The sequence below is a fragment of the Acinonyx jubatus genome, chromosome C1 (assembly GCF_027475565.1).
Source record: "Acinonyx jubatus isolate Ajub_Pintada_27869175 chromosome C1, VMU_Ajub_asm_v1.0, whole genome shotgun sequence".
In the NCBI taxonomy this organism is placed as follows: domain Eukaryota; kingdom Metazoa; phylum Chordata; class Mammalia; order Carnivora; family Felidae; genus Acinonyx; species Acinonyx jubatus.
In genome coordinates, this window is record NC_069381.1 from 32,707,469 (window position 1) to 32,950,117 (window position 242,649).

General features: G+C 41.8%; 6 protein-coding genes and 1 pseudogene across 25 annotated transcripts; 4 read left to right on the forward strand and 3 right to left on the reverse strand.

Annotated features, from left to right (window-relative positions):
* Positions 1–7,700: 7,700 nt before the first annotated feature.
* On the reverse strand, positions 7,701–35,323 carry ZMYND12 (zinc finger MYND-type containing 12). 2 transcript variants are annotated; one of them, XM_015066772.3, is made up of 8 exons: positions 35,101–35,323; positions 24,268–24,409; positions 22,988–23,159; positions 14,552–14,721; positions 12,136–12,258; positions 11,792–11,903; positions 9,700–9,845; positions 7,701–8,054 (listed from the first exon to the last, which is right to left on the reverse strand). In XM_015066772.3, the coding sequence occupies exons 1-8, from the start codon at positions 35,208–35,210 to the stop codon at positions 7,929–7,931; spliced, it is 1,101 nt and encodes a 366-aa protein (XP_014922258.2). In that variant the 5' UTR covers positions 35,211–35,323; the 3' UTR covers positions 7,701–7,928. The 2 variants fall into 2 exon arrangements, with proteins under 2 accessions (XP_014922258.2, XP_053068475.1); XM_053212500.1 differs by lacking the exon at positions 7,701–8,054 and having other exon boundaries at positions 8,780–9,845.
* Positions 35,324–35,555: 232 nt separating this feature from the next.
* Positions 35,556–39,155, forward strand: PPCS (phosphopantothenoylcysteine synthetase). 5 transcript variants are annotated; one of them, XM_015066774.3, is made up of 3 exons: positions 35,556–35,696; positions 36,487–36,590; positions 38,299–39,155. In XM_015066774.3, exons 2-3 carry the CDS (start codon positions 36,498–36,500, stop codon positions 38,620–38,622), a joined length of 417 nt encoding a protein of 138 aa, XP_014922260.1. In that variant the 5' UTR covers positions 35,556–35,696; positions 36,487–36,497; the 3' UTR covers positions 38,623–39,155. The 5 variants fall into 5 exon arrangements, with proteins under 5 accessions (XP_014922260.1, XP_026915289.1, XP_026915291.1 ...); XM_027059488.2 differs by lacking the exon at positions 35,556–35,696 and adding an exon at positions 35,713–36,315; XM_027059490.2 differs by lacking the exon at positions 35,556–35,696 and adding an exon at positions 35,730–35,870.
* Positions 39,156–41,756: 2,601 nt separating this feature from the next.
* On the forward strand, positions 41,757–171,444 carry CCDC30 (coiled-coil domain containing 30). Of its 12 annotated transcripts, XR_003420234.2 has the most exons (26): positions 41,760–42,355; positions 46,971–47,026; positions 50,104–50,178; positions 50,933–50,989; positions 52,328–52,448; positions 56,104–56,297; positions 59,536–59,625; positions 61,435–61,588; positions 71,251–71,322; positions 77,682–77,797; positions 80,323–80,421; positions 97,688–97,813; positions 99,162–99,299; positions 101,250–101,419; positions 113,388–113,631; positions 118,428–118,607; positions 127,317–127,526; positions 131,149–131,303; positions 141,557–141,722; positions 142,366–142,478; positions 157,768–157,909; positions 161,263–161,399; positions 164,263–164,377; positions 166,377–166,473; positions 170,659–170,726; positions 171,084–171,155. XR_003420234.2 is itself a non-coding variant. In XM_027059479.2 (25 exons), the coding sequence occupies exons 3-25, from the start codon at positions 50,170–50,172 to the stop codon at positions 171,280–171,282; spliced, it is 3,075 nt and encodes a 1,024-aa protein (XP_026915280.1). In that variant the 5' UTR covers positions 41,760–42,678; positions 46,971–47,026; positions 50,104–50,169; the 3' UTR covers positions 171,283–171,444. The 12 variants fall into 12 exon arrangements, 10 of the variants coding, with proteins under 10 accessions (XP_053068527.1, XP_026915287.1, XP_026915280.1 ...); XR_008294347.1 differs by lacking the exon at positions 170,659–170,726 and having other exon boundaries at positions 171,084–171,200; XM_027059479.2 differs by lacking the exon at positions 166,377–166,473 and having other exon boundaries at positions 41,760–42,678; positions 171,084–171,444.
* On the reverse strand, positions 138,192–139,481 carry LOC106970157 (glyceraldehyde-3-phosphate dehydrogenase-like; annotated as a pseudogene).
* A 1,934-nt stretch (positions 171,445–173,378) lies between the features above and the next one.
* On the forward strand, positions 173,379–189,597 carry PPIH (peptidylprolyl isomerase H). Of its 3 annotated transcripts, none has more exons than XM_015066780.3 (10): positions 173,380–173,529; positions 173,872–173,936; positions 174,258–174,281; positions 174,552–174,596; positions 174,870–174,912; positions 178,422–178,514; positions 181,853–181,940; positions 182,417–182,457; positions 183,283–183,371; positions 189,396–189,597. In XM_015066780.3, exons 1-9 carry the CDS (start codon positions 173,464–173,466, stop codon positions 183,349–183,351), a joined length of 534 nt encoding a protein of 177 aa, XP_014922266.1. In that variant the 5' UTR covers positions 173,380–173,463; the 3' UTR covers positions 183,352–183,371; positions 189,396–189,597. The 3 variants fall into 3 exon arrangements, with proteins under 3 accessions (XP_014922267.1, XP_014922266.1, XP_014922265.1); XM_015066779.3 differs by having other exon boundaries at positions 173,381–173,529; positions 189,420–189,597; XM_015066781.3 differs by lacking the exon at positions 183,283–183,371 and having other exon boundaries at positions 173,379–173,529; positions 189,420–189,597.
* A 4,739-nt stretch (positions 189,598–194,336) lies between these two features.
* Positions 194,337–214,488, forward strand: YBX1 (Y-box binding protein 1). 2 transcript variants are annotated; one of them, XM_027059476.2, is made up of 8 exons: positions 194,338–194,648; positions 195,350–195,413; positions 205,058–205,091; positions 207,913–208,002; positions 208,299–208,601; positions 208,877–208,959; positions 212,969–213,234; positions 214,100–214,488. In XM_027059476.2, exons 1-7 carry the CDS (start codon positions 194,483–194,485, stop codon positions 213,201–213,203), a joined length of 975 nt encoding a protein of 324 aa, XP_026915277.1. In that variant the 5' UTR covers positions 194,338–194,482; the 3' UTR covers positions 213,204–213,234; positions 214,100–214,488. The 2 variants fall into 2 exon arrangements, with proteins under 2 accessions (XP_026915278.1, XP_026915277.1); XM_027059477.2 differs by lacking the exon at positions 207,913–208,002 and having other exon boundaries at positions 194,337–194,648.
* An 18,402-nt stretch (positions 214,489–232,890) lies between these two features.
* On the reverse strand, positions 232,891–238,468 carry CLDN19 (claudin 19). The gene is made up of 5 exons (XM_027059474.2): positions 237,105–238,468; positions 235,917–236,081; positions 235,723–235,807; positions 233,788–233,940; positions 232,891–233,022 (listed from the first exon to the last, which is right to left on the reverse strand). The coding sequence occupies exons 1-5, from the start codon at positions 237,325–237,327 to the stop codon at positions 232,974–232,976; spliced, it is 675 nt and encodes a 224-aa protein (XP_026915275.1). The 5' UTR covers positions 237,328–238,468; the 3' UTR covers positions 232,891–232,973.
* Positions 238,469–242,649: the final 4,181 nt, after the last annotated feature.

A 242,649-nucleotide genomic window follows, 5' to 3' on the forward strand; every position in this document is an offset into this window, starting at 1 on the left:
TGAAAGCCATTAACGACGGATGGCCGAGTGGTGCAGTCAGGGTCACGGGGGACTGAAAGGATCTGTGTACCCATCTGAAGATTGCTCCCGGGTCAGGCTGAGCCGGCGGGACCTGTGTCCGCATAACGCTTCCCAGGGCTTCCTAGCAGAAAACTGTGGATCTGACCTTGAACTCACCGTGGTCAGCACCAGGCCTGAGGCTCCTGAACTTAGGCTGTTCCTCAGTTTGTGAGGGGGAGGGAGCCCAGCCTGAGGCAAGAGAGTGGCTCCATTGTTACAGCCAGGGATGATTTGGGCATCACTGTCATACCACTCATATGTGCTTCGAACCACAGACTGGGGAATGTGACCATGTTTCTTTTTATTTTATATGAACATCTTTGAAGGACACAAAAGCAAAGAGTTTAGGAAACCACCCAGATTTTAAATTATCAAAATTTTCTATTTTTACTGCATCTACTCATTTCTTTTCCTTAATTAAGCATTTAATACAAATCCCACACACTACATCTTTTCTCCTCTGCATTCTTCAGCATGTATCTCTTTTTTGAAAGAGGGCATTTCCTTATGCCTTGACCACATCTACCAAAAAAATGAGCAATAATTCCTTGATAACACCCACTTCCCATTCTTTATATTTATTTATTTTTGAGGCGGGTGGATAGGAGCAGAGAGGGGGACAAAGGATCCAAAGCGGGCTCTGCACTGACAGCAGCAAGCCCAATGTGGGGCTCGAACTCATGAACCATGAGATGATAACCTGAGCCGAAGTCGGACACTTAACCGAGCCACCCAGGTGCCCCACCCACCTCCCATTCTATCCCACTCCCCAAGTTGTCTCAAGAACTACCTTTAGCTGCACTGTAGACCAGGGCATTTGATGGGGCAGGAGGTACACTGGAAAGGGTGGTGGTCGTTTTCCCACCATCCTGATTATGGCTCTGGCAGAAACAGTGGCACCAGGGGAGACACCACTGGAGGGGCACCAGCTGCCTACAGACACCCTCCCAAGTTGAGGGATCTTGGGATTTCTTCTCCTCAAGGAATAAGCCTATGAAGCTCCCCTTCTATTTTCCAGGGTCCCATGGTCTTCCTCTGAGACTTCCCCAGCCTCCACGCTGCTGGCACCCACCTGGCTGTCACACTGGTGCCCACTGCTTCTCCTGCGGCTGTGTCTTTCACTGCAGGAATTGCCTAAATCAGGGAAGGGGCTTCTCCCAAGGATGACCTCTTTCCCCAACCTCAGACCTATTGTACCCTCATGATATCACAACTCTTCAGATCTCCCAAAGATCCTTGGCTTCTTCATTTGTTAGAAAATTTTGGCTGCGGGGCGCCTGGGTAGCTCAGTCGGTTAAGCACCCAACTTCAGCTCAGGTCAGGATCCCACAGTTTGTGGGTTGGAGCCCCATGTCGGGCTCTGCGCTAACAGTGTAGAAACCTACTTGGGATTCTCTTTCCCTCTCTCTCTGCCCCTCCCCCACTCACGCTTTTTTCTCTCTCTCTCCCTCTCTCTCTCTCTCAAAAAAAAATAAACTTACTTCAAAAAAAAACAGAAAAGAAAATTTTGGCTGGATTTCTCATGAGAGACCAAGAGGACGTCTAAGGAGCAGCTCACTGTCACATCCGAAGGCACACCTCTGACTAAAGACACAGGGCAACCGATGTACTGCCTGCTCAGGGATTTTCTTTTGCTACAAAGAACATTAAGACAATTGCTGAAATCTGAATAAGGTCTGGATTTTATTGTCTGATAGTATCATATCAATGTTAATTTCCTGATTGTGATCATTGCGCTGATGAGCGTACGTATGTAAGAGCGTGTCCTTGTTTTTAGAAAATAACACATTAAATGTTGGGGAGGTAAAGGGGCATCATGTCTGCAACTTGCTTCCCAATGGTTTGGAAAACAGTGAATATGTAGAGAGAAAAAATAATAAAGTAAATGTGGTATGAAATGTTTGGGGAATCTGGATGAAAGGTACACGGGAATTCTCTGTCTGAACAGTCTGAAGAAATCTGAAATTATGTCAGCCTCCCCTATCTTCGGTTTGGGGGCATTTCCTTTTTTCTCTTCTCTCTCTTTTCCGTAGGCGATCTCCTCCTTTTCCGCAGTATTAATTACCATCTACACGATACTCTCAAATTTATCTGGGGCTCAAACTCACGAACGATGAGATCGTGACCTGAACCGAAGTCGGATGCTTAACCGACTGAGCCACTCAGGCGCCCGTAGGCTGCTCTTCTTAATGTCAGAATGCATGCCCAGTTGTACCTTTCCATCTATCCTCAAATGTCTCACCTGTTTCTCAATCTTGCCCCGCCCTAGTCTCAGTGCATGTTCTTCTTTTTTTTAATATAAAATTTATTGTCAAATTGGTTTCCATACAACACCCAGTGCTCCTCCCAACAGGTGCCCTCCTCAATGCCCATCACCCCCTTCCCCTCCCTCCCACCCCCCATCAACCCTCAGCTTATTCTCAGTTTTTAAGAGTCTCTTATAGTTTGCCTCCCTCCCTCTCTAACTTTTTTTCCCCTTCCCCTCCCCCATGGTCTTCTGTTAAGTTTCTCAGGATCCACGTAAGTCTTCTTTCTTCACAAACCTTCTCCTCTTCCAAGGCCTCCTCACCTGAGTGCACAATGCCAACTGCCTGCTCAAACCAGAAGAAAATAGGGGTGCCTGGGTGGCTCACTCAGTTAAGCATCCAACTCTTGGTTTTGGCTTAGGTCATGATCTCGTGGTTTCCTGAGTCCAAGCCCCTGACTTCAGGCTTTGTGCTGGCAGCACAGAGCCTGCTTAGGATTCTCTCTCTCTCTGCCCCTCCCCTGCCCACACTGTCCCTGTCTTTCTCGAAATAAATAAATAAACTTAAAAAAAGAAAAAAGAGAATAAGAGACTCAAAAACTGAGAACAAACTGAGGGTTGATGGGGGGTGAGAGGGAGGGGAGGGTGGGTGATGGGTGTTGAAGAGGGCATCTTTTGGGATGAGCACTGGGTGTTGTATGGAAACCAATTTGACAATAAATTTCATATATTAAAAAAAAAAAAAAAAAGAAAAAAAAGAAACCGAAGAAAATAAACCACGACTCCAATACTTACTTTTGGCTACTATCTTCCCCATCCCCCATGTACACGTTTATTTCTTGTGGTGAAACTTGACTTTCAAATCATGAATGGTCTTTTGTCACTGAAACCTTTTTTTGCCTTGCTCATTAAGATGTTCTGTAAGGATCTACGATCCTTACAAAAGTTTGCAAGCAAAGGACAACAATTTTATAATATATGATCCTAGGTTTATAAGCTGGTCCCAATAGTAACTTGTTCATATGCTTTTAAAGCCTGCTGATGTTTATTGAAGACTGCTATGTTTGTGTGGGGGTAGACATCAAAATGTTTATCTCCATCACATTGCCATCAATATTGATGAATATCAGGAATGACATACCTTTTCTATCCAACAAAATGACAGCATGGCCTGCCATTCAAGTAATGGCTCATTATCTTTTTTTGAAGTATTTACTTTGTCAAACAATTGTTTCTCGTGACCTGTTATTCTTGAGAGATGTCGCACTTCATTGGGCCATTGTGAATACAGAGACCCCTCACTTGCCTCTGCAGGTACATCTGTAGGTAGGGGGACCGACTGGTGGGTAAAGCAGTTTGTTACTAAGCTTGGTCATTGGAGGACCTATGACACAGCACCACTCCACAGCCGTCAGTGATTAAACGTTATATAGAAGGAAGGCAGAGCAACTACTCAGAGTGAATTTCTGTTAAGGTTCATAGACAACATGATCAAATTTGTAACAGTGAATATGTACTTGCTGGTAGAAAAAATTTAGCTAGACCTTTCAAGGATGATTCCTCAACTCCATGCCCGAAAATTCTCCTGAAGATGCATGGGGAAGATGCGATGACCTGGCGGGAAATACAAGAGACACTCTGTGGAGGACCCAGAGCCTCACCGAAACTCCTGGTTCTCTTTAACCTGCTTGCACCTTTCTGGGTCAAGCAAACCCCACTTTGCAGAGATCTTTGGAATTGAGATTATGTCCTGCATCACTGTATCACATATGAAAATGAAACACATTTTCATTGAAGAGTCAAAAAAGTGAGGGCAAAATAAAACATTTAAGATTAATGAAAGAAAGAAAATCTGAGAATTTGTCATCAGCACACCCTCACTACAAGAAATACTGAAGGATGTATAAGTAATGCGAGACCAGATCAAAGTAGGAAAAGCAAGAAGGATTAGGACGACTTTATAAAATAATAATTGTGACTTGTGGCCTTTTTTAAAGTTTATTTATTTATTTATTTTGAGAGAGCAGGAGAGCGCATGTCATGCTTGAGTGGGGGAGGGGCAGAGATGGAGAATCCCAAGCAGGATCTATGCTGTCAATGCAGAGCCCATCAAGGGGCTCGATCCCACGAACTGTGAGATCATGACCTGAGCAGAAATCAAGAGTCGGACACTTAACTGACTGAGCCACCCAGGTGCCCCATAAGGTATATTTAAAATAAATAACAGTAATAACATATAAGTTAGGGGGGGGCAGTAAATGGAATTAAAAGGTTTTAAAGATCCTGTATTATCCAGGATGAGAGTAAACATCCTGAGGAATTTGAGACTTTGTTAAGTTAGGAATGAATATCTGAATTTCTGGGGTAACCACTGAAAGAATGGAAACATGGTATATACCCTACAATCTAGTAGAGAGGAGGAGAAAATAAAATGAGAAAATGTATAATCAATCCAAAAGAAAGAAGAAAACAGAACATGCAGAATAAATAGAAGACATAAAGTAAGATTGTGGCTTCAAACTCAAATAATTCAGTGTGTAAATAAAATGTAAGTGGCTAAATGATTCTTTAACAGTCACCAATATAAAAATATCCAACTATATTTTTACAAGAGATATATCTAAAAAATAAGGATACAGACTGTTTGAAAGTAAAAGATTGCAAGAAGAAACATCAAGTGTTTCAGTCAGGTTTTAGCTGAGAAAACAGAAGCCTCTAAGTGTTCAGAGTGAAGAACTTTATTTAATACAGGGAATTAGAGACTTCAATGATCTTTGAAACAGCCAGGTGATAAAGAGCAGGGAGCAAAGGTCAGCAAGCTGCTTTCACACAAAATCTGCTTTCAGGAAAGCAACTGGGTGATTTTCAGGAAGATTAATAGCTGCTCCTTCTCCTCCAGTTTCCAAATCCTGTGCAGTTGTCTCTCATTGGCTAGGTTCAATCCAGAATCATAAAGAAAAGAGATACAGGGAACTGTAGTTCCAAGCTTCCTATTGGAAGCAGAGATAAATGCTGAAGGAAACAGTGAGGATGCCTACCTGAGATCAAGCAATCCAGCCCAAAAGGAAACAGAGGTAGCTATGTGAATATCAGATCAAAGTAGACTCTAAGGTCCAAAGTATTACTACAGACAGAGAGAATCGCTTCAAAATACAAAAAATAATAAAGATTCAATTCACGAGCAAGATCTAATATTTGAATTTGCACTTGCCTAATAAGAAAGCCTCAAAATAGATAAAGCTGACAGAACCACAAAGAGAAGTAGATACACCCACAATCATATTGGATGGGTTTTATATACTTCTCCCAGAAATAAACAAATAATTCAACAAGGATGTACAAGATTTGAAAATATGAACAAGGTCACCTTAATGGACATACATAGGGCAATGTGCTCAATAATTCTATTCTTTTCTAGCACACACAGAAAGTTCTCAAATAATGAGCATATCCTGGGAGATAAGGCAAATCTCAACAAAGTTCTAAAAGTCAGAGTTGTACACAACTGACCTCAATAAAATTAAGCTAGAAATCAACAACAAAGAGGCAATTAAGGTCATCTTGTTTCAGAAATTAAGAGTCATAGATCATAAAAAATTAAGAAATATTTAGAACAAAGAAGGGGTGCCTGGGTGGCTCACTCAGTTGAGTGTCCAACTCTTGATTTCGGCTCAGGTCATGATCCCAGGGTCATGAGATCAAGCCCCACATCGGGCTCCATGCTGAGCCTGCTTGGGATTCCTTCTCTCCCTCTCCCTCTGTCCCTTCCTCACTTGTGCATGTGCACTCCCTCTCTAAAAGAAAAAAAGAGAAATATTTAGAACAAAATGACAATTAAAATGCTGTACTTCATAGTATGTAGGATACACTAAGGCAGTATTTAGAGGAAAATTTGTAGCCTTAAATGCAAGTGTTCGAAAAACAGAAAGACTGACAATTAAATTACTAAACATGTGAAAAAGGAGAAGACTATGGCCCATAACCAAGAGGAAAATTGGTCAAAAGGAACAATAAACTAAAACACTTTAATTTAAACAATAATTTTATAAATGCACTCAGTGGGGAAGGACTCATGAACAAGAACTCTGGGGTAGAGAAGACAGAGAACAGATATCAGAGGGGGGACGAAAGAGAAAGGGGCCAGTGAATATGGTTGAGGAGAGAGCTAGGCTTAATGAAATGGATTTGACAGACATCTTCGGAATAGGGAAGTTCCAATATTTTCTTTTAAATTATCTGCTAAGGGTTGTTGATCCCCCTCTGCACCCCTCCAGTCTTCACCAGACGTCTGTTTGAAAGAGCCGACTCTTATCTGGGGTCAGAGGGTGAGAGTCAAGCAGCAGGGGGTGTGTTCTGGGAGAGAGGAACAAACAGCTGCGAGACGAACTGTGCAGACAATGATGCAGCTGGAGTGCCAGGCGTGGGGCAGGAAGTAAGGCCCTGTGACTTTAGCCATCATGGAGAAGCAGAAGAAACCCACAGGTACGGAACAGGGGTGCCAGCAGATTTTCCCTAGACCTGTTTATTATGCATGTCGGGGTGACTGAATTTACAGGGAGGAGCATAAAGCTACCCCACAGGTCCCCGGCATCCTCTCCCCTGGATGCAGATCTACCCAGGATGCAAAGTGCTAACGGGCAGGCTGCTTGGCGAGTCTGGAGGCAATAAAAGGATGTGCTAAATAACTAGAGTCATCGATGGGACGCCCGATACAGCCATGGTCACCTCTAGGCCGTTTTACAACAATGGATGAAGTTATGGGCGGGGGAGGGGATCAGGGTCACAAAGCTATTAAAGTGAGAGAACGGGGATTTGAACCCGGGTATGTCTGCCACAGAGGCCTGCACTCTGTCCTTCACATCAGCATAGATGGCTCACGTCTGTTTCAATCATTGTCGAGGAAAAGAAAGACCCCAGCCTGGAATGGTATCTCAGCCAAGCCAGACTGGGTGCTCTGCAAAGACCTATGATGGATGTCGCATTTTGCTACTTGTATTTGATATGTCTCGTGTCTTTTTGTTCTGCTATTCCTCCTTTTCTGCCTTCTTTTGCATGAAGTGGATATTTTCCAGTGTACCATTTTAATTTCTTTGTTGATCTGTAACTACCTTTCAGAGTAATTTTCTCAGTGATTGCTCTAAGAAGTATAATGGACATTTAAGTCACAATCTACCTCAGATTAATGCTAACTTAATTCCAGTAGAACAGGAAAACTTTGCTCCAATATAACTCTATCCCCTACACCCTTCTTTGGCAAAGATCTATGAAACATGTGTCCCTGGGAGACTTCTGGTAAATAATAAACTATTTGTGCTTTACTTATAAGTACCATATTAATGAGCTGACAGCACATTACTCAAAGTCATACAAAGTCACGGCAAGGCAAGTGCAAAGGTCATAATTAAGATCACTTTTACTTATTTTTATGTCTAAAGCTCTATAGTCCCTCGCATATGCTGTGTTAAGAATAAAAACATGGCTATGTTTGCACATGTGTGCAGTGCCAGGGGGAAAGAGTGTGAACTTCAGCAAATCATAGTACCTCAAAGCAGTTGTGCAAGCTGGAATGCATTAGACGTTCAATAGCCCCTTGAATAGCCCCTGATGCAGAGTTCATGGGTCACTAAGTAACAGGATGAGTTTCTTCAGCTGAGATAAGACTTAGTAACTCTTGAACGCTACTTTGTTCATGGACACTGAGATGGTGTTCTTTGGCTAGACCGAAGGCTCTCTCAGCATATTCTTGTGCCTGGAATGGAATTACAGTTACAAAAGGAAGTCGTCATAGGAAAGCTTTACGCTGGGAAGCCCCATCTGTGCTCAACATGGGAAAGGACCCATCAGCTTCTCACGCCACCGGTGTGAAAAATTTCCACTTTTGGAGTTTCCACTTGCTGGAGACTTGCGAATACCCACTAGGTCCTTACAACTAGCCACACATGTGCTGAGTGGGGCATGGGGGACCAGAGAAACCCACCTGGCTTGACAAACTAAGTACAAAGTACGCCTTCTTAACAAAGTGAGATCTCCACAGGATCTGAATCAGGACCCTCTGAACCAGCACCGGGAGGCCAGGGGTGACAGGTTCCACAAGCGGCTTCCCATCCTAGGGGCCATGGTCTAGAGTTTTGACTTGGACAGAGGCCTCACAGGACATCCTGGGACAGACTCTGGGCTGGCTCTTCTCCCCTCCTCCCCCTTCCTCCCTTCCTCCCTCACTTCCAATAAATATTTATTGAATGGCTATTACGTTCCAGGTACTATGACCACAGGTGGAAATTCCTGCCCTCCTGGAGCTTACAGTACAGTGAGGGAGAGAGGCAATAAACAAGACGAACAAGTAAAACACCACAGTATCCTCAATAGTGATACATGTTAAGGAAAGGGATAAAGTAGGAAAGGGGGGTTGGAAGCACCAGTGGCAGTAGCAGGGTTTTGCAGCTTTCAGCGGGGGGGGGGGGGGGGGGGGCAGAGAAAGCTTCGCTGAAGACAGTTGAGGAAAGACCTAAAGGAAGTGAGGTGGCAATCTGGAGTAGATATATGTGTCCCTATTCTCTAAGGACCTCTTATAGATCTAATACCCTTCACATGCCTTAGGGTAAGGACTTCCTTGAGTACACAGTAGAAAATTGGACCTGGAACTGTAGAAAAGAGGTTTTTACAGTGTAAGCTTGGAAATTCAATGGAAATGCTTCCCTGTTCCCTAAGCACTCTTACTACATCCCAGATAGGGTTGGTGTCCCTCCCTCGCATTGCCCACAGAGCCCCGGTCTTCACGATCACACTGGATTATAACCCACTGACTGCGAGCACCTCTAGGTCCTGGTATACAGAAGGCACTTAGTAAAGTTTGCTGAAGAAAGGCAGGGAGGAAGGGAGAGGGGGGAAGGGAATCCTAAATTTTCCGTGACACCCACACACAAAGGCCTCCTCCAGCCAGCCTTCCCTCTCTCCTTGCCTGCTTTCGTTTGCTTTGCAGCACTATTTGCGATCTGAAATTTTATTCCCCATTAAATGTTGCCTTGTTTATTGTGACCTCCCCTCCTCCAAAAGAAGTTGGGCAAATAATGGACCCTCTCTGCGCCTCAGTTTCCTTACCTGTAAAGTGGGAATAATAAAATACCTACTTCATAAAGTTGGCCTGACAATTAACTGCATTAGTTCGTGAGAAGTACTTAGGCTAGTAACGGGCATATCCCTCTGGAAGAAGACAATGCAGTTTCCATTATGCAGGCTGGACTCAACAAATGAGAAACATCACGAACATCTGAACTCTTCTGAAGTGCGGCCTTACTCAGAGGGCAGAAACCAGTGCAACTGGGCAAAACACAGCTGAATTCAACTAGAGGAACTTCTACCTCCATTAGACATGGCGCTTTTCTGGGGAAACTTGCCTTTGAAGAATTCATCATCAGGTAGTAAAGCATGACCAGGGTATTCAGAACAAAGATAGTTTTTTGGGGGGCTGTGTCGGATGTAGATTCTCGAATGTTCCAGACTGAAGTCAGGATCTGAATGGCTTCTGCTTCCTGGGCTTCATCTGCAAGGAGAAAGGGAGGAAGCTGGAAAGAAGAAACAGGCTGCGGGGAGCCGCTGGGTCTCCCCTCATGGGTGAGCACAGAGCTGACAGGGCGCTGGCCTTGGGCACAAGGCACAGCAGGTTCTTCACCCAGAGGACTGCGGCCACACGCGAGCAAGAAGCCGGGCAGTTTCAGGCAGCTCTGTAAAACCTGCTCACCCCGGTGGGTCTCAAGGTAACTGCGATTTCTGTCTTTCAGAGTCCTAAACTCTCCATTTCTTAGGGTCCAAATGCAGAGGCTGTCCCAGCGGGATTCCTTGGTCCCACTTAGCTTCCGCCTGAGAGCCAGAGAGGGAGCGGGGACTTCCAGCAGCCAGCAAGCAGCTTAATCTTCTCCCAAATCCAAGGGTGCTGGCACCTCAGCCTTGCTGCTTCCCCGTGTAAGTTTGTTTACACTTCCTTCCAGTGGTGTTAGGCCCTACTCTAGCGACTATTTATTCACTTATTATGAGTTATTTGGGGCCACATACTTCTAAACACTTTTTACATACTAAGAAGTACATAAGAAGACAGAAAGGGCATACACCATAACCCTGAGGTTGGCTTCCTTTGGGTTTCTATGATTTCCAAGTTTTCTGCTTTCACATAAACCACTTTTATAATGAGAGAAAACTGAATAAAGTTATTAATTTAAAATTTTTTTAATGTTTATTTTTGAGGAGAGACAGAGAGAGCATGAGCAGGGGAGGGGCAGAGAGAGACGGAGACACAGAATCTGAAGCAGGCTCCAGGCTCTGAGCTGTCAGCACAGAGCCCAACATGAGGCTTGAAGTCACGAACCTCAAGTTCATGACCTGAGCCAAAGTCGGATGTTTGACTGAGCCACCCAGGCGCCCCTAATTTTTTAATTTTTTTTAATGTTTATTTATTCTTGAGACAGAGACAGAGCATGAATAGGGGAAGGGCAGAGAGAGAGGGAGACACAGAATCCGAAACAGGCTCCAGGCTCTGAGCTGTCAGCACAGAGCCCGACGCAGGGCTCGAACCCACGAACTGTGAGATCATGACCTGTAATTTTTTTAATGTTTATTTTTGAGAGAGAGGAGACAGAGTGCAAGTGGAAGAGGGGCAGAGAGAGAGAGGGAGACACCGAATCCGAAGCAGGCTCCAGGCTTCAAGCTGTCAGCACGGAGCCCGACACGGGGCTTGAAGTCAAGAGCCATGAGATCATGACCCAAACCGGAGTCACTTAACCAACTGAGCCCCCCAGAGGCCCCTGTCCTAATTTTTTAAATCTTAGTTCAAAACCTCTCCTTCAAGAAGTCTTCCCTATTTAACACCATCCAACTATCCTCACCTCTTCATTCTAGGACTCATCTTGTAATATAATTTGTACTTGTAGGCGTTTCCTTTTATTTCATGTAGGTCCTGTGTCATCAACCACACCGCATGTCTCTTTTGAGCAGAAACTAGATCCTCTGTCCCTTTTTATTACCTCAGAGGGAACGATGCTGTACAGTGCCACTCAGTACTCACCCTCTGTTGAGCCTGGGGACAGAGAAATAATGAGACCCGGCCCTGCCGCTGAGAAGCTCACTGCCCAGTAAAGGAAGAGGTGAAGGCCCCAGAACAAATGCGCAGTATGAGAGAGTTTACCTTGCCTTATGTGCCCTGGAGAAATGGAGGCTCTGCAGAAATCACAGGGGGCTCTTGTAAGTCTTTTTCTCTTCACATCCGTACCTTATGAGCCCCCGGAAAGGCTGTGTATAGTACCAGGGCTCTGAATTCTTCCCAACACTCGTGAAATCCCTTTGGTTTTCCTATCTCAGTGTCCGCTTCAGCAAACTACAGGAGATGGCACTGGTGTGCTCGTGACAGGGACAGTGGCTCTCCCTCTTGGGGAGAAGGCCTGTGGATTAGGTGGGGTGAAGCCACTGCTCTGTTTCCCAGGGAGAGCTGCCACTTACCCAAGCCGGTGTCAGTCTCAAATCGTTTGCCCAGTAAGTCTATCTGTTGGATGCGAGCCTCTGAGAGCACTTGGTAGCGATTGTTCAAGTATTTACTCCAGATCTCAGAGACCTGTTGGGAAAGCAGACACAATCAGAGAAGCAGGCCAGACCTGAGCCTCATGTATTTTGCTGGTGGAGAAACAGGAAGAAAGAAAAGTGGGATATATCGTGTATCAGGCCATGTGATCTTGGGCAAATCATCTCATCTTTCTGTGCCTCAAATTTCTCATGAATGGTCTGACGCCAGTTGTAACTTAGAAGGCCAAAGCATCAAGGCTCAACTCCCATATTCCCCAGCTCACCTTCGTGTACAATGTGTCTGCCACGTCCAACTTTTTAAGGCCGTAGAAGATATTAGCCAGGTGGAAGTAGCCTCCTGACGTCCTGATATCCTCTGTTCCAAATGCACAACTGGCAAAATAAATCTACAGCAGAAGGAAGAAGGGGTGCTTCAGTTCCCTTTGTAAATCATGTATCTGATTTTAAAAACTTGTACACCTAGAATTTGTAACGATACAAATAAAATTAAAAAGCGGGCAAAGGATCTGCATAGACATGTCTCCAAAAAGATATGCCAGAGGCTAATAACACATGAAGTGATGCTCAACATTATTAGTCATTACAGAAATGCAAAATAAAATTGCAGTGAGATACCACTTCACACACACTAAAATGCCTCTCATCAAAAAGGCAGAAAATCAGCGTTGGCAAGGACATGGAGAAAACGGAACCCTCGTCCACGGCCGGTGGGAATAGAGCATGATGCATCCTCTGTGAAAGACGGTTCGGCAGCTCTCCAAACATTCAACAGTGAGTTCCTACATGACCCAGCAATTTCGTTCGTAGACAGACGCACACCCAAGGGAAATGAAAACTTGTGTCCACACTAAGACTTGTACACAAACATTCACAGCAGCGATACTCGTAACAGTGGGGACAACCCCCATGTTCATCAAGTGATAAATGGCTGGACAAAGATTGTGTATATCCAGAAGATGAACACTACTCAGCAATAAAAGGAATGAGGTATTGATACAACAACATGGATGAACCTCTAAGTAATTCTGCGAAGTGACAGAAGTCAGATGAAAAGACAACATATCATTCTGCTTATAGTAAATGTCCAAAAAAGGCAAATCTAGGGAGACAGAAAGTGGTTGCCTGGGGCTGGGGGTCAGAGTGAGAAATAAACTGCAAATGGATATGAGGGATCTCTGGGGTGATGGGAATGTTCTAAGACTGGACTGGACTGATGGCTGTACAACTCTGTGAGTTTACTAAAAATCATTGAGTTGTATACCAAAAGTGGGTGAAGTCTATGATATGTTATCAGTGAAGCTATGGTTGATTTTTTTTTTTGAAAGGTAGGCAGAAGAATCTGAGTTTGATCTGTATCTTAACTGTATGGCCCATCTCAAGACAGAATCTGTTCCTCTGTTTAATTTGTTGCAGAGTGAGAGTATAGAGAGAAAAGGCAGAGGAAAAAGTGTCTTAGTCAGTCTCCTAGGTGGAAATAGATGGCACCCTCAAAGTATTTCCTGAAGACAGTTTAATGAAAGGATTCTTTAAAGAGACATACAGAGGTCAAGGAACCAACAAGAGCTAGTAAAGCCCCAGGGACCATGAACGGCAAGAAACTATTACTGTCCAGACTCCTGAAAAAGTGAGGGAGAAAGCAGGGTCACCGGGGCCCCACAAGAGCTAGAGCAATGCGAGAAGGCCACCTAACAGGAGCTGTGGCCATGGAGGAGCACTGCTCGTGCCAGAACTGGGGTGGAGCAGGAAGGCAGCAGAAAGAGTAGATACCCAACCTCTATCTCCTCCCAACATCCACTCCCCTGTCACGCCTCTCACTCTGCAAATCCAACAGAAGCCAAAAAGCAATAGAGTCCGGTCATGTAGTCCACAGAGGTCGGCCTCCCAGGGCACAGTAGAGCAGAGAATGGATTTGGGGTGAGGGGATATGGAGACTAGCCAGCACAAGTTTCCAGTGGATTTATCGACATTGTGCAGTGGCAGGCAATCAGAGGGAGGGCTGCCCGGTGGAGAGGCTGAAGAGACAACCAACTTGCGTGGAGATTGCATCGTGACCCTAACCTCAATTAGATTTCAGGCTCAGGAACTTTTCTGTCTGGTAATATTGTCCACTGCTGAAATCCTAACAGAAACAGCATAAATTCTGAAAGAACAGCTCAGTCCTCACCCTCATCATCATCTTATCTAACATTTGTACATAGTTTCATAGTTTATAAAGTATAGTTTATAAGAACTTTCATATGCCAACAGCTCTGAAGTAGAAACATTGATGTTATATGTAAAAATAACAGCCAAAATGCTGCATAGATATTGTCCTATTATTAATCTCTTCAATGACCCAATGAGGCACAGGCTATTTGATGATTTCTGTCTTATACTTGATGAAAGAGTTGAAATAATTGGTCCAAGATTATGGCCGAGAGTAAAAGTAAAGCCCTTCTCTTAACCAGTGTGCTGTTCTGCCTCCCTTTATTATCCTCAGAGCAGTCGGGCTTGCAGAAGTGGCGTGACCTGGCCTAAGGATGCACAGTCAGGAGGTTGTTAGAACCACGTTCTCGCTGATACCTCACCGGTCAGTTGTAAACAGAAGGTTTTAGAGAAGGGCTCAGTTAAAAAAGAACAAACAAAGCTCAGCATAGCTGGTCTCAGAAACATTCAGTTGTCATAATTTAGCTTGTTTACATCATTGGCCAGATGATAACGGGCTTCCTCGTAGTTTTCCTTAGCTATGTGGAGAAGTCCCAGGTTCCGATGCAGTAAAGACTGGATGGCATGAGAGCATTCCGTTGATTTGAGGACTGTCCACTGGGCTTGGGATAGGTATTCCTCAGCTTGGACAATCTGGCCCAGACCTGCCCAAAAGAAGTAAAGAAGGTTAGAATTTATATCCTGGCCAGAGAACACATGATGAAATATGAGTCAGCACCCATTCACTCATTTATTCATTGACTCAAACATTTATTGACACACAAAACTTGTACCTGAACATTCATAGCAGCCTAGCCATAATAGCCAAAAAATAGAAACAACTTAAATGCTCATCAGCTGATGAGTAGATATACAAAACGTGGTCTATCCATATCCATGGGTGGAATATTACTCAGTCACAGAAAGGAATGAAGTACTGATCCAGGCTATAGCATGGATAAACCTTGAAAACATTGCACTAAGTCAAGGCAGACAGATATAAAAGGCCACATACTGCGGGATTCCACTGATATGAAATGTCCAGAACAGGCAAATCCATAGAGACAGAAAATGGTGGCCAGGGACTGTGGGATGGAGAACGGAGGGTGACTACCAATATTCCATATTGGTATGGGGTTCCATTTTGGGGTGACTAAAATGTTCTGTAATTAGACGTGGTGTTGCATAATCTTGTGAATACACTCAAACCGCTGAATTGTACTTTAAAGGAGTGGATTTTATGCATGTGAATTGCATCTCAATTAAAAAGTTATGCCTATGTATATTTAATATCTTTTATGTACCAGGCCTTGTGTTGATTGATGAGGATTCAAAGATGAATCAAAGCCACTGCCCTTCAAAAATTTACAGCTGGGTTCAGGAAATGCATGTGTGTGTGGCATGAAAACAAACACATTTGTAAAATAGTGTAAGTGCAACAATAGTAACATCATAAGGTTTGGAAGTGGCAGAGATGAGGAGGTGTTTAATTCTATGGATGGGGTGGAGAGGGGGCATTGGAATGGGGAGAAGCATGGTCAGTGCTCTGGATTGAATGCTGTAGTACCCCAAAATCCATAGTTGAAGCCCTAATCCCCAAAGTGATGGTATTTGGAGGTGGGCCTTTGGGAGGTAATTGGGTCATGAGAGCGGAGCCCTCAAGAATGGGATTGGTGCCTGTAAAAGAAAAGGTACAAGAGAGATGATCCCTTTCTCTGCCCTATGAGGATGCAGTGAGAAGGTGGCTGTCTACAAGTCCAAAAGTGCGCCCTCACCAGATACCATATCTGCTGACAACTTGATCTTGGACTTTCAGCCTCCAGAACGGTGAGAAATAACTGTTTAAGCCACCCAGTCTGTGGTATTTGTTACAGCAGCTGAACTAAGACAGGAAAATCTGAGCTGAGTTTGGAGGATGAAAAGAAGTTTTCCTGACAGATAAGGGAGGGCGGGCATCCAGGGTGGAGGGTAACATATGCAGAACCATAAGATACGAAATAGTGGGCTGTGTTTGGAGAACCATATATGGGTCTGTGACGCTGGAGCACAAATGTGTGAGTGATCGAGTGGCAGGAAATGAGGCTAAAGAGGCAGTCATAGGACAGGTCATAGAGGGCTTAGTAAGTTGCACCAAGGAGCTGGAAGCACGTGGATAAAAGGTAGAGGATTTTCAGAAAGGGAGAGAGAATTGGATTTAGATATAGAAGGATACCCAGGAGCCAATATGGAGGAGGGACCAGAGGGGAGGAAGAAAACTGGAAGACTCTGGAAGACTTTGGAAATAGTTCAGGCCAGAGCCTGAACTAAGGCAGTGAGTAAACATGGAACAGATACACAAGAGGCATTTAGGAGCCAGAATGGACAACACATGGTTACTAGGTGTTCAGGAACATGGTTACTAGGTAAAAGGCACCTTTATTTCTAATGTTCAGATATTGCTGATGCTTAAAACTTTTTCTTTGGTTGTGGGGCGCCTCGGTGGCTCAGTCAGTTGAGTGTCTGACTTCGGCTCAGGTCATGATCTCACAGCTCGTGGGTTTTGGCCCCACGTCTGGCTCTGTGCTGACAGCTCAGAGCCCGGATCCTGCTTCAGATTCTGTGTCTCCCTCTCTCTCTGCCCCTCCCCCGCTCATACTCTGTATCTCTCTGTCTCAAAAATAAACATTAAAAAATTTTTTTTAAATAAAAAAACCTTTTCGTTTGGTTGTAAAGATACATAACAGTTTCCTGCCTACCTGCTTGCCTTCTAGGGAGGCTGTCAGAAAACTAAACAGAAAACTTCTGTGACAGCCTTCTGCAGAGCAGGAAGCATGCTCTGGGTGCAAAGTATTTCACGTAATGGGTGCTGCAGCGGAAATAGTCAGGAGATGAGGCCACACACCCCTCACAAGACAATCTTCAGTTCTGCTTGTGCTTTCTCCCAGGCCCAGTTCATATGTAGGCATTTTTTATTCTAGTTGTAATCACAGGTCACCGAACTAAAGGAGGCGAGCTGAAGAAGCGGCAAGCTAAGGGAGGAAACAAGGAACTTATCTTGACTGAAGTTCAAACTAAAACAGGAAAATCCTCAATGAGAAGCAAGAGGCTGAGGCCATGATCCTGGCTCATGCGGACATGGCAAGTCACATCTTCCATGCGGATTTGCTCTGTAAAATAAGAGCTTGAGACTGCGGTCCTCTCAAATTTAAAGAAGCAAATGACTCTTAGCAAAGATTACTTAGATGGGGGAAATTGGTAGAGGGCATTGACGTATATTGGACATTTCTCATTCTCATTGTCCAGTTTTCATTCAAGAAGGCCATGCCAAGGAAGGAAGGGCCCAAGGCCAAGCTGTACCCGCAAATAACAAGCATCCCAAAGGAAAAGGCATCCTTGGGAGAAAAATATTTGAGGCCCCAAATCCAGAGAGCAGGGATAGTGAGGCAGGAGGAGTGCACTGCTCTAAGCAGGTCAGAACTGAGACTGCGGCTGCTGGGTCGGTAAGTTCAGGCATGTTCTCCTAGGCACAGTGTTCGCCTGGACAGGCGTAGGGATGGAGTGGAGATACTAGATACACAAAGTTGCCAAAGGAAGTGAGACTGTCCTAAAAGGTCATGTCCTAAAACGTATGGAATAGAAAAAGAAGGGATAGCCAGTTAAGGAGTAATGACACTCATCTGCAGGGTGAGACAATAGGCTTACGCCGGGCTGGCGGCCGAACTGAGAGACATTATGGAGGAAGATTTTGTAAGGCTTGGTGACAAAAGCAAAAGAGCACAGAATAAAGCAGTCACAGATAATCATCTGGGAGGCTGGGAGGCATCCAGGGGAAGGAAAGGGAATTCGTATTTACTGAGGGCCTGCTATTTGCTGTGTGTACATCACGCTAGGCCATTTGCATCTGTGATCGAAGTCTGTCAACAACCCTGTGAAATACGTATCAGAGGAGGAAACTTCATCCATTCATTCAACCGTACATTCGTCTAATTTAGACTCTGCACCGCTCTGCTAGCTGCTCAGCGCATGCTAGTGAGTGAATAAAACACACATGATCTCTGACCTCAAGGAGCTTATAACCAAGGGAAGTAGACACACAGTAAAGAAACAAAAATGAAGTGCTGTGAGGGAAATGAACAGAACACGGCGATCAAAAAAAAAGAGGGAAGAAACCTACCCTGATTGGATGTTTAGGGAACACCTCTCTGAGAAGGTCATATTTACACAGACACCTGATGATTGAAGAGAAGCCAGCTGTTGTATAAGGGACTAAAGCAAGAGTTGGAATTTGAACCCAGGTTCTCCTGCTTCCAATGTGCTGACAACAGTGGGGGAGGGTGAGTGAGGTGGCTCTTCGAAGTGTAACTGAAAATATCATCTCTAGTTTATTAAAACTCCAAAGTTCGACGGAAAGGAAAAGAATAGGCTAAAATACCTCTTATTTTTCCACTCCAGTCTGAAGGAACCTCTAAGATGAGAAAGAGACATGTGCTCAAGGAATGTGATTTATTTAGGGGCGCCTGGGTGGCTCAGTTGGTTAAGCGTCCGACTTTGGCTCAGGTCATGATCTCACGGTTCATGAGTTCGTGAGTTCGAGCACCATGTCAGGTTCTGTGCTGAAAGCTTGGAGCCTGGAGCCTGCTTTGGATTCTGTGTTTCCCTCTCTCTCTGCCCCTCCCCTGCTATTTAAAAAAAAAAAAAAAAAAAAAGAATGTGATTTGTTTAGACTGACAAAAAGGTTGAAAAAGTTTTCAGTCAATGACTGGGGGAGGTATTAATGAGAACTTCTATTTAGACAGAACCTTCCAGCTTGCAAAGCACTCTCACGTTCATTCACACAAATTCATTTAATCCTCAAAACAATCCTGTGAAGGGCACTTAGATTTGCCAAATGCTTTCTCGCAGCCCACTCGGCGCTAGGTTTGTGAGGGGGGGGTGGGGTTTGAGCACCTCCTCTGTGTTAAGTGCCGTTCTGTGTGTGAAGACACTCTGATGAGTGAGAACAGGGACAGTTCCGGTTCTCCCTCAGCTTATAGTCCAGAGAGAAAGAGAAACTGTAATTAAGTAATCTCATCAATGGATATGTACACCCAGAAGAGGAAGAGGTTTTTAAGGGGACATATAAAAAGAAACCTGGTCCAGTCTGGGGGCTTAAAGAATTAACTCTTTAAATTCTTTTTTTATATTTTTTATTTTTTATTTTTATTAAAAAAAATTTGTTTTTAGTGTTTATTTATTTTTGAGAGAGACAGAGACAGAATGCAAGTGGGTTAGGGGCAGAGAGAGAGGGAGACACAAAATCTGAAGCAGGCTCCAGGCTCCGAGCTGTCAGCACAGAGCCTGGCGCGGGGCTCAAACTCACGAGCTGTGAGATCATGACCTGAACTGAAGTTGGACGCTCAACCGACTGAGCCACCCAGGCATCCCCAAATTTTTTTATTTTGAGAGAGAGAGAGACCAAGCAGAAGAGAGGGGCAGAGCTAGACAGAGAACCCCAAGCAGGTTCCATGCTCAGTGCAGACTCTGATGCAGGATTCGATTGCACGACTCTGCGATCATGACCTGAGCAGAAATCAAGAGTTGGATAATTGACTGAGCCACCCACATGCCCCAAGGGGGTGGTAACTCTTGAGTTTAGACCTAAAGGATGAATAGGAGTTAGTTAGGTGGAGGGGAGGGGAGAAGAGATGGGGAGACTGGCTAAAGAGGAGGCTTCCCAAACAAGGAGAAGGCCAGTGTAACTAAAAGGGAGAGAGAAGATGTGAGATGAGGTGACAGAATTCATAAAGACTCGATCACGCCGCAGCTCATAGGCTGCTTGGAGAATCTGGTCTTTACCTAGTGGAATGGTCTGATCACATTTTGTGTGGAGGCCAGACTGGAGGGAGGCCAGATCCCAGCTAGTGAAAAATAGTCCAGAAGAGAGATGATGAAACTTAGGCTAGGGAGACTTTTCTCAAATCCCACAGCTAGTCAGTGTCAGAAATACACAGGGCCTGAGCTGTATCTCTTTGTCCAGTGCTCTTCCCAGTAGTTTTGGTGGAGGGACAGCTGGAATGGGGAGCCAGACCTGAGCGAGTGAGGAGGGGAATTCTCGCAGTTACATGGCCTGGTAGAGGGGAGTAAGAGTCCAAACTGGTGAGGAGGGGATCGATGCAGAAGCAGAAGCCCTGACTGAGGAGTCAGAGCCCATGGAAGGAGAGAAGGACATCTGCAAAGGGAAAGAGTAGGGGTGGAGATGGGAGATTAGTTCATACAGGGGAACTGATGAAATGTATTAATGAAAAAGGAAGCCAGCATTCTCACTGTCAGAGAAGAGAACTACAGATATGGAATGGGAGGAAATTAGATTGGGCATGGGTTCATGCCAGTACCTCTAAATTCAGCCCAACAGGTGTTGGTAGAGGTACCAGGTACTGGCATGGACCCATACTCATATCTCTATCTCTATCTATCTATCTATCTATCTATTCATCTAACTATCTTTCTAGAGAGAGAGAGATACTGAATTTAGATGTAAAATGTGCATACATTATTATATTCATACATATTCCCTAACTCTGTCCATTGAGAAGGCCTAGGAGTAGCCCTACCCCAACAGCAATGCATATGTCTAGTGCACAACTCTTGGCTTCTGAATCCCATTTTCCGCTAAAAAAAAAAAAAAAAAAATCAAGGTTCCTTGGAGGTATGTTGAGAAAGCAGGAAAGTGATAAAGAACATTGGGGATTGTCAAGGAGACACAGAAGCCAGTTTGAATGGGCAGCCACAAAGCATAAGAGACTCTTAAAAACTGAGAACAGGGGCGCCTGGGTGGCTCAGTTGGTTAAGCGTCCGACTTCGGCTCAGGTCATGATCTCGCGGTCCGTGGGTTCAAGCCCTGCTTCAGGCTCTGTGCTGACAGCTCAGAGCCTGGAGCCTGTTTCAGATTCTGTGTCTCCCTCTTTCTCTGACCCTCCCCTGTTCATGCTCTCTCTCTCTCTGTCTCAAAAATAAATAAATGTTAAAAAAAATTTTTTTTTAAAAACCTGAGAACAAACTGAGGGCTGATGGGGGGTGGGGGGGGGTGGTAACGGGTATTGAAGAGGGCATCTTTTGGGATGAGCACTGGGTGTTGTATGGAAACCAATTTGACAATAAATTTCATATATTTAAAAAAAATGAATGGCCAGCCACTTAGAATCATCTAACCACCAAATTAATGATAGTAACAGATTATTAACCCATTGAATAGAACAGGGAATCAAGAATTCATTCTGATATAAATAAATAAATGAATATATTAAAAGTTTGATGGAATGGGATATTTCTATAGTTTCAGAATACCTCCCCATAAAATACTTACTAATTGCAAAGAGAGGGAAGAGTATACAAAGAAGCCTGTCAGACGCCACCAGTAAAGTAACTTAAATGGGTATCATCAGTAATGAAACAAATTGAAAACATATGCCAACTTGCAGGATGAGGTGAGAAAGAATACAGCCCCACTTCTGTGATATTCCTGCCAAAGATACATCACCTAGTCCAGTTGTGAAGAAACATCAGAGAGACCCAAATCAAGAGACATTTTATAGAATACTTGGACTTTAATCTTAAAAGTGTCAGAGTCATAAAAGCCAAAGAAAGATTGAGAAACTATTCCAGAATGAAGGAGACTAAAAATACATGGCAACAAAATGAAAAGGATGATTTTGAACTGTATCCTTCTGCTATAAAGATGTTATTGGGACAGTTGGAGAAACTTGAATGGGATCTGCTTAGTAGATGATTGTAGATGGCGGTGGTACTGTGTTATGAAGGAGAACGTCTTTGCAGGAAATGCATCAGGCAAGCAACTTACTCTCAACGTAGCTCAGGGAAAAAAAGTTCAAGGTACTGTATTTCTAATAGCCTTTCTTTTTAAAAGTTTGTTTTTAAAATTTTTTTTAATGTTTATTAATTTTTGAGAAAGAGAGAAAGAGGGAGGCAGGGTGGGAGGGGCAGAGAGAGAAGACGACACAGAATCTGAAACAGGCTCCAGGCTCTGAACTGTCAGCACAGAGCGCAAGGTGGGGCTCGAACTCACCAGCTGTGAGATCATGATCAGAGCCGAAGTTGGACACTTAACCAACTGAGCCACCCAGCGCCTCTAAAAGTTTGTTTAAAAAAAAAAAAAATAGTGGCTATTAAGATGTATAAAATGGTCGGACAGTAATTAAAACATTGCAGAGGCTCAAAAAGGTTAATTCCCCTCCAAAATGCTAATTGTCTTCTTGTAGCAACCACCGTGTGGGATGGAGCTCCGCCAAGGCTGTGCTTCCCACTTTCAGAACCCCCTCTCCCATCCACGGGAGCAGGTTCTTATACTCCTGTTACCATGTGACCCTGACACAAAGGTAGGTAAAGGTAAACACCACACTCAAGCTGAGTCAACACAACCGTCTCTTCTAGGAATTGAACACTGGAAATCAGATGTTAATTAGTTTCTATTACCCTCCTTGAACCTGGAGGACACGTAGATTCCCTGTAAATTCAGCTACATCTGATATTTTGGGGTAGCTGTCTTCTGTGGTAGGCATTGGGCAGAAAAATCTGCAGAGATGGAAAATAAAGCAGATGCGAAGACAGAAGCAGAGACAAGAGACAAGGCCCAAGAGAGAAACAGAGCACCAGCCTCAGTTGGTTACAACACTCTGATTCTAGTGCCTCATGAAGACTCAATTCCCCTGGGACACCCCAGGGTCCTCGTAAATGTCCTCTTTCTGCGTAGACCAGCTATTTAGTGGATTTCCATCAGTAGTAGCCCAAAGTTGATGACATCTGCTTCCCCACCTTATGCCAAACTTTACAGCAACACTGCTCTTTTACGAAAAGTGTCTTGGTGCCACTTCCAAGGTTGCACTCTTTGGCCACTGAAATGACCCGGTATAGTGCTCTTTAAGGGGCCCCCGGGGGATCTCAAGTCATTTCCCTTACCCAGGCTCGCCTCGGCCAGCAGCAGGTAAGCAGGCACAAGCTCTACGGAACTCAGGCCGTGTAGGTTCATGCGGAAGCGAAGCGAATGCAAAGCTGCCGGGACAGCAGCTTCGTGTTTTCCTTCAAAGAGGTATTTCTGGGCTACAGTGTAGCAGAATTCAATCAAGTGCTTCTGCGGAAGAAAAAACTAGACCATCAATGGCGGGCATAGGTACACCTGGAGCAAGGCCAACACCTAATGAACTGGTCAAGGGTACCTAGCTAACCTGCTTGTATTAGGGTGGCCATGAAATCCAAAATAGGTGATAGAAAAAACCCGGATTGTGAGTTCCTCAAGGGCCAGGAACAAGTGTCCTTTCACCATAGTTCATTGATCAGCATAAATGAGTGCTTAATAGAAAACTATGCAATAAATATTATTCTTATATTTGTAATAAAATTGTGGTTTAGCAGAACTGTCATGTCTTAGGACATTCTAAAAAAATCTGGCTTTCTGCTTGAGTTAATTTTGAGAGAAATATCTTCTCTTTCCTTCTGGAGTTAGGATAACAGATATAGCGCATGTCGGAAATAACTTAAACTCTGCATTGTCCCAAGGCCATTCTCAAGGTGCCACAATACTAAAATGGATGAATCTGGTGTTTTGAGATTTATGGCTTATAAAGCCCTAATTTTTTTTAGAATAATTGAGATGCTTATCAATTCCATAAAATCTCCTTTATGTATTCCCTAGTGTATTCATACATCATTTTTTTTGACCTCCTCCTATGCACCTATGCTGTTATCAACATACTTGGCATATATGGGTGTTAAGGCTGAATTCTGTTCTCCCCTCCCCCAAACTCAAGCTCTAACCCCTAGTACCCAAGAATGTTACTGTGTTTAAAGACGGGGCCTTACAGAGGTGATTGTTAAAATGAGGCCATTAGGGTGGCCCCTAATCCAATTTGACTGGTGTCCTTTTAAGAAGACATTTGGAAACACCAGGGATGCCTGTGAACAGAGAAAACCAAGCCTGTTGATACCCATCCTTGATCTTGGGACTTCTAGGTTCCAGAATTTCTGTTGTTTAAGCCACCCAGTCTACGGTATTTTGTTATGGCAGCCTTTGGCACCTAATACAGTAGGTAGTTAGTAAATATGTAGAGAACAACTGACTGAATGGTACTGAGGGCATAGAGCCAAAAACAAAGTCTCTGTCCTCAAGGAGGTTCGCCCTTTCTCCTGGGAAGTTTCGCGGCACCCGTGAGCCACCCCTGTCACAGTCCCGCAAGACCCACCTGCCGCTGCCGAAGCTGCTGTAGGCCATGCTGCCGCTCTTCCTCTGAATTGTAGAAGGGCATGGTGGTGCGCAGTGGGATCAGGAGCTGACAGATCTTCTCATGGATGCTGTCCCAGTCAGCTCTTTGATGAACCACACCACTGACAATAAAAGCACGGATTTCATGATCTTTACCTTGGGCCTGACCCACGATTCTCTTGGCCCTACTACTGGCCCAGCCCTAAAAACTAGAGAAGTAAGCCCAACACATACCGTCAGGCAGGGAACCCGATGCCATTTCTGACACAAATCCCTTTTTTGTCATGAGGCTATTTGATGGTGTAAGAACTAGTTGGGGAGGGAGGCTGCTGTTTCTTTGGGCACAGGGTCACGTTCCAAAGTCACGTGGTGACGCCGTGGCTGTTGCGCTTTTCTGCTTGGTTAGGAACAACAAAGACGACTTTATCTCTCCATTGTTCTAAGACCATTTTCAGAATATCTGAACACCAAAGTTGATGACGAGAGGGTCTTTTCCTCGGGGAAGGGAGAGGAATTTACATTGGTTGAGGCTCTAGGAGACACTTTCCTACCATGAGTGCCACTGTGTCACTTAGCTCTGGAGAGCTCTGCTTGCAGTGTCTGTTGTTCCAGGGGGCACACTGACACGAACACCGTGGGAACGGCCCCAAATCCCAGTGGCGCAGCAGGTGTTTTTGCTAGTAACTATTTCATTTTTTGAGAGCAAAACCAAAGCTATTATTTCAAAGATAAGGAAGCATAGGTGTGGAAAGCTTAAGTAGTTACTCCGAGCCTATACTCCAGAGTCAGGTGTTTTCTTAGTTCTCCAGAGGGAAGCACTGTGACAGTTGGTATAAAGCTTTTCTGAAATTTACATACAGATTTAGTATTTTTAAACACTTAATTGGACAGGACAGCAGCCCTACAGAGAATCCATTCCCATTCCTTAAGTAATTACCTCTGTGAATGATTCCCAAACCTATTACCTGATTCTGACCCTTTCTCCAATTATTTTTGTTTTCCATTTCTTTTACATTTCTTAAATGTTTACTTATTTTTTGAGGGAGATGGAGACAGAGACAAGAGTGTGAGTGTGAGCAGGGGTGGGACAGAGAGAGAGGGAGACACAGAATCCGAAGCAGGCTCCAGGCTCTGAGCCGTCAGCACAGAGCCTGATGTGGGGCTTGAACTCACGAACCGAACTGTGAGATCATGACCTGAGCCAAAGCTTAACTGACTGAGCCAACTAGGAGCCCCCTTTTTTACATTTTTAAGTATACTTTAAATTCAGTGGTTTTTAGTATAATCACAAGATTGTAAAACCATCACCCTATCTAATGCCAGGACAATTTCATCAATCAAAAAAAAAAAAAAAAAAAACCCATTTGCTCTAGCCTGTCCCCTCATTTTTCTCTCCACCCACTGATGCCCAGAAACCACTAATCTACTTTCTCTCTGTGTTTCCCTCTTTCGGACATTACATATAAATGTTAACAGATAACATGGGACCTTTTGGGTCTGGTTTCTTACACTTAGCATGATGTTTGCAAAGTTCATCCACTTCATAGCATTTATCAATATTTTATTCCTTTGTACGACTGAATGATATTCCACTGCGTGGCTGTATCACTTTTAATGTTTATCCATTCATCAGTTGGTGGACATTTGAGTTACTTCTACTTTTTGGCTATGATGAATAATGCTGCTATGAATACTTGTATACAAGTTTTTGTGTGAACATATGTTTTCTTTTATTTTAAAGGTTGAAATTTTAATATTCTAATAGTGTGGGAAGAGGAGAACTCTCACGCAAAAATTTTGGATGGTTTTATGGTGATGTCTAGCAAATTGATACATATGCATGACCCTTGTTCAAACAATTCTCATTTAAGAATTTGCACAACGTATGCACAAAACTGCAGACTACATGTGAACATATTATTACTTGCAGAGAAAAACGGACACAACTCACATCTCCATCATTCTAGACTGAATGTATGTTTTCAATTCTCTGAGCACATACCTAAGAATGGAATTGCTGGGTCATATAGTAACTCTATGTTTGACTTTTTGAGGACTGCCAAAACGTTTTCCACAGAGGCTGTACACTTTTATAGCCCACCAGCAATATATGAAGGGTTCGGTTTTCTGTATCTTTGCCAACACTTGCTATTCTCTTTTTTTAAATTAAAGCTATTTTAGTGTGTGTGAAGTAGTATCTCATTGTGATTTTATTTTGCATTTCCTTAACAAAAACGTTCAACATCATTTCATGTGCTTATTGGCCATTTGTAGATCTTCTTTGGAGAATTGTGTATTCAAATCTTCTGACCATTTTTTAACTGAGTCTTTAGCTTTTTGCTGTTGAGTTTTAAGAGTCCTTTACATATTCCAGACAGAAGATCCTTATCAGGTATCGGATATGTAAATATTTTCTCCCATTCTGTGGGTTGTCTTTTCACCTTCTTGATGATGTTCTCTGATGCACAGTTTTTTGGGTTGCTGTTGTTGTTTTGTTTTGTTTTTTGGTACTTACTTTATTTGTAAAAAAAAAATCTGCCTTTTCTTTATAACAAATTTCTAATTCTTTTTTTTTCTCTTTTGAGATTTTTATTTAAATTCAAGTTAGTTAATATATAGGGTAAAATTGGTTTCAGAAGTAGAATTCAGTGATTCATTACTTACATACAACACCCAGCGCTGATCACAAGTACCCTCTTTAATACCCATCACCCATTTAACCCATCCCTCTATTCACCTCCCCTCCAGCAACCCTCCATTTGTTCTCTATCATTAAAAGTCTCTTGTGGTTTGCCTCCTTCTCTGCTTTTTTTCTTATTTTATTTGTCCTTCCCTTCCTCTATGCTCATTTGTTTTGTTTCTTGAATTCCACATATGAATGAAATCATATGGTATTATCTTTCTCTGACTGACTTATCTTGCTTATCTGATGCACAGAAGTTTTAAATTTTTATTTTTTAAGTTATTTGGAGAAAGAGAGAGAGCAGGGGAGGGACAGAGAGGGACAGAGAGACTCCCAAGCAGGCTCCACACTGCCAGTGCAGAGCCCCACACGGCGCTTGAACTAACGAACCGTGAGATCATGACCTAACCCGAAATCAAGAGTCAGGCACTTAACTGATTGAGCCACCCAGGTGCCCCTGATGCACAGAAGTTTTAAGTTTTGATGAAGTCCAGCTAATCCACTTTTTCTTTGGATCTTTGTGTTTTTGGTGTCCTATCTAAATGGTTGCCTAATCCTAAATTACACAGATTTACAACTAAGTTTCCCTCTGAAAATTTTGGTTTTAGCTCTTACATTTAGCTCTTTTCGTATATGGTGTAAGGTAGGAGTCCAAATTCATTCTTTTGCATGTGGCTATGCAGTTATCTCAGCACCATCTGGAAGGGACCATTCTTTCCCCAGTTGAATGGTCTTGGCACCTGTGTTGAAAATCAATGGGCCATAAATGTATGTGCTTATTTCAGGACTCTCAATTCTAGTCCATTGATCTATATGTCTATCCTTACGTCAGTACCACACAGTCTTCACTACTGTAGCTTCATAGTAAAATTTGAAACTGAGAAGTATGAGTCCTCTAACTTCGTTCTTTTTAAAAGACTTTTTGGCTATTTCGGGTACTTTGCATTTTCATATAAATTTTAGGATCAGTGTGGCCATTTATGCAAAAGTGACAGTTGGAATTTTGACACCGATTGCACTAAATCTGTAGATCATTTTTAAGTGTCACTATCTTAATAATATTAAGTCTTCTTAATACTTCATTAACATATTCATAAACTATGAATATGGAATGTCTCTCCATTTATGTAGGTCTTTCATTTCTTTCAAAAATGTTTGTGTATATACAGTCTTGCCATTGTTGGATTAAAAAAAATTTTTTTGACGCTATTGTGAATGGAATGGCTTTCCTAATTTTCAGATTGTTCGTTGCTAGCATACAGAAATACAACTGATTTTTGCACATTGATCTTGTATCCTGTAACCTTGCTGAATTCATGTATTAGTCCTAATAGTTTTTTTTGTAGATTCTTTAGGGATTTCTCTATATAAAATCATGTCATCACCAAAAAGAAGTCTTTTTTACTCCTTCTTTTCCAAGTTGGATGCCTCTTATTTCATTGTCTTGCCTAGCTGCCCCAACTAGTTCTAGAACAATATTGCATAGAAGTAATAAAGGTAACATTCTTGTCTCATTCCTGATTTTTGGGGGGAGGGGGGAAAGCTTTCAGTCTTTGATCACTCAATATGACGTTAGCTTTCTGTTTCTCTATAAGTTTATTCACAGATACCCTTTACCAAGTTATGAAAGTTTCTTTCCATTCCTAATTTGTTGTGTCTTTATTATAAAGGGTGTTGGATTTTATCACATGCTTTTTCTGTATCTATTCAGATTATCGTGTGGTTTTTGTCTTCTAATCTGTTAAAATGATGTCTTAAACTGATTGATATTAGCATGTTGAGCCAACCTTGAATTCCTGGAAGAAATGCCACTTGGTCATGATGTATAATCCTTTTTTATATGCTGCTGAATTTGGTTTGCTAGTATTCTGTTGAGGATTTTTTGCACCCATATTCATGAGGGATGTTGATCTGTAGTTTTTTCTTGTGATGTTTTTGTCTGGTTTTGATATTAGGGTAACGTGGGCCTCATAAAATGAGTTGGGGACTTTTTCTTCCTCTTTTACTTTTTGGAAGAGTTTTTGAAGAATTTGAAGTTTTTGAAGAATCTTGAAGAACTTACTAGCATTAATTTTTAAGTATTTGATAGAATTCACTAGTGAAGTCATCTGGTCCTGGGCTTTTCTTTGTGGGAAGTTTTTGGTTGCTAGCTAAATCTTTTTAGTTAATAGATCAACTCAGATATTCTTTTTCTCTTGAGTCAGTTTGCCAGTTTGTGTCTTATTAGGAATATATTTCATCTAGGTTTTCTAATTCGTTGGCATACATTTCTACATTGTATTCTCTTATAACCTCTTTGATTTCTGCAAAGTTGCTACCAATGTCCCCACTTTGATTTCTGACTTTAGTAATTTGGGTGTTCTCTTCTTGGTCAATCTAAATAAAGGTTTGTCAATTTTGTTAATCTCTTTAAAATATCAATTTTTAGTTTTGTTGATTCTTTCTCTTGCTTCTCTATTCTCTATTTCACTTCTCTCTACTCTAATCTTTAATATTTTCCTCCTTCCATTAGTTTTGGGTTGAGTTTGCTTTTTCTTTCTCTAGTTTCTTAAAGTGGAAGGGCAGGTCACTGATTTGAGATCTTACTTCTTTTATAATGTATGTGTTTATAGCTAGAAATTTCCCTCTGAGTACTGCTTTTACTGCATCCCGTAAGTTTTAGTATTGGTATTTTTGTTCTCATTTCATCTCAAAGCATTTTCTAATTTCCCTTGTGATTTCTTCTTTGACTCACAGGTTAAGACTGTGTTATTTCCATACATTCATAAATTCCCCAAATTTCCTTCTGTTATGACTAATATCATTCCGCTGTGGTTACAGAACATACTTTGTATAATTTCAACCCTTATAAATTTATTGAGACTTGCTTTATGGTCTAATACATGGTCTATCCTGGAGAATATTCCATATGCACTTGAGAAGAATGTATATAGATATCTGTTAGGTCTAGTTGGCTTATAGTGTTGTTCAAGCCTTGTATCTCCTTGCTTATCTCCTGTTCATTATTCATGGTGGAATACTGAAGTGTCCAACTATTAATTATTTCTCCCTTCTCTACTTCATGCATTTTGAGACTCTGTTGTTGGATACATAAATCATGAATTTTTGCATTTCTACTGCCGATTATATATTTTTACTCAAATGTCTAAGTTAACTGATTCCATTTATACATATTCCAAAACTGGTAACAATAACCTAGCACAGGGTCAGCAAAGTTTGTCTGTAAAGGGCCAAATATTTTAGGCTTTGAGAGCTACATGGTCTCTGTTGTAAAAATTCAACTCTTGTGGTAGCACAAAAACAGTCATAGACAACACATAGCTTTGTTCAAACTCTCTCTCCTTCTTTCCTTCTGGGACAATGGAAATGCAATGAAGTATTTTCTCTTTAAACTGTAACTGCTATCATAGAAATGACATAAAGCACTTAAAAAATTTTATAGAGAATTACTGTAAACAAATCAATTAAAGCACTTAACAGCCAGGATATAGAAACAGTTGAGTTCCATAGGATATTTATTAAATAGGGACTTTTTGAATAATCGTGTGAGCAATGGAAATATTAATTTACTTAGCTGCCTGAATTTTTGTTCCACTGAGAGCATTTGACATATCTAGCCTTTCCAAATAAAATGAGCATTACTTATATATTCATGAGTTCTTTTTCTTATTCATCTGTCTAATCCCTAATACCCAGCACAGAGTCATGCATAAAGGAGTTGAAAATATATTTGCAATCAGGGCTCACAATCAAGTAGCCTGTGAGCTAGACATTTTTTGGCCAATATCATGTTTTGTTTTGTGTTTTAATAATTTTAATTTTTTTTAAGTTTATTTAAGAGAGACAGAGACAGCATGAGTAGGGGAGGGGCAGAGAGAGAGAGAGAGGGAGAGAGAGAATCCCAAGCAGGCTCCACTCTGTCAGCACAGAGCCCAATGTGAGGCTTGAATTCACCAAACCATGAGATCGTGACCTGAACTGAATCTAAGAGTTGAACACTTAACCGATGAAGCCATCCCAGCCCCCCAACCATTACCATGTTTTTTAGACTAAATTTGGAAGACATTAGGCAGGACACTCATTCTGCAGTTTACCACAGATCATACTGTCTCCTACTATTGAATGCCACTTCACTATTCGTTTTCTTTTCTTGATCAGTGAAAACATTTTAATTTGTGCCCCACATGTTAAATAAAACTTACTGCAAATCACTCTTATCTATATGCAATGATTTGTTAACTTACAGTACTAAAGCCTCTTGTAACTTTCTGTAATGTTTCAGTGTGCACTTTAATAAAATTGCCTTTTCCTACAAATGTTCTGTTTCCTGGCTATATTCTCATAATCCAATATAGAACAATATGTGCAAGATTAACAGAGTGTATAAAACAGATGTGTTTATAGGAAAAGAGTATAAAGAAGTTGACCAAAATATCAGACTATTAATCTCTAAATTGTGAGATTATAGATTATTTTTCTTCTTTATTTTTTATATTTTCAAATTCTTTATAGTAAGCATGAGTTATATTAATAATTAGGGGAAAAAATCTTTTGGGGTGCCTGGGTGGCTCAGTCAGTTGAGCATCCAACTTCGGCTCAGGTCATGATCTCACAGTTCATGAGTTCAAGCCCTGCATCAGGCTTTGCGCTGACAGCTCAAAGCCTGGAGCCTGCTTCCAGTTCTGTGTCTCCGGCTGTCTCTGCCCCTCCCCTGATCACCCGCTGTCTCTCACTCTCTCAAAAATAAATAAACATTTTAAAACATTTTAAAAGAAAAAAACTCTTTTGCAAAAAAAGAGGAAAAAAAAAACTTTCACAAATTCAAGTTTACTCTCCTTCTGGCTCCTTAAATTTGGAATGAAGGAAAAGAATATTTACTGAGTGTCAGTTTGGTTTCAGGCACGATGCTACATGCTTTGCACTCAACCACAAAACCTGGTGAGGGAGGAGTATTAAAGCCCCCATTTCTGAGATGCAGAACAATTAACTCAGCTTTATTTTATGGAAAAATCTTAAAATCCCCAGGACACAAGCATAGAGAAATCTGAAGAAAAGAAGGTGGAGGGGAGAGGAGAACACCTTAAAGAGAATTAAAGGCAGTGAAAGAAGAGAAAGGAACTAATGGTGGATAGGGGCATAGGAAATAATAACTTATTCATGCATTCATCACATATTTAGTTCTGACTGTTTCACGACACTCTGCAAGAGACTGTAAGGTATATACAGATGGGTTTGACACAGATCAAAAGACAAAATTTGCAGGATAGTCCTTCTACACATATTCAACATAATATCCTGCATTAATGGAACATAATAAAATTGAGATAGCACACGTGTCAACAACTAAAATGAAGAAGGAAAGTAAGAGTCATCTGAGAGTAGAGAGTGACGACAAAGTGAGTTGAGAGGAAGAAGGAATTACTTCTGGCTGCAGGGATGAAGGCAAGAAGGAAAGAAGTAGATGCTCATATCAGGTAGAGGCTCTCCTCTCTCCCCTGAGTGCCAGGCCTGTACTTGAAGTGGTTTACTAGCCATCTCTCCCAAGGGACCTGAAGGCCCTCAAACTGTGTATCCCCTACCCAATCTGTCACCCCCCCACCACCTTCTTCTGTGTTAATAGGTTTACTATCCACTCAGAAGCTCGCTTATTCAACAAATGATCACTGAGTGTGCGGTATGTGCAGCCAGTAGGTTTAGTAAGAGACACAGATACTAAACAAGTAAACACGAAATACAGAAGTACAGGAAAAACGAAGAAAAAGGTGAGCGAGAAAACTCAGAGAGGAGTACTTCCAGAAAGACCTCTTTGAAGAAATAACATTCCTGAGAACTGAAGGATGAGAGGGAGCTTGTGGCTGAAGAGGACGTTCCTAGTAGAGAAAACAGTCCAGGCAAAGAAACTGAGGGAGGAAAGGACTTGGCAAACTAGACCTGAAGAAAACCTCGGTAACTACATGAAGGAGAAGAGAGGGTGAGTGTAGTGGGAAATGAAGGTAGAGAAATGACCAGGGCTTTGTAGTTTTTGCTACAAATCCTGAATTGTATTCTTTTAAAAAAAATTTTTTTTTCAACGTTTTTATTTATTTTTGGGACAGAGAGAGACAGAGCATGAACGGGGGAGGGGCAGAGAGAGAGGGAGACACAGAATCGGAAACAGGCTCCAGGCTCTGAGCCATCAGCCCAGAGCCTGACGCGGGGCTCGAACTCACGGACCACGAGATCGTGACCTGGCTGAAGTCGGACGCTTAACTGACTGCGCCCCCCAGGCGCCCCCCTGAATTGTATTCTAAAGGCAATGAAGACACTGCAAGAAAAACACAGATGCCGTCCCTTCCCTCATGGGATATACAGACCTAGTGAGGAATATGGACTATTAAACAACTGATGTCAATCTGTGTCCTAAATTTTAGGCTAGGGAACATATACAGTGCTGCGAGAGCACTGAGGAGGAACACCTAATTCAGTCTGAGAGAGGTAGATTCACTTTCTACTAGGATCACTGCAACAACTTCTTTTTTTTTTTTTTTAACACTTATTCCTTTTTGAGAGACAGAGTGTGAGCAGGGAAGGGGCAGAGAGACAGAGAAAGAGAAACAGAATCCGAAGCAGGCTCCAGGCTCTGAACTGTCAGCAAAGAGCCCAATGAGGGGCTCAAACTCACTGACTGCAAGATCATGACCTGAGCTGAAGTTAGATGCTTAAATGACTGAGCCACCCAGGCGCCCCAACTGCAACAACTTCTTAATCAGTGATGCGGCCTCCAGGGTCTACCTTCCAATTTATCTTCCACACTGCTACTGTCATCCTTCCTTAACACAAGGGAGAGCCTGTCAAAACGATCCATGACATCCCAGAGGATAAATTCCAAACTTCTCCATCTCATGTCACCATCTGGCCCTAACCTGTATCTTCTTGGTTTAAACTCCTACTACTACCTACCACAATCATTTTTAAACGTTCTTTTTAGTAAGAAATACATTTTACCATTACAAACACACATATCCACATAAAATGCTAAAAATTTTCAAGAAACAATTCAAGTAGGGTTACTCTGATACTTTCTATGTTATTCTACTTTCTTCCTTAAAAAAGTGCATTTTCCTTAAAATGCTGGTTGTGATTTATCCATGATCTGCTAATGGGTCCAGTCTGCAATGTGAAAATCAGCAACTGCTTCCTCTACTACCTTCTCTACCCGGCTCTGAATAAACTCTGTTCTTTCAGCTTTTACCCAAGTAGACCTGGATGCCAGGAGTACCCTGCCCTTCTGTCTTCATTGTTCATTCACCTAGCAATTTCCTACTGACCTTTCAAGGGTCATCGCAAACATTATTTACTCAGAGAAACCTTTCCAGATACTGCCCCCAGCCACAAGGCTTCCATCCTTAGAGGTCCCAGGAAACAGCGCACCTTGAGTGACAGTACTTGTCGTGCTGAGTCTATTATAATGACTTTTTAAAACAAGTTAGTTTGCTGGACTAGGTTTCTGGCCATCTGCCACCTAGCAGTTTTATCTCAGGTCCAACATAGGTCTAACTGGAAGCAAAGATCAGGGGATGTTATGTTGAACGAATGAAATCTCATCTCATTTTCTACTACCCTCCCCACACTCTCACCGTCTTGGCTGCGCACCAAACTGGCCTGGTTTCTATTTCTCAAACACACCACAGTCTTTACACCCTCAGAGCCCAGCATTTCCACGGTGGACTGCTCCTACTTTATGTTCACATCAGTATCTACCCTCCAAGAGGCTGTCTGCCCTACTTCCCATCACATTTCCTTTGTCTTTATGGCATTTATGACTCTCTGAAATTATCTGGTTTTCTTTTTGTTTATCTATCTTCCGCATTAGTATGTTAGATCTTTGAGGGACACAGTCCACCAAGTTTCCACTAGTAACTTCAGCTTCTAGAACAGTGCATTGCGCACAGTAGGCGGTCAACAAAACATCTGGTGACGAATGAATGAGTGGGAGAAGAGGCACACACAGAAGTCTTGGGGACCTGTCTTGAAACCGCCTTGAGTGTTCCCTGGCAGAGCTGGTGCTACGGCTTACGCAGGGCACCCAGACCTGTAATGGGGAGAGAGGGAGGGAGTTGAGGGGCCCACGTGCCACATTTCAGGGCCTACCAGTAATAAGTGACCGTGCAGGCCGTGCACACGCGCTCGGCCGGGGCTTCGCACACTTCGCAGCAGAGCCGGCGCCCCTTGGGCACCGCCAGCGGGCAGATGATGTCCATGTTGCAGCCAGCGGCGTCTTCGGTCCCCAGGACGGTTGCCTGGAGAGGACACGCCGGACGCCGGCGTCACGTGACCACTACCGGGCAGCCTCGTTCCCAGGAATTCAAGCTCGGGGGGGGGGGGGGGGGGGGAGAAGCGCAGTTCCACTGACATCTAGAGTGTATTTGTGGGGTTAAAAAATAATAATAATTTAAAAAAAAAACCACAAAACTCCCCCCCCCCCCGTTAAGTCCCGAAGGTTAAATCGCCGGGCAATCTGACTCTAGTGAAATCAAAGTCCAGGAAGGCCTATACGGTGGCCGGTTTGAGGCAAACACGGACAGTTCGTTACCGGAGGAGGAAACTAACATGAGGGGATGTGACTCTTCCAGATGCCTGCCCGCCCACAAGTCCCGCTAGCTCAGGGTCACCTCTGCCGCGCTGTGGGTCGAAACCGGCACGCCTCCCCCGACGCGGAGAAGGCTGGCGCCGGCGTGCGGCGTAAGGTAAAGGTCCGCCCCCTCGCTATTGCGGCTGCGCGGGGACCTGGAGCCGGGCTGGGGCGCGGCGCCGGTGGCAGTAGAGTGTGCGCCAGTGTGGGGCGCGCCCAGGGACTGATGGCGGAAGTGGACCTGGTCGCCGAGTTCCCCAAGCCTGCGGGAGCTGCGCGCTACGCCGAGGTTATGGCTCGCTTCGCCGCCAGGCTGGGCGCGCAGGGCCGGCGGGTGGTGTTGATCACGTCCGGCGGCACCAAGGTCCCCCTGGAAGCCCGACCAGTGCGCTTCCTGGACAACTTCAGCAGCGGGCGGCGCGGTGCCACCTCGGCCGAGGCCTTCCTGGCCGCGGGCTACGGGGTCCTGTTCCTGTACCGCGCTCGCTCCGCCTTCCCTTTTGCCCACCGCTTCCCGCCCCAGACCTGGTTGTCGGCGTTGCGGCCCAGCGGCTCAACCCCTTCGGGCTTGCTGAGCCTGGAGGCCGAGGAGAATGCACTTCCGGGCTTCGCGGCCGCTCTGCGGAGCTACCAGGAGGCTGCGGCTGCCGGCACCTTCCTTGCCGTGGAGTTCTCCACTTTGGCGGACTATTTGCATCTGCTGCAGGCTGCGGCCCAGGCGCTCAATCCGCTGGGTGCGTGCTCTAGGAGTCCAAGGTTTCCTGCAGGCAGAGCCTTTCTCCCCCAGACATTTTTCCCCTCACCTTTTCATTATCCGCGGTCTCACAGCCAAGGGAGCCTGAGTTGAAAAGGACCCGATCCCATATCCCACTCCGATTTATTACACCCTGTGCTTCTCTCTGCAGGCTCTTCTGCGATGTTTTACCTGGCTGCGGCCGTGTCAGATTTCTATGTTCCTGTCTCAGAAATGCCTGAACACAAGATCCAGTCATCTGGGGGCCCACTGCAGGTGACAGGCGCTTCTCTTCCAGAGATCTGATCCCCCTATAATCAATCTTGGGTTAATTCCCTCTTGATCTGGAGATGGCCTTTCTGCATTCCGTATGTGCTAGGCACTAGGGATACAGAGATGAATAAGACACCGCCCTCCCTCAAGAACCTCACACTCTAGTGAGGGAGCTGGACACAGACATAATTACAGTACAGAGTGATAAATGCTCTAGTAGAGGTACGTACAAAGTGAAGTCAGAGCATGGGGTGAGTGAATCTTGGGGAAGTCAAGGAAGGCTTCCTGGAAGAGATGACATAACTGGGTTTTAAAAGATGAGTAGAGAGTATACCAGACAAAGTAGGGAAGGTCATTACAGATTGAGTACAGATTGAAGTTTGGAAATGAGCAGTGTGCGGTGAACTGAAATTCTTTGGTAAGGCTGGAGAGCAGGGAGAGTGGGGAGCTGGGCAGGGGGTGGGGAGACTGAAGAGAGCTTACTTCGCAGAAGATTTTGTATTCCCTCTTAAGGAACTTTATCCTGTGGAGCTAAGGAAAACAAGTAGGAGAATGAGACAAAAATTCTTGTTTGAAAAGAACATTCTGGCATCAATAGGAAAGGTAAATTAGAGAGAGAGCGGTGGGTGTAAGATAACCATGGTGGCTGTAGTTTGAGGAAGGGGTATGGGGTGGCTAGTGGTGTGGTTCAGATGTTGAGATGATCTGGCTTCTTGGAACCTGAGAGAATTCTTAATCATTTATGATACAAGCAGAATTTAAAAGGAGAAACTCTGCCTGTGGGGCACTTGCTGTTCATTTGTTCAACAAATAATTTATTGAGTACCCTCTATATGCCAAATACTATAGCAGGACTTGGAGATAAAGCAGTGTAAAGAAATACACTGTGCCCCTGTGTTGCTTCTCCTTTGCCGAGGAGACCATAAATAAGCCAAATGCATACTATGTTAGATAGTGGAAAATGCTAAGCAGAAAAATTAAGTGGGGAATGTATGTATAATCCCTATGCTAACTTTCTGAGGGGGAAATCCTGATAATTATCGTAGTAAATTCACACTTTTAAAAATCTGGGAGCTTTGGTGTATCCTGTGTTTTTCGGTTCTTCCTTGAAAATACACAAACCGACTCAACATTCTTAGAAGGGATCAAGAATGGCATAGTGGGAGTTTTGATCAAATGAAAATAAAAATCAGTTCTGTTTCTTCAGCGCTAAGATGTGTTACGAGTGACAGTGTTTAAGTGGAGTCAAATAGCCGTTCTACCGGTGCAAGAAATATTTTAGGCAGAGGTTTAAAAACCCAACTTTAATTAAATTTCTGCCAAAGTTACATTTGGGTTATAGATTTGCATGAACAGATTATTTGCATTTGTTTATTTGAGTGTTTGGTAAAATGAGGGGAATGTTTAATAAAATATAATGCTCTTTTTCTAGAGCTCTGTTAATGGTAATGAGGGTGGTAGGGCAAGGTTAATTCATGGCTTGTCCCAGGATTTGTATAAAGCCTTGGAATTAGGTATCTTTATGAACCCTCTAGAACCAAGGCTTTTAAGCCAAGCATGTATAAATGCTTTGAAAAGTTTGACAATGAGAAATACCACTTAAACTGACTTAGCCAAAAATCTGAGTCCTTGCTTCCTTAGTTTCCCATGAGATTGACCTGGTAGATACTGAGCTTTGTTTGCTTATTAAGCTTTTCTTTTTCCAATACAGATAACAATGAAGATGGTGCCAAAAATGCTTTCTCCTTTGGTTAAAGACTGGGCTCCCAAAGCATTTATAATTTCCTTTAAGTTGGAGACTGACCCTTCCATCATACTTGATCGTGCACGGAATGCTTTGGAAGTTTATCGACATCAAGTGGTGATAGCTAATAGCATTGAGTCACGACGGTCCTTTGTGGTTATTCTAACCAAAGACTCAGAAACCAAGATATTGCTATCGGAGGAAGAAGTAGAGAAAGGTGTAGATATAGAAGACAAGATAGTGGATGATCTTCAGTCTCGACACACGGCTTTTATACATGACAAAAACTGAAGTGAAAAGCCTTTGTAGGATCAAAACTTGTTCAGTGGATCAGGGCTCTTACAAGTGATGAAAATAAACCCTTTGCTTTCATAAAGACAGAGAAAATGAAGGGAGAAAGCAGTGAGTGGTATGCAGGTGAATATAGTTTGGTATTTGTCTTTTAAAGGTCATTTCATACTCCATAAAAATGAAAACAAGAGCAAAGCAGTTACGACCAAACCACCTGACACACTCACCTGATTATCATCTGGATTTTGAAAATGAACACAAACTGTTGCTCACCTTTAGAAAAAGAGCTCATTGGGAATCATATGCCTCAGCATACACATGTGAGGCCTGAATATCAACCTTCTTCATACTATGAGAAGGATTAGGGATGCATGAATGGCCATGCCTTGAAGATCAAATATTTCTTAATGCCTACTATGTGGTAGGTCCTGAGGATTATGAAGATTAAAAAGATGAATAAATATGTCTCTGTTTGGGAAATGGATGTATGAATAATACAGTGCAATAAAGTATGTGCCCAAAAGCCAACACAATGGAAATGATGTTGTTTTTATCAAAGATGGGAGTAGGAGAGAAGGACACTTCCCTTGGGATAGATTCCCTGTAGAATGATGTGCTTCCCCCTACATTTACTTTTTGCTCCTTTTTCTAGATTGACTCTATTTGAGATAACAGTTTGCCTTTCAAATATTTTAGAACTGCTCTTAGGGGAAATTTAACTTTGGCTTCTACCCCGGGGCCAGGCAGGGACCTATTAGTGACTTCTGCCTTGAGGGAAGCTTTACAATGTGGTAAGGAGTATGGGCTTTGGAGTCAGCCTAAGTTTGATGGTTCCAGCTGTGTCACCTGTGACCTTTGTAAGCTTACACCCTTAACTTACTCTCAGGCTCCTCATTTATAAACCAGAGATAATAAATCTCTCTGCTAAGTAATGCCCTTTGTGGCGAGGATTAGATAAAACAGCGAAGATAAAGCATTAGTCTGGTTCCTGGCATGTAGATTTTTCACCTGCGCTTAAATTTTCTGGTGTATTTTCTGGTGGTGGCAGTATTATTCTGATGCCTCGCTTGGTCCCTGACTTCTTAAGATTTCAAAGCAACTTTCACTGTCCTGAGCTTTGGGTTGGGAGTGCACAAGAAGTGTGGTTCAGAAAAATCCCCTAATGATCTGTAGGATGATCCAGAGTGCATATTGAAAAACTACCATTAATAAGTAGATAGAAATAGGAGTTATACATATTTGATTTAAAATGCCGTTAGTGGAGCACCTGGTCGCTCGGTAGGTTAAGCATCTACCTCTTGGTTTCGGTTCAGGTCATGATCTCGTGGTTTCATGAGTTCAAGCCTGGAATCGGGTTCTGCACTGGCAGCACAGAGCCTGCTTGGGATTCCCTGTCTCTGTCTCTCTCCCTGTCCCCCACTCGCAATGACTCTCTCTCTCTCAAACTTTTAACAAAATAAAATATAATTAGTGCTATTTCATGGAGTTGGGAAGGGTACCCCCTTGTGTCTAATGACAGGCACAATTTTAGTTGAAAAGATTCGAGTAGAGGTGCCGAAATGCATTGAAATAAATGAGTAAGTCAGGAGATGTGACTGAGCAGAGGAAAAATAACTGCAGCAATCAGGACTATTCTGTAAGCAGCAGTTTCATTGAACAAAAATTTTAAATTAACTTAAGGTCCAATTAGCAAAACCTCAAAGACAACAAGCACTGTCAGCAGTGGCTGCAGTACTGAAGGGATAGGAAGCAAAAGATTGATTTTCTTCCCTACATCTATAGCTTTATGTGAATGACGACTGTCATTATGATGTTGGAATGTCCAATAAGAGCAAATGGAGTGAAAACTAGAAGAGATCTTAATGTTTGTTTCTGCCATAATTATTACTTCCCTGGAGAACCATTTCCTATCCTGTTTTGTTATGCTTAAATAAACGCCGCTTCCCTACATGCAATTATTTAAAGTGTTTCCCAATTCAGTTTAATTTTCATTTGGAGCACTTAAACAGTATTCACACATGTTAATATTCCAAGAGATTTTTTGTTTGTTTCTTTAACAGCAAATAGGAGTGTGCAAGGGAAGAAATAATGAAAAGGAACATGAGTCAATGAGAGCGAATGAGAAGGCACTTGATCCAGATTGGATGACCAAGGATTGTTTGGAGGAAGTGACACTTGAACTGATAAGTAGGAGTTAAGTGGGCCGGAAGTGATGGTGGTGAGCATTTTAGATCAGAGTAAAAACACTTGCAGGGCTCTTGCACGAGGAAATGGTTGAAGCACTTACAGAAAGTAAGGGATAAGATCTGTCCAGACAACTGGCCAAGCTTTGGAAAGGATCCTATGTGGAACTAGAATAAGACTGAAATGTACCTGTGTGGGATATCAGCAAAGCAAGGGCCCCCAAAACAGGAGTCAAATCAAGCTTTGAAGAACTAGAATCTTGCAATAAGAGCATTTAAATGAAGATGATATAAACCAAGCCTCTGTCAAATTGTCACTTAGAAATTATTTTGCATGACATAGGTGGAGGAAGGAAGGGTTCATCCAAACTGAATTTTCAGTGCTTGGGACTTCTCCTTCCCCTCCTCCTCCTCTTCTTCCTCCTCCACCCCCCCCTTTCTTCTTCTTCTTCTCCTCCTTCTTCTTTAGTGCTTAGAACTTCTAAAGGGCTCTGTCTCAGGGACAATTCTAGTCAAGTCCGGTTTATTCATGTTTTACAGTAATAAAGACGGGTCCAAAAATGTGATTTGTCTTAGGCGCCCCAGGTAGTGACGGATCTAGGCTTAAAACTCAGAACTCCCGACCCTCTCCCTTTTAAGAATGAAGTTACTTCTAGAAAAAAATAAAACCATTAGGCCCGGTCTTTAGATAAGGCCAGGCGGGAAGCTATTTGATAGTTATAAATGCCCGCTAACAAAATGTATCCCCGAAGTAGCAAGCGTGCGCCCGGTTGTGACCATGGTTACTGCAAAGCCAACGGAATGAGCCGTACCTTCAATCCGGCCAAAAAACCCCGCCCCACGACCCAAAAGCCAATGGTGTGCACTGTCTCCACAGGAAGAGCAGCCCCTGAGCCAATGGTGCGCGTCGTTTCTATGGTTCCCGCCGGAAGGATGCCTTGGCGTCCCTGCGGCCAGCGCGGTTGCTATGACGCTCCGGCCTGAGAAGGCACCTGCAGCTTACAGCGGAGCAGCGGTGGAGGAGCCGTGCGACTCGAGACTCTCCAAAACACAATTTCCGACCTGGTTCCTGAGGTTCCCCCTGTTCCCGCTTCAGCCCCGAGGAGGAAAGCGCCTACTCCCCGTCCCTTTTCAGCATTCTACGTCTTTCCCGCTCGTCTCCCCAGTATGGCCTGAAACAGAAGAGCCTGTCGTAGCTCTGCCTTTGTAGTCGCGGGCTGGAGTGAAACCGCCTGAAGAAGGGCTCGCCCGTCTCCTGGGACCCAGCCGCCCCAGGCCTTTAGGTTTAGGCTGCCTGTCTTGCTGAGAGAGAGCTTGGAACCCCGTCAGTCAGCTAGGTGGGCGTTCCTTTTCCCACCGCCCAGGCGAAGACTCGGCCCTGCACCGCCAACCGCGCCTGAAGGTCCCGGCCCGGACGAAGTCCTCGGAGCCACGGCTCCCCCTGGTTGTAGGCTGTTTTCTGCCTTTTCGCCTTAGGTTCATCATGCGGAACCTTAATTCCCGATGAAGCTCTGGAGGCCTTTTGTATCTTCAGCATCAGACGTCATCAAGTCAGTTACTTTCTGCCTTTCCAGCTACAACCTCATCCATTTCTCTCATCACCCAGAGTGCCAGTTTTCTCATCCTGCTCATTCCACAGCCATTTTCACCCTTTCTTGTCCACGCTGCGCGTCACTGAATGTCCATTCGTCTCCACCACCTCTGCCATCTATAGACCACCTCCCTCTGCTTTCCTACTACAATGCTTTGGGTAGCTAAGTATTCCACATTCTGCAGCTCTGGGATCATTTGGAAGATTTTCTCTGTTTCTCTGCACTGTGGCAAGCTTCCTGTCTTGGGTAAACTAGAGACTAACATGGAGAAGCGCACATTGGTAAATACAAACAGTAAATTTCTACAAGCCTAGTGTGTTTTGAAAGTGGAGGGGAGAACAACCAAAATGCATTTTTAGGCCGGTCCCAGGCTTATATAAAGAAAGAAGATTGTTCCTGGCTCAAGTGAATACTATGTTAGGTATACACGATGCTTTCATGCATGTGAAAAGATCATTCAGGATGATCATGTAACAGGATTTCAACTTTCATAAGCCCATATGAATTCAATGCCTTGATACGATAGAATTTTCTGGAGAGGAGATGCTTGAAACAGCATCTCTTGTGCCTTCTCTTCATGTCAGTTTCTTAACTAGAAGGCGTTCTTTGCTATGTGAGCCAAGAAACAGAAATGACGAGGAGTGGTTGAAAATAAATATTTTTGGCAAAGGAGCACTCTTAGTGGTCCTTAAAAGACTGGAACATAGGACCTTAAAAATAGAGTGAGTTTCATTTAGAGCCAGTGCAATTTCCTTTTAGTTGGAAAACTTTATTTAAATTGTCTTAAAGTATGTGTTCCTTGTTGAGTCTTACTATTTCTTTCTCAGTATTCGGATTTAAATGTAAACCATTTTGAATATACGCAAAGTGTACACTTTGAGAGGGTATTTTGGGAGCCAGAATGATTTGGATATTTTTATTTCTCAGGTCAATTAAATTACGACACTTATTTATGATATCTCATACTTACAGCCAGGTCAAGTTTCCAAACACTGAGAAGTTCAGCTTTCTCTTCTATAATAGATTGGGGGGGGGGGGGTAGAAGTTCTGAAACTTTTTCAGTTGTTCACATTTAATGGATAAGTTCTAACTTTTGAAAAAGAGTGTTAGATGCTATTTCGCAAGGGGTTTACCTTTCCCTTCCAAAATGTATATACTGAACAAACATGATGGCAACATTGAAAAGTAACTCTTTTTTTTAAGATTTTATTTTGAAGTAATCGCTATTCCCAGCGTGGGGCTTGAAACTCACAACCCCACAACACCGAGATCCGGGGTCCTATGTTCTACTGACTGAGCCAGCCAGGCATCCAAACAGTAACTTGTAAAAACTTTTCTTTCACCCTGCACAGTAGTTCTAAACCCAGGGGGTGATCTTGCTCCCCAAGAGATGTGTGGCAATGGATAGAGACACGTTTAGTTGTCACAGCTAGGGAGGTGTTACTGGCATCCAGTTGGCAGAGGCCAGGGATGCTGCTTTATATCCTTCTGTGCACAGAATATCCCCCCACAACAAAGAATTATTCAGCTCAAGTGTCAACAATGCTGAGGTTGACAAACCCCGCCCTAACGTATCAAGTTTATTTTTCTCTTCTGGGTCAGTCCTTGCTCGTGTGTGTGCATTTTTACATAGCTGTAATGATAGTGTACACTTTGACTTTCCATTTCTCTTAATTTTATATTTTAAGCATTTAAACATCGCTTTCAATTTGAGGGGGGCGGAGGGGGCATGCACGTGCCAGCGCAAGCAGGGGAAGGGCAGAGGGACAGGGAGAGAGAGAATCTCAAGCAAGCTGCACACCCAGTGTGGAGCCCAACGAGGGGTTCAGTCCCACCACCATGAGATCATGACCTGAGGCAAAACCAAGAGTTGGATGCTTAACCATCTGAGCCACCCAGACACCCCTATAATTCTCTTAATGTGTATTTATTTTGAGAGACAGAGAATGAGTGGGGGAGAGGCAGAGCGAGAGAGAGGGAGAGAGAGCATTTGAAGCAGACTCTGCACTCTCAGCACGGAGCCCAATGCAGGGCTCAATCCCACAAACCATGACATCATGATCTGAGCTGAAATCAAGAGTCAGACAACCGACTGAGCCATCCAGGCAGCCCAAGATGTCTATAATTTTTAAATTGTATTTGTGTAGAAGGAAGAAAGAAGGATTAGGGTGAGTAGCCTATCTGGATATTTCAGTTTTTGTGGCCATGCTATTTATGTTTGTTTCCTAATGTCATTCTAAGACCATGAGATCCCAACCTCATCTTTCACTCGGAGCCAAAGATGTGCTGTAGCACAAGGTGTGGTCCTGGCCCCTTCACCGTAGTTTGAGGGCACCTGTAGGGGAAATAAGAACGAGAAGCGATGAATCTACACCCATTCTTCTTGCCCTCATTCCATTTAAAATCCTTTTTCTCTGTCTCAGCTTGCTTTGACAGCTTTACCAACTCATTCTTTACATCTGGAAGTTTTGAGGGGCCCCTAAAAGTTTTTAAGATACTTAATGAGCATTTATTCAGTATCTACTTTGTAGAGAATAGTTGTGTGTGCTTTGATATGTGGGTAATTTGAGGCACAGTTTAGATGTCAGAGCATTTATAATTCAAATAATGGATTTATATTGCTTTAAGGTCTGCTTTTTTAGAATTTTCAATGTCCATTGAGTCCCAGTAAATCCCCTGGGAAAATGTGCATTCTGGGATGTCATAGCAGAACAGGCAGAGGGGCCCAAATGTTCAAAGTCATGGAAATAAAAGCATGAGGGGGATCAGTGAGTGTACTGGCGTGGAAGGCTAATGTCAAGGTGTGGCGGAAGACAAGGCTATAGAGACAGGCAGGAACCAGGTTGTGAAGAATCTCTGGTGCCAAGCTAAGGGGTTGAACTTTCCTGAAAGCACTGCAAATGATAAGCAGCAAGTGATTTGCATTCAGAACGGTCAGTCTGAGGGCTGTGGTTGGGGGCCAGCCTGGCAGCAGGGACATCAGTTACGGATACAATAAACTGGACAATAAATGAGGAGAGCCTACACTAAGGCAGCACCGTTAGATAAGAGGGAGAATCTACACATTCAGGGACTGGTTGTTAATGAGAGTGGGATAAATAAGAAGGCAGGGCCATGGATGCCTCCCAGGTTTCTGGCTTAGGAAACTATATTGATGGTGATTTTATTAACTATTGAATACAGAAGGCGGAGCAGGTGGAAAGGAAAGATGAGTGGATTGTTCAAACTGAGTTTTCATCAGACAATTAGATATGCATTGGTCTTAAATAGTAGACTCATTTTAGATTGCTTCCTAGCCTACATCCTCTTCTTTAGAATTTGTACCTCTCCAGCAATCCTTGCTTAAAGAGTAGACTTTGGTTGGGGCACCTGGGTGGCTCAGTCGGTTAAGGGTCCGTGACTCTGGTCATGCACGAGGCGCTCTGTGAGTTCAAGCCCTGTGTTGGCCCTGTGCTGACAGCTCAGAGCCTGGAGCCTGCTTCAGATTCTGTGTCTCCCTGTCTGCCTGTCCCTCCCCTGCTCGTTCTCTCTCTCTCTCTCTCTTTCTCTCTCACCCTCTCTCTCTCTCTCAAAAAACAAATAAACATTTAAAAAAGTTTTTAAAAGAGGAGACCTTGGTGGCTGTATTTATACCCCTACTTCCAACCCATTCTAGTCACAATGGACTGAATGAGGATTATACAACTAACTTTGGAGAGGGGGGCACAGTTCATTGGGTGAGCAAAAAATAATCATCCCTCTTTCATGAATTTGAACTAAAAGATAAAGAACAGAAATGACTTATCTGAAAAGTTAGATAGGCTTAACATGTGAATGGCTGTTTTTAGCCTGGCCGATGAGCAGGCAGAGAAAGTCCCATCCATGTAGAAAAGCTAGCAAATGGGGGCAGATTCATGTGGAAACGACAGACCCGAAAGACCTCATGGGTCAGGCTAGACTAGTTCCAGTCTAGTCCAGGATGCGCTGCACAGTTCCATATCCAGCTCCTATGTAGTTATATTTATTTTCCAGTGTATGCCCTTGTGTTTTATTCTTTAAGTAACCCTCCTGTAGTAGTTTGGATTGGTTGGCCATGAGGGTCAGAAAGCTCAAAATAAAAATGGCTGGAGAAAGATAGAAATTTATTTCTGCCAAATAAGAGTCAAGAAGAAATCAGTCCAGACATCTTGAAATTGTCAGAGATTCACAGATTTCTTTTCTCATGATAGTATATTATCTGTGGCATGTGGCTTCTACCCCATGGTGTCCAGGATGGCTGCTCGAACTTCAGCTATCTTGTGTGCATTCCAGCCAGTGGAATGGAAGAACGAGTGAGGAAGGGGGAATCCTGTTCCTTTCAGGGCACTTCCTAGAGATGGCACACAATTCCATTTGCATCCCATTGATCAGAACTTAGTCACATGGCTGTATCTAGCAGTAAGGCGGGCAGATGTGTGATCATTCGGGAAACCAGATTATCTTACGCTGCGGGAAAGGGAAGAATAAATATTGGAGGACAAAGCGCAGTCTTTGCCACATGCACTTGTGTTTGTTCTAACTTCAGTGTGTTTCTGTTTCTTCCCATTTTTTCTAGATAGATCTGGAGCTTCACAGAGATGGATTATTATTTAATGCTAACAATCCCATGAGGTAGGCATTATTATTAATCCACTTTGGGGGGAAACCAAAGTTTAAAGAAGTTAGGTGACTTGCCTAGTCATGAAACCAGAAAGTGGTGGAGGCAGGGTTTCAAGATGTGTCAGACTTCTATACCCAAGCTGTTAATGACCATAGTAGTGAGAAAGGCAGAGAGCCAAAGGCAGAGTTCTTAGGAATGGCAGCATCTCAAGGGGCTGTGGATGAAGAGGAGCCCAGGAAGAAAACAGAAGGAAAGGTCAGAGAAGTAAGAGTAAAAACAGGAGAAAGTGATGTCACAGAACAGAGAAGGGAAACACTTTCAAGATAGGAGTGGACATAATGCAGAGAGATCATATATAAAAGTTACAGAAACATGTCCAATTTGGCATTTTGAAGGTTATTGGTAACTGATTTTTAAAAAAATTTTTAACAGTTACTCATTTTTGAGAGAGACAGAGCATGAGTGGTGAGTAGCAGAGAGAGAGGGGGATACAGAATCCGAAGCAGGCTCCAGGCTCTGAGCTGTCAGCACAGAGCCCGGCGTGAGATCCAAACTCGTGAACTGTGAGATCATGACCTGAGCTGAAGTCGGAAGCTCAATCAACTGAGCCACCCAGGTGCCCATTGGTAACTGATATTTTGAGTATAGTGGTAAGAACAGAAGCCAAAATGCAGTTATTTGAGGAGGGGAAGACAAATTAGAAGGAGGACGGTAGCTTCTGAGGAATGTGGTGGGGTCAAAGGAGGGTTATTTTTGTATCTTTATTTTTAAGACAAACATCTTGAGCAAAGGGCGAGAGATCAGTAGAGAAGGAGATAATGAGTATACACAAAAGAAAAGCTTTCTTGAAGAAGCCATAGGGACAGGATCTAGAACACAGGTGAAGAAATTTGCTTTGGTCAGGAGGATGGAAATCTCCTCCACTGAGGGGGAAAGAGAACAAGGTCTCTAATGATGAAGGCTAGTACCTTGCTGTAAGGGAAGAAGCTGACAAAGTTATATGATGACCCTAGTTTTGCTAGTGCTGTGGGAGACAAGATCATCTGCCAAAATAGAGGAGAGGTAAGACTTGGAGTTTGATGGGAGAGATGAAAGTTCTGAATAGCTACTGAGTGAAATGGTAACAGAATCTGGTAAAGAATGCATAGAATGATCTAGTAGCCGAGAAGCTTGTCTCAGGCTGCAGCCATGAATTTGTAGTGGCTTCAGTCGGCTTGCTTGTTTTATTTTTCCATACCAGCACTCAGCAAACTAAAATAGATGTAGAAAAGGCAAATGGTTGAACTTTTCTAGGGCTAGGATTTTCAGGAAAGGTGGGGCAAGGAGCAAGATAAGGGGAGACATTGATGAGAGGTTGAAATGATCAACTGTTGGGTCCAGGCTTGGCAGGAAAAGCCAAAAATATCTGGTAGTTTGAGAGAGGTAATGGTCCAGGGACTAAAGTCTCACTGTCGGTGTGAAACAATTATAGTTTAAGAGAGCAGTCACCTTACACCCGTTAGTATGGCTATGATATATATCACTGTATATATAAAACAAATATAACAAATGTTGTCAAAGATGTGGAGAAATGGGAACCCTTCTACATTGCATGGTGGGAACATAAAATGGTGCAGCTGCTTTGGAAAACAGTACAGCAGCTCCTCAAAAAGTTAAACAGAATTATATGATAGCAATTCTACGTCTAGGTATATACCCAAAACAATTGAAAGCAGGGACTTAAATGGATATTTGTATACCCATGATCACAGAACTGTTAATTCATACCAGTTGAAAGGTGGAAACAGCCCAAATGTTCATTACAGATGAGTGAATAAACAAAATGTAAACACATGAGTGCACACACAGACAGGAACTAGAATATTATTTAGCCTTAAAAAGGGAGAAGGAGAATGTGAATGGGAACCAGATGATGGGAGTGTGGGGGGGAGGAGCATGACAAGATTTTTAGCTGTCAGCCATGAGGAGGACACATAGGGTACAAAGATCCAGACCTGGGTCCTTTTTTCTTCCTGTGTGAGATTCAGATGATAATTAGAATTCTATATTGTCCATTAAAACTATTAATGTGAAAATGATAAGACTCTGAAGAGCATAGCAAGAAAGGAGAAAAATAATAAAAAATATGATTTTGCTGTTAAAAAAACAAAACAGTATTATTTCTGTGGACTGTCTGCAGTACAGTAATAATTATGCATATCACTACAATTTGGGTCAGATTAACTTGGTTAAAAGTTGTGTTTCATTTTAACAGCAAGTCTGATTCACAGCTGGAGGTTCCAGTAACACAAATACGAACAACTCCAGCAAGTGGGAATCTATGTTTCACCTACTATTATAGTGTAAACTGTTTTGTAGCATGACTACTTTGAGCTGAAAAAGCTAAAGATTATATTGATGGCAGGCTTATATCAGGAAGTTTTGGAAGAGAGCTGAATGATTTAGAAGTCACCAGAAATTATAAGCCATATACTGTGAGCACAATAATTCCTTGATGGCACAGGAGCAGTATGCGGTCTAGCTTCCAGAGGAGTCCCTGTATCTCTCAAATTCAACTGAGGGTGCTTCTTTGGAATTTATAATTTTGCAAGGGGCCTTTAGGCGATTTTCAGATTACTAAATTATAAACTTCAGAACTGGGTATACAGAAAAGCGTGTATTTTTTTTAAACACACATTTGATTGTGTGTGTGTGTGTGTGTGTGTGTGTGTGTATAATGTCATCATTTCTTTTTTTCATCATTTCTTATTTTAGAGATACTGTAAAGCTGTTTGAAACTTTAATTTTCTTTGTGTTGTTGGCTACTTCATGTAAGTGTTCATCATAACTGGATAACATACCCATTAATTAACAGAACTAAATTACACTTTGTACAGAGACTAACTCTGGGTGTATATACATATCAGATTTCTTGCATGCTCAGTTGTGTGTGTGTGCGTGTGTGTGTGTGTGTGTGTGTACATACACATATGCTCATCTCTTCCACCAAGGCACAAGTGCAGTTAGAATACGTACTTCACCATCTTGACAAAGAAGGGATTGGACCCCTTTTTGCTACAGAAGAACCACTCTATTTTGTTTATTCCAGAATGAAGACAGGCTGAGCACTGCTACCAGAAATTTAGAAGAGCTTACAGTGAAGCACACGGAAGCAATGAAAGAAGTAAGAGCTAATAACATAAAGTTTTAAGATACCTGTGGTTTTGTTCATTGTCCTTCATTAAACTGACACATTAAAAACCAACATTTGAATATTACTGTGTAGTTTGCAAAGCACTCACAAGTATAATTTTTTTCACGAACTATGCCAACAGTCTGCATTGGTTTCCAGTAGAGTACACGTACAGGATGTTACCCAGAAATGAATGGCTGAAGATCCCAACAGGTCTGCTCAAGGTGGCTTTCATTATCTTTGTTTCAATAGCCCACCCTCCAGCCGACTCTCTTGCTTGTAGGCTTAGAAACCTGAGTAGTCAGTGTTCTGTAAGAGGATCTGTTTCTCAAAGATGATCTTGAATTAACCACACTCACAAAGAAGTTTATAGAAAAATAGATACCAGCTTACTAGCTGATGGTAAGAAACATAATTGTCACAGGAACGAGACATACATGTCCTGTGGCTGATGGATTCTTTCCCTACAGGTACACTACATGGGAAGCCAAACAGATGTTTGGTTACAGATGTTTACTCGCTGAACAAATCATTCTAAATTTTTATAGCACTGGCTAAGATAGCCTGAATTCCACAAGAGGGCTAATCTATACCTGCCCTTACTTCTGGACCTGTTATAGACTAGAACCAGGGTCCCCAGCCCTTAGATGAGTAGATAATGACATCTTTTGTCTTTCTTATCACTCTTTTTGATGTTTCCAATACTGATCAACATACTTTCTGACGTATTCTTTCTTTAAACAAGTTAAGAAATTCAGATTGCTTGGAAATCACTCTGCTGTGTTTCATCATCTCAGCTCAGGTATGCAACTTACTGATTTTTAAATTTAACTCTTAGAGGACAATTTTATTTCCAAACTCAAAGAAGAATGCAGCTCCTTTAGAACAAAAGCAGGATAGCATAATAGACGATGCTATTATTATCTATAGCATAATAGACCAATAATAGACCATGAACTTTAACATTAGGCACAAGGGGGTGAAGCATTGCCTTTAGTACTGTCTTTGTGTGTAACCTTGGGTAAGTTACTTCACTTCTTTGAACTTGAAATTCCTCACCTGTAAGATGGGGATGATAATAGCTTCTTCAAAGAGATTTGGGAAGTTTACAAGTACATGTGAGATTAAAGCACACAAAACATTTCACACACACATACTTGACACCTAGCAAGTATTCAATAAATTATAGGTGTTATTATTAGAAATAGGTAGGGTTGTTCCTGCCATTTTGAAGAGAAAGACATTGAAGATTAGCAGAAAGTTATTAAGTTGGGTGGCAGTGCTCTGTTACCTCTACTATACCGCTCAGCTTTTTGTGTTTGTATTGTGAGGAGTTGTCCTCACAATTCAGTAAAACTAAATTCAGTTACTTTGGTAGTCTATCTCTAAGCAATTTGGCACAGTAGGTAAGAGCTTAGCCTCTGGGTTGGCCTGCTGAGCGTGAGGTCTAGCTCCTCCTTTTACTCAATCCTGCATGACACAGCAAACCCCTTGGACTCCAGCCACCTGCTTCCTCCCCTACAAAGGGGGAGGATAACAGTTTCATAGGATTGTGGTGAAAAGTAAATATTTGATGTCCTTAGTACAGTACCCAGAGCATCGAGTTAGCTTTTAATCTATTATTATGAGCCACATAAAAGTACCTGTTGTGAAGCTGCCATATGAACCAGAAGCTATTTTTTTAATACTCAATAATTTATTTTAATGCAGTCTTCTATTAAGATTTCAGACTTCTTAATCATCATTGTTAGCATAGGAGTATAAACAATTATTGTGGAGATTTTTCTCTGTTTATGAGTATCATGACTATATTCCCTAAACTATAGATAAGGCAACTTGATTTAAAACCTGATATGTTAATGGAAAAAAAAAAAAAGTAGAGACTGTGACTGTCCCAGAAATTTGTGGTGATATATCGTCATATCTATGGGAAACAATGACTGATAACATAAAACAGCTGGAAGGAAGTTTAGGGAGGGAGACCCACACTTAAGGAAAGCTGAATTTTCTGCCTATTTCTTAGATTATAGACACAAGAGTATAGTGATCTCTTCATGACTCTTTCACTTCATAGACTTGATATGGGGTACTATATGATCCATGGACTAACAGTAAAAAAAATGTATTATTTTCTTTTTAGATGGAAAAGCATGCAAACCGTGTCCATACCTTAACAGAGGAAAGAGAAACATTGTCTCACGGTTGTGAAAAGGAAAACAAACAGTTTAGACATGAGGTTAAAGTGCTCCAACCGAAACAGGGTAATTTTTCCTTTTATAAAAATATAAAGTTAATTTTTTTTCTAATTCTAAAAGTAATATGCGACAATTATAGGAAATTGGAAAATGTATAAAAGAAGGAAGGGGAAAATCACTATATGTCTTCCACTCCAAGAAAAGTACTTATAATGTTTTGGGTGTATTTTCTGCCTGGTCTTTTTAAATTATCTGTTGTGAAATAGTCTGAAATGTGTGTGAGAGAGCACAGGATGGTCATTTCCTTCAGCCTCTATTAGAGCACTTACCACACTGTCCTAGTGACCTGTGTCAGCTCCTCTGGGGCAGAGATCTTGCCCTGGTCTTAGTGATTTCTGTGTTCCCCATCACACCTGCCCTGTAAAGTACCTAGCATATTATGGTCTCAGAAAATATTTAAGTACTACAAAGCTACAAAAGAAGATACAGATAGGACCCCTTTAGAATACTCTGTTTTGTTTAACCTCACAAATTAGATATTATTATTATATATGGTCAGTGATTATATCTACCACACATTAATTATTTTCTGTACTCAGCATTTTTCCTTGCATCTCAGATATTCTATTTGAAATGTTTTTTTTTTTTCATTTTAGAACTTCCTTTCATGAGGGTCTGCTGATGGAAGTTTTTTCTTTATTTTGAATCTCAGATGGAAAAGTTGAGTTAATCACAGGATATATCTCCTATGTACTACACTCTTGTTTCCTTTATTTTCATTTCTTGTTTTGCATTGAATATACTGAGTTTCCTTCTGCTGGCTTAATAGTTTGTGTTCTATTTTTGTTTGTATAGTGGTTGCATTTTAAGAGTTTTAAGTTTTCTTCTGGCATTTTTAGCTATTCTCAGCAGAAGTGTTGTTCAGGGCTCTAAGCTGCCATTCCATGAGAAACAGAAGATGTGTATGTCCTGCTGCCAGCACAAATTAGCTTTTGAAGGATTGGTAAATAGGGGAATTATGTCATTTCAAGGCAGAAGTTCATATACAGTTTCCCCCAGCATGTTAATGATTTTGGCTTACCAGCAAGCAAGCCTTGGAGTTTACACATGAAACTCATTTGTCCCACATTATTCTTCTGGCCTCAGTTTGGCCACATGTTTCTCCTTGGAAGTGCTTATTGTAAAGATATCCCTAATCTTTGTGCATTTTGCCTTTGTTTCCATAACTCCACAGACTCAGCTCTTTTAGCTCACCTTTACAGCAAGCCTGGTTTTTTAAAAGAAGATAAAGCCCTATATTTACTATAGTATTTCTATATTTGATGGAATTTGATGTAACTCTTTTAATGTACCAGTATAATTATAAGGATTGTCAGTGTGTTTTATAGCACTCTAGTTACACAATGACAGAGATTTAGAATGGTCTGTACCAATCTGTTTTTTTTCAAGAAGCGCTATTATTTTTAGTGAGCTGTTTGTTTTGGGAACATAAAACTTAATTACTCCAGAAAAGCTTATATAATTGAAGGTTGAAGATAGAGCTAATATGACTAGATAATGGACGTAATGTTGGGTGGGAGAAAATGGGGGAAATCACTGGTGTCCCAAAGCTTTCTGGCCTGGGCATTTGGAATATTAGAGTTCCAGCTACTCAGGTGGGGGAGACTATGGGAAATCCCATTTGAGGAAGACCGTAAAGAGCTTGCTTTTAGACATGTACATTTTGATGCATGTAGTAGACATCCAAGTGGGAATGTCAAGTAGACAACTGTGTAAGTTTGGAAGGCACCACAAGCTGCAGCTGTGAATTTGGGAGTCATTCAGTATATAGCCAAACCTAAAGCCTTGGGACTGTAGGGATTATCTGGGGAGTAAAAGAGGATTCGGGGATGGGCCCTGGGACATTCCTATGTTTAGAGGCTGAAAAGGTGAAGAAATTAGTCAAGGAGTCTGGCCCGCAAGGTGGGAGGAAAACCAGCAGAGTGTGGGGTCCCAGAGAGAAATGACGACAGCGTTTTAAGAAAAGGATGTGAGCAAGTAGGTCAGATATCACTGATAGGATATGTAGAACAAGGACAGATCATTCGCTATAGGATTTGGTCACATGAAGGTCATCAGTAACTTTGACAAGAGCTGCTTCTGTGGAGTGGTGGGTATGAAAGCCTGCTTGCAGTGAACTCAGGAAAGAGTGGTAGGAGAGGAAGAGGGGACATGGCAATGGTTGATCCCTTCTTGAAGCTGTGCTGTAAAGGAGAGTGAGGAAGTTGTGTAGAAGCTGGAGAGGGATATGAGATTGAAGGCAGATTTCTTATTGTTTTCATTGTTGTTTTTAGTGGGAGATATGATAGCATGTCTTGAAGATAACTACAACGCTAAGTTGGGAAGAAAGCTTGATGGGGCAATCAAGAGAGGCGTCAGCTGCAAGCATGTGGTCTTTGAGATAAGTGGGAATGGGATCCAGTGCATGAGGGGAGAGTTAGGAGCAAGGACAGTTTGTTAAATTGCACAGGAGATTTATAAGATTTAAAAGATTTCGGAATCTTTGAAAGATCGTGGAAGCTGTCTTTGGAGTGTGCCTTTTTTCTCCGTGAAATAAGAAGCAGGGTATTCAGCGGAGAGTGAGGGCAGGGAAGGAGCTGTTGGAGACTTGAGGAGAGAGAGGAATGAAATAGTGGTCTAGAGCTCTAGAAAATATAAGAAAATGAGAGAGAATTCTGGGGAATTGTGGGAGGATTGCTGGACAATAAGGACTCACTTGAGGCGAGTAGACATGAAGTGAGAGTGAAACAATCAGCACTGGCTGTGCAGTTTTCTCCAGCAACATTCAGCTTCTGGAGTGAGGTGCAGTAGGGCTGAAGGGTTGGACTTAAACAGGCTGGAATTCTGTCAACCAAGTATAATGGAAGGAAAGAGGGGCATGGGAGTTGTGAATGTTTCAAGAGAGTGATGATAACAATGAACTGATTGGATGAATCTAAGCTAGTTAAGAAAGTGAGAACAAGAGTGGGAAAGGAACATTGAGCAGTGTTTCAAGTCAGTGGATTATAGTTACCAGTATGGCCAAAAACTTGTTGACATCCAGCTACTAGAAGTACATAGGAAGGGGTGATTGGAGAATGGGATGTTTGAAATTGCGACTGGGGAGTTGCTGCCAATGACTCCCATAGAATTACTATGGGAGTAGAGAATGAGATGGCGTAGAGGACTCTTTGGAAGTTAGTTGCTAAACAGACTGAGAAGCCAGGGCACTAGAATAATCTATCTGAATGTTGAAATCACCAAGAATTTTGGTAGGACTTGTTGCGTAATGTCACGCAAGTTAATTGGCTTGTCGGTGCCTGCATCCTTGTCCCATAAATGAGATAATCATGTTTCCTACCTCAGTGGCTTTTGCAAGGATTAGATGAGATAAATTTATCTTAAATGCTTAGTACAATACCTGCCACATAGTAAGCACTCAATAAAACAACAACGAATTTTAAAGTTATCCAATAGTAAGAATATCTACCATTTTTGAGAACCTTTTCCCATTTTTTTTTGTTATTATTTCTGAAAGTTTGCAAACACCCTGGACAGATAGAAAGAAGAGTGGTAGTAACAGTATAACTGATTTTTAAAATTAATTTGCTGTGTAATTAAGAACACATTTAACATCATGTAACAGCAATTATTTGCCTGCATTTCTTTTAATAGTTTTGTACTTGTTATTTCTTCCGAACAGAAGTGCAAATAAAAGAGGTTGAAGAAATGTTGTATCAAGAGGGCTTATCTGAAATAGCTCTGAGCAGCCCCAGTGAACAGATTGCATACTTACTGGTAGAAAGAAGTACACTCTTGCAGAAACTGGAAGCCCGGGGCCCAAAGCCAGAGTCACAAAGGTGTATGACCAGTAAATTCCTGAAAGAACATCCCCAGGTATTCTGAAATTAACTAAGTAATTGAATAAGAGGCAGGCCAGTCTTTTAGTATTTGTTTTTTCAATCATTCATTCATTAAATTATAAGGAAGCCAGTTTTAATAATGCTTAAGAATATAAGTTTTAGGGCACCTGGGTGGTTCAGTCAGTAAAGGGTCTGACTCTTGATTTTTTTAAATTTTTTTTTTATGTTTTTTACATTATTTTGAGAGAGAGACAGAGTGTGAGTGGGGAAGGGGCAGAGAGAGAGGGAGACACAGAATCCAAAGCAGGCTTCAGGCTCCGAGCTGTCGGCACAGAGTGCGACGTGGGGCTTGAACTCAACGGACTGTGAGATCATGACCCGAGCCAAAGCCGGACACCCAACCAATTGAGCCACCCAGGTGCCCCTGACTCTTGATTTTGGCTCAGGTCATGATCTCACGCTTCTGCCTGAGTCTGAGCCCCACTGTGGGATTCTCTCTCTCCCCGCCTCTCTCTCTGCCCCTCCCCTACTCACATGCTCTCTCTCTCTCGCTCGCTCTCTCTCTCTCAAAATAAACTTTAAAACAAAAAAAGAATATAGGTTTTAGATTGGGGTGGACTTCCCCTGCTACTTGTTTGTGGTATGACTTTGCACAAGTTACCTTTTGTGAACCTTGATTTTCTCATTAATAAAATCTGAGATCCACTCAACTATTCCACAAGGTGATCATGAAAATGAAATAACATATATAAGGCTCTAGAATAGTACCTCACACATTTATTAGCATTATTGTAGGAGACTTTTTCTCCACAAAAATCTGTAGTACAAGGTAAAAGATTTATGCCATCTGAAAAGAAACCAGAGTATTAATTAGCATTATTGTTTTTATTTATTGAGAACATTCCATGTGCCAGGATCTGTGCCAGTGGATGTAGAAACAAAGTCAAGTCAGACATGATTTGGACTTCCAAGGAACTTACAAGCTAATGGAGGTAGGAAAAAAAGCCAGTGGTTACAGTTCAGTGTGGAAAGTCCCATGATAAAGGCACAGAAGGCTAGGGAAACTCAGAGGAAGGGCTGAGTCAGATGTGATGGGTTAGGGGACAAGAAAAGCCTTCCAGAAGAGGTGTTGAGTAGGATTTTGAAAGCTGAATAGGTGTTCATAAAGCAACTGGGAAAGGCATTGCTGGCAGGGGAAACAGTGTATAATGCATACTGGTTCATGTGAGTGAATGCTTAGAGATGTGGCTGGAGATATTTTCAGGAACCACATCATGGTGAGATTCATATGCTGAACTGAAGTTTGGACTTAGCACCCAGCAATGTTCCTGGATCACAGTAGAGGCATAAAATCATTTTTTAAACGATTTTATTTTTAGGTAATTTCTACACCCAAATGCGGGGCTCAAACTCACAACCCGAAGATGAAGAGTTGTAGGCTACACTGACAGAGCCAGCCAAGCGCCCTGAGGCATAGAAACATTTGGAATGCATAGATAATGGACTTGGGTGTAGAAGGTCTGGAGAGTCACTAAATAATCTTAAGAGGAAAGAGTAACGAGTTGATTCATGTTATTACAAAATCTGAGATTTTGATTTTTGGTTGTATTGAATCTATAAATCAGTTTAAGAGGAATTTACTATCTTAAAATATTGATGTGATCTGTGATCATGGAATATCTCTCCATGTATTTTTAAAAGTATATCAGTAAAGTTTTATGATTTTCCCTACAAAATCTTGCACTCTTTGTTACATGTATTCCTAGGTACTTCATATTTTTGGATGCTATTAATAGCAAATGCTATCTTTTTTAAAAGAATTTAATTTTCTAATTATCTTTTGCTGGTATTTGGAAGTATAATTATTTTACATATTGGCCTATACCTAGGATTGTTGCTAAAAATTTCCATTCATTTTACTTATTTATTTATTTCTAAAATATTTTTTTCTCTATTTATTTTTAAAAATATTTACTTATTTATTTTGAGAGAGAGAGAGACAGAGAGACTGAGCAGGGGAGGGGCAGAGAGAGAGGGAAAGAGAGAATCCCAAGCAGGCTCTGTGCCACCAGCACAGAGCCCAACATGGGGTTCAAACTCACGAACTGTGAGATCATGACCTGAGCTGAATTCAAGAGTTGGACACTTAACTGACTGAGCCACCCAGGTGCCCCTTGTTTATTTTAAGTAGGCTTCACACCCAATGTGGGGCTTAAACTCACAACCCCACAATCAAGAGTCACATGCTCCACTGACTGAGCCAGCCAGGCTCCCCTCTCGTTCAATTTAGTAAGTAATTTAAAGATCTAAAGTATTTTCTACCTGTACAATCATATTACCTAAGAAGAATACTTCTGTTTCTTCCTTTTCAGTCCTTATTCCTTTTAATTCTTTTTCTTGCCTTATACTGGCTAGGCTCTCTAGTATTATCTTGAAATTCATCTTATCACTGGTATTATCTGGTATTATTGTCTTGTTATTGATATCAGAGAAAGTATTCAATGATTCACTATTAAGTATGATGTTTGCTGAAGGTTTTGTTTCAAATGGTACTGTTTATTTATTATTTATACTCTTATTCCTAGTTTGCTAAGAGTTTTTATTAGAAACCAGTGGTAAGTATTTTAAATATTTTTTATAGCCACTGAGATGATGAAATAATTTAGAACTTTAATCTGTTAATGTGAGAATTTTGTTGATTTATTTTCCTAATGTTCAACCTATTTTGCATTCCTGGGGCAAATCCAGCTTGTTCATTATATATTATCCTTTCTAGATATTACTAGCTTAGATTTGATAAAATTTTGTTTAAGATTTTTACATCTATGTTTATGAGTAAGATGATTGCCCTGTGATTTTTCTTTCTCATGTTATTTTTGTTGGGTTTTAATCTCAAGGTTTGTCTAGCCAGTGTTAGCCAACCATTTTTCGTTATTTCCTCTATCATGAGAATATTTAGATAATTTTTCCTAATCTCTCTCCCATGAAATTTTAATACTACTGATAGAGTTCTATTTATATACTGTGGAGTTCTATTTATATACTGTAGGTATATCTTGCTTTGTAATAAGAAGAGTAAGATTTTTTTCGCCCCCTCAGAGTCAATTTTCACTCCCTTGGGGATGATATTGTCTCATTGAGAATGCATGATCTAGCCTCACAAAATGGATTGGACTGTGCTCCTATATTTTGCTTTTAAAAAAAAATTTAAATGACATTATTTAGGAAGACCGATTGATGTAAATTTCATTTATCTCTTGTTATTTATTTAGGAGAACTTTGAACAAAACCACCAGCCTCTGCGGAGAGAACAGGAGAAACATCAGGAACATGTGCAGCAGTCTAAAAAAAATGTGAGAGAGGTAAAAAAACAATCCTTTACTTAATAATAGTAGCTTTTACCAACTATTTTGTTTGAATATATTAAAATGTATAGATTCTTGCTGTGAAAATTATAAAATTGTGCATAAAAGTATTATAAACACATCACAAAAATTTGAGAAGAAAGAAGTTAATACTGATTTTTATTGAATGTATCAAAATTTAAACAGCGTGTGTTATATCCCTTGAAAAATCACTTTGGGATAATACATACTTCTTCCCAAATATGTTTGGAGCCCTTTTTGTGGGTAGTCTTTTAATATATAGCACATTGTTTTAAGTAGAATCAATTCTCTTCATAGAATTAAATTTTTTGATCTGAGGAAATGTTACTAAGCACTAAATCCAGTGAATAAAGTATTTGCTGGGAATTTAACCACAGGAAGTAACCCAAGATAAATATATATGGATGAAACTGTATATCATAGCAGGTTGTTTTGTTTTGTTTTTTGATTTTTTTTTTTTTTTTTGAGAGAGAGAGAGAGAGAGAAAGAGAGCGTGTGCACATGCACGTGCACAAGCGGGAAGGAGAGAGAGAATCTTAAGCAGGTTCTGCACTCAGTGCAACCCTGAGATCATGACCCCAGCTGAAATCAAGAGTCTGTCACTCAACCAACTGAGCCACTCAGGCACCCCTCATAGTGTTGTTTTAAATAGCAAAATTTGGAAACTACCAAATGCTTAAGTGATTATATAAATCATGTTGCACCCACTCTGGAACATTATATAGACTTTAAAAATTATTGTTACAAAATCGGCGCTGTTATGTGGGAAAATGTTTCTCATGCAATGTTAAATGAAAAAGCCAGACAGAAACATGTACATAGATTGGGATTATGGCTATGTAAAAAATGTCTACAAATAAAAAATATTGCAAGGATATATACCGATACACTAGTAGTTTTGTTATGTATATGATATTTTGGTTGTCTTCTTATCTTTTAGAAAAATTTGTATAATGACTATATAAATTAATACATATGTGGGGATCAAAAGCAAGGTATAATTGAGACTGAATTTCTTAGCTCTTAAAATGCTTTGAAAATAATTACAGGGGCACCTGGGTGGCTCAGTTGGTTAAGCATCCAACTCTTGATTTTGGCTCAGGTCATGATCTCATGGTTTGTGAGTTCAAGCCTTGTATCATGCTCTGTGCTGACAGCATAGAGCCTACCTGGGATTCTGTCTCCCTCTCTCTCTGCCTTTCCCCTGCTTGCTCTCTGTTTCTCTCTCAAGATAAATAAAAATAAACTTAAAAATAAAGAGCAAGGTATAATTGAGACTGAATTTCTTAGCTTTTAAATGCTTTGAAAACAATTGCAAAAAAGGAGCTGGAGCTGTAAACATGATTTGAGTGTGTGCATATTTGGAAATTAAATGAAATACGTTATGTGAATGAATTTTATAAACTGTATTTAATGGACTGTATACATGAGGGTGACTTTCTCTCTTTTTTCCAGATGATACTCACTTTTATGATAAAGTTTCTATTTTTTATAATTCAATAATTTAAATTATATATTTAATTTAATATAATTATATGTATAAATTATATAATTTAAATAATAATCTCTTAGATTAGGTTGAACTATATGAAGTTGTACGTTTATAGTGGAAAAAGACTAAATATCACCAACTTTATATGGTTTAACTTAATAAAAGAAATACATATAAATGAAATATTGTTTGCTACTTTCCTTTATTAGCTTTCAAACGCTTGTAGGAAATAGTACAGTGTTAAAAGAGTACATTTAATTTTTGTTTTATGACTAAAAATAGTTTTATTTCAGTCCCATAATGAAGACCTGGAAAAAGATAAACCATCACAAAACTGCCTAGAGAGAAATGCAGAACAAGTAGCAGAGAGGTTAAGGATGGCCCAAGAAGAAATCCGAAGGCTCACTGATGAGCTACAAGGGAAGGAGAAAGAACAGAGTAAATTAGGTAAGTTGTGGTTACAGAGGAACATTTCTGACCATGTTTTAATTATATATTATATATGATACATTATATATTATATTATGTATTATATTGTATATAATATTATATATTATATATATTAAATTGACATTTTCTCAGGATAGAATTTGAGTACATTGAGGGAAAAAAATCTCAGTTTGATAAACAGCTTCTTTTTCTCCAGTGTCCAGAAATGTTTTACTGAAGCATAAGCATAACCTACCTACCAAAATGCTTAAGTCCCAAGTTTACACCATGCTGTGCAACAAATTCCCAGAAAACCCCTTTGTTTCTTCCTTCTAGGTCTACATCTTACTCAGAAGTAACTTTTAGCATTATTTCTGAGTTTTGATTGCAGGCAATATGCATTCTTAAATTGGGTTTGTTTCTCTTGTTCAATCTTATGTTTGTGAGATTCCTTCATGTCATTGCATGTAGCCGTAGTTTATTCACTTATGCTGGTTGTGTAATATTCCACTGAATAAATATACTACAGTTTACTTTATCTAGCCATTCTACTGTTGATGGATATTTACATTGCTTCCACCTGTGGCCTATTATGAATAGTGCTGCTATGAATATTCTTGGACTTACCGACACATTTCTGTGATATACCTAATTATTGGATCAAAGGGTTATGTGTAGATTCTACTTTGGTAGATAGCTGCCATACTGTCTTCCAAATAGTTGTATTAATTTAAGCTCTCCTCACTTGTATGTGAGACTTTGTGAGTACTTGATATTGTCTATCTTACTAACTTTGCCTTTTCTGGTGAGTGGGTAGTGGTACTTAGTTATGGCTTTAATTTGCATTTCGCAAATGGCTAATGAAGTTGAAAACCCTCTCAAAATTTGTTGTTATTGTTGTTGTTGCTCATTTGAATATACTATTTTGTGAAGTACCTGCTCAAGTCTCATGTATATTTTTCTATTGGGTGGTATCTTTTATTAATTTGTAAAATTTCATTTTTTTCTTTTTTTTAAGTTTGCTTATTTTTGAAAGAGAGAGTGCAAGTGGGGGAGGGATAGAGAGAGGGAGAAAAAGAGAGAGAAAGGGAGAGAGAGATTGAGCAGGGGAGGAGCAGAGAGAGGGAGAGAGAGAATGCCAAGCAGGCTCTGTGCTGTCTGTGCAGAGCCCAACGAGGGCTCTGTCTCAGAAACTGTGAGATTGTGACCTGAGCCGAAATCAAGAGTTGGATGCTCCACCGACTGAGCCACCCAGGCGCCCCTAATTTGTAAAAGTTCTTTATATATCCTTGGGACTGTCGGCTGGGTCAGCCAGTTGGTGGAGCATGCAACTCTTGATCTCAGGGTCATGAGTCCAAGCCCCATGCTGAGTGTTGAGATTACTTAATAAAAAATGTTTTGGTTAATTCTTTATGTATTCTGGATATGAGCCTTTTATTGGTTCTAAATGTTACGTTGGAGTTTTTGCTATATCGAAATGCTAATATTTATCAAGTCAGGTTTAACACAGTTATTTTGTATGGCTTCTAGGTTTTCACTCATAAAGCCTTTTCTATATCACTATAAGATTACTGAAATGTTCATCTCTATGGTGTTTTATTGTGCTTTTATGGTTTCATTGTTTATATTTCAATCTTTGCTTTATCAATAATTTATTTTAGTATAAAGTTTAAACTTTTAAAACTACCCCCTTTCTATATTATAATTTACAATGATTATGAAATTAGGCTGATTTTCAAATGCAGCATATAGGTTTCTTTAGGATCATATCTTTAAAGCGTTAAATGTATAAAACAGTAATTATTCCGCCAAACTGATCATGGGTTTAAAAACAATATCAGGAGGGTTGAGATTTTGTTAAGTATGTGTTTTAAATAATGAACACAAATGAAATTTTTGGAATATGGAATTTTTCTATATCCTAATAGGGTATATACACCATTATACATATTTGTTAAAATTTACCGAACCGTACACCAATAAGGGTGAATTTTACTGGATGCAAGTTAGAAACCCAATTTTAAAAAAATTTTGAAAAGAAATTCGGCTATGTGAGTATGATGAGAAGCAGTCTTTGCTGCTTGCAATACAGAAGGAAAAAGGAAAAGCAGGACACCCATTCCTTTTAGTCACATTTGGACACAACAGAACTCAATCAATCACATGGCACTCTGTTCCATCAGCAGTTGGTTGGTCTGGTAGATCCTAAACTATTAACTGAAAGTTGTCACCACAGTAAGTATACTGGGGGGGCTGTTGGGAAGCTGAATTAGCAAGTCCTTTAAAAACATATGTAGTATCATGGGGCACCTGGGTGGCTCAGTCAGCTGAGCATCCGACTTCGTCTCAGGTCATGATCTCATGGTTTGTGAATTCGAGCCCCGCATCGGGCTCTGTGCTGACAGCTCAGAGCCTGGAGCCTGTTTCGGATTCTGTCTCCTCTCTCTGCCCCTCCCCACTCGTGCTGTGTCTCTCTGTGCCTCAAAAATAAATAAATGTAAAAATAAAAGTTTAAAAACATATGTAGTATCAAAAAAATTAAAATAAAATATCTGTAGTACCAAAGTGTGCCCTAGATATAACTTCTTGAGTCATCAGTTTACAAGTCAGAATGTATTCCTAGGTAAATGTGTTATACAACAGTGTTTACCAAGTATCAGTCTACTTTCAACACCCTTTTTTGTTGTTGTTGTTGTTTGTTTGTTTGTTTTGAGAGAGAGAGGGCTCAAGTGAGCAAGGGACAGAGAGAGGGAGACAGAGAGAAGTGGGGCTCACCTGATTCAGGGCTCCAGTTTTACCTGAAGTGGGGCTTATGTTCACCCAAAGTCAGATGCTTAAAACTGAGCCACCCAGGTGTCCCCAAACTGACTCTTCAAAAAAAAAATTTTTTTTTAAAGTTTATTTAGTTTTGAGAGAGAGACAGAGACAGAGTGTGAGTTGGGGAGGGTCAGAGAGAGAGGGAGGCACAGAATCTGAAGCAGGCTCCTGGCTCTGAGCTGTCAGCACAGAGCCTGAAAAGGGGCTTGAACTCATGAGTCATGAGATCATGACCTGAAGTCAGAAGATGCTTAACTGACTGAGCCACCCAGGTGCCCCCAAATTGACCCTTAAATGAAGGACTCTATTTTAGCTTAGTCTCTACCTCTGTCTATATCACATCCAAAACCTTGGATGGGAATGAAAAATTTTGGACAATAACAAAGATATTCTTCAAGAATAAAAAAAGAGGGTCACCTGGGTGTCTCAGTCGGTTAAGTGTCCGACTTCAGCTCAGGTCATGATCTCATGGTTTGTGAGTTCGAGCCCCATGTCAGGCTCTGGGCTCTGCTGACAGCTCGGAGCCTGGAGCCCACTTCGGATTCTGTGTTTCCATCTCTCTACCCCTCCCCTTCTCGACTCTTTAGCTCTCTTTCAAAAATAAATAAGCATTAAAAAAAAAAAGAATAAAAAAAGAATTAATGTCAAATATTTATAGTATTCTTCAATAAATAAATTACATGAAAAAGATGAATTTTTTTTCATTTAAGGGAATTATTAACCAGTTATAATGTGTGGACTTTACTCGATACTGATTGAAACAAATTTTTAACATTTGTGAAAAAAAATTGGAAATGTGGATATTTACTGGGTATGTAAGGAATTGCTAAATTTTCTTAACCACATGTGTATTGAATGTTTAAAAAGACTTCTTTTAGAGATATATAGTGAAATATTATGGTTGAACAATATGTCTGGGATTTGCTTTTATAAAGACCCCTGTACCACACCCACACACACAAAAAAAATAACTCAAAATGGATCACAAAGCTAAATATAAGAGTTAAAACTGTAAAACTCTTAGAAGAAAACATAGTAACTCTTCATGATCTTGGATTAGGCAATGATATTTTAGTAGAGCACCAAAAGCAAAAGTGGTGAGAGAAAAACTAATAAATTGGACTCAGTCAAAATTTGAAACTTTTTACAAATTAAGTTATTTATTTATTTTTAGAGAGAATCCTAAGCATGCTCTACTCTGTCAACACAGGGCCCAATGCGGGGCTTGATCCCATGAACTGTGAGATCATGATCTGAGCCAAAATCAAGAGTCAGACACTTAACTGACTGAGCCACCCAGGTATCCCCCAAATTGAAACTTCTATACTTCAAAATGCAACATCCTGGGACACTTGGCTGGCTCAGTCAGTAGAGCATGTGACTCTTGATCTTGGGGTTGTGAGTTCAGGTCCCATGTTGGGTATAGAGATTACTTAAGGAATAAAATATATTTTTTAATTTTTTAAAAGTTTTATTTATTTATTTTGAGAAAGAGAGAAAGAGAGCATGAGCATGGGAGGGACAGAAAATGTGAGAGAGAATCCCAAGCAGGCTCTGTGTTCAGCGTGGAGCCCAACACAGGGCTCCAACTCACAAACCACGAGATCAGGACCTTACCCAAAATCAAGAGTCAGACACTTAACCAACTGAGCCACCCAGGAACCCCTTAAGAAATAAAATCTTTAAAAAAACAAAACAAAACAAAACAAAACAACATCTGAATGTCCCAATCAGATGTGAATATTTCTATTCATCAGTTTTTTGGATTTGTTTTATATTAATAGTGACACAAATAAATAATGATATTATTGTCATGAATCTAATATTTACAGATAGATGAATAATTACGTGACTCATTAAATCATAAAAGGAAAACAATTGTATTTCTATATGCTATCAAGAAACTATTGAGGGGTGCCTGGCTGATTCAGTCGAGGGAAACGTGATTTTTGATCTTGGGGTTGTGGGTTCGAGCCCCATGTCGGGTGTAGATTACTTAAAATCTTTTAAAAAAAGAACTATTGAGAAATGAAATAAAAATTACCACTTGGAATATCAAAAAAAAAAAAAAACAACAACAACCAACATCAAGAAAGTGAAAAAGACAACTCACAGACTAGAAGAAAATGTTTGCAAATCATGTTTGATACAGGACTTATATTTAGAATATGTAAAGAATTCTGATAATAGTAAAAGAAAGCTTGATTTAAAAATGAGCAAAATATTTGGGTAGACATTTCTCTGGAGAAGATATAGGAAATGATGCTCAATATCATTAGTCACGAGGGAAGTGCAAATTAAAACCACAATGAGATACCAGTACACACACACTAGAATGGCTATAAAAAACCAAAAACAAACAAACAAAAAAACAAAACAAAGCATGACAAGTGTTGGTAAGGATGTGGAAAGATTAGAACCTTCATATATTACTGACGGGAATGTAAAATGGTGCAGACACTGGAAAATAATTTGACAGTTTCTCAAGATGTTAGATGTAGAATTATCATGTAGCCCATCAATTTAACTCTGAGGTATCTACCCAAGAGAAATGTGCGTGCGAATGTTCAGAGCACTATTTACAACAGCCAAAAGGTAGAAGTGATCCAAATGTCTCTCATTGGATGAATGGATAAACAAAATGTGATGCAGTAATTCTGTGTAGGAAATAGTTAACAGAGACCTGACGCTGCTATCCTTAGAAAGGCATGCTTGTGAGGTCAGCCCTTGACTAGCATCTGGGAACTTGGATTTTGGGAGTGTTCCCACCATTCCCTAACTGATAATAGGGGCTCACTGTGCCTAAACTGTTTGTGCAAACAGTGTGGTTTATACTTATATAGGGTCCCAGGATACAATTTCAAGGTGGGAGAGGGGTGTTTCTCTCACACCACCAAGCAATTCTTGGACATCATTTGGGTGTCCTACATTTCAACTTAATTCTGACACTATTTACCTTTAATTCTGATGCTGTCTACCTGAAGATAGTGTCAGATTGTACAGGCTAAGGCTCAGTCTTGTAAGACTGCTCCCCTCCTTCAGATGCCAGTTGCAAGCCTAGGGTATCACCTGTGCTTCTGACCAACTGGCTATAGATTGGAATTTCCAATTACCCCCTCCTTGGGTTTGATGAATTTGCTTGAGTGGCTCATAGAACCCAGAGAAATATTTAATTTGCTAGATTACTGGTTTATTATGAAAGGATATAACTTAGGAATAGCCAGATGGAAGAGATGCATAGGGCAAAGTATGGGGACGGGGTGCAGAGCGTCCATGTCCTCTCTGACTACACCATCCTCCCCAAACCTCCATGTGTTCAGCAACCCAGAAGCTCTCCAAACCCTCTCCTTCTGGGTTTTTACAGAGGTTTCACTACAGGCATGGTTGATTAAATCATTGGCTATTGGTAATTGATTCAATCTCTTGCTCCTCTCCTGTCCCTGGAAGTCAGAGGATAGGACCTCTAATCCCATGGTTGGTTCTCCTGGAAACCAGCCCCTGTTGTTAATTGCTGGCCAAAAGTCATCTCATTAACATAAGATGGCTTTATCGCTCTCATCACTTAGGAAATTCCAAGGGTTTTAGGATCTCTGTGCCAGAAATGGGTTGAAGATAAGGTCAAATCTATATTTCTAATCACAAATTGCAGTATCACAGTGCTCAATACCTGCCTTCCTTCTGAGAATCTGGAATTTTGGTACCTGGTGGGCAGAAGTGGTATATATGTGACTAGCTAGCCCCAAACAAAAACCTTGGGCACTGAATCTCTAATGAACTCCCCTGATAGAAGATACTTCACATGTATGATCAGTTTGTTGCTGGAGAAATTAACCACACCCTGTGTGACTCCACTGGAGAAGACTCTTGGAAGCTGGAGCCTGATTTCCTCTGGCCTTTGCCCCATGCACCTTTTATCTTTGCTGATTTTGCTTTGTATCCTTTTGTTGTAGTAAGTATCAGCTGTGACTATTAGTATGTCTTTAGTCCAGTGAGGCAAGTCCTAAGAGTCACCGAACCTGGGAGTGATTTAGGGGACTCCAAACACTCATGCAATGGAAGACAATGTGCCTGTAAAAACCAAATACTTAACGCTTGCTACAACATGGATGAATCTCAAAACCATAATGCTAAGTAAAGAAGTTAGATGCAAAAGGTCACATATTGTATGATTATATTTATATGAAGTGTCCAGAAAAGGCAAAGTAGATTAATGGTTGCCCAGGGCTAAGAGTGGGAATTAAGGTTAACTAAATGGGCATGAGGTTTCTCAATGGGGTGATAGAAATGTTCTAAAATCAGATTGTGTTGGGTTCCACAAATGTAAATATACTAAAAGTCATTTAATAGTACACTTTAAAAAGGCAAATTTTATGGTATATAAATTGCACCTCAATAAAGCTGTTAAAAATAGAAGAACTGGTGGAAATAGGTGTATTAGATAGAAATCTAAGATGGTCTCCACAAGCCTCACCTGGTATACACATACCTTTTCCAAGTTATTCAAAAATCAACTACAATATAGATGCTGCTATGAAGAGCTTTTGCAGATGTAGTTAAGGTCCCAAATCAATTGGCTTTAAGAAAGAGAGTTTATCCTAAGTGAGACTGACCTGATCAGGCGAGCCCTCAAAAGAGGTTAGGCTTTTCCCTGAAGAAGATATTCAAAGTGTGAGAAGGATTTGATGTGAGGTAAATTCTCCTTTGCTGACTTTGAAGATGGAAGAGACCACGTGGCAAAGAATGTTGGTTGCTTCTAAAAGCTGATAGACCTTCCAGGCTAACAGTTAGCAAGGAGATGGGGACTTCAGTCCTACAACCATGGGACTGAATTCAGCCTGCAGCCTGAGTGAGCTTGGAACTGCATTCTTTCCCAATACCTCAGAGATGAACACACCCAGCTCATACCCAGCTCATACCTTGATTTCAGCCTCTCACGAATCTCGAGATCATGACATGAGCCAAAATCAAGAGTTAGACACTCAACCAACTGAGCTACCCAGGTACCCTCATTTTAAGTCACTGAGTTGTGGTGATTTGCTTTACAGCATTAGAAAACTAGTGTATAATAGTTATGGATATAAATGAAACAAGATTGGCCATGGCTTGATAATTGTTAAAAGCTGGATGATTTTTTAAAAAGCTGGATGATAGATATAGGTGTTTCCATAACTGTTCTATCTACTTTTGTATATGTTGGAAATTTTCCTTAATAAAAAAAGTTCTTAAAAAAATACCCAGGACAACCACTAAAAGGAGTAGATTTAGAAAATAAAACTGTCAAACAGTAGAGAGGTCATAGAAACTTGGTCATAAAACCAACACAGTTTTAGAAATATTACTAGTTTAAATGCTCTGAGAGAGAGCTATGATTTTCAAATATCTGTGTGGACATGACAGGAGATGCTAACCTGGCAGTACGAGTTCATGCATTTGGTGGTCTCTGATATACCTGACTTTGGTATATGACATATTTGGTGTATGTGTTATTGTAGAAATAGGTTTTTTTTTTTAAGTGGAAATTAAATCTAATGTTCACAGAACCTCTCAATTACCTCCTCGGTACTTTAAGCTTCCATAAAAAAATTTATTGTGTAGAGTAAATTCTGAGCTCTCTAAGGCTTTTGTGGTTTGCCTCCTGCGTATCTATCCAGCTTCATATCCCACATTTCCCCTAATCCTTTGCTCTGTAGGCCCAAGCAGTATCAGACTACATACAGTCCCCAGAACACTCAATGTTCTCTCCTACCCATTCTCTTTCATTTATGCTCTTCACTCTCTCTGAAACATCCTTCCACCTGCTATCATTCTACTCCCTCTCTTTCCATAGATGAACACTTAGGAAAATCATTGTTTTAGTAAAACAGAGTAATTCTTACATCTCTGGCACAGTGCAGTCAAACAGACCTGAGTTCAGATCTCAGATTTACCATTTGTTTGTTGTGAGACATTGAGCAAGTTGGTTAATTCTTCTGAGCCTCCCTTATCTTATCTATAAAATGAGAATGCTAATATCTACTCTGAAGGTTTGTTATAATGTTAATACATCTGACACTAGTAACTGCTGTTGCCAGTAGCAGTGGCAGTAATAGTATTGTTATGGTCAGAATCTAATTTTAGGTGAATCTGGTAGATTAGACTAGGATTCACTCCAAAGAACTGAGCGTTTGGGGATCAATAATGAGACATGCACGATTGTGCTGATGTACTTACTTTGTGATTAGGAATGATCTCATAAGATTCACCTTAGTCTCTTACCTCTCGGAGGTTCTTCATCCTGGCATAGGAAGCCAACCAGACATACCATTGGTGATAACTAGACTCCAGGAGGCCAAATGATAAAACCTGGATTAGAAAACGCAAATCCGGTTGACTCCAATGCTCCATGTTCTTGCCCTATACCATTCTGCCATCCTCATATAATTCTTGAATAGTATCAAAAGATACTTCCTGAAATTCTGTTGTTTTGATATTTCTAGCAACTACTGGTAAAATTCTAAATATTACTAATTGCAGGAACTAATTTTAATATTTCTGAGTATAATTTTCTTTTTTTAAAGCTGATAATACCATGCTTAAAAAGTTTAGCTTTTTTTCTAGTTGTTTATAGTAGTCCCAAACTCTTCAGCATGGAATCTAGTTAGGGAAACAGAAATATTGTCAGATCAGATAATCAGGAATAATAATAAGGTGCAGCAGGAACACTAAAAGGAGTCTGGAAAAGCTTCCTGGAGGTGACATTTATGCAGAAACTTAAAGGAAAATCAGCAGAAATAGAGTGTTCCAAAACAGGAGAACACTTCAGATTTGATCATTACACTAACCATTCACTCCTTACAGAAATATTTTGTTTCTTTTTTCTTTAGACTCTGCACTTAAGAAGGCTCAACTAGAAATAGAACACTTGAAAGAAAATTTGATAAAGCTGAAAGAGAATGGTGAGTCATGCATGTTAGTAGATATAATGTTTAATAATACATTAAACAATAATTTAATATGTATTAAATATGTTTTAATATAATAATATCTTTAATAATAATACTAATAAAGCACTATTGCCATTGTTACTACTTATTTCTACTATTACTACTACTATCACTTACTGCTTACTAAGTAACAGGTATTCTCCCAGGCACTTTATATGCATGAACTCTAATCCTCACAGCCCTTCCAAGTAGTATTATTATTCCCATTTCAAACACAAAAAAAACTGAGTTATGGAAGGTTAAGTGAGTTATCCAATAGCTACATTAAGTATTAATGAATTAAGTAATGCAGAGTGAGTATTAGAACCCATGTATCTGGGTTAGTCAGATACTCATGTATCTGACTCCAAAACCTGTGGTCAACACAAATAATACCTATTTTGCCCCTGACATCAAGACACCTTATGATGAATTTAACAATACTTCACACACACGTGTTCACTGGGAAGCCAATAGGCTTGGAATCCATGGTGAATTAGTTAACCTGTCCCTGGCTTGACTGTAAAAATGCTACCAACTATAAATAATACAACAAAAGTTGAGTGTTGTAATGGTTAGCAACTACAAAAATAATTAAAAACGTGTTACCAGTTTTAAATAATTCTAAAATTGAGCTTACCCAGTGACACTGTGATTTATAATAAGAAATTTATATTTAGTCTTTGGCCCTGTTTCTGACACCAAGCTTCTAAAACCCTGCAAATTTCCCATGTGGAAATTTGTTAATGAGGACTCTTGGAAAGCCCCTGGTTTACCAACGCTGGAAGGGGACAGGGCTGGAGACTGAGTTTAGTCACCAATGGCCAATGGATTTAATTACTCATGCCTATGAATGGAGCCTTTATAAAAACCCCAAAGGACAGGGTCTGGAGAGCTTCTGGTCAGTGAACACATGGAGATTTGGGGAGAGTGGTGTCCACAGAGAGGACATGGAAACTCCTCACCCCTTTACTCATACTTTGCCCTGTGCATTTCTTCTATCTGGCTATTCTTGAGTTATATCTTTTTATAATAAACTGGCAATCTAGTGAGTAAAATGTTTCTCTGAATTCTGTGAGCCACTCTAACAAAGTAATCAGACCAAGATGGGGGTCGTGGCAACCTCTGATTTATAACCAGTCAGTCAGAAGCACACATAACAACATGAGCTTGCCATTGGCATCTGAAGTGGTGAACATTCTTGTGGGAATGAGCCCTTAACCTGTGCAATCTGATGTTATCTCCAGCTAGATAGTGTCAGAATTGAGTGGAATTATAGGATGCCTGGCTGGTGTCCAATAATTGCTTGGATGTATAGGAGAAAAGAACCCTTACATTGTAATTGGTGATCAGGGTTGTTAACCCTCCTTTTCAAAAGTATGTGATACAGTTATAAACACTGCCTCCTTAGTAATTGATAGAACAATAAAACAAAATCAGTAAAGATATGGAAGACTTAAGAACACTACCAGCCAACATGATAATTATAGAAATTGATAATTATGGAAATTTTTGATAATTTCTATAATTGATAATTATAGCAAACTCCACCAGATGACACATTCTTTTCAAGTATACATGGAATGTTCACAAGGAGAGACCATACTGAGCCATAAAATACATTTCTGTGGAAGAACTGAAATCACAAATTATGTTCTCTGACCATAATAGAATTAAACCGAAAAACAATAACAGAAGTATGTTTAAAAAATCCCCAAATATCACAATTGCACCAAGAAGCATAAAATACCTAGGAATAAATCTAACCAAAGATGTAAAGGATCTGTATGCTGAAAACTATAGAAAGCTTATGAAGGTAATTGAAGAAGATATAAAGAAATGGAAAGACATTCCCTGCTCATGGATTGGAAGAATAAATATTGTCAAAATGTCAATACTACCCAAAGCTATCTACACATTCAATGCAATCCCAATCAAAATTGCACCAGCATTCTTCTTGAAACTAGAACAAGCAATCCTAAAATTCATATGGAACCACAAAAGGCCCCGAATAGCCAAAGTAATTTTGAAGAAGAAGACCAAAGCAGGAGGCATCACAATCCCAGACCTTAGCCTCTACTACAAAGCTGTCATCATCAAGACAGCATGGTATTGGCACAAAAACAGATACATAGACCAATGGAATAGAATAGAAACCCCAGAACTAAACCCACAAACGTATGGCCAACTAATCTTTGACAAAGCAGGAAAGAACATCCAATGGAAAAAAGACTCTTTAACAAATGGTGCTGGGAGAACTGGACAGCAACATGCAGAAGGTTGAAACTAGACCACTTTCTCACACCATCCACAAAAATAAACTCAAATGGATAAAGGACCTGAATGTGAGACAGGAAACCATCAAAACCCTAGAGGAGAAAGCAGGAAAAGACCTCTCTGACCTCAGCCGTAGCAATCTCTTACTCGACACATCCCCAAAGGCAAGGGAATTAAAAGCAAAAATGAATTACTAGGACCTTATGAAGATAAAAAGCTTCTGCACAGCAAAGGGAACAACCAACAAAACTAAAAGGCAACCAACGGAATGGGAAAAGATATTTGCAAATGACATATCGGACAAAGGGCTAGTATCCAAAATCTATAAAGAGCTCACCAAACTCCACACCCAAAAAACAAATAACCCAGTGAAGAAATGGGCAGAAAACATGAATAGACACTTCTCTAAAGAAGACATCCGGATGGCCAACAGGCACATGAAAAGATGCTCAACGTCGCTCCTCATCAGGGAAATACAAATCAAAACCACACTCAGATATCACCTCACGCCAGTCAGAGTCGCCAAAATGAACAAATCAGGAGACTATAGATGCTGGAGAGGATATGGAGAAACGGAAACCCTCTTGCACTGTTGGTGGGAATGCAAATTGGTGCAGCCACTCTGGAAAACAGTGTGGAGGTTCCTCAGAAAATTAAAAATAGACCTACCCTATGACCCAGCAATAGCACTGCTAGGAATTTACCAAGGGATACAGGAGTACTGATGCATAGGGGCACTTGTACCCCAATGTTTATAGCAGCACTCTCAACAATAGCCAAATTGTGGAAAGAGCCTAAATGTCCATCAACTGATGAATGGATAAAGAAATTGTGGTTTATATACACAATGGAGTACTACGTGGCAATAAGAAAGAACGAAATATGGCCCTGTGTAGCAACATGGATGGAACTGGAGAGTGTGATGCTAAGTGAAATAAGCCATACAGAGAAAGACAGATACCATATGGTTTCACTCTTATGTGGATCCTGAGAAACTTATCAGAAACCCATGGGGGAGGGGAAGGAAAAAAAAAAAAAGAGGTTAGAGTGGGAGAGAGCCAAAGCATAAGAGACTCTTAAAAACTGAGAACAAACTGAGGATTGATGGGGGGTGGGAGGGTGGGTGATGGGTATTGAGGAGGGCACCTTTTGGGATGAGCACTGGGTGTTGTATGGGATCCAATTTGGCAATAAATTTCATATATTGAAAAAAAAAATCTTCCTCATGAAGAAAACTCTGAGTTCAGATATCTTCACTAGTGAATTCTAAAAAACTTTTAAAGAATAAATAATACCAATTTTACATAAATTCTTCCAGAAAATTGAAGAAGACAGAATACTTTCCATATGGGCAGCATTACCCTGATAACAAAAACCAGGCGGAAATATCACAGTATCCCTGATGACTACAGAAGAACTTGTGAAAGTATGGAGAGTAAGAAGTAACTTTGGGAGTAGTTGTGTTTCTCCACAATGAATTGGCCAAATAAGTGGCTGTGCATCTATTAATAAGAATGACATAGATGTATGTGCATGACACAAATAGATGTCCGTGATACGTTATCAGGTGAAAAAAGCAAGTTATACAGTACTATATGCGGGACAGTGTTATTTTGGCTTTTATTTTGGGGGTCTGGGTGTATGTGTGTGTGTGCCCACAGGACTTTGATGAAGTGGTACACATTAATGTGGGGCAGTAGAGTAGTGAAGACACCGGAATAATTTTGCGTAAGTTGTAAATACCTGCTGCACTGAGTGTTTCAACTGTCTACCACCTACCCCACTATCCCAGCTCCTTCCAGCCCCTGTCTTCCCAGCCGCTAAAGGAATAATACTTGGCAGTTCTCTAGAATTTTCCTCCTGAGCTCATTCTTACAGGTGAAGGTCCATGCTTTAAGAGTTGTTAAATATTTTTAATAAAACCGTTGTCTGTATGTTAGAGCGTGTATATAGAATCTTTTGAAGAGTATTTACTAAGTATTAATATTATTTTGGGTGAGGGTGGTGAATAAGGGTTAGATGAGAATATTCAGTTTGAACATAACATTGTTTGTTTGTTTGTTTGTTTGTTTGTTTAACTAAAAGCCTATATTCCATTTGTGATCAGCAAAACAATATTGCATTTAAAACAAGCCATAATTCAACTGCATTTTTAAGATTTATGAAAACTAAAACTCTGGTAACCTCCAGTGTGGACAAATGGGGAGTGTCATTGTACAGAATGTAACTTTGTACAATCTTTTTGAAGATTTGTTTTGGCAGTATCTATTACATTTCCTAAATGCACATATCAGCTAATCCAGTGGTCCAATTTCTGGGGATTTGTTTTTTGGAAGTAATGTCATAAGTACCTAAAGATTGATGAAAAGGGATAATGATTTTAGAATTGTTTATGAGAGCAAGTCATTGGCACCACACCTGAATCTTCATCAGTAGGGGAAATGAACGCACTGGGCAGAATAAAATGAGAGGATGCGTTGAGACCAGTAGATTAGTAAGTGATGTATGAATAAAATGGACTAAAGTAAAGAGGAATACATTACTGATATGACACAGCTGCATACCCAAAATATATATTGAGTGAAAGAAGCCTCACACACACAAAATATGTATATTAAGAATCCATTTGTATGAAAACCAAGAACCAGTAAAACTAATTTAAAAGTAGTTCCAAATGAGAAATGGCAAATGACTTTGTAAGGACAGTCCTGTAAAGACATCCATGATACAAAACAACAACAACAACAAAACCCACACATCGATATGGTAAAGTTGCAGACAAATTGTGTAGCATCATTTAAATCTTTGAAAAATTGCACAAGCCAAAAAACAAATGTCTCTGTCTCTGTATATATGCACCCACCCACTGACACATATACAAGGTGGGATTGTGAATGATTTTTTTTTTCTTTTTGGTGTGTATTCAGCACTTTTCAAATTAAAAAAATTACATGCTAAGAGGGGGAAAGGAAAAGGAAGCAAGTGGGAAAAAAAAGGAAGAAAGGAAAAATACAAGGAATAATTAATACAAACAGGTGATAAAGAGGGAAAACAAAGGAGACTCTTTTTTAAGTTTATTTATTGTATTTGTGTGTGTGTGTGTGTGTGTGAGAGAGAGAGAGAGAGAGAGAGGGGAAGCACAAGCCAAGGGAGGGGCAGAAAGGGAAAGAGAGAGAGAATCCCAAGCAGGCTCCATACCACCAGCACAGAGCCAGAGCCCTATGTGGAGCTCGAACTCACAGACTGTGAGATCATGACCTGAGCTGAAATCAAGAGTCAGACGTTTAACCAACTGAGCCACCCAGGTGTCCCAACAAAGGAGACTTTTAAGCAGAAGAAGAAAAATAAGAGAAATATATGTGGAAATGGCTAAAAAGAAACAGCTACAAATTCAGGAAAGTTTCCCATAGCAAGTTTGCAATAATACGGAAATTGATGAGCCCTGGAAAGAGCAGGTCTTAGAGTGGACTACCATTTTTTTGGGCTGTGGTGCAGGCAGAAAGATGGTTTTGATACATTAACTTGATTTAGCTTAGAAAATCTGTCCATTCGCTGCTCGTGGCTCACCATTTGTTGTCTGCGGGGCCCTACCGTTGCTGAATAGAAGTGTCTAGGAGTGTATGTGGTATGTATGAGAGATAGGACCACAAGCAAGTAGGAAGATAATTTTCTCTGCTGCTGAACTTCTAGGAGGTAGGCTCCACTGCTTTAAAAGTACATCTCCTCCAAGAGCCTCTAGTGCCAAAAACCCTGTCCTCAAAACATCCAGCTCCGGGGCGCCTGGGTGGCTCAGTTGGTCAAGCGTCCGACTTCGGCTCAGGTCATGATCTCACGGTCCGTGAGTTTGAGCCCCGCATCGGGCTCTGTGCTGACAGCTCAGAGCCTGGAGCCTGCCTCAGATTCTGTGTCTCCCTCTCTCTCTGACCCTCCCCTGTTCATGCTCTGTCTCTCTCTGTCTCAAAAATAAATAAACATAAAAAAAAAAAGTTTAAAATATCCAGCTCATTAGTCTGGTGTGAGAAACAAAAAAAACTGTGTTCTTTTCTCTGTTTTAGATTCAGTTGACCTACAGAAAGCAAAGGAACGTAATCAGAGACTGGATGAAGAAATTCTGGCTTTAAGAAATCGGGTTCGATCACTTGACTCAGAAAAAAAAGTGCTTGGAGAAGTAGTAAGTTGTTGAATGTCATTTGTTCTTAGAATTTATTTAAATGTGTATAAAATAACAATCAGCAGCTAGAGCAACATAGATATGTATTACCTATATATATGATTGTGTATATATATATATAGTCATTAATGAGGACTGATACTGGCGGCTATAGCATCCCAGATAGATGCCATACTGTGACTTAGATGACCTATCAGTATTTATATTTTATACATTTTAGCTGCCTGTGCTAAACAGTATGTTACTGGTCTTATGTCAGTTTAGGACCTTTTTAATAAGGATTTAGATATCAGTTTACACTTAATTTAGCAAATAGAAATTATTATTCTATTATATTGGATAAATTTGAGTTGTGCCACATTGTTGAATTATTTCTTTTTAGTAATGTATTGATTTTTTTAATTTTTGGTTTTTTTAATGTTTATTTATTTTTGAGAGAGACCGAGACAGAGCGTGAGTGGGGGAGGGGCAGAGAGAGAGGGAGACACAGAATCTGAAACAGGGTCCAGGCTCTGAGCTGTCAGCACAGAGCCCAATGAAGGGCTCAAACTCACCAACTGTGAGATCATCACCTGAGCTGAAGTTGGATGCTCAACCTACTGAGCCACCCAGGCACCCCTGTATTTATTGATTTTTAATATGGACTTGTAAGTTCTGGATATATGTCTCTTCAATTTTAGTTTATATTCATTTTACAGTCATATCTCTAGTGTCTCACACAATAGCCCACATAAACTAATTGCTCAAGTAATTTTGTTGCAAGAATGAATAAATACCCAAGAGGATGGCTGTTATCAAAACAACAGAAAAAAAAAATGTTGACAGTAATATGGAGAAATTGGAGCCCTTGTGCATTGTTATTGAGAATGAAAAATAGTATTGCAGTGACTATAGAAAACAGCATGGTACTTTCTTTAAAAAGTAAATGTAGGGGCGCCTGGGTGGCTCAGTCGGTTGAGCGGCCGACTTCGGCTCAGGTCATGATCTCGCGGTCTGTGAGTTTGAGCCCCGTGTCGGGCTCTGTGCTGACAGCTCAGAGCCTGGAGCCTGTTTCAGATTCTGTGTCTCCCTCTCTCTGACCCTCCCCCGTTCATGCTCTGTCTCTCTCTGTCTCAAAAATAAATAAATGTTATAAAAAAAATTAAAAAAAATAAAGTGAATGTAGAATTACCATATGATTGAGCAATTCTGCTTTTGAGTATATACCCAAAGAATTGAAAGCAGGGACTTGAACAGATTTGCACACTCATGTCACAGCAGTGTTATCCACAACATCCAAAAGGTTGAAGCAATGCAAGTGTCCCTTGATGGATGAATAGATAAACAAAATGTGGCACATACATTTGGAATATATAGATAAACAAAATGGAATATTACTCAGCCTGAAGGGCATTCTGACCTGTGCTACAACAGGGATGAAACTTGAAGACATTATGTTAATTAAAATGTTAGTCACAAAAGGACAAATAGTGTATGATTCCCTTTATATGAGGTACCTAGAGTAGCAAAATCACAGAGACAGAAAATAGAATGGTGGTTGCCAGGGGCTGGGGGGAAAGAGAGGGACAGAATAGGGAGTTCTTATCTAATGGGTAAAGAGTTTCAGTTTTGGAAAATGAAAAGAATTGTGGAGACTGATGATGGTGATGGTTACATAATAATGTGAATGTACTTAATAGTACTGAACTGTGTGCTTAAAAATGGTCAACATGGTAGGGACGCCCATGTGGCTCAGTTGGTTGAGTGTCCAACTCTTGATTTCAGCTCAGGTCATGATCTCACTGTTCATGGGATTGAGCCCCAAATCAGGCACTATGCTGACAGTGTGGAGCCTGCTTGGGATTCTCTCTCTCCTTCTCTCTCTGCCCCTCTCCCATTCATGCTGTCTCATGCTCTCTCTCTCTCAAAATAAATAAAACTTTTTTAAAAAGGTCAACATGGTAAATTTTGTGTTACGTAGGTTTTATCATAATTTTTAAATGTAATCATAAGCATGAATAAACAATGACTGTTCAAGTTGTCTTAGTCTTTGTAAATTTATATATTTAATACTGACATATACTTATATGTTTAATACATGCATGTACATATATACACCTGCATGATAAAATTCAAGAAGGGTACATCCCACACAGTGTTGTTTCTGGAAAGGGAAAAGGGATTGTGGCGTAAGGTTATGATAGGATAATATCATTTTTTTTTAAGTTTATTCATTTTGAGATAGAGCGTGTGAGTGGGGGAAGGGCAGAGAGAATGGGAGACAGAGAACCCCAAGCAGGCTCTGCACTGTCAGTACAGAGCCCGACTCAGGGCTGGAGCTCAAGAACCATGAGATCATGACCTGAGCCAAGATCAAGAGTCAGAAGCTTAAGCCACTGAGCCACTTTTTACTCTATAAACCTATGTGTGTTAGTTGAATTTTTTTCGTGAAGAATATATTCATGTATTACTAGTACCTTTTAATAGCAAAGCAAACCCCCTCCCCAACCCCATACTCTCATATTTAAAATACTTTTGTATTTAAGGTTGAAAGGCTCAAAGGAAAGATTCATGAATCTCAAGAGAATAAGCAACTTGGAAACCACTCCCCTGGGAAAACTGTGGGTGCTGAACAGAGAGAACAGGTATTTGAAAGTCTATTCTTTCTGGTTTCATATTTTGAAGTGAGTCCCATTTTTGCAGAGTATACCAGAGTGATTGGTGCTGATCATTTATTACTCTCCTCTTATTGCCTCTTTTTCTATTGCTCAGCCAATTAGAGTGGAGGAAGAAATTGGGGTGCAGAGGATGTGTTTCTGTTCACTTCTTCCCCACAGGGGAAATGTATGTGAAGAATGTGATGGATTATTTCTTTTAAAGAAAAGAGGAAAGGAATCTTACAAAGAGACAACCAATTTGAGCATTTTTAATCATCACAATGAAGTTGATTTATAGAATCAACCAATGGTGGGAGAGGGGGTAGTTGGAGCCACACTTAAAGTAATAAACCAGGGTAGAGAACGAGAAAGGCCTAGATGCCATGTACAGTGTCTAGTCTTTTCAGTGTGATCAGCATCTGAAGCGGTGGACAAAGTGATTGACTTTAGGGCTGGAATGAAGCAGGAGCCAGTATGTGTTAGATAGGGCTGTTTCAGACACTCAGGGCAAGGAGCTAGACTGCTTTGGGGTTTTCCTCTTATATACTGCTTATAGACTGCTTATAGACTGCTTTGGGGTTTTCCTCTTATATACTTAAGATGAGTGACATCCCTTGTTGCTGAGGGGTCTCATTCATGAGAGCTGTTTTTATTGTAGCTCCCTGGGCCCTATAGCCCAGACCTCTTAGGTATTATGGAAACTACAGCTACAGAATTTCTCGGTTCTGACCCAAGGAGTTAGTGTCCTTTCTTGTCTTCCAAAACCCTTTTCCATATAAGCAGTACATTTTTGTAGGAAAGAAAGGAAGAAAAGCAGGGAATGAGGAGTGGAGGAAAGAAAAGAAGGAATTTACAATCAAGACTGCAGTAACTTTTACCAAAATCATTCCCCAAACACTCAGTAGGGCTCTAGTTACAAGCAAGTTGATTATTAATAACTATTTTGATTAGTTTCTTACTTATCCTTCCAGTATGTCTTTATGCAAATGTAAGAAATTTGAATATTTACTCAGATTTCCTCCTTTCCTGATTTCTTTTTCTTTTTACTTCTGTATCATACAAAAGAGAGATCCTTCTGTATCATACAAAAAAAGTCTTCCTCATTCTTTTGTCTTTTTAATTTTTTTTTAACATTTATTTATTTTTGAAAGACAGAGAGAGACAGTGCATGAGCAGGGGAGGGGGAGAGAGAGAGAGGGAGACACAGAATCCAAAGCAGGCTCCAGGATCTGAGCTGTTTGTTAGCACAGAGCCCAGCATGGGGCTTGAACTCACGAATTGCAAGACCATGACCTGAGCTGACGTCAGACGCTCAACCAACTGAACCACCCAGGCGCTCCAAGTCTTCCTCATTCTTTAGAGCAGTGTAGCTTTCTATTGTGTGGATGTGCTACATTTAACCAGTCTCCTCTGATGAACACTTGGGTGGTTTCTAGTCTTTTGCACATGTATGCAGGTGTTTCTGTAGGATAGAGTCACAGAAATGGGATTATGGGATTAGAGATTAGATACATCTGTAATTTGGGTAGATATTGCCCGATATCCCTCAGAGAGAATTATACCATTTTCCTCTCCTTCAGCAATGCATGTGAAAACCACTTGGTAAAAAATTCACCAACTGAATATATTGTCAAAATTTTGTGTTTTTACTAAATGAGAGCTGAGAATGGGTATCCAAATGTAGTTTTCATGTTTATTTATCTATTTACAGTAAGACTGAGCATTTTTCATATGTTTAAAAGTTATTTGTATTTCTTTTATAAAATAGCTTGATTGAAATACCTAAAACAGACATACATATTTTAAGAGTTGAGTTTAATGAGATTTGACAGGTGCATACACCTGTATAACCACAACCGACCACTGCAATCAAGAAAGAAAACACATTCATTAGCCTAACATATTCATTAGCTCCCTCCCCCTTTGCCATCACACCCCTCCCTGCCCTGTCCCCACTCCACCACTTTGTTATAATACGTTTTCTAGAATTTCTAATAAATAGAATCATCTGGTATATACTCTTTTGTGTTTGGCTTCTTTCACTTGAAATGATGCTTTTGAGATTTATCCATGTTGCTGCCTGTGTCAAGAGTTCATGTTTTATATTGCTGAGTAATATCCCTGTATGCGGATATACCATAAACTATTTGTCTACCCACTGGTTGATAGAACATTCAGATTATTTTCAGGTTTTGACTGTTATAAAATAAAGCTGTCACTAGTATCCTCATACCAGGTTTTTTTTTTCATCTTGGATAAATACCTAGTAGTGGAATTATCAAGTCATAGAGTCAGTGCATGTTTAACTGTATAAAAAACTGCCAGACTGCTTTCCAAAGTAGTAGTACTAGTTTACATTCCCATTGACGATGGTATGGAAGTTTCAGTTGCTTCCTCATCTTCAACAACATTGTTATTGTCAGTCTTGTGAATTCTAGACATTCTAGTGGACACGTAATGGTATCTCACGGTGCTTTTAATTTGACTTTTGAGAGTATCTAATGACAATGAGTATGTTTTGATGTGTTTATTGGCCATTAGTGTATGTTCTTTTATGAAACCTCTGTTCAAATATTTTGCTCGTTTTTAATTCAGTTATTTATATTAAGTTGTAGGAATTCTTTCTATTTTTTGGATAACTGTCCTTCATTAGATAGATGTATTTTCAATATTTTCTCTCAGTCTGTGGCTTGTCTTTTCGTCTTTTAAAACAGTGTTTTATGAAGAGTAGTTGTTTTAAAATTTTGATGGATCCCAATTCATCAAAGTTTTCTTTTATAATTTTATGATAGGACATAAAAGCCATCTAAGAACCAAGGACACAAAATATTTCTCCTCTCTTTTCTTCTAAAGGTTTTATAGTTTGAGCTTCTACATTTAGATTTATGAACCAACAGAGATCATTTTTGTATATAGTGTGATGTAAGGGTTGAGGTTCATTTATTTCCAAATGTATATCCAATTATTCCAGAACCATTTATTGGAAAGAGAGTTATTTCTTTATCGAATTACTTTGGCTCCTTTAGCAAAAATTAGTTATACAGCTCAGTTTCTGGACTCTATTCTGTTCCATTAATCTACGTTTATTCTTAAATAATGCCATGCTATTGTTTTATTGTAAGTCTTAAAATCAGAAAGAAAACCTTTCCAACTCTGTTTTTCTTTTTTAAAATTGTTTGGACTGTTCTAGGTCCTTTGCATTCCCATATATATTTTATTTTTTAACGTGTATTTATTTATTTTTGAGAGAGAGAGAGAGCAAACATGAGCAGGAGAGGGGCAGAGAGAGGGGGAGAGAGAGAATCCTAAGCAGGCTCTGCACTGTAGCAGGCTCTGCGCTGACGGTGCAGAGCCCAACACACGGCTCAAACTCACAAACCATGAGGTCATGACTTGAGCTGAAACCAAGAGTAGGAAACTTAACCGACTGAGCCACCCAGGTACTCCCCTATATACATTTTAGAATGAGCTTGTCAGTTTTGACAAAAATGCCATGTAGGATTTTGAATTTTTTTTTTTAACGTTTATTTATTTTTGAGACAGAGAGAGACAAAGCATGAACGGGGAGGGTCAGAGAGAGGGAGACACAGAATCTGAAACAGGCTCCAGGCTCTGAGCTGTCAGCACAGAGCCCGACGCGGGGCTCGAACTCACGGACCGCGAGATCATGACCTGAGCTGAAGTTGGCCGCTTAACCGACTGAGCCACCCAGGCGCCCCTGGATTTTGATTGGAATGGCATTGAATGTTCAGATCAATTGAGGAAGAATTTATATTTTAACAATATTGGGTCCACCAATGTGTTAACATGGTCTATATCTTTCCATTTATTTCGGTCTTTAATTTGTCTCAGCAATGTTTTGTAGTTTTCAGCACACAGTTCTTACCTATGTAGAATTACATTTATTCTTTAAAAAAAAATGGGAGTATAATTTACATTGCCATAAAATTCACCCTTTTAAAGTGTACAGTGCAGTGAATTTTAGTATACTCACAAAGTTATGCAATTATCACTACTGTCTAATTTCAGAACATTTTTATCTCCCCAAAAGAAACCCCATATCCATTAGTAGTCATTCTCCATTCCCTTAGCCCCCAGCCTCTTGGCAACTACTAATTTACTTTTTGTCTCTAAGAATTTGCCTATCCGGTACATTTCATGCAAATGGAATCATAAATATGTGGTCTTCTGCATCTGGCTTCTTTCACTTTAGCATAATATTTTCAAGACTCAAGCCTATCATAGCATAGGTAAGTACTTTATCTCTTTTTTGTGGCTAAATAATATTTCATTGCATGGATTATACCACATTTTGTTTTTCCATTCGTCAATTGAGGGGCATTTGGTAGTTCCCACTTTGTGGCTATTTTGAATAATGCAAACTTTTTGCGTGGACATGTTTTCATTTCTTTTGGGTATGTACCTAGGAGTGAAATTGCTAGGTCATATGTTAACTCTCTGTTTACCCTTTTGAAGAAATGCCAGGCTGTTTTCCAAAGCAGTTGTTTCATACAATATTCCCATCAGCAGTGTATAAGAATTCCAATTTCCCCACATCTTCACCAATATTTGTTATAGTCTTATCTTTTTTATTATAGCTATCCTAATGGGTGTGAAGTAGGATCTTAATGTAAGTTTTATTTGTATTTCCTGTGTAATCTTGAGCATCTTTTCTTACGCTTATTGGCCATTTGTATATCTTCTTTAGAAAATGTCTATTCATGGGGTGACTGAGTGGCTCAGTCTTTTAAGCATCCAACTCTTCACTTCAGCTCAGGTCATGATCTCACACTTTGTGGGATCGTGCCCATGTTGGGCTCTGTGCTGACAGGGTGGAGCCTGCTTGGGATTCTCTCTCTCCCTCATTCTCTGCCCCTCCCCTGCTCACGTGTGTGTGTGTGTGTGTGTGTGTGTGTGTGTGTGTGTGCGCGCGTGCGCGCACTCACGCATGCACACACGCAAGCTCTCCCTCTCTCTCTCTCTCTCTCTCTCTCTCTCTCTCTCTCTCTCTCTCTCAAGATAAATAAATAAAGGGGTGCCTGGGTGGCTCAGTCGGTTGAGCGTCCGACTTTGGCTCAGGTCATGATCTCGCTGCTCGTGAGTTCGAGCCCTGCATTGGGTCCTGTGCTGACAGCTCAGAGCCTGGAGCCTGTTTCAGATTCTGTGTCTCCCTCTCGCTCTGCCCCTTCCCTGCTCATGCTCTGTCTCTCTCTGTCTCTCAAAAATGAATAAACGTTAAAAAAATTTTTTTAAAGATAAATAAGCATTAAAAAAAATGCCTATTCATATTCTTTGCCAGTTTTAATGGAGTTGTCTTTTTATTGCAAGAGCTCTTTATATACTCTATTTATTAATCTCTGTCATAGACTGAATTGTGCCTCCATTGAAATATGTTGAAGTCCTAACCCCCAGTACCTGTGAACATGACCTCATTTGGATACAGGGTCTTTGCAAATGCAGTCAAGTTAAGATGAGGTCATTAGGATGGGCCCTAATCCAATATGACCGGCGTACCTGTGAGAAGAGGAAATGCTATGTGAAGACAGAGACACACAGGGAGTGCCATGTGATGACAGATGGAGAGATTGGAGGGATGCAGGTACAAGCCAAGACATGCCAAGGATTGACAGCCACCACCAGAAGCTAGAAGAAGCAAGGAAAGATTCTACCCAGAGTCTCAAAGGGAACATTGCTTTGGCAATAGCTTGACTTCAGAGTGCCAGCCTCCAGAGTGATGAGGAATAAATTTCTGTCGTTTTAAGCTACCCAGTTTGTGGTACTTTGTTAGGGCAGCCCGCAGAAACTCGTTGACATTTTGGTACCAAAAAGTGAGGTACCTTCTATAACAAATAGCTAAAACAGTAGAAGTGGCTTTGTACTTGTATTATATGTGGAAGCTGGAGTAATGTTGGGGTGCTAGATAGAAAAAGCTTAAATTGCCTTGAAGGGATTGTTGGTATAAATACAGACTTAAAGGTGATTCTGGTGAGAGTTCATGAAGAAGTGAGACTATAGGGAAAGCTTCTGTCTCTCGGAGAATACGTAGATTGCCCGGAGAATACGTAGATTGCCATGATCGGAATGTTGCTTAGAAACATGAACTTTGAAGCTGCTTCTGGTGAGGCCTCAGAGAGCAATGAGGAACATGCCCTATTTGACTCTGAAGAAGAGATGATCCTTGTTATAAAGTAGCAGAGAACGTGGTTGAATTATGTTTTACCACTGAGTGGAAAGTAGAACCTGGAAGTGATAAACTTGGATATTTAACTGTGGTGATTTCTGAACAAAATGTATAAGGTGTGGCCTGTTTTAACCGTGATGCTTATGGTAAAATATGAGAGGAAAGAGATAAATTGAATGAACTTCAATAAAAAAGAACAACACTCGATGTTATAAATCCTATAATATATTGTTAATTATTTTTGCTTAAGCCTTTTAAGGGGAACCTTTTAAGGGGAAAACAAAAGTATTTCATATTTAACCACATACTGACCACTTCTAGAGTTCACCATTGCTTTTGCATAGATCCAAATTTCTACCTGGTACCATACTTCTTTAGCCTAAAGACCATGATTCAACATTTCTCCTGGTATAGATCTACTAGTGATCAACTTTTTGTTTTTTTTTTTCTTTTTGTCTGCAAAAGTCTTTGTTCTACTTTTGTTTTTCAAAAATGTTTGTTATTGTGATAAAATACACATAACTATTTTTAAGTGTACAGTTCAGTGATAGTAAGCACATTCACAATGTTGTGCAGCTATTACTAACATCTACTTCCAGAACTCCCTTCATCTTGCAAACCTGAAACTGTGTATTCATTAACCAATAATTCCCTCTTCTGCCCTTCCTCCCAGCCCCTGGTAACCGCCATTCTACTTTCTGTCTCTATGATTTGGACTACTCTAGGTACCTCAAATAAGGGGAATCACATTCACTATTTGTCCTTTGGTGACTCACATTTCAATTAGCATGATATCTTCCAAGTTTCATCCCTGTTGTACCACATGTCAGAACGCCCTTCCTATTTCAGGCTGAAATTCCATTGTATTGCCACATTTTGTGTATCTATTCATCCATCAAGGGACACTTGAGCTGCTTCAACCTTTGGGCTGTTGTGGATAACACTGCTATGAACACAAGTGTGCAAATATCCATTCAAGTCCCTGCTTTCAATTCTTTTGGGTATATACCTAGATGTGGAATTGCTGGATTATAGTAACTGGCTTTCATTTTGTTGAAGAACCATCATACCGTTTTCCACAGTGACTACACCATTTTACTTTCTCACTAACAGTTTCACAAGGGTTCCAATTTCTCTATATCATCATCAACAACACCTATTTTCTGTGGTTTTGGTGGTAGCTATCCTAATGAGTACAGGGTAGTTTCTCATTGTGGTTTGAGTTGCATTTACCTAATAATTAATGATGTTAAACATCTTTTCATGTGTTTATTGATCAATCATATGTCATCATTGGAGAAATATCTATTCAAGTCCGTTGCGTATTTTAAAATCAGGTTGTTGTTATGTTGTTGAGTTTTGAGAGCTCTTTATATTTTCTGCTTATATCAATCCCTTATCAGCTATATAATTGCAAATATTTTTCCATTCCATAGGTTTCATTTCATCTGTGTTGATGCACAAAAAATTCTAAATTTCATGGTCAGTTTGTCTATTTTTTCTTTTATTGCCTGTGCCTTTGATGTCATATCCAAGAAATCATTGCCAAATTTAATGTTATAAAGCTTTTTGCATGTTTTCTTCTATGAGCTTTATAGTTTTACATCTTATATTTAAATCTTTGATTCATTTTTAGTTAATTTTTATATATGCTGTTAGGATACAACTTCATTCTTTTTGTAAATGGATGTCCAATTTTTTCAGCATCATTTGTTGAAAAGACTGGTCTTTTCCCATTGAATGTTCTTGGCACATTTGTCAAAAATCATTTGACCATATCGGGACACCTGGGTGGCTCAGTCAGTTGAGCAACTGACTTCAGCTCAGGTCATGATCTCACAGTCTGAATTCGAGCCCCACATCGGGCTCTATGCTGACAGCTCAGGGTCTGGAGCCTGCTCCGTATTCTGTGTCTCCCTCTCTCTCTGCCCCTCCCCTGCTCATGCTCTGTCTGTCTCTCTCTCTGTCAAAACTAAATAAACATTAAAAAAAAATCATTTGACCATATACATGTAGGTTTATTTGGGGGCTCTGTATTCTATTCCATTGGCCTATATGTCTGTATTTATGCCTGTACCACACTGTTTTGACTACTCTGGCTTTGTACTAAATTTTTAAGACATGTTTATTTTGAGTGAGAGAGAGAGTGCATGCTCATGCGCATGTGAGCAGGGGAGGGGCAGAGAGTGAGAGCGAGAGTGAGAGAGAGAGAGAGAGAGAGAAAGAGAGAGAATCCCAAGCAGGCTCCATGCTGTCAGCACAGAGCTCTAGCACAGAGCATCATGGGGCTCAGTCCCACAAACTGTGAGATCATGACCTGAACAGAAATCAAGAGTTGGACCCTTAACTGACTGAGCCACCCAGGCACCCTGCATATTTTAAAATCAGGAAGTATAAGTCCTGAAGCTTTGTTCTTCTTTTTCAAGATGGTTTTAGCTGTTCAGCATCCCTTGAAATTCCATATGAATTTTAAGATGGGTTTTTCTATTTCTGCAAAAAAAAAAATGTCATTGGGATTCTGATAGAGACTGCATTGAATCTTCAGATTGCTTTAGATAGTATTGACATCTTAATAATATTAAGTCTTCCAATCCATGAACATGGAATGTGTTTCCATTACTTTCTCTTCTTTAATTTTTTTCAGCAATGATTTCTAGTTTTTATTGTACAAGTCTTTCACCTCCTTGGTTAAATTAATTCCTAACTATTTTTTTGATGCTACTATAAATAGAAGTGTTTTTGTAATTTCCTTTTCAGATTGCTCATTGTTACCATGTAGAAGTGTGACTGAGTTTTGTGTGTTGACTATGTGTCTTGCTGCTTGGCTAAATTCATTTATTAAGTCTAACTGTGGAATCTTTAAGGTTTCCTACATATAAGATTATATCATCTGCAAACAGAGATAATTTTGCTTCTTCTTCTCCAGTTTGGACGTCTTTTATTTATTTTTTTCTTGCTTAATTGCTCTGGCTAGAATTTCCAATACTATGTTGAATAGAAATGGTGAAAGTTTGTTCCTGATCTTACAGGGAAAGCTTTCAGTCTTTGACCATTGAATATGATGTTCACCGTGGGTTTCTTATAAATCTTTATTATGTTGAGATAGTTTTCTTCTTTTCCTAGTTTATTTTGTGGTTTGTTGTTGTCGTTGTTGTTGTTTTAAGTAGGATCCATGCCAAGCATGAAGCCCAATGCAGGGCTTGAACTCACGACCCTGAGATCAAGACCTAACCGAAAATCAAGAGTCAGACACTTAACCAACTGAGGCATCCAGGTGCCCCTCTTTAATGTTTTTTTAATCATGAAACAGTGTTGAATCCTGTCAAATGCTTTTTCTGCACCAATTAGATGATCATGTCAATGTTCCTTCATACTTTTAATGTGGTGTATCACAATGATTAATTTCTGTATATTGAACCATACTTACGTTTCAGGAATAGATCTCACTTGGTTATGGTGTATATCCCTTCTAACATGATGTTAAATTCATTTTGATAATATTTTTTGAGGATTTTTACATCAATTGTCATAAAGGATATTGGTCTGTAGTTTTTTCTTCCTTATAGTGTCTTTGTCTGGCTTTCATGGCAGAGTAAGCTGACCTCACAGGGTGAGTTAGAAAGTGTTTCTTCCCTTTCAAGTTTTGGGAAAAGTTTGAGAAGGCTTGGTGTTAGTTCTTTTTTTAATGTTTGGTAGAATTTACCAGTGAGGCCATCAGGCCTGAGACCTTTCTCTGTACCGGAGATTTTTGATTACTGACTCAGTATCCTTACTCATTATAGGTCTATTCAAATTTTCTGTTTCTTTATGATTCAGTCTTTGTTGGTTTTGTGTTTCTAGGAATTTGTCCATTTCGTGTATGTTGTCTAATTTATTGTGTACAATTGTTCAGAGTACTCTTTTTTTAAATGTTTTTATTTATTTTTGAGAGAGAAAGAGAGAGAGAGAGAGAGAGAGAGAGCACAAGTGGGGGAGGGGCAGAGAGAGAGAGGGAGAAACAGAATCTGAAGCAGGCTCCAGGCTCCAAGCTGTCAGCACAGAGCCTGATGCAGGTCTCGAACTCATGAACTGCAAGATCATGACCTGAGCTGAAGCTGGAAGCTCAACCAACTGAGCCATCCAGGTGCTCCTGTTCAGAGTACTCTTATAATTTTTTTTTTAATTTCTGTAGAATCAGTAGTAATATACTCATTTTCAACTCTTACTTTAGTAATTTGAGTCTTTTTTTTTTCTTAGTCAGTCTAGGTGAAGGTTTGTCAATTTTGTTCGTTTCAAATAACCAATTTTTGGTTTCACTGATTTTATATATTGATTTTCTATTCTTTATTTTATCTGTTCTCTAACCTTTATTATTTCTTTCCACTATGTCTGGATTTAATTTGTTGTTCTTTTCATATTTTCTTAAATTATAAAGTTAGGTTGTTGATTTCAAATCTTTCTTGTTCTTTAATGTGAGCATTTATTGCTATAAATTTCCCCCTTTTATTACTTCTCATAAATTTTGCTATGTTGTACTTTCATTTTCATTCATCTCTGGGTATTTCCTAATCTCTCTTGTGATATCTTCTTTGATCCATTGGTTGTTTAAAAGTAAGTTGTTTAATTTCCACAAATATGTGAATTTTCCAGTTTTCCTTCTGTTCTTAATTTCTGTCTCCATCCTACTGTGATCAGAGAAGATACTTTGTATTACCATATTACCAATCTGTCTTTTAAAATCTGTTAAGATTTAGTCTGTGGCCTAAAATATGGTCTGTCCTGGAGAATGACCTGTGTGCATTTGAGAAGGATGAGTACTTTGTTGTCATTGAGTAGAGTGTCCTGTATGTCTGTTAAATATTACTGCTTTATTGTGTTGTTCAAGTCCTGTTTCCTTACTTATTTTATATCTGGCTGTTCTATCCATTATTGAAAGTAGGATATTGAGGGGTACCTGGATGACTCAGTCGTTAAGCATCTGACTTCAGCTCAGGTCATGATCTCATAGTTTGTGAGTTCGAGTCCCACATCGGGTGAGCTTGAGCCCCGCTTCGAGTAAAAACATGAACCCCAGGTGAGCCCTGCTTCTCTCTCTCTCTCTCTCTCTCTCTTTCTCTCTCTCTCTCTCTGCCCCTTGATAAAGTGCACCCTCTCTCTCAATCAAAAAGAAAAAAGAAAGAAAGAAAGAAAGAAAGAAAGAAAGAAAGAAAGAAAGAAAGAAAGAAAGAAAGGTATTGAAGTCTCCAATTCTTGTTGTAGAAATGTCTCCATCTTCTTTCAGTTTGGCCAATTTTTGCCTTATATATTTTGGTTGGTGATTAGGTACTATTATATCTTACTGCTGTATTGAATGTTTTATTAATATATAATGTCCTTCTTTGTCTCTTGTAATCTTTTTTGATTTAAAGTCTATTTTGTCTGATATTAGTTTAACTAGCCCTGCCATCTTTTGTTACTGTTTGCATGAAAAACTTTTTTTATTCCTTATCTTGCAACCTGTTTGCATCTATGAATCTGAAGTGAATCTTGTGTGGACAGTATATAGTTGGATCATGTTTTGTTTTTATTCATGATACCAATGTCTGTTTTTTGATTGTAGAGATAATTACCTTAAATTTAAAGTAATTATTACAGTAGGACTTTTGTCATTTTGCCATGTTTCTATGTGCATTATAGCTCTTTGTCCCCCTCATATCCTGCATTATTGTCTCTCTTGTGTATAGTTGATTTTTTGGTAATAAAACATTTTAATTCCTTTTCATTTCCTTTTGAGTATACTCTATAACTATTTTCTTTGTGGTTACCATAGGGATTACATTTAACATGCTAAAGTTATAACACTCTAATTTGACTTTATGCCAGCTTAACTGTAATAGTATGCAAAAATTCTGCTCATTTACAGCTCTGCTCTCAGTAACTGACATCCCAAAATTACATTTTTATATATTGTGTGTCCAAAAACATGAACTAATAATTGCTTTTTTAAATGTATTAGTCTCTTAAATTACATAGAAACCAAATTATGGAATTAGAATGAAAGTTACAATAATACTAGCTTTTAGGCTAATAATTTTAAACAATATATTCATCTCTTAAATCATGTGGAAAAAAAGTTGAGTTTTAAACCATTGTTACTATAATACTAGCTTTCATAATTGCCCATGTATTTACCTTTACTGAGATGTTTATCTCTTCATATGGCTTTGAGTTACTGTCTGGTATCTTTTCATTTCAACCCACAGGACTCCCTTTAGGATTTCTCACAGGGAAGGTCTAGTAGTAACAAACTCCCTCAGCTTTTATTTATGTGTGAATGTCTTAATTTCATTCTCACTCTTGAAAGGACAGTTTTGTTGGATATAGAACTCTTGGCTGACAGGTTTTTCCTTTTAGCATTTTGAATATATCAGCCCACAGCCTTCTGACCTCCAAAGTTTCTGATGAGAAATCTGCTCAATAATTAAGGATTATTGAGGATCTTATTGAGGATCTCCTGTAAGTGACAAGTCACTTCTCTCTTGCTGCAGTTGAGATTATTTCTTTGTCTTTGTCTTTCAATAGTTTAATTATAATGTGTCTTGGTGTGGGTCTCCTTGATTTCATCTTTCTTCCAGTTCATTGAGCTTCTTGGATGCTTATATTCATGTCTTTAAACAAATGGTCATTTTCTTTTGTCTTTGATGGTGACCATGACTGTGGCCCATTCCTGTTCTGTCACCCATATATCCACTGAAAGGAGACTGATCTGGGAAGCAGGCACCAAGACAAACCTAGAATTACAGGAGAGTTATTGGGGGTGGTACCTGAGAAGGATCAGGGAAGGGCAGACATGGGCTAGCAAAGCCTTTAGATCGTGATTCAGGTCTGATATCTGTTAAAGAAGAGGGAGATGGAAGGAAGATTGGAAGGAAGAACCTCAGCCTGTGGTGTAGCTCTGAGAAGTCTCATTCAGACCAACAGGGCTTTGGCTCTGTGATAACCTGTGACGAAATTCCACATTAACCAGAAATGGCCAGGCCTTAATGTCCCTGACCATGCTCAGTTGTTCACTGGAGGATGCCTGGGAAGTGTGCGCCAAGTTCTCTCCTGAAGAGAGAGATACCTACCAGGGGTACAGTTCCATGTGGCCCTCTGTATCACAGAATCCTTTTTTTTTTTTTTATGTTTATTTTGAGAGAGAGAGAAAGATTGCTGGTGGGGGGTGGGGGTGGGGCGGTAGAGAGAGAGGGAGACACAGAATCCGAAGCAGGCTCCAGGCTTCAAGCTGTCAGCACAGAGCCCAATGCAGGGCTCAAACCCACAAACTGGGAGATCATGACCTGAGACAAAGTTAGACACTCAACCAAACCCAGGCACCCCACAGAATTCTGGATGGTAGAAAAGATTCTTGTAGAGTAACTGGTAAATCCACCTCCCTCTATGATAGATGTTATCTATGACATTCTGAATAAATGAGCATCTGTCTTATTTTAAAACATGTTTAGAAAAGAAAACACATTTTCCTATCATGTTTAATATTAAATACCAGGGTTTTTTTCTGTCTGATCTTAGTCCTGCAGCTATGGTATAAACCAGTTTTCTTTACCTTGTCATCAAGACTTGAAATGTGTGTGGATTTCTAAAATAATAAAGATTTATATTGACTTTTAATGATCCTTTCATTTCATCCCACATAGAGTCCCCTGGAAGGGGCTAAGAAGGAACGTTGTAAATATATGTTTCTTCCCTTTAAGAGTGTTTACAAATAGAAGTCTTTAAAATTAGAAAAGGTATTCAATGAATAAGTAATAAATTATAGTTAAATGGCCTCTTAAAGTCATTTCTTGGGGCGCCTTGGTGGTTCAGTCAGTTGGACGTCCAACTTCAGCTCAGGTCATGATCTCACGGCTCGTGGGTTCCAGCCCTGTGTCGGGCTCTGTGCTGCCGGCTCAGAGCTTGGAGCCTGCTTCAGATTCTGTGTCTCCCTCTCTCTCTGCCCCTCCCCTGCTCATGCTCTGTCTCTCTCTGTCTCAAAAATAAATAAGAACATTAAAAAAATTTTTAAAGTCATTTCTTGAGGAAAGAGGAAGTAACTAAATAGATTTTTGCCATTGAAGTTCTCTTGTGATCTTTCAAGAAGAAAAAGACTGAAGCTTTCTTGATTGTGTTTAGCAGCCAGGCAATGGTGATATCACTCAGTATTAACCAAAGAATCATTCTCAGCAGCGTAATCGAGTGAACTGAATGCTGTAATCCAGGGGTTAGGAGCTTCAGATCTTGATGCAGGGTCACGCTCCCCTTGGCCTGCATCATCAGCTTTTAGACGGGTGCTCCGGTGCCTCATGCCATCATTCCTGGTCTCTGACTACTTTACTTTCTGTTTCCTACAAATAGAAAGTAAAAGGATGGAAATTAAGATCTGAGTGCCTACAATGTTGTAATGACTCTGCTGTGGGTTTGATATAACTCATGTAATGTTAACAGAAAATTCTGGGAGGTAAGTATCGTTCCGTCTTCTGCATAGTGAGGAAACCAAGATCACAAATTCATAAATGTGGAAGATCTCAAATTTCAACTGACTACAAAACCCACATTTTTGCCACTGTGACTTTCAAACTGTGTTTTAGGGATCCTTGGCGTTCTACAGATGCAAAGCTCCAGGCCTTCTGCCTCCACACCGACCAGAGAAGCTTCCATTTCTGGGAGCCCTGGAGGCAGTTTCCCCATAAGAATTCTTTTGAAAATAAATGAGAGGGGGTGACTTAAAAAGAACAAATAATTTAGTGACTACTGGGTGGCTCAGTCAGTTAAGTGCCCAATTCTTGGTTTCTGCTCAGGTCATGATCTCACAGTTCCATGGGATCGAGCCCGCATCAGGCTCTGTGCTGGCAGCATGGAGCTAACTTGGGGTTCTCTCCCTTCCTCCCTCTCTGTGCCCCCTTCCCAAAAACAAATAAGTATTTAATTAATTTTTTTAAATTTTAAAAGAAGAACAAATAATTTAGAAAAGAAATCCTTTAAACCAAGTCCTCAAGATAATGATCTGTATTCCTTACCAATTTCTATATGCAGACAGATTTATCATTAATTAGATCCTCTTAATGTGGCTAGTATGCATATTCTCAGAGAAAATGCTTAAAAGAGAAAAAATGCTAGGTATCTGGTAAGAATGATAATAGCCACAATATGTCAAGCATCTCTCATATGCCATGTTCTGTTCTAGATGTTTTATAAACATAGTCTCATGTAATCCCTATAACAACCCTCCCCAAGGTAGGAGAGATAGTCCCACTTCATATTTGAGAGAATTTAAAGGAACTTGAACAATGTAAGAGACAGAGCTAGGAGTTATTCCAGGTTTGTCTGGCCTTCCAGCTGATTTTGTTCATCATATTAACTCTTATGAGGATTTATGGAGGAGTTTATATAGGGGATTTATTATAACTGATGGGGGTTACAGCATGCCCAACACTGAGCACATGAACCTGGAGGTGATGACCTGGCATGTTTCTTCCTGTCTGGCACCCACATCCGCCACCCCATTGGCTATGCCTGTGCAAGGGCAGAGCGCAGTGCAAGCACACAGCACGGGTGGCAGGAACACTTGTCATACTGTGCCCAAGAGGCACAGTTTGGTTCAGAGCATTAGATGATCCCCACCTTTCAGGTAGTGGAACACTGAAAGTGGAAAATTCCAAGCTGTTACACCGTTCTCCAGAGCTGTTGGTAGCTACCGTGTTCCAGTTAGGCAGTTCCTTAGCACGTCAGTCAGTGCTTCCCTCTGTTTGCTGTTGCCTGACAGATGAGGTAGGCTCCCTTCAGCTACCCAGAGCTCTCGCCATCCCACTGCTCATCTCTCACATTGTTTGCTGCCCTTTTCCTGTGTATTTCTGCTTGAAACTTTGGTCACCATGAAGTCTGTGAAGGACACAAATTGCTTAAGTGCATAATTATTTTTAGAATGGCATAAATTATGGGAGATTTCAAATATATATCCTTTTGAAAACTATCTTTTAAAAGTTATGGCATTAAAATACATGACATTCTTATGCTAAAAAACACAAAGGAAATGAGGGGAGTTGAACCATTTCCCTACACTTTGAACGGAGGCATCTCAGGTGGTGGAGGGGTGGGGCCAAGAAGAGCTTTGCCTTGAGTGCTGAATGCTCAGCGTGTCAGGTATGGATGTGCAGAAACATTCACCAGGGCAGAAGAGGGTGGGTGATATCCTTTCCTGTATCCTTGTATGGTGCTGCTAAGAAGTCGACCTCATTCTTAGCCAGGTCTTTTTTCTATGCCCTTAGACAGGAGGATTTGCAAAAGTTACACCGAGGTTTTAGCATCCATTTTTCCAGTTTCCTTTTCCATTCTTTCCAACCCATCTCTTCCTGTTTTATTGATATTAAACACAAAAAAGGGAAATTATTAATAATCAACGTTACTAAACTAATGGATTAATTTTGGAAAAACCTGTAGGTCAAATGAATACATATCTGGCAGTAAATTATGAATCCAGAAGTACAAGCAAAGCTCCAGCATACTTTTGTCCAAAATTTAATTAGGTAAAACTCTTTGGTTGATCCACCCTTTCCTTTCTTCAGCTTAAGTAAATATATCTGAGCCTCACCTCTGTTCTCTGTAAAAAAAAAAAAAAAAAAAAAAAGTTCCAATTTTGTAGGGTTCTGGGAAAATAAAATGAGATTGTGCAAGTAAAACATGTACCGTAATGTCTGACATATGCTAAGCACTAACTAACTATTAGCTGATCTCATTATTATTGCAATTATTATTACCAACGAATTTAGAAAGATTTCAACAATACTTTGCATTTGGTAGGTGCTTAACATTTACAGAATACTTTCAAAATCTCACTTTATTCCTACTCTGATGGCCATCATGTATGTAGGACAAGTATTAGCTCCGTTTTACAGTTGAGAAAACAGACTCAGAGAGAAAAATGTCTCTTACGAACTATGGTACCATGAACTATTTTTCCCAGCTTTATATCTCCTTTAGGTGACTTTATAATTTAGTTAGGGTGTAAATTAGTATTATTAGAATTTATAGGAAACATTATTGTACGTAGAAATAATTATGTAAAATGCTTTTTTGCAGATTTTGAAAATGAGCCAAGAAAAAATTGACATATTTGAAAGTAAGTTGTCAGAAGAGAGAGAAAGGAGAAAGCAATCGACATCTGATCTTAATACTGTACAGAAGGCTTTGAAAGTTGATAGTGAGGTATTCTGCCACTCAGGATGTTATTCTCCTCTTTTTGCATTCCTAATTTAGGGATTTCGTGTTACCATTTATTTTGATTTTAAAATAAATAGTAGCTCTAGAATATGTGTTTCTGTTAGTAATAATGGGGTGACTGTTGTTCCCTCACGCTGAGTTCCAGCTCCAGCACTAGCCAAAAAGAGACCTTTAAGTAGTAGGTGGTTTGATTATTAGGGTGGCCATAGAGTCATGGACTTGTCTCTCCTTTTAACTGCCTGTCCTACCATCTTGGAAAGGTCTATCAGGAGACAACCAGCCTATACTTAAAAGAGAGACCTGGAAGTGAGTCCATGGAAGTCTAGATCACCAATTTAGAGGATGGTGACATTTAATCAGTTTGCAGGGTGGGTGACAGCCAGTGCAATGCCCCAAATCCCATCCTGATGACCTACAGGAATTTCCAATACAATGAGGTAGGAAACTGATACACTTGCCTTCTTCCTGTGGCCACTCTCTGTTCTCTCTCCTTTTTGCCCAACACTTTCCTCATCAACATTCTCTTCTCCTTCTGATTTGAAGGCTTTGGGAAAATACCATGTAACTCCTTTCCTAAAGTAAATTTAATATCATCTGTTTCCTTCACAGGACACCACAGACTAACTCTCAGGCCCCAGTCATCCACCAGCCAAACTACATCTTCCATGTTATCAATGTAGAAATTTGATAAGACTCTACATATAACTAAAGGGTTTTCTCTCACAGATATAGGGGGAAGAAATCAGAGGATTAGAGGAAGCCCTAGTTGATTAAGTCACTGAATACACATTATTAACTAAGGCAGCATAATTTGTTGTGAAGAACACAGAGTTTGAAGTTGGTCAGATGGTTGAATCTCAGCTTTACCACTTCCTGGCTATGTGAACTTGGGCAGGCCACTTACACTCTCTGAGCCTGTTTCAGTAGCCCTTCTGCATGAGGTTGTCACAAGATTAAAGGCTAGTTACTCTGTAAAAGGTACATTTGAAAAAAGATACACTTTAAGAAAGAAAATATAATAGTGCAGGAGTTGCTGAAGAATGTACCCTCTCTACAGGCCTTGCAAAAAGTAGGAAGAACTCTAGAAACCCAGTCCTTCCACCTGTGAGTGATAGAAGCTAAAAATGCTCAGTTTCATTAATTGACTTAAGTAAACTTTACTACTTAACTACCTTAACTACTTTCTTAAAAGTAGTTCTGCTAGAAGAATAAGTTGGGGGGAAAAAAGCAAAAAAAAAAATTGTGACAGTTGTTTCAAAGATTCCATTTTAGAAATATTATACCTTTTATGGGGAAAATCTAATTTTACTAAATGTCTTTATTTCTTAATCAGGAGTTGCAAAAATCAAGGTCAGAACTTATATGCCTTTATAATGAAATTCAAAGTCTTCCAAGGGCAGCAGAATACAGAGACAATTATTTAATAACATATGACCTGCTACAAAGAGAGAATTCTGAATTAGAAACAAAGGTGAGACTGAATTAATTATTTAAATGTTCAGTGTTTGCCTTTATCTCTTATGAGGATACAATAAAAGGAAATTAATTTTCAATAAGAGATTACATGTAAATTGGAGTTTCTTTTATTATTATAGAATAAATTCCCATATAGTGTAGGCTATAAGCCAAGCTATGACTCAGAATAGACTTCAGTCTTTCACTCTTAGAATTAATCTGTGAATTTTTTTTTTTTTTTTTTTTTTACTTTGAGTCAGTTTCCCAAAAGCTTAAATTTTGGAGCACATATTATAATGTAAAAGGTTTGCTCAAAAATACAACCACCAAATGATCCAGCAATTCCGCTATCTAGAGAGATATACCCAAAAGAATTGAAAGCAGAGTGTTGAAGAGATATTTGCACACCCATTTTCACAGCAGCATTATTCACAATAGTTAAAGCTTAGAAGTATCCCAAGTGTTTCTTGATGGATGAATAGATAAGCAAATTGTGGTATATACACACAATGGAAAGTCATTGAGCCTTAAAAAGGAAGGAGATTCTGCAATATGCTACAACATGGATGAATCTTGAAGACTTTATGCTAAGTGAAATAAACCAATCACAAAAACACAAACACTGTATGATTTCAATTATATGAGGTACTCAGAGTAGTCAAAATCATAAAGACAGAAAGTGTAAGGTGGTTGCCCAGGGACTGGGGGAGACAAGAAAAGGGTGTAATTGTATAATAGGTATTGGGTTCAGGGGATGGATGGTGGCAGTGGCTGCACAACCGTGTGAATATATTTAATACCATGGAACCACACACTTAAACTGGTTAAGATGGTAAACTTTATGTTAGGTCTATTTTACCACCACCCCCCAGTACTCAAAACAAACAAGTTTACTTAAGTGTCTTCAACCTTAAATCTTTGAATCAAAGCATTTTTTTTTTCAGTTATACTGAAAATTAGGCTTATACTTAGAATTAGAAAAATATTTAAATGTCCTGACCCCACTTTGTTCCCCAAATGTAAAAATGGCTGCCAGACCAGGGTTAGTCAACATTGGACGTTGCCTATAGTGTAATTTCTGGAGTCCCACCTATTATTAACAACTCTGGGCTGAAAATTCCCTTCCTCAGTTACTCTCTGGGTCTTGATTAAAATGGCAGAAAGAAGTGAAGGCTTGAACACACAGTTAAAAGATATTGGGTTATATTTTAGTACATGTGAAATGGAGGACTAAGTCCAGGCCTCATTAATGTGAAGTTTTTATCCTGAAAGCAGGGTACAAGTTGCTGAGAGATTGGGATATGGATCAAATAGTATGTGACTTAGGGAGGGAAAGGTTCAGAACATGGGGTTTGCTGTCTGGGAAGGTAGATTATGGGGCATAGCCTATAACTAAGCTTTGTTTGTGGGATCTTGTCAGCAAAGTGAGTTACCCTCACACTGTGCAGTTAAAGGATCTTGTCTTATGAAATATCATTGGATAGTTTAACACAGGAGATAAATGTAGGGAATAAGAATATAATATAAAAATGAGAGAGCCGTATCACTATCTTGCTAATCTGGCTCTCTCTCACTTATAAAACTTTTTATTTTGAAATAACTTCAAACTTATAGAAAAGTTGCAAAAATAGCAAAAAGAATGCCCATGTACCCTCACCTCTCCAATGTTAACATGGTTGGTACTACATTTGCTTTATCTTTCTCTCTCTCCCTCTCTCCAAAAATACCCTTCTTTAAAACCATGGATTTATGCATCCTTATGCCTATGGTAAAAATGGATTAATTATATAACAACTGCAAAGTGTTAAGTTAAACTAGAAGATCCTTCAATTAGATGTTAATTTATATTACTTGTCAATAATTATTTAAGCATTTAATGGACTAAATGACTAAATGTACTTTTTTTCATAATTATCTGTAAGAGTATGCAAAATAGAATATTTGTCTTTTCACTTTAACTTTATAGGTCTTGAAGCTTTCACAAGAATTTGAACAATTAAATCATTTTACTGTAGAGAGAAAAACTGCAGCTACTAATTTAATTACAGGTGAAAATATCTGTAAAGATCTTGTGTCTAAAGAACCAATTTTGGAAGTAGAGATTCAAAGCCCAAAGGGAGAGGAAAAGGAACTCTGGTAAATTGAGAAAATCCCATATCACATTAATTATTTGGGGGTACATTTGGCTTAATCATCATAAGAATTTGATATTTGTTGCCAAATGATGTGAGTGGAAAAATTAATTATAAGCAAGCATTCCCCAAGAAGTTTGTCTTTTAATGTATTATTAAATTTTTAAATATTCTCCTGCTTTTTAAAATAATTTTATGCTTCTTGTAGAAAATTTGGAAAGCATGGAAAAGTGAAAGGAGATGTTAATAGCCCATAATGTCACCAGGGGGATATGTTAATGTCCTAATTTTTCTTTCTTCTCTCTATAAACATACATATATGTGGGATTTTTTTTTACATAATTGGACTATACTCTAAATATCAAAAAAGCTGAGAGATTTTTGCTGTTTTTATTTACCATTGTATCTGATAATTTTGATAACCCTTTTCTTTCTTTTTCATTCTTCTTTTCTCTCTTGTTAATCTTGCCCTTTAACTCTTGTCTTTCTACTTTTTCACCAAAAGTATTTTTTCACAGAAACTTGTTAGACTTTGGGCAAATGTATTACTCTGCCTTGGCACAATAATAGATGCAATAGAATTCTGTCCAGGCAAAAGCCTAGAACTAGATCATCAAAAGGGAATGAAAGATGGCAATTTGACTTATATATTATATACTAAAGGATACATCATCAATGAACTAGGAAAATATGGTCTAGGTATGGCCACATTTATATCTTTCAAAATGTTTTAACATACAAGGAGGTTTTTTTGCTAGTTTTGGACCTCTGAATTGTATGCCCTCCTAAAAGTTGCTTTTAACTTTAGAGTGTGCTTTGAGTCCAAGATTCACAACCATGAAACCTAGTTGCACAAGTGGGAAAAGCATATTGGAGAGGTGGAGGGGAATAGGTGTAATAGTGGTCACAAGAACAAAAAGCCAAGAAGCTAGATCACAGCATTTAGGTTTGCTGTAGGGGGAAAAAGGAAGTCTAGTTCTTGAGCACTGGAAAAGTATATTACTGGGTTTTTGAGGGAGATTATTCTAGAATCTCTATAAGAGATAAATTAAAGAAGAAAAATGGACCAATTAATCCAGATATGAGCTACAGATGAAGAGACAGTGGCCTAGATTGAGTAGGCAGCAGTGGAGATGAAGTGTCCAATTTGAACACTCTTCAGAGAAGAAGCTGACATTAATTATCAAAGCTGACAAAAATCCACCCACCTGACTTGGGGTAATTGGTAGGGATACTTGCCCCACAGAACAAGGCTATGGCCTTAATTCATTTGTAGGTGGGGAACCTTGCCATGATAAAGATACTGGACTTCTCTATAAAGAGCTCCTTGCTGCCACCGGTTTCCATGACTTGGTCTAAATTACTTCCCAGCACCAAGACTGTGAGATGTCTACATATCTGCCCTATGCTTCCCTCTCTCCTCATAATGTTTCCTTGCTTATCTCCTCTGTCCCACTTCACAGCCTCCACATATCTCAGATCCATTACACAATCACAATCAACAGTAAAATTGCCTATCTACCATGTGCCAGGTACTATAGGAAGACACTGAGGATACAAAATAAGACACAATTCCTACCCTTATGGTCCAAATAGCCTGCTGGGGGAAGATAGTGTTGGATACTATGGAAGCACAAAGGAGGTGCCCTGGCCCTGGCTAATAAACCAGAAAATATTCTTAAAGGAAATAACAAACCGAGTCCTGAAGTATGAGTAACCGAGAGCCAAGCAAAAAGATGGGGGATTAATTTTCAAGGGGGATATGACATGTACAAGAGAAGGCATGATTTGTTTGAGGAACTCAATGACCTCAGTGCTGCTACAGCATAGAGCTTGAAGAGAGGAACTGGGGAAGGAGACCGTGAGAGTGAAGAAGTAGGCAGGGACCTGATCATGAGGGAACATGAGTGTCTGCATGAAGAAGTTTGGACAACAGAAAACTACCACAGGGTTTAGTAACATAAAAGAGACTAAGAAGATTTGTGCTTTAGAAAAATCACTCTGCCAATTGTATGGGAAATAGATTATTGTACAGGAACAAAGGCAGTGAGACCAGTTAGGAGACTGTTGCTATAATCTAGCTGAGAGATGGTGGTATTTGTGAGGAAGAGAAAAGTAAAGGGAATTGAGAAGAGGTAGACTCAACAGGACTTCAGGATTAATGAGTATAGGAAATGAGGAAGAAGGCATGGAAGTCAAGAGTGTGGGCAGAGTTTAAAGAAGACTTTCAAGGTTCTGGTTTGATGGTGTCATCCTCTGAGTTTGGGAACACAGTTTAGAGGGAGGAGGGGAAGGAGTTCAGCTTTTGAAACACTGACTTTGAAGTGTCTCTGGAGCAGCCATGCCAAGAGCAAATGAAGACTGGGCTGGAGATAAATTTGAGAATCATCTATAAGTGGACATAAGCAGAAGTCATATGATGGATGAGATGGCCCTGGTTGTTGTCTGATGAAAGTACCTGAAGGCAGAAACCAAAGAAAAGCCTCTTTATAAGAGACAAAAAGAATTACCCTCAGAAGTAACTGAGACAAAACAGCCAAAGAGGTAGAAGGAAAGTCAGGAGAGTATGTGTTACAGAAGCCAGATTAAAGAGTGTTTCAAGAAGAAAGGAATAGCAAATAGTGCCATGTACTGCCAAGAAATAAAGAATAAAGAGTGATTACTGAATCAGATTAAGAATGTGGTTGAAGACTTTAGTAAGAGTAGCTCCAAGGAAGGGCAAAAAACAAATGGCTTCCTAGATCCCATCTCATGGGATGGTGAATGGGAGTGAACTGAGGAGTGAGTGGAATTTGAGGAAGTACAACTGGTGAGTGTAGCTGCTTTCCAAAAAGTTTGGTTGTGAAAGGGAGAAGGGAATATGGAACTGAAGTGAGAGAAAATTTGTGTATGTTTAAATGCTGATCAGAAAGAGTCCCCAAATGGACAGGTTTAGGATTCTGCATACCAGAGAGGGGCTAGCCTTAGGAAGTCAGCCACCTGGTCTGCTGTAACAGGAGGAAGAAAGGGAGAATGGACAGAGATCCAAGTGAGTTTTTAACTTGAAACCAAAGGATTGTGTGACAATTTGTGTCTTCTGTGAAGTAGGAAAGAAAGTCATGTGCTGAAAGAGGAATAGAAATATCAGAGTTTATAACATAGTGAAAAAAGTTTGAAATAATCACTATGGTGAGTGGAAAGGGAAGCTGACTAGGGAGGGCAGGTAGTGTTGAGGACCCAGTTAAGCTAGAGACTGTGACTTTGTATGGCATCTGTCTTTGAGAATATGTGATCTGTGGGGCAACATTTAGTATAGGCATGAGAAGACAGTTGGATTCGTCCAGGACCAAGGTTTTGCCACACGAATGCAGTGGAAGGACAATGGAGGACGAAAGTTGAACATTTTATTTAGGCAGTGATTAAAATAATGAACAGTAGGCTCTACGTTGGATAAAGAAGCAGGTAAAGGGAGCTGATAGAAAAAGGGAAAAGTAATTGAAGGTACTTATGTAAAAATTATGTAAAAAGAAAAAGCTGAAATCTGGATATCTAATTTTAGTTATTTTGGAAGTGAAGCATTTGCTGATGATACAACTCATAGTGTGGTTATGCAAGTAGCTGGCAAAGAGGGAGAGATGAGAAGATAACTGGAGATAAGGAGACTGAGGAAGTGAGATGCCAAGGCATTGGTGGGTGATCTGTATGGACCTTGGAATCTTCCAGGATGATTGCAGGACTTGGGGTGAAGAAGACACCAGAAAGCCATGAGCCAAAACCTTCCATTTGAAGAGAAGTAGAAAGTATTTACAGCACACCTAGCATGGTCCAATGCACATAGAAGCTGCTCCATAAGCCAAATTGATTGATTCTTGTAGCACATCTCTTCTACTAGATTTTAGCTCCTTTAAGATAATGGACTCTTTCTTGTTTTTCTGTTGTTTATAGTGCCTTTCTTTTAGAACAACAGATCTTAGAACAGGAGGGACCTGCAGATCTTCTAGTGGTTTACAGAGGTCAACCTTCTAAAACTTCAGGAGCTCTGTAAGGGTCTCAGAAACTGCCATGGGAGATGAGGAAAGACTGATGAGTGGAATTCTGTGTAAGATTTTACTTCAAGAAAGAAGCCACAGCTAAAATGTTTGAAAACCACTGCTATTTAACTAAGTCTTCTCCTTTCACAGAAGAGGTCTCTGAGACCAAGAGAACTAAAATGACTATTTTGGTCACAATCACATACTTAGCAAGTTATCAGCAGGACTGCAAGAGGTCCACATCCCCTAACTCTGAGTCCGAAGTTACCACTTTATCTACTTTGTAGAGGACATAGTCACAAATATCCCAGGGGCAAGAAGGTGCTGGGACACTTGGGGTCTAGGTAATTGCTATGAAAGTGAGCTTTATGGTGTTAAAAAATTACTCAGGACTCTGTCTCTGTATATGCGTAACATGGAGGGGGGAAAGGGGAGAAGAATGAAGTCCCATCTGTCTTGTTCTGGACTGTCTCCAGTGTGTAGAACAATGCCTGACACACAGTAGGTACTTTTAAAATATTGGAATGGGGCGCCTGGGTGGCTCAGTCGGTTAAATGGCCGACTTCAGCTCAGGTCATGATCTCGCGGTCCGTGAGTTCGAGCCCCGCGTCGGGCTCTGTGCTGATAGCTTGGAGCCTGGAGCCTGCTTCTGTTTCTGTGTCTCCCTCTCTCTCTGCCCCTCCCCCATTCGTGCTCTGTCTCTCTCTGCCTTTCAAAAATGAATAAATGTTGAAAATAAAATTTTTTTAATAAAAAATAAATAAATAAAATATTGGAATGAATGGAGATTTCCTCCTACTCCCACTGTGTACTTGCAGCTAAACCCAAAGTTGGACTTCCAAGAGCAGCTCTAAGCTTGCAGAGCCCAGCTGATCTCAACCTGGGTTTGCTTTATTAGGAAGCTTGGGCCAGAGCAGCTGGTAGCTTCCCTTGACCTTAATGAGCTGTATTTTTTTCTAACACATTCTCATTTACCATCTCATTACATCTTACTACCTTTATCAAGAATTATATGATAAATCAGGGCACTAGTGTGGCTCAGTTGGTTAAGCATCTGACTCTTGATTTCACCTCAGGTCATGATCCATAGTTCATGGGGTTGAGCCCCACAACGGGCTCTGTGCTGACAGTGAGGAGCCTGCTTGGGATTCTCTCTCTCTCCGTCTCTGCCCTTCCCCAGCTCACGCTCCCTCTCTGTCTCTCTCAAAATAAATAAGTATTTTTTTAAAAAGAATTATATGATAAATGTTCAAGTTGATTTTCATTTCCGATTCAACTTGACAGTGAATTTATATCCATTGCACAAACTACTGATGCAATTTTCCTCTTCCTCTAAACTATTCCTTCCCCGGTCCAATCTATTCAGTGAATAGTCCCTCCCTTCACACAGTTGATCAAACCAAAGCCTAAGGAGTCACTTGCTTCCTCCCCACATCTAAGTCATCAACAAATCCTGTCAGTTCTACCATGAAAACATAAAATATTTAACCTATTTATTTCTGTCTGTATCTCCACTGCCACTACCCCACTCCCTGACACTGGTATCATTCACTGGGACTATCACGATATCTTCTTAACTGACCTCCCTGCTTCAATACCTCTTTCCTAATCCATTCTCCATAGATTAACCAAAGTGGTCCTTTAATAATGCAACTTGAATAATATTACTCCCTCTCTTAAAAACTTCTCAATGGCTTCCCATTATGCTTGAAATAAAATCTAAACCCTTACCATAACCAGTAAGGTCTTCTGTGACTTGGCCTCTGCCTACCTCTCCAATTTTATCATCATACCATTTTCTGCCTTGTTTATCATGCAGCCTTTCAGAGCCTCTAGCCCTTAAAGCACTTTCCCACTTCAGGAATTTTGCACTGACAAGCTCTTCCTGCCCAGAATGCTTCTCCCCCAGTTTTCCATGCGGCTGACTTCTCTGCACATTCGCAGGTAATCACTAAACACCATGTTAGGAAAAGTCCTAACTCCTGCTCTCCCATATTACCTTATTTGTGATGTATCATAATCTGATTATCTTGTTTACTTGTTTGTTGTTTGTCCTCATATTCTTCCTCTTGGTGTGTGCTCTATGAGAGCATGGTCCCGGCTGTCTTGGTCACCGTTAACTTTTTAGCACATACAACAGTGCTTGGCATATAATTGATATTCAATAAATATTTGATGAATGAATGAGCTCATCTTTTCTTTTGCTTCCTCTCTGGAAACAGTTCTATTGCTACCCAGAAAGAAAATGCACGTGAGCAAGGGAGATGGGCAGAGGGAGAGAGAGAGAGAATCTTAATCAGGCCTATGCTCAGTGGAGAATCCTATGTGGCACTTGATCCCACGACCCTGGGATCATGACCTGAGCTGAAATCGAGAGTCGCATGCTCAACCAACTGAGTCACCCAGGCACCCCTCTATTTTTTTAAGGGAATCTTTTTATTTTTAGGTACTTGTAGATTCACATGCATACGGTTGTATGAAATAATAGAGAGATCCCATGTACCCTTTATCTGTTTCCCCCATTGGTGACGTCTTGTAAAATTGTATTGTAATAGCATAACCTGGATATTGACATTGATACGGTCAAGATACAGGACACTTACATCACCACAGGGATCCCTCATGTTGCTCTTTTATAGCCACCCCTCTCTTCCCTCCCACCTCACCCACTCCTTAACTCTAGACCCTATTCTATTGTAATTCTAACTAGTCTATTCTCCATCTCTGTTAGTTTTTCATTTCAAGAATGTTATATAAATAAAACCCTAAAATATGTAACCTTTTGGGATTGGCTTTTTTCACTCAACATAATTCTCTGGAGATTCATCTGGATTATTGATACAATAATTGGATCCTTTTGACTGTTATGTAGTATTCCATAGTATGGCTGTTCCACTTTAACCACTCATCCATTGGAAGACATCCAAGTTATTTCCAGTTTGGGCTATTTTAAATAAAGCTCTATAAATATTCAAGCTTTTGTATGAACATAATCGTTCATTTCTCTGGGATAAATCCCCAGAAGTGCAATTTCGGGCCACATGGTCATTGCACATTAGGTTTTTTTTGTTGTTTTTTAAGACACTGCTAAACTGTTTTTCCTCCAGTGGCTATCCCATTGTACATTCCCACTAGCAATATAGGAGTGATCCATTTTTCTGCATCTTCACTAGCATTTGGTGTTGTCACTTGTAAATTTTAGCCATTCCAATATGTGTATAGTGATATCTCATTATAGCTTTAATTTGCATTTTCCTGAAGGCTAATAATATTGAATATCTTTTCATGTGCTTATTTGCATCTGTCTTTCCTCTTCATTGAAGTCTCCTTTCATACTTTTGCCTATTTTCTAAGTGGGTTTGTTTTTTTCACTGTTCAGTTTAGAGAGTTCTTTATGAATTCTAGACACTAGTCCTTTGTCAGACATGTGATTTGCAAATATTTTTTCCCAGTCTGTAGCTCATCTTTCACCCTCTTACCAGGATTTTCTCAACGTGAAAGTTTTTCATTTCGATGACATATCCATCTTTCCTTTGATGGATCATATTTTTGATGTTAAGTCTCAGAATGCTGCTTTTAAATCTTGAAGACCCTTTCATTTTATTTGTAATTTTGCATTTAGGTCCATTTTGCATTTGAGTTTTTATTTTGATTATTGTATTCTTCATTTCCAAAATTTCCATGTGATTCTTCCTTATATCTTCTCTTTCTGTGCCAAGACTTTGTAGTTCTTTTCTGAGACTTTGCATTTTTTCATGCATTTCAAGTATATTCATAAGTTTATCAAAGCATTTTTATAAGAGCTGATTGAAAATCTTTGTCAGATAATTCTGACAAGTTGGTTTTTTCATCTATTTTTGCCTTTTCTCATTTCCCTGCATTTTGGAATAAGGAGTAATTTTAGATTAAAATCTGAATATTTTGGGTATTATAAGACTCTAGGTCTTAATTAAACCTTCAGTTTAGCTGGCTTCTTCCGATACCCTTCTAGCAGGAGGAGTAGGAGAATGCTGTCTCATTACCACCCCAGGCAGGGTAAAAGTCCATGTTCCCCGTCAACCTCCATGGACACCCAAGGAAAGGGGAGGGTGCTCATTACAGCTGGTGAGGATGGGAGTTCTTACTCCCCACCAGGCCTCTGCTTAGACTGCTCTGGCTGTGAGTGGGGGGAATGCCTTGTTACTGCTACCACTGCGTCTCCAAGACCCCACAGGGAAGTGGGTAGGGATGATCTTGTTATGCTGGACAGGGGTGAAAGTCCTTACTCTCCACTAGGCCTTCTCTGACACCACCCCAGTGGAAAGGGAGAAAGGTGCCTCCTCACTGCCAGGTCGGGGTGAAAGTCTCCCCGTGTCTTTTACTGCTTGGCAGGGATGAAAGTCTCTGCTCCCTGTTGACCTGTGACACCACCCCAACAGGGAGTTGGGGTGCCTCATGATAGCCTGGTGAAGGTGGGAGTATAGACTCCCAACCTGACCTTTGCTGACATGGGTGAGGGTGGGGCCACAATTTTTTTCTGTGGCGTTTGGAGTAAAGCAGATATTGTCCACAAGTTTTCTTACTTGTTTTGCTGTCCATTTCCTGGTCCTCTGTGTTTGTTGGTGCTGTCTGGGTTGCCGGCTTCTCCACCTGCAAGTCTAAGATATTTGAGGTAAAAAGAAAATGCAGGAAGCTCGCAGTCATGTCATTCCTCAGGTCCTGAGTACCCTACCTAGTCTGCCTTCTCTCTACCTGTCAGAGGCTTCTTATGTCTGTCTTACATATAATCCCCATGTTTTTAGTTGTACTTGGTGGGAGAAATAGGGAAAACTATGTTTACTGTTTTCCTGGAAACAGAGTTAGTTTTTCCATTTTAAAAATTATGCGGTACGGGGAGCCTGAGTGGCTCAGTCAGTTAAGCGTCCAACTTCAGCTCAGGCCATGATCTCACAGTCCATGAGTTCAAACCCTGCATCAGGCTCTGTGCTGACAGCTCAGAACCTGGAGCCTGCTTTGGATTCTGTGTCTCCCTCTCTCTCTCTGCCCTTCCCCTGCTCATGCTCTGTCTCTCTCTGTCTCAAAAATAAAGAAAAACATTAAAAAAATTTTTTTTAATTACAAGGTGTATGTTTGCATTTTCCCAGTCTTCAAGTGTATCTGGCTTCCACTGGAAGTAGGAAAAGGAAAAGAGTTTATGGAGGATGGAAAACATCATTGTTATTTTATCAGAAATTTATTTTTAAAGGATTTTAGTCTTTATTTCATATTGTTTTGTATAGTTTGAATACATCTTTTTTTTTTTTAAGTTTATTTCAAGAGAGACAGAGAGAGTGGACAGGGGAGGGGCAAAGAGAGAGGGAGAGAGAGAATCCCAAGCAGGCTCCACACTGTCAGTGCAGAGCCCTATGTGAGCCTGAAACTCATGAGATCATGACCTGAACTGAAACCAAGAGTCAGACATTTAACTGACTGAGCCACCGAGGCACCCCTCGTTTGAATATATTATCTTTAAAAAACTGCTGAGTTCAAAATAAAATATTTAATTCTTTTTTTAATACAGTACTAAAGGAATTTTAAAAGGGAAAAATAAAGACTCCCTGACATAATTTTTCCCCTGTTCCTTTCCAGTTTCTTCTGTATGTACATTTCCCATGGTATCATATATGTTTATACACATATACATACACATATATAGTTTATTGTCCTACCATTTTACTTTAATTAACGTATTTTTCATGTTGACGAATAGTCTTTATACCACTTTCAAGTTGATTTATCTTTAATTCTCTCAGCCATTTCTGTGTCTCCATTTAATCACTGTTTTAAATAGCATGCTTATGAGCGTTATTATACATTCAGCTCTTTTCTTCTCATGAATTATTCTACTGCAGTAAATTCATTGGTATTCAATTATTCAGTCAAAGGGTCTGAACATTTTTATGGCTCTTGATCTGTACTGCCAAATTGCCTTCTTGAAGAATTTGAGCACCAACTATGATTTGTGAAGCATGCTATGCTAGGCTCCAAGATAGCTGAAACAAATTTAAAATGAAGGAGCAAAAATAAAATCGGCATGCTTGTGTTCATACTACTTTTCATCCACTCTATCTAACCACTGAAGGTGCATTCCCTCCCCTCATCTTCTGTGTCTCACAGTCTCTTGGTTTCCCTCCTCCCTCCCTGGCTTCTCAGCTTCCTCTCCAGACTCTCATTCCCCTGCTTGTTCCTTACCAGTCTTTAGGTTCCTATCTAGAATGGTCCTCCTCCTCTCACTTCCTGCCTTCTCCTTGGCTCATGTTATCCCATCCCAAGGCTTCTCACATTCTTCTGTATCTGTATCTTCACCAGAGGCATTTTTCCAATTTTTTTTTAATGCTTATTTATTTTTGAGAGACAGAGACAGAGAGGGATCAGGGGAGGAGAAGAGAGAGAGGGGGACACAGAATCCAAAGCAGGCTCCAGGCTCTGAGCTGTCAGCACAGAGCCCGAAACAGGGCTCAAATTCATGAGCTGTGAGATCGTGACCTGAGCCAAAGATGGACACTTAACCGACTGAGCCACCCAGGCGCCCCATCTTTCCAATTTAAATCCCCATTCCCCCTTCTTGGTCTACCATCCACTGGCCTCTCTGCTCCAGGCAGAAATCCAGGTGTCATCCTTTATTCCTTTTTCTCTCTCCCCTGCCACATCCAGTTCATAACAAATTTTTATCAATATTGTGTTCTAAATATCTCTAGAATCCACCACTTGCTTCCATCCCCACCACCCTGTTCTAGTCCCTGTGGTTTATCACATGGATCCCTACAGTAATCTCTGGTTTCCCTGCCACGTGACATCCAAATGATCTTCCTAAAGGACATTCTCTCTTTTGTCTCTGGGCCTTTACCCATTTTATTTTTTAAGACATCCTCGAGCACCCTTTTTTTCCTCTGTGTTCTCATCTATACCAACACCTTCTCCCAACACACCTACATACACGCAAGTATGCACACACCTGTCCCTTTATGTTTTCCTAGTTTGTGCCTACTCATCCATCAGGACTCAGATGGCTTACTACTAGTTTAATCTACTCACTTATTTACTTATCTTTTTTTACTCACTAAATTGTAAGCCCTTTAGGGCAGGGATATGTCCTAGTGCCTGCCAAAATGCCTGGTGCTTGAGTAATTTAAAAAAAATCTTTAGGGGTGCCTGGATGGCTCAGTTGGTTAAGCAACCAACTTCAGCTCAGGTCATAGCTCACGGTTTGTGAGTTTGAGCCCCATGTGGGGCTCTCTGCTGTCAGCACAGAGCCTGCTTCAGATTCTCTGTCTTCCTCTCTCTCTGCCCCTCCCCTGCTTTCACTCTCTCTCTCTCTCTCTCTCAAAAATAAATAAAATAAACATTTTTTAAAAACAAATTATAAAAATTTTTAAAAATCTTTATAAGCTGTGTCTGCCCAATGTCATACTTAAAGTTGAAAAGTGAAAAATTCATTTAACTGGTTGTTTTGGTATAGACAAAAGTCTTTGATGGGTCATCTCCCTGAATGTGAGTTAAAAAAAAAAAGACTCATCTGTATTTAAAGTTTATTTATGAGAGTAAGATAACCGTTCTGCTGTAGAATTCAAGTTGGAGGGGTGCCTGGGTGGCTCAATTGGTTAAGCATCCAACTTAGGCTCGGGTCATGATCTCACAGTTTGTGGGTTTGAGCCCCGCATGGGTCTCCGTGCTGACAGCTCAAAGCCTGGAGCCTTTTTCAGATTCTGTTTCTCCTTCTCTCTCTGCCCTTCCCCTGATCATTCTCTCTCTCTCTCTCTCTCTTCCTCCCTCTCTCTCTCTCTCTCTTTCTCTCAAAAACAAACATTAAAAATTAACAAAAAAAAAGAATTCAAGTTGGAAAATTGGCTTGTAGCACTGTTAGGGTTTTTTTTTTTTTCTCCTCCATATTCTGCTACTGTAATGAACATTTTGACAGTTTTTTTTTGTTATATTTGCACCAAGTCCTGAACTAGGAGAAAGTAAGCAGAAGGAAATTCCTGAGGAGTCAGTAGAGGAGGGCACTTTGCCAAAAGAGAGGCAGGAGGAGAAGGACTCACAACAGAACCAAGATATGAAAGGCGGAGAACAACAGTTGACCTTGAAGCCTGAGGAAACTGTGAGGCTTAGAGAAGAGCTGAATTGTGTAAATCGGAGCTTCCTTCCATCTCAGAGCTCTGGGGATAGTTCAGATGACTGTGGTACCCAGGTAGGTGCTGTAAACACGTGCTCTGACTGGGTCCATTTCCTCCGGTCAGCTGTGGATATAGGCATAATTTTTACATCACCATCAGTGTGTTTTGCTAAGCACGCTCATAACCATGGCCTGAATGGTAATCAAATAGCAACCAAAATCTGAACTAAGCCCGGTCATTGATGCACTTTGTTATAAAGGGCTCTTAGGCTCGGTTAGGCTCCGCAGAAAAGAATGCTGATTGGTTGTCAATGTCTGCCCTGGGGAGGTAAGACAGGGAAGGGCAGGATTTGTGCCACATTTCCTGTTCATTGCACCTAGCTTAGATGTACAAAATACTTTGTTTGGGTGGGGAAGAGATCACAGACTTGGAATTAAGTTTGCTATTTACTAGAGATCTACCTGCTGGAGAGATCAAGAGAGTGACGACCAACCACACTTCAGCTCTTACAGCTCAATTTTGCAGGTTCTCTCTTATACAAATTAAGATATCCCTACACATACCTTTCTAGGAATTATTCTGAGATCCACAGAGGGAAGCCTTTGTACACATAAGTAAACTAACTTCAAAAGACTGACCATAGGCATTTAAAACTGGATTCAAGTGTATATTTGGGCGGGGGTTGGGGGGGAGAGGCAGAGTAATAGTAAAGGAAGTCAAAAAAATGTTTGAAAAGAGATTCAGATAATAGAGTCTGAAAACTAGGCAAGTCACAGTAGAGAAAGAAAATAGATACCTGAAAGGAGATTCAGATACATTTGAAAAAGAAGGGAGTCTCTGGGTTTGTTCAGAAGACCAGAGGGATCTAGGACATCAAATGTTCAAAAAGAAGTTCATTTTCAAGCCCCCAGGCAGTCTGTTTATTGGGAAGTAAGCCAGTGTAGGCAACTTGGAAAGAGGCTGAGCACTGTGGTCACAAAGATTATAAAATCTTTTGTTTATGAGCTTAAAATGATCAATGCACTTACAGAGTAATGAGTTGAAGAGTATGAGAAGCAACACCCTAGTTAATTTATTAATTTTATTTAATTTATACTTTCTCATTATTTGAAGAATCATTTCTCAATACTAGGGGGGATGTGACAACTATTAAATATATATGAATTATATGGGAAATCTGGGCAAATAGCCACTTTGTGAAAGGACAAATAGCCCTTTATGCCACACAGCTTCTTAGGGTTTCACTGAATTCTTGCAGAGTTCAGTAATTTTATTCCACAATAATGACTTTGAATTATTGAAAGAAGAGTAAGTTGCTCTTACTCGTTTATCCAGCTGTTGTTAATTGAGCATCTGTGATGGGTCAGGCCCCGTGTTAGGGCCCATACAGCAGGAAACAAACTAGATGTGGGCTTCATGGGAAAAAATAACGTATTCGTGTTTTGAACTTTACATTTCCCAAAACAGTATAACACACACTATTTCATTTACTTCTTTAAGGAGGCAAGGATTTTGGACAGACTTTAGTGTTTCTGCAGTGTGCTGTGCAGTGATAATTTCAGAACCTTTTTCTGTGTAGAGGGTGCTTGGATCTACTGGTGGCTATAAATTGTTGTACTTTTTAGTTCTTGTGTATGTGAGGGTTGTGGTCTTCACCCTGTTGTCGGATTACAGTGTCTAGTGCCTAGCTGATTGTTCATGTGTGCTGCATCTTCTTAATCTCATAACATACACATTTAAGCAACGATAGCTAGGGGTGCCTGGGTGGCTCAGTCGGTTGAGCGTCCAACTTCGGCTTAGGTCATGAACTCACTGTTCGTGAGTTCAAGCCCTGCGTCAGGCTCCGTGCTGACAGCTCAGAGCCTGGAGCCTGCTTTGGATTCTGTGTCTCCCTCGCTCTCTCTCCTTTCCCTGCTTGTACGTCTGTCTCTCAAAAAATGAATAAATGTTAAAAAAAATTTTGTTAAGCAACTGTAGCTTGAGACTAGATATCAGACTTTAAAGAATGCTTATTGCTAGTAAATACATAGAAAAAGAATGGTGAGAGCCTCTTTTATGAGTAAGTACATGAGCTCTATTGTTCATATGTATTTGTGACATCATTTGTGGCTGTCAGTTGCCTTTGGTGGCTTAACTGCTGTTCAACAGTGTTCCAGGTACGATTGTAATAGCTGAATTCTAGATTATTACTTTCCCCACATTCATGAAACCAACCGGAATCACCATTAATTATCTGAATGTTATAGGTTTAAAATCTAGTTTCATGGTTTTACATAGCATTATTGAATATTTACTATGTTCCAGGCACTACACTAAATACCTTGTGTATATTAAGCAACACAACAAGACAGGATATTATTGTTGCCACTTTATAGATGAGAAAACTGAGCCTTTAGAGAGGTTAAATAATTTTCCCAGAATAACACATTGTGATGGAACCTGGGTCTGTCTACTCTAGAGCTTGACCTTTTAGCTGCTATTTGATTTGTTTCCCCCTGCTGAGAAGTTCAAAGAAAGCATACACTTCTCATGTAGAGCTAATTTCCTGAGGAAAGCTGACAAACTGTCTCCCAAAAGGCCTCTCAGGGTGTCTGTTATAGATTATCTGGGTGAATTCATTCAGGGTTTGATGTAGGCTTGTAGGCTTGATGTATTAGTCCCCCTAGAATGGATCTGTATCTTGGGGATAAACTCAAACCAAACTTTTGAGACTATTGGGTAAAATCAGAATGGCTGTTATTATTCTGTAATGATTAATCATAATTATCACTTGAACTTGTTTAAATAAACAGCACATTTACCTGTAGAGAGTGAAGAAAAATCAAAATCTGAAGGATGTTTGCTGAGTAGAGAGTCAGAACAAGTGGACTTTGTTTGTTGAGTGACACATTCACAGGTTGGATAGCCCATTCCATCCACATTCACTGGATGAGAATATTTAAGGTTCGTAAGCTTTAATTGTTTCCACAAAAGGAATGATCTTGTCATTGGGACCAGTATATGGATTTGGTTCATATTAGATTTTTCTTTTGTGAAGACAATATTTTAAAATATTAAAAGCTAGATTTTAAGCCTATAAAATTAAGATAATTAGTACTGGTTCCATTTTTATTTATTTTAATTCTTAAGGAATTATGAATTCCTTAAGAAGAGACATTACGTGTCATCTGGTCTTATGCCTTTAATTTGCAGATGAGTCAGCTGAGACTCAGAGAGGATAATTGCCTTAATAAATCTGTTGATTGATCAAGAAAGGATGCTTGTGTACTTTCCTTTGCACTCCTACATGGTTCCTAGTAGCCTGGCTGAGTCTAACCGCCTCTGTAATAACTTTCTACCAGGAAGCAATTTACATGTGGGGAAAAAATAAGGACCCTGTATGTTGGTCACTTGACTGGTAGCTTCTTTAATGGTTGCCTTTCATGAAAAATAATTTGCATTTCTACTCTGGCAAAGTGACTTGACTAGAAAATGTAGGCAAGAAAAACTATTGTTCTGGCTTTTCTCATCTTCAAAACAGGCTAAAAACTTCTGTACATGGGTGTAAAGGGGGTGCTTCTCTTGTATATCTTGGGCATGTTAAGCGGCCATATGGGCCGCCGATTACTAATTGATTATTAAAAGCTGCTGTTGTCTGATAGTTAAATAAGAAGCTGGACTTGTGATCAAGGCTTTCCAGGCTTCAGGAGAACTCTTGTTTCAGGTGGAGCAGAAGGCAGTTAAAATAAAATTGGGTAGCATCCACAGTAATGGGTAGTGGGTAATGGGCGGTGTCACTGAGTGCTTCTTGTGTACTACGTCATGCTGAGTTCTTGCATGCATTATCTTACTTACCCTTCACTCCATCCAGCAGTTATCATTATTATCCCCATTTTAAGATGAGGAAAATGAAAAGCAGAAAGACTAAGGATCTCCTCCAAGACAGATTCAGGACTGAAACCCAGATGCATCTAGTTCCAAAGATAGGGTTCTTAATAACTACATTATAATCCCATTAAAGAATTTTTTTCTAGGTATCTTAGACACTTGCAACTCTGGGACAAGCAAATTGGATTTAGACTACCTTTTTGAATATACCAAGATGAGAATTGAAGGGCTTATAGGACTTGGGCAATTCTGTGTTGCAGTTCTGTTGTAAGCAAGAGAGACTAATGACATGGGCTTTCTGGGAAGTCATGGACAGGAAGTACACTGGACCAAGACTCAGGAAACTCTGTATCTTATCTGTTAACTGGATACAGTTGAATTCTTTATCTACACAGCACACCGATGTGAGCCTACCTTTTAGAGAATCCAAATGACTCCTCCTTTGGTCAAGGTGGTTTTAGTGCACTGGAGACCTGACAGGAGGGTGTATGGTTGTCGAATAGTAACTGAAGAAGAATCATCTGATAGTAACAGGGAAAGTGATGAGGAAGGCTGAAAATTTAAGATCTCCTGCTAAATGTTCTTTCTTTTTGCCAACAGACACCGCACACATGCACACATACTACATACACATTCACACTTTCCTTCTTCACATATTGACTCTTTGAACTTTCCATTGAAATATTTTACCCTAAAATGGTCCATGCTTCTGTTTCCCTTCATTGATGTGAAAAATAAGAAAGTTAGTTGTCTATGCTTAACTGCATTGCCTAAATAATTTCTTTGATATGTTCATTCTAAAATAACAAGAGTTAAATCATACGAACATGTACCAACTAAACATAAGTATAAAAAGAGTAATTTGCTATAGGTAAGCCAACTCCAAAAATATTTACCTATGAATAATCAGGTCCTGACATTTCTGCTTCTGATAGCTGGAACCCACGTTTTACCAATATTCTTTCAAATTGTCCATGTTTCTCTTTTAAAATGTTTGTTTTAGTATCTATCATCTGGAGAAAAACAGAAATACCAGCAGCAAGAGGATATACAACAGCTTCGCCAGAATTTACACCGGCTCCAGATTCTGTGCAGCTCAGCCGAAAAAGAGCTCCGGTATGAGCGAGGAAAGAATTTGGACTTAAAGCAGCATAATAGCTTACTTCAGGAAGAAAGCATTAAGGTAACTCTGGTGGGTGTGTCCTTGATTGGAGGGTCTCAATTGCTTCATCACCCCTGTGGATAAATGAATTACAACTCCTCAGCTGCATAGTTCATGATAGGATCCACAGATGTGTGGACAATATGAGCTCTCTGATAACTCCCTCTGACTCTGCCCTACCAAGTAGGTACACAGTTCAGTTGTTTCTCTGCTGCTGAAGCTGTGTGTATACTGTCAACCTGTCAATGTGAAACACTTTAAGTTATACAATCTTTTGAAATCATTAGCTACAACTTTTAACACTTAATCGATTTGAACCACCTGACCCCAAACACTAGTGGTCTTGACCTAGTTCTAGCTGCAGTCTTATTTATTCCCTAAGAGATGTATCCATTATTATTGGTTGAATCAAATATCAACTGCACCGAGGTACAATTCCTAGGAGGGCAAACTTGTTCTTCCTGACTCAAGACTATCAAAAAGTTAGGAGGACATCCCCTAAACATGCCTGTTTTAAAATAACCTATCGTGGATGCCTAGGTGGCTCAGTCATTAAGCATCTGACTTCCACTCAGGTCATGATCTCATGGTTTGTGAGTTCAAGTCCCAGATCAGATGAGCACGAGCCACACCTCGGGTAAAACACGAGTCCCATTTCGAGTGGGCTCTGCTTCCTCTCTCTCTCTCTCTCTCTCTCTCTCTCTCTCTCTCTCTCTCTCTCTCTCCCTCTCACTGCCCCTTTCTCACTTGTGCCCTCTCTCTCTAAAAAAATAAAAAAGTAAAATAAATAAAATAATCTATGGAGAACTGTCATCCACAGAGTCATCTAAATTTTGTGAATCACATAAATATTCAAACTGAACCATCATGTAAAGTAGTGCTTCCTTTTAATTGAGGTTCAATTCTGTAAGCATATATCAGGGACCTAGTTTCTATAAGTCCCCATCTAAAGTTCTGGAATTCAACATTCAACAAATATGTGCTAAGCATCAGTCATATCCTGGGCAGGCAATCTTGTTGATACCAAAGGTTTAATTGTAGGTAAAACCAATACAATTCTTATCCCCTGGTTAGTAGGGGCCCATCCAGAGTCAAATCCTGCCTACCTTTTGTTTTTGTAAATAAAACTTTATTGGCACACAGCCATACCTGTTTATTTACACATTATGGATGGCTGCTTTTGTACTACAAAAGCAGATTTGACTAGTTCTGACAGAGACCATGTGGCCCACAAAGGCTAAAATATTTGTGCTCTTGACCTTTTATAGGAAAATTTGTCACATCTGGTGAGGCAGGAACAGGGTAACTTATTCCAATAGTGACATAAAAATGAATTAAGGGGCACTTGGGTGGCTCAATCAGTTGAGCCTCTGACTCTTGATTTCAGCTCAGGTGATGATCCCAGGGTTGTGGTATCTAGCCCCGTGTCGGGCTCTGCACTGAGCATGGAGCCTGCTTAAGATTCTCCCTCCCCGCCTCTCCCCTGCTCACAGGCCCTCTCTCTCTCTCTCTCTCAATAAAAATAAAAAATAAGATAAAACTTTAATAAATTAATCAAGAAACGTCCCTACTTTTTAGTAACTCACAATCTAGTAGAGGAGATATAGATGAAAACAAGCAGTCATTTATGTCAAACTTTAAGGGAAGCCTTTCTTTTCTTTTTTTTTTTTTTCAATATATGAAGTTTATTGTCAAATTGGTTTCCATACAACACCCAGTGCTCATCCCAAAAGGTGCCCTCCTCAATACCTAAGGGAAGCCTTTCTAGGGAGTCCTAGTGTTCCAGGATTATTTGAATAAACCTCTTTCTTACCCTCACTCCTCATGATTTTTTTAATATTGGTCACATTCTCTCAAGCCTTTGTAGTTTTAAATTAAATTCCAAATCTTTATCACATTTCCTTATAACACATTTCTGAGATCCTCTTAACTATCTAACTCTGAAAATATTCAAGCAATACTACATCTTTCTTAAGGTGTGATGATCGGACAACACAGATTATAATGCCTTATCTGTGGTTGACACCCTAGAAATTTTTGTTGAATTAATGAATGAGTCCTTCAGGGATAGGTAAATGATAAATTGGTAGAAAGTGAAGCCATCTTTTGTTCTGTTTTAAATCCCTTCATGGTGGGATAAAATATTGGCCATTCCAGTAATGAGACATCAGTGTTTTGGCTGATCCCTTAGGCCAGGCACCTAAGCAAAGTCATATATAACAGCCAATTACCTTTTATTGACAGTTTGTCTGTTTTATCTCTTATAAACCTCCCTACAGCCCTAAAGGGTCAGCATTTTATAGATGAGAAACTATTCAGTATTGCAAAGCTAACAAATCATGGAGTCAGAATTTAAATTCAGGTCTGTTTCTCTTTTTCCTATGAAGGAATCTTTCTGTATTATACCTTTCCTCATTTTGGAACCTCAGCTTTGCAAACTTAGAACTCACTCTTTAAAATCCACTCAGAGATGATCAAACTCTGGGGCTCTGGCTAATGTTAGGCATACTTACAAGACTGATTAAGAAACCAGAGAATGGGATGCTTGGATGGCTTGGATGGTTGAGTGCCCAACTCTTGATTTTGGCTCATGTCATGATCCCAGTGTCATGGGATCAAGCCCCAAGTTGGGCTCTGCACTGAGCATGGAGCCTGCTTAAGATATTTCTCTCTCTCTCTCTCTCTCTCTCTCTCTCTCTGTCCCTCCCCCACCCACACACATACACTCTCTCTCAAATAAGAAAGAAACTAGAGTATTAATTTATTACTTTTAAACCATTTTATTATGAAATATAACACTCAGAAAGTACATAAGTATATAGTTTAACAAATTGTTATAAGGCAAGTACCCATATAACCACCACTCAGGATAAGAAACAGTGCATTACCTGCACACCAGCAGCCCCTGCCTGCCTCTTTCCCATCTATAATCCTGTCGCCTTCCCATTTTAGCAGTAACCACTAATCTTGATTAATAACTCTTTTGCTTTACTTTATAGTTTCACCAACTGTGAATCTCAAACAAAATAGTTTTGCCGATTCTTGAATATTTTACAAATACAATCAATCAGTGTATGCACCTTCTATCTTTTTATGACCTACTTGTTTGGAACATTCACCCATGTTGTGCTGTATAGCTATTGTTCGTCCATTTTCTTTGCAGTATAGTATTCCACCATAAGAAATTGCCATTACCTATTCTTTCTATGGTTTATGGGCATCTTGTATGTTTCCAGCCTGGGCTATTAAGAAGAATGCTATAGGCTTTCAGAGCTTCAGGCAGAGAATTGTTCTGACATCACCAGCGCTGAGACACTGAACTGGATCCTCTTACTGGTGTTTGAACATCCCAGCCTGAAGCTAAAAATGCCCTCCTACATGCACATATCATTGGCCATAATAGTGTTTGCTCCACTGTTGTCTCATTCCATCAGTACCAGCATGATCAAAATGCTGCATGTTAGCCCTATGACTGATGATCACAGGTCCCGGAGGCCTTTAGCTTTCTTGGCCTGTGGAAGAGGTGGTCTTGTATGAAAGGACTTGTGCCTTTTCTATTTACAGTAAGAAGTTTAGGTTTCAAAACCCTGACCTAATCCAGTGCACCAAATATTCCAACACTTGATTTTTTCTTTTCCCCTATTTCTTTGTTTCTTCTTCTAGTCATTAGATCTGTGTCTTACTGAGTTTTTCATGGCTACATTTTTCTTTTTTTGTAACCTCATAATCCCCTTCACCTCTTTTGCCCATCTGCCCCACCTTCCTCCCTCGTGGTAGTAACCAGTTTGTTTTTTGTATTTATGAATCAATTTCTGTTTGGTTTGGTTTGTTCCAGATTTCCCATATAAGTGAAATCCTATGTCTTTATCCGTGGCTACACTGTTCTTGAAAAATGAAAGTTCCAGGCTAACTAATAGGTCAGAGTGCCCTTCGAGAAGAAATCGAGATTTAATAGATTTGTTCCTGTCAATGAAATTTCAAAAACTGTACGAATCCTCCAAAATAAAATGAGAAAAATTTTTTTTTTAATTTAAAAAAAAAGGGGGAGAGAGTAGTTGAACTGGTTTAGAATAGTGGAGGGAGATAAAGGAGGATTTTTACTGAGAGAATAGGAGGCTTATTAAAGTCTACTCTAGAATTTCTTTCTGACAATACCAAAGAGACTAGCTTATTACAGTAGTTTTTTCCTCTTGATCTACATTGACCCACCAATGATACCAAGGCATATTACTTGTAGGGTTTAATTTCTTCATTTCTACACGCATTCATTTCTACTCTGTTTAATAAATTATTTTGACCTTTTTACATGCCCGTTAACATTTTTGGAGATGGCATATCTGGTCTTCAGAAATTAATGCAAAAGGAGGTATCATAAGCTTAGCACTCTGGATGCTTGAGTAGCCTTTATGCAAGGATCTTTGCTTTAAAACAGAGAGCATAAGAGCACATTATTTCAGATATGTTCGTTTATTGAATGTAAGACTCTTTCCTGAACAGTGAGATGTACAAAATGATCTGAGTTAACACGTCTGCTTTTTAAAAAACTGCTGCTGGGGCGCCTGGGTGGCTCGGTCGGTTAAGCATCCGACTTCAGCTCAGGTCATGATCTCACGGTCCGTGAGTTTGAGCCCCGCGTCAGGCTCTGTGCTGACTGCTCAGAGCCTGGAGCCTGTTTCAGATTCTGTGTCTCCCTCTCTCTCTGCCCCTCCCCGTTCACACTCTGTCTCTCTCTGTCTCAAAAATAAACGTTAAAAAAATTTTAAAAACAAACAAAAAAACTGCTGCTATGAACATTCATATACATGTATCCTGATGTCCACAGGACGTATTTCTCTAGGAAGGGAGTGGGAGTGGAATTATTGCATCTCAGCATATGTGTTACTTCAACTCCTGTCTAAAGGTTTATACTCCCACCAGCAGGTAGGAGGGTTCCTGTTGCTCTGCGTCCTCACCAACTCTTGGTACTGTCAGACTTTAAATTTTTTGCTAATCTCGGATACATGTATAGTGGTAGCTCCTAGCATTTTAATGCGCATTTCCCTGTTTACAAATGAAGATGAACAGCTCTCTCTAAATGTATTTGACATCTGAGTTCCTATTTTGTGAACTCCCTGTTTAAGATTTTGTTTACTTTTCTTTGGGACTTCTGTCCTTTTAATTTTCCCATTCATTTGTAGGAATTCTTTGTATATGAAGCCTTGATCAGGTTTGTATCACCAACACCTTCTACTCTGTGACTTACATTTTCACTCTCTAAATAGAAGTTTTGATGAATCAAAGTTTTTCATTTTAACCTAATCAATGTTTACCTTTATAATTGGTGATTTCAGGTTCTGACTTAAGAAATCTTTGTCAGCCTCAAAGTCATAAAGATATTCTCCTACATTACTATACTGTCCACTAGGACATAAGAAATGTGTGTGGTCTGTTTCTGAGCTCTCTCTTTTGTTCCATTGTTCTGTCTATTCTTGTGCCGATAGCATGCTATCTTAATTTAGCATTATGCAGACCTCAATATTTGATAGAGCACAGCTTTTCATTTTGTTGTTCTTGTTCTAGGATGCCTGGATATTCTTGGCCATTTGAAATTTTATATAAATTTTGTCATCAGTTTGTCAAGTTACACGCACAAACCCACATGTACTCACACACAACATACATATACTAACACATAACCTTTGGGGATTTATACACTGAATTTATACACTAAATCTGTAGATAAATTTGGGCAGAGTTTAAATCTTTACAATATTGAATCCTCCATGAAATATGTGTGTATTATATTCAGGTCTTCTTTAATTTTTCCCAATATCCTAATTTTCTTTGTGGAGACCTTATACATCTTTTATGTTAGACACATTCCTAGGTGCTGATGTTTTCCATACTATTGTAAATGGTAACTTTTTAAAGTTTCATTTTCTAACTATTGCTAATACATAAAAATGCAGTGAATTTTTTTTAATAAAAACCTTGCCATACTTTTAAATTACTTCTTACAATTGATGCTTATATTATTTTGTATTGTATACACAAGCAATCATATCATCTAGGAATAAATATAATTTTCTTTCTTTCCTTCCACATGTTATACCTTTCATTCTTTTTTCTTGCCTAAGCAGTGGCTAGTACAGTGCCAAATAGAACCGATGATAGTGGGTAACATTTTCTCATTCCCAGTCTCAAAGAAAAAGTTCTAAAATATCAGTTAATATGCCTTGTAGGGTTTTTTTAATAGACATTTTTTAATCACATTAAGAAAATTCTTGGGGCACCTGGGTGGCTCAGTTGGCTAAGCATCTAACTTCTGCTCAAGTCATGATCTCACGGTTCGTGAGTTCGAGCCCCATGTCGGGCTCTGTGCTGCCAGCCCAGAGCCTGGAGCCTGCTTCAGATTCTGTGTCTCCCTCTCTCTCTGCCCCTCCCCGGCTCTCACTCTGTCTCTCTGTCTCTCTCTGTCTCTCTCTCTCTCAAAAATAAATAAGCATTAAAAATTGTTTTTAAATAAAATTCTTTTATAGTGTTCATTCAATGTTTTTGGATGAGTACATGTTGAATTTCATCAAATTCTTTTCTGCATCATTTTTTGAGAAGATAAGATTTTTATATCTGTTAATACAGTGAATTACATTGACTGATTTTCTAATGCTAACTCAACTCTGCATTCCTAGGATAAACCCATCTTCATCCTAAATTATTATCCTTTTTCTACATCGCTGGTGTTAGCTTGTTAGTATTTCTTTGGAATTTTTGCATCTTAGTTCGCAAATGAGACTAGCTTGTCATTTTTCTTCCTTATAACATTCACATCAAACTTTAGCATAAAGGTTACCCTAGCCCCTTAACATGAGACAGGTAACATACCTTCATTTTGTGTTCTCTGGAAGAGTTTGTAAGAGTGAATTACAGTTGGGGCACCTGAGGCACCTGGGTGGCTCAGCTGGTTGAGCATCTGACTCTTGATTTCTGTTCAGGTCATGATTTTGGTTCAGATCGTGATTTCACGGTTGTCAGATCGAGTCCCATGTTGGGCTCTGTGCTGACAGAGCAGAGCCTGCTTGGGATTCTCTCTCCCTCTCTTTCTCTCTCCTCCCCAACTTGTGCATGCTCTCTCTCAAAAATAAATAAACCGTAAAGAAAAAAAAAAGGAGTAAATTACAACTATTTCTTCTTTAATAATTATAAGACCTCATTTCTGAATCCTTCTGATTCTAGAGTTTTATTTTGGGAAGATTTTCAATTACTGATTCAGTTTCTTAATGGTTATAAGAAGTCACACATATACCAAAGTATGTTTTATTTGGTATATGTGTATGTTTTATTTTGGTATATTTTATTTTTATAGAAATTTGGTATATTTTATTTTTATAGAAATTTTTTTCATTTAAATTTTCAAAATTTTTATTAAAGTTAGTCATCAACTTTTAAAAATAGAGATGGCCCTTTTCATTTTCATGATGCTAAATAACCTGTGATTTAAAAGAGGTTGGCAAAGACCAGACCGTAGAAGGCCAGGCAAGCTGCTGGGATTTGTTTCCAGAGTTTCAGGAAGCCTGAAAGATTTAAGCAGTGGAGTGAATAGTTCAATCTATGTTTTTAAAAGAACACTTTGAGGGCGCCTGGGTGGCTCAGTCGGTTAAGCGTCTGACTTCGGCTGGGGTCATGATCTCGCGGTCCGTGAGTTCGAGCCCCGCGTCGGGCTCTGTGCTGACTGCTCAGAGCCTGGAGCCTGTTTCAGATTCTGTGTCTCCCTCTCTCTCTGATCCTCCCCCTCCCTCTCTCCGTCTCAAAAATAAATAAACGTTAAAAAAAAAAAATTTAAAAGAACACTTTGGCTGCATTGTAGAGAACAGATTAGAAGGGCGTAAAAATGGAAGTGGCAGAACCATGTCGTTATTGCAACAACCAAGGCTGGAGACCATGATGTTGGAGACGAGGGTGGTAGACACTGATGGGCCGATGCAAGACGTGTTGTGGAGGGAGCAGGACAGCAAGTGCCGAAGGGGCTCAGGATGGGAAAGGAAGACTCAGGATTACTTTGAGACTGCTGGCCTGAACAAAACCTTGGATGGAGGCATCATTTATTGAAATCGGGAAGACTGAGAGAGAAAAATCATTTTTGATATGGACAGAATCAGGGAGTTTTATTTTGGCAGTTCCAGGCACAAAGATGGTATTTCAAATTGTGACAGTGAACTAGGGAAGGAATGATCAACTCTCAAAGCCTGGGAGAGTCCAGTGATATTTAGAAGCTGGGCAGCATTAGAAGAGTCTACACAAGAGACCGGGAAGGAACTGCAAAGAGATGCAAGCAAACCAGGAGAGTTTGGTATCACAGACTCCATGATAATTTTCTGAGACAGAGGGAGTGAATGCTACCTAAGAGGTCAGTTGTCCACTGGATTCATTTTGGCAGTGGGGACATCAGTAGTGCCCCAGCATAAATAGTTTCATGGAGGAGTGGGAATGAAAGCCAGCTTGCAGATTTTTTAAAAAGGATGGAAAATGTTTAGACCATGCATGTGTAGAAACATTAGGAAAATTCCTCTGTCCAGCGGCCATCTGGCAAACCTTACTGACACAAGACAGTTCCGGGGAGTTAATCATCCATGTGACATTGGTTATTTGTCAGCTCTTAGGGGACTGCACTGCTTGGAAAAGTGCTTATTCTGGCTCATGTTCATGTTCTTTCCACGCTTATTTCTATCACTCTTGTTTATTCCCCTCCTCTAGATCAAAATTGAACTAAAGCAGGCCCAGCAGAAGTTATTAGATGGTACAAAGATGTGCTCTTCACTCACGGCAGAATGGAAGCACGGTCAGCAGAAAATCAGGGAACTGGAGCTGGAGGTACTTAAACAGGATCAGAGCATTAAATCACAGGACAACCTGAAGGAAAAGCTGGCTCAAGAGAAATCAAAAGTCGCTGATGCAGAGGAAAAGGTAATTATCCTCATGCTTAGTAAGTACCATACGCTGGATACCAGTACTAAAATCCTGTTTCCCTAAGGATTTAGGAAGTAGATATGATGCACACTTCATAGAATTCCAGGGTTTTTCTGTGCTCTTCCATGCTTTCCTCTCTTTTGACTTCACCTGCTCCTGCAGTTCCAGTAAATCGCATGTTTCTTTAAACTGCATGAACTTGAAAAGGTAAGGGTCTGTAAAGCTATAGCATGAACTTAAAGTAACTGACTGAAACCATATGACTTTTGTTTTATACTTTCAACTTGTAAAAGACTTATTCTCCTCTCCTTTGGATTGTCTCTCTCTATGGTTTTTATTTTACAATTTGGGGGTGGATTCGTGTTGTGAAATGAACCATTTTGAAATAATGCCCCTGCATTTTAGATTCGCTAACACCAGGTGGCAGTAGTACGCAACAGTTGCACATTTTGATCTGTGGGTTTCAGTCAAATCTCACGTAAAAAATAAATCCTTAAATAAATAAATAAATAATGTAATCCAACAGTATAAATATGAAACAAACATCAAAAAGCAGATGACAGCCATCTTTATTATGCTCAAAAGCCTAATTTTGAGCTAAAGAAACCAGAACAAAAGACTTCATACTATGTAATTTCATTTATAAGAGGTTCAAGAAGAGACAAAACTAAACAGATGAACATAAGGGAAGGGAAGCAAAAATAATATAAAAACAGGGAGGGGGACAAAACATAAGAGCCTCAAACATAGAGAACAAACAAAGGATTGCTGGAGGGGTTGGGGGGGCGGGCAATGGGCTAAATAGGTAGGGGATTAAGGAATCTACTCCTGAAATCGTTGCATTATATATGCTAACTAACTTGGATGTAAATTAAAAAATAAATAAATTATTTACAAAAAAAAAAGAATGACAAAACTAAGCTACGGTCAGAGGATGTTGGTTGTCTTTATGAGGGTTATTAACTGGGAGAGGATGAGAGGGACTCTTTCTTCCATGGTGCTGGGAGCATTCTTTATCTTAGCATGGGAAGTGGTTATATAAGTAACTTCATTCAGTATGCTTCAAGATATGTGCACTTTATGTATGTTAGTACTCCATTAAAAAAGTAGTTGGCTGGGGCGTCAGGGTGGCTCAGTTAAGCATCTGACTCTTGATCTTGGCTCAGGTCATGATTTCACAGTTCATAGAAGTCAGCCCCAGATCAGGCTCTGTGCTGACAATGCAGAGCCTGCTTGGGATTCTCTCTCTCTCCCTCTCTCATGACCCTCCCCTGCTCATGCTCATGCTCTCCCTCTTTCAAAATAAATAAACTTAAAAACAAGAAGTAGTTGGTAAAACTGATACAGATTAGTAAAAAACTCTAAATTTAGACAGTACTAAATACTGGTGAGGATTTTGTGCAACAGGGACTCATATATTGACTGCAGTTGGAAGAGTAAATTAGCATAAACACTTTGGAAAGCAATTGGCATTTGCATCTAGTTAGGTTAAAGACATGTGTATCATACAACCCAATGCTTCTACTACTGGGCATAAATACTAGAAAAAGTATTATACTGCACAGAGGTATCAGGAGACAGGAATACAATCATTTTTGTAGAAATATTGTTCCAAATAGCAGAAAATTGGAAGCAACCCAAACGTCCCCTGACATAATATCAAACAAATAAACTGTATATTTACACAATAGCATACAACAGTGAAAATAAATGAATTACAGGTACATGCTGTAGTTCAATATATATTGAATAAAAAAATCAGGGGCACCTGGGTGGCTCGGCTGGTTAAGTGTCCGACTCTTGATTTTGGCTGAGGTCATTATCTCACAGTTTGTGAGTTCAAGCCCCATATCGGTCTCTGCACTGGCAGTGTGGAGCCTGTTTCGGATTCCCTCTCTGCCCCTCTCTTGCTCGTATTCTCTCTAAATAAATAAATAAATAAACATTTAAAAAAATCACCAAAAACACGGTATGATTTCATTGATTCAGAGGTCAAAATTATGTAAAGGAAAAGCCATGTTACACAGATTATATATTAAAGAAAAAGCAAGGAAATGATTAACCCAAAACTCAAGATAATTGGTTTTCTCAAGTGAGGAGGGAAGGGGGATAATTGACAAGGTCCCAGAGTAGACTTTAAAAGTATTGGAAATGTTCTTTTCTCAACTGGGTGACAGGTTCAAAAGTCTGCATATGTCCCTGATAGAGAAGCCAATGGGGTGGTGATATTTGCCTCTGTGGAATTAAGAGTGAATATCTTTAAGGAAGCATTTTCCCTTTGTAGGACTAAACAGGGGCAGCTCAAAGGAACTTGAACTGGCCGTGGATGACTGGCCGCCCACTGCCATTGCCCTCGAATCATTCTGCATTTCTGCATCTTCACCTCTCCTATAGTTTGTGGGCTCTGCCAGGACCTAGGGCTGGTGCACAAATCCCTGCTCTTAAAAAGGGGGCTGCCGTGCACTGGCGTTCACGAGTGTTTGTGGGGACTGTGGTGCCAAATCCTCATAAAGAATGCATTTTTAGATCAGGAATACATTCAGGAGACAATAGCTATTCTGCTAAGAACTACTCATTCAGCAGATATTTATTGAGCATCTACTATGTACCAGTCACAACTTAGGGTGACACAAAGGTTCATAAAAATATGTAAACAAATTAAAAGGATACTTATCTAATAAAAAAAAGTTTTAATGAAGCTTTTAATCTAACATGTAAATTCTAAAATAAAATTATACATCTCTCTTTCAAATTCATAAATCTTATTGTTAGTCCTACCAGTGCATCAAAGAGCATATTACTGGTGCGAGGTGATATGCTAACAGGAACTCGATTTGTAAGAGACTCCTACTTCGTTTTAAGATCTTATCCTGAATCTAGTCACACTGTGGAGAAACTAGACACACTCCTACATTGCTGTTGGAAGTGTAAATTGGCCTGATACCTATGGAGCCAGCTTGGCATTATCTATTAAACAAACAAATAATAGTAATCTTTGCCCTAGCAAACCCACATCTCGTAATGTATTCTAGAGATTTGTTGGTAATAGCAAAAGATTGGAATCAATTTAATTGTCCATCAGTAGGGGTCTACTTAAATAAGTTATAATATATCCTTATATATGCAGCTGTAAAAGAGAGGGCGATTCTACGTAAACATATAATATGGAAAAATCACCAAGTGTATTTTTATTTACAAAAAGCAAGCTGCATAAGTATATATGGTATGCCATCATTTGTGTAAAAAATATGTATATGAAGGAGAACTGTATAATAGTATTTATTTATATAGGCATAAATAAATCCCTGGAAGGGTACGTAAGAAACGAATACCAGTAATTGTGTATTTAGTGGAGGAAAAGTGGCAGGAAGACAGGATAAAGATGGGAAGGAGTTTTCACTGCATGGCTTCGTTTACCCAAACATACATTAAACTACACGAATGTATCATGTAGTGTAAAACTTAGGTAACTTATTTTAAAATTAAATCTAGCCACATTCTCTGCTTTAGATCAGATTTGTTTGCTGGCACTATGTTTGCTAGTTACTCATCCAGCATTTCCCTGATTGGAAAAAAAAGGTCATGCTTAATGTTTTATTTGTGAAATTTTTCCTTCAAGATTTTGGATCTGCAGCAGAAATTAGAACATGCTCATAAAGTCTGTCTCACAGACACTTGTATTTCGGGAAAGAAGCAACTGGAGGAAAGGATAAAGGAAGCACTAGAAAATGAAGCTAAGACAAAGCAACTATATCAGGAGGAACAACAGAAGAGGTAAGAGGAGCAAAGATGTCAGTTTCCCATGGGCCAACCTGATTGAGTTTAGCAGGAATGTCAGTTTACGATGTATTTCCTCTGTGTTCCCACTGCAGTGAACTACATTACATAACTTCTTGTATATAGCACTCGTTACACTGTATTCGAATTGTTTTTCCTGTTTGCCTTTCACAAAAGAGTGTCAGATTCTTAAGGGCAGGGTTTATTTCTCGTTGCTCTGAGCCGGGTGCACGGGGTGCACGAGTAAATTTTCTTGAATGACTGACTAGATTACCTATGAAATATGATACTCTGGGCTTTGCTTTTCCAACTCTCACATGATTGGCATAAACTGCAAACTAAAGGAAATTGATTTTTGTATTTATCACCTGATTTCCTTGAAAGAAATTCCAAGTACTTTACAGACCTCTTAATCATCAGTAATCTGTCACCAAATAGGAGCTTTCATTTTTTTCTAAAATTATTATGATTACTATTAGAATTCTTACTTAAATGATCTTCCTGGATGCCCTAAACTTCAGTAACCGATGCTTCTTATTTCTATGGCACTGAAGAGTGAACCACATATGTTTTAAGAAAAATATGGTTTTAGCCACTGAAAAGACATGCAGACATTCACATATATAATGAAGCTCAGAAATTTATTTTCAGCTTTAGCTAAAAGCTCTAACATCAGCCCTGGCACTAAAAGGTACTCAGTAAATACTTAGTGAATGAATAATGTGTAAGTAAGTAAATGAATGAACGTATGAATGAATAATGAGCTCACTCAGGGAAGTACAGTAGAAAAATACTTGTCTCACTGCTACAGCTAACAGGATGGCAGACCATCCTGTTGTAATACACCTAGATCCTGAATAAACTATAGTAAGTAAACCTTTTAAGTGTTGCCCACAATAAAGCAAGAGAAAGTGCTAAGAGCAAACATACAATAGGCTACAACAAAAATGATGAATGGGGCAAACAAGCTTCTAAGTCAGGGGGCAAATAATAATATCAGCCCCAGGTTTGAGAGAAGGAGCTGAGGAAGTTTGCCCCAAGGGGGAAGAGGTGAACTAGAGATTCTAATATTAAAGCTAGGAAGCTTGAAGGAGCTGAAGTGTTCCCAAACAGGCAGCCCCCTGGCTTTCCCAAATTATCTCTGGAGGAAAACAACCCCAATTTTGATATTAAAGATTCCCATATTTTTTTAAATTTTTTTTAATGTTTATTTATTTTTGAGACAGAGAGAGACAGAGCATGAACGGGGGAGGGTCAGAGAGAGAGGGAGACACAGAATCTGAAGCAGGCTCCAGGCTCTGAGCTGTCAGCACAGAGCCCGACGTGGGGCTCGAACCCACGGACGGTGAGATCCTGACCTGAGCCGAAGTTGGACACTTAACCAACTAAGCCACCCGGTGCCCCTAAAGATTCCCATATATTAAGTTTAGTCAAATGTAAGCTTACAATGAAAAATCAGCAAATAACACAAGGAAGCTGGCTACCATAAATGATAGTCGGTAGAAACAACAAACACCAGAGTTGTAACCCCCAAGAACTCCAGAAGCTGGGATTATGAATAATAGATTGCAAAACAACTCTATGAAGTTTTTAAAGAAACACTATATGAAGGAACCCTCATACGCTGTTGGTAGGAATGTAAATTGGTGCCGCCACTGTGGAAGATAGTATGGAGGTTCCTCAAACAATTAAAAATAAAACTATCATATGATCCAATAATTCTACTACTGGATATTTACCCAAAGAAAATGAAAAAACATTAATTTGAAACGATACACACATTCCTATGTTTATTGCAGCATTATTTATAATAGCCAAGATATGGAAGCAATCTGCATGCCCACTAGTAGACAAATGGATAAGGAGGATGTGATGTGATGTGTGTGTGTACCATACATAATGGAATATTATGCAGTCATAAAAAAGGATCCGATCATGCCATTTGCAACAAATTGGATGGACCTGGAGTGTATTATGCTAAGTGAAATAAATCAGACTGAGAAAGAGAAATACCATATAACTTCACTCATATGTGAAATCTAAAAAAAAACAAATGAACAAACAAAAAGCAAAATTGGACCTATAAATACAGAGAACAAATTGAGGATTGCCAGAGGGAAAGGGGGTAGGGACATGGGCAAAATGGGTGAAGGGGCGTGGGAGATAAAGGCTTCCAGTTATGGGATGGATAAATCATAGGAATAAAGCAGCATAAGGAATATAGTCAATGGTGTTGTGATCGCATTGTATGATGACAGACTGTAGCTACACTTTTGGTGAGAACAGCATAATGTATAAACTTGTTGAATCACTATGTTGCTATGTTGTACACCTAAAACTCATGTAATATTGTATGTCAACTATAAGTAAAATAACACAATTAAAAAATAACTCAAAGAAAAACATTTTTTAAAAAGGGACAAAAGATGTAATTCAAGAATTGAACAAGGAAAAAGGCTATTTAACTTTCCTGACACTAGGTTTTTTGTGTCTAAAGTGGGATTAGTAATACCAGCTCTATGCATCTTCTGTGAAGCCTGGCTGAGATGAAATATGTTGAAGTAATATTTAAGCTAGCTATAAGAAAATGGAATACTGTAGGGTAGGGAAATTCTTCTCTACAAAACGAATAATATAGTATACATTGTTTCAAAACCTGGAGGAAAGCAACTCCAATTTAGATACTTAGATTATAACCTACTTTTTTCACTGTTCTGTTTATCTTCTTTTAAATCTTCTAGAACATTATTTTCACAATGTATCATAATGAATTTAATCCGTTATTGCTGGATATTTACATTTTCCCCAGTTTCTTGCTATAATAAACAACGATATGATATTTTATCCTTGTAGTCAAATTTTTGTGCACATCCTTTACTACTTCCTTGGAATAAATTCTAGCAAGTACAATTGTAATTATAACTACTTATATGAAATTTAAATTATTAAAGAGCTATATAAAATAAAAAGCATAAATCCTTCAGATTTCTGTTCTTTGGCAGTAACCACTTCAAGTGATCAGATTTTTTCTATGCATATGCATATATTTTTTGTTGTTCTTATTTTGTTAACAGAAGTTGAGCCATTTAAATTATATTGCTTTGGAATTTGCCTTTTTCACCTAACAATATTACATGGGCAACCTTTTAGCCACTTAAGAGTTACAAAATCTTAGATAAGTTTATCTTTTCAGTGCCTGTCTGTACCAACTTCATAAGATCATTGTGCGGATTGCATGAGTTATAAGTGATTGGTTGGCTTATATTATGAGTATATGGCACATAATAAGCACTTACATCAGTCCAGGTTCAATCAGAATAGAACTAGTAGGAGAAATATATGTTTAGTAAGAGATTTGGTATGGGGATTTGCTCTTTTTTTTTTTTAAGAGAGAGAGCACACACGAGCTGGGGAGAGGGGCAAAGAGAGAAAGAGAGGATCTCATGCAGTTTCCACATTCAGCACAGAGCCCTATGGGGGCCTTGATCCCACAACCCTGGGATCATGACCTGCTCAGAAATCAAGAGTCAGAAGCTCAACTGACTGAGCCACCCCGGCGCCCCAGGGGTTTGGTCTCTCATGCAGTTGTGAGCAGGGCTGGCTACACAGCCTGTTAGGCTGTCTTCATCCGTCTTATGCTGGAGTTTGAAGTCCACTCAGGAAGTGAAGATGGGTACCACAGGAGGGAGAGCAATGTCAAGCTAAACCTATGAGCACAGGATGAACCCATGTCAGTTTTCCCTACCTCCAAACCTGATAAAGTAGGCGTCCTGCAGGAGAAGATGGCCCCCTCATCAAGGACCTAAACGGACACCTGGCCCAGGAGCTGGGGAAGGTGAAGGGGGACCCGAGGGAAGGTGGAGAAGTTGCAGGCCTGGCTGTTGCCTCATGCGGAGGTGAGCAGCAGATACCTGGTGATGGGGATGAGCTACAAAAGCACTTGGTCCGACTTTCCAAGTGTAAAATCCAAACTGCTTCACTTCCGCCCTCCATCCCCTGCACCAGTAAACTGTACGTCTTGTAGCCCACTCTAATCAGAAACATACATGGAGGTCATGCCTAGCCAAGCTGACACATTACCAGCCACTACTAAAAAGGTGCTGTTATTATTCTTGCAATATTTTATGTTATTTTTGTTACTATTGCCATCATCATCTTCAGTAAAGTGAGAAATGTTCATTTTTGCCAGAACAAAATGTTTGGGGATGAGGGAAGTATCGAGAAAAGGAGGCTAGAAAGGTAAGCTTGACCTGGGTCCTGCTGGACCTAACAAGCCACATAAAGGACCTTGGACATGTTCATGGAAGACACTGGTCCACAGCTTTTGTTTCCTGTAAGGTCTAGATCTGGTTTTGGTATTAGGGTGATGCTGGTGTCATAGAATTGAGTAAGTGTCCCCTCTTCTTTGCTTTTTCTGGAAGAGATTGTAAAGAATTGCTATCTTTCCTTTTCCTCCTCCTCCTCCTCCTCCTCCTCCTCCTCCTCCTCCTCCTCCTCCTTTTTAAAAATGTTTACTTATTTATTTTTTGAGAGCAAGAAAGTGCAAGTGTGAGCAGGGATGGGGGCCAGAGAGAGAAGGAGAGAGAGAATCTCAAGCAGGCTCCACACTGTCAGAGCGGAGCCTGACGTGGGGCTCAATATCACAAACTGTAAGATCATCACCTGGGCCAAAATCAAGAGTCAGGAGCTTAACAGATGGAGCCACCCAAGTGCCCCAATATTGTTTCTTCTTTAAACGTTTGGTTGATGGGGCACCTGGGCGGCTCCGTTGGTTAAGCATCCGACTTCAGCTCTGGTCATGACCTCGCGGTCTGTGACTTTGAACCCGCATCAGGCTCTACGCTGTCAGTTCAGAGCCCGGGGCCTGCTTCGGATTCTGTGTCTCCCTCCCTCTGTGCCCCTCCCCCATTTATGCTCTGTCTCTCTCTGTCTCTCAAAAACTGAATAAATGTTAAAAAAAAATTTTAGTAAATAAATAGAAATAAATGTTTGGTTGAATTCACCAGTGAAATCACCTGGGCTTACTGCTCTATTTTTGGAAAGTTATTAAATATTGATTTAATTTCTTTAATAGGTATAGGCCTATTCAGAATATCTATTTCTCCTTAAGAGCTGTTAGATTGTGTCTTTCAATGAATCAGTCCATGTCAGACAAGTTATCAGATGTGTAGGCATACAGGGGTGCCTGGGTGGCTCACTCAGTTAAGTGTCAGACTTCAGCTCAGGTCATGTGAGTTTCTGCTCGCGGTTTGTGAGTTCCAGTCCCGCATCAGGCTCTGTGCTGACAGCTCAGAGCCGGGAGCCTGCTTGGGATTCTTTGTCTCCCTCTTTCTCTGCCCCTCCCCTGCTCATGCTCTGTTTCTCTCTGTCTCAAAAATAAATAAAAACATTAAAACAAAACTTTTAGGGGCGCCTGGGTGGCGCAGTCGGTTAAGCGTCCGACTTCGGCCAGGTCACGATCTCGCGGTCCGTGGGTTCGAGCCCCACGTCGGGCTCTGGGCTGATGGCTCAGAGCCTGGAGCCTGTTTCCGATTCTGTGTCTCCCTCTCTCTCTGCCCCTCCCCTGTTCATGCTCTGTCTCTCTCTGTCCCAAAAATAAATAAAACGTTGGAAAAAAAAAATTAAAAAAAATAATAAAAATTTAAAAAAAATGTGTAGGCATAGAATTGTTCAAAATATTCCTTTATTGTCCTTTTAATGTCCATAGGATCAGTTGTGATGGTTCCTCTTTCATTTCTGACATTAGTAAATTGTGCCTTCTTTGTTTCTTGATTAGCCTGGCTAGCGGTTTGTCAATTTCATTGATCTTTTCAAAGAACCAGTTTCATTATATTTCTCTATTGTTTTCCTGTGTTCAATTTCACTACTTTCTGCTCTGATTTTTGTTACTTCTTTTCTTCTGCTTTCTTCAGGATTATATTGATCTTCTTTCTCTAGTTTCCTAACATGGAAGCTTAAATTATTGATTTTTGATCTTTTCTTTTATAATATTTGCATTTAATGCTGTTAAGTTTCCCTCTATGCACAGCTTTTGTTTCCTCTCACAAATTTTGTAAGTTGTATTTTCATTTTCATGTAAAATATATATAATTCATAATATTTTTAAAACTTCTCTCAAGACTTCTTTGACATGTATTATTTATAAGTATGTTGTTTGATCTCCAAATATTTGAGGATTTTCCAGCTATCTTTCTGTTATCGATTTTTAGTTCCATAATATTATTTTAAACAGTTGTGTGGCATTCTGTAACACATATATTATAATTTATGTGAAATGCTTTTTAGATATTTTTGCTGTTACAAATAATGATGTAACAAATATCCTTGTACATAGACTTGATGATAAGTGTTATACAAAGGGAGGCTTAGGATGCTGTGATAGTGCATAGCAGAGACACCTCGTCTGGTCTGGGGAACTCAAGAAAGCCTTCCTCAAAGAAAGCTATTCAAGCTGAGTGAGAGGTATTTGGGATGGATGGCTAAAAGAGAATATTAAGGAAAGGAAGGTCTGGAAGAGGAAGATAAGGAAAAGGAGTTGTAAGGAAGGAATAAGTGTAGAAGATGACTTATTTCAGGAAGTGAAAAAAAGTTCATTTTGCCTGGAGCAAAATGCTTGGGGGTAGAGGGAGGGCAAGAGAAAGAGGCTAGAAGGGTAAGCTAGCTCACAAGCCATATTGAAGTGTTCGGACTACATGATATGATGAGATTGGTTTAGAAGGACCACTCTGATTGCTATATAAGGGATAGATTGAAAGAGAGGTTAAGGCTATTGGGGAGACAGAGAGTTTTATCAATCCACTGATTTCTTAATTTCTTTTTCCTTTCTTGGCTGGGTATAGTATATGTTATTGATGGTAATGACAAGGTAGGGTTCCCCAAGTCCCTCCCCTTCTTCAGGAGGTCTAGGATAGAAACTGTGGAGGTCAAATGATTCTCAGTGTGTTAAGGGATGCATTGGGGCAATGACTCCCCAACAGTCCTTCCTCTTGCTCTCGCTGGGACTGGTGGTCCAGGAGGCTCTTACTCCTTGGAGGCCATGTGGACCCTAAGGTCTGCCACCCAGTTGGTGTAGCCAAATTCATTGTCATACCAGGAAATGAGCTTGACAAATTCGTCACTAAGAGCAATGCCAGCCCCAGCATCGAAGATGGAAGAGTGGGTGTCACTGTTAAAGTTGCAGGAGACAACCTGGTCCTCAGTGTAGCCCTGAATGCCCTTGAGGGGACCCTCCAATACCTGCTTCACCACCTACTTGATATTGTCATATTTGGCAGCTTTCTCCAGGTGGCAGGTCAGATCCACAACTGATGCATTATGGGTAGGGACACAGAAGGCCATGCCAGTGAGCTTTCACTCAGCTGGGATGACATTGCCTACAGCCTTGGTGGCACCAGTAGAAGTAGGGATGATGTTCTGGGCAGCCCACGGCCATCACACCACAGCTTCCCAGAGGGGCTGCCCGTGGTCTTCCAAAGGGCAGTGATGGCATGGACTATGATCATAAGTCCCTCAACAATGCCTAAAGTCGTCATGGATGACCTTGGCCAGAAAGGCCAAGTGATTTGTGGTGGAGGAGGCATTGCTGACAATCTTGAGGGAATTGTCGATTTTCTCATGGTTCATGCCCATCACAAACATGGGGTCATCAGGAGAAGGGGCAGAGATGATGACACTCTTGACCCCACCCTTCAAGTGAGCCCCAGCCTTCTCCAGGGTGGTGAAGACCCCAGTGGACTCCACAACATACTCAGCACCAACATCACCCTATTTGATGTTGGCGGGATCTTGCTCCTAGATGATGGAGATTGCGGATGCCTGGGTGGCTCAGTCAGTTAAATGTCCAACTTCAGCTCAGGACTTGATCTCACAGTTTGTGGGTTTGAGCCCCACATCAGGCTCTGCGCTGATAGCTCAGAGCCTGGAGCCTGCTTTGGATTTTATGTTTCCCTCTCTCTCTCTCTCTCTCTCTGCCCCTCTCCCACTCATGCTCTGTCTCTCTCTCTCTCTCCCTCTATCTCTCAAAAATAAAATAAACATTAAGATTTTTTTAAAAAAGAAGATGGTGATGGGCTTTCCACTGATGACAAGTTTCCCATTCTCAGCCTTGATTGCACCATGAAATTTGCCATGGGTGGAATCATAGTGAAACATGTAGACCATGTAGTTGAGGTCAATGAAGGGGCATTGATGCTGACAGTATCCACTTTGCCATAGTTAAAAGCAGCCCTGGTGACCAGGTGCACAATAGGGTAGGGCCACATTTGTTTACTCTAACCATCACCACCATATCTGGGGGATGCAGCTGGCACTGTACCAGGAAATGTGGCCATCTGTCAAGTGGGGAGGAGCAGAGAGCTTTCTTAATTTCATTCATTGGCATAGCTGGCTTATTTGTTAGTCTTTGTTCAAGCTATATGTAATATAGGAGTTAATTTCTAACATATTTATGAGTTGCTCTTTAAATGTTGACTTCCTATATTTCAATGCCGTTTTCCAACTCCTAAATTCTATTGAGGTAACTCAACTTTCTTTAATTCTAGCAGTTTAAAATTTCCCTTTCAGCCCCAAAGCTTTTCTCTTAGTCTGGCCCCTTGATCAGAAATTCAGAATGGAACCAAAAATGGGAATGCAAGCTGGTGCAGCCACTCTGGAAAACAGTATGGAGGTTCCTCAAAACACTCAAAATAGAACTACCCTACGACCCAGCAATTGCACTACTAGGCATTTATCCACGGGATACAGGTGTGCTGTTTTGAAGGGACACATGCACCCCTATGTTTATAGCAGCACTATCAACAATAGCCAAAGTATGGAAAGAGCCCAAATGTCCATCAATGGATGAATGGATAAAGAAAATGTATATATATGTATATGTATACACACACACACACACACACACACACACACACACACACACAATGGAGTATTACTCGGCAATCAAAAAGAATGAAATCTTGCCATTGCAACCACGTGGATGGAACTGGAGGGTATTATGCTAAGTGAAATCAGTCAGTCAGAGAAAGACAAAAATCATATGACTTCACTCATATGAGGTCTTTAAGAGACAAAACAGATGAACATAAGGGAAGGAAAACAAAAATAATATAACAGGGAGGGGGACAAAACAGAAGAGACTCATAAATATGGAGAACAAACTGAGGGTTACTGGAGGGATTGTGGGAGGCGGGATGGGCTAAATGGGTAAGGGGCACTAAGGAATCTACTCCTGAAATCATTGTTGCACTATATGCTAACTCATTTGGATGTAAATTTTAAAAAATAAAAAATAAAATTAAAGAAAAAGAATAATAAAGAAAGAATGGAACCAAAAAGAAGTAGACAGTAATAGCTGGGAATTGCTCAGGTTTATAATGATGAAACAGGTGAAGGGGGTGGTGCTGGTGCAGGGGTGGATGTGAATGGGAGAAGTTCAGCTTAGAGAGCCTGTAAGCCTGCACTTAATATCGGGAACCATGACAGGAGCTTGAAGTGCTGGAGGTTGAGAGTGAGGAGTCCCACGTCTCAAATATCAATCTTTGCCAGTAAACCATCGTTTTTTTCAGAAAACTGAAGTTAGAAAAAGGGAGCGCTTGTCCAGTCTCAGTACTTTAATGACCCAGCATGTAAGTGCTACCTCAGCATCCTCATCATATTCTTCTGGGTAATCTCCTAGATCCAAAGAGCCTTGTCGGAAATCTTCCACAACTATAGTCTGATGAGATTCCCTCTGAAGGAGTTAAGTGCTTTTGGCCCTTTTGAAAAAGGGTGAATTTCCTCATCAAACACAGGCTCATTTATGATTCAGCTCCTGCAGCCTTAACATGTGTGCATTAGTATCAGTAGTGTTTGTAAGTTACAACCCTATATTGAACCAAGAAAATCAAGGGACTCCAACTTGTAAAGCAGTGAGGATGAGTAGAAATAACAGAGGATTCAGGGTTAGAGCCCCACCTCCATCTTGTCCTAGCAAGTTAATTAAAACTCTCTGTTGCCACAGCTTCTTCTGTGAAATAAGGGGAGTTATTTTCTTTTTCAGAGGGTTGTTTTTTTTGTTTTTTTTTTTTTTTTGACGAATGAGAGAGAGAATTGAGAAAAGCCTCACAAAGGAGGTCCCCTGTGTCGGTCTCTTTATTTTATGGACACATACCCGACCTCATTGAACTAATAAAATCCCTTGTGATGGTATAACAATTTTAGGTCAAAGAATTTCATAAATCCGGTGTGATTTAATGTACATTGATTGCCCTCAGGAAACTCCTAGATCAGAATGTAAATGAGCTACAAAAGCAAGTGAGAATCTTACAAGATAAAGGGAATCAACTGGAAATAACCAGCTCTCAGCAACAATCCAGAATTCAGCAACAGGAGGCCCAACTTCAAAAATACTTGGAAAACAAGAAAGAAAAATCGGATGAGGTAAGAAAGTAAATAGACATACTTTCTCAGTTTTCCTGTTTCCATAGACCCGAGTGATCTAATCATAGCTAATAGTAGCTAGTAATGAGTGCCTAGCATTTTACCCCTTAGGTGTATCGGGAAAGCAGAAACTACTCTAGGTATTTCAAGCAAGAATGGGTTTAACACAGGGAATCACATGCTTACAAACTGTTGGAAGGGAGATGTAAGGGTGAGGAGAAGGTCAGAAAAAACTGCTGCTGGCCTTTAATAACCCAGTTCAGAAATCCCAGGGAGGGGCGCCCGGGTGGCTCAGTTGGTTGAGTGTCCGACTCTGGCTCAGGGCATGATCTTGCAGTTTGTGAGTTCAAGCCCCACACAGGGCTCTCTGCTGTCAGTGCAGAGCCTGCTTCATATCCTCCGTCCTCTCTCTCCGCCCCTCCCCTGCTCATGCCGCCCCTCCCCTGCTCATGCTCGCGCTCTCTCTCTCTCTCTCTCTTTCAAAAAAATAAAACATAGGAAGGAAGGAAGGAAGGAAGGAAGGAAGGAAGGAAGGAAGGAAGGAAGGAAGGAAGGAAGGAAGGAAGGAAGGGAAAGAAAGAAAGAAAGGGAAGGGAAAGGAAAGCACAGAATGTTCTCATTTTAAAAAAATTTGTTTTTTCAGCATCTCAAGAGCAACGGAGATCTGTCGGAAAAGCTGTCCAAGTTGCAGCAAGAGAAGGAAGCACTGTGTACAGAATATGCGCAACTTTTGAAGCAGATGGATGCCCATATGAGGTAAACAAAAAAAAGTTCTGGAAAGGGATTTCATGCCTTTTCCCAAATACACCCTTTTCATTTGCCTTCATGCTTTTATTCCCCTTCACATACTTTGCTCAGTCTGGACCACCCCCTCCCCATTTCAACTCTTCATTTCAAATCCTAATTCTTAGACTAGGAGTCACCTTCTCCAAGAAGCCCACCTTTCTTTCTTTCTTTCTTTCTTTCTTTCTTTCTTTCTTTCTTTCTTACGTTTATTTATTTTTGAGAGACAGCGTGAGACAGAGCACGAGTGGGGGAGGAGCAGAGAGATAGGGAGACAACAGAATCTGAAGCAGGCTCCAGGCTCTGAGCTGTCAGCACAGAGCCTGATGTGGAGCTCAAAATCATGAACCGTGAGATCATGACCTGAGCCGAAGTCAGACGCTTAACCGACTGAGCCACCTGGGCACCTCTCCAAGAAGCCTTTCTTGACCCCACCAGCCTGGGCTGGGTGAAGTACTCATTCTTTGTATCCTCCTCCTAGCCCTTTGCACATGCCTCTCTGTACTTATTCCAGAGCTTGCCACTTTGTCTTGAAATAGTGTGAGTTACTACCTGTCTTCCTCACCAGACTGTAGGTTTTTCAAGGGCATGGGCCATGGTCTTATTCATCTTTTTATCCATAGTTCTGATTTTATAGTAGGTGCTCAATAAAAAATGTGTTTCTGAACTTCCTTCTCTTTCTGCCATTCACTGCTCATCATTCCACCAGATTCCTCCCACTCTCCTCCTCTCTGGAATGTAGCAGAGTAGTTCAGAGTATGGACTCTGGAGCCATATTGCCTGGGAACAAATCCTGGTTCTTCCAGAAACTAGCTGTGCGACCTTGGGTGAGTTATGTAAACTTTCTGTGCCTGAGGTCCCTCATCTTTAAAATGGGTAAAATAACAGCACTTACCTCAGAAAGTTGTTTTGAGAATTAAGTGAATCACTATATGTAAAGCACTTACTTAGAACAGTGTTTAACACACAGCTATTATCATATCTAGTTATTGTTCATTGTTTTTCCATGATCCACGTTTCTCCTACCAGCTTTATAGTCTTCTGCTCTATTCCTTCCATTAGGCTGAAATTTCTTATCCTCTTGTGTTGTTACCTCCGTAATTATCACATTGATGAGAATGATTTAAAAACCACTGTTTACTGCTGTAGAGCAGAGTGTTTTTAGAGTCACTGGTATCCCTTACCTTGCTTTGATCATCATAATACTGAAAAATGTAGAAACCATGGTCAGGGGAGTATGTGTGGTTCAGTTCATGCTGCTTACAAACCTAAAGCTAGAACTCAGTCGTGTAATAAGCTCTTTAGGGGCACCTGGGTGGCTGAGTTGGTTCAGTGACAGACTCTTGATTTCAGCTCAGGTCATGGTCTCACAGTTTGTGAGTTCAAGCCCAGTTTTGGACTCTGCACTGAGAGTGCAGAGCCTGCTTGGGATTCTCTCTCTCCTCTCTCTCTCTCTCTGCTCCTGCCCTGCCCTGCTCACTCTCTAAATAAATAAATAACTTTTAAAAAAGTGAATAACCTATATAGGGCTCTTTCCACATCTTGCCTTGGTATTAGAGGGAGTTGAAAGAATGAAGTGCTAGGTCTAGGGCATATAAAATGCCACAATTCCTGACAAGTGAGTTGATCCTGAATCTAATATGTGTAGAAATTGCTTACCCAGAATCCTTTCTGTGTTTACTCCTCGTCTCTGTCATTTAAACATAGTTTTATGACTTTACTATCATAGCTTGGATAAAATTTTATATTCTCTTCCTCTTTTTTTTTTTGATGCAAAAAAGGTGATTTTATTAAAGCACAGGGACAGGACCCATGGGCGGGAAGAGCTCTCTACTGCAAGTGTGGAGGTGACCCTTTTATAGAGTCTGGGAAAGATAAAGTCAAGAGGAAGTTTCCAAAGAGACTTTCACATGCTAACTTACTGGAAGCCTAGCTATTGTCAAGCTAAAGTTGTTTATCTCTTTAGCAAAGCATTATCATTAAGACCGGAGGGAGTTCCTGGACTTTTGGCCATTGATGGGATTGCCTTTTTGTTGTAAACTGGTAGAGACTATTTGTTTTTTGTCCTTTTCTGTTTTGGGATAGCTGGGAGTGTCCAAGGACTATCATACATGTCCTACCTGCGGGGGTGGGGGGTTGCTGTTAGCCTGTACTTTACCCCCAGCTTACCCCATGCTCCCCACTGAAAAATTTTGACGCTTAAATCTTTAGGGTTGTTGAAAGTGGAAGGTCTCATCTTCTGTAGCGTCTTCCTGCTGAGTAGGGGTGTAGAAATGTCCCTACCTATAAGGGTCAATATTGTTCAGTTGGGGAAGGTATAGGGGAGTTACAAAAGACAGAGGCAGCTGAATCCAAGGTGGACAATGTGTATGAACCTTCCTGAGTAGAAAGGATCATCTGTTGGCTTGAAGTTATTGCAGTGATGGAGTCTTAGCACCAGGCAGAGAGACATGGCAGAAAACAGCAAAACATGATTAGAATAACTAGAAAGATTAGCCCAAATAAAAGTCCTTTGGTAGTTGACAAAAATCCTCCAGTCCAGAAGTTTAACCAATCATTAAAGGAAAGAGAGGGATTGTTTCCAGCACCAATTCAAGTATTCATGTCAGTTAGAAATCCGGAAATATTTTTGTGGTCATCTGGAATGTATACACAGCATTTTGTTTTTATGAGAGTACAAGTTTCACCTTGTGCAGCAGTTAAGACATCTAATACTATTCTATTTGGTAGAACTGCTCTATGCATAATGTTATTGAGAGTCATTGAAGGCTTTAACTGTGTAACAGGTGGTGTTTAACCATCATATAGACTCTGTTTTGTTTAGTAAGCAATTAGTCAATCAATAAAAGGTACTTTTATAGAAACAAGAAAAATACAGGTTAATGGTTAGAGCAAATTACAAACCCAGTGTTTACCAGTGCTACCAGTGAGATTTTTAGATGTCAGGCTTGAAGCATCCTCCAATGGGAGTGGGAACAGGCAGCAGGAATCAGATGGGTTTTTCTGATTTGTAATTCAGATGTCTCTTGTGATCCTTTTGAATGGCCCATTTTAAGAAGGAATTGTTAGTATAAATTGGGGAAAGGAGAATGAAAAAGAAAGGTACAACCATCCTAAGAGAAGTTTGAGCAAAAGTTTGAGGTCTTCCACGGGTTTACAAGAACAAGAAGGCACATTAGTTTGCTCATTGGTTTTCTGAAGGAGGTACGGGTTTTATTTTAGATATAGGAGCCCGTAAAGAGTGCCCCTCTAATTTTACTTCAGTGGGAGTATATGATATGACCCCGTAGGGGACCTTTTATTTTGGAGTTAAATTCCCTACTGTATTGGACTTTCAATTTACCAGGTCTCCTGGGTTTATATGGATGGGGTGGGTTTCTAGTAAATGTCAGATCAGGTTTAGGGAGACTATGGTTTGCATATCCACTTAAGAGATTTATGAATTAACCTGGATAATTCAAGTGAATAACTTAATAAAGTGAATAATTTAATAAAGGACTATAGTCTTTATCTATTGATAGGTCTACAGGGAGAAAAGTCTTTTCATACAATCTTTGGGGAATCCATCCCATTTTCCAGTTGTTTGGATAATCATATGCCCCTGGGGTTTTGTTATTATCACCACAGAATAACAAGCAAGAAGATTGTCCATACCTGTGGTATTATGACAATTTTTCTGAAGTTTACCTCAAGTTGTCTAGTTTAGGCAAACAACATTTAAGACGATCAGAACTAGAATTTAACATTCATAAAGGTGTGTTATTGAAACCTGTTATTGAAACCTCTAAAAACCCTCATTTCCAAAGACAGCCAAATGGAAACCAATTTGTTTGTAGAACAAGTCCAGTTTTAACAAACTTGGCCTACTTATTTACAGAAGTTCAGCAAGAACAGTTATTGATCATATATATCTTTTAAATTTTACTTTGCTGGAACTTTTTAGAAGGAATCTCCAGATTGAACTTTTTAGTAGCCTCTCCAGGCCAGAAGCCAAGCCAAGTACTTGCTGTCAGACATGCCTGCAACACCTGTAGATTTGGGCGAATTCCTCTTCACAAGGTGCCGAAGATATCCCGAGGTTCCTGCACCTGCCAGGAAGTGACATTCTTTACTCACCTGGTTAGGCTGCTGGGAACTTAGCCAAGGAGCTTTATGGCTCCATGTGTCATAAAGTCAACCTTAGTTCCTTTTAACTGTATGGTCATAACTGAGTCTATGCATGTCTCTCAAATATGACATTCCAGTTAAAGCCTTGGTAAAATTACCAATATTTCCAATGGTGTCCGGTTCCAAGGAGAACAGATTCTCATTGAACTTATGTAGCAGTGAGACATACACATGGAGATGGGACACCAAGGCTTTTCTTTACAGGAAGCAGTTTTATTTGTGCCAGCACAGGCTCAGCGGGCTAAGACCCAAAAGGCTGAGCCCTGAGCACCGTGGGGGGCAGGAGAGGGTCGCCTTTTGTACAACTTTTGCTCCTTTGTCTCCCACAAATGGTAACCTACAGTCTGAATGGGCGGTCTATGTTAGAGAGTCGGGAGGAATGTTGCGCACGTGCACATAGCCAGGTTGCCTTCCCTTGTCTTGAGGTTTTCACCACATTCCTTAGGGAGGGGCTCTACCACACTTATGCAAACAAGTATGATGGCCACGGAAGAAAGAATGCTCACTGAGAGCTTTTGAATTTGAGAGGGTTTAGGTAGAGAGAAAAGTTAAATACTTTGTACACAAATAAATACTTTATGACATTTCTGTATAGCACAGATATCTTGAGAAAGTTTCCTTAATCTGGAAGAGCAAATGTTAGAGAACCGGCAATACTTCAAAACAAGAGCTGCAAAACGATAACCATCTTTTTCAGTTCATTTAGTCCCATGTTACTAATTCTTCTTCTGTTTCAATGCAACTTTTTAGTTCTGAAAATTCTTACCCATCTTAATATTAATCTTAAAGATGTCAAATGCCTGTATGTGTCCTAAAAGTTCTTTGTATAAGTCTCCTTGAAAATGAAACATGTTTTCTTATATGCTTCCAGAACAAATAACTATAAATGACAAAATCTCAGAAACGGACATTGGTAACAATCTAATATGAGAGTTCATTAAGATGCAATTGACCGGGGCGCCTGGGTGGCTCAGTTGGTTGAATGTCCGACTTCAGCTCGGGTCATGATCTCGCCGTCTCTGAGTTCGAGCCCGGAGCCTGTTTCGGATTCTGTGTCTCCCTCTCTCTCTGACCCTTCCCCGTTCATGCTCTGTCTCTCTCTGTCTCAAAAAAATAAATAAACGTTAAAAACAATTTTTTTAATTAAAAAAAAGATGCAATTGACAAGGAAATTCGGTTATTTTTGTGACACATAACATTTCAATAATCGGCATAGCCAAGTGCCGACCTTATTACCAAAACATATTAAAACATCAGGATTTGCATTTATATTGGAGCATTTACCCATGCATCTACCCATGCACTTACCCGTGCAACACAACCTAAGGTTTACCATGAATGACAGTGTCTTCCAAGTAACTTCACATACCAAAAAAAGGCCTAACTGGTCAAAAAAACTTCATTTACAATTTAAATCTTGGGAAGTTTGTTAAAACCTTAGATAAGTTACAGAGCACAACCTAAACAGGATTACTGCTCATTACAAATTTTATTTATTCATTTAACCAAGGTGGCACTGAGAGATTCCAAAGGCAAATATATAGGGTTATATAGTTGTTAGCAGAACTTAGCTCCTTTCACATTGAGAAGTTTTAACTTGAAGTAATCAAAGACTTGATAAAGAGGAAACCCAAAGCTTTGGTTTTCTCCGGCAGACCAGAGAGAAAAATTTTGCATATTATTTTTTTATCAAGAGCAGATCAACAATCCAAGAAAACTTTTGTGTTTTGAGCAGAGAGAAAAGCAGAATTTTAACCTTATACCAGTGTACTTTTAAAATCCATTCGTTGCAACCTTTGTGCATCCTAACCACACATGAAATTCCTTTCCAGAGATTTTCCTTCACGAACCTTCTACAACTTTCCTTTGCCATCAGATTTTGTTCCAAACCATTTCTCTCCAAACAGCCCTTCTCATTTAGGACAAAATTACTGTCTTTTACCTTCCACAAAAATGTATTTCCATTCCTTATATTCTTCTTACACATTTCCTACATTTTTACATACCGAGTTGTTTCCCTTATTTCCATTAGTATAAACTACATTCAGCAGAATTTCAACTCTTAGAAACCTTAGTTTCCAGTGAAAACTTAGTAGTAACCGATTGTGAACTGTTACCAGAATTCTTTAGATGGCAAATTTATGAACCACTTAAGCACAAGCATGTTTGCCGACAGACCCAAATAGCCTTAGTTTGTCTGCAATAAGAAGTCAAAGCGCAAACCTAATTAATGTTTTAGCATTCCATTTTATTTGGAAAAGACCTAGATGTCCAATGAATTCTATCCCGTTCATTATACAATCGAAACTTTAATGTTTCAGGTTACCAAAGACTTTGAAAGCTGTCTTAACAATTACTGCTGAAAACCTCAAGACAGACAAAATTAACCATTATTTTAAGTCATCTTTTTGCTAACAAATTGCAGAGGTAACCTGAGCTTATTTGACCTTCAGCAAACCCAGATAGAATAAAAAAAAAGTTTTATATTTAATGCTGATAAACAGGTTTATCTCAAACCAGCAAACTTAAATTAGTTTAACTACCAAAAATGTTACCCCTGCATCCACTTAAAAGTCAATCAATTTGTTCCCCGTCTTTAGTTTTTACCTGGAACATCAGCGGGGAATATGAAGTGGGGAGTCCAAGGGGGTGTCCTTTACTCCTTGACTTAGAGGGTGGGAGGAGCAGCCAATGGTGCCTGAGGCACCAATGATGGTATAGGAACCAGTTGTGCAGGCTGCACCCAAGGTGGTGCGGAAATAGGAGGAGGGGGAGGGGAAGGCTGAAGAGGTGAGGTTCTACCCAGAGGCCTGAAGGCAGATAAAATTCCAGAGGGCAGAGAGAGAGAGAGAGAGAGAGAGAGAGAGGTCTACTTGGTCCTAAAGCCTGTCCACTTGGACAGATGAGCAGGCACCAGGTTTTTTGTTTTGTTTTGTTTTGTTTCCAAAGTGGAAATATGGAGTCCATGTCAGGTAGGAGAAGGCAGACATTTGTTTCCCTGAAACAAATGGAGTTTCGGCAGCTGCTTGGGAATATTCCTTAAAGTCCCCGTCCCTAGGTAAACTAACCACAGTTAGTTCCAATTATAGCCATTAACCCAGGAAATGAATGAAGGAGAGGCCCTCACATCTATTAGCAGAACAGAGAGAGAGTCAAGTGTCCCCTTCATTAGGGATGGCCTGGGTTTCCTCCAGCAACTTAGTTCTATCAGGAGGAGGCCTGTTTAGACATCCAGTATGTCAGGAGGGAGTTTACTAACCAAACACATTTAGGCAAATACATTCTGTAAGAGGACGTTTCGTCTGGGTCCTGATTTAGAGCTGTGAATGCCTGGACCTAGGGTACCTCTATCCATTTGCCAGATTTCCTGCAGAAGAGATCTAACGGTTAGATCCTAGTAAGGCCATGCAGTGTTATGGGAGATCAGTCCTTTCCTAAATTTTGCAATGCAAATTGTCTCCACTGGATTGAAAAGGCATCTCAAGGGAGGATCCCTGAGAACTGAAGAGGAGCTCCCATGTTCCTCCTTCCTAGAGAGAGAAGTAGAGAAGGTCCATTACTACGGAGATCCACCACCTCACCCCCCCCCCCCCCCCGACTCCCAGTTGGCGTCCCACACGCAGGATGTGTCAGAGGTTCCTGGTGTTAAAGTGACCTGAGGCATCCCTCGAACAAAGTTGCTATGATCACTGACTGACCAGCCAACTAAGGGCCCCTGAAGGAAGGATGCTAGGGTCCCTCCCTCCCTCCCTCCCCCGGCTTCCCCATTGCATCCTAGACTACAGATGGGTGCTGACGTATGGACTGAGTTTGCCTTGTCAAAAAGGCTGAGAAGAAACTGCCATTTTTAACCCAAGGAAAATACTGGAAAAGTTTTACAAGGGGGAATTAGCCAATTTTGTAATGTAAGTAGCAGTTAGTAGAAGACGTTGACAGAAAACAGTAAAGATAGAAATCTATCATGATCTAAGCGACATTCCAACACATATAGGCTTTACAGCCAGCTTCCCTGGGAAATGGTCCCCAGTTGGGTTTTAATTCAATTGAGTACTGGTTTCGGCTGGCTCCTAGTGGGGGTCTCCTGGCCAGAGGCGGCTAGTCCAGAGATTTGGAGGGGAATTACATTAGACCAATGAGGAGGAAACCTCACACTGGAGTCTTAGGATCGGTGGCCGTCCTGGTGACTTAGGTGGCTGTCCCGTGCCCAAGACAGACAACTTTGTATAAGGACAGGAATAAAGAGAGGGCATCAAGCTTCTGGGTCTTATTACCATTCCCGCCAGGGTACTAACTTTCAGCCAAAAGGCAGGCTTTTTCCTCCCCATAGAGTAGCCACAGCTAGAGGATTGCAACCTAAGCAGTCGACATGAAAGTGTTCCAATTCGACCACATTCCTTGAAAAGCCCCTGAAATGAGAGTAAAGGAAGAAAAGAAAAGGTACTCATCAAGTTTGCACCAAGGCTCAGAGTCCAGATGAAAAGACTCAAAGCTCCCATGTAAGGGCACCAAAATGATGGGATTCTTAACACATGTAATCTTTTGTGTCCAACTTCTTTTGCTCAACATATGCTATGATTTTTGATGCTCACGTATAGTCATAAATATTTGTCATTTTATCTTAAAATTTTTTGCTGGCTGTGAGGCTGGTTATTCTTCCATGTTATTTTCCCCTTGCCTTTGGGACAGTGGATCCTGACCCCAGCTGCATGTGCCTGGGTACCAGCATAGATTTAGTTAGATCAGAAGCAGTGGGGATAGGGCTTAGGGATCACTGTTTTTATAAAAGCTTCCTCATGTGATTCTGATGTGCCATCCAGTGTTAAAAAACACAGATTTAGGAAAGAAAATGGAAGGAACTGTCAAAACTCGAAGTTCATTTTTGTTTTCATTCCCCTGATCCCAGTCCTGGCCTTTATGGACCATGCCTAATTTTTCCATGTTTTCCCAACCACTCTTCCAGAGGAACAAATTCCTTGCCTTTTTGAAAGAAAAATAATGGAAAAGTCCATCTGGTTCTACTCGAACATAAACAAAAAGTTGTCCCTAAATTTTAAAACATGAGTATTGTGCTGCCTCATAGATCTAGTAGTTAATAAAACCAAAAATAAACTTAGAAAATGCATGTGCTCTTCAGGCAAGTTGGCCAACAGAGCTTCTGACCAAAGCAGAAAGTGTGCCAAACAGCCAGCCAGCAATGGCAAGGGAAGGCTCCAGCCTCTCACCAGCTGTACTGCGTCAACATACTCTTCAAACCATGCATAACACTACAGGAAGAAGCCTGAGTATCAGGCAGTAGGAGCTAGTTAGGTCAACCCTAATCCACTCACTTAATGGAACTTCATTCCACTGTAAAAGATGGGGGCCCTGAAGGTGAGACAGCAGCATGAGGAAATGCTTACAATATAATAAATGAAAAGGGCATAAGATAAAAATTTTAATATAGGTAAGATTTAAGGAAAAGATGCTTATAAAAAGACTAGAAGGAAATACAACCACTATTTTAATACTAATCATATTGGGAGTTGGGTTTTCTTCCCAAATTTTCTATAGCTTATCATCTTACTTTAAAAAAATAAATTAATTTCTGGGGCGCCTGAGTGGCTCCAGTGGGTGTCTGACTTCGGCTCAGGTCATAGTCTCACAGTTTATGAGTTCAGGCCCCTCATCAGGCTCTGTGCTGGCAGCTCGGAGCCTGGAGCCTGCTTCGGATTCTATATCTCCCTCTCCCTCTGCCCTACCCCTGCTGGTACTCTTTCCCTCTCTCTCTTTCGAAAATAAATAAAACATTAAAAACAATTTTTAATAAAAAAATTTCTTTTTTTAAATGTTTATTTATTTATTTTGAGAGAGAGAGAAAAAAGAGAGAGTAGGGGAGGATCAGAGAGAGAGGGAGAGAATCCCCAACTCCACTAACAACACAGAGCCCGACCTGGGGCTTGAGCTTTAAGCTCGACACTGACAGTGTGGATCCCTCCCCCTCTCTCTCTCTGCCCCTCCCCTGCACCCGCTCTCTTTTTCAAAAATAATGAACTAAAAAAAAAGGACATAATTTACAAGGCTGTACGACTCTCTTGGAGTAGCTCTTCCATCACAGTTTGATTAGAATTAGCATCTAGATAAGTCTGTTTTGCTCCTCCCCTCCAGCTGGTTCCTAGTACTTGTATAAAACAAAATATCAAACCCACACATATTTGGTCAATTTATGACAAGGAAGCAAAGAATATACAGTGGGGAAGAGACAGTCTCTTCAATAAACAGCGTTGTGGAAACTGGATGGTTACATGCCAAAGAATGAAGCTGGACCACTCTCTTATACCATACACAAAATTTTACTCAAAAAATGGATTAAAGACTTGAATGTAAGACCTGAAATGTAAGCCTACAGTTAACACAATATTCAATGGTGAAATGCTGAAAGCTTTCTCTAGTAGATCAGAAGATATAAACTTTCTGTTATAAAACAAATAAATCGTGGAGATGTAATGTATAGCATGGTGACCAGAGTTAGTATTGTATTGCATCTTTGAAAGCTGTTCTAAGAGAGTAAATCTTAAAAGCTCTCATCACAAGAAGAAAAGTTTCTATATATGGTGACAGATGTTAGACTGTAGTGATCGTTTTGCAATATACACAAATATCAACTCATTATGTTACACAGCTAAAACTAATATAATGTCAATTATGCCTCAATTTAAAAAATAATGAAATTTAATTTCATTTTTAAAAATTAAAAAATAAATTTCTTACTGGAGAAATCAGCAACATCTGGTTTGCTTGGCTTTGCTGGCATTATAGCCTTAGGGTAGAGTGGGAGATCACAGGCTCTAAGGTCAGATTCTTCTTTGTACAAGTAACTTCCTTCTGGGTCAGGAGTCTCAAGAGCACCCTTAGGTTTGTGATTCATTCGGACTCACAGAACTCAGAAGAGCCGTTATACTCATGGTTATGGTATATTACAGTGAAAGAATACAGATTAAAATCAGCAGAGGAGAAAGGCTCATAGGATAGAGTCCAGGAGAGACAGGATGCAAGCCTGTTGTCCTCTCCCAGTGGAGTAGAACGGACAGTACATAATCCTACCAGCAATGATGTGTGACAACACGTATGAAGGTTTCCCAACCAGGGAAACTCACCTGAGCCTTGACATCCAGAGATTTTTATCGGGGGTCAGTCTCATCGGCATGGAGTGCCCCAGTGATTACCGTTAATTACTCAGTCTCCAGACTCCCAAACCCCCAAGGTCAAACTGACACAGCATGGCCCAGGGCCCTAGGAGAACAAAAATGCTCTCACCATAAATCATATTGGGTTTTTTTTTTTTTTTTGAAATGTTTATTTATCCTTGAGAGAGCACAAGCAGGGGAAAGACAGAGAGAGGGGGACAGAGGATCCTAAGCGGGCTCCGTGCTGACAGCATAGAGCCCGATGTGGGGCTCAAACTCATGAACCGCGAGATCATGACCTAAGCCGCAGTCAGATGCTCAACCGACTGATCCACCCAGGTGCCCCGATCATATTGTTAAGATAAAATATTGGTGTGGTCCAAGGCCACAGGTATACAAAGATGTTATTATCGAGCAGGATATTCCAAGGCCTTAGAGAGCTAGTCAAGGAATGTGAAGGGTTTGGATACCTCAGTTCCACTGAGTAAACTCTACTGCCCAGCCTCCACGTCCTGATTCATAGAGAAGGAGATTGGCTGCACAGCTTTGCTTTAAAATCAAATGAGATGGGGCGCCTGGGTGGCGCAGTCGGTTAAGCGTCCGACTTCAGCCAGGTCACGATCTCGCGGTCCGTGGGTTCGAGCCCGGCGTCGGGCTCTGGGCTGATGGCTCAGAGCCTGGAGCCTGTTTCCGATTCTGTGTCTCCCTCTCTCTCTGCCCCTCCCCTGTTCATGCTCTGTCTCTCTCTGTCCCCAAAAAAAAAAAAAAAAAAAAAAAACGTTGAAGAAAAATAAAATCAAATGAGAAAAAAATAATAATAAAAATAAATAAATAAATAATAAATAAATAAAATCAAATGAGGTGTGTGAAAAGCCTGGAGCACAGGTTTTTAGTTAGCTGGTAGTTCCCTTCCATCAGGGCTTCCCCCAGTTTAAGTATCAGAGGTAAGATCAGACAGTTGACATGTGCAAACTGCTCAGCACCGTAGGCCTGAATGACTGTGCCCTCAAGTGTCTACAGTACCCAGAGTGGATTCCTCATTCCTTAAACACTTTCTGTTTCAGTTAAAAAGGCATTACCCAAATGTCTAGGCATTCAGGGAAATCAGGGGGCTACAGAGACCATTAGAATAGTTTCTTCTTGTTTGGAGTAGTTGTGGTTTTTTGTTTTTTTGTTTTTTAAGCTATCAGGATGTAATTAACCACAAATAAAAATAAAGTGAAACGAAAGAAACCAAAAACTTGACATCGATGTAGACCAAAATTTTCTCTTACATAACAAGAAATCTGGAGGAAGGTGATTGTTGGGGTAGCTTTAGCTGCTCAGTAGTGTCGTGAAGGCCCAGGCTCTTTCCTTCCTTTCCCTCTGCCATGCTTGGTGGGTCAGCACCTTTGTCTTTAGGCTTGTCACATCATGGTTACAAGGTGGTGACTGTAGGGGCAGGTGGCGCAAGCTCAGCAGGAGGCCAGCCAGCGCAGAGAGGGCTGGTTTCTGAAGTTCCTGGAAGTGCCCAGCAAGCATACCTTTGTCACAGGTCCATCCCTGTAGCCACACACAGACACACACACACACACACACACACACACACACACACACACACACCCCTGGGACCCACCCACCTTTCTTGAGATCAAGAGCCCTCTGTGGGCACCTAAATGAAATCTGGGTTTTGCCAGCAGGAGCGAAGAAAGGCTCTAGGTACACTTAGCCCGCCACAAGTAGTCTGTTTATGATGAAGTGGAAGTGGTGAGGGATCCCTCCCAAATATGCCCAGGGCTTTCTCTCAAGCTTTAGGTTGCATTAGAATCCCCAGAAGCGTTGCTAAAACACAGATCCACTCCCAGAGTTTACTATTCTGCGGTTCCGGGAGAGAGCCCGAGGCTTTGCACCTTCGAACAAGTTCCCAGGCGATGCGGATGTTGCTGGTCACGACGCAGCTTGGGGAACACTGCTGTAGGCTGAGAAAACCTGGTTTAGGAACGTTAGCTACAGCAGTGCTTCTCAGTGAGCAGTGGTTTGCCTCCCAGGGCAAGGGAACATTTTGCAATATCTGGAGACATTGGTACGACTGGCATCAAGTGGGTAGAGGCCAAGGATTCTACAAAGCACAGGATAGCCCTCCACAACAAAGACTTATCTGGCACAAGATGCCAATGGGGCAAAGGTCAAGAAACCCTGGTGTGGAGTGATTTTGTGTTATCAGACCTAATAGGTTCAAAGTAAAACTTCTCCTCAATTTTTCATTAGAAGAAGCACTTTCTGAATAACAATGTTCTTACTTGGAAAGCACAGCCATTCTCAAAGAGGTTTGCCTAGTGGTGGCATTGAGGTATTAATCTGTTTTCTTGTTTGCTCGGATTAGGTGTTATAGTAGCTTGAAATGATCATTTAGATTTTTGTTCTTTAAAAAAAACCCCAACAGGTTTATTGATATAATTAATATACCATATAGTTCACCCACTTAAAGTGTACAATTGAATGGCTTTTAGTTGTACATCCAACACCACAATCAATTTTAAAACATTTCACACCCCCCAAAGAAGCCTTTTAGCTGTTGTCCGCCATCCTCAGTTTCCCTCCCCACCCCTAGCCCTGGGCGACAAGGAATCCTCTATTTGCCTGTTCTGGACATTACATATAAATGGAATAATATAATATGTGGTCGTTTGTGACTGACTCTTCACTCAGCATAATTCTTTCAAGGTTCATCCATAGTGTCACATGGATCAGTACTTCATTGCTTTTTGAGGCAGATTCATGTTCCATTGTACAGATAACCCATATTTTATTTATCCATTCTTCAGGTGATGGTCTTTGGGTTGTTTCTACCTTTTGGCTATTGTGAATGGTGCTAGTATGAATATTCATATACAGGTTTTTGTGTGGACATATGTTTTCACTTCTCTTGGAGAAATACCTAGGAGTGGAATTGCTGGGTCATATGGCTCTATGTTTAACCATTTGAGCCAGGCTTTCTCCAAAGAGGCTGCCATTCCTACCAGCAGTGTTTGAGAGTTCCAATATCTCTACATCGTTGCTAGCACCTGCTATTATCTTTCTTTTTCATTTTAGCCATCCTAGTGGGTGTGAAGTAGTATCTCCTTGTAGCTTTGACTTGCGTTTCCTTAATGCCTAATGACGTTGAACGTCTTTTCATGTGCTTATTGGCGTTAAGTTCAACTTATGTCAGAATCAGAGTTAGTCTTGAGCAGAAACCTACAGAGAACTGGCCTGCAGAAGTTCAGACTGGAGGCAAGGATCGAGAGCAGACTCAGTTATCAGAGGCTGAAGTGGGTTATATCACTGTCCACAGGTATAGCCAAGAACTAGAAACTTAAATTAACAGCTGACTCCATGGAGCAGGATTCAGAATTAGATGTCAGGGGTCAGAAGTCAAGGAGTGTTTCCTGAGTTGGGGATGACTAAAGCTGGTGTTATTTAAGAGGTTATCCTTGGTCCATTCCCCTACTTGGGGGCAAGAAGTCCTGCAGGAGTGAGGCAGGACGAATATCCACATCTGGTGGCAGGCCTCGACAGAGCAAAAAGAGGACACCCGAGAGAGGCGCACACACACGAGGAGGCAACATAAACTTCCACAGTGCTCAGCTGGGCCTCTATTTAAATTTACTTTGGGGGCGCCTGGCTGGCTCAGTCAGTTGAGCGTCCAACTCTTGATTTCAGCTCAGATCATGATCTCATGGTTTGTGGGATCGAGCCCCGTATTGGGCTCCGTGCTGTTAGTGGAGCTTGGGATCTTCTGTCTCTCTGCCCTCCCCTGTTCACACACACACACACACACTCTCTCTCTCTCTCTCTCTCTCTCTCTCAAAATAAAGAAACAAACTCAAAAAATAAACTAAAATAAAATAAGAATAAACTAATAAATAAGCAAACAAACAAACAAATACATAAATAGAAATTTACTTTTACAGAGACTTCAATGAGAAACATCACCACCACAAAGTCAAGCTTGGCCGAGTCAAGAACCTTTTACTTCAGGAAGTAGAGCTGCGAGAAAAGAGAATTGAGCATTTGGAAAATGAAGTCAGAATCCTGCAGCACCAAGTGGAAAAGGTGGGCAGAAGCGAAGAGCTCCCCAAGTTGTCGCTGCTCAACCCAGTCGGGAGAGCGCGCTTGGGCTGCAATCCACCCGGTGGCCCCTTTGCAGCCCAGGTTTTCACTTCTTTGCACCTTCTTTTGATGTGAGTCATCCTTTAAGACCTGCCAGAAAGGATGTAAGACTCGTGGGGATGCTGAACCGAATCAGACGCTGAAAATAGCCCGCACTTCCAACTCAGGAGCAGTGTCTGGTCTTCTCTGACATACCCTTCCGAACCACACTCAGTAACTCATTCCTACTCCACGTTGCCCTCATCATGCCTCGAACTCCTGTTGGTCTTAAATGGCAGTGAAAATATGTGGCCTCTATTCCTTTAGCAATCCTTGTGGGGTGTCTCCAAGCCTTTTTCTAAATATCTGTGGTTTCTTTATCCCTGTCCCGTTGCCCCTGTGACTTACTGGTAAGCGAGAAGACGATGAGGCAGATGGCACGGTATTGACTGCAGAATGGCCTTGAGATCATCAAACGACACAAATTCAAAATGGAGAGCGGCTGACGAGGCCAGTCATGCTTTCCCTTCTTGAGATTCCCTAGCCCATTTCAGAATTTTGAAAACTCTGTCCTCACTCCTAAAATACTCATAGCTATGCACGTGCCAAGGATTCCAGAAGAATTCATGCAATTTCAGTCATTCCACGGGCTGTTATGGGATGGTGAAGAATTCTAGACTACACACATGAGACATTTTTGGATTACAACAGATGGGTCACCAATGTTGGATTCTTAATTAAAAAAAATCCTCCTGATACTCTACACTATAGTGAGGGAGAAAAATAAGCTGGATTTTGCAGTATCCTTTTATCTGGGCACTACATCGCCAAACTTTCAAAGACTCAGATCTATGTTAGATTCACAACTAGGAAAGGTATGCAGAAGAAAGGAGCAATCCTGGCTCATGGGCCCACCAGAAATATTCTGCATTATTACTTTCTTGTACTGCCTGCCTTCCACTGCTAGTCTTACATGACAGAAACAACCCCCCTCCTTTCAGCAGGCATCTTCTCTTTCTCCCTGACTGTACCGGGTTAAATAACGTCCTCCACAAAGTCGTGTCTATCCAGAACCTCAGAGTGGGATCTGATTTGGAAATAAGGTCTTTGCAGGTGGGATTTGTTAAGATGAGGTCATAGTGGATTCGAGTTGGCCCTAAATCAAGGCCCGAAATCCAGTATGTCTGATGGCCCTATGAGAAGAGCAGACACACATAGACACGTGCAGGGGAAGATGGATGATGGATGCAGCTCCATCAGGGAGCACCAGGGAGGGCTTGCCAACACCAGAGACTGAGAGAGAGGCGTGGAGCCCCCAGAAGGAACTAACTCACCCAACACCCCAATTTTAGACGTGTGGCCTCCAGGAATGTGAGAAAATCAGTTCCTCTTGTTTTAAGCCATCCAGTTTGTGGTTCTTTGCTACAGCAGTCCTGGAAACCTGACATATCTACCCAGAGAGTGGCAGGTCTCCAGGAAGTACACTGGAGGAGGCAAGTAAGCAGAGGCTAAGGAAGAGCAGTTGACCCTTTTCTCACTGCCCTTGAAGGGGGGCTGTGGACTCTGGCCTTAAACAGACTTGGATGCAAAATCTAGCCCTGCCACTTAATAGTTCTGTGACCTTGCACAAGCCTCTGGGTATCCTTTCCTCATCTGTAAAATGGCATTGCTAGTACCCATCTCACAAGGCTTTTTGTGCAGTTAAAATATGAAATGCCCGTACCTGACACATACAACTTTCCATAGATGTTACTTTCTTCTCTTTTGTGTGTAAGCTCTCCTAGAAACATGTTAACTGGTAGATGCACAGTTCACAAGAGAAATTGTTAATGGAGTAGGAAATACTTAGCCTAGAGAAGACTGATGTGAGATCTTCTAATGCCACAGTGGTACAAACCTGGAGGTCCTGACTTTACTTAGTTTAGCGTCTGTGGATCAGAGCCATGAGCATAAAAAAGCTGGGCTCCCTTTCCAAGCACCAAATGTCCAGAAAGTAGTGCCACTTTTTTGGGCTTTGTTCCTTCAGCCTTCTCTTTATAGGGTGAGCCAACTGAGTCTCCTGACTATTGTAAACGTCCAAACCAGAGTTCTCCAAATATTTTATCCTTTTATTAGAGAATGTGTCCTGATTTTCTGGCTACAAAAAAAAAAAAAAAAAAAAAAAATAGGGTATTTCCAAAGGGCAGGGTGTCAGTAGCCTTCTCCCTCCAGTTTCCTTTCTAATCCAGTTGTAACTGTGGAGTATTATCTGTGGGATGGCTTCTTCTCAATCCTTACCAAAAATGTATTTAAATAAGAGTAGGCAAGATTACTGTTAGACATTGAAGGGTCCTGGATGCAGGATTTTAAAACCTGGAGTGGTTTGTTTCAGAACATAATGTAATATCCTTTCCTATAATTCTTAAATAATAGATGGAGTCTTTTCTGAATGATCTATATTAGTGTCTTTCTTAAAAGTAAGAAAGTTGCCCCTCTTAACTCCATGATTCACACCTGCCAGCAGCTCAATATTCTTCTCCTACCCCAACTCACTCCCGCCATCAGCACGTGGGAACAAACACAGAAGGGTGAGGGCACTTAACACTGACAGTCATTAGTGACATGAGGAGGGCAATTCTACACTTTTGAGCTTCTAGAGTCCTCCCCAACAGTGACATTTATTAATATCTACTGACTCTTTCAGTATAAGAAGTTTAGTATTGTTTTCACAAGACACCCTCCTTTCTCACTTTAGCTATAGCTTCACTAGCTGTTGCTTTCAGGGAAAATTGTTGGTAGAAAATGAAACATGGTGTTAAGATGGAAGTCTCTTCTGCATGACCACTATACGGATATTCTCAGTAGCCAGCTTACCTGCTTGATTTGCCAAGCCAACTGAGATCCTGACACTGGTTGCCAAGTGAGGGGACTAAATGTCCATCTTCTTGCCTTTGCTTTAAGAAGACTATCACCACAATGCAGATGGAGATGTATTATATGAAAAAATGTCAAACTGGAGCTTCAGGGAATTCAGTTGTATTTGTTAGTGATTTGATACCTATGGTATTAGAATAAATATGAGAAGCTTGGGAACTTATTGAAGTTGAGGTCTCAGATATTTTTAAATGTTAACCCAGAAGAATGATTAATTACTCAAAAAAAAAATACATGACAAAAAAATAACCAAAATAAACAGAAGAACTCTCTAGCTGACAATGTCAGCAAACAGGTGAAAAACAGACCAGGGGGCAGGAGAGGAAAAGTCAACAAGGGAAATTTGCTGTCAACTTTGTAATTCTTTCTCCTGCTGTGGTAACAAGGGGCTTTATTATCTCTAGGAGAAGGCATTCCAGGACAAGATCATTGCTCAAAATGATATACTGCTCCTAGAGAAAAGGAACCTTCTGGAAAAACTCACAGAGAAAGAAGAATTAATCAAGAGCAATAAAGGGGTAACATCTTCAGTCCAGAACAAGTAGGTGCAGTCCTGACTGAGGAGCCAATGAACTCTATAAAGGTGTTCCTCCCTCCACAAAGAGATTGCTCCAGAGACTATTCCTTGAGTTTGCAGCCTATCTCATAACTGTTGCTCTGCTGTCTGCTGTTTCCAGTAGTTTATGCAAAAGTTGTGAAATTAAAGAGAAAAAGATCACGGAGGAGGCGGGTCGGCCATTAAAATTTTTTTTTTTTTAATGTTTATTTATTTTTGAGACAGAGACAGAGCATGAATGGGGGAGGGTCAGAGAGAGAGGGAGACACAGAATCCGAAGCAGGCTCCAGGCTCTGAGCTGTCAGCACAGAGCCCGACGCGGGGCTCGAACTCACAAGCCGCGAGATCATGACCTGAGCCGAAGTCGACGTTTAACCGACTGAGCCACCCAGGCACCCCGGGTTGACCATTTAGATGGGCTCTCTCACATAGGCATTGCCTGACTGAGGGCCTAGCTATGCTTATTCTGGCCTGTCACTTTGTGTTTTAACACTCATGGAATCAAGAGAGATCGAGAGAGGAACAGGCTCATACTAGTGACTTAAATTCATTAAACCCATAGGATACCCAATGTATTAACCTGTAATGAGAAGTATCCACAGCAAAGATAAATTCACATATTAGCCAGCCCAAGCCCTCTCTCCTCTATAGGAAACTTCAATTATAATCAAAGTTTTCTTGGAGCACAGAATTAGGGCAAAGAGAGTGGGTTGAACTTAACAGATAGTGTCACCAATAATAACTGTAATGAGAGCACCGGGGTGGCTCAGTCCTTAAGCATCTGACTTTGGCTCAGGGCATGATCTCACAGTTCATGAGTTTGAGTCCCACACTGGGTGAACTTGAGCCCTGCTTCGGGTAAAACACAAGCCCTGGGTAAGCCCCGCTTCCCTCCACCCCCCACCTCTCTCTCTGCCCCCTTGCTCACTTGTGCCCTCTCTCTCTCTCAAAAACAAAACAAAACAAAACAAAACAAAACAAAACAAAACTATAATGATTAACATTTTTCAAGCACTCACTATGTGCTTGGCACTGTTCTAAACTCTCTCTCTCACCAATCCTCACACTAATCCCAGGAGGGAGACACTGGGATTAGACTTATTTCATGGGTGAGAAAGCTAAGGTCCAGAGAGGCTCAGGAACTCAGACAGCCTAGTCACTGACAGAGCAGTGTGTGAACCCCAGTAGCTTGGCCCTAGAGCCCACAGCACCACAGTCTGTGGGGAGATATGTTCAGCAGATTGGAACTCTCCTTTCTGCTGTTGGGGGCACCTGCTTCTCTGGGCAGACCTGGAGAGTCTCTGATTATCTTTTACTATCTATGTCTCCCCTTTTATGTACTCTAAATAATCCATGCCCTTCTCAATCTACATCATTGATTTTGACATTCCCAATGCAACTGACTTGTTCGCTGTGCCTTAATATTAATGATATTTCCATATTGTCCTCCTGAAGGCACACTCTGGCCATCTGGATTGGATTTGTATGTTTTCCTTAGAGTAAGTTTCTTCTACAGGATGCTGCTTTCTTTTACAGATGAGAAAAACTGAGGCTCAGATTTGGTTTTTGCCAAGGGTCACACAGCAAGCAAATGGTAGAACCAGAACTCAAACACAAAACACAAAAAAATCTCTGATCAAAACTACGTTTTGATCATGTGTCCCAAATAAACCGTGGTCCTGGAAAATGAGCCTGGTATAGTGATTATACCAGGGCTTATATAACTTCTATAACTCGGGCTTAGAAGTCTGAAAGATCTGGATTGCATCTCAGCTCTCCGATTTTCTAGTTTTATGTTGCTTTTCTCTGAGCTTCAGTTTCCTCATATGTAAGATAGGCTCCATAACAACATCAATTTCATGGAGTTGTAAGGATGAATAAAATGAGCCAATACAGGGGCGCCTAGGTGGCTCAGTTGGTTAAGCGTCTGACTTCGGCTCAGGTCATGATCTCATGGTTCGTGGTTTCAAGCCCCACTTCGGGCTCTGTGCTGACAACTCAGAGCCTGGAGCCTGCTTCTGATTCTGTGTCTCCGTCTCTCTGCCCTTCCCCTGCTCATACTCTGTCTCTCTCTCTCTCTCCAAAATAAATTAAAAAAAAAAAAAAACCAAAAACATAAAAAAATTTAAAATAAAAAAAATGAGCCAATATATGAACAGTTTTAAGTGTCTACTCTGTGGGTAGGTTATAGTGCCTAAGCGCATGGTAAGTACTTGGTAAATGGTTGCTGCTGCTGCTACCACTACTGCAGCTGTTACTACTACTACTACTACTACTACTACTACTACCACTACTACCACCACTACTGCTGCTACTGCTACTACTACCACTACTACTGCTACTGTTATTGGTGCTACTGCTACTACTACTGCTGCTACTATTACTATTCCTGTTGCTGCTGCTGCTACTACAAAAGTAGAGGATGACTGTATGAGATCAGAACCAGATGCAGTCTGTGTAGCTACAATATTTGAAGGGATGCAGAGTCTCTTGTTTCAGTCCCACCCCTGAATAGGATCGTATCCTTTGTTAAGTTTCTCTGTTGCATACGGCATGTCTCTGTTCTCAATTTGTATTTAATGACTAGGTATAGGCCAGAAGCTTATTAATTTCGACTTCATCTTGGAACATGGTAGGAATTATTCTGCCAAAGTTGGTTCCAAAATCTGGGCAGTGGGCTAAGACCCAGAGCTAGTGGGAAGTGAGGACACAGTTTTGAGTTTTTAGTAATTAATAAATACTATGCATTATTATTATTTATAATAATACTATATTATTAGTTAGAAAGTAATAAATTGGTAAAAATACAGAAATTTTTAGTTATTCCTCTGATTTATCCCATTCTTAGAGTACTTCTCCTGGACAAAGAAAATAAGCATTTGCAGGAAACCAGTCTCTGGCTCAAACACCAGGTTGGCTTCTTAGAGAGTATCATAAGGAGCATCCAGATTCGCAGAGAAGAGGTAAGCTGGGTGCTGCTATGAGGGCCTTCATATGAAGCCTGGTTGCTAAGACTATTGTGTTCTCTCTTCCCTTCGTCTTCCTGTAGCTGTAGGCTGTACTTGGCCTCATGGTGGACTATGGCAAAGAGGCCCATTGGCTGCACCAGGGCAGCACACCCCGAGACTACTCTTGGCCAGCTTTGCTCTTCTTTGGGTCAGCTTTTATTAAATACTCTCATCCTATGTGATCCCAAAGCAATTTGTGCATGCTTCATAGCTTCTTCCTTAACACTGTATCATCATTGCCTATTTGGCTTCTCTATCTCATCCACTTAGCAGTGAGACCCTGGAGGGCGAGGATTGTATCTCGTATGTCATTGTATCTATAGGCAGGTGCTCCATAAACATTTCAGAGTGAATGAATATTAAATATTTTCACAGATATGCCTCATTCTCAACAACCCTGTTTGCCATGGATTGTTTTAGCCCTGTCTGAGAGATGAGCATATCTGAGCTAGTGGTAAATGAAGCTAGTCTGGTCTGGCAAGGAGTCAAGCCTAAGGAGAACATCAGAGTCAGAGAAAGAAAGAGAGTCAGAGTCCGAGAAATTATGTTACAAAAATCCAAACAGACAAGTGGCCAAGTCCAGGCAGATGTGGCAAAGAGTATAAGTTCAGAGAAGGTCCAGAGTCTAGCTGGTGAATGTGTCAGCAAGAGGGACTTCAAGGAGCAGAGTTGCATTCTGAATCCAGGAGAGAGGCTGCTTTCTTTCTCCCCTGGCTTATATCACCTCCTAGATGTTTCATCCCAGGATACTTTATGTAGCTCCTGCCTGTTGGGTACTATTGCTATGGGCATAAGACCCACATCTGGTTTGCTCTAGGAAAGGTGATTATTTCCAAGCTATATGAGTTGTCTTGTGGATTTTTTTTTTCAAAAGCAGAACTTCCGGAGGCGCTTCCAGATTTCAGCTCAGGTCACGATCCCAGGGTTGTGGGATTGAGCCCCGTGTCAGGCACTGCATTGAGTGTGGAGCTTGCTTAAGATTCTCTCTCTCCCCCTCTGCCCCCTCCCCTGCTCACGCTGTTTCTCTCTCTCTCTAAAATAAAACAGGACCAAAAAAACTGTTTTTTTAAAAAAGGAGAACTGCCAGATTATATGGCTTAATTTCCAGTAGTTTATGTTTTTGCTTGAGCTACAACTATGCTCAACTGTCTAGTCATTCATGGGTGCCTGGCTGGCTCAATCAGAAGGGCATGTGACTGTTGATCTCAGGGTCGTGAGTTTGAGCCCCACGTTGGGTATAGAGATTACTTAAATAAAGAAATATTTTTAAAAAATTGTCTAGTCATTCACTATTTTACTTATTCATTCAACAAACATTCATCAATTCCAGGAACTATGCTATGTCCTAGGAATATGAAGATAGACCCTGTTTCCAGAGGTCTTTAGTCTAGTAGAGAAGGGCAGAGACATACATGAATAAGCACTATAGTATTATATAGGTGGTGAGTTGGAGCCTTAATGGATATAGCTTTGATATCCACAATAGTATCCTCAAACAAAATAAATGTGACATGGGTCAGGATTACACTACACTGAGCTCAATGTTTCACATGTGACAAAAGTACCAACTTATAGCATCTTCATATCTGTTAAACAACCCCAAAATTGTTTTTAAATTTAGAATCTTAAGGATCTTCCAATTCAGCCCCCTCATTTTATACAGGAGGGAAAGAAAACTCAACGAGGTTAAGTGATATGCCTGAGTCACACAGCAACTGCTGACATTTCTCATATCTCTTGATTCTTGGTAATTGAGTATCATGCTAAAAACAGACCAGCATATAGATCCTGAGATCAGATATATCCTAGATCTCTTCCTTCCTTGCAATACCTCAGAAGCTAAAGTGGTGAGAACTTGACCTTTGGTGAGTGCTTACTATGTGCCTGTTATTGCACTAAGCATTTTATGTATATTATCTCATTTAATCTACAACGTAGATTCCCATTTTCACAGCTGAGGAAAACTGAGCTCTAGAGAGGTGAAGTGACATCATTGCCCAGGGCACATAACTAAGAAGTAGAAGAGCACGGACTGAAAACAACTCTCTTCGGTACTTTGTTTTTTGTTCTTAGCTGCTATCTCATTATACCCTAAGTCTACTGTTTCCCTTTCAAGGGTATTGGGGTAACTAGGGACCTAGCCTTGTAAGAGACCATACTGCTTCCTGCATTGTAATTCCATCTTTCTTCTCTTCTGGATTATAAATATACTCCATGAGAGCAGGATCTATGTCCATCATGTTACCCTCTGCATCCCAAGCACTTAGCACTTGAGTTACAGCAACAACTTAATGCAGTCTTTCCTCCTAATCTGTCCTGCCCATGCCTCTAGACTAATCTTCATGAAGCACTAGCTGCTTTCATAGTACTTCATCTCATAGAGTTTCAGAGACTTCCTTTGTCTATAAGACAAAGTTCATTCCTTCAGCAAATATTTATTAGACATATATAGGCATTATAATCCAATATAGAATATGGGCCTCATTCTGTTCCCTATATGGTCTAGATATGATGATGTATGAGATACAGTGTCTGCCCTCACAGAACTCAGCCCTCGTGAGAGTGACGCCAGATAGCTGGCAACTACCATACGTTGTGGCAAGTTCTATAATAGCAGTAGGCCCAGAATGCTGTGAAAGCAGAAAGGGCGATATCTAAACCTATCTGGGGTACTTAGGGAAGGCTTCCAGAGTTGTTGATGTCTAAGCCAGGAGAACTGAAGCCACGTAGGAAATACCTTTCTGACATCAAACAAGCCTGATCAAATGAAACCAATCTCTTTATGGTTTCCCCCAAAGCTCTGAGGTTTCCTCCCTCTGGATCTTGTATTTCCCTTACTTGGAAAGACACATCCTACTTTCCTTCTTCCATCTTCCTGGCTTTTGTGTTTTGAAGTCCTACTGTTCCATTAACCTATAGCCAAAGTATATTTACAAAATACACTCTGAGCATATGACTCAAAACGATGCAATGGCTTCCCACAGTCTTCACAATAAAACCCAAATTTTCCAATGCAGTGTTTGTATCCTCCATGACCTTGCCTCTGTCATTCTTATCCATCTCATCGCATCTCATCCCTGGTTGGTTCCTCTCTCCACTCTGGGCTCCACATTGTCTGTGTCCCTGAATTCTATGGCATCAGCTTCAGGCTCTTCCAGGAAATCCCTCTCCCTCCACTGCCTTCTCCCACGCCTTTCTTCCCTCAGATTTTCTCTTGGCTTGTTCCAACTGTCTCTCAGAATGCAACCTAAATAGCTTCTTTTCCATAGAGCTTTTTCTGAATCCTCCCCTCCCAAAATCTTATCCTCCCCTCCCAAAATCTGGCTTTGTGCCCTTGATAGGTTTTCTCATTGCACCTTATGTGCCAAATCCCAGCTCAGCATTTTACTAGCTGTGTGAAAAAGGGAAACCTTGTTCACCTTCTAGTTCCCTCATCTGGGAAATGAAGTAATGACACTCAAAGGTGACTGTTCCACATAAAAATCTGCATATGAATATTTATAGCAGCATTATTCATAATAGCCAAGAGGTATAAACAAGCCAAATGTCCATCAACTGATGAATGGACACATAAAATGTGGTATATCCACACAACAGAATATCATTCAGCCATAAAAAGGAATGGCGTATTGATCCATCTTATAACACAGATGAGCTTTAAAGATATTATGTGAAATGAAAACAGCTGGTCACCAGAAGAGGCAAATCTATAAACAAAGAAGTAGATGAGTAGTTGCCTAGGGCTGAGGCATTGAGGGATAAGGGGGTATAGTTAAAGGGTATTAGGTTTATATTGGGAGCGATGAAAATGTTCTAAAATTGATTGTAATCATGGTTGTACAACCCTGTGAATATACTAAAAACAATTGAATTGTGTATTTTAAATGAGTGAATTATATAGTGTGTGAATTATATCTTCATAAAGCTATTGTAAGAATGAATGAATGAATGAATTTCAGAGATGGCAACTGGGGATAAAGTAGGATAATTAGAATAATGTACATAGATTACCCAATGTAATAGTTGGCAAATAGATGGTCTTCAATAAATATAGCTTTTTTCTCCCAGTACACATACATTCACTTGCTTCAATATGTATTGAATATTTACTGAGTTCCTCCCATTGTTAGGTATGTTCACGTTAATTTTCACAACCCTGGAAGATTAGGTATTGTTATTCTCTCATTTTAGATGTAGGAAACAAAACTCAGAGAGGTGACAAGACATATCAGAGTCTAATTAGTAGAGCCAGAATTCAAGCCTGGTCCTCTCAGTCTAGTAAAATTTCTTTTCTTTTTTTTTAACATTTATTCTTTTTTTTTTTTTTTTTTTTTTTTTTTTTTGAGAGACAGAGAGAGACAGAGCATGAGTAGGGGAGGGGCAGAGAGAGAGGGAGACACAGAATCCAAAGCCGGCTCCAGGCTCTGAGCTGTCAGCACAGAGCCCTACACGGGGCTCAAACTCACAGACTGTGAGATCATGACCTGAGCTGAAATCGGACACTTAACTGACTGAGCCACCCAGGCGCCCCTAGTAAAATTTCTAATGCATTATAAATTTCTCTGAATGCTAATTTTTTCCTCCTTATAAAAGCTTCTTATTTATTTCAACACAACCAAGAATTTCTTACAGGAACTAGTTGGCGTGCATCAAAGGTTAAACAGAGGTCCAAGTTTAGGGGAATCAATAAGCCTCCATAACTGTATGTAAAATTTGGTCTGTGTTGATTGGTTCCTGTGAGAAAGGGTATTTGGTTTGTTTGTTTGTTTTTAATTTTTTCTTTAAAAAAAATTTTTTTTTTTACGTTTATTTTTGAGACAGAGAGAGACAGAGCATGAACGGGGGAGGGGCAGACAGAGAGGGAGACACAGAATCCGAAGCAGGCTCCAGGCTCTGAGCTGTCAGAACAGAGCCCGACACGGGACTCGAACTCATGAGCTGTGAGATCATGACCTGAGCCGAAGTCGGATGCCCAACCGACCAAGCCACCCAGACGCCCCAAGGGTATTTGGTTTTTAAAGTCATAGGATTTACCAAAACATAGATACTTTTTATCCATGATTTAAAGGGACATAAAATGTTTATCAGAGTATTAAATAAAAACTTACCTGAAAGTAGAATGGACTGATTATATCAGCCAATATAAAGTAATTCATGTATAAAAATAGATATAAAAAGCTGGCTTACAATGAAAGCGCTAATACAAAAGTGTAAGATTTATAATTGCCAAATATTCTTCAGGTATTTAGGGATTACATTTTCTTCAGTTTTATCGAGATGTAATTGACATATAACATTCATTGTATAAGTTAAAAGTATCCGGCATAATGATTTGATATATGTATACAATGCAAAATGATTATCGCGTTAAGATTAGTTAACATCTATCACCTCACATAGTTTTTTTCCCTTGTGATGAGAACTTTTATAAGATCTACTCTCTCAGCAACTTTCAAATATACAGTACACTATTGTTGACTATAGTCTTCATGTTGTACATTACATCCCCAGAATTGATCTTATAACTGGAAGTTTGTACATTTTGACCATCTTCACCTAATTCTTCCAACCACTACACCCCCACCTCTGGCAACCACAAATCTGATCTCTGCTTCTAGGAATTTGGTTTTTGGTTTTTTTTTAGATTGTACATATATGTAAGATCATGAAGTATTTGTCTTTCTCTAATTAACTTATTTTACTTAGCATAATGCTCTCAAGGTCCATCCATGTCTTTGCAATTGGCAAGATTTCCTTCTTTTTTCATGGTTGAATAACATTCCGTGTGTGTGTGTGTGTGTGTGTGTGTGTGTGTGTGTGTGTGTCACATTTGCTTTACCCATTTATCTGTCCATGGTGTTGTAAATAACGCTGCTACAAACCTGGGGAGGGTGAAGATATCTTCAGACAGTGATTTCATTTTCTCCAGCTATCCAGAAGTAGAATTGCTGGATCATATGGTATTTCTATTTTTAATTTTTTGAGGAAACCCCATACTGTTTTCCATAGTGGCTGCACCAATGTACATGCCTGCCAACTATGCACAACTATCCTTTTCTCCACAACCTCACCAGCATTTGTTTTCTCTTGTCTTTTTTATGATAGCCATCCTAACAGGTATGTAGTGAGGGGATTAAATCTTTAACCAAAAATGTATATAAAGTATAAGTTTTAGGATAGTATGGCCAATGGCTTATTATTATAATTTTAAATATTCATCCTTTCTTTTCTTTTAGGAGACAAAAATTAGTAACATCCCTGAATTTGAAGTATTTTATAAAATCTTGCCCCTTCCAAACTCCAGGTTAGTAAAGCCAAGACAATCAACTGCATGCTTGAGACTCATGTCTGCCTAACTCATCCTGAGTTGCTTGTTGTCTTGAAGAAACATAGCATTTGGGGGTAATTTTGTTTTATATTTAGTATTTGAATCCTTTTCCAATTCCTTTTCTCTTTCCACTTTTTCACTCCTACACCTGACAGAATCTTGACTTAAGGTAGAAAGTAATCATAAACATAAGTTTACGCTAAATGTTATTTGGTTTCCTTTGTGCTTGACAGTTGTAAAAACTGAAATCCTATTGATGCCTTATCCCCATACCCCCAAAGTGCTACCAGGACATCCTGTTTTCACAAAGTTCTCACATATGGCCATTCTTAGTTTTTCAGGAACAGGTTTGGTAGAGTCAGATGGAAGTCTTCAAGGGATTGAAGAAAATAAGTCAGAAGAAGCAATGCCAAACCCCAAGTCCTCCAAGTCTCTTTCATGTTCACAGAATTCTAAAGCTGGATATGTAAATGTGCCTTTTCTTAAAGAGACACATTGCATCGTAGAAGAAGACCAGAAATCAGAACTATAAAATCATTGGTGGCTAAACTAGGCTGATCAAAGCTGCTAACTTAAAGCTTGGGCATGAAGGTGGAACATGACATGGAGAACAGTTACCACAGATCCTCATGGGACATCAACCAGGAGCCTTCAGAATTGCTGATAAATTCATTAAACCAGTTGTAAAAATGGATTTCTCAAGTTTGTTTGATATCCTCAAATATCCTTGTATTGATCAATAATAGTGATTAGTTCAATGGTTTAATTAGGTTTCTGTTCAGCAGAGCATACATAGGCTAATTCAGCACGTTTTTACTATTATGGGTATTATTCATTTTTTAAAAGTTAAAAACAATGTAATCATATTAAAGCAAATACTTTAAAAAGAAAAAGATATCTCCTATAATCCTTCATTCTCAACACAACTATTTTCATTTATTCCTTTTGGTTATTCAAATGCATATATTTTAAATGGTTGTTATATTGTATGTTCATTTTCATGGTCTCATTTTTAGTTTAATATATTATAATACATTTTCCTGTATTTCAACAGTCTTCATAACTATTCTTTCAATAGCCACACGATATCCTATCATGTTGATGTTCCATAAATTCTGTTGTTTGCATTTTAGTTGTTTCTACTTTCTCACTATTTGAGATTATGTTGTGGTGAAAGTGTTTGTGAATGTAGCTCTTTTTTTCTATTGAGTTACTCCAGAAAAGATGAGCATAATTGGGTCAGCAGATACAAATGTTATATAGTTTTGGTATATCACTTATCTCATTGCTTTAAAAAAAAGTTGTGTCAACATAATGTTTCTATAGTCAACCTCCAAGCTTCAATTTCTTGATGCATAAAATGAGAACAATAGTCATTCCTGTCCCATAGAGTTGTGAGGACCAAATGAAATGAAGCATGCATGCATTTAGAACTTAGCAACTGCTTAACAAATGCTAGATATCATCATTTATTTTCACTAGCAGTTTGAATATACTAGTCTTTCCACAACCTCATCAACATTGGATATTACCAATTAAAAAAATTATTTTAAAATAGCATAAAGTATACTGAAGGGGGATTCCTGTTCCTTCTTCCCTTCCTGCCCCTTTCCCTCCTTATTCTCCTTCTCTTCAATTGGAGATAGAGAAGGAGACCAAAGGGAAAGGAAAAGTAACCAAAAATTAAAAAAAGATATAAGTTGAGACATTGAATTTTTACATGTAACCCTTGCTTCCTCAGACCACTGACCTAGAAAGGATGATCAAAGGATATAAGACATAATAGCTATATCAGATACATGCTCTGGCTCCAAACCTTGCCCAAGGTCACCTTCTTTCACTCAATTCATCGAATCTATTTACTGAATTCCTGCTATGGGCTAGTCAATAGTAGGCACTATAGCTCACCTATAGTCTGTCAAAGACAAATTTGGCATGAGGAAATAAACCAGTGATGCATCTGAAAGAGTGGGCTACTTTAGACTGAGTGCCAGTGTTCCCTTCTGAGTGACATTTGAGCTGAGACCTGAAGTATAAGGAGCACTTCCTACCTCCATTAAGACCTAGAAGAGTATTAAAGACAGTTAACATTACCAGGTCTCTACAGTATCGATCTCCGTGACCTCGAGGGACAGAAAGGCCTGAGTATCATACCTATCTGGCTCTAGGTATGCGGGGCCAGATAATGTAATATAGGCCCTTGTATGTAAGGAATTGGATTTTATTCTAAACATGGGAAGCCAGGAATGATTTATAAGCAGATTAATTTTAAAAGCTCCAGCTGGAAAAAAAAAAAAACTCTAGCTGCTCTGCAGGAATGAATTGTAGGTGACAAAAGCGGAAACTTGTGCCCCAACTGGTGTCCGGACTTAAAAGAAGGGGTACCTATGTCAGGCTGTTCTAAGCGCCGAGGACAAACAGATTCCTGTCTTCGTAGGGCGCACTGACTTATAGGCGGGGGTAAGAAACACCACGTATAGCGGTTTAGAAGTCCTGGCCGAAGCCACTCCTGGCCGAAGCCACCACCGCAACGCCCACTTTCGTCGAGGGACGCAGAGAGCGCTCCGCAAGGGGGTCGCAGGGCGGGGCTTCCGGGGGCGGGACCCGGCCTAGGTTGGTTGGTTCCGCGCCTGCGCCGGAGAGTAAACTGGCGGAGCGGGGAACAGGTTCACCGGAACCCGGCGCCCCCGACTTCTGCTTCCGGGTCGCAGCCATGGCGGTGGCAAATTCAAGCCCTGTCAATCCTGTGGTGTTCTTTGATGTCAGCATTGGCGGCCAGGTGAGGTCCAGGCAGCCGCCGCGCCCAAGGGACACTGCACGGGGCCAGCCAGGAAGATCTCACCCACCCAGGGAAAGCGGACTCGAGAAGCCAGATAGCATTACTTGGACCAGAAACTACCGACCTGCGGGGCGGGGGCGAGGGAGGGAAAGGAGGAGTCTTTCACATTTGAGCGCCCCTATGAGGGAGGGAATGGGCGCCACGCGAGGATAGACTATGCAGGCGGAGGTGGGAGAGACCAAGCGGCAAGCGGGAGAGAGGGGTCGGACCCTCCTGTTCCCTGCTGGTTGAGTCCTCGGTGGTCTTGGGCCGGCCATTCTGACCGTCTCCTGCCGCTTGCAGGAAGTTGGCCGCATGAAGATCGAGCTCTTTGCCGACGTTGTGCCTAAAACGGCCGAAAATTTTAGGTAAGAAGATGATGCTCCAGCTCTGCCAGATTAACCCAAGCAGAAGCTGGACCGGTCTGCGGAATCGTCTGCCTGCCCCTATCCGTCCACTCACTGCCCTTGAGATCTGAGTCCCCTTTGTATCGCTCTGTCTGAATAGTCACCGTTTTTACTGTTCCCATGTCAATATATGTTGTTAGTTTTATGCTTAGTGTCTGGACGTCGGCTGGCCAGTTGATGGGCTTGCTGGCGCGAATGTTACCCCACCCCCACCTCCCATATTAGGGGCGCCCTCAGCTGTGATGTCATGGTGACTGAATCATTCACTCTTTTCTCTTTCAGACAGTTCTGCACTGGAGAATTCAGGTAAGTCTCAGACGTGGTTGGTTTCTCTGTTTGCTCCTGAAGCGTGTCCTGGGGCTGCAGTGGGGTTTTGGGGGGAACCACCGGCAGGCCTTGAATGATTATTGGTGACAGTAATAGGTAATACCGCCATGGGTCTGTCTTCAGTTTATTTGCCTTCTTTGTCTCTGTTCTCCTGACCTTTAGGAGAGTCCCTTGGCTCGAGTGTGTGGTAAACTGGAAAGGCCTATGATTACCTGTAATTATTCCAAGTCTCTTTCTTTTTGGTTATAGAAAAGATGGGGTTCCAATAGGATACAAAGGGAGCACCTTCCACAGGTAAGTCCTTGGCAAGCCATCCCTACAGGCTTTTAGAATTACTTCCTTAGGGGATTAGTCTCTTTAGAGGAAAATAAAACCATAGGATAATTCCTAGATCTTGAGAAGGAATGGTTTTGTGAACTCAAAAGCTGATTTGAAGGCTTATTAAAAGCCAAAGTGATAAACATTTTATTTTTAAATCAATGTTAATCTAAAGTATAATGACTAAATCAATGTTTTTCTAAACCGCAGAGCCTTCTCTCAGGATCCTTAATTAATTCTCTGTTTCAGGGTCATAAAGGATTTCATGATTCAGGGTGGGGATTTTGTTAATGTAAGTACTATTCCTTTGCTATCAAAGACCTATAGGAATATTGTTTTTTGTTATTGCTGCTACTGCTGTTTTTACTACAGGACCCAGTCTTAAGGCTTGAAAACAGTAGCCAAGTTTGAAGGAGGAGGGGGTGATAGGAATGTCCTTTAGGGTTGCTGGCTACTACTCTTTAACCATTAGATGATAGACATCAGCGTTTTGATTGAGTCACTGACTTCCAAATCTTAGCCTTTTAGGGCCAGAAACTGAACTTTTCCAGCACACCTACAGATGATTCATGAGAGACACAAACTAGTTAGTCACATGAAACTTCAATAGATATCAGATGAAATTTTTTTTTGTTAATTTCTAAATGGCAGTAAGTCCTTTTCCAGTGAGCTAAATTCTTATGCCCCATTTCCCTTCCATTCCTCATATCACAATGCCTGGAAAGCTGAGTTTTTCATCAGAAACTGATTAGTGGACAAAGAATTAGAGCATCAGAGGTAGATTGTTCTGGAGGGGTATTTCCTCTGTTTTCTAGGAGAGCCTGGTGGAATAGTTCTTCACTGCGAAGCATGTCTTTCTTTTGACTAGACTACCTGTGTCTCTCATACCAAGTCCATTTCCTTCTTCTGACCTTGGCAGGTGTTGAATAAACCATATCTTTTCTTCTTAAACCTACTTTTGTCCTTGGCCAACCTCTTGTGTGCATGGTCTTTCTTATTTATATCATTTGGTTAGTCATGTTGGGATTTTCTTGGATCTGGAAGACATTCTTTCTCCTTCATAGGTATATTTTTTTAACTCTTAGGAGTTTTTTTGTTTTGTTTTTAACTTTTTAAAATGTTTTATTTATTTTTGAGAGAGAAAGAGAGACAGAGTGCAAGCAGGGAGGGGCAGGGAGAGAGGGAGGCACAGAATCTGAAGCAGGCTCCAGGCTCTGAGCTGTTAGCACAGAGCCTGATGCAGGGCTTGAACTCATGCCGTGAGATCATGACCTGAGCTGAAGTCGATGCTTAACCGACTGAGCCACCTAGGTGTTCCTAATTCTTAGGAGTTTTTGAAGACCTGTCTCTTTCCTATCTAGGGAAGGTTACAAAGGGGCAGATTTTAGGCCAAATCAGGCTTTCAGATATGCTTTATTTCATGTGTGTGATGTTGTAAAACTGGGAAATTTCACCAGAAAATTCCAGAGTTTTCTCTCTAAAGAAGGGAAAATAGAGGTGCATTAGGCCTGTGTTTCTCACATAGCAAAAATTGTTTGGAATCACGCAACTGCTCCCTTTAAATAGCATGTGTCCTTGCCATTTCACCACAGCCACTACCGCCTGCTTTCCTTATTTATGTCACTTGCCTCTGTAGGCATTTAAGTTTGCATTCCCTGGCCATAACTGATGGTAGTAGGGCTTGAGTGACCGTATACTTTTTTGTTAGCTGGTAAGAAGGGCTAAGAATCTATTCTCTGCCTTCTTTCTTCCCTAGACTCCTGTGTTACCATGTTGTCTTAAGAGGGCCAGGACCAACTTCTTGCATCATTGCCAGGCACATCTAGTCGTTTGCTAATAGCTCTAGAATCAGACAGTACAGTTGGTCAGCCAGAGGCTGTGTCAGCAAGAAACAATTGTTCAGAGCCACTCTTAGGAAAGAAAAAATAGAATGAGCCAGAAGCAGAATAAGTAGGTATTGAGACCTTCCAAAGTTGGACCAGGAATATGTGTTTCTTTGTTTTAATAATTTTTTTTCTGATTGCAAAATTGCAAAATTATCTCTCAAGGAATCTCACTTCTCAAGGAATATATTCTTGGCATTTTAGTTTACATTTGCCAGTCTCATCATTGCACGTGTATGTGTGTCAAATATAATTCTTAACAGACTTAAGATCACGTATATATTTTAATTTTTTATACTTAATAATTGTCTACATTTTCCCTTGTCATTAAGTCATTTTTTATAATAGCTACCTAATATTCCATTATGAATAGATAAGTTATTTGATCAATCCACTGTGGTAAAAAGATTTAAGTTGCTTTCTATTATTTTCTCTGAAAATTAATTTTGTCACTTTCCCTACTCTGGCTCCTGGAGAGCAACCGATAGTGTAATTATAGAGAACGATGTGGTAACTGATCCGTCCCCCAGGTTTGTTGGGAAATTGGAAATGAACTTGTTTTTCTCTTCCTTCTGTATATATGTAGGTATTTATGTGGAGTTAAAGATATAATAGCTCACATTTATATAATTGTGTATCAATTGCAAGGTCTTTTCTCAGACACTGTTTAATTCGATCTCCATGGCAACGCTGTAAAGAGCAGGTGATTTCATCTTCACTTGATAGTTGAGGAAACTGAAGCTCAGCGATGGGAAGTGACTCTCCCAGCTTATAAATGATGGACCTGGAACTCACATCCAGGCCTTTCCACCATACAGAGCTTAGTTTTATTGATAATTTTTAGTCAAATAAAGGTTTGATTTTGATTTTGATTCTTCCTTCCTTGGCTTATGTTAATACCCTTTGATAATCTTTTTCCCAATAAGGGCCCTTTGATTCTGCCCTAGGCCGGTGCTTTCCCTCTCTACCATTCACCCAATATTCTTTGGCTGGAAGAGATTGGGTTTTGGCAGGCACCTTCTCATTATTAGCTTTAGACCCCAGGGATTCTGTTTAAGGTACTGCAAATATGGCTGTGGTCAAGTTGCTTTATTACCCTGACATAAGTTGGCTCACTTGAAAAATGAGGAAGATGATAGCGCTTATTCCACACGGTTACTGGAAGAGCAAAGAGATAATGAAAATAAAGCTGGTTTAAGCTAGTTTAAGAAGAAACAGAACTAAGAACTGGAAAGCCACATAGGACCAAGGCAGTCCTTTTTCTCTGTTTCTCTCGTGCTCTCTACACCTGTGTATTGCCTTCTCTTTCTGTTCTCCAGTCCACCTTGCAGAGCATGGTCACTGCTGGCTTCCAGGTTTACATGATACACATTCAACATCAAAGAGAGCATCAGTCCTTCATGATTCCCAGAGAAGGAACTTTAGTTGGCCCTGCATTAGTTAGGCGTGCTCTCCTGGATCAATCAACTTTGGTCAAGAGGGTGGTGTCCATACAGACTAGGCTTCCAAGAGCCCATCAACCTGCAGTTTTGGGGAGCAGGGATAGTGGCACTTAAGTGGGTAATTTTATTTGATAACAGGCATGAGAGTCTTTGGGAGTGGCAAGGATTATGTATGGGATCACTATACTATTGTTCCCTACTCTGCCTTGTCTTAACTGAGCTTTCTAGAGGCCCAGCTGTGACCTGTTTTACCCAATCTGTGAGATGCCCCGGCCAGTCTGTGAGCTGCAGGTGCCTGGGACAGGGCCGGCTGATTATAAGACAGGGTCAGAGAGGTATGGCTCCCAAAGTGACCTTCAGGAGTAAGAGTGCAACTTCAAAAAGTTGGCTACGGTACAGCATCATTCCTCCAGGGGGCCCAAAGAGGGGGAGCCCAACACTCAACACTTGCTAACACGTCCTTTCTCTCTGCTCAGGGAGATGGTACTGGAGTCGCCAGTATTTACCGGGGGCCATTTGCAGATGAAAATTTTAAACTTAGGCACTCCGCTCCAGGCCTGCTGTCCATGGTAAGTGAGAGCCAGTCAAGGTTTTGGGTTAGATTTGTAGCCAGGGGGTCTGTGGGCGCCCCTTGAGGCACGGTGCCATCTCTTGGGATGGAAGCTCGTTCTTTACTTCTCTCACTTGTCCCAGGACTCAGCTCTGCCACACCTACCTCCTTCCTCAGTTGGCTTTGACTTGGTTGGGCTGGGCCCTCAGCATTGGAAGTTTTGGGGGGGCGGGCAAAACTGAAACTCTGATGTGTGTTTTCTTACCTCGCTCGAGCGAGGGTGTGCGGCTCAGCCTTCAGCCCTGCCGCTCGGAGTGCAGCCAGCTGTGCTGTCGGGACATGGCGCCCATGCACTTGGTGCTCCACCCTGGCGTCCCGAGATGACTTCCCACTCATGCTGCCTCCTGGCTGGTCCTCCTCTGGGCTCGCTGACCACTCTCGCTCCCTCGGCCTGGCACCCCTTCCTACTTAGACCCCCCACTCCCACATCTCACTTGCCTTTCTCAGCTCCCTATCTGCCCCACTTAACCCCCTCGTCTACCCACTCCTGATCGCTCCCCCTTCTCCGTATTCACTCTGCCCTCATTTTTCCTTACCCGTCTCACCTTCCTTCCCTCTCACTCTCCAATCTCCTCCCTGCCTCCCCTCATCACCCATTTCCCTGGCAGTTTCCCCACACTCTCTCTCCCAGACTCAATATTTACAGGCACACTTTCTGTCCTTCTTGCCTCCCCTTCCACTTATCTACACAGGCCTTTATCAAGCGAAGGTTTACCGACACCCACTTTGTATCAGGTCAGGGTAGGGTACAAGGATACAGACCTGATCCCTGCCCTTGTGACACTTAACATCTAATGGGGGAATCACACATGCAAAATGACAAGTCCAGTATAGTGTAATTCATGCCACTGTGTATTAAGATGAGGGCACCTTAGGGTATGTAAAAGTACCATGAGGGCCCCACGGAATGAGAGTAATTACTTTGAGGGGTCAGGCACAGCTTCATAGATGGGAGAGCTTTTGAGTTCTGGAAGGAGCTCTATTCCAGATGGCATTTCAAGTTGAGCAAATAGCCTAGGCAAAGCTGTGTGACCATGAAATGGCAGGGTGGCATAGTCAAGGGACCAAAGGTGAGGAAGGTGATGAGAACATAGGATGGGCATGGGGAGGGGGAAGGGCCAGTAGAGACTACTGAAGAGACTGGTGGGTCTAGCTCCTAAAGGGCTTTAAATGCCAGAATAAGGATGAAGTGTGTGGACTTGAGTTCACAGGTTATGGAGAGGTGTACGCTTTTTTGAGCAGGGTTGATCAACTTTGTGATTTAGAATGAAGACGCTGGCTGCAGTGTGAGTGGCAGATGGGAATGGAGAGCTGGGGGCAGAGAAGCCAGGAAGGAGGCTGCCATGAGAACTGGGCAACACTAAGCCTAGGAAACAGTGTGCAAGTCCCTTTTTTCAGACAGCCAGGCCAGGCAAGTGCAGGTTAATGCTGCAGGAGTAGTTTAGGTGGGCTTGGATCTTTGCCAGGAGGACTAGAACCCTCTAGGTGCATGCCACCTGTTAGCATCTATGGAGGACTCAAAACTGGAAGGAAACATTGGTCTCTACGCCCTTCAGGCTGACACTGGTGAAGTTGTGCTGTCCTTTCACATACCGTGTAATGTCCTTGTTTCTGTTTCCATCCTCTAAATCATGAGTTACTCAAGGGCAGGGACAGGGCCTCATTGATCTCCAAGCCTTACTTACTACCTGATACTGAAAGGTGCTGAGTAGATACCTATAAACATGAATGACTGAAAGATAATCAGAATGATGGCTACCATTTATTGGACAGTTACTCAACAAGCACCTTATTTGCATTAATTTGTTTTAATCCTCTCAACATCCCTTTGAAATGGGTACAAATGAGGATATCGAAGCACAGGGAGGTTATGTGACTAATCTGAGGTCACACGTTCAGTGGTGAAACTGGGATTCCAGCTAGGTCATCACCTGGCTCCAGAGCTTCTTCTCGAAAGTAGTAAGCCATGCTGCCTAAAAGAATGAATAAACAAGTGGCTAAGGGCAGAGCGTGTCCCCTGAGCTATAAAAACATATGGGACTGTTTTCCTGCCTGTTTGCTAATAAATATTTATACAGCAAGCAGCTACTTAGGTAGATTGATTGGTGGAAAGCTTGATTGAAAGGAAAGAACTGGGAGTCTGGGAAGTCTAGCCCTTGTTCCACAGCGCCCTCCTGCTGACTCAGTCACCCTCAGCCGACTGAGCCACTCAGGCAGCGCTCACATGGGGAATTTCTAAGTATAATAGAAAATCCCCAATGAGAATGTACCCCTGGACAGTGTCTTTAATGTATTTCATACACATTTTTATTCTTGCACGGTTGAACACAGAATCAACCAATTTAAATCCATTAAGCATCCAATTACTGCTAGTGACCTATCTAATAATCTCCAGTGCTGCTGTAGTCATATTAATTTTAGGAGACCTATGCTGTTAATAGTACTTTCAGTTTCCCATTTTCCACTCCTTTTTTCCAAAATAAGGGAAGTATGCAATAAAATGTGCACAGAGTTAGTAGGGCAGTGCTTTTAAAAGGTAACTTGGATTTGTTAATGTACAGAAATCTGAATTTAGCATATTAAAGGCAGTTTAGTAGTATCAACATGTAAAGTATGAAAGTACACTTCCTATGAAAGTTAAATTTCGCTTTACAAAGTATTACTTTGCGTTGTAATACTTGCCTGTTCTTTTACAGTGCATTATGAAATGTGAAGATACAGAAAGAATTTCAGGGGAGGAGACTCTCAGATTCTCAATTAAAAAATACTTCTTCCTGTAAAATTCAATAATAAAAGATTTGGGTGTAGCTGTAAAAAGCAAACATCATTGATTACATGTAGTCTTTTTTTCCTGGCACAGCACTAGTGTAGCAACTTCTCGCACCTTCTTAAACTTCTTTATTACCATTGTTATGATGCAGTACAAAGCTATTCAGTTTATGGCATAGGCAACAGGCTTTTTCTCACTGGTATCTAGTTTATAACTGTAATCCAGTTCTAACCAGTATTGGATTAAATACAGCAAATTGGGCCCCATGAACAATTGTTCCTTTAATAAAAATTCACACTGCAGGGGAATTGTACATTTATTCAAGAATCTGGCTCCTTGACGGCAGATATTGTGTATCCTATTTATCTCGGTATCCTTGGATCCTAGCTCAGGAACTGGCTTATAGTAGATATTCAGTAAGGTTTGCTGAAAGAAAGGAATCAGGACTATAGGCTCTTTGGGGGAATCTCACCCTTCGGCTAGCATGGCCAGGAAAACTCACTGAAGGTATATTTGGTTTCTGTCAGGCAAACAGTGGTCCCAGTACAAATGGCTGCCAGTTCTTCATCACCTGCTCTAAATGTGATTGGCTGGATGGGAAGCACGTAGTATTTGGTGAGTCCTATTCCTGTCCTGGAGTCCAGGCCCCATTCACCCAGAGTGGGACGTCCAAAGGAGCCAGCCCCCAGACTCCAGTACCGAGAGTGCCCACCTGGTGTAACTGCTCTGGCAGTAGCAGGGAAGGCGGAAGTGATGGGAGGTGGAGAGAGCTAGAGGGAAGAGCAGAGGGCTGTGTGATGTCGAATGCAACCACTTGGGTGGTACGTATGTCTGGGGTGGACCCGGATGGTATCACTTAAGAAATGTCCTACAGAGGCAGCGTGGTACAGTGGGGCTTTGCAATCGCTCAGACCTAGTACTCTGCTCCTTATGAACTGTCACCTTGGGCAAATCATTTCACTTCCATCAAGTCCCAATTTTCAGATGGTCGTATGAAGATCAAATGAGATGATAGATAAGAGTGGACATTGCAAGCTGGAAAATACTCTGCAAATGAGAGTAATAAAGTCCAGCTCGTACTCTTCCCACAGGAAAAATCATTGATGGACTTCTAGTGATGCGAAAGATTGAGGTGAGTCCTATTTTGATTTCCTCTCTCGCCCATTCTGGTCCCGTAGCACCTGACTAGTGTGGAGGGGCTGGAGAGCCAGGAGATGGCTCCAGTGTGTTAGGTCCAGTGTTTACTGCCTCCAGTTGCATGGGCTTCCTCAGGAAGGCGGAGGGAGTACAGGAGTAAAGGACCCCCCCCTCTGTTATCTTGGCCTGTAAATTTGCCTCTAGTGCACACTGAGGTTCGGCCTCTGGTGGCCCCTTCACCTACTTGATAAAGTCCTACTCAGCATTGAATTCAAGATCCTTCATGACCTGGTCCCCGCTGTCTCTCCACAGCCTCTTCTGCCACTGCTGCCTCCATGTTCTAGTCACGTTAGGCCACTAGCTCTTCTCTAAATATGCCATACACATTCCTGCCTCTTGTTGCTTTCTGCCCCCGAACATTTGCTCATGCTCTTTCTGCCACTGGAATGCTCTTTTTCTTTCTTTTCCTCCTGGTGGGATCCCATTCGTCCTTCTAGGCCCAGCTCGAATGTCCTCTCTTGTGTGAATCCTTCCCTGACCTGTTTAAGCAGCACTTTAGTTGCTTCCTCTGCCCTGTTGTATAAACTCCCTCTTATAACTTATTACACTGTTATATGTCATAGGTTTGCTATTTTTTTTAAATGTTGTACATTTTCTTTTTGATCTGGATTATCTATACCCTTCTGCTAGGACATGCATGGACTGTTACCATTTCAGTCTCTGAGTCCTCGGTCCTTAGTACCGGGGCTGGCAGGCATCAGTAAATGTTTGGTGAGTGCATGTGTAAGTCGATGAATCTCCACCATGCTTTCTCTCCTAGAATGTGCCCACAGGCCCCAACAATAAGCCCAAGCTACCTGTGGTGATCTCACAGTGTGGGGAGATGTAGTCCAGAGCGAGACTGATCAGGTACGTGTGTCTTTCTCCTCCTGGTTAGGAGTCCCTAGGGAAGTCAGCACCGTCTAGGGGAAAGAACTTTAGACTTGAAAACTTGGGGATTGAGCCCATTTCCTCTCTCTGTGACCTTAGGGAAATCCCTTCCCTTCTCTGAGCCTGTTTCCTCATCTGTCAAATGGAGATAATATCTATCTCTTAGGCTCATTGTAAGGATCTAAAGAGAAAGGGTTATTAGGGCATTTTCCTCCTACCACTTTGCGGTTTACAAAGTATCAACCTGAAAAACAGTAAATAAATAAACATTAAAAAAGTTAGGGGCACCCGGGTGGCTCAGTCGGTTAGGCATCCGACTTCGGCTCGGGTCATGATCACAAGGCTTGTGAGTTCAAGCCCCATGTCAGGCTGTGCTGAGAACTCAGAGCCTGGAGTCTGCTTCGGATTCTGTGTCTCCCTCTCTCGCTGTGCCCTTCCCTCATTCATGCTCTGTCTCTCTTTCTCTCAAGAATAAATAAAACATTAAAAAATAATAATAATAAAAATAAAATTAAAAATGGGCACCTGGGTGGCTTAGCCGGTTAAGCGTCCAACTCTTGATTTTGGTTCAGGTCATGATCTCACACTTCGTGAGTGTGGAACCTGCTTGGGGTTCTCTTTCTCTGCTCCTCTCCTGCTCACTCGCTCTCTCTAAATAAACTTAAAAAAAGAAAACCTGACAATATACTATGTTTGTAGCATATAGCTTTTTTTACCCTTCTCTTAGGATTTGAATAGTTACAAATTCTGAATCTTTGTTCTTTATTTTATATGTCGTGACTCTTTTGTCCAGAATGTATTTTAAGCAAAAAACTAACATTGTGTTGCTTATCTTAACTTTGGTGATCTTCTTTGTTAAACAGAAGTTCTAAATTTTGATGGGGTCAAAATTATCAGTCTTTTCTCTTATGGCTTTTGTGGTTGTGTCTTATTTAAGAAGGTCCTTAGTATCTCAAATCATAATGTCTTTTGTATTTTTTCTAATATTTCTATGATTTTATTTATATAGCTAAATTATCTAGAATTTATTTTTCTTTTCTCTGCCTTTTTTTTTCTGAATGGAGATGTAGTCAAATGTCAGACCATTTTAATGACTGTACATACCTCTTTATGTGACTTAATTTGTGTTCATAGCATCTGGCACTTGCAGGCATTTATTAAAAATTTACTACATGAGTTAATAGAGAGGGAGAATGTCAGGCATTTTAGGCAGGGAACTGTGTTAGCAAATGCTGGCAGGCGTGCACAAGTGTGTGCTAGAAGCTGCACGTGGTCCTCTCTCTTGTCCAGCCAGATGGTCCCTTCTCAGGCACAGGCGACACCCTGAGCTGTCTCTCCTATCAGTACTAGAGGTCCCTAGCTCTCAACCTGGTGTCCCCCTTCAGTAGTGGCTGGCATTTCCCTCCTAATCCCACTTATTTCTTTGCTGAACCTAAGTTAAGCTACCAGGTCCTTTTCCTTTTAAGGATTGACCACTGATCACTACTGGAGGACAGAGATGAAAAGAGTAAAGTTTAGGGGTGCCTGGGTGGCTCAGTCGGTTAAGTGTCTGACTTCAGCTCAGGTCATGATCTCACAGTCTGTGAGTTCGAGCCTCGCATTGGGCTCTGTGCTGACAGCTCAGAGCCTGGAGCCTGCTTCAGATTCTATGTCTCCCTCCCTCTCTCTCTCTCTCTGCCCCTCCCCTGCTCATGCTCATCCCTGTCTGTCTCAAAAATAAATAAAACATTAAAAAAAAAAAAAAAAAAGAATAAAGTTTAGAAATTTTTTGTTTGGGGCCTTTTTTCTGTGTTTTTCTGAGTCCCTTACAGAAAGTTAGTGGCAGTCCTTGTTGGGGGTTTGATTTCTGAGGGTGGTTCTCACAACCCTCCCCTCCTCATCCCTTAATAACAAAGGGCATGTAAACCTTTGCCCCCATGGAAGCCTCTCTTCCCAGCCTGCAACCCAAGCAGAACAGATCCCACAGGGCCATTTGATGTTCCAGAGGCTTCTAGACCAGAACTGTCCAATAGAAAGTCCTCTCTGTGGTGGTGGAAATGTTCTGTGTTTGTGCTGTCCATCATGCAGCTTCCAGCCACATGTGACAGTTGAGCACTTGAAATGTGGCTGACGTGACTGAAGGGCTGAATTTTTTATTTTATTTAATTTTAATTAAATTTAAATATAGTACCTCCAATTCAGTCTCCTACCCCTGACTTGCTCAGGATTGAATCTTTCATAGCTAATACTTAGGGGCAATATAATAATAGCAGTTATCATTTATTACATCTTCTATCATTTATTTATTCTTCTTGTGCTCAGATATTGAGCTAAGAACTTGAATGATCTCATTTAACTTTACCAAAAATCCTTATCATGAGTTTTAAGGTGTCAGGGAATCTAGGTGCTTTGGGTTTCTAAGTAATGTGATGTGGGAGAAAGTAAGGAAAAGTAGAGATTAATTCCCCAGGGAGTATGGGAGTATCATCCCATTATTTACCTTCCTAGCTGTTAAAGTTATAAGCATCTCTAATTCCCATGGGAGTGTTTCAGCTCTCCCAGGTTGTTTGGGCAGGATAATGGTTGACAGCCAATACAGAGGCTGTTTTCAAGCCCTGTTGAACAGTACTTCTCAAACTTCACTGCACTTACAAATCACCAGGAGATCTTGTTAAAATGCTGGTTCTGGTTCAGTGGGTCTAGATGGGGCCAGAGATTTTGCATTTCTAACTAGCACTTGGGAGATGCTGATGCTGACTTTGAGTGGCAAGGCGATAGTGGAATAACAGAGCCTGCTTTCTCATTGAGAAGCCACCATATTCCAGTCAGAAAAGACCCAGGAGGATCCTCTCTTGGTGGCCCTGGTCCAGCAGGAATCTACTGCCTTCAAATCAAAGTATCACCTAATCATGCATGTGGGGCCTTGTGCCTAGGCACTGGAAATAAAAGAAGATGGGACGGAGATAGAAGACAGGTACAGTGATTTAATCAGCAGTACTTCCCTAGGAAGCACTTCCTTCTAGAACTTCTGTGTTTTGCCTTAGGGTCCTGACTTTGGTTTTGGTGAGGATGAAGTTTCTGTACAACTCTAGATGTAGAAACCATGGTTTTTTTTTTAATCTCCATGGGTCCTGTGAAAGCTTTTCGTGAGGAATTTGGTTAGGTATACATAAGTGAACCTTGGCCCTCAGGGTTCGCCTGCTCTAGTCTGAATTGGGTTCTTTGCTACTTACAACCACTTGAGGGCTGGTGGAACCTCTGTTTTGAAAGCCAGAGCGTCTCTTGGAATAGAGAGTAGCTGTGGGCTCTGGCAGCCCAGCTAGTCTGAATTGTTGCCCTTCCAGTTATCCACAAATCTGGGGCCTGTAGCAAGGTGTAGATAGCTTTCTTCTGTCGTTGTTTCCCAAATTTCCCTAAGAATCAAATCACTCGGGGGCATTTGTTAAACCTACTAATTCCCAGATCCCTCCCCTGGAGAGTTTGAGTGAGTGCGTTTGAGTTAGGATCCTGGATGCTGTGTTTGTAACAAGCACTTCAGATGCTTCTTATCAGAGAAATGTGGGTAACACTGCTTTAGGTAGTCCTGTGATGAATATCTTTTAGCATTTGCATCTTAGAAAGAATACACAATTAGTGCAACACATAATTTTACAGTTATTATAACTTACAGTAAGGCATTATTAAAGTTGTGATTATGTTAAAAATTAATTGTACTTGTGGATGATGGTTATGAGGACAGTGGTGACGGTGCTGTTGGAATTACTGAGCTTTAGGACACACTGTCCCCCAGCTCCTGGGATTACCTGTCGATGTGATGTGTTACTGTAGAGGAAGGTTATGAAAGACGTGTTGGTGGCACACGGACCGGTCCTTCATTCCTTCCACGACTAAGCACTACTTAATTGAGATGGGTCCCATGCTGCGTATGAGGCTGCAAATATGAAAAGCCCAGTTCCTGTCTTCAGGGAACTCACAGTCTCTTGAGGAAACTGACGATTACAGTAGAGTAAAGCACCGGACTGGAAAAAGTCAGGGAAGCCAGAATGCCTGTGTCTGCCTGGAGTGGTTTGGGAAGACTACAGAAGAGACGATGCTTTGGCTGAGTACAGGAAAGAAGAGAATGTCTCGGGTGGCGAAAATGGGAAGGCATTCCAGGCAGAGGGAACAGCACGGGCAAAGTGTAAGGGACACTGCTAATAATTCCATATGGCCAAAGCAGGAAGGTATGAAAGAAAAGCAAAGGGTAAGAGGTAAGGCGGGTGGAGGCCAGGGCCACTCGTGAGAACCAATGCAGTCTGAGACATTCATATGTTATCCTGAGGTAGGCTTTAGACAGTATGCACCTTTTTCCCCCGGGGGTGAGAGTCTTTTGTACTCCCCAGATTCTCAAAAGGGAGCCTGGCCCTCCAAAAAGAACCAGGCCAAGAGGAGCCACTGGAGGATTTTGAGCAGGAAAACTTGGGGATTGGACTTCCTTATTCTGAAGATGATTCTGGCAGCCATGTGGAGGATAAGCTCAGGCCAGGGAGGTGTCCACTGCAGCAGTCCAGGCCAGAGAACAGGTTCCACATGAAAATACGGGTCTAGGGAGCTCCAGAGATTTGGCAGCAAATATTTGCATGCCTGCTGGGTTTGTGACACTGTTTGTTCCCTGCCCTGAAAGACAGACGCCCTGCCAGCTAAAAAAGGGAGGGGAGGGGAAAATGGCTGTATTCCAGTTCGATCCAGTACAAAGGCAGAGCTCCCAGCCTCGTAATCAGGTCTCAAACATTGAGGTACACCACATCAGCAAAATACTACATGGCCTTAAAGGTAGATGTGTATGTGTTGGCAGATTTCTAGGGTACATTAAGTGACAAAGTCAAGATTTAGTACATTTGAGTAACCCTTTCAGAAATTACTGTTGTGACATATAGCCAACTATTAGTAATGGTTACTTCTGCAATGTAGAGATAGCAGAGTCCTTTCTTCCCGTTGCTCCTACTGTTGTGTATATGCTTGAAATTTCTATATTGAGCATGTATCTTATAAGAGAAATATATACTGTATATACATAGTTTTAACAAATCCTCCTTCCTCTCAGCTGCTCCGAGGAGCATGTGGCTGATATCAGTGTGTCAGTCACTCCCTGGTTACTCCATCTCCTCCCAGGTCTAGGCCCAGGCAACGGCGCCTTCCTCGGTGCTCCCACAGCACTTGATTCATCTCTCTACACAGCATTTAATGCAGCATATCACAAATGTGTTCACTTGGTTTTCTCTAGACAGAACTCCTTGAGGCAGAGACCATGCTGACTGACAAACACAGTGCCTGGTCTACAATACAGCTTAGATCCTGGAGCACCATGGAACTTACAAAGCACATCTATGCAGTTTTGTACATTCTGCTTGGGGGCCCAGGGTTAAACTTCTGTCTGAGCCTGCAGTATGACACCAGGACTCACTGTCCCCTGGAGGAAAAGGGGTGTGGCTATGTTTAGGGAGAGGGAGACCATAGTTTCTGAGTGTACTCATTCTGTTCTTTTAGTAAAGCTAACTCCAAGGCCATAAACAGAGGGTGTGACTTTACTTTCTCTATAACCCTGGGACCAAAACCTGCAAGGAGGAAGGATTTCTCTTTGTTCTAGAGTTCCACAGAGAGCCGTCAAGGTCTGGCAAAAAGTACACAGACTTTGGAGCCAAGTAGACCAGGAAGCCCCATCACTGTCAAACCATTAAACCCCTTGGGACTCTAGTTTTCTCCTTTACTTAACTACAGGCGATATATACTGCACAGAGGTTCTGAAGGGTAAATAAATGCGATGATATGTGTGGCCATAAATGTTAGTTTCTTTCTTCTTGGTTCTTATGTAATATACCTCTCAACTTTACCCTGGGGAACCAAAGGTCTGACCTAGGGCAAGAGACCAGTTCTGCTCTTTTGGGAAAAGAAGATTAGGAGTGTAGAGAAGAGCCTGGGGTGTTGTCTCTCATGAAAGTCCCCTTCCAGTGCCTCTGAGCTGCTTATCTCTTCCATCCCTAACAGACTTCCATGTCTCTGCCATTGTAGGCCTTCCCTTGCTCTGGGTGACGCTCTTGAGTAAGATAATCTGGATTGGCCCCTGTGTTTGCTTCCCTGCCTGCTGCTGCCCTTTTTGATCAAGAGACCTTGGAAGTGTCACACATTCAGAACCCAAGATTTTCTGCTTAAGTTTTCAACTGTAAATAAAGTGGTTTGTTTTTTTTTTTTTTTTTGTTTTTGTACACGTGTTGTTTTTAAATGGTTGTAATAACAGACTGTCTCCTCACGCTTTAGCTTCAGCTGGGAAGACTGGCCCTCGCCAGGGCTAGCGGGGACCAGACCCCAACTGTGGCTGTGACTAGGTGACGCCTCAGACCTGCAAGCAGTTGTAGCAGTCCCCCCTCAGGCTCCAGCTGCTGGGCAAAGACGGTAAAGCCTCAGGGCTAGAAGCACTAGTTATTCCAAGGATATCCCCAGTAGGTTCAGTTTGGTTGGTTCTAGAACCTGTGGGAAAAGGGTCACTAACTTGGGATAGTTGTGGATGGGAGACCATTTGGTAGAATGTGTCTTGATCATGAGGAATTGGGAATAATTTACTCAAAAATCTTTGTTTTAATCTGGGGTCATTTTATAAACAACAGAGGTCTTGAGAAATTTTCTTCCCCTTTCATAGCCCCAGTTTTCTCCTCTGTAAAATGGGGATAATAATACGTATGTACTTCATAACACTGTTGAGAGGGTCAAATATGAGAATGGATAGGAAGGTAATTTGTAAACAATAACATGCCTTGGAAAATGCTTATTTTGAAAGGACCTAGCCCAACATAGAAAGATCCCACTGAGCGTAATGTTCAGGAGGTAAAGGGAGTTCCATAGTGTTGCTTTCAAGAGGCAGTTTCTATGCTATCCCATTCCTCCTTTTTCTCTCTTGGCTCATGGGCAGGGATGATTCACCTCCTGGCAGTGGCAGAGGTAGCACGGAGCTGAATTCTATGACAGAAGAGAACCTGGTTAAAAGTGCCATTTCAGTGTATTAGGGTCCAAGGGAGCTGTGTAAGGGCCCTACAGTATAGATATTTGCAACTCTCTGTAGCTAGGTAAACAGGGTTCAGGGAGCAAAGAGAAGGAAGGACTGACCTAGCAGAGGAGAGATCTTTAACTAGACAAGGTGGAATTAGAGAGTACGGAGGATGAGCTGCTGGGATCCTAAGCTGACGTTCCTGTGATGGGCCATTAAACTGAATTGTTACACTTGGCACCTGCATTCTAGGTCAGGCTCTGTCCTGGGCACAGGAGCCGCAAGATGAGTAGGATGTGGCCCTTGCTTGTGACAGGAGATAGGCACATTTTGATTCAGTGTGGTATTAGAATGTGAGCCCTTAGGGGGGCAGGAAATTCGGTCGTTTTGCTTTGTTTTACTGCTATGTCCCCACACCTAGAAGAGGTATCTAGTACCTAGTAAGTGCTCAAGAAAGACCTGTTACATGAATGCTATGTACAAGATGCTGGAGTGGGCAGGGGGTTGGGGGAAGAGGGTGCGGGCAGGGGGAGGTGTGAAAGGAAGAGGTAACATTTGTGGTAAGTATTGACGGATTGGTTGGAATTAGCCAGGAGATAAAGGTGGAAGGGGCTTTCTAGGAAGAGGAACTATGTTCTTGGGCCAGAGTCTGTTAGAGATAGAGGACAAGGTGTATGTTATTTTGCAAAAGAGATTCTTGGAATGAACTCTCTTGCCTTTCACACCACTTAAACGTAGGCACTGGGGTTGTCTACACTATGGTCACCATGCTGGGCAGTGTGGCAGGGGTCTAGCAAAACTGGAGTGGAAACCTCCCACCTTGGAAAAGGGGTTGAATTTTGACATGAACTCTTTATCCTCTAGTGCTTCAGTACTATTTTGGCAGTGGTATGGAGGTGGCTACAAGGAAACTAGTTTCTTAAATAAGTCATCTTTATGCTCTTTGAGCACCAGGAGAGAGCTTAGTGAAATAATTGAGTAAGTAAGTAATGATACTTTTAGGTAACATTTTAAAGACAAATGTTACAGAATTTAGATTTCTGCTGAGGAGCCATCCCTTCAAAGCAGTTACATAGAGAAGGTTGCTCTTTATTGGCAGAGGTGCTAGTCCCATTGTTCAATCTGTCTTTGTAACTCTACCTTGGGGAAAAAGTCTCAAGCCAAAGGGCACACTTTTAAAGGTCCCCAATGTTGGCAGAACTGCCTTTTGAGAAAACAGTTTCTTTTTAACAGTCAAAAGTTATCTGGAGCTGGGGCACCTGGGTAGCTCAGTTAAGCACTCTTGATATTGGTGCAGGTCATGATCTCATGGTTCGGGAGTTGGAGGCATGCATTGGGCTCTGTGCTGATGGGGCCCAGCCTGCTTGCTGTTCTCTCTCCTCTCCTCTCTCTACCTCTCCCCTGCTCGTGCTTTCTCTCTCTCAGAATAAATTAATTTTTTTAAAAAGTTATCTGGAGCTGGAACAGATGAGTAGCAGTTCTAGAATCCACCCATTCTCTCCATACGTATTGTTGCTGCAAGCCGTCTTCACCTGCCCAGATGACCTCTCTACTGCCAGTACCTCCTCCAATCCATTTTCTGTACCACGTTATTCATATAACAGATTTCTTAAGATATTGTGTGTCTGATACTAGGCCAGATGCTCAGGAACTCATAGTCTGAGGAAAGGAAGATTTAATTCATGCAATACAGTGTGTTAGGAGGGTCTCCTAGTGAAGTAACATTTGAGGCAAGACCCAAAGGATGATGAGTTAAGCAAGCAAAAGAAGGGAGAAAGGAAGAATGTTATAAGTAGAGGGAATAGTATGTGATAGCTTAAAGGAAGCAATGTCTAAAAGATCACCAGGAAGGTTGAACAAGGAATGTGAAAGAAGTGTCAGGAGGTAAGTTTAGAGAAGTCCTACAGAGTTCTGTAAATCACAATAAGGAATTTAGACAGTAGTAGTCACTGAAAGATTTTAAGTAAGACTGTCATGATGAGATGTTTTCAAAAGAACACTCTGGATGTCATGGTGGAGAATGTTAGAGAAAGAAAGAGGTAGAGACTGGCTAGGAGGCCACAGCAGCGCTCTAAAGAGAGGGGTCAGCAAACTGGTTGGCAGGTCAGATCACATTCCCTGTTTTTCAGTGGCTCATAAGCTAAGAATAAGAATGCTTTTTTAAATGTTTAAATAGTTGAAACAAAACTATTTTGTGACATGTAAAAATATGAAATTCAAATTTCAGTGTCCATAAATAAAGTTTTCTTGGAACACAGGTGCACTTGTTTATTGATTGGCCGCTTTCAGGCTCTAAAGTTGAGCAGCTGAGACAGAACTGTCTGGTGTACAAAGCTTAAAATATTTGCTATCTGGCCCTTAGAGAAAACGTTTGCCTACCTCTGCTGTAAGCAATAGATGATTGCCTACACTAGTGTCATGGCAGTAGCAATGAAGAGACTCTGGTTTGGCATTGAGAGATATTTATGACTGATTCTGATTCGGGAGGCCTTTAGGAGGTGGAAGTGACAGGCTAGATGATACTGCTGGGGTAAAGACTACTGCACTAGCTTGCTGTTTCTCTACTTCCATTCTCTCCCCTCTTCAACCCATTCTCACCCCTCTACAACCCATTCTCCACACTTATTAGCCTTAAAAAAAAATCTTCCACTCCCTACTGACAATTTTAAAACTACCCTTTCCACTATTGCCCTTAGGATAATTTCAAATAAAATGTTACTAATTTGAACCTGCCTACCTCTATAACCCAATTTTTCATGCTAGTCTTTCTCAACTACTTTACTTCTATTCTCCCAGACCCCCATCTTCTTGCCGCTGGGCTTTTCCATAAACCTTGCTCCTGGAGTCAGCATTCCACCTTATCACCTCCACTCCCAAAATGCTTTGTGCTTTTGCAGAGCTGGAGTATTTGTGGAGTGTTGGGTGTTTAAATTTCTGCCTTCATCCGTAGACTGAATTTAAGGCTGAAACTGACTCGCGAACCAAAGCATCCCCGGCCGATAGTAGATAGTAGAAGCTTAATGAAGAACAAATGAAGGTGGAGGACTTGAGCTACATCAGCTGGCAGCCTCAATTATAAACCATTTGTGAACTGTGGGTAATAATCCCCGTTTCGCATGGCTGTTGAAAGGATAAAATACAAGGGAAATGCCTAGCTTGCTCAATAAACGTGAGTTGAAATGAAATCTGATTTGTGGCCAATACAGAAAGACGTGAATACTTAACGAGGCAGTCCTTATATGCCTGGTAAGATGGATCAGAAGGCAGGTCCCCGTGGAGTACACCACCGCCCTCCGCCCTAAATATGCTGAGCTGGGGCGGTCTGAGGGACTGCATGGTCCCTCCAAGGTGACGGACTGCTCCGCCGAAAACAGACGCTCTTTGAATGCATACGTTCCAGAAACCCTCGGCTGTGCCGAGAGTACACGGCCATTGTAGAAAAGACGGCTTTATCCGCAGTAATGGTCCGGGGTCACAAGGACCACATTTACAGCAGAGGGAGAGAGGGAGGCCTTTCCTCCCTATGGGCTAAGGTGCCGTCGGGTCCCCTTCCAAGCCCTAGGGTCAAGGCCGGGTAATCCCGGCTCAGGCGTTTGGCGGTTGCCCTTCCCTTGGCCAAGACCCAGCCCTGGACGTGGGGCCCGCCCGCCCGCGCTGCAGCCTCGTGAAAGTCACGTTCACTCTGCCCGTCCTCTCGGGTACTCTATGGTTCTCGTGGTGACTCTACTCTAATTCTAGTTCCGGTCTCTATGGCGGCGGCGGAGGCAGGAACGGTTGTAGGTCGGCCGAATTAGCCGCCTAAGAGCCAATGAGAATGGAGGAGTGATAAAGTGTTAGCCAATAGAAGCCAGGAGTCGGGGTCAGGTGGTGAGATTGGCAGCACTAGTGGCCAGTGAACGATGCTTGGGGCGGGTCGCTCGCAGGGCTTATCCCGCCCGTCCCGCCATTCTCGCTAGTTCGATCGGTAGCGGGAGCGGAGAGCGGACCCCAGAGAGCCCTGAGCAGCCCCACCGCCGCCGCCGGCCTAGTTACCATCACACCCCGGGAGGAGCCGCAGCTGCCGCAGCCGGCCCCAGTCACCATCACCGCAACCATGAGCAGCGAGGCCGAGACCCAGCAGCCGCCCGCCGCCCCCCCCGCCGCCCCCGCCCTCAGCGCTGCCGACACCAAGCCCGGCACCACGGGCAGCGGCGCAGGGAGCGGCGGCCCGGGCGGCCTCACATCGGCGGCGCCTGCCGGCGGGGACAAGAAGGTCATCGGTGAGGGCCGGACGGGACGGGGGTGGGGCCGTAGGGAAGCCTGGCGGCGGAACCGTTACCCGAAGCGGGGCGAGCCGGCGAGCGCGCGGCCGGCGGGGACCGACTCGGCGGCGCGCGGCCGCCCCTCCCCCAGCCTTCCTCACCCGCGCCCTCGCGGACGCCGGCCCGCCCGGTCCGCGTGCCCGGCAGGCGCGCGCGCGCACCGTCTCCCGCGCCCCCTGCGGACCCCGCGCGGCCGCGCGCCCCTCCCCCCGGGCCGCCGCGCGCCGCCGACCGCGTGTGCGGCGGGGTCCCTCCCCTCTCCGGCGGCCGCGTGCGCTCGGGCCCGCACGCCGTTGTTGCGTCCCCCCCGGCCCGCTCCCTTCCGCGTGTACCCTGAGGGCGCGGCGCGCCGCCTACGCAGGCCCGTGTGGGCCGGACGCTTCCCCTTCCCTCACGTGCTCCCCGCCCCGCAGCCGCGCCCGCCCGCTGAGGCCCGCGCCCAGCGCCTGCCCACGGGCCTCTCCGCCGCCCCGAGCTCACCCACGTGTGCCGCGGGGCCCGTGCGCGGCCTCGGAAAAGAGAGGCTGTCAGGGGGTCTCTGGCCGCTGCGGAGCGCGTGCGGGGCCGGGTGCCCCAGCGTGGCGGGTCTAAGAAAGGACGTCTGGTAATCGTGCGTTTTTTGTTTTTGTGTGTGTGTGTGTGTGTTTTTTCCCCTCCAGCAACGAAGGTTTTGGGAACAGTAAAATGGTTCAATGTAAGAAACGGATATGGTTTCATCAACAGGTGAGATGACCGCTACCGTAGTCTCGGTCCTACCTTTTCGCTTGCTCTGCTCCTTGGGCAGGCCCTGCGGGCTTGGAAGGGGTTAAGCATGGGTAGCTTGTTCCTTCTGGTGGGGTAGTGAGGTTTTGTTTTCCTTGAAGACTGAAGGGATTAGGGATCTGGAGATGGTCTTTTGTTTTGCAGCTAAATATTAATTTAAAGCTAAGTGAAGAGGCCGCTTCTGGTACAGAGCAATTTAAAAGGCGAGCGCAGTGGACGAGCCAACTCTCAACAGTTAGGGCAAACTCAGGTAACCAGGATCTAGTGTGATTCTCCGAGGTGCATTTTTATCCTTGTCACGTTAGTGAAATTGGTATTGAAAAACGTGATGTGATCCACTGGATTAGTACGTGGAGATTATTTCTAAGTGGTTAGCCTTTGGAGGTAACAAGAGTTGACAGTGCAGTAGGGGAGGTCTTGTCATCTTGACTGCTAAGGTTATATCGCCTTTGTTTAACGTTTCAGTGTATGATGTCTTGAAGGCCTTGGAGAAATTTCACATTAGAACTACAATTTCTATTTGTTCCTGTAGTGGCCTCTGGAAGAAACTACCCTTTTCCCTTTCTCAGGTTTTTTATTTCTCCTACTTGTTTGTTCTCATCTTTAGGATTAGTCCTTTGAGTCGTTTGTAGCAGTAGTGATGATAGCGTGCAGTTTTCATACACTGTACTCTTCTTCATGGTCTCCCTTGTGAGCCGGGCATCATTTCCAAGATGGCTGCCAAGCAAGGCTACTAGTGCAGTTGCATATGGGTGTAGGGCATGGTGTGTGCTCATAGCACATTGACCTTACAGGTAGGATACCTTCATCTCCGCGTTTTCTTACATTCTTGTTTCAGAAGGCATTAAACAACTAGAAAAGAACACCTAAGGGTAGGAAATACTACTGAATGTTTGTGTAATGGACACTACTGCAGGAAACCAAGTGGGCAAGATCAAGCTTAAAGACAGACATAATTGGCTGATGAAAAACCTTTCATTACTCAACCATAAAATACTGTGGAAATGCTCAAAAGCAAAAGAGATTGTAAGCATTTGATGGTCTGTTTTCCACGTTTGCAGTTGTGGGGAAATAATTTTGTTTCTTCCAAAATCTTTGGGGAATTTTCCATCTGTTATTAACACTTTTTGTGACAGGTCAAAGCTACGTTTTTTCCTCAGTTTTTTGATAATTGGTTACTAGTGATGAAGAGAATGCATGGGTGCTTATATTTGACCACTTTTTAGTTGCTCTCTGAATGTTAGCATTTCAGTTATTATTTCCATCTTACCCTGATTCCTGATTCTCTTTAGTGGTCTATACCTTAAACCAGTAGTTCTCAAATTAAAGTATGCTTAGTACCTTGGAAGGGTGTTAAAAATGCAAATTCCTGAGTTCTTCCCAGCCTAGATTCTTTGGTTCTGGGGTACATTTTTAACAAGAATTCCAAGTGATTATGTCTTGTGGGCCATTCCTTGAAAAATAACGTTTCTAATTTTTGACCCAATGTAATGCTGGTGTGTGCATTAGAAGGGAATGTAATGTGCAGCGTTTTCTGTGGTTGGATTGTAGTTTGTGTACTTTTGAAAGTGTATGCGCGTGCCTTATTTTTGCTATATTTTATTAAATGGACAGAGGTTATGATTTTTTAAGTGAACAGTTTCTATCCAAGGGTAAAAGTAGTTTATTTACATATTCTAAGTTTTTTTATTTCCTGAGATGCCATTCCTTGAGTATCTTTATTCCAACCTGCAATTAACCCAATTGGTAGTCCTCCAGGGCAAGTTAAATGTAGATTGACTTTTGATGATCCTTCGCTTGGACTGTCCTAACCTCAACTATTTTGTCAAGTTAACCGGTTTAAATGTGCTTGTGCTTTGTGTTTCTAAACTGGTTTCAATGATTGTAAGACTTTCAAGTCACTGTAAAATGTGACTGTAATAAGTCCAAGAGAGGTTTACCTTGATGAAGGGAAAATGTAGGTCTTAAAGAACTATAGTCTGGAAGTTTGCGAGTTGGTTGGGTATGTAGACAGGGGTGGAGGTACCTGGCTGTCGATTGGGAGGGGGTGGGTAGACACTGCTGCTGCTGTGTAAGGGAGAGGATGTAGTCTTTGGGATGATGGCTGTGACTCTAATTTTAACCTTGGGAGTTCTGGGAGTTATAATCTAGGTTCTTCAGATTTTTATAATTAAAATTGAAGGTATTTTTATGTAAACTTTTTTACTGTTGAAGAATGTATTTTCATTGTAAATATTGTGATCTAAATTATTACCCATGAAAATAATGTTAGTTTTGTAAGGATTATATTTAAAAGCGTTTTCTTCTGGTGGTTTTATTGTACAAAAGGCATAAGAGCTTTTAAAACATCAAACGTTTGGCAGCTTTTGTTAGGCTGCAGAATCTAGGAATTGTGAGAAATTCATGGTTAGTCTTCCTGTGCTGTCTTGAACAATAATTGGATTATGTGACTAAGAGGGGTTTGTTGAACACCACCACTTCCCCCCCCCCCCCCCCAGTTTCTTTTCAGTTTATTATGAAAAACTTCACTCAAAACTGTTGGAAGATGTCATTAGAAGGATGCCGCAGGGGTCAGTGGTTTCAGGGTTTGGTTCTTTGCTTTTTAAATCTGGAAACCTGATTTTTGTCTTTTGCTTCCAGCTGTTGAGGATTAATCCATGCTCACCAAACTCATGAAAAGTTACCATGAGTTGGTAACAATGGGACATGCATCTTTCATAGTGACAACAAGAGAAATACTCTGACTCTGTTCTCCAGAGTACTTAAAAATGCTTAATTAATCATCCTAGGGTTTGGTGGTGAGCGAGCAATTTGGAGCAAAGAGAATCCAGTAGGGCAGAGGGCACAAACTGGTCACCTCCTAGCTGAATCTACCCCCAGATGTTTTGTTTGGACAATAGTGTTTTAAAAAGGATTAGAAATAATTACTGACACTTAGGGAGATAATACCCAAATTTTCAAGTTACCTTTTTTTAAGATCTGAATTTTAGCTTTGGGGCCTGAAGTCCATGTAAATAAAAATCAGCTGGCCATGAGTATTATTACAACTTTCAAATGGGGCGTAACATTCTTTTTCTTTACCACAATATGACAGGTTGGGTTTTCTCCTGTTGTTGACTTCCCTTCCTGCTTCGCTTCTGTGTATGCATTTGAATTTATTACCTGTGGTCTAGGAAGATGTATGATAAACCAAGCCAAGGAAGGACTTAGCTATTTCTCTTTAGCAAAAATACTGAGGTTGTGGTTATCAGGTTTAGTCTCCCATTTAGGGATTCCATGTGTATGTAACTGATGAAGGTGACTTACTTCACACCGTGATGGCACATAAAAGTAGCTAATATTTCTCAAACACTTAACACCAGGAATTATTGTAACTGCTTTAGGTGAACTAAACTGTTTAATTTTTAAAATCTTTGAGGTGTAGATACTATTCTGAAGACAGAGGTTGAGTGATTTGCCCTAGGAAGCATAGTAAGTGGCAGAGGTAGGTTTTGAACGGTTTTCTTACTGTGGATTTTGTTCATTAGCTGCTGTTCTACTGTCCCTGAAAATATAGGCCCTTAGTCCTCTTCAATTTGGTTGGTGTCCACAAAGTTACAGGTAATTTCTTAGTGTGGCTATTCTTAGCCATTGAAAGACCTGTTTTCCTAAGTGATACCCAGCATGTCACTGGAGCTCCTATATGTGCTCACTATTAGTTCCCTGGATTTTAAAAGCTTTCTGCTTTGCACTGCCTGTTTCATGTAGTTCGGTATTGGCTATAATAGTCCCAGTTTAGTGTGCAGATTGGCTTTAACAATTAAAAAGGACTTGCTTAATAGTCAGTATTGGGATGCAGTTGAGGAATTAAAAGAGAGAGCCTTTGACCCTTATTTCTTGGATCTTTTCACCCCGTCTTTATACGACCTGCAAGCTAAGAATGGGTTTTACCTTTTTAAGGGTTATTTAAGAATATGTGACAGTCTGTGACCTTACGTGGCCTAAAATATTTACTGCCTGGTTCTTGGATTTTAAAATGTGTAGACTTATGGAAAAGTGATTGCCAAGTCTTTTGGGCTATTAAAAATCAGACTGAAGTTGATTATGCACAGTAAGGTCTATCTAAATCATAGAAGACATGGGTAGTCTGTAATATAACTAAATGCTGTGGCACTAAGAAGACTGTGCTACTAAGGCAGGATGGGTGGATGGAAGCATAAAAAATGATACCTAAATAGTCCTTAGGTCATGATGTATCATTGGCAGTCTTGAAAAAGCAGTTATTGGTTGTGGAGGGGGGATTTGTTTTGATTTCAGAACTGAGGCTTTTCAGACAATGGCTTTGTATACAAGGCACTTGAGGATTAATTTACATGCTGGTTGGGTTAGTTGCTCATCTTAAGTTGGCCAGAAGTCATCCTTGTTTACCAAGTCACTGATAATGTAAAAGCTTTTCGTCTTAAGTCTAGAGAATGAATGTATTCACCTGCTGGGTTTTTTTTTAATGACTGTAGAATTAATAATTTGTGCAATTGAGCAATTTAAGTTGTTAAAAGGGCATGGTGTAGTAATCTGCAACAAGGTAATAGAATAAGAGCGTTTAGTTAGGGATAGATGAACTTACGTATATGTTAGGTTTCATTTAAGGCAGTGCTGTGGATTGGCGCAAAAGTTTCCTGAAATTTTAGGACATCTTAAAACACTTTAATCTGGATAAATTTAGTAGTATAGGAGTTTAGTGCTAGCTACATGTTTTTGCCTTCATTGTGCTGCATTAGGAACTTTTAAGAGACTTGTATTTATAAATCCCAGCAGTATTTCTCTTTAGCATTTTCCCAATTTAAAAACGGTAGCCTCTTTTTTTTCTTCAGCTGCTCGCTATCTGATTCCTTTTTTCCTTGAAGTCAGTACTGTGTCCTCATTTGCTGAATAGGACAATACTAGTTAAGAGTGAGAAAACCTAAGAGGAGGGGTTTTTGTGAAAAATTTTCAGTATAAATAATGCCCTTAATAACAGCAAGAGGTGGAATAGAAGAATACAGCAGAGAGCATACATCTGAGTGCAGAACAGGACTGTGTGCTATATGGAATGACACTGTTGTAATATTGTAGGCCTGTGCTGTCTATACAGTAACTATTAGACTTGTATGGAAGTGTAGTTAGTGCATGCATCTGAGAGACTGAATTATTTTTAACTTGAATTTTAAAACATACCCAATTTAGTGTTTGTTTTGAACCACTTTCTTTTGCACAGCTTGCATTTGTGAACCTACTTTTCAGAAGTGTAAAACATAGAGCAGATTATGAAGGCTTAGTATGAAAAAAGAAATGTAAAATACTTGGCATTTTTAATAATTGATTTGCACGTGCTTAAATGCAAAACTCGTTTTATCTGTTTTTACTTTTTTTATTGTGACTACTGGAAAATAAACTTAGATACAGATTTCCCCATGTTGTCCAAAAGTAGTGCATTTCTGTGAAACCTTTCATGAAAGTGAAGTGGTGTAAAAGTTAAAGTGAACTTTTAGGTAACTAGGCAAACCTGTATTTATTTAGCTTGCATTTGATTTCTTTTGGACAGCAGTACTAGGCACTGAACAGCAAGTAAAATAATTGCCTCAAGTGGCAGCAGTAAGGAAGGGTTGAGGTTTGATTATAGTGTGGCCTTTAGGTAAGTGTTTTATCCCCACTATGCATATAAGGTAACTTGCCCCAGATCATGTAGTTAGTAATGGAATAGCCAGAATTCTAGCCTTGGCTCCAGTGGTTCTAGTAAGGAGTTCTAAACCACTGCTCTATGTATATTGCCTGCTCTTCTCTCCTCTTCACCCTCTCTGATCAGTAGGACTTAACGTACTACATAGTGTGTGGAAAACAATACTTGGTAATTCTGCTGCATTGCATTGAATGTGGTGGCCTTCTAGGTTGAAATCCTAGGACGGACCATGTCCTATTTTTGTTACTGTTGTTAGCCTAGTGCCTACCTAGCTAGTTAGCCTGTTAAAGGGATGCATAAACTAGTCTGCCCTGCCCATAGACTTCTACCCTCAGTAAAGTATGGTAAAGACAGAAGAAGTGTACCTTTTAGTTCTCGCGGATAATACCACAAAAGGTAAGGTGCAGTCCTGGGGATGTCTCTCTGTTCCTTCCTTATTACGTTAGTAACAGCTAAAAGTTTCAAACATACTTCTTGATGATCCATTTTGGTCAGCTTATTTTAATTGCTGCTTTTCCCTCTTTGGTAAGCTGTCTCTATATAGTAGCTGTGAGCATGCATTATTTCCCAGTGTTACTGTAGATAGGGGTCTACTCCACAGCGATTTCTATGACTTGTGAGGCCAAAATGGTTTTTACATTAGGGGAGGGGATATGTAGCAGAGCCTTGGTCTATTTACAGGGAATAATTTGTAGAGTGGGGTTAATGATGGTGCCTACCTTGGGTTGTGAGGATTGAATGGTATGTATAGTTAAAGCACTTGGGACAGTATCTGGAACCTAAATCCCTCAGTAAGGTATGCCGTTGTGTCTAGGTTTTCCCGTTTTGCAGGTGGAGATCTAGTGAAGGGGAGGCAGCTTTCCAAGGTTGCACAGCTAATAGTGGAATGAGAACTAAAGATTGGATTTTCTTTAAGCAGTACCTTGAATTTCTGCACAGTCACTTAATAAGTTGCAACTAGATTGATTTGGTGCATCCAAACTGTAGTATTCTATCTTGGCTAAAACTGCATTTTTTGAGCTTTCAAATTTCTTCCTAAAATCAGATGCACTTTGGCCATGGTAATTCCCCTAACAGGCCGGTTTGTTGTCAAAAGAGTGAGTGCTGTTGTTGGCACCACACCAGTTAATGAGCCCATATTGGTTTCCACGTATCTTTGTACCTGCAGAATATCTTAAGCAGTCTTCCAAGGGACGGCATTGTGTATATTGCCTACTTTGTACTGTTTTTAGGAAGATAACGTTCTAACTAGATAAGTCATTTTGGTAAATTTTTTAATTCCTTTTACAACCTTGAAGTAAAATTGTAGATAAATTTTTATTGCAGTGCATAGTATATTTTGTATGTACATAGTTACTTGCAGCTGTATTAGAAGACATGATGAATAGTCAGTGCCACCACAAATACTGATTGATAAAAGAAATGATGTATTGGCTACCCAGATACACAGGTCGCATTATCAGTAATGAAAACTTCTTTCCATGGAAGTTGCATTTTTAGTAAATTCAGTGCATGTTAAAACAATGTAAAATACCAGATTCAAAACTCAAATGTACTGGGGTGCCTAGGTGGCTGAGTTGGTTAAGTGTCCGGCTTCACCTCAGGTCATGATCTCACGGTTTGTGGGTTCGAGCTCCACATAAGGCTCTGTGCTGTCAGGTCAGCTCAGTCTGGATCCTGCTTTAGATTCTGTGTCTCCTTCTCTCTCTGCTGTCTCTCAAAAACAAGTAAACATTAAAAAAGATTTAAAAAAAGCCCTCAAATGTACTTACATGAAAGTCTACTAGGGTACCAAATAATTCTTTACCTAGTTCTCTAGCGCCTGACACCCTTCACCACTATGGCAAATAGTGCCCATCTTTGGAACAGCTTTAAATGACCTGTGGTGGTCAGCACTGCCCCTGTTGAGAGTTCCTGTTCTAGACTTACCTACTCTACTAGTTTTTCATTGTACTTTTTCTGAGGGCCCTAGGGTTCAAAATTAAAGGGTTCACTATTAAAGATCTTAATAGTGATGGCTATGGAATTGTTTGTAGGATGCCTGAGGACCTATTTGACAGATGGGCATTTTGGCAACCATAACTCCGTAAGGTGTTCCTGATATTCAACTAGCTTATAGAAGTCAATTTTCGGTCACCTGCCTTGAGTAGCTTTTGCAGTGTTCTGCATTTGTGTGTAGGTTTTTCTTCTAAAAATTTAAAATTTTGTTCCCATAAATTAAATGTCCTCATGCTGCGGGGGTTCTTTGGCACGCAGCATTTGTTGCTCCATGGTTCAACAGGAAGCCAACGGTCAGTAAGCCAGTCAGTCTAATTCACTGTAACCTTTGTTCCTTTTGTCATTAAATATTAGAACTGTTATTAAGCCCATTCACTCTGATCTATCTGACAAAATGAAGAGGGTAGGAGGAGGTCAAAAAAGATCTGGAAATCTGTTTCTCCTGTGGTGTTTACTTACAATATCATTGCCTTCACTCCAGCGTCCTAGGTGAAAAGCTAAAAGCTCATTCTCCTATTTTCCTCTCACTTCCAAAATCCACTTGTTCATAAAATTTCCCCTGCTTTTACCTCAAGAAAGAGACCTCAAATACTCTCCCTCACATAGGCTTCCATCAATCCTGGTCTGGGCTTCTAGAATAGTTTTTTATAACTAACTGGGCTTCTCTTGTATCTGAAATTTTCATAGTTGCTACTAGGTTTTAATATTTGATGATGTTATGCCATATTCCTCTACTCAAAAAAGCCTTTGCTGGCTCCTCTGCCTACATAATTTAGCTCTTGTTCTTTCCCTCCTCCACAGCCATATTCCTCATGACCCAGCCAGTTTGAACTCTTCTTGCATTGAGTTTGCTAGTTGCTGGTTTACCCATGTCCATGACCTCCTTTCTGTCTACCTCGGGAACATCTTTCTCATTTCCGTTAACTTCTTTAAGACTTAAGGCAAATGTTGCCTCCTTTAAAGTCCTGAAGCAGGTATTTTCAACCATATTTCTTTAGCACAGTTTAACTAGGCATTTAATGATTGTTGCAAAATGGTGTCTGATAAGAAGTAAAGGGGTTGTGTGCTAGTAGGAAACTCATTCATCTTCACATCCTTAGTTCTCCAGCACAATGCTTGCCTGCTTGCCACAGGAATGATGGGGGTATTGATGGCATCCGTGTTTGTACCTCATTGTGGTCTTTTGTTTTTCTTTAAGAGCAGTTTTAGGTGCGTGACAAAACTGAGCAGAAAATAGATTTTCCATGTACACTGTGCTCATGCATGCAGCCTCCCCAACAGGGTCGACTCCTGCACGACCTCCACCTGCACTATCCACCGCAGTAGTGACATTTGTTAAAATCAACAACCTTACATTGACATGTTGTCACATTACCCACAACCCATAGTTTACATTGGTACTCATTCTCGGTCTAATACATTCTGTGAGGGTTTTTTAGGAGTCACCTTTATGACCTCGAAGAGATCTTGGAAATTGGAAATGGTGAGGGGGAACTGAGAAGGAAGCTAGTAATTAATGGAATGAGCTATATTTTTGGTCTCCTACTTAAATTAGTAACAGTGCTCTTAGGAGTAACAGTGGGGTGTGCTGGAACATTGTTTATGTTTAGTAGGATAAGTGTGACAGTTGCTAGTCACACCTTAATGGCTTAGTAGGTCACACTTGGACTTTTTTAAATCCTGCAGTAGTAACGTTACAACTGTTGGTAATCTCTTGGTCTTAAAAAATGAAACAAAACAAAACTTTCTGCTTTAAATTTTCTAACGGCTGTATGGCAGCCAGAAAGTCCAAGTGACGATAGGAAAAATGGGGGCGGGGGGAGATGTACAGAGAACCAAGCTTATGCTTAATCTTTGGTAACGTGAAATGTATTCCATTTTCTGACTTGTTCAACTTGGTTCTGTCTTGTAGGAATGACACCAAGGAAGATGTATTTGTACACCAGGTGAGTGCTTGTGAATGTTTACAATTCTGGTTTTAAGGGTTGTGAGAAGGGATGCATGTTTTCTCAACTATTGTTCCTTACAAAAAGGTTATTCTATCCAACCACCAAACAATTTAGTTCCCACAGGAAGTGCTCAAATGTATACATTGAAATATTGTATTGGCAGCTCACTTAATTAAAATAGGTGTATCTCAGATGGGTATTTTGTTAATAGTAGTTTTTAAATGATGAAGTCTGCTCAACTCATACTAAATTTTTAAACCCAATTTCAGAGGAAGAAAAAAAAATCTCCCATTAACCTAAACTTGAACTAATAATGCTATAAATACACAGAAACTTTGGTGAGGTGTTTGCAAATGCTGCTAGGTTTTATCTCTGTGGTAGGGACAAAATCACAATAATCATGGGGGAGAAGTAGGACTAAGCTGCAAAACCTATAAATTTGAAGTGAATGCTGGGGGGAAAAAAACTAGCAAAGTAGCCTAGGCCCCTCTGTTTATGTTAAAACACTTTGAATAGGAATTACCTTTGGAGAATTTTGTTTTGGCTTGAAAAATTTAATTAAGAGTCCTTAGTTTAGGGTTGAGGTGAAAAGGCGGTGTGGCAAAGTTGGTAATTACTCATTAAATAATTTTTAGATTGGCCTCAGTGTTTTGTGGGTAAAAAACTAACACAGGATTAGGTGCTACAATGCTAAACTTTGACAAGTACATTTAAGAAAACTACTTTGGAAAATGCGCATTGAGGAATTTTATTAAAGCCACTGCCAAGTAAACACTAGTATCTCGAACTTAAGTACATCATGGGCTCCGTTGGACTTCATTATCTTCACAGGTGTGCTGTGGGTAGGAAAAACACATTTGTATGTGTGTACTTGAAGTTTTTTCACTAAAACTATTGAGATATTATCAGCTTGTATTGAAAATCACTTTAAGAACTTTTTAGCCACTTTATCTTTTTATCCAGACATCAAAAGACATAGTTGGTTTTCACACTCACTGTTAGGCAGGTGTGAGCTTGGATGGCAGCATACTTCTTAGGAAGAGCTGTCTGAGGTTGGTACTTTGTCACCTTCTGAGGTATCCTATGCAGCATTCAGTGGCAATCAAGGGGGGAGCCAGATCAATTTCTTGAATATCCAAAGCCCTATCAGATAATCTCAGGGTCAAATATATAAGAATGGAAACAAGTGTTCTAAACATAGGGGCCCCTGGCTGGCTCAGTCAGAAGAGCATATAATTCTTGATCTCGAGCTCATGGGTTCCAGCCCCATGTTGGGTGTACAGATGACTAAAAATTAGTAAATAAACTTCAAAAAACAAATTCTAAACATAAATATGGGACTGTTCAATGTTACTTTTAAAACAAGTGTTTAATAAAATTGAATGCCAACGCCTTTGTGTTCTTAATTTCCCTTCACATGTTCAAAAGAATATGCATAATTAGAAACAGGAGACAGCAAGGCTGGTCAGTCTTGTTACTTGTCAGCAACATTAAAGAGTTTGGGGAAATTGGGGTGTTTTGAAGATGCTGACTGAAAGAAGTTTTGAGATTATAATTCTCCATACTTCTGCTATCCCCTATGACTGCAGGTAATTGAGAGTTGGCTATATATGGAAGGTATGAAAACTTTGTGACAGTTTAGATGACAGATGAGCTCAATTATTTGGCTGAACGCATGTCACCCTCTTGGTACTGACCCACAGGTGTCACCAATATGCTTTCCTCTTTATTTTGGAAGTGGTTTCAACATTTAGTTGTTTCTTGGGACTTTGGATGCTCAGGTCTTAGTGTATCCGGGAGACTGTAGTTCTGGGCAACTTAGCTTAATTGGCTTCAGCTTTGTTGGTTGTCCTGCCTCCTATGGAATGGAAATGCATGAGTGATCCCGTAATGGATACCGCTGTGATGTAGTAGAATGAACATGGGATTTGGAATCCCAAGACCTGGATTTAGAAAAGTCCATACTTTTCGAAGTGCCACTTAGCTGTGTGACCTTGGGCAAGTCACCTAAGTTTTTTTTAAAGCCTGTTTAATTGTCTGTAAAAAGGGAGTAGTAATAACCTCACGTCATTTGTCATAATGAGTTTGACTGGGTAACACATGAAAGAACTTTATTAAGTAGTACATTCAAATGTGAGGTGTTATTCTTCCCCTTTTACTTTGTTGTAGCAGCAGTCTAGAGAACAAGCAACAATGTGAGATTTCTTGTATTCTGAGGAGGTAATAACTGACTATCCCATACGGTCAGATAATGTAAAGAGTGGCGCATAGTCAATACATGTGAATTGCATTTCCATTGAAGTATTATCACAGAGCGGTTGGAAGGGATTTTGGTTGACATTTGTAATTGAGTTTGATACGGTTAACACAGGGACAAAGTTGGTTTGGTCAACTTTGAAGCATGCAAAACTAAACTCGCCTGTCATCTAAACTGGCCCTGTGTGGGGCTAGCTTCTACTATTAAGTGCAGTCTTTGGGGGATAGATGGATATCCTCATTTTGTCTAAAGCTACATATGATGCTTTTGCAAAAAGCGTGTTAATACATATATATATTGTTGTGTCTTGAGTGTTAAATTACTTGTTTAAGTTTGGAAAATAGTGGTAAAATGCTGGGGCCTTGTAAGTTTAGAGTATTTTGGTTGAGGTTGGGGGTAGCATTGGTCCCTGTTTTCCTAAATTTATTGACGGTTTGGTCTTATTTAAAGCTAATATTAAGTGTATATCCAAGCTAAAATAATATTGACTCTGGTACATTTTGAATGAAAAAGCACATTATTCTCCCCTGTTAATCTATTTTTGGAATGTGATATTACTAGACTGCCATAAAGAAGAATAACCCCAGGAAGTACCTTCGCAGTGTAGGAGATGGAGAGACTGTGGAGTTTGATGTTGTTGAAGGAGAAAAGGTGAGGATGCTTTTTGTGTAAAGGTTTGACTTCAGTTTGGAAATATTTTGGAGATCTCATCCATTAGGATGGTGGCTCTAATGTGGATGGATGGGTCAGGTGACCACATGAACACAGGTGCATCAAGCCTTATGTGCTGGCTGCAGTTAGAGGGCAATCTCTTCAGAACAGTGAGGAACTGATACTTAATCATTTCTATGCACCCCTGGCCACATAGACCCTTTATTTGCTTTGTGTAAATTTTGTTAAGTGTACTTAATTCTGTTGTCACTGTCAATATATGATGGCTTTTGTAGGGTGCGGAGGCAGCAAATGTTACAGGCCCTGGTGGAGTTCCAGTGCAAGGCAGTAAATATGCAGCAGACCGTAACCATTATAGACGCTATCCACGTCGCAGGGGTCCTCCACGCAATTACCAGCAGAACTACCAGAATAGTGAGAGTGGGGAAAAGAACGAGGGATCGGAGAGTGCTCCCGAAGGCCAGGCCCAACAGCGCCGGCCCTACCGCAGGCGACGGTTCCCACCTTACTACATGCGGAGACCCTATGGGCGTCGACCACAGTATTCCAACCCTCCTGTGCAGGGAGAAGTGATGGAAGTAAGTTTTCACCGAAAAAAGTAAAAGAATGAACAGCATGCAAAAACTTTGAATCAGTCTGCATTTTAAGCATATTGTGAGTGTGTATCTGTATTGGAGCAGTTAATCTAATGGGAAGCATTTTTTTGATTCCTAATAAAAACCCAAAAGATTAATTTATAATATAATTACAGTTAGATGATTTCTTTATTTTTAACTCCTGTATGCAGACTTTGGATTTGTCTGATGGGGTTCATTTACTGTTACTGATTGAGTCAGCTTGATTGTCTTTCCAGGGTGCTGACAACCAGGGTGCAGGAGAACAAGGTAGACCAGTGAGACAGAATATGTATCGGGGTTATAGACCACGATTCCGCAGGTATGGTTTGTGTTAAATTTCTCAAGCATGTGTTAGGACTCAGCAGCATCATAATTCTCCTGCAGCCTTTTTGAGTCATTTATTTGTTAACACTTAACATTTTCTTTCATCAGATGCCTAAGAGGTGAACCTGAAGTCAGTTATCTTTGAGAATGTGTTCTTTGCATCTTCTTGCTGGTACTCATTAAAAACAGCTTGCATAGATGAGGTCTACTTTATATGATTGTGTCCCCCCCCCCCCGGCCCCCCCTTGTAATAAGGGTGTACGGAATTTCAGTTTTTCTGTCCTTGCACAGGTAAGAGAATAGTTCAACCTGTATTCTATTACATGTTTTAAGACCTGCTTCATTAGGAGGGAGATAGGTAAAGGTAAGCATTGCCTTTCAAGCGTTAGGAGTATCTGAACTGTACCTTAACATAAATGAGGAATCGATAGCGTAACCTCTTGAGATGGTATAACTTTCCATTAATCACGTCTCAATTGAGGGTTTTTTGTCACCCTTAAATTGCAAAATAAAATTACCCAGTAGAGTGTAGAGTAATTGGAGAAGCGTTTCATGAGCCAGATGTGTTTGTTTAGTATATAAATATGGTAGTCCTCTTTGAGGCAGTATGCCCAGTCTGTCCCACAGTGGGTGGATAGAATGGCGTAACAGTTACTTTTTAAGGCTCTTTTTTTTTATTAAAGCATTGAGTCTCTAGGTATGATCCTATAACTAACAGTATACTCAAGGCAATACAGTAATAACTCTTAACTAATGATGACTTATATAGCAACTTTAACCGTTGATGCCCAAGTAAGTTTTAAGAAACAAATTCCTTACTATAAAAAGTATCTAAAATACAATATAGAAGTCTTCAAAATACATTGTGATTCTAATTTCTATTAAAGAGGTTTCTCACAACACCACCACCCCAATCTTTTGAGTACTTCAACAGAGATGGAATACTGAAGCTTTAGAAACTAGGGAACCCAGCTGAGATTACCCTATCTGCATCAGTATATATGCATTGAGAGTTTTGCAGTAGCCAGTGTCTATAACGTAGTCTTGTTTCCATTGATGTATGTTGTGTCCTGAGTTTATAATTCATGAAAATAGCCTGGAGTTCTAGCTGGTTCATTTAAAATCTCCACCAGGAGTTTGTTAGCTGTGTGTTGGATGTTGGAGATAGATGGTGTTTCCCTGTTGAGTGTGGAAGATTATTTTTGATGCTGACAGATGAGCTTTGTTGATCTTGAACTCAGCTACTGTTCAAAGTACTTTTAAGCCAACACAAAGATACCTTGTTGAAATACTGCAAATGATATCACAATGTCATTTTTCAAAGTGATCATTGTTTTTAAGATTGGTCTAAAATAGGCTCTCGTGGCAGTTTCCATTATATCCAAGAGTGCCAACAGCAGAAAACTTGGTTTGCCTTTTTGTTATGCTATAAAGTTGCTTAAGTTTTCTGCCTAGCTTTTATTGGGGTCTTTAAAAAATAGCGTGTGAGTTTTTATTGTTGAGTGCTTTGGTTTCACTGTTTGCCTTTTAATTAGACGTAATAGTCTTCATTTGGTGGATAGACGGGTTGACACAGCCACATACGATGCATGGGGTTAAAATCCTGATTAGTGTAGGTTCCAGGGCAAATTGAAAGATCTAAGGCAAGTATAGCAGTTTCACTGAGGAGACAAATGAAGTGGCAAGAAGGGAGAAGAGGCATCAAGAAAGTGTTTTTGAGAAGTAAGCGCACTACTATAGGCTGGAAAATTCAGTAGAAGACAATTGTCAGGAAAGTGAGTGTAGAACCATCTTCAGATAGGGTAGGATTTTGTCCATACTTAAGGGGTGGGCCCTTTGTTAGGAACCCTCGGTATTTTATGTGTAAGAAGCCCGAGTATGTGGGTATGATGTGTTAGTGGCATCAAATGGAGGGGTCATTGAAGAGGTGTGAGGAGTTTGGGCCAAAGATGTGGGATTATCTCAAGAAGAGAAATCAGGAAAATCAAATAATAGAATAAGGGTCACAAATTTAAAGTGGGGCCAACCAATGTGGTTGTGTTTTCCAGCCATTTTTGAGCAGCAGGCTCAGGTTGAGCAGAGTTGAATTTGTCCTACATTTGTTGATCCAAATGAAGAACCTGGGGTTGGGATTGGTTATGCTTAATTAATGGTCAGCTTTTTTACTTGGGTAAAAGGGGAGACAAATGTTAAGGGAGATTGGGAGATAGAATAATTGTAGCATCACTGGATTATAAATTCTCATGGAAATAAAGAATGGACGAACAAGAAGGAATTAAACTAGGAAAATCGGAAAGGGTGTTTGGAGAATGGAATACTTGGAAATTGAGAGAACCCAAATAGAAGAAAACTGGATAGGAGGTAAAGAACTTAAATACCCAGGTTATTTGGGGCTGTCAGGATAACGATAACAGGAAAAGGATAGTAAATGGAAAATAACATAAGATGTGAAAGCTTGGGGTTTTAGAAAGAAATGGGGAAAACTGACTTAGAAGCCACAGTGATAGGTGTAGAGCAGCCACTCTTGAAGACTTCAGGGGAGAGCTAGAGCAGTTTTGCCTAAGACTTGCAGTGAGGTCCCAAAACGGGGCGGGGGGGGGGGGGGATTAGAACCCATGATGACCAATATGTATAAAAGACATGATACTAATCTTGATGTTTTTGAGGTGATGTAATGTATGGATGGAGGAAAGGCCAAGAAAACCTCACTGGTTTCTAACACTTATAGTTATCAGTTGAAGAAATTCTCATCTTTTCTTTGGTAATAGAAGTGTTGATAATTTCTTTGATCCTGATCACCTTTAATTTCAGGCCATTGACCATAATATTGCTACAGTGTAAACTTGAACTTTGTTTTCTAAGTGTATAGCTCTGGATTTTAGTAGTATAGTCACATAGTTATGCAACCATTACCACTATCTCTTAATTCCAGACGTTTTCACCCACCTCCCGCCAAAAAATACCCTTGCATCCATTAGCAGTCACTCATTTCCTTTTTCCCTGTACCCCAGCCCCTGGCTACCACCAATTTCTGTCTGGATTTGCCTGTTCTGCACATCTCATGAATGGGATCATAGATTTGTATGTCTGCCCTCTTTCACTTTAGCATATTTTTTAAGGTTCATCCATGTTGTGGCATGTAGGATTTAATTCAATTCCTTTTCATGGGTAAATCAAGGTCCACTGTATGGATATCCTATTTTGTTTCTTCAGCAGTCAGCTGATAGGCACTTGGATTGTTTCCACACTTTTGTTAATGTGAATATTGTAATCATAAAATAGATATTTTCTTGGGTATAGACCACTGAGTGGAGTTGATTGCTGGGTCACATAGTAACTCTAACAATTTGAAGAATTGCTGGACTCTTTTCCAAAGCTGCTACACCATTCTTATATTCCTGCCAGCAGTGTATGGGTTTCCAGTTTCTCCCTATCTTCACCAACACTGGTTATGCCTCTGATCTTTTGATTATGGCCATCCTGGTGGGTATGAAGTGGTCTCTTACGGTTTTGATTTGCCTTTCCTTAATGACTGATGGTGGCTGTGTGCTTTTGATTTCTTTTGAGAGAACATCTTGTCTTCGATCTTGATTTCCTGCCTTTTTAGCAAGTGCTCATCTATCTGTAAAGGGTTAGTGGCACTTGTTCCCAAACCTGATTACCATGAAGCCCATTTAAAAAATGACCTCATCGAAGTGTCTGTGGTGTGTCACTTTTAGTCAGCTCATTATTTACTCACTGTATCATCTATTAAAAAGTTAGAATTTGCTGGTCCATTAAAACCAGTTTTAAACTCTCGTCTTCTACTTTACACTTCCAAATCCTTGCACTAAACCCTCTCATTCAGTTTGTGAAATGCGAACCAAGTTTTGCACTTCTCATTTTTGATAAACAGGCCAGATATGGTGTTTAGTTGTCTGAACCAAGTGATAAACATTGGTGGGTGGGTTAAAGAAAGCGTGAAGGTTTTCTCATTGCAGTTTTTGGCACAATGTTCATTCCAGGGGTCCTCCTCGCCAAAGACAGCCTAGAGAGGACGGCAATGAAGAAGATAAGGAAAATCAAGGAGATGAGACCCAAGGTCAGCAGCCACCTCAACGTCGGTACCGCCGTAACTTCAATTACCGACGCAGACGCCCAGAAAACCCTAAACCACAAGATGGCAAAGAGACAAAAGCAGCCGATCCACCAGCTGAGAATTCGTCCGCTCCCGAGGCTGAGCAGGGCGGGGCTGAGTAAATGCCGGCTTACCATCTCTACCATCATCCGGGTAAGTAAGCTTAGATGGCCTCTGGCCTCTGAGCAGTCATGCGTGGGGTCCATTAATGCAATAGAAAGATGAGCCATTGTGACTTAGGGTGTCTTCACCCATATTAATTTTCTAATTCCCTAAATACGCAGTTTTGGTAGTGGCAGGTATCAGGGCCATACTTAGCCTCTCGCCCACCTCAGTTCTGACACTTAGAGGCCTAAGTATTTCTTGAATATTAATTAGAGCCTTTGTCACCTGTTCTGAATGAATTCTGTGATTTTACCAGTAAGCTGAGGAAAGTCTTGCTAACTTTATTTACCCTGAGAAGTATGATGGTTGCATTGTGTTTCTTCTCAAAAAGAGGTGGGATAGCTACTAGAATTCACAACCTGTGTGGTGATGAGCAGTATAGTCTCTTTGGGGAAAGTGGCAGTTTTGACATCATACCAGTTCCAATATTAAAGGATTCCTTTGCATTCAGCCATTTACTTGATACTCAGAGGCATGTAATTGTCTCTGTTTTGTTCCGGAATTGTCATTTTCAGCCAGTAATGCTTTTGTTTTTTTCCCCTCTGTTATTTTGTGGTAAAGGTGGTAAAGTGGTAAAGGGGAGAAGGCATGCTCCAGCATCCAATAACTGGACTCGTGCCTGCATTATTTTCCCCTCTGAATGGCAAAAGGTCATTCAGAACTTACAAGTAGCCATTCTTGTCACAGCATTGTCAGCCCCCTGTTGGAAAATCAGTGTCTTGGAATAAACATAGATTTGTTAATGCCTTCCTACTTAGCTAGGGTGATCTGGAGCAATTTGGTATGTACTAAAAGAATGTTGTAGACGATGTAGTGCGAGATGATCTTAAATTTATTTATTTATTTTCTACAGTTTAGTCATCCAACAAGAAGAAATGAATATGAAATTCCAGCAATAAGAAATGAACAAAAGATTGGAGCTGAAGACCTTAAGTGCTTGCTTTTTGCCCATTGACCAGATAACTAGAACTATCTGCATTATCTATGCAGCATGGGGTTTTTATTATTTTTACCTAAAGATGTCTCTTTTTGGTAATGACAAACGTGTTTTTTAAAAAAAAGAAAAAAAAAGCCTGGTTTTTCTCAATATACCTTTAAAGGTTTTTAAATTGTTTCATATCTGGTCAAGTTGAGATTTTTAAGAACCTCATTTTTAATTTGTAATAAAAGTTTACAACTTGATTTTTTCAAAAAAGTCAACAAATGGCAAGCACCTGTTAATAAAGGTCTTAAATAATTGTCTTTGTGTATATTTCTGTCTTGTCTTATTTTAGTTTGTAAGTCCTTAGCTAGCTTAGATGATAATGGTAATTATTACTCAGGGAAATTTCCTTAAAACATGTAGTTCTTTAAGGGAAAGTATTTATTTTGACAACTTGGCCATTTTCCTTCTTGTAAGATTCCTTTGGCTGTGGGGGGCAGTGGTAAAGGGGAGAGGGCATGCTCCAGCATCCAATAACTGGACTCGTGCCTGCAAGCCACTTATTTCTGGCCTTTTGGAAAGTTATTTTACCCTGCCAGTTGAAGATACCCACCTTAAGAGTTACCATATACCTGCCACGGAGCCTCTTGTGCTCAGTAAAGAGGTTCAGCTCCTGTGTGAGGTCGACTGAAGATGGTAACAACAGATAACATAATGCCTATAGGAAGACTTGGTAAAGAATGTGGAAATTGGTGAAAATAATTTTGTGTTCTCAGCTCCCTTCTGCCCTAAGCCTCTTCTGGTTATTTTTTATAATATCTTGCTAGATGTTCACTTGGAATCCTCCTGGTCAGCTTTTGGGGCCCAGGGGAGAAAGATGATGGGAATTTAGAGAGGCACATCCAGGAGTCCTACAGTGCTATGTAAGTCCAGGTGAGGGTGCCCCTTTCCAGAATGTGCTCAGAATTCACACAACCAAGATTGCATTGTACTGATGCTTTTAATTCTAGGGGACTGGTGAAATAAGGCAGGAAAATAATATCAAGTAAGCTAGTATCTTTCAAACTCCTTCCAAACTTAGAACCAACTTTTTTTTTTTTGCCTGCTGTAAAAAAATACTCACTGCTGGCAAGAATGCAGTGGAACAGCTTTGAATACTGCTGATGGTTGTAAGATGTATTTTTTGTAATTACATAGTTAGGACGTGTTATAATGCTATCATGGAAATTATAACACCAACAATACTGGTTAAATATCCAATACAGGTATTCCTGACTTTTCAAAAGTTAACGTTCTATACTACGTTGCCTTTAGGAAGCATATACGTTATTACTTGTTTTTGCTAGCAAAGAAATCTGAAAAGAATTTTTGCTTTATGAAAATAGCATTCAGTGTTTGTTTTGCTGCAGTGAGCTGTTAACAGAGGGCAATGCACACTGAGCAAGAGTGGTGCCACCAAGTTCCTTTCCTAGAAACTACACTCAGCATCAAGCTGCCATAGCGTGGAAGAAAGTTTCCTGCAGTGTGGTCTTGATGCCAATGTTGCAAACAAAACTGCTTATGCATTTTTTCAGGTGTATTTGTCTTGGGTCCTGTTGCCCAGCACCTTATGAATGCCTTTGCCAAATGTAAGAATTAGATAGCCTATGAGTCTCTAAGGCAACCCAGAGAACATATTTTTTTCTCCAGCTAGGATGAAGGTTGAGTGCCCAGTCTGGCAGTCAAATGGCACAAGCATGAGACTTGGGAGAGGTCAGCACTTTGCTAGGCGGGAGTAGAGTTCTTCAGAAGCAGCGGTTTCCTCATCTGACAACTCTGCTTTAGTTTTTGAGCCTGGTGCTCCAGCCTTTAACAATTACAAGTATCTCATATCCCTTTATAAGAATTATTTATGTGGCTGTAGCAGAGGGATCACAGGAGAGTGGTAAGAAATTAGGTACCGAAAATGAATGAGGTGGGGTGCCTGGCTGACGCCATTGTCAGAGCATGCAACTCTTGATCTTGGGGCTGTGAGTTTGATCCCCACATTAGGTGTAAAGATTGCTTAGAAATAGTCTTTGGGGCATCTGGGCGTCTCAGTTAAGTGTCTGACTTCCGGCTCATGATTTCACAGTTTGTGGGTTTGAGCTCCACGTCTCTGTGCTGACAGCTCAAAACCTGGAGCCTGCTTTGGATTCTGTGTCTCCCTCTCTCTGCCCCTGCCCCACTCGCACTGTCTCATATAATCTAAACATTTAAGAAAAAGTTTTCTTAGAAATGGCAGTGGTGTGATACAGAAGAAAGCCCACCACCAAGAACCCTGATGTTTCAGGAGGAAGGAAAGCCACTGAAAGGGCTCTAAGGGAAGTTTAATTTAGAGGCAGAGTAAGAAAGTGAATCAGAAGAGGCTGGGGACCAAGTTTCAGAAGGCACAGTTGAAGGTTTGGGAAGTGAAGCAGCATGGGTCAGATTTGGAGCTGGTGAAAGCTAATGGAAATTGAGTAAGTGCTGACCGCAGTAAGCTTGAACATCTGCTTAAGCGACAGGTAAACCAGAAAGTGTCACATGACTGGCTTCATGCTGAGGTTTTGCTAGCGGAAGGGTTAGTCTGATCTGTCATGGTTAGTTGACTTGTGGCTGGGGAAGGAGCAATCTTCTGGAACTCTCCCTTCTCTGAGTGGTGCTCTGTAGGTAGAGGAGGTTGTATACCTTCAATCTGGCTGCTGTAAAGTTTACAAATAGTACAAAAGTGAATAGAAGGTTAGCTTGAACCATATTCACACCTTGAGTGATGTTTTAGTGCGTCTTACAGGTTTGGGCAGTTAGCTCTATAGTCCTCCTGCCCTGTAATTCTGTCTAGGCTGAGGAGCTGGTGATGGAGTTACCTGGATTATTTTTAAAGAGAATGATTTTTATTTTAGAAATCATACTCTGGGGCAAGAAAAAAAAAGTGATCAAAAAAGAAACGGCCAATTTGGTCATTATTGCAGGAGTCCAGATAAACTAGTTGAATGTAGGGATGAAGAAGTCCAGCATGATGGCAGAATGTTGATACATACAAATGAGAAATGGTGTCATTTGCTAGAATAGAGGGGAGAGGTCTTTTGAGTTTATGTGGTGTTTGAGGTGCCTATGTATGCAGCATCCATGGGGAGTATACAGGAAGCAGATTTGGAGCTAAGGAGTGAGGTATAGGTGGAGTCGAATGACACTCATCCGGCGGCCATTGAAAGCTGTGGTCATGGATGAAATTCCATCACTCTAGGGCATCTGTGGAGAACAGAAGGTGGAGGCCCAAACTTTTGGAACAAGGTCAAGATATAAAAGCAAAGGCCAGAAAGATCTGTGGAAATTCCAGAAAAGGAGGACCTCACAGAATCCTAGAGGACAAAATAGGAAATGACTCGTTTGCCATTACTCCAAAGAGGTTCAAAAAGCTAAATGTGGAAAAGTGTGCATTGTGCTTCACAACAAGGAGACAAGTCATGAGAGCAGTTGTGGAAATGTAGGGGTGGGCAGCAGGTTGAAGGGCTGTTGCTCCCACAGCCTGCCTTCCATCTCAGTAACAACTAGCCCATCCCTCCATGTCCCGGCCAAAACCCTCAATCCTGATTTCCTTTTTTTTTTCCTCATCTACCCTGACATGGGTCAAGGCCTCCACCTTTCTGCTATAGTTTATTTTAAAAATCTATGAGCCAGAGTTACATTGCTAAAACTCTCCAGCGGCTTCCAGTCTCACTTGTGCAGAATCCGGCCAGGTATGGAAAACTTCACAATGTACCCCAGCCTGTCTTCCACTTTCTCAGCTCTCTCCCTGGTTTACGCCAACCTCACAGGCAGCTTTTTCCAGAGAAACTCCCAATTTCTAGGCTTTTCCCTCTTGATGGGGAAGACAGTTTCCCCAGTTAACTAAATGGCTTTCTTATTATGTTCTTTCAAGTCTAAAAAGCCTTCTCTGACCATTGTTTAAAATAGCAGCACCTCCCCTCCCCATGGCCAGATCTCCCAGCTTCCTTACCGTGCTTGGTTTTTCTCCAGTGCATTTCCTCATCTGCTAATTCTATATTTGTTTGTTCTTTGTGTTTGAGATTTTTGTTCTTTTTACTGCTGTTGTATCCCAGCATTTACAATAGGACTGAAAGAGTAAAAGCTCAAAAAATATATGTTGAAGTGGGATAAGGAATGTGAAGGCTGCTGGTGAAAGGGCAAGTTTGACCATCCAATTTACATATTAGCCAGATAGGATGCTCTTGAGTGGAGGGTTGTGGTTCTTAGTTACACTGGCCTGAAAGGACTACCTTGAGCAACATGGACGTTCTGGTCCCTCTAAAGATAAATTGGAGGGAGGCGCCTAGGTCACTCAGTTGGATGTTCAACTTCAGCTAAGGTCATGATCTCACAGTTCGTGAGTTTGAGCCCCATGTCAAGCTCTGTACTGACAGTTCAGAGCCTGGAGCCTGCTTCGGATTCTGTCTCCCTCTCTCTTTGCCCCTCCCCTGCTCCCACTCTCACTCTGTTCTCAAAAAATGTATAAATTGAAGGGAAGGGTTTTTTTTTTTAAATGAGGGGACATGTTTATGAGGGAGAGAGGAGCAACCAAGAAGACAGCTTTAAGATTTTAAAGCCTTATGTACAATAAAATGCCTTATTTTATCCTGTGCATAATGTAATTTGTCAAAAATCATTTGAGCCAATAGGAAGGAAAGTGGTTTAGAGTCAGAATACCTGAGTTCCAGTTCTTTCAGTGAAACTTGACTTTCCAGAGCCTCAGCATGGAGCTACTATGTAAGAGTCAGTTCTGAACTTTGAAATCGCTCTCAAAATAAGATCTATGGACCATCCACAAGAATATGAACAGATTTTCTTGGATCCCACCTTCAAACTGCCTAGTCCAAATGTAGGGGAGGAGCCTCAGAATGAGCATTTTATATCTTTAGAGATAACAAGAATTACTTCCTGAAATTCTGGTGAGGATTAGGTGAGAGTAAAGTAGAAATGTCTGACATTTTGTCAGTGCTCAGTAAATGTTGGTCGTTACTGTTAAAGGAACATCGTAGGGGTCAACTGAGATAATCGTTGTGAACTTTGTAAGCTGAAAGTGATGGACATGGGAATGTGACTTGTAGACCTCTGACTATAGGAAACCTAAAAGACCCAACATGCTTTGCTTTGAAATCTACGATGTTTGCCCTGGGGCCATAATTCCCCAAGGTTTCCAAGCAAGGGAGTGACCTGGCAGAGATTCTAAGGCAGACCTGACCTGTTCATGGAAGATAGGGCTCCTCTGACAGCTGACTTTGGCTCAAGAACTCCCCTGATGGCCTTGCTAAATTTTCCATGATGGTCTAGGATGCTTCCACCTGATATTATTTCACTCAGGTCCTGTCTGATGGCTCTGTCCACTCCCTCCCCATTTTCTCTCACAGGTGTTTCCCTCATCCTTGCGTGCTTAATCCTATATGGGGGTCTACTGCTTGAAGGACCCAGACTAAATGAGCATCATAGAAAAGTAAGGAGGAGAAAAGGATGATTCTGGGAACAGAATCTGAATTCTGGGAATTCAAAATCAGGGAGAGAGTATGAAGCACCAGGAATCTGTCCCCCTCCCCTGACAACAAGTACACTGGCAGAATTCATTTGATGTAATTATTTTGGAACTGGATTCTTGAAGGCTTGAAACATTCAGGGAAGGCATAGATGGCAAAATGAGATTAATTTGGGGGAATTCACCTCTTAGCTAAGCTTCGGCTACCCATCCCTCACCCATCCCAGCCCCATGGCAGGCGGTTGTGCACATGTTCTTCCTGGAGTAGCTTACAGGAGCCAGAGAGCAATAAGGAATCTGTCTTCCAAATATGGGGGCTCTGTGTTCTGATTGTTCACTGCTGCTTCTGGTCAAGGAAACGTAGACCCAGGCCACAGCCGTTACTGTTCTGTCTTCTCTCCCCATTAGTGTAAGTCCCTCCCCTCCAGCTAATGTGAATTTTAGGGAATATAAAAGGCTATTCCTCCCCCACTTGTTGATTTTAGTCTTTTCCCCTTTGAGGAGCCAGACATTAAAGGGCAATCAAAAGTAACCAGTGTGTGGGGAAATTTTTAAAAAAGACCTATATATATGCCCAGGGGAGGGCACAGGCTCAGATAAGAGCTAAAAAGACCTTAAATGTACACCTTAAAGTCTAAAGGGGCACCTAGGTGGCTCAGTTGGTTAAGTGTCCGACTAAGGTCCTGTTTTTAACAAAACTCCTAAAGCATATAAAGAAAATGGGAAATCTTGCCCATTCAAAGGAAAAAAGTAAAACCAGCAAACCATTTCTGAGAAAGATCTGATGGATGAACTATTAGACAAAGATTGTAAAACAACTATCTTAACAGATGCTCATAGAGCTAAAGGAAAATGTGGAGAAAATGAAAATGATATATGGGGATGCCTGGGTGGCTCAGTTGAGTGTCTGACTGACTCAGGTCATGATCTCACAATTCTGGAGTTAGAGCCCACTTCGGCTCCTCTAACCCCCGCCTCCCCCCCCCCACCTCTGTCCTTCCCCTGCTTGCACTCCCTCTCTCTCTCAAGAATAACAAATATTTTAAAAATGTATGTGCAAAATGGAAGTAATAAAGAGATGGAAAACATAAAAGTTCTATAGCTGAAAAGTATAACTGCAATGTAAAATTCACTAGAGACATGCAAAGGCAAATTTGGGCATAAAGAATCCATGAGCCTGAAGCTAGGACAATTGAAATTATTGAATCTGAAGAACAGGAAGAATAGGTTGAAGAAAAGTGAACAAAGTCTAAGGGACCTGTGAGGTAACGCATCATGGGAGTCCCAGAAGGAGAGTGAAAAAGGGGCAGAGAATATTTAAAGAAATAATGGCAGAAAATGTCCTAAATTTTATGAAAGACATGACTAGCGCCGTACAAAAAGTTTAATAGACTCCAAGGAGGATGAACTAAAGAAGGCCCACACCAAGACACGTTTTAATTCAAACTGTGGAAAGCTGGAGAGAATTTTGAGATTGGCAAGAAAGAAGCAACCACGTACAAGGGGAAGCCTCTGTAAGATTATAAGCAGGTTTTTCATCAGAAACTGAAAGCCAGAGAGCAGTGGGCTTGATACATTTAAAGTGCTAAGAGAAAAAACCATATAAACAAAGAATCATGTATCTGGAAAATTACAGAAGCAAATTCTGTATGATTCCACATATGTGAGGTACTAGAGTCCAACTAGAGGAAAGAGTAGAATAGTGGTAATGGGGAGTGGCCGTTTAATGGATATAAGAGTTTCAGTTTTGTAAGATGGAAAGAGTTCTGGAGACGGATGGTAGTGATGGTGGCACAGCAATATTAATGTACTTAATGTCACTGAATTGTATACTTTAAAAAGAAAAACTTTTATGTTTATTATTATGTTTTTTGAGAGAGAATGAGAGTGGGAGAGGGTTAGGGAGACACAGAATCCGAAGCAGGCTCCAGGCTCTGAGCTGTCAGCACAGACCCGACGCGGGTCTCGAACTCATGAACCACGAGATCATGACCTGAGCCACCCAGGTGCCCCTGAACTATATGCTTTAAAGTGGTTAAGATGGTAAATTTTATGTGTATTTTACCCCATTTAGAAATTTGGGAAAAAATGATGGGAAAGGTGTTGAATAAAGGTGTAAGAGCACATTGGAAACAAAACTGATTCTAGGGTCTTGCAGTCATTGTCAGTTTTATAGGAGAGAGGGCTTGTCCAAGGAAGAAAATCTTTACTGGAAACAACTGATATTTAAAGGCCATTTTGTAAGGCTTTGTCATCTGAAGATCATCTTTTCCATTTTTGTAAGAATGTCATATAGCAAGGTTCATGTGCTCAGTAGATGATTTTTGGAATGTGTATTTAAATTAAAAACTTTTTTAAATGAAGTGGTATAATTTTAAACCAACTCCGATAAATATTTTAATATCTAATGGTTCTTGTGTTAATTTGGATTGATCATGACCACTCACTTTCACAGAAGTAAAAATGTTGTAAATTTTTAAAATATATTTTCTTAAGTTTTAAAGTTATATTTATTTTGAGAGAGAGAGAGAGCACGCATGAGTAGGGGAGGGGCAGAGAGAACGAGCAGGCTCCACACAGAGCCCAATGCAGGGCTCAATTCCACTACCTGCGAGATCATGACCTGAGCTGAAATCAAGAGTCTGACACTTAACTGACTGAGCCACCCAGACGCCCCGGTAATAATTTTTAAATGTTCTCTGAAAGTATATCGTAGCCCTTTGAAAAGATAACTCTGGACTTCCACTTGTGGTAATGTTGGACCAACTGTTCTGTGGAAGACAGCTAAAAAGATTAGACAAAGTATATTCTAAAATCTTATCAAAAGCAACAAAATTTTGAGGGATTCCTAGGCGAGGTTCAGGAAGAAGGTGGTAATGTAGCAAAATGATGTTCAAGGCTACTTTTTCCCTGGATATGTTTGCAAATCTGGAAGGCAACTTGAGAGGCTGAGTGCTGATCTGAAAGTATGTTTGCTGAGCTGGAAGAGGCAGTTGTACAGTGCTGGAGGGAAAAAAGTCCAGCCCCACCAACTGTGGGAACCCTTGTAAACTACCTTATGCTTTGAGTTGGGGACCTCCAACAGTTGTACGATAGTGGCTAATTAAATCAACCCTCGTGTAGATTGCATTGCAACCTGACTTGGAGCCACGTGAGGACCCAGAAATCTCAAGTCCTGAGTGGATAAACGTGATCCCGAATAGCTAGTGCCCCTAGGCACAAGTAAATACTATCTGAGGAAAATAATCCTATCTTGAAGTTATTTCTGCACATATTTTACAGATGCCAAATCAAGTGCATATTCAAAGATAACTAGGTTTACAAGGAGACAAGGAACCATGAACAAGGTTGAAACACAATAGAAAAGGACCCACAGGAACCCCAGGTGCCAAAGATAACAGACACAGAATGTGAAGCAAACATGTTTACTATATTCAGTGGAGATAAAAGAAGTAACTTGAAAATTTTAGGTGTTGGGGCGCCTGGGTGGCGCAGTCGGTTAAGCGTCCGACTTCGGCTCAGGTCACGATCTCACAGTCCGTGAGTTCGAGCCCCGCGTCGGGCTCTGTGCTGACAGCTCAGAGCCTGGAGCCTGCTTCGGATTCTGTGTCTCCCCCTCTCTCTGACCCTCCCCCGTTCATGCTGTCTCTCTCTGTCTCAAAAATAAATAAACATTAAAAAAAAAATTAAAAAAAAATTTTTAGGTGTTGTGGGCTGAATTGTGTCACTCTCCCACCCAAATTCATATATTGAAGTCAACCTTCAATACCTCAGAATGTGACTATTTCTGCATAGAGTAAACAGGTAATTAAGGTTACATGCGGTCATTGAGGTAGACATTAATCCAATGGGACTGGTCTCCTCAAAAAGAAGATCAGGACATGGGCATACACACAACCGAAGGACCATTGAAGATACCAGAAGAGGGGCGCCTGGGTGGCTCAGTCGGTTAAGCGGCCGACTTCGGCCCAGGTCATGATCTTGCGGTCCGTGAGTTTGAGCCACGCATCGGGCTCTGTGCTGACAGCTCAGAGCCTGGAGCCTGTTTCAGATTCTGTGTCTCCCTCTCTCTGACCCTCCCCCGTTCATGCTTTGTCTCTCTCTGTCTCAAAAATAAATAAACGTTAAAAAAAAAAATTTTTTTTATAAAAAAAAAAAAAAAGATACCAGAAGAAGACAGCCTTCTACAATTTCAGAAGAGAAGCCTCAAAATGAAACCAACTCCGCGACACCTAGATCTTGATCTAGACTGCTAGCCTTCAGGAACGTGAGGAAGTAAATTTCTGTTGCTTATGCCACCCAGGCTGTGATACTTTCTTATGGAAATCCTCACAAACTGCAATAAAGAAGGGAACCAGAAACTGTATAATTAAACCAGCAGATTTTTAAAAAATTAACTAGGTGGCAATCTGAGAACAGAAAAATACAATACCCACCCCAAAGAAATCAATAGATTTAGAAGCTGGTTAACGCAACTGAAGGTAGAATTTGTTAACTGGGAGATAACTGAAGGAAACCATATATAATGAAGTACAGAGAATTTAAAGACTGGAAAGTAGAGAAGAAAGGTAAGAGAGAATAGAGTAAGAAAATCAAGAGGCTATGACTGAAGCCACAGAAGAAAGGAAAAAGAGAATTAAAGAGAGAATGTCTGAGACTTAGGGATAATTAGGGGGAAGGAGACACCAAAAGAAAGTCAAGAAGTCCAAAACCTACTTAAAATACCCACATCTACACATCAATAACAATACCACAGTTTTTAGATGACAAAAGAGGAGTCAGGAGGAAAAAAAAATTACTTTGAAAGGGATGGTATTAAAGCTGACATCTGATTTCTCAACAGAAAGACTGGGTGCCTTAAAACTGTGGAATGCTATCTTCAGTGATCTGAAAGAAAATACTTGCCAACCTAGGATTCCTATACACACTAGGATATGAAGGTAAAAAAAAAGACATTTTGAGGCAAAAATGGAGAGCATTGGCAAGCAAGCAGACGAGCAAAAGAAAATGATCCTGTTTGGAATATTAGGAGATACAAAAGCAATGAAAACAAAGAAGTTCCAAACAAAGGTTGCCTACTTCTTTGTTTGTTTTTAAATTTACATCCAAGTTAGTTAGCATATAGTGCACTAATGATTTCAGGAGTAGATGCCAGTGATTCATCCCCTACATGTAACTCCCAGTGCTCATCCCAAGTATCCTCCTTAATGCCCCTTACCCATTTAGCCCATCCCCCCACCCTCAGCCCCTCCAGCAATCCTCCATTTGTTCTCTATATTTAAGCATCTTATGTTTTCTCCCCCTCCCTGTTTTTATATTATTTTTGCTTTCCTTCCCTTATGTTCATCTGCTTTGTATCTTAAATTCCACATATGAGTAAAGTCATGATATTTGTCTTTCTCTAATTTCGCTTAGCATATACACTCTAGTTCCATCCTCATTGTTGCAAATGGCAAGATTTCTTCTTTTGATTGCCGAGTAATACTCCATTGTATATATATATACCACATCTTTATCCATTCATCTGTCAACGGACATTGGGCTCTTTGCATACTTTGGCTATTGTTGATAGTGCTGCTATAAACATTCGGGTACATGTGCCCCTTCGAAACAGCACACCTGAATCCTTTGGATAAATACCTAGTAGTACAATTGCTGGGTGGTAGGGTAGTTCTATTTTTAATTTTTTGAGGAACCTCCATACTGTTTTCCAGAGTGACTGCACCAGTTTGCATTCTACCCAGCAGTGCAAAAGTGTTCTTTCTCCACATCCTTGCCAACATCTATTGTTGTCTGAGTTGTTAATTTTAGCCACTCTGACTGGTGTTAGGTGGTATCTCATTTGGTTTTGATTTGTATTTTGCTGATGATGAGTGATGTTGAGCATTTTTTCATGTGTCTGTTAGCCATCTGGATGTCTTTTTGGAGAAGTGTCTATTCATGTCTTTTGCCCATTTCTTCGCTGGATTATTTGTTTTTTGGGTGTTGAGTTTGTTAAGTTCTTTATAGATTTTGGATACTAACTCTGCTCTGTCATTTGCAAATATCTTTTCCCATTCTGTCAGTTGCCTTTTAGTTTCACTGATTGTTTCCTTCACTGTGCAGAAGCTTTTTATCTTGATGAGGTCCCAATAGTTCATTTTTGCTTTTGTTTCCCTTGCCTCCAGAGACGTGTTGAGTAAGAAGTTGCTGTGGCCGAGGTCAAAGAGGTTTTTGCCTGCTTTCTCTTCTAGGATTTTGATGGCTTCCTGTCTTACATTTAGGTTTCATCCATTTTGAGTTTATTTTTGTGTATGGTGTAAGAAAGTGGTCCAGGTTCAGTCTTCCGCCTGTCACTGTCCAGTTTTCCCAGTACCATTTGCTGAAGAGACTGTCTTTATTCCATTGGATATTCTTTCCTGCTTTGTCAAAGATCAGTTGGCCAACGTTTGTGGATCCACTTCTGGGTTCTCTATTCTTTTCCTTGATCTAAGCGTCTGTTTTTGTGCCAATACCATACTGTCTTTGTTCTTCTTTTTCAGGATTGCCTTGGCTATTCAGGGTCTTTTCTGGTTCCACGCAAATGTTAGGATTGTTTGTTCTAGCTTTGTGAAGAATGCTGGTGTTATTTTGGTAGGGATTGCATTGAATATGTAGATTTCTTTGGGTAGTATAGATATTTTAATAATATTTGTTCTTGCAATCCATGAGCATGGAATATTTTTCCATTTTTTGGTGTCTTCAATTTCTTTCATAAGCTTTCTACAGTTTTCAGTGTGTAGATTTTTCACCTCTTTGGTTAGATTTATTCCTAGGTATTTTATGGTTTTTGGTGCAATTGTAAATGGGATTGATTCCTTGATTTCTCTTTCTGCTGCTGCATTATTGGTATACCGAAAGGCTGCCTACTTCTGGGGTGCATAGACACAAATGCTGCCTGCCACTAGAGGAAAGTAGAAAACCCTTTTAGGACCAGGATCCTGTGTTGATATGAAACAGAAGTCTGCTGCCTGTTGGGAGGGCAGGAAACTCACTCCCACCTAAGACCTAGCACCATTACAATGCAGAGGTCAGATGCTATGTGTGGAGGACAAAGCCCTATCCCCAAGGCTGAGGTGTAAAGGGCCTGACTACAACTAAGGCTGGATCAGGAGGAATGAGAAAACTCTCCTGCCACAAACATGAGCCTTGCATCATAAACAATGGCAAGCTGCTGCTAGGAACCGGGCAAGGGTTTGGAGAGGGACTCCCTCTGTGGTGCAGGCATTCAGGGAGTGGTGAATGCTGAGGAACCCCAAAATACCCTGGTCACAAATTAAGCACAAGGCAGCAGCAACCCACTATCAGAAATGAGGAGTTGTGGGGCTCCTGGCTGGCTCAGTCAGTTAAGTGTTCGACTCTTGGTTTCATCTCAGGTTGTGATTTCACGGTTCATGGGTTCGAGCCCCGCATCGGGCTCTGCTGATAGCATGGAACCTGCTTGGGATTCTGTTTCCTTCTCTCTCTGCCCCTCCCCTTCTCTCTCTCCCTCTCTCTCTCTCTCTCTTTCTCTCTCTCTCTCTCTCTCACACACACACACACACACAAATAAATAAATTGACATTAAAAATTTTTTTTTGAAAAAAAAAAAAAAGAAGTGAGTTGCTCCAATGTGCTCATCAAATGACACAGCAGAAGAAAGAATTCTTGATGATAGGTCAGTAGAAATTATCTAAACTGAAACAGAAAACATGGAAACAGTAAAAGAGAGCAAAATATTTAAGAGCTGTGCCACAATATCAAGCAGGTAATTGAAGTAGCAGATGAAGACAGGAAAAATATGACACAAGAAATATTTAAAAAAATAACAGCCTAAATTTTTCCAAAATCAATATAATAAACCACAGATCCAGGAAGCTCAGAACACCCCCAAGCTGAATAAACACAAAGGAAAAAAACATACCCAGGCACTTCATAGTGAAACTTGGTGAAAACCAAAGGTTGAGAAAATCTTGAAAGCAACCAGAGAGAGAAAGAGGAACAAAAATGAGTAAAGCGAGCTTTTTATTTAAAATCTATGTAAGCTATGGGGCACCTGGGTGACTCGGTTGGACATCTGACCCTTGATTTCAGCTCAGGTCATGATCCCAGGGGTGTGGGATCAAGCCCTGCCTTGGTCTGTACTGATCATGGAGCCTGCTTAGGATTCTCTCTCTCTCCCTCTGCCCCCCTCCACCCACCCACACTCTCTCTAAAATAAAAAATAAAAAAAAAAACTGCATAAGCCAGAAGGTACCAGGATGACATCTATATAGTACTGAAAGGAGGAGAGTCAACCCTAAATTCTATACCCAGTGAAAACATCTTTCAAAAATGATGGCAAAATACAGATTTTTCGCTTGTCACCATAGGTGAGCCCAAAGCTTTCCAGCACCATCTGGGGAGGCATCTATGTTTGCGTAGGTTTTCAAGTACCTTCTGAGATCAGCATCTCTGTGTACTAGCCTTCCCTTAGACTTTTTTTTTTAATCTTTCTATTTGAAATAATTTCAAATTTAAGAAAAAAGTTGCAAGAAGTATTTTAAGAACTCCAGTATGCCCTTCACTTACATTGTCCGATTAACATTATACCGCAGCTATCTGCCTTGTAACCCTCTTCAGGTGTATCTATGCATATTTTTTTCTGATGCTTCATTACCCTCTTAGCACTTCAGTGTGTGTTTCCTAAAATATAAGGACACTGTCCTGCAAAACTACAGGAAACTATCAAATTCAGAAAACTAACTTTGAAATGGTACTACCATCTAAACCACAGACACCATTCAAATTTCACTAGTTGTCCCAAGAATGTCCTTTATAGGGGCGCCTGGGTGGCTCAGTTGGTTGAGTGTCCGACTTTGGCTCAGGTCATGATCTCACGGTTTGTGAGTTCAAGCCCCGCGTCGGGCTCTGTGCTGACGGCCCAGAGCCTGGAGTCTGCTTCAGATTCTGTGTGTCTCTCTCTCTTTCTGCCCCTCCCCCACTTACACTCTATCTCTCTCTCCTTCAAAAATAAATAAACATTAAAAAAAAAAAAAAAAAACAAAGAATGTCCTTTATAGGTCCAGGATCCAATCCAGGATCACTCATTGCATTTAGTTGTAGTATCTCTTCAATCTCCTCAGTCTTTTCTTGTCTTTCATCATGTGGACAGTTTTGAAGAGTGCAGGCAGTTACTTTGGATTTTTCAGTCTTGTCGGAAGTAGGTTCAGTTTGTGCACCTTTAGCAGGAATATCACAGAAATGATGCTGTGTTCTCAGTGCATTGTATCAAGGGACGCACAATTTTGACTTGCCCCATTACACTTACTAGTTAATAAATTATATTAGTTGTCATTTCACTGTAGACCTTTTTCTCCCCCATTTATTTAATTATTCACATCAATATGGACTAGCAGATTCCTATTTTTATTCACTGAATTCAAATCCATTACTACTATTATTTTGATGCTCAAATTGTCCCAGATAAAGCGAATAGAAATCCCTTTAATCTGGCTTCTGTATCCTTTGGACATGTCTCCATTATTCCTTGAACACTTTCTTACTTCCTGGGACATCAAGATTCTCCAGGCTTACTTTGAACTTTCCTTACCCCAGTCCTCAAATCAGCCATTTCTCCATGGAGCCTTGATATCTATTATCAGAGAGTGGTATTCAGAAATCAAAGTGTGTAGGCCTTGCGACTGGGATGGCATTGCCTCTAGGCTTTTCTAGGGGATAGAACTCAGACATACGTACATATGTATTTCACACACATGTACATACAGATATGCAACTATAGCCATTTTGATATTTATCTAAATCTATTAAAAGCCAGGTGTTCATCTAGATACCCCCAGTTCCAACCCAGTACCATAAGATTTATTCAAATCTTCCCCATTTCCATCTTCATAAATCGATCCTCTGACAGTGAGAAAGGAGCCTGGCTCCCATCATCTTCAGTATGCTTATTATTTGTTCGGTCCCTTTATACGTAACTCATCCTCGAACCTGGAAGCCATGGACAACTCGGCTTCGTGGTGACTAAGTGGGCCACCGTGTGGACAAAAGGGAGTGCTTCTCGGATTTTGACTTGGTGATTCCATAACATTGTGTCAGCCCTTTGATGCCCTTTGAAGAATTCTTTACCCTTTCCCCAACATTTTTAGCTGTTTTGAACAGGGGCATTGTCAACAATAAAACTGTAGTGTTCTGTAAATTGAGCCAAATATTATTTTAATGTGCTCTATGAGGAGAAAAAGTCTGGAAGCACTACTTTGGGTTGTTACCCGTTTATTTCCAGTTTTGCCTGGATCAGGTTTAGCTGTGGCTTCCTATAATCTTGCCAACTCTAGATGAAATCATAAATTGAACTGCGTTCATTGTATCTTGTAATCAAACCATGGAAGAGACCAACACACCCCACCGCTCTTCCCTCACGAGCCTAGATCAGTGCTTCCCAAACTTCAGTGTGCACCCAAACCATTCGGAGATCTCATGAAAATGCAGAGCACGTTACCCAGTCTGGGGTGGAGCCTGAGAGTCTAACAGAGTCCGGGGTTAGCAAGTCTCTAGAGTATTCCTCACCCTTACTCCAGGGGTCAGTGAGGGGTGATTAAATTGTTCAACCAGCAAAACTTACAGGTATGGTCAACCTTTTTTTTTTTTTTCACTTGCAAACGTACACACAAACAGAGCAGAGTGAACCCCGAAGCATCACTGGCATTTACCAAACTTCCCCTGCCCCTGACCTTTCTGTTCTTGGACTATTTGAAAGCAAATCCAGCCATTTTATCATTTCAGTATACGCCTCTAAGAGAGCAAAATTAAAAACACACACATACACAACACCGTGTCATTATCACACAAAATTAACAATACACACAACACAAAACATCATTCCTTGACATCACCTAATACTCAGTCCATATCCATGTTCTCGGATGCAGGCAACGGATGGGTCCCCGGGTCAGCTACTCCAGGGCCCCAGGCTCACTCCCCTAAGCTGAACACCTTCGGTTGCCATGCTCCTTCGGCTTTCCTCACCAGCAGAGAGCACAGGTCCTCCGCAAACCGTATCTTATGGCCTGCCAGTTTCCTTCTTGGGAGAACGCTGCTAATAAGCCTTAGCAAAATCTTTAGGATCGCGTCCTTTGACCCTCTTCCTGGGGCTCTGCCCGGTCCTCTAGCCCTGAGGCTGGGACAGTAAACAGCAGCCCGGTCAGGAGGCCTGGAAAGTTGGCCCTGCCTTAAGTTGGCAGCCCGGGTGACCTTGATGTAGACGTTTGAGAAAGGTTGCTTCGGGAGAGGCCTGAGGGATCAGGCTTCCCAAACTCTCCCAGCCTTATAGCCCTCTAACTTTCCCCAGACATCTACCCATTGCTAGGATCCCACTGTGCTGCTAATCGGTGTATTGGGCTCTGTGCGTGGATTACCTCTCCCCTCTCCAACCCCTGGCTATAGGCAGAAAGGACATCCCTTCACAAAGCACCAGAGTGAAGCTTGTTCCTGCAGCGGTCAGCCCCCCACCCCCCACTCACTGGCATGCAGCTCGTCTCTCTTGCAGCCCATCCCCAAAACTCACGGGGAACAGCCCGCACATTTCCATCCCAACGTTTTCCTACCATATCCCAAGCCTCTGGTGGACCGTGAGCCTCAAGAGAATACACATGGTTTCCTGGCCAAGTGCCTTGTGTCCAGATAGCAAGGGCTGCCAAATCCTCGGCTGTGGACAGGAGAGAGGTCCTGGGGAACCGGGAGAGGTGGCACGTCTGGGCCCCACATCCCACCCTGCTCAGCCAGTGCCCGTGACAGGAGCCCTCAGTCACACATTCAATTTCTGGGTTCCAAAGATGGTGTCGGTTGGGGCTCTTTTGGCTATAGGTGACAGAAGTCAAAATTGTTTCTGCAAAAAGGTGGTATTTATTGGGAAGGTGTGGGAATCTCCATGGAGCAGCCCAGACGCAGGAAAGGCGGAGGGAGACAGGGCTTCCTCTCATCTTTCTTCGGCAGGTCCCCTCCGAGTGGCAAGAAACGTGGGCCCGACAGCCCCGAGCTTCAGGCCTCACCGAGGTGCCCACACAGCGCAGTCCCTTAGGAGCTGCCTGAACTCAGTGCCAGGTCTACCCTAGGCCGATTCCGTCTGGATGCCCGGGGTGGAGCCTGGGCACCAGGTCCCCGGGTGACTTGAAAGCAGGCAGGAAGTGCTGCATTATAGCTTCCAGCCCCCAACAGACGTGTCGTTCTCATTCATAACTCGAGGGCCGGGACTCTAAACCCGTGCAGGGTCAGCTGCCCACCCCTCTCGCCAGAGGCTGCAGGCGACGGCCTCTTGAGGCAGCCTGTGGACGCGCAGCAGCTGCCTGCCCAGGGCCCTGCGCCCATAATCCCACAGCCCCTCCGCCGCTTGCTCCTCTCCTTCCATCCCTGACCCCCAGGGAGTGTGCCTGCCATCATCTTGTCAGACTTCCTTCAGGCCAAGCTTGGGGGAGAAGGCTGGGCTGCATCCTTGGGCTTTGGTGACTTGATGAGAGAGGTGGTCACAAGACAGGCGTTGGAGGAAGCCAGACAGAGCTGGCAGAGGAGGGCAGGGGGAAGGCAGGGGACAGTTATGGTCCGCTCTTTCCAGATGGCAGAGGGCAGTGGCCACTCAGAGACTCTGTTTGGGGTGGGTGAGGCCTGAGCACGAGGCGAGGTGCCGATCTGGGTGAATTTTCCCTATCTCCCTCTGAGGACATTTCCCCCTTCTATACTAACATGGTATCTGTACTTCAAGACCAAAAGCCCCTCCAGGCTGGCCCACACACTTCTGCATGAGGACGGGACTCCGGCCACAGTCCCAGGCAGCCTCAGACCACCTCTCCCTACTCTGGATGCAGGGCAGGGATGTGGTGGGACCTCAATAGACTGGAGAGGAGGAAGGGTGGGTGAGGAAGAAGGGGCAGCATTAGGGCACTTGCAACCTTGCTCAGGACAGGCTTAATGCCTGAAGGAGCCTAACATCCTTCTCCCAGTCCCTTCTCCACGTAGCGAGCTCCTACAATGTCCCCTCATTCTGGCTCTGAGGTCAGAGCCAGGCTGGGGAGTTTCCTGGAGCCCTGATCAGCACTGGATGTGCTGTGTAACCCACCCTGGAGGTCTGTCTCCCCATCTGTATGTGCAAGGACCCAGGGACCCATCGTAGCCATGCCAGGGACAGATCGAAGGACACCACACTCAAGACTGGATGTTCACTTCTCTTTCCAAAAAATACCAAACACACAGTCTAGGTGTGGCAGGGGGACAGTCGGGCTGGGGACCTGGACATTACACACCCAGGGGGCCCTTGGCGGAGGCGGACAATTTAACAACTGGTCTGAAAGTCAAAAGAGAGGAGAGCTGGTTAGTGGGGTGAGCAACAGGGCAGGGCAGGGGCTGTGGGGTTCAGGCCTAGGAGCAGGGACTGGCCAGTGTGGTCAGACCTGGGCCCTCACAGCAGCCCAACCGGGGGCCCATTCCTGGGAGCGGGGGGTTGTGGGGGAAGGACACATTCTGGCCTGGCCTTGTGTGTGGATGTGCACGTGGTGCTGGATCTACTGGAAGAGCCTGAGACCTGAACTCAGGGACAGCGGGCCGAGCACGTCTCTTGGTCTTTCTGAACCGTTTCCTCATGTGTTACATGGGGACATTCATCATCCTGGCACTGCCCCCTTCGTGGGGTTGCTGTGAGGAACCTGTCAGCCAGTCAGGGACAAGCGACCCTGACCCCTTGTAGCCACCCCAGAGCACGGGGCACCAAGGTCCACCTTTGTGGCCGTGTCCCCGGGGCCCGGCACAGCGTAGGCCCTCACGTAGCCCTGCAATGAGTAAATAGCGGCCCGTGAAAGTGACGACATCTGGGCTGGAAACGTGCTGGTGCCCGTGCGTGGTGCAGGCGGGTCCCTGCCTGTACCTGGACGTGCACGTGCACCTGCGGGCTGAGTCCTGCCTCTGGCCGCCCTCTGTCTGGTTCTGAGTCTCAGAGTGCAGGGTGGGTGCCTACGTGGGGACAAGCTGCTGAGTGCAGCTCGGGGATGCGCTGTGCCCTACTGGCCCCGCCCAGGGTGCCGCAGGGGACGGCAGAGTGCAGGCTCAGACGTACTCTCGCGCAGCAGCCGAGGGGCCGGGCCGGTAGGGCTGCGGGCTGCTGTTGGTTCTCTCGGGCTCCGGGCATGTGCAGCAGAGGAAGGAGCCCCCCAGCATGGCCAGGCCGGCGGAGGCCCAGCCCACGAACAGGGCCGAGCCGAACTCGTACCTGCAAGAGGTAGGGAGGATGCCTTCAGGGGTGGCTGTAGGCCCGCCCTGTCCCGGGGCTCCCCCCTCCCAAGGGGCGTGCAGGGTGTGGGGAGCTGAGATCAGGGACCTCCCAAGCCTCCCCAGTCTCTCTGGGTAAGTTCAGATGAATGCCCTCCATTCCCCCTCACCGACATCACCCAGCACAGCCGCATCACCCAGCGTGACCCAGGTCCAGGGCGGCCCGCTCTGCGTGCGTACTTGGGCCCCTTTCCTCATCTGGCCGGAGGAGGGTGTCCAGGGGGGCCGCCAAGTGCCACGGGGAGGAGCAGGGCAATCCCTGCCATCTTTCTCTTGGTCACCCTCTGACCCACAGAACTCCCAGCCTGGGCTCCCTGCTCTCCTCTGGGGCACGCGGGGCCCCTCCACCTAGTGCCCCGTGTCTCCCGCCGCCTGGCCTCTCTGCAGCGCCCCCAGGACTCCCCGCCTCCATGCTTTTGCCTGAGGTGCCCCCCTCCTGGAGGGACCCTGTCTGTGCCTCCTGTGCTCCGCTCCTCTGCCTTACGGGCCCACTTCAGATGCCACCTCCTCCCAGGGTCTTTCCCTGACCCCTTGTGCCTGACCCTGACTCTCACTGGATGGCCATTCAGCCCCCAGGGCTGGCCCGAGCCGGAGGGAGCGCCTGGAGGGCAGAGAGCACGGGATTCCTCCGTTCCTCCGCGGCTCAGCACAGGGCCAGCATACTGGGTGCCTTGGGAAATGTTGAAGGGATAAGGAACGAGTGCCAGGCTGGTGTCTGTCTCTGAGCTGAGCCACCTGTTGCTTGGAGATCTTTGTGGCTGGAACTGCCAACCCCAGGGAACAAGCCCCATGCCTGAGGTCTCCTTTTTCTCCCTCACCACACCTCTGCCTTCTCCAGGGAGCCTTCCAGACTGCAACAGCCCCAGCATCTTTTCCTATTCTCCCTCCACTCCGGGGCCCAAGGTCTTTTGGGATGTCTGGGGTGGAGACTGTCCCATTCTCTACTGTGGCAAGCTGAGATGGGAGGTTGGAGCCAGGTGGGCCCAGGCTTTTCACAGAGCCCCCTCTTCCGCCCTCACGCCCTCGGCCTTACTAGTCCTGGTCATGCTAACTCCTAAATATCTCTGAATGTATTTTTCACTGCTAGCCTCTAGCCCCAAGGTCTGCTCCAGATCTTTGCACTTTACTGGTCTTATCTCCTCCCCACCATGTTGCATGCCACAGCCAGGATTGTTGGCTGCCTTCCGCCCCAGGATGGGGAGCCAAATCTTCCTATGGCCGTAAGGTCCCCCCACAACTGCCCTTACCACTTCTCCAGTCTCCATCTCCCAGCCCAAAGCACCTGCTGCCTTCTGCGGGAATCACAGCAACAGGGTTGCTGAGTGCTCTCCAGGGCCCTGGCATTGTGCTAAGTCCTCTCCGCGGTATCTCATTGAGCCCTCACAACCACGTGTGAGCTGGGTCCTTGGGTCCCAGCTCCATTTTACAGGGAGGAGACCAGGCTCAGGAAGATAAAGGAACTTGAGCTTTCACACAGCAAGCACACACAGAGCTGGGATTTAAACCTGGAGCTGGGTTGCTTAGCCCCTGGAGCGCCCTCCACAGGCCTCCTGCCCCTTCAGAGGGCCCAGCCACACCCTGCCTAGCTCCCCGCTCCGGAGCTTCTCAGTGGCGACACCCAGTGCTCACCCCCTGTTTCTCCCTCCAGGTGCCCTGCTGGACAAAGGCAGTGGAGCGGGAGGCCCAGCTTGTCCCTTGGTCCAAGCTGTGCCCTGGCACTCACCTGGCATTGATTGGTGTGCTGGGGTTGAAGAACTCCTGGGTCACCAGGGTGGCATACCACGAGACGGCTGTCAAAGTGCAGAGGCCTAAGGACAAAGGAGGGAGTGCTCAGCCCTTCTCTGGCCCCAGTCGGCCACCCAGAGTGGGGCCACCTGCCACAACCGAGATGGTGGAGAGGGAGCCAGGGACACTCACCTGCCAGGAGGAAAAGGGCACCCCCAGAGATGGCGATGCGGCTCTTGGCAATGGGGTTGCTGTCTCCAACCCGGGTGCACTTCATGCCAACCACACTGAGGACCATGGCCACAAAGCCCAGGAGCACGGCCACCACCATCAGGGCTCGGGCTGACTGGATGTGACCTGGGCAGGGCGGGAGGGACTGAGTAGGTGGTCGGAGAAGAGGGGAGGGGGGGGTAGGAGGAGCGGCAGGGTAGTTTGAGTTCTCTCGTCTGCTGCTCTTTGGCAGGTGGCCTCCCTTTGGGGCCTGGCCCACCTTCTCCCAAGCGGTAGGGGTCAGTTCCTCCTGGGGCCTTGCAGATTCAGCAGAAGAAAGAACCAAGGGTGTCCGAGGCCCAGCTCGTCCCAGGTTGGCTCTCGGGCAGGGACGCCTTCTCTATCGGTCATTCTGCCTCCTGGTCACCTTCCCCTCTGCCCTCTGAGTCACCCACGGCAGGTATACACCTGCACCCAGGTCAGTCCTGGACCTCAGGCAGCTCAGGGGATCTGGGTCCGTGAAGGAGCCAGGTGATCTGCCTGGATGGGCATGGGGAAGGGGGGTCGTGTGATAGCTGCCCGACTCAGGCCCGTGGGGCCCTGGGCAGAGGGTGGGTGGGCTGGCCCTGAGCCAGGGACAGAGCTTCAGTGGCCCGTTTACAAGCCAACTTGTCAGGCTCAACCCCACACCCCAGGAGAAGGAGAGGGACCTACGTGCCCAAACGCCATGTGCACAGGCCTGTGCGTAGTGTGGGTCGGTGCACCCAGATGGGGGCATGCGTGTCTAGGTGCAGGCCTGGCATGAAGGTGTGTGCGCGCAGTGTGTCTGCATAGGGAGTATGGGGAGAAGTGGAAGGGAATGAGCCTCTTTGAGTGCCACGCACCCCTCTCAGCTAACCCTGCCACAGTCCTGTGCTCTCCTCTACAGATGAGGACAAGAGAACACAGAGAAGGGGTAGTGGCTCCTTTAAGGTGAGCTGGGATCGTGGCTGCCAGAGCCAGAGCCCCTGCCCTCCACGGAGCACCGGGCTGGCCTGGATTTTCTAAACGCACAGGGATAGGGGCTGGAGAATGAGGCCCAGCGCAGGTGGCAGGCTGTGGGCAAGCCTCCTCCAGACTCCCCCCTTCCCCCACCTCCCACCTCCCCCACCCAGCTGGTGGGAGGCCTACCTTCCAGGGCGAGCAGTGAGTCGTAGAGTTTGCACTGCACCTGCCCCGTACTCTGGGAGGCACAGGACATCCAGAGCCCTTCGTAGAGGCCCACGGCCGTGATGATGGCGTCGCCCGCATACGAGGACTGCTTCCACTGCGGGAGGGCTGTGCTGGCGATGATGCCCACCCAGCCACCCAGGGCCAGGAAGTAGCCCAGGAGCTGGAGGCCTGAGTTGGCCATGGCCCAGGGGAGGGGAGGAGGGGGCTGGAGGTCCCAGGGCTCAGGGCCGGGCCAGGGTCCCTGGGGAAGCTGGGGTCATGGCCAGGTGAGAGGAACAACTGGGTGGGGGGCGAGGGAGCGGCGAGTGGCCAGAGGCTGAGAAGGAGAGGTGGCAGCCCGGCAGCGGCAGCGGCAAAGGCAAAAGCTCTGGGCTCTAGAATGCAGGGGGAGGCCGAGGGGCCGGGAAGGCCAGGGGCCCGCCCACAGCAGCTGCCTGAGCCAGGGCAGGGTCCCCAGCAAAGCTCCTGCCAGCCCCCTGGGGGTGGAGGGTGGGGCCCTGGCCCAGGTGGGTGCCTCGGCCCCGCCTCCCAGGGAAAGAGAGGGGAGGGGCTGGGAGGAGAGACCCTGCTCGCCCTCAGGGCCTTCCTGCCGGGGAACCCCCTTTAGCAACCGTGCACGCGTCCTACAATTTTAATTCCTGCCCCAGCACCAGCCCTGAGATGATGGACTTTGCTGTTGCTTGGCTGACCTGCCCCTTGGGTTTTCTGTCCTCTGTAGGACAGAAAGGAAATGGAATCCCACTTTGCGTCAGGTAAGACTAGAGTTAGACATCAGAGAGAACTTTCTGGAGAGGGCTCTGAGGCCAGATCCAGATGTGGAGAGACTGGGCTGGGGAGGGGATGTTGCAGAGAGGGAATCCCGGGTTCTGGGGGTAGGGGGGAATATGTATCAAAAACAGGGGAGGCCAGGCCAGGGAATATGCACTGTGGGGTCTGAGATCTGAGGGGGCAGAAGAAGGACCCCATCAAGGCTGGGCCAGACCTGGCTGCCAGCCAGCAAGGGGCCTGGTCGGGGAGGTGGGAGATAGGACTGACCTCCTGGCATCAGTCTGAAGGAAGGCAGACTGTTCAGCCCCGTTAATCCCCTTGCTGGCTGGTTTAGCAGCCCCTGCTGGGGCCGGAGGAGGCACGGGGCCCTGGCCTCCAGCTCCAGAACAGCCTGGCGGGGAGCCGTGGCCTCTGCACATTCCTGGGGTTCAGGCTGCCCCTCCTAGCTCCCCACACCCTCCTCCTCTCTCCCATCCCAGCTCAGCCCTCTGGAACAGGGGAATGTTTAACTCTCCTCGAGCTCATTAGCAATCCCCTCACGTTCAGTTTGGCCCCGTGGGCACCGCCAGGCGTGGGTGCAGGGGGAATGCCACAATCTTGCTCCTACTCTGGCCTCCTGGCCGCCCCCTCCATCCCCAGCGGCCCACCTGCCTTTCCTGGACCGCATTGGGGGAAAGCAGGGTCCTGCCGTGAACCCCCCACCCCCACCCCCACCCGCAGGCTTCCTCCCCCACAGCCCGGCCCCCCTCCGCAGGGACTCGTCCCCAGCCTGCTCCCTCACATTCTTCACGTGGCTATGCAAACGAGAGGGTGCCAGGCACTGCGCAGACAATGGCTGCCCTGTGCACCCGCCCAGGGCGTGGGCCCCTGGTATGGCCTGCAGCTCCAGCAGCTGGGGGCAGGGGTGGGCGCTGCTGGCCTGCAGTTCCAAACCCCGGGCCCCCTCTGTGCCTGGACAGCCAGGGCCACGTGGATCCACGGACACACAGACCTGCTTCCTGGGACACCCCGAGGGTCCCAAACTCAAAGCTGTTGTAGAGAAGTCAGGGTGGGTTGGGATCCCGTTTCTACCGCAGACAGTTCGGACACAGCACGATCCGGGGAAACAGAGGACATCGCCGGAGCCCAGAGCAGAGACTTCTGGGGATGAAGTGAGCATCCTTTCTGCGCCCAGAACCGTCTAGTCCTCAGGGCAGCCCTCTCCGCCCCAGTGGAGGCAGGCCCTCCACTGACAAGGAGCCAAGGTGGAGAGGTAGCCTACCCTGGGCGAGGACGCAGCAGGTCTGTGCGCTAGAGCCACATGGACCCCACACCCTGCCTCTCTGAGGAGGACTCTGATCAGTGAGGGGGCCGAGAGCCAAAGAGGGGAAGTGAGCCACTTAGGGTCACAAAGCAGTCTCCAAGAGCAAAGTCTGGGGGTGCTGAGGCCTCGGATATACGGGGATGCCTATACACCCCTCTGTCCAGGGCATCCCTCCCCCGTACTGGGGACCCAGAGCCACTTTGTGGTCCAGAATGAGGCTCACCTCCCCTCTGAAGCTTTTCTGTGTAACCCTCCTCTTTGTTATTTGAGGTTTCAAGTCTGCTCTACCAGAATGTTCTCTCCTACCCTGAGGGCCTTCCCTCACCAAGGTTCCAGCCTTTTGGAATCCAGATCCTGCTCCTGGGTGGGGTCCCCTGCTACACCTGCAGTCCAGTGACTCCCAGGCCTGTGGGGAAAGCAGGAACACTCAGGGCCCCAACTCAACCTCCATCAGGAACTAATTAGAAACTGCCCTGGGGTGCCACACGTCCCTGCTTAACAAGCGCTTTCACTTAGGTTACAAGGCTTCTGGCTTTATCTCTGCCACCAGAAAGCTGTGTGACAGGCAAGTCCCTTAGCCCCTCTGAGATAAAATAGGGATAATAGCACTGGCCCTGTCTAGTTCATCGTGGCGGGGGTGGGGAGGGTCGCAGGGATTAAATCATAGGTAAAAGTACTTTTGGAAAACGTAACATGCCTGAAGAAATGTGGCTAATGAAAGCTCTTCTAAAAGACTCCCACCTGGGCGAGACCCCCACCCCCACCCCCCGCCTTTGCCCTCTCGTCCTGGGCGGGGTTGGCTGCCTGTGGCTGGAGACCCACAGCCACGCCGTGCCCAGCAGTACCTGGCAGAGAGCCCTGCTTAGCAGATATGTGTTGATCATTGACTGGTTTGGGGATTAAATGTTTCTGCCTTCCTCCCCGTGAAACACTGGAGCTGTTTCCCTGGCCCTCTCCCACTGCCAGCCAGGAGGGCCATCCAGCACATCCTCAGCAGCCACCACCTCAAGTGTTGGGGGCTCAGGAGGTGGTGCCGGTCTTACTTCCCTGCCACTGAGACTCAGGCTCTCCTGTGGAAGCACAGGCTGGGAATGGAGAGGACTTGCTTCCGGCCACACAACCAGGAAGTGAGGGGGTCCCCACACTTCACCCAGGGGCTGGGAGGGTGTCTCTGCAACTCCCGTGGCTGCTGGTGGTGCCCTCTCCTCCCCAAACAACGCTGAGCACAGGCTTTCTTTGATACCCTTGCCCAGAGCCCTGCCAGCGGCCTGGGGTGCCAGAGACCAGCTCCTTCCAGGTCTGTATCTCCCTCCCGTCGGCTGGGTTGTCTCCCATCCCTGCTAATGCTCCCATGATGCCGTCCCTTCATCTCAAGCAGACTTCTCGCCCCGGCTCGGCCAGTCACAGCCAGCACCCTGCCATCACCCCCCTGCATCCTGGACAACCAGCCCTCACTCCTAATTGCGTGCACTTTTCCTGGTTCTCTGGACAGTGAAAACATTTGGCCTTTCCTGACAATCGGCTGTCTCTGTGTGGTTGGCATACAGTGAGATTGTATAAAGGTCATCATCTGCCTTGCTGTGGAAACTTCTGGAGGACCAGAATCAGGCTGATGTAGTTTTCCATTCCGTTGGGTGTCCACTACATGCTAAGCATGGTTCCAGGTGCATGAGGAGCATTCCTTCCTTACTCCTGTCAAACATCCTGGGTGGTAAGGGCCCTGGTCCCACGTTACAGGGGAGGACACGCACTCTGAGGTCGCACGGCACCCAGGGTGGAAGTGAGCTTTGCCCAGCCCAGCCTGTGGGCAAAGCTCATGCTCCATCAGTGTGTCCTCTCTCCCTATGGTGAGCGTGTCACCAAACAGGACACGACTGCCAGTGACTGGCGGAGCAGTGACCGCCCCTTGCCCTTGAGCACACTCACACATGCGGCTGTGTCCCAGCTTAAGAGCAGCTGCTCCGCCACGTCACGTCTCCCGCCAGCTCATCCCGATGCCCCCACGTAGAGGTGAGCTCCTGAGAAGAGCTGTCTACACCCGCCATCCCCACTTCACTCTCTTCCCCTTCCTGCGAGGTGCTCTAGCCCACCTTTCATCCACACCACCTCTCCAGAGTGTTGCCAAGCTATCGCAGATCTCCACGTCACCTGGTCCCGAGTGGCTCCTCAGTTCCCATCCGCTCAGCCTCTCAGCAGCACTGCCCCCTGCTCACCCCTCCTCCGGGAGCCACTGCCATCGGCCGCCCCGGGACGCCGACCCTTTCGGTTCCCCTGCTCGCGGCTGGCCCCCCATCCTCTGTTGGGTCCCGCCGCCCCACCAGGCTCAGTCTTCTGCCTCTTCCTGGCTACGCTGACCTCAGCCTCCCTGCTTTGAACACCGTCCACGGCCGTGATGGCTCCTGAAGTTTTGGCCCCTCCCTCCTCCTCTCCCTAAACTGTCCAACCGCCTCGTTGGCATTTCTGCTTTGAGGCCCAACAGGCTCCTTGAACTCCAGCATAACACTCGTAACACCGGGCTCCCGGTTCCATGCCCAGCGCCATCTCTCCACAGTCTCCCTGTCAGGGGGAAGTGGCTCCATTCTTCCAAGTGCTGGAAGCCTTCATGATGTTCCATGATGTTCCTTCTTCTCACACCGCCGACCCACCAGCAACTCCTGCGGGCTCTACTTCAAAAATGGGTCCAGAACCTGCTCGCTTCCACCTTCACCGCTGGCACCCTGATCCACATTACCCTCCCCTCCCCCACTGAGGACTGCCGCAGTCTCTTCATCTGGTCCTTGCCCCAAAGCCCCTCCTCCACATACACCCTTCACCGAGGCCTTGGCAAGGTCAGCAGATGCTGTCACTCCTCCGAGGGCTTCTGTCTCACTGAGTCACGGCCCAAGCGTCCACGGTGACCGATGAGACCCGTCTCATTGGCCGTCCTTCTTGCCTACTCTATGCTATGTTGGCCTCCTTGCCCTGCCCCTGCCTCCTCTGGGCCTGACTCGCTTTCTTTCCTACCTTGAAAGGTTACACACACATGCGGGAGCACATGCACACACGTTTACACGTTTGTTACCTGTCTCCCCCCACTAAAATAGAAGCTCTGTGAGGCCAGGGACTTGTTTGCTACTGTATTTCCAGCACAGGCACTCCGCTGGCTCTCAGGACATCACTCCTGGTTGAGTAAATACATGAGAACTCAGAGTGCAGGTTCCCAAACTCCATACCCCACAGCATCTCAAGCCCAGGAGGAGAGACCGGCTTGTGGCCAGGGGAGCCGTCTGCTCCTTGTCTCCCGGAGGTGTGCGTTGTCCCGCACACGAAGGCCCTGAGGTACGGGGACTCTGAGGCCAGACGGCAGAGCAGGACGCATGTGGCTGACATGGAGGCATCATGCCAGAGCACTGCTGACCAGCTGGTCGCTGCCAGAGAGGGATTAATAATAAT

Excerpts from the sequence above, each read along its gene's own strand:
- YBX1 (XM_027059476.2), top strand. The coding sequence starts at position 194,483 with ATGAGCAGCGAGGCCGAGACCCAGCAGCCGCCCGCCGCCCCCCCCGCC. Across the intron at positions 194,649-195,349 it reads CGGGGACAAGAAGGTCATCG|CAACGAAGGTTTTGGGAACA; the intron begins GTGAGGGCCGGA and ends TTTCCCCTCCAG. Across the intron at positions 208,003-208,298 it reads ATGTTGTTGAAGGAGAAAAG|GGTGCGGAGGCAGCAAATGT; the intron begins GTGAGGATGCTT and ends TGGCTTTTGTAG.
- CCDC30 (XM_027059479.2), top strand. Across the intron at positions 101,420-113,387 it reads GGAGAGGAAAAGGAACTCTG|TCCTGAACTAGGAGAAAGTA; the intron begins GTAAATTGAGAA and ends ATTTGCACCAAG. Across the intron at positions 118,608-127,316 it reads TTCAGGAAGAAAGCATTAAG|ATCAAAATTGAACTAAAGCA; the intron begins GTAACTCTGGTG and ends CCCCTCCTCTAG.
- PPCS (XM_027059488.2), top strand. The coding sequence starts at position 35,808 with ATGGCGGAAGTGGACCTGGTCGCCGAGTTCCCCAAGCCTGCGGGAGCT. Across the intron at positions 36,316-36,486 it reads CCAGGCGCTCAATCCGCTGG|GCTCTTCTGCGATGTTTTAC; the intron begins GTGCGTGCTCTA and ends TTCTCTCTGCAG. Across the intron at positions 36,591-38,298 it reads CATCTGGGGGCCCACTGCAG|ATAACAATGAAGATGGTGCC; the intron begins GTGACAGGCGCT and ends TTTCCAATACAG.
- CLDN19 (XM_027059474.2), bottom strand. The coding sequence starts at position 237,327 with ATGGCCAACTCAGGCCTCCAGCTCCTGGGCTACTTCCTGGCCCTGGGT. Across the intron at positions 235,808-235,916 it reads TGCCCTTTTCCTCCTGGCAG|GCCTCTGCACTTTGACAGCC; the intron begins GTGAGTGTCCCT and ends CTTTGTCCTTAG. Across the intron at positions 233,941-235,722 it reads AGCACACCAATCAATGCCAG|GTACGAGTTCGGCTCGGCCC; the intron begins GTGAGTGCCAGG and ends TACCTCTTGCAG.
- ZMYND12 (XM_053212500.1), bottom strand. The coding sequence starts at position 35,210 with ATGGACATCATCTGCCCGCTGGCGGTGCCCAAGGGGCGCCGGCTCTGC. Across the intron at positions 23,160-24,267 it reads AGCAGCTTCGGCAGCGGCAG|AAGCACTTGATTGAATTCTG; the intron begins GTGGGTCTTGCG and ends TTTCTTCCGCAG. Across the intron at positions 12,259-14,551 it reads GTTATCATCTGGCCAATGAT|ATTTATTTTGCCAGTTGTGC; the intron begins GTAAACAAGCTA and ends CTTCTGCTGTAG.
- PPIH (XM_015066780.3), top strand. The coding sequence starts at position 173,464 with ATGGCGGTGGCAAATTCAAGCCCTGTCAATCCTGTGGTGTTCTTTGAT. Across the intron at positions 174,597-174,869 it reads AAAGGGAGCACCTTCCACAG|GGTCATAAAGGATTTCATGA; the intron begins GTAAGTCCTTGG and ends TCTCTGTTTCAG. Across the intron at positions 174,913-178,421 it reads AGGGTGGGGATTTTGTTAAT|GGAGATGGTACTGGAGTCGC; the intron begins GTAAGTACTATT and ends CTCTCTGCTCAG.